Source organism: Dermochelys coriacea, chromosome 5 (assembly GCF_009764565.3).
Source record: "Dermochelys coriacea isolate rDerCor1 chromosome 5, rDerCor1.pri.v4, whole genome shotgun sequence".
Lineage (NCBI taxonomy): Eukaryota > Metazoa > Chordata > Testudines > Dermochelyidae > Dermochelys > Dermochelys coriacea.
Window position 1 is genome coordinate 39,498,166 of NC_050072.1, and position 288,358 is coordinate 39,786,523.

At 41.8% G+C, this 288,358-nt stretch overlaps 4 protein-coding genes across 16 annotated transcripts; 2 read left to right on the top strand and 2 right to left on the bottom strand.

Moving 5' to 3' along the window:
- Positions 1–5,326: 5,326 nt before the first annotated feature.
- ERCC8 (ERCC excision repair 8, CSA ubiquitin ligase complex subunit) lies at positions 5,327–57,296 on the bottom strand. Of its 5 annotated transcripts, XM_038402863.2 has the most exons (12): positions 57,020–57,296; positions 51,758–51,853; positions 51,487–51,588; positions 48,104–48,227; positions 43,799–43,880; positions 42,618–42,686; positions 40,807–40,873; positions 33,044–33,147; positions 30,634–30,758; positions 24,885–25,082; positions 13,321–13,407; positions 5,327–6,434 (listed from the first exon to the last, which is right to left on the bottom strand). In XM_038402863.2, exons 1-12 carry the CDS (start codon positions 57,094–57,096, stop codon positions 6,378–6,380), a joined length of 1,188 nt encoding a protein of 395 aa, XP_038258791.1. In that variant the 5' UTR covers positions 57,097–57,296; the 3' UTR covers positions 5,327–6,377. The 5 variants fall into 5 exon arrangements, with proteins under 5 accessions (XP_038258791.1, XP_043370784.1, XP_043370785.1 ...); XM_043514849.1 differs by lacking the exon at positions 48,104–48,227 and having other exon boundaries at positions 51,578–51,588; positions 57,020–57,070; XM_043514850.1 differs by lacking the exon at positions 57,020–57,296 and having other exon boundaries at positions 51,578–51,588.
- Positions 57,297–57,764: 468 nt separating this feature from the next.
- NDUFAF2 (NADH:ubiquinone oxidoreductase complex assembly factor 2) lies at positions 57,765–195,004 on the top strand. The gene is made up of 4 exons (XM_038401331.2): positions 57,765–58,012; positions 139,667–139,756; positions 165,459–165,499; positions 192,406–195,004. The coding sequence occupies exons 1-4, from the start codon at positions 57,886–57,888 to the stop codon at positions 192,655–192,657; spliced, it is 510 nt and encodes a 169-aa protein (XP_038257259.1). The 5' UTR covers positions 57,765–57,885; the 3' UTR covers positions 192,658–195,004.
- A 2,513-nt stretch (positions 195,005–197,517) lies between these two features.
- On the bottom strand, positions 197,518–199,398 carry SMIM15 (small integral membrane protein 15). Of its 4 annotated transcripts, none has more exons than XM_043514855.1 (2): positions 199,271–199,398; positions 197,518–198,409 (listed from the first exon to the last, which is right to left on the bottom strand). In XM_043514855.1, exon 2 carries the CDS (start codon positions 198,392–198,394, stop codon positions 198,158–198,160), a length of 237 nt encoding a protein of 78 aa, XP_043370790.1. In that variant the 5' UTR covers positions 198,395–198,409; positions 199,271–199,398; the 3' UTR covers positions 197,518–198,157. The 4 variants fall into 4 exon arrangements, with proteins under 4 accessions (XP_043370790.1, XP_038257277.1, XP_043370789.1 ...); XM_038401349.2 differs by having other exon boundaries at positions 199,212–199,342; XM_043514854.1 differs by lacking the exon at positions 199,271–199,398 and adding an exon at positions 198,622–198,987.
- On the top strand, positions 199,360–235,854 carry LOC119855440 (THAP domain-containing protein 6-like). Of its 6 annotated transcripts, none has more exons than XM_038401347.2 (8): positions 199,360–199,491; positions 222,040–222,107; positions 222,940–223,150; positions 226,613–226,728; positions 228,208–228,415; positions 229,322–229,429; positions 230,185–230,280; positions 234,929–235,854. In XM_038401347.2, the coding sequence occupies exons 4-8, from the start codon at positions 226,649–226,651 to the stop codon at positions 235,121–235,123; spliced, it is 687 nt and encodes a 228-aa protein (XP_038257275.1). In that variant the 5' UTR covers positions 199,360–199,491; positions 222,040–222,107; positions 222,940–223,150; positions 226,613–226,648; the 3' UTR covers positions 235,124–235,854. The 6 variants fall into 6 exon arrangements, with proteins under 6 accessions (XP_038257275.1, XP_038257273.1, XP_038257270.1 ...); XM_038401342.2 differs by lacking the exon at positions 222,940–223,150 and adding an exon at positions 221,622–221,797 and having other exon boundaries at positions 199,361–199,491; XM_038401344.2 differs by lacking the exon at positions 199,360–199,491 and adding an exon at positions 216,500–221,797.
- The last annotated feature ends 52,504 nt before the right edge of the window (positions 235,855–288,358 follow it).

Sequence of the window (288,358 nt, forward strand, 5' to 3'; positions counted from 1 at the left end):
AGAGTGTTAGTTTTCTACATTTACGCCCCCCCCCTCCCTTTTTTTCCTTCTTAAAATGGCATCTGACAGATTAAAGTTTTTTTTACAGACCAAGGATTACTTGTCTGGCAATCTAAATCATGTTTGTTGTGTTCAAAAACTAGTGCGTCTTCATAGGCCCTGATGAAATACTAACAGAGGATTAATAATCAGCTTTAAAATAGCATGTACAACTGAAGTTTTGTGGCTGTCAGGGCAGTCATACCATTGGCAACAGTCTCCACTAAATGAAAAAAAAATAACCCACAAAAACCCACTTCCCCCCTTGCCTTATTTTGTCTAGAATTTGCACTAAATTTTGCTAAAAGGATGTGTTCATGTTTGCTTAAAGATCTGCCTACTGACAATTTCCTCACAATGCCAGCGAAGCTCAAACCCTGCATTATTACAGGTACCTTCAATCCTGCTTAGTGTTGACTACCTATTGAAGTCAATGGGAACTGAAAACACTCAGTTTGCATGGCTGGCTGCCTGGTGAACAGAAAGCCTGGAGGAAAAGAAGAAAGGTGTGTGTAATATTTGTATTGCAATGTTGTCTATGTAAAAAAATACAAATGTGTAATGTTTGTGTTCCTGCCAGCTGAATTACCTGTTCTTGCTTGCACATGTTAATGTAGTTTGCAACAGGGCGGACCAATTTTTAAATTGGTGACTCCAATCTTTCCTACAGCAAGTTTCTCTCTTGCTGTGGGAAAAATTACTACAAACTCTCCTTAGTGTTAAAGAAGCAGAAAAAACACTGTGTGCTCCTCCCTCACAGGAAAATGGCAGAGGGTGTGATCTGCCAACTGCACAGAGCTAGAGGATCTTCCTCAGCACAGAAAGGTAGTTTTGACTTGTTAAAATGTCAAAACAGAATCAGTTTATTTTCCTCTCCTGCAAGTTTCTTTTCAAAGAGAAGCATAAGAAATTTTTTAAAATAGGGCCTGGCATAATTTTTGGCTTCTTTATTATGCAAGGTCTGAAAGGTTTTATTTTTAAAAATAGTCTCAGTTTTTACTTTAAATTTGATATTTCTAAAGACTCATCTTTCCTGGTTTTGTTGCAGGCATTCCTGGGAGTTTGAGCTTTCAATGTGTGAACAATCAGACTTTAATTGAAGAGGTGTGTAACAGATGTCCCGGGGTGCATCAACACAGTCCAGGATGCCCGATATGGCCTTTGGGGCCTTTGTATCAGGGGGTTGCTGGGAGCTGTACTCTTTCGGGTCACTTAATGGGAGGGTCAGCTAACCAAGCACCATGTGCTGGAGACCGAGCCAGGGTTATTCCTTCATACAATCTTAACAAGATGAGGGTTGAGGAAAGACCCTAAAGGAAGTCAGTCATGAAAACCTAGCAGGAGGCCTCTAGGAGATAGCCAGGAAGGTTGTCTTCATCCCTTCCAGCTTGCAGAAAGCAGGATAGGGCTCTTACAAAAGCCTTAATACACAACACTGGGCATGTTCTGTTTATTAATAAAACCAGCCCAGAGGAAAGGGACATGGAATTCAGCTTGAGAGTTTGGGTTTTATTTTGGCTACTGTGGCTGGTGCACCTGCCCATCAGCTTACATGATGACAATGTTAAATCTTAAATAACCTCTTCCACAATGTTCATTTGTCATTGGAGTTAAATAGCAGTTCTCTAACAATTGCTCAGTCTTGTTGGTTTAGTCTTGTGACGTCATATTTGCATTAGTGCTCTAGCCACCACAGTTTTTCACAGACAGACAAGACTAGATCCCAATTCTTTCCTGTTTTTCTCTACAAACAAAACACCTTAAGTCCTTACAAACAAGCACGTAAAAGAAACAAAAAGCCACATAAGCCCTTTTCATAACTTACCATTAAATATTTACTCAGAGCAAGGAAGTACATTTTAATGTAAAATCAATTTTAAATTATTTATGTTTTAAGAGTTACTTATGTTATGTTTTGATAGAGGGTGGGAAATACTGAATGGCAGAAGTACTGGAAGGAATCTTCTATCCTCTGAAACAATATATTGTCTTCAAGAATATCTTATTGCTAGAGAAAGCTAAATACACACCCAAGTAGTTCAGCTAGCATGCCACAAAAGATGCAAGTTGTATTATTTGTATTATAGGAATGTCAGGAGGCCTCGAACAGGGTCCCACCGCATCAGATATTGGACACACATACTAAGACTGCACTGAAGAACTTACAGTTTAATGAACACTGTACTAATCCTCAGGTATTTACACTGGAGGCCTTTAGGGCTGTACTCGCATTACAAAAATGAGACAAGAGTAAAACTGAGGCCCTTTCTCAAATGGTGATAGTTCTCGCATACATGTGCAAGGCAGATGAGGGACTGTAGCACTGGGTTAAATAAAGGAAAAATGCCACAAAGGAAAGTTATAACTATCACTTTAAGGGTCTCTGACCCAGTGTTGCCAGATCTAAATTTCCTGATCAGTCTTGCAATATTTGTTGCTTTTCTTAAAGCCCCACATGCTGGAGTTAAGTGATTACTGAAGATTGATGGAGATAAGTGAGATGAAAATCTTAGCTATATTTAATTTAAAGTTTAGTCCTCATGATTGCAGAGAAAAGCTTGAAAACATGAACCCCAATAGCTCAGAACAAGAAGACTCAAAAGACCCCTGCATTTATTACAGTTGCATGGATTTTGAGGGGTTTAAACACATTCTTTTTGAACGCTTGGAGTTGACAATACTGATGGCTTCAAGTGACAATGCTGGCTGGCCCTTTGAACCTGAGTCCTGGCCATAAGGAAAAAGAACCGTTTTCCTCCATCTTGGGTCATTCAGAAGGGTCCACTGCTAAACCACTAGCAGACTCCTTTCAATCCTCATAACCAAACAGAAATATAAAATCATACATCATATCTGAGAGTCTCTTCAGGCAGAGTTCAGGCTTCATGCAGAGATGAAGCAGGCTGTTTCCGAGGGTTGCCTAGCTTTTCAGTAGGACTGGCTCAATTTCCTCTTTAGACTAGAAGGAAAACAGAAGAGCGAAAGAGAAAGGACTCTAAAAGCAAATCATTTCCTTTTCATGTTATAGTACTTGTCCTACCAAGTCCTGGTGGAAAACTTCCTATTTTACTGGAAGGCAAAGCAACTTTTCTGGCAAGGGTAAATCCCTGGCCTGACCTTCCCTGCAGGGAATTAACCCCTTCCCCTCCTGTTCTAAGCATTATCCCAGTACCAACTGCTGTAGCAGAAGTGCCCTCAGTAAACTACTTCCTTCTCTATGGAACCACTTGCTTTCACAAGCAGTGGAATTTCCCTTTTCTAAGTTGATCTGAGCTTCCAAATTTCTTTCAGACTATCAGGCACTATTTCATAAAGATGCTCAGATACCAGGGAGGTGGATATGGCAAAAAGAATCAAAACAGAACTCTTAACTTCTCAGGCTTGAATGGCACACAGAAGCAAGATCTGGGACTGTTCTATAGCTTCTACAATTCAGTGTAGCCTATACCTGGCACTGTTTCAAATCCTGCTACACAGCATTCGGTTCTATCTTTGTTTAGTATCTGGTGTCTTCTGTCATAAAATTGAGGGAAAGAAATTACTGTGACAGTCCTGTTACATTTATATGGAATATTTCACCCAGAAGAATCCTTAATGTATCAATGAACTACCGTAACTTTTGAAGAATGCAGCAGCAATTTAAAAAAAAACAATAAAATCTCCTGTAATATTTTAGGGAAGGAAGTAAATGTCAAAACTGAATCTTTAGGGGAAATCTAAACAATCGATCACCTGCAATGGAATTTATCCAGAATTTGTGTAATGACAGTTAAGATGCTGTATACTGCCCAGGTGTTTAATAGCTTGGGGACTAGCCATATGCTGTGGGGCACTGCCAGCATGATGAAAGATTTTTGGCTTCTGGGAGGTGGGAGTTGGCCAGGACTTTTGGCTGGTGTCAGCGAATACAAACTGGCCCCACCTTTCTCCTCTCCTTTCAGCTTGGAACTAAAGCCAGAAGGGCTGGGAAAGAATTGGTACACTGCAATACTATACAGAATGAAGCCAGGCAGAGATTCCCTCAGTGCTCAGAAAGTGGGGGAATGGGAAGTATGTAGCATTTCAATTGGAAGAGAAAGGCAGAGCCAGAAAGAGGAGAGAGAGTCAATGGCTGTCAGTTTGGAACCCTGGCTGGAAAATGAAAACTTTCTTTACCGTATTTGTCTTCTTCCAAGTGACAAATTTGGATCTCTCTACCTTCCATTTGGTATGGAACACAAAAACTATACTGAGTCTACTTCTTTAAGTACCAACGTTTTTCATGATCACTGCACAGCTCAGGAAGAATTGATTAGTATGTAATTTATTTCTCCTTTTGATGGTTGGCTCTGAAGTAATGCACAAATCAGATGCTCTCTAAGGAGAGTGGTTTAAAAAAAACCACAGGATCTAATGAACATTTCTCTCAAGACAAAAAACCCCACCTTTTTAATAAATTTGGAAAATGTGAAGTACAAATATTATATGCAGTTTGAAGCACCTGTATATATACACATAACATGCAACAAAAATGTTGCCCAATACTATTAATAGTTTATTCATTTAGCTTTTGTCTTGTAATAAAGCTTATTTTCATTAAGTTACCAAGATTCCCTAGGCTTCAGGAGAAAAAGAACAAACAACTGGTAATTAAATGAAAGTTTCATCTTTAAGAAGCCAATTTCAATTTGCTATATTCCCCTATACTTACTGGGTCTGGGCTGGTCCCTTGAACTAAGATTAAGTGAAGCTTTTGGGAATCTCCCTGCCCCCAACTAGTATAGCTTCATAACAACTTTAAGGGAGGCCAAATCTTGGGTTTCAACATTTCCGGAAATTGTAAACTTAGTATTCTTTATATTAACACTTTTGAATTACTAGGATTTCCTTGAGTCTCTCTATGCTCACTGGACTGGTGTATGGAATAACAGTATGCAATTTTTAAAAAATAGCATAAAATTTTTACAAATGTAATTCTGAAATGTGCACTAGTGTCATACAGTACGCAGGCTAAATAATTTTCATCCAGTTGCTTAACACTTTTCCCCTTGTTGTTTGAATCCTGCTCCTCCATTTGGTATAAACTTTTCCCTTTGAAGTACTGCATCCCAGCCATCCTTCGTTCACTTGATGGGAAGCCTTTTAGTGCATCTCCTTAACTCAGTCCTCAGGGAATAGCAAGTACTGCTCCTGTAGCACATTCAGCCCAGCACCGTGCTAGGAACTGACCCACCAAACCTCCTGCATGACAGTACAGAGCAAAGACCCTAGCCACATGCTCAGTTTAAAAGACGACGTTTTGAAGGACTGTTTTTTACATTTCCATTTTATTCAAATTTTTCTTCTGACTTGAGATTTATTAAATCCATAAGGCTATGTTATAACAAAAGAGGGAAAACACACCCAGCACAGACAGGAGACTCTCAGCTTGCTGAGATTCCTCTCAATCGTCTTGTTGAGAAAAGGAGAGCAGGTCTTGCACACCCAGAACAGGCAGGAGGTTCAACCTCCTAAGTCACAGCACATTGGCAGAAGCCCAGTGACTCAGCACTAGGTTTCCCTTTCTCCTCCTGACTCTTTGGCTGTCACAGAAGCCTAGTCCATTCAGTGTTTGCCTGCCGCTATCCATGAATTCTCCCCTCCACTTGGGGGAGTTTCATGCAGCAGAGGATGCCCACTGATCTTATGATTACATTAACAGGATCAATAAGATCCTATTCCATGTAATTTGCTTTTATTTTTAAATACCTGGGATGGAGTCAGATATTAAATTGATGGGGGCTATATAAATACTTAGATAGATAATACCTCAATTTTAATTGAGGAAGCTGGATTCCATAATGCACTCATGGAGAGGCATCTGTAAAATGGGGATAATACAAAGCAACTGGGACTTACACACCCCAGCTCCTCTCCACACTCATCTAGTCTCAATCTGCCCCATTTAGATCCCCTGAAAATAGACAGAATCATCAGGCCTCCCTATTTTAGTGACACCAGAAGAGGGATGGGGTGTACTAGCATCTGATCATCAGAAATTTTGCTTTTCTTAATATGCAGCTTAACAACTAGCTACAATATACCAAATTGCTTTGCCTAAAGTTTGGGGGGTGGGAAGAGAGTGAGAAGGCCAGGTGAAATAAAACAATGCTATTTCAAAATACAGTAATAACACAGAAGAAACATTAAGACAGTACAAGAAAGTAACTTTACAAGAAAATCTCATTTTTGAAAGCCTGAGCTTTAAGAAATTCTACAAAGAAGCTTATGACAAATACTTGTTCAATTCTGCAGATAAAGTCCTTTCTTCACAAACATGGTGCATGAATGTCAGTTTTATATCAACAGCTAATTGAGATTCATCCTTCATCATCACTGCTGCTCCATCCATCTTCAAATGCTGGATTTAAGTGTGGCTGAGGTAGAAGATAAAGAGATTTTTTTTCAATAGTTTGGTTTTTAAAGAGTGAGTGAAATCATTAAAATGTAATTATGATTTACTTAATAAAATATTTAATTATTAAGAACTAAATTACGGTCACTACTCAAGTCATTTCTTACATTACTATCTGAAAATAAACTAATAATTTTCTCTTATTTTTACAGCATTTTTGAAGCTGATGATTATCCAGCCTATAAATAAATAGATTAGAAGAGTACATTATGAAAGAAAGTAGAATCCTGCATATGACCGATTTAGTCACATGGTTTTTGGCACATGGATTGGAATGGAAAATTTCTTACCCAGTAATTTTCTTTCTGCTAACAGCATCTCCCACAATTCTGTTAGATATGGGCTATTCCCTTCCTGTCTACAATTTGCAGAGGCAGTTCAAAGCTGCAGAAGAGCCTGTGATAGCCACATACCTTCTCCTGCTTGCTGCCAGATGATTCATTCCACAGCTGTGAAAAAGCTCTTAGAAAATTAACAACTTCAGTGAACTAATGAATTATGTACAGTTGGCCACTACCTACATGGTGACTATCCAACTAAAATGCTGACTCTTGGTTGTGAAGCCATCCAGCAGGGTATAATTGGGGATGATCCTGTTAGCAGACAGAAAATTATTGAGCAAGAAATTTTCCATTCTGCAGTTAAGCATCTCCCACAGTTCAGATATGTATGAGAAGTAGCATGCAGTGAACTGAAACAGGGAGGGACAGAGAAGTGAACATAAATAGGATATACCCCATTTTTTGAATTGTTCAAATGGCCAGATTATGTCTGGACCACCACCTGCAGCACCTTCCTGCCAAAGGCCTCTGTGGATGCAGAAAATCCACCCTATAGTGTCTGATAAAGGCATTAGCCAATGATCACGTGGCTGCTCCGCAGATCTCTGTTTTAGAAGTGCATCTCTTTTGGCCCACGAGGTTGCCATGGATCTTGTAGAATGCACTTTCGTTTTCCAGAACCAGCACGCTGAATGACTTGTATGCCTCAACAATGTACAGTCTGATCCACTTGGTATGATACTTGGCTTAGATACTAAGCCTTAGCACCTCGGGATGAAAGGAAATAAAGACAGCCCGATCTCCTCGAGGATTCTGTATGCTTGATATAAATATTCAGTGCCCTTCTGACACCTATGGTGTGTCACTGCTTCTTGGTCAGGTGCTGTGGCCGTGGACAGAACCAACAGTCAGAGGCTCAAAGGGTGGTTGGGTGGTTAGGGCTTTCAACACCAGTGGTAGTTCCCACTTAGGGAAGATCGTTCTGGTCACTGGTTTGGCCAGTCTGATTGCTCTGACAAATCTGCATACCTGAGGGTTCTGCCAAGGAGCCCAAGGATCCTGTAAATAGTACACTACTTACAGCTGGCAGGCTATCGTGCTGGGCAAAAGACCTTTATCCACATATTCCTGAAGGAAGTCCAAAGTGGCCAGAATCCCAGGAACCCTTGGACCTCTGCTGTGCACCTGCATCATGAACTGAATTTGATCCATATGTAGGAGCAGGTTTTAGTGTGGAAGCTCTCCTGGATGAGAGTAAAGTCCTGATCATTTTAGAAGACTGGCTGAGAGCAGCTAATGCTTCCCTCTTTCAATAGCCAAGCTGCCTGTTGAAGACTATCTGGGTCTGGGTGGACAAATGGGTCTTGGAAAAAAGATGTCTGGTCTTGCCAAAAGCTGCAACAGTGGTTCCAGCTTTAATTCTACTATATCAGAGCACTAGGGTCTCCTTGGTTGGTATGTAGTTAGCACTGTCTCCCTTCCTTCTTCTTGCCTTATCGTTTGGATCACCTTCCCTAGAAGACGAAAGGATGGGAATGGGTGTAGCAGGCCTTGCGGCCATCTGTGCAACACAGCATATGTCCCCGTGGGGTCTGCTTGCTAGTAAAGAATTCTGGCCATTTTGTATTCTTGAAATTGACAAACAGGTTAACTGAAGGGAGACCGAAGGTCTGCAAGATCAGAGTGAAGAGTTCCTGGTGCGGGCATCATACTGAGTAGTTGCATCTGCGGAGCCAGTCTGCCTTTAGGTTTAGCTCTCCCTTTTATATGCATCACCTTTAGGGAAGGGAGAAGCTTCTTTGTTCTTTCATTGTTTCCATCACTTCTACACACCTTGTTCCCCTTTGGTTGTTTATGTATGCAGTCGTGGTTACCTGGCTGAACCAAGACATGGTTGCCCTCCTGATGCACTATGCTGTTCTGGATCCCGGAAGCACTCCTCCCTCTTCAGCCTGGCATATGTTGTGAGAACCAACAGGCCTGGAAGGTATATGGGAAGATCCCTGTGGATGTTCTCTGAGACTATCCATTATTTAGGGGACTCCAGCACCTGGTTTGGAACCGGAAAGTGGTCTTGCATTCACTCCAAGGAATGGTCCCATACTCCTAAGAAAGGCCGGGAGACACCAGCTGTGTGATCTAGTCCTTGGGGAGACCCACGTGTACGAGAGCAGAAGGCCCAGTGGATAGAGACTCTGAACTACGGTTGGCCTTATGCATTTGTCCAGCATGGATATCATATCTTGAATCATCTGGAACCTGTCTAGATGGGTAGATCTTTGTCACGGAAGTGTATCTCCACTCCTAGGTGAATTATGTTTGTCTAAGGAATCGGGGAGCTTTTCCTGGTGTTATTGCAAAGTCTTGTGCTTGGAGACAATCCAGAGTATAGGTTGTAGCACTGCATGCTGTGGTTTGTGAGCTGTGTCTTGTTGTGATTACAACCAGCCACTTAGGACTCTGGGTGCAGAGGGTGAATCAGAAAGAAGGATTTAGTTATGCTGAGGATTTTGTTGGTTTCGAGGAATATTGATCTAGGTTTCCTTGGAAGCTTCTGCTTCAGATCCTTTTCCCCATGCCACTGTAGAAGTACTGTAATGCTATCAGTATTATGAAAGTGCAACTTACCTTTTATATGACTGCACTCAAAAACAAAACAATGTAAAAGTTTACAGTCTATAAGTCAAAGCATGAAGAGGCATATGAATGTTTAGCATATATGGCACGTTAATACCGTGCAACAGCAGCTACAACAGTGCCACGTGAACGTTTGTTCTCATTTTCAGGTGACATTGTAAATAAGAGGCAGGCAGCATTATCTCCCATAAATGTAAACAAACTTATTTGTCTTAGTGACAGGCTCAACAAGAAGAACTGAGTGGACTCATATGAGGTGAACTGAAAAATACTATTTATCCTTTTACAGTGCAAATATTTGTAATAAAAAAATATAAAGCGAGCGCTGTATACTTTGTATTCTTTGTTGTAATTGAAAATATATTTGAAAATGTAGAAAAAGATCCAAAAATATGTAAAATAAATTTAAATTGGTATTCTATTATTAACAGTGAGATTAAAACTGTGATTAATCACAACTATATTTTTAATCTAGTTAATTTGTTTTGCGTTAATTGCATGCATTAACTGTGATTATTTGACAGCCCTAATATAAATATAAAAACATTTTAGTTTAAGATTTGGTTTAATCATGTGTCCTCATTTTGCTCTTGTGATGCCTTCTTTGGAGGTATCAGTGGGAAAACATGCATCATCATAATGCTCAGAAAGAAAGATCTATTAATAAAAAGTTTCTTCCAGGCCACTAAGAGACAACCATCTGGTCTTGGAAAAATTCTGCTGGATTTTTTTGGTTTGTGCGAGTGTGCAGGCAATGCCTTTTTCTTTTCTTCCCCTGTCTGCTTATAGGGGCAAGTGGTACACTATTCATCCTGATCTGGAGACTGTACAATAGAGGGGTATTGTTATACATCCCTCAATTCAGAAAATAGTTGTTAGATGTCCCAGAAGCTTGGAAGATTGTCTGCCTGCTCCTCCTACTTAGTAAGTACTATATGAGTAATCTAGTACCACTTGGAGCTATACTCAGGAAATCAGTATCATTCTGAACATGCGAAGGCATTTCTCATGTACCCCTATGTAATCCCACAAAGGTGCCTCTGTTCTGGTCATAGACTGCCTGAAGTGCTCAAGGCTTTAGCGTGGAGCCACACTGTGGAGCTGGGAAGGGGCATCAAGAGACCTTCCCCACCTTTCAGAGTCTGAGCCCCTTTTCATGGCACAGCATGGTTTATGGCTGATGCTCAGAGGGCACAATTTCCATTCTGCTGCTGCCTCAGATCTACGCCACTTTCCTGGCAGAGCGAGAGTCCTTGGGCTGAAAGCCAGATAGCCCATGCAGCCAATTCCCAAGAGGCTGCAGTCTGAGGCAGGGCTGCAGAGGAGGGAGAGGCTTCTCTGCATGCCTAGACATGCTGCAGGGTGGGAGAGGGATGGTGAGCATGCTACAGTGCACAGGGAGAGACTCTGTGCAGGAGAAAAGTCCCAGCAAACACTCTTTCAGGAGGAGAAAGCAAAAGGTAGGGTTGCCACCTGCCCAGGTTTTAGCCAGACAGTCTGGTTTTTGGTTTCTTGTCCGCGAGCCACTTAGGGTTGCCAGATACCTGGTATTAGACCGGAAAGTCTAGTCAAAAAAAGGGACCTGGCAGTGTCTGGTCAGATGTACTGACCGGACATCAAAAGTCCAGTATTACTACGGGGCAGGGGGAGGTACCGGGTCATTAACCCACACCAGCCCCTGCTTACCGGGGCTGCCTCCTACCTGCAGGAAGGCTCCTTGTCAGGCTGCAGCAGCTCCTGTCCCAGCCACAGAGCAGAGGGAGCCCAGCTTGGGGGATGGGGGACAAGGTGGAGACCATCTAGAGAGCAACGGGGGAGAGGGAAGGAGCAAGTGATTGCGGCGGGCCCTTGGGGGAAGAGCCTTGGGGATCTGGTTACCAGCAATTAGAAAGGTGGCAACCCTTGGCAAAGGAGAAGGGGTTTAATCCCCGATTTTCACCCCACCGCACAACAGCAGTACTTGCTCCCTTGAGCAGGACACACTTGCTTTTGCCTTTCTGGGGGACAAAGTCTGGGGTAAGTCCTGCAAAATCTAGAGATATCGTGAGAATCTGGATTCACAGTGTGAGGAAGCGGAGCTGTGTACGAGCCCTGCTTCTCTCCCCAGAGATTCTAGGACCCATTTTAGGACTTGTGGGGTGAACCATAGCCTTTGTTGCTCCAGGATTTACCCCCTGGATTGAGTCCTCCTCATCCTCAGAGCCTCCCCCCGTCTGCTCTGTCTCCCCTGGTTGGGTTTTTCAGTGGAGTTGCAGCTACCTGGGGAGGAGGAGCCCCTCAACATGCCTGTCTGACTCAGAGCCCCATGCCCTAGCAGAGAGAGTCGGCTGGCTGGGCACAGGCTGGGCATATTTTAACCTTCTGCCAAGCCTGAGAAACTCGATGCATATATAGAGCACCTTTTGGATTTTGCCTGGTGTTTGTGCAGCTGCTCTGCCAGACCTGAAAGAGGGCAGAGGAGCTTGGCAGGGAGGTACTACTAGGGTTGCCAGCAATATTCCCTCTGACTTTTCCCATCCATGTGCAGAATTAATTCTGCTATATGCACCAATATGGAGGTGATGTATGGTGGGGGTGGAGCTGAGGGGTTTGGAGTGTGGGAAGGGACTAGGGGTGGAGCCAAGGGTTGGCGGGGCTGGCAGGCTCCCTACTGGGCTCCGTGCAGCTCTGCGGAAGTGGCCAGCATGTCCCTGCAGCTCTAAGGGAGAGGAAAGGCCAGGGGGACTCCGCATGCAGCCCCTGCCACGAACTCTGGCTCTACAGCTCCCATTGGCCAGGAACCGCAGTCCTGAGCCCTCTCCCACAACTAAACTGCCCCAGCAGTGGCCGATGTGACTGGCCCAGGGGCTGTCTCATCTGCTCAGGCAGCCTCAGAGCCAACTGAACTGGCCGCTGCAGAAATCACAGAGGTCATGGAAAGTCCTGGAATCCGTGACTTACGTGACAGACATGAAGTCTTAATGATGAGGGCAATCCTTAGAGACCAATAACTGAAGGAAGCAATTTATATGCCTTTGGAAGGTACCGTTACTTAGCTTTTCCCTTTGGAAGCTGAAATTAGAGGTATTGCTACCAAGAAACACACACTACTCTAGTTATCACAGAATAGTTAGAAAACAAACAAAATAAAGACTTTTAAAAATAACATTACAAATATGCAGTACCAACTGTAAATCATGGAACAGCTAACAGATCACCAGTTTAAAAAAGGATGATGAAACTTGACCTCATTTCATAAATAGATCCTGTAAGACAGAGACCTGAATCTAAATTCACTTTACAGTAATGTCTAAGAAATGAGATTGTTTTAAAAAAACAAAGATTTCCAGACTTTGTTTATAAGCTTCAACGATTCATTAAAAATCTGTAGATGTATCAAAAGTTTCTTGGGAACTTGGATAGTAAATACATACCTGCCCCACCTTCCTTTTGTCTCAGACAGACTCTTGAGTAAGCCTGCTTAGAATTTTCCTGATATACTTCCAGATCCAACAGTAATTGGATGCGAAAAACTGCTACCCTTAATTTCACTGTTCGTTTACTACTCTAACTTTTTATTATTAATTTTGTTACTATATTTCCAAAGGACCTTAAACTATGGCAGGTAAAACATAGTATGGAAATTACAAAGGCTAAGAAGAAAGTCAAATAGCCAAACAACATAAAAACAAGAAACACTTTAAATACAGAAGAATCAGGAATTCTAGTAGAGAACTGGCAGATCCACTAGGCTACTCTGCACCAGAGGAAAAGCATATTGCAGAGAAAAGACAGCTAGATCATTTCTGTGTATAAATCTTCATTGCAAAGAGCAATTGGGAAATATTTTCCTCATATCTAATTTTTCCCCTTTGCTGTACAAAAAAATAAAATAAAATAAAATAAAATAAAAATAAAAAGGACAATTGACATTCATAAAACATTTTATACCTTTTCAGCATCTTCATCAGACATTGGCTCTCGTAGAGCTGGAACCCACGCAAGGATATTGCAATCTTTGCTACCACTATATAGTTCCTGTGAGAAAGAAAGCAAAAATAACTTAACTCGGTATTTGCTGAATACTGAATAAGAAATGCTTAGGAGAAATGTTACATTTAAATGATGTTTAATGTTTAGAAATAAAGAAACATATTCTTGGAATCCAATCTGTAACAAAATCTAGATCACTACAGATTTTAAAAAGTAAAAGTCAATAGGACACAACTGCTGCTAATTTCCTTAGGAAGAGTTTATCAAAATAGAATTACTACCATTTAAATTGATTTTACTGTTAAACTTAATTCATTTCTCATCTCCCTTTCAACTGTATTCCAAGTTTCTTCAGAGCAAAACTTCTTCCTTGACACCATAGATGAATAATTTAGGTTTTGTCTACATGGATGGTTTAAACCAAATTAAGTCGAGTTAATTCTGTTTGAAAATGCTTGTATTCACCTAACGCAATCCACTGTAGCATACTAACTCTTCATTTGCGATAAACTCTGGAGTCCTTCAAAGAGAATTAACTTTGCTGTGAATTGAGTTAGTACAGTGTATTGTTCATGTGCACGCGATGCTGCTGCCAACTACTTGGCAGTCCTCGAACAGCTATCCCATACTCTTTCCAAGCAACCATTACTGACTTGTCTGTTTAACTGGGTACCCTCCCCTGCTCTGGCGTCAAGTTGGCTGGATGTTCCCTTCTCCATTTAAAAGCTGGCACCGGATCAGATTTTGCCCATTTGCTCCTGGATTCTAGTATATCAGAACTACTGCAATATTACTCTGGAATTCCTACAACATGCCTCAAGCAGCCACTTGGAACCGTGTTAAGACCCTGAATCTCATCACAACCTGAGGTGGAGCATCTGTGCCGCAAACTCTTGTGGTCAGGCACTGCAATAAAGATCTTTTTTGTGGACATTGCTAAGCAGATGTCTGTGACTAGGATGCTGATCAGTGCCAGATAATAAGCAAATTGCTCAGGAGAATCTATATTAAAACAAGGGATGACAGTGCCTAGCATTAAATGAGGACACTGAAACAACAGACATCATGGAAACTTCCTGGAATAAGGCTAAGCAGTGAGACACAGAAATAACAGGCTACAAAATACATAGGAATAACAGAATAGGTCATGCTGGTGGGGGAGTGGCACGGTATGTCAAAGCATAAAGTCAAATAAAGTAAAAATCGTAAATGAATCAACTACCATAGACTTCTCTATTGATAAAAATGTCATGCTTGAATAGTAAGTGTACAGCAGTAGGAATATACTACCGACCACCTGACCAGTACGGTGATAGGTGACTGTGAGATGCTTAAGGACATTAGAGAGACTATTATTGCATCTTCTACCTTCGTAATGGGGGATTTCAACAATCCTTATATTGACTGGGTATATGTCACCTTAGCAAAGATAAAATGTTTAGACCCCATAAATGATTGCTTCTTGGAGTAGCTTATCTTGAAACCCACAAGGGGAAAGGCAATTCTTGATTTAATCCTCAGTGGAGCACAGGATCTGGTCCAAGAAGTGAATAAAACTGAACTGCTCAGTAACAGCAACCATAATGTAATTAAATTTAACATTTAAGGAAGAAAATACCAAAGACAGTCACCACAGTAGCATTTAACTTCAAAAATGAGGAAGCTAGCGAAACAGAAATTAAATGCAACAGTCCCAAGGGTGAAATACCTGAAAACTGCAAGGAGACTATTTAAAAACACCATAATAGAGGATTAATCTAAACATATACTCCAAATACCAAAACAATGCCAAGATGGCTAAACTGCAGAGTAAATGAGGCAGATAGACGCAAAAGGGCATCCTTTAAAAACTGGAAGTGAAATCCTATTGAGGAAAATAGAAAGGAACATAAACAGATATAAAATTATAAGGTAGGCCAAGAAAAAATTTGGAAAGCAACTAGCCAAAGACAAAATTTAACAGCAAAGTATTTTTAAAATACATCAGAAGCAGGAAGCCTGCCAAAAAGTCAGTGAGGCCACTGGATCAAGGTGCTAAAGGGGCACTCAAGGAAAACAGGGTCATTGCAGAAAAGCTAAACGAATTCTTAGCTCTGATCTTCAGAGAGAGAATCTGAGAGAGATCCCTACATCTGAGACCTTTTTTTAAGGTGACATAGCTGAGGAAGTCTCCCAAAATGAGGTATCAATAGAGGAGGTTTTGGAACAAACAATAAGAAGTCATCAGAACCAACTGCAATACACCTCAAGAGTTCTGAAGGAGTTCAAATATGAAAGAGCAAAACTACTAACTGTGGTATATAACCTACTGCTTAAATCAGCCTCTGTACCAGATGATTCGAGGAGAGCTACCGTAACACTGATGTTTAAAAAAGCCTCCAGATGGGATTCTGGCAATTACAGACCGGTAAGCCTACCTTCAGTATCAGGCAAACTGGCTGAAACTATAGGAAACACAGATGAATATGATATGTTGGGGAAGAGTCAATACAGCTTTTGTAAAATGAAATCATTCTGTACCAATCTATTAGGACCAGAGCTGTTCAACATATTCATAAATGATCTGGAAAAGAGGGGTAAACACTGAGGTGGCAAATTTTGCAGACAATACTAAATTATTCAAGACAGTTAAGTCCAAAGCTGACTGCAAAGAGTTACAAAGGAGTCTCCCTAAACTGGGAAACTGAGCAACAAAATGGCAGATGAATTCCGTGTTGATAAATGCAAAATAAGGAATAGCTGCATAATCATTCCGCTTTATAGCTCACAACTCCCACTCCTGTAGCACTTCTGGGGAGACCATCTTGGTAAATAACTTCACAGTGCATTTTTCTGGCCTGCCCTTTCCCTTTTTGAATAATGCCATTCTCTGTCTGCCAATCACCTGTCTCCGTGTAACATTATCCAGAGTCAGGACAACCTAAAACTGGTGTAGGGGGGTTTACTATCTAGTTTGCTCCCAGATGCCCCCTACTAAGTCCTCTGACACCATATAGGCACTTCCATAATTCCCCTCCCCTACCACAAAACCAGGAACATAGTTCTTAAAAACACCAGACTCCAAGGCACAATAGCAAAGCCAAACAGCATATACTGCACAGACAAAAATGCCAATGCACACACTGCTTATCTCTGAGGTACCCTCAAAACTGGGAAGAATCTCAGAGAGGTGAAGTCAGAAATGCTTATTAAAAAAATGCTGTCACAGCCTCTCTGGAATATGAATAACCAATTGTGATTTTTATTAATACTCCCACAACTATGGTACCTACACTGGCCAGACCTCTCAAAGATAGGGACTTTATGAACGGCTGAGTATCTGGATAACCTAAGGGGGGGGGGGGGAAATCAGAAAACTTGTGATGAAGTGTTGGACCTCATTCCACGGTTCCTCCCAGTACCATAAAAACGCCAAACAAAACACTACCCTACCCCCCAAAATAGCACAGAAGTGCAGATAGTATTTGAGGATGGAGAGAAAGACAGACAGGGAGAGCTAGAAAGAGACTGTGGGAGTAGCCAAGGACAGCATGGCAGTTGCCAGCGAAAGCCATGCCATGACAAAATACAGCTCCAAAAAAGACAGGGAGATGCAGAGGCAATACAAAGCCAAAATGCCCTGCTGAAGTGCATATTGCTGTTGGTGTACAGTCTGCACTGCCTGCTATCCTCACACCCCTCCATATTATGCAGCCCCTAGACAATACAGATACTGGGAACAACAATATTACCCCACTGTGCCCCCGCAGCAGTGCTCCCAGAGGCCAATCCCTTCATAGGGTACTGAACAGCTGCACCTGGGATTTCAGCTCTTCTGAGCCCTGTAGCACTCCTGATACCTTTGAACCTCACCACTAAATACTGGAAGGCTCACAAACAAGAAGAGAAAGATGCAAAATGTATATTCGCCTACGACTTTAAACTTCGTAACCCCTTGTGTTGTGCCCAGAACTGCGCTGTTGCACTTTGGTATTTTGTTTCACTACTGTTTTAATTAAAAGTTTATTTATAGCCCTTGGACAACAGATTGTTATTATTACATAATTTAAAATGTTTCATTATTGTTTCATTTAAAGGTTTATTTTTGTTTGTTACAGAACATATCATTTTAACAAAAACAACGTTAAAAACTTCATTCATAAGGCGTCAAGGCATTTTACATAGAAAATCGTGATATTTTATATAATAAGGTTTTACAAAGTATCTAAGCAAAAACACAAGTAAAAATAGGATGGCAACAATGTTGCATCTCTTCTGTCCATAAAACACTGAGCTGCTCTCAGTCCATACTACCCCCACAGGCCCGAGACTCAAAATTAAGAATAATGCATCCTTGACAGAACTATCCTGGCTGTTTCCATTTTATATTCGATGCCTTGCTGGTTGCTTAAACCGTTGAAGAAGATGCTATGCCCAAGTCTCCCACTTATAATTAAGGCTTTCTCCTTTGCTCTCAAAAATACTGGGCAAAACAGAAACATGTTTTTTTCTGCTGCTTCCAACCTATTCCACTAACAGCATCACCTTCCTTTCAAATGCACACTCCCCTACCATTCTGCAACTACTGAGGCAGTAGTTAAACAGTTTGTTCCTTCTGTCCACGCAGCCTATGAATGGCTTCATTGACCAAGGAAGCAGAGGATAACCTGGGTCTCTCAGGATAACCAGAGCAACGCCAACGCCATTAATTTCCACAGTGCTCTTGGGGCCAACATTCCTTTCTCCACTAAGGTAAGCACCTAAATTCTGAAAGATTCTAGCATTGTGAACCCTTCCAGACTATCCTACTTTTATTTCTGTAAACCTGTCATGTATGGAGAAATACCCCTTTCTGTTTATAAATTCTGATCCCTGATTTGGGGAGGCGGTGTGCGGGGGAGGAGAAATAATAGGCACATGAGTCCCATCAATTGCCTCAATACTATTTGGGAAGCTCAGGTATGCAAAACCACCAATAATCTCCTGAGCATTACACCAAGCTTTCTAAATTGGTTCAACAGCACCTTTTCCATGGCATCACATGCCTGCATGACAACAGCCGATATCCCCATGCTGAACTGGTTGGTTACGGACTGGCAGCATTCGGGGTGGCCAGTTTCTAGATGGCAGTTGTAACCCACATGTCCACAAATGGGTGTCACCACGTGATGGTATGCTGCGGCTGCAGCTCCAGCTCCCCACAGCTCAGCACATTTCTCCCAACAGGTTGTCTTCCCCATCAGGAAATTCTCTCACCACTGGCTGGTCATCCCAGGTCTGCACAACCACCTTTCCAACCAATCCATATTGGTTTCCCAAGCCCAGAAACAGCATGGCACAGGGTGAAGCTGCTCCAGGAACCGGTCCTGTACTATCAATTGCTGGTGTCTTCCTTTTCTTCCTCGTACTGCTTTCTCTGCTGCTGTTAGAGGAACAGCTGCTGCCACATCATCTGATTGGTGGTACTGTGGGCGAAGTTCATAATTGAATTAATCCAGCTTTGAATGCTGAAATACAGCTGAAGCAGCTTTTGTTCACTCACTGTTGCCAGCATGGAGCGTTGTTGGGTCCCTACTGGCTGAAAAAAATTGGAAAATGGCACTAGCCCAGCCAAAAATTAAGTATAGGATGGAGACAGGAAAAAATGGGAATTTTTAAAAAATTTGAACTTGCCTGGCTTTTGCTATGCATCCCATAATACACAGGAAGAAAAATTTCAGAATGCACACTGCTAAGCAGCAAAGAAAAGAACCACAGAATACCCTGCAAGAATGCCACACCCATGGTATGCAGTAAACCACCGTGTACACACAATGATGTGCAACGAAAGAAGGCACACCATCCCACATGCATACTATTAGTACAGTTTATGTAATGCCTGTTACATGACACGGATCAAAAAGCTGTGGATTAAACTCCCCTTCCCCTCCCCATATAGACAAAATCTCAATTATGGCCACTACGGGTTCTCAGAGTAGCAGCCGTGTTAGTCTGTATTCGCAAAAAGAAAATAAGCACTTGTGGCACCTTAGAGACTAACAAATTTATTTGAGCATAAACTTTTGTGAGCTACAGTTCACTTCATCGGTCAATGAAATGAGCTGTAGCTCAGCAAAGTTTATGCTCAAATAAATTTGTTAGTCTCTAAGGTGCCACAAGTACTCCTTTTCTTTTTACTAGGGGTTCTGATATTCATCTTATTTGTTTACTAATAACAATCTATTTAAAAAAAGTAACCATTTGGAAATAATCTGTGCACATTTCTGTCTTAGATGTGCAATTATGGGAGCAGTAAGGAGGTGGAAGAAATCTCATTTTGTTCAGGGCGAGAAAAGAAAGAATAGGAACATAATGTGACGCTTGTATCATGTTAGGAAGGCAAGTATCAAACATGTTCATTATTATTACTGGTCATGTTTATTATGGTAGTGCCTAAGGACCAACCAAGAATGGGGCCCCACTGTGCTAGAGTAGCAGACAGTTCCTGCCCTGAAAAATTTACAATCTAAAGCATCTTCAATTTCTTTGCATTTTATTAAAAGGACTCCGTTATTTTCCAGACCGCTATTTATAGATGCATAGCATAGGAGGATGTTTATATATGGTGCTGTCTCCAAACAGTTATTGAACTGTTAATTATTTGTTACTAATGTTTCACGAAGCACATTTAAGACAAGAAATGCTGCATATTTAAACAGCTGGAGTGAAATGTACTATGATATAACAGAATATAAAATTCTGCTTAAAGAAGCATTGGCTTTTACACTTAGCTATGGAGTTGCTATGACACCTTCAAAATAAGACTCTTTAAAACAGCAAGTTAATTTATTGGTACCTAAAATGGATAGTCACTGCTCCTTCTTTCTAAAGACTCTCTTCGTATTATATTTAAAATAACTTCCGGTACAGGCTGAATTGATTAAAACCCGATACCCATTCTATGGCCCCAGTCATGCAAACACTTGTGCACATGAATAACTTCTCAGTGTGAGTTGTCACACTGGCCTCAATGGAACTATTCAAGTAAAGCTGTGTGTGTAAGCATCAGTAAGATCTTCTGGATCCCTCTAGAAGTACCTGCTAAACATTTTTTTTCTTTTTCATGATTAATAGGTATATGCTGGGATATACAGACACTAATGTGGAATCTTTTAATCTTGCAAACAGTGCATTTAAGTGTTCTCCACAATTTTTAAGGGGAGACTATCGATCAAGTCAGTCCTTATGTATTCAAAGATGATAAACAATGTTAACTCACTAGGATTTGCATACAGCTGTGAATACTCTGCATGTACTGTTTTCACAGATACTTAAATTTGGAAATAAAACTGTTTAGTCTATAGTAAAGTGCAGATTATCACTAAGGCTTTTTAAAAAACCCAGTCTTTCCTTTGAGCAGTGTAATGGGGATATCAGTATATTTACTGGTTTCAGAGTGGTAGCCATGTTAGTCTGTATCAGCAAAAAGAACAAGGAGTACTTGTGGCACCTTACAGACTAACAAATTTATTTGAGCATAAGCTTTCGTGGACTAAAGCCCACCTCATCAGATGCATGCAGTGGAAAATACAGTAGGAAGATATGTATTATACATATACACATATACAGAGAACATGAAAAAACGGGGGTTGCCATACCAATTCTTAACGTGACCAATCGATTAAGGTGGGCTATTATCAGCAGGAGAAAAAAAAACGATGGTCACATAAAGACTACCCTATACCGGAAACCTACTGACCGCTATACTTACCTACATGCCTCCAGCTTTCATCTAGGCCACACCACACCACACAATCCATCGTCTACAGCTAAGCTCTAAGATACAACCACATTTGCTCCAACCCCTCAGACAGAGACAAACACCTACAAGATCTCTATCAGGCATTCTTACAACTACAGTACCCACCTGCTGAAGTGAAGAAACAGATTGACAGAGCTAGAAGAGTACCCAGAAGTCACCTACTACAGGACAGGCCCAACAAAGAAAATAACAGAACGCCACTAGCCATCACCTTGAGGCCCCAACTAAAACCGCTCCAGCGCATCATCAAAGATCTTCAACCTATCCTGAAGGACGATCCTTCACTCTCACAGATCTTGGGAGACAGGCCAGTCCTCGCTTACAGACAGCCCCCCAACCTGAAGCAAATACTCATCAGCAACCACACACCAAAAACACTAACCCAGGAACCTATCCTTACAACAAAGCTCGTTGCCAACTCTGTCCACGTATCTATTCAGGGGATACCATCATAGGGCCTAATCACATCAGCCACACTATCAGAGGCTCGTTCACCTGCACATCTACTAATGTGATATATGCCACCATGTGCCAGCAATGCCCCTCTGCCATGTAAATTGTCCAAACTGGACAGTCTCCAAGCAAAAGAATAATTCGACACAAATCAGACGTCAAGAATTCAAAAACCAGTCAGAGAACACTTCAACCTCCATGGACACTCAATTACAGACCTAAAAGTTGCAATTATTCAACAAAAAAGCTTCAAGAACAGACTCCAACGAGAAACAGCAGAACTGGAATTAATCTGCAAATTGGACACCATTAAATTAGGCTTGAATAAAGACTGGGAGTGGATGAGTCATTACACTAACTAAAAACTATTTCCCCATGCTAATTTCTCCCCTACTGTTACTCACACTGTTTGAAATGGGCCATCCTGATTATCACTATAAAAGTTTTTGATAATAGCCCACCTTAATTGTTTGGTCTCATTAAGAGTTGGTATGGCAACCCCCATTTTTTCCACGGTGTGTGTGTGTCTCTCTCTCTCTCTAAGTTATAGATATAGATACATCTTTCTACTGTATTTTCCACTGCATGCATCTGATGAAGTGGGCTTTAGCCCACAAAAGCTTATGCTCAAATAAATTTGTTAGTCTCTAAGGTGCCACAAGTACTCCTTGTTCTTTCTGCAGTATATTTACTGTGAACATTATAACTATTCTGTCTTGCTTTTCTGTCCAAGGATTGTATGGTTTTCAGTTAGCCTGGAGTTTACATTAAATAAAATTATATTAACACAAAAAAATAAACTTATTTGAGCTCCTGAGTCAATTAAGAGCAGAACAATATGTAGACTGCAAAGCACGATGCACGTCTGTGGCAGAGTATAGTGTAATTCTGGGAATTCCTAACACAGAATGCACATAAACCTTGTTTAGTTTGTAATTATCTTAATTTTTCTGTATACTTACTGACTTGCCACATCAGAGCAGGTCATCAACTGCCTTTGTAGCTGTCATAGACACTGTACAAAAAAAGCAACGGCTCAGGAAGCAAGCAGCTAAATTTTCTAATGAAGCTGCAATTCTTGACACATCAGTGACTCACTTTATACTTAAGGCCACGTTTTTGGCACAGGTATTTTTATTAAAAAAAATCATGGACAGAATGTGGGCAATAAATAATAAATCCCAGATTTACTGAAGCCGAAGCCCGAGCCCCTCTGCCCGGGGCTGAAGCTGAAGAGCAAGCCTCACTGCCCAGGGCTAAATTACTGGAATATTCAAGACCTCATGGAGGTCTCATAAAATCATGAAAACTGTGACAGATTCATAACCTTATTTATACTGTTCTTTAGGTTTGCATGGTGCTTTACAGACAAGACATTGTCCCTACTCCTGACTGAGTCAGGAACTCTCAGATCATGTTTATTATCTGAACACCAGACACTAAATGCAAAACACTAAACTCCTACAGCAGATTTCACAACCAGGCTTCCCTCTGCACAGCCTCTGAAATCATCCCAACCCCTCAGTTATAATAATGGGCCAAATCCTGCTGTTCTCAATACTTCATCAGGCTAACATCTCATCAATATCAATGGGATATTTGCTTAAGCAGAATTTGAGCCAATAATAATATTGTACTTGTAGCATCTTTACTCCCAGTATCTCAATGTGATATATAAATACGAATTAAGCGGCACACCATTCTTTGAAGGTAGGTATATATAACAACAACTTAAAGAAGCTATTGTAAGCAATGTCAAGTAACTATTTTAGATCTCTTTATGATGGATAAAGATGAATAGATAACTAGACAGCAAATTGTTGGCTTCCAAGGGACCAATGATCATAGAATTCATGGCCAAAGAGAGGACAAATCCCAACCAGCAGTATATATATGCGGAAGTTCCAAAGCGCTAATTAAGTTTAATGATTAAAAGCCCATCCTGGTTAAGAGAGGAAGTGAAGGTAACGATTAAAAATAATATATACATAAACATATTTGAAAAGGGGAAATAAACAGAAAGCAATATAAAATTGAAAGTTATGGAAGTGTAGAACACTGATGATGGAAGCTAAAGACTTCAAAGAAAAATCCATACCTGGCAGGTCTAAGGACAACAATTTTTATTTTAAGTGTATTAGGAACAAATGAAATCCTAATAAGAATACAGGACCATTACTAGATGGAGATGGTAGAATTGTTTATAATGATGCAGCACAGGCTGAAGTGTACAAATAATATTTCTGTTCTGTATTTGGTAAGAAGCAGAATGATGTACTTATATTACATAAGGATGATGAACTAATTTTCTAGTACATTAATAACTCAGGAGGATGTTAAACAATATCTACTACAGATAAATATTTTTAAATCCGCAGGTCCAGATAACTTCCATCTATGACTCCTAAAAGAACTGATGGGATGAGATCTCTGGCTTGCTGATGTTAATTTTCAATAAATCCTGGAACAGTGGAGAAAACTGGAAGAGTACTCAAGTTGTGCCAATATTCAGAGGCCAAATGGGAAGCTATATTCTGGAAAACAGTGACTCTGAAAAGGATTTAGGAATCATACTGGACAAAACTGAACATGAGCTTCCTGTGCGATGCTGTGGCAGAGGGCTAATGTGATTCTTGTTTAGATAAAGTAAAGTAGGGAGGTAATTTTACCTCTGTATGCAGCATTACTGAGATTTAATCTGGAATACTGCATCCAGTACTGCCATTCCCATTTTCAAAAGGATGTTGTAATTTGGAGAGTGCAGAGAAGAGCCACAAAAATTATTTGAGGGTTGGAGAAAATATCTTTAAAAGAGAGATCTAAGGAGCAATTTGTTTAGCTAATCAACAAAAATATCATGAGGTGAATTAACTATGTTGTAAAAATAGCTGCACAAGGAGAAAATAAAAGGCACTAAAAGCTCTTTAATCTATCGGAGAAAGGCAGGAAAAAGTACCAATGGTTGGAAGTTACAGCCAGACAAATTAAAATTACAAAAAAGGGAAAAAGAAAAAAGTTTTTTTTTGGATAGGGTGGATGATTAACTAGATAGCCACTGGAATAAACTACTAAGGGAAGAGGTAGATTCTCCCTCTCTTCATGTTTATACATCAAGATGAGATTTAACATACCCAAGTTACTCGACTCAATATAGGAGTATCTGGATGAAATTCTATGGCTTATGTTATATAGGTCAGACTAGATGATGTGATGATCCCTTTCTGGCCTTAAAATCCATGTAACTCATTATTTTATGAACATTCTAAACTCTCTTAAGTACTTCACTTACCTGAAAATTAGGCTGAAATACACAGCAGTCAACAGTACTATAATGTCCCCTAAGCATAGTTATCAGTTCTCCCGAGTAGATTGTATAAACAGCAATGGTGCTACCATATGGTACGAACGCAAATTCTGGATCACATCCAGTAGAAATGGTGAATTTTAGTCCTTTTCTGCTTTCATTACAGACTTTCCCATAGTTCACCTGTAGGATGCAAGATTAAGCTGTTAGCTATTATTATACAAAGCTAATTCTTGTGGTTTAAATTATTAAACCAAATTTAAAATTAAGAGTTAAATTCTCAATAAAAACAATGGTTATGCATACACCCTGCTACTTTGGAATTTAACACAACTGTGAGCTTCCCAAATGCATATACCTTATTTTTGGGTTCCGAAGTTAATGAAAACAGCATAATGAACAGGGTAAATTATACTGAGTGAAAGATATGGAACAATGTAATTTCTGTACTCTATTTGAAGTATAAGAGATGTCATTTCTTCTCACTCTGAACAGGTGAGTGAGTTTCAACTGGGATTGATAGGTGATACGTGTTGGCAGGAGGCGGCCCAAGATCACAATATTAAGTATGAAAGGGTAGATTAGTTATGCTGATGGCATTTTCTGGTTGGTAAATGGAAGATGGTTACTAGTAAGCATTCGTGGGATGGTATAATGGCCCGTATTAAGACAGTTAGTGGAACTTTAATCTGGCTTTCAAATATAACAATTTCTTCCAAAGGCCAACATCTCAATAAGGCTATTTTACATCCAAGTATGTCTTTTTATCCATAACTATCTCAATTATTTTTTGTTTGGGAATTTCTTATAGTTGTTTAAATTTTTGATTAACTCTCATGATGGCAATATGTCAAATATTTAAAAAATGAGTCAAGTAAATGGATTTCTCTCTGACATTATAATTTTTTAGTGATTTAAAACCCAATGTTGCAATTTTAAATTAATGCATACAGGCTCTTCGGTGTCATTGCCAATCGTATAATCAGTTCTCTGCAAAATCACTGCTGAACAAAAAGTTCTGCACAGACCTTCTGATGCAAAACCAGTGACTTTCCACGTGGAATTTGCAAGTAATTGCTTGCACATTCCTTGAACCAGAACTATTTACCTTCCAGAAATTAAAAGCTCCCCCAAGTGTGTCTGCAGACACTTCTGAAGTTGTTGAACCAGAACCATGTGGCTTATGAAGTTAATAGATTCAGACTATTCCATGGAAGATTATATATTCTGCAAAAACTATGAAGACGTTTCTCAGGACATCAAACATACGACAGAGCTCTCACAGATTTATATTTTTATAATTAAAATCAAAAATTTTCACCTAACCTTAAAAAACATTAATGAAAACAGCCCTACAATTCTGGAATCTCTAACCAAGCTATCCTACAGATGACAATATAAAGAAGATTGATTTTTTTTTTCCAAATGTGAAAATACTTTCCCCTCCCCTCCATAGTCCTGTAACTCAAAAATACAAAACAAAAATCACACACAAAATAACTTCTCAAAAAGAAAAGGAGTACTTGTGGCACCTTAGAGACTAACAAATTTATTAGAGCATAAGCTTTCGTGAGCTACAGCTCACTTCATCGGATGCATTTGGTGGAAAAAACAGAGGAGAGATTTATATACACACACACAGAGAACATGAAACAATGGGTTTATCATATACACTGTAAGGAGAGTGATCACTTAAGATAAGCCATCACCAACAGCAGGGGGGGGGAAAAGGAGGAAAACCTTTCATGGTGACAAGCAGGTAGGCTAATTCCAGCAGTTAACAAGAATATCAGAGGAACAGTGGGGGGTGGGGTGGGAGGGAGAAATACCATGGGGAAATAGTTTTACTTTGTGTAATCACTCATCCATTCCCAGTCTCTATTCAAGCCTAAGTTAATTGTATCCAGTTTGCAAATTAATTCCAATTCAGCAGTCTCTCGTTGGAGTCTGTTTTTGAAGCTTTTTTGTTGAAGTATAGCCACTCTTAGGTCTGTGATCGAGTGACCAGAGAGATTGAAGTGTTCTCCAACTGGTTTTTGAATGTTACAATTCTTGACGTCTGATTTGTGTCCATTCATTCTTTTACGTAGAGACTGTCCAGTTTGGCCAATGTACATGGCAGAGGGGCATTGCTGGCACATGATGGCATATATCACATTGGTAGATGCGCAGGTGAACGAGCCTCTGATAGTGTGGCTGATGTGATTAGGCCCTATGACGGTATCCCCTGAATAGATATGTGGACAGAGTTGGCAACGGGCTTTGTTGCAAGGATAGGTTCCTGGGTTAGTGGTTCTGTTGTGTGGTGTGTGGTTGCTGGTGAGTATTTGCTTCAGATTGGGGGGCTGTCTGTAAGCAAGGACTGGTCTGTCTCCCAAGATCTGAGAGAGTGATGGCTCGTCCTTCAGGATAGGTTGTAGATCCTTGATGATGCGTTGGAGGGGTTTTAGTTGGGGGCTGAAGGTGATGGCTAGTGGCGTTCTGTTGTTTTCTTTGTTTTCTTTGTTCATGCGAGAAGGACCAGGGAAGTGAGTGGGTGAAGGAATAAGCCCCTAACAGGGAAATTTCAGGTTAAAAAAATATTTCCACACTCATGGAAATGAGAGGAGAGTTGAAATCTGACTTGAATAATGAAAACAGGGTCATGTTCTTAACTATAATAAAGTAGCTACCATTGCTCCATAATGCAGAAGTTGAGAGCGAGGGGGAACTAGATAAGTTAAGTCAGTGTGTGCATGGAAGCAGCCATTCAAAGCACAGCAGGCTCAGATTAAAAGGAGCTGCAGGGCCTTTGCAGGGTAGTTTGTGGCTGGGACCAGAGTAACAATGAAAGGTGCTCCTCTGTAGTCCATGGAGTTCGACTAGCTACATTTGCGTAAGCTGAGAGGGAGAGGACTTGAGAACTTTAACCTTAAGGCAGAGGTGCGATGGAACCTTTGCGGGAAAGTCGGGGGGGGGGGGGGCGCAGCTCCCTCCCCACCCCCAGCTCTGCTCCTGCCCTGACCGCAGCCATGTCCCTGGCTCCTGGGCCAATCCCCAGCCTCAGCGTGGTTCCACTCCTAGCCCTGCCCCCAGCCTCAGCCGCATGTGGGGCTGGGAGTGGAGCCACATCTAGCTGCGGGCTGGCTACAAGCCCCCACTGCAGATTGGCTATGGCTCTGTTCCTGCCCTGGCCCCCATCCACGGCTCTGCTCTCAGACCCACCCCTAGCTGCGGCCCCAGCCTCAGCACCTTTACCCCTGTCTGCATGCCCCCCCACCCTGAGTCGTGGTCCTGCTCACAGCCCAGCTCCAGGGGTAAGGTCGACAGGGGTAAGGGGGGCATGACCCTCAGTGCCAAGAGTAATCAAGGGTTAAAGCAGAAACAACTCAACAGCCCACCTCGTCATTCCCATGCATGTACACAGAAAGAGGGCTGCAAATCCTAACTGGAAATATGTACTAATATCTACAAAATTGTGTACAAGAAAGGGCACTGTGGGATAGCAGGTGGACACCATCAAGTTCTGTCTTGCTGCCATAGGCAGGAAGAGGGAAATGAAGTGGTCAGTGCCACTCTGCTATATATTCCCTCAGATGGGAGGGTATGAAATCATGCAGGGCACAGATGCAGCCCCAAAAGACACTGCTGGTCAAAAATTCTGATCTTGTACACATGAGGGCACACCATAAGTGGGATCCACACAAAGAATGGTAGAAGTGGTGAACTTTGCTTCTGCATTTGTAATCAAAATCCCTATTCAAGAGAGCAAATACTTAGATATTCTCTGTTTTTGCATCCACCCATTTCTTTCCCAGTAAGAAGGTAACCTAGTTCTATCGGCCAAACTCTCCTTGCCAACTTAAAAGGGATAAATATTTACTCAGACTCCAGAGTAATTCTTGTGGTACACTGTGAGGAAATGCCTCTCTCAACCTGCTCCACAACAAAATCTACAAACTGTCGAAAGCCAAAAATTCATCCTTTTTCTGGAATTTTGACATCATCATCAAAGATGAGAAGGCTTAGAGCTGAAACTTCTTAGTCATCGCTACTCCCAGGGCTCCTCAGCCCATCTTTTATATCCATTCTCTGGAGAGCCACTCCCACCTCCCTTTGGGGTATGTCTTCACGGCAGAGTTAACACTTTAGATCTTACTCAGGTGTTGCCCCTTACCCCCTTCCCATCCATTAACAAAACCTTCTCATCTGAGTTTAGTGGTGCTTTCAGTCTGGGCCAGATCGCTTATATGGGGCTGTAGGCTAAAACCTGAGTGAGGCTTTCATTTGGGGTGGTAACCTACCCATTTTACAATGAGGATGCAGACTAAACCACACATCCCCCAATTCTCCATCATGTACCCTGAAAAATAGACAAGTTTTCCCACAGTTCACTGGGAAAGAATCATAAGCAGATCATCTAACGGTAGCACAAAGAAGCATGGGATATTCCCCCAGAAGTCTCAGCAACCCACATGCGTAAATGTAGCACCAAGGGGTAGCACCAGTAACTCAAGTATGACTTTGCAGTGTGGCTGCCCACACCCAGGAGACGCTAACCCAGATACTCATAATCAGGTGCCGATCAATGAATGCTGATGCTGAATTAATGCTGCAGTGAAGATATACCCTTAAAATATCTAGGTGGGGTACTAAGCCATTTTGCATCAGAAGGAACCCACTAACCTCTTCCCAACAAGATCAACCCCTGCCAAAAGGAAAATGCTGCCAGATTTTTATGCTCACTTTAGGGCTTATCCTGTTCCCACTGACAGGAGTTTGTCATTTACTTGAATGGGAGCAGGATTTGGCCCTAAGTTTGTACTTTTGGGTAAGGATTGCCATTTATACTTATCCAAGTTCTTAATTAAGTGTTTTTAGAGTGTTCCGAAAGTTTAATTTTACATCACTAGAGTTGTATTTTCTTTGGGACTGTATACCTAATCCTCTCTAGGGAGCAGGTGCAAAAGCAGTTTAAAGCAGGCATGAGAGTACTGGGGGTAGGGAGACTAGAGAGATGAAGGAATATAATCTGTATCCCTACTGAAAGGTTGTTGTGATCTGTGATACCAGGAATTAGTTGTCCCTACTGGATGACCTGCTACCTTGGTGCAGTCTGCATGAAGGTGTACTTTTGCTTGGAAGGGGGTGGAGATGGCCTTCAGGAATTACCTAAAAAGGCCATTCAGGATCCTCTATGGTTGGAACCAATGAGAAGTGGCCCTCCATTGGCTAAAAGAGTTGGGAGGGAGCACGTAGAAAACAGGCTGCATAAAGAGGACTAGATGCAGCCTACTTCTCTCAGCTGGTCTCAAACTTATTTGGAAAGAGCTATACCTACTGACAAGAGATTAATTCAGTCTGATACTTATTCAGTCAGTGGTATGGACACCCACCCAGTGAAAAGTAGACTGAGAACCAAATTTATTTCAGACAAGCTGCCAACAGATGTTAGTGCTTTCTGGTTACTGCCAGCCTGACCTGGCTTTGAGCTACTGTCACAAATGACTGGTTTTATAGTCTCATTTTCAAATGGTGGGCCATGAAGGCCTCTTAGTTACTAATTTTCACTTGACAAAATGATAGAAAATAAATTATTTTGATTAAAAATACATAGATCAACTGAGATTACGCTGCAGTGTCCAGTATGAGATTTATTTCCAAAGCTAAATTATGTATCATAACTGGACCACTGGTCTATTACTCTCTTAACAGTAATCAAGAAATGCAACTGAAGGTCCTTTAAAAACCTTACCAGTGTGTTTTCCCCACTGGAACTATTCCAGAGTCTCATCCGGTCATCTGTACCAATAGTCAGAAGATGAAGCCCATCACTTGTAAAGCATAAGCCATTAACTCTTCCATTATGAGCAGTGTTTGCTGTCAGGAAAATATGAGCCTGTTCAGTTATTTAGGGAAGATTTATTATTTTATTTTGTACACCTGTAGTACTGAATGCACTATTTAAATATTCAAACAACTTTCACTCAAGAATATATAAATGTTTATTTGAAAGCAACAAAGTTTCTTATAAAATATATATTGTAAAACCTTTGGATTTTGATGCCAAGTGATGAAGTTCCTTATATGTTAGGTTCTATATGGTAAATGTATTATTTGCGTTTGAACGTATTTCATTCAAAATGAGAGTAAACGTACAGAAGTTTCAATGCCCTTTCCATTTTCTGCAGATATCATGATGCTAAGATGACATTACGGTAACATCAAAAGTAGAGCAAAGTGCTAAAGATGACTTCCAAAAAGGACCCAATCCTGAACTTGTGTCTTTGGCAAAACATTGACTGACTTTAATGGGTGTTTTGGATGCAGAAAGAATGCAGGATCTGACACTATTTTAAAGGTTTACAAGTGTTTCTGTAGACAGCTTTTCCTCAGTCTATAATAATATATTTCTCTTTTGCAGCATAAAATATAAGCTCTTTGTGAACATGACGTGAAAGCCTATTTGTCTAATGATCTGTTCTGTAGCACCCAACCACAAAGATGGTTTACATCTACATTTTTTATATATGTAAAGAAGTCTTTTGCACATACTTAGTCCCCTCCCCCAAGTTCATAATTTGGAGCTTCCATTTTACTTTGTTAAAACTGCTTTATCTGCTTTGCAAAATTTTTTGAAGAAATTAATGAGCTAAGTTTATTTTACAGTTCTGATCTAGTATTTCAAATGTTTCTCTTCCATAGTTCACAATTTCTTCCTCAGTTCCTATTTTAAAAACATCACAAACCTAACAGTTCTCATGAAACTATATACGCACGCGCGCACACACACACACACACACACTTCAAAACTTGTCCTTCCAAGAGAAAAAAATAATCAAGTGGGGAGCACAGGAATTAATTGTGTGTTTAAATCTCTAACATACAACAGTCATCCAAGAGAACAGATTTCCCCCCCGTCTTTGGCATTTCTAAAGCACCTCTCTCTCAGTTATCGATCTTTGTACTTTCATTAATCCACTTTAAGACAACATACACAGAAGTCCATTTGTTGGCACCCAAAAGTTGTAAGCGAAATTAAAAAGAAATTCTTAGTTCTCCCAGTATGTGGTCATTTCAATAACTTTGAGTGTCAATTACATTTTTAATTTTCAAAACCAAACATTCATATTCCATATATGCAACAGAGAACATGACACAGCACAAAGTTAAACCACAGCCTACAAAACAAACTCAATGTTGTTTTATGTATAAATCCACCATCAGTATTTTCCTGAATAAAATTCTGATCCTACATGATTAACTTTACACACTGTAAGTAGTCCAATTTATGGGACTGCTCACAGTGCTTAAATTTAGGCATGAGTTAATCTTTTCAGGATTAGGATTAAAGACAGTCTTTTACTTTGTCCATTTTAAAATCAAACGCCCTCTTTCGTTTCAGAACATGCTCTATGAGATACAATATTTGCTTTTGTTTGTCCAGTGTAAGGAACTTTGATCCAGAATTAATCCAAATTAATTTCTGAACTACAATTTAGTTTGCTTCCCAAGTGTAGAAATTGTGTTTAGCTGCATTCGTATAAAATATTAATAACGTTAATGTTTTAACCAGGGCATATTTAGTATATTCCAGGACCTAGCCACCTTTGTTAGTATTCGAGTAACAGCATAATTTAGCATTAAGCAAAGTTAAAATTAAATTTTGAATTTTATAACTAATCCAATACATATATAGGTCTTGCTTAGTGTAGATGAAGATATCTAATAGAGAGCTCGTTAATCTAGAAGACCAAAGCACAACAAAATCCAGTGGCTGGAACTTGAAGCTAGACAGACAAACTGGAAATATGCACACATTGCTTAACAGTAAGGTAATTAACCACTGGAACAACTTATCAAGGGGTGTGGTCAATTCTCCTTTATTTGAAAACTTTAAATTCCCACTGACTTCAAACAGAGCCAAGATTTTATCCAGTATGCCTTTTAAAAAGATATGCTCTAGTTCAGCCACAAGTTACGGGGTTTAATGCAGCAGTTACCGAGTGAAATTCTATGTCTGTGTTATACAAGAGATCATACTAGATGATCACAATGGTCATCTTGCATTAAAAACTGATGGTATGAAATTCAAGAATGCTTCTAGGTAAAGATGTAGCGTATCACCACCATCATATTTCCTTTATAAATATATTCTTTATTACCTGCTTCAGAAGATGCTTTTGACTTCTCCCCATTGTACTGATCAAGAGTAATCAGACATCCAGATGCTCTCCTCACATCCCAGAGTTTTACTCCACTGTCAGCACTAAGAAAAATAAAAATTGTATGGATTTATTGATTAGAGAAACTGCCTCCAAACATCCCCATCTCTTTCTGTTATGGGTCCAGGAGATTTCCCATTTTGGGCTGGATTCTGCCCTGATATAGACCTTGTGATATCACATTCAAGCTAATGAGAATGCACAGAGTGGACATCAAGGCAGACTTTGAGCTTCTTGCTCATCTACAGGTTTGAATAAATAGTACAATATTATTGTACTTGTTAATAATATTGTATAAGTACAATAACAAATAGAATGTGGTTGCAAAAATGCTAAGGAACAAGATACAAGTCTATCTAGTCCTTGGAGAAATGATATGCCCATGTAATTAAAAATAACAGCACAAAAGCAGGAAAAGATTAATTGTGTCCCTATTCTGTAAACAAGATAGGTTATTTGCTTTGCTATTTTTTCCCCTTACTGTTTTCTGCTGCTAATGTTGCACACTGAATGTATGCTGAAAAGGCAGCAGTGCACCAACTGAAAGTAGCAGCTTCTCATTTTGCTTATGAATCAGTGGTACCAAGTATTTCCAACAACGTTTTCTGTGTAAATATACATTTGGATTGATACAGGTAGCAGCATATTTTGCTTTCAGCTGAGAATATAAAAATACACACTTGTTCTAGAGGAGACACCCCAAATTGTACCCACTTTATATAATGCATATTTATGGTAAAACAAAGTCTACTTGATTTCACATACATACATACACAACAAAAAAAGAAAAAGAAGGCTAACACCAAAATTTAACAATAAGAAAACATTCTGCATTCCTGAATGAATAAGATACAAAATGTTGGGGGCACCAATTCTTTCTGCAGCTCTTATAGATTGTTCATTCATTCATTCATTCATGCGTTATCTTCCCTATTCTTGAAGATAGGTCATAAGTTTACAACAATCTGTTTCTGTTTGGATTCCTATAATTTTAAAAATAGTGTCCAGTCACACAAAGTGAGTAGAGGGACACAGTCAAGAGTAGCTTGTCCATGATCTCAATGTAATGAGTAGGAAAAACATGTTTTTTTAAAAATGGAAATATTAAGCAAAAACACATAGCAGTGGGTATTTTCCTTAGGTTCACAACCTGACAATGCACAGGTGTGCATTAACAGTATACTTCCAAGTTAGCCAAATTTTGGCTTTCTCCCATTTTTTTTATTTCAGCTAAAATTAGGCAGCTAACAAAGTGTAAACACCTGTACCTTCACAGATTCCAGGTATCCAGAATTATAGTGAAGACAACAAGAGCTACAGGTACCCAGCTACAGAAAATGCTCTTCCTAGCAGAGGTCTCTCTCTGAATACTTTATGTCAAGCTTAGGGAATCTGGTTAAATGTGTTATTCACTTCTGGGTTTAGTACTGGTTGAATGTTAGTAAATCTGAGTAACTTCCCTGGGACTCAAACCTTTGCATGTATCTTAAGAGAGAATCTCTACCTGAAAACATATGTATTTAAATGTATTCATTGTAGTCACTGAACAGCCTACAAGATTTGAGATGTATCATGCACCACTAACAGAGGTGTGAAGAAAAAAAAAAAAAAAGAGGTAGAGCTTTCTTTCCTCTTCTTTAAACCTGTTGCTTACAATAATCAAGTGCTGGTGACTGGCTCCCTTCCTCTGTGCTGGGTGTCTTACAACATGAGTGCTGAGGAAATGTTTGTTTAAAAAGGCATAGCTTGCTGCATGCTTTGAAGGGGGTGAGATTCATGGTTAGCTCAATCTCCTGTGGGAAGCACGTTCCATAACCACACATCCTTCACCAAGGATCCTCTGTCACAAATCCATGCTGAAACTTGAGCTCTATGTGTCCCCCACTGAGCACAGCAGTCATTCAAATGATTTGAGACACAGGCAGTTGCCAAGATACTGTAACTATGTTTTAGCTCATTGAAAGATTAACAAGAACCTTAAATATGATTGGCAGCAAGTATACTAAGAAGCAGTAGTGTGATAGTTTATTGCTGGTCAGCTCTGCATAAAATATGGGCTTCAACCACGCGTGTTTCTTGACGGTTCCTTGGGTTGTCTGAAATAGAGTGAGTAACAGCTGTCTATTCCAGAGAAGACAGATTTGTGAATCAGTGTTAGAAGGTCTTTTTCAGATGTGACTGGACATAGTCAGGTGGCCAGCTGAAAGTGGTAGAAGGCATTTCTGCTCACAGCTGCTACACACTGATATTTAGATGTAGTATGGAAGTCAGCAGGACATGGACTGCTTGAACACTTTGAACTCTAGGAATGAGATGCCTTCAACAAGGGGTAAAGTTACCTTTAAAAAGCAATAGGAACCCATGAAGAGGCCTGAAATGGAACTCAGTTCCTAACTAAATTTGGGAAATTAACTCAAATTAACATTCAGGACATGACAGCTTTACCAGCTGAAATCTGACGGATCATATACATTTTTTCCTCTTCTCTGAAAAGCTTTCCCACTTTTGCACCTATAATCAGCCGCAGTTTTTCTACTGCAGCTAGATAGTTCTTCACCATGTTCCTACAAAGCAGTATTCTTGAAGAAATATGAAGATTCTCTCTCTGTCCTTTGTAACTGTATCCTGTGAGAAAGTCACCCTTAGCAGGTCACCCATCAAGGAACATACATAAATCATATCTTTGGTCTGATTTTTCAAGCCCCACATCTTCTCATTTCCTTTGTCAATAGTGAACATCTAACTCTACCATTTGTTTTCTTCTCCCTCTTATCTCTGTGCCTTCTTCAAGTTACTTCTGTGTGTAACGCAGCACGCAGGATTGAACCTGGGACCTCTGACGCTTAGTGTATGAGACTCTACTGTATGAGCTAACAGCCAAATGAGGTTGTAGCAGACTCATTAATCTCTAAGTGGTCTAAGGTGCCACTAGCGGGGGACAGAGCCCCACACCCAACAGGCCTGCATTACATATGCATGGACAGACATTCCACTCCAAGTATCTATCAGTTTTCCAGATCACTTGTAAAAAGACTTTTTTGAAAGTCTTTGACGAGGTTCACAAACACTAAATCTATATTAGTCAATTGTTCTTTGCACCTCTACATTTTCATGAATAGAAAGAGAATAATAAAAACAATTCTAAGTTAGTACATGGCTTGGCATCTGCAAGCGTATTTTTTATCTTTTTTGTGATGTCCTTCTAAATGGCAAACTCATGGGAGAAGGTGTCACAGTTCCCGGCAATTGCATCCTTATTTCCCCGCAGTGGCTCAGGATTCTGTTGTCAACGTATGGAAACCATGGACTGGATGCTGGGCCTGGCTTCCTCCCATTTGTACAGATGGTACGGGACAGATGGATGCAGAGATATCACTTTGATTAGTTAAAGAAAACAAAAGCCCCCCACCCCAAAAAAGCACCGACTTTCAGGCTTCCATCTCCCCAACCATTGCCTTTCTTGGATGAAGACCCATGTCTCTTTCCCTTCCTGACTGGGTATTTCCTGGTTAAACAACTCCACCTTCATTGTGTTATTCTCAGCAAAAGACTCTACCTAAGCAGGACTGCTTACTTTCTCTTCAGAGACTAACAGAGTGATTGCCAACAATTGTAAGTTACCACACAACGCTTCCTATGCAAGTCTACTTTATTCTTAAGGTAACAGCATTACAGAGAAAACATTAAACAATAAAAGAACCTACACATCTGCTAATACATTTACCAGAGATCACCCCATCACTTTAACAAGGGTTCTGGTTGGAGATTAGTCCTTCAACCCCTATAGGCATTCCCGATGGTCATAAGTTCATCACAGCCTCAGTTCAGAACAAGCACTCAGTCTTCTGGGGCCTCATAGGCGAAAATGCTTCCAACCGTTCCCTCAGGACTGCAGCCCACGTTAGACCAGAAGTCCTGTTGAATTGCTGGAGACCAGGAAGGAGGCCCTGAGCCTGTTTACAATGAGGATATCTATCCAAAAATCCTTTGTCTGTTGGTCCCTGGAGATCCAGTTTGAACTAATATATGTGAACCTCTCCAGTTGCTGGCTTCACAGGGCTGATGATTGAAGGAATTATATTAGCAGATCTGAGGTAATATACAATCCCACAAAGCACAAACAACTGCATTTTTAATAAATGGATTCCAAAGGCATTGAAATTAATTCAGTCATATTTATCTTATGTCCATAAAGTTTGTCCAGAATATTGTCATATCTGTCTCAGAAGGTACAGTCCTTAAGAGTGTCCTGTGAAGTACCACATACTCTAATTACACAATAAGTAACAATAATAATGGTTTCGCCGCTTAAAGCATTAAGGGCTAGCATAGGTTGGTTGCTAGACCAAAAAAAGGAAGACTTTCCATTGAAAAAGAAAACTCTTGGGGGGAGGGAGGGGGAAGGAAGAACTTCATGCAGGGAGCCAGTGTGGTCTCCCTCTGAACTAGAGGGTGAGGAGCCACTCTCTCAGCCTGTGTGGGCGGAGCCAGGCCAAGCTTACTCCACCCCCCGGAAGGGGAGGGGTGGAACAGAACATGCAAAAGGCGGGGCTTTTAGCCCAGTGAAGGAGACAGACACAGGCCCCTGGCTACCGGACCCTGCTGCCAAACCAGGGGATGCCCTGGACCAGGGCAAACCTGACCCAGAGCGGGGGCTCGGGTTACCAGAACTGCCAGCTGCAGGGTACCCCAAGGAACTGGAGGAGCCAGGCAGCAACCCGAGTCTGAGTCAGCCTGATGCTGAGAAGCTGGAGCCAACAGGGGCTGAATATCCCGACGAGTGGGAGGAACCAGAGGGACCCACTCAAGAGACCGGGCAGGAAGTAGCCCGGGGCAGAACTGGACAGTGAGGCAAGTTGGTGTTTGGTCAGCGTGTTGTGGACAGATTCCTGCTGTCCCAGTGGCAGGACCCCCCCACTCCAGCCATTCTCAGGGCCCTGGGCTGAAATGCAGCGGAGTTGGGTGGGCCTGCATTCCCCTACCCCTGCCACCCTGTCTCAGGGTGGCAGAATCCCGATAAAGCATCATAGACTCTTGCTGGCGCTCACCTGCCTGAGGGCCGTGCCACGGACTCTTGCTGGCACTCCCATGTCACGCCAACTGTGACATCCCATCTCCCTCCACTAATTCCCCATCGACAGAGAGATGTGACCAGGGCCTTTTGATGAGGCAGTAACTCCCCCCCCCCCCCCCATAGCGGCTCGGCAGACCAACTGAGACCTTGCTACACTTCATACCGTCTCCCTCTTAAAAATACCTGAGTAAACTTCTTTCAGAATCAGATATATCACCAAGTCCTAAGAGGAGATTGCTGTCAAAGTCTAACCTTGTTTCATTCAAAATTTTGTATTATTGCTAATACAGTTAGGGTTCATATGGAGACCTGAGGGTCAAAAGTGACAATCCCTCCAGATCTCTTTGTGATGATAAAAATAGCAAGTATTGTGAACTATACCCATCCTTAGAAAGGAACCCGTTTTATTGCTGCAATCTGTCAGAGATGATATACCGTCTCCATCGTATTCTGTTTTTTCTGTTACGACATGAACTTGGGTCTGGGAAAGTTGATTCAATGCTATGGAATATCCCTGGTAAATTACATACACCCAGCACCCCATACTTCCTGGTCATGTCCTTCCATCTGTCAGCAGAAGCTTACAGCTTTGCAACAAGCCTCTGACAAGCCTTGGGATATTCTTCCTCTTTTGAATCCGTTATATCATGTCCAGTACCTTGATCAGTGAAATCTATAGAATCTAGTGTTTTTGTAAGAAACTGAAAACCTCTCTCTGCTTGTACTGTGTGAAAGCAGCATCACTGTCACTGGGTGAACTGCACCTCTGACCTTTCACCCTCCACATCCCTTGCCACCTTCAGGTCTCAGGCCTCTAACCATCACCTGTGATTCTCCCATTCTCAGACCAGATCCTGGGTAGCAGTCCCTTGGGACTAACACTGATTGTGTCAGCTGGTATGACTTAGTCTCAGACCCTCCAGTGCAATGTCAGTGAAATCAGAGGCTGTCACCGGGCAACTGGGTCTTAAAGGAGAGAGCCAGGGCCTAGCTTGCCCGTGTCAGCTCTCTGAGAACTTACCAGGGAGTTACTACTTGCCTCAGGGGACTGGTTAATGGTCAATCAGTAGAGAAGCACTCACACCCTATAAAAATTAGTTCAGTCACAGGGAGTGCTCTCTGGAGGAAGGTGCTTCTGGGGAGGAGAGGCTTGTAAGAGGAAGGCAAACCCAAAGGGAGATCATCCCCTTAAACGGAACAGGAGTATCCCAGGGGAAAGAACTGGGAGAGCTCCAGAAGAGAAAGTGTTCCCCAGATTGAGGGAGCAGCAGTACCCTGAAGGGAAGGGATCTGAGACTTTTCCAGGAGAAAAAGATGAGTGTTCTGGGAGAAGGAGCCAGAGACTGTTCCACAGGTGAAGGAAAGCATAGTGAGAGGTTCTTTCTTACAAGTCTTGCTGACACCAATGCTAGCTGCAGTTGCTTCCAAGTAACAAATCTCTTAAATTCTTGAATGCAGAGTTCAAAAGGTACAATAGTCAGTCACCAGCGTTCTTGAAGCACCATAAGCCACAATAATAGATACTAGAAGTGCAAACCAAGCATAAAGAAATAAGAAAGAGACACACCCCACACTGTCTGCAGGGCCTTGTCCTGAACAGGGACCTGCAATACCCTTGCCCAAACAGTTAGATGGGAACTGACAGCAGTTCCGGAGTATCATGAGCCAATGCTGGCTTCTGTTTCTGATACATCCCCAAATCTATGTCTCTGACCAGGCTAAGGTGACCTTAGTTATCAGCCTGCTGACAGGAGACGCGTTAGTCTGGGCCTCCCTGCGGTAGAAGGCCATAGTCCAGTGCTGTCGAACTGGGATGCCTTTCTCCAATCAATGTCAATCATCTTCAATGACGCACACTGATTTTGAATGTCAAGGGGACTAGCAGGGGCAAGACAGAATGGCTCACTATGCAGTGCACTTCTGCTGCCTCACAGCAGATACAGAGTGGACAATGCAGCAAAACTGTACCAATTCTGGCGGTGGTTGAAGGAAGAAATCAAAGATGAACTGGTATGAGATGCCTACAGGTCTAGACTTTACCATCTGCATAGATAATTGGCTGGGAGAAAAAAAGACGAAAAGACGCCTGCATCCCTTGTATCCGTGTGCCATGACCTCATCTTCTGTATCACTGGCCAAACCCATGCCTCTTATATATGCTATCCATGCACAAACTCAACCTATAATCTTAGGATATAGCTACACTATGGCTAGAACAGCCCTCTAGCATAGATGCAGCCTACACCAAAGGAGGTGTTTTTCTGCCAATTTAAGACTTCCCCAAATTACATTAGCTACGTTGATGTAGCTGTGTCTATGCTGGGGATCTTCTTGGCAGAGCTATGTCAGTCAAGGGTGTTTATTTTTCACACCCTGACCAACATAGGTATGCTGACATAACTTAAGTGTAGACCAACCTTGTGTGCACCATTTGGATAGCTCTTCAATCCAATTTTCCCCCCCTAGGATCTACAATATCATGGTAGTATAAATACTAATGCAGACCTTCACCTCAAATGAATATTAAACTGTCGTGTATCCAAATATTTTTTCTAAACAAGTCAGTTCATTTACAATGCTTTCTATAAGCCATTTTACTGCTTATTTACATTACAGAAATAGTTTTTACCTTGCAGTTGCCAAGACATGCTCAGAACGTGGGGACCAGGACACTGCCAGCACTTCCTGTCTGTGACCTACGAATATGGTACATGAGAAATTTCAGGTAACTTACTGATAAACAACTTTTCTGATATAAGTAAATGTAGCAAAGCAATGTAGAAATGCAACTGGACTAATTACCAATTTACAACTACCATCAATATTCTGGTATTAATTTAGAGTGTATGGGAAGAGTGTTCCTTATTTTGGATTATCGGTAGTTTACTTCCTCCCCTTTGCTTGGGTAAGAATGCATTCAGCTGAAAGTGATATAAAGAATACCAAGTTTACCTCTCTGTACTTTACTAGCCCAGATGACTATCATTCTACAGCTATGCTAGCAAAAGAAGAGCACATACAACTACTAAGACTACTCCATTATTGTTACAGAAGTTTTAACAGTAACATTTAAAATACACAGATGTAAAAACAATCTAGTGTCAGTTTTTATTGAGCTATTTTATATATATAAACAGCAGATCCTCATTCCTATATCTAGATTATTTATTCTACTCCTTACCAACATCCCAAATTTGAAGTTAAATGTGTGTTTTCTTTTGGTCTCTTAGCAGCACGAGGACCATGTACTGCTTATTGGGTGGTGACAGAATACATTTAACAACAAACTATAGTGGTTTTTGAGCTCTTCAAAAAGATGTCTAGAAAAACTATAAACAATAGAAAGTGTTAGGCAATCTAAATATAGCGTTGCTACTGTGCCACTTATAATAAAATGGGCATAAGTGAGCAAATCTGATTGATAAAAAGTAGGTTAGATCATATACATACATCTTTGGCCTTATAACCAAGAGTTATTTATACTACTTCCTTCTGTACATCTACATCAGTACACTCAACATTTCATCATTTATATTTCCCTTGTAGTGTTTCATTTCAATTACCCACAACCGACTCAAACACTGAGACTTTCCAGAGCCTAGGGCCCTAGGGCCTCCTAACATTATTAGATAAACGTAAAGGTTCAGATACTGCTATCCTTATGTCGAGTAATATCTTACTCCCCGAGCCTCTGAAGCCAAAGAGTCTTAAAGAAAGTACATCCATACAAAATCTCTGGAGGATATTTTGTTTAAAAATATTCCTGGAGATCCTAAAACAATGTTTAAACAAATATTAATCTATAGTGAGTCAGAACTTCAGATGGTGTAAATTGGTACAACTGTGTTGATTTTCACCGGCTGAAAATTGGGCCCATTATTCTCAAAGGATGTTATATGGAATTTGCCTTTTTATAGACGGATAAATGAAAAAGCCCCCCAGAAGTCTCTTAAAACTTTCATATCTTAAAAATTCATAATTTGTTTTTAAAAATAAACTACATTAACTAGATAACACTTTTGCTCAGCTAATTAATATTTTGATTGAAGAAGTCCGAGTTATGCAAACAAAAATACCTTTGAACATGCTTTTTAAATTTTAAACGTATAAACTAATTTTCCTCCAAACTGGTTTCACACATGCCTAGTAACACTAGAATGATTTAAGACTAACTAGTACTCCAGAAATCAGGGTTTATTATGAAAATTCCCAAAGACCTAAAATGATAGCCGTTCCTTAATTAATATTTGTGTTCTCCAGTTCAGTAGCATTAGAATAATACACAGAAGAATCTTTTTCACTGTGTAATTTTCACAACTGGTACTAAACACATCAGTCACATTAGTTACAAAGAACACATTGTTTATAGTGTTTCTTTACACTGGCTGGTTTACTTAAAGTAGTTACTGTTTAAAAATTATGTTTCAGGCTAAAAAGTACCCTGCAGAATTTGAGAACAGGATCCAGACTTCAAGTCACAAAGCTGTACATTGGGGCTTTTGGTACCAACTGTAACAAGAAAAACAAGACAACGTAAAAAAAACAACACTTAACAAGGAATAAAAACTCTTAACAAGTCTTACTACAAAGATGTAAAGAAACTATCAGCTTCGTAAGATTTCACACACACTTGAACTGATCAAATTTCCAAACAGATTTTAAAAATGTATTGCAACTACAATATATTTATATTTTCAAAGTCTCTGCATACAATTCTACTGAATTTCCCACATTAACAATAGAATCATAAAATATCAGGGTTGGAAGGGATTTCAGGAGGTCATCTAGTCCAACCCCCTGCTCAAAGCAGGACCAATCCCCAACTAAATCTTTATTAAACTATATTTAAAAGGTTGTTGGGGAGGAGTTCTCAAACTTCCTTTGTGACAACAAAAATTACTATATGACCCCAGGAGGAGGGACCAAAGCCTGAGCCCTGCTGCCCCAGGCAGGGTGACCAAAGCCGAAACCTAAGGGCTTCAGCCCCAGGCAGGAGGCCTATAACCTGAGATGCTGCTCAGGGTGGAAGTCCTCAGGCTTTGGCTTTGGACCCAGGCCCTAGCAAGTCTAATCCAGCCCTGGTGACGCCATTAAAGCAGGGTTGGACCCACTTTGGGATCCCGACCCACAATTTGAGAACCACTGTTGTAGGTTCTCAAACAGCAAACAAGGCTGCTCTTTTTTCTAGATTTATGAATTAAGAATATGGTCCCTTCTCTAAATATTTTTTTAAATAATAAACAGTAAATACATACAGTATACAGTACACGTTCAACTCCAGTAGATCTCCAGACCAAATACTGATTTAGCTGCATTAATCTGAGTTGTGTGTATTTAGAAACACTAGCTGAACCATGCAAACTCGGTGGTGTGTGGTTTGCTCATTTCAGAAATGCAAAGGGAGTACTTTCCTTTCATAAACAGTATAAGCCCAAATGAAGTGATTTTATTTAGAAAATGACCTCAGTTTTACGAAGTCTTTGATATCACTTCCTTGAAAATAGACAAGACTGTTGCATACGAAAAAAGTCATTGTAGAAAAAGAAAAATGCAATTTTGAATCATTTGCCTCTTACTACAACCCAAACGTAGATAGGAACTTCTTAAAAATGTATACATACCTGCTATTAAGCAATGCTTGGTAGCAACTGGAGACATATGATGGCTATAAACTGTTCCCTCAAAATTAAACAGATCTGCAGGCTGGTAATTAAAACAAAACGTCTATCAGCTTTGCCCCTTGATTAATATCATAATGAGAATTTGTATCTCTTCTTTAAAATTGGTTAAGCATTTTTAAAGTTAGAGTTACTGTTTACAAGGCTGCTCACATGCCAACTCTCTACTGATTAATTGCCTAATCATGCAAATAGTCATGCTACCAGAACTAGACATCCAGCACTGGCAGGGCATAGAGCTAACATGGCAAAGAGTAATAAAGCCTGGAAGAAAATGCTCTGATTACAGTGACAAGGGGAAAAAAAAGGAGGAAGAAAAAGCAGCAAGGAAGAAGGTGGGGTATGTAAATGGAAATCAGTGATAATAGGAAAGAAAGAAAATGATGTATACTAGAGCTAATACTTATTGTTGAATCACATAAACACATGCTATCTCAAAAAAAGGATATAAACAAAAGGCAGAAGCAATAGCAAGTGGCTAAATTGAAGTGTCACCTTATATAAAATAAAGGACCATATTTAAAGTTATTTTTCCCCATTTTCTGTTGGGACTCAAGAGCTATGTTGACAAGTTCCTGAAATCAACTCTGTTTTATTGTTTACATACTAAAATGTAAGCCATTAAATACACATTATGTGCAAGAAGACTGATAATATTACTGTTAAGAACCTTGACTTCTCAAATTTCCTCACCAGTGTACTCAATTTTTCAACATCAGTGTTGCATTATTGTCACAGTTCCCAAACTTTTTAGTACCGTCTTCCCCCTTATTGATATTTTAAAGCTTGGTGGCTCCTCACAACCAAATATATATATTTTTAAACTGACTCAGGACACTAGATTCAAGGAGGACAGGAGTTTGGACCGTTTTGTGATTTTATTCAACTACATACTGTTTATTACAAAATCTGATCCCATCTGGGTTTTTAAAACTATAAATTTTAAAATGTGGATTTTTTGGTGTGACCAGACACAGCCTAAGATTTTATTTGGAAGAACCAACCTGTTTCAAACTACATAGCTGTGCAATGTTTTATTGAATCTCTGATAGCACCAGTCATAAGTCATTTTAGAAATTTAAATTACTTCTGTGTTTAGTTTTCACAAAAATTGTTGTTGACTACTTAAGACTCAGAGAAAACTGGAAGTAAAAGGAAGCAGCACTTTCATAGCTATATCATGGAATTCTTTGTGCTCTGTCAACAGAAATCCAGAATTCCTGGTTTGTAAGATTTGAAAACTTGGCATTCTGAATAAGATCTCTTGACAATTCTAATATTTTTTTTAAGATGAGATGATAAAGGTTGGAATGGATTCAAATGTTAGTGAGAAGGGGTTTCAAATCCAGTTAGTATCCAGAGATTCATGTTCAATTCCAGGAAAATATTCATCAAAATAGGAATATTATCCAAACAAAAAACCTGGCAGTCCCTTCTGACCCTATGATTTCATAAATGAGTTAATATTTGGTCTTTAATAGCATTTTTTCACTTTTACTCTATTTAAAAGTTTGAGAACACTAAAAACATCCCAGTAATTGCCTATTCAACATGGCACCGTCAAAGGCAACGCCTGTTCATGAATCTCCCAATTTTATGTTTCATATCTCGTATATTTGTATTCCTACCTTGAAGTGTTAGGTTCAGTGCATTAAATTTTCCCGATTTATCCACCGGGTAAGCTAATGTAGTCAAGAAATCCATATTACTCATGTTATCTGCGAGATCGGTTTCCCAAGAAGAAAAATTCTGATTTTGCCAGGCAATTCAAAGATGCATTGTAACACTTTCTCATGTGATAACCACCTGACTTTACTGTGAAACAGAAGCTGAGTATGGTTACAGCCTCTCTCTTTGCACACTAAAACACTGTGTGTTCACTACCTGGGATTTTATAAAATTACCACCGCCACTGAAGGCCTCAGGTACTTCAGGTCGCAACTTTTTTGATGCTGATGCCTGGTGATGAATCGTTCTGTGTGTCCAAATGATGTCACATCTTTACTCGTGCTGCAACCCCACTGTTCTTCCCAGCCATGGCTGCTGCCTCACCACACAGCACAGCACAGCACACCTCACAGTGTCCAATTAACACCTTCATCCACCATGAATTTATCAAGGATCTTGAATATTTCCTTACTGGTTGTTCAGGGTTTCTTTGCAAAATAAAAATTCTTCAAGTATTGAACTTGTTTTGACAAATCTCACACAAAACAGAAACTGAGACAGGTTGGTTATGTTTGTGGATTCATCAAGCTGTGGTAAAAAATATTGACTTCTTCACTTGTTCTACCAACTGGTCCTGACCATTTTCTGCAAGGTCATCAGTACATCAATGGATGGGATTATTTGACATGGGAATGGTTTTCAGTACCATGACTGCTTGTTCCCCAATCTTAATTCTTCATATGGCTATTGCTGGTGGAAGTGCAAGAGTCTTGCCAATGGTCTATGTCTGCTTGCATTCTGTAATTCACATGGCTATAACATAAGATGAGCCTAAGGTTTTTGAAGAACAGAACAGTTGCTTCTTTAGACACGACTTGTTTTTATTCTTCTTGTTTCTGAAGGAAAAAGTTTGCGGCTTTTGTTTACTAATTCCAGAGGTTTCGTTTCTAAATGTCTCTGTAGTTTCCCTGGCCTCATACTTTCAGTTACTAACACTTGAAAACAAAGGCCACATTGTGTCTGTGGACTTTTGCAGTAATACCAAGACACAAATTCCAAACAGAGTAACTATCGTCATATTGTTTACTTTTCTGTTTAACTTTATTAAGTTCAGTGGTTTGAGCACTGGCTTGCTAAACCCAGGGTTGTGAGGTCACTCCTTGAGGGGGCCATTTAGGGATATGGGGCAAAAATCTGTTGGATGATTTAATTGGGGATTGGTCCTGCTTTAAGCAGGGGATTGGACTAGATGATCTGCTGAGGTCCCTTCCACCCCTGATATTCTATGATTCTATGTGAGGGTTTATGTTTAGTGGCACATTGCGTCCTTCTGACATTTTAACAATTACGTAGTACAATAGTTCAAATTTGGGACTTCATCTGTAATGCTGTGTACAATATCAGGTAATTTCATTTTTATGTTTCCTTTTTAAAAAAATAGTTTAAAATTGCTTTTTATTTTAAAGAACGAACTCAAATCTTTTGGAAATATACCGTTTTGTGGCAGTTTGTACACCAATTGTCCTTTATATAAAGTTTATATTTTGTAACTCATTCTAAGAGGATGGTCTAAACTCTAAAGCAGTATCTGGTTCTTGCTTAGCACGCAACACGCTTTGAACAACAAAAAGGCAACACTACCTCCTCCCTCCACAAAAACACAATTATACATCTCAACATTACACTTTTAAAAGGGCTTAGAAAATAATAATTTTCACATCTAATTTAATCAAAGAAATATGTCTTGTGGCCTTGGGATGACAGAATCTCCAGTTTTCATGATCTTCTCACCTTAATGCATGAGGCAATATTCTTGGCAAACACACAATGTCAATGTAATGTCAATGTCCATTGATACATGAAATGGGAGATTAACCACAGTCCAAAATTCATATATCAGCTATTAGAGGACAGAATTTAGTAGCAGATGAATGGCCTGTAATGTGTAAACTTTATTTAAGTCATGACAAATTGATTAGCGTTTCTCCTCATGGTTTCCCTTGTTCTATTGTTCTAAAAGCTTATCAAATCCTCTCATACAAATATGGCAAAAAGTTTTAAGACATCAAAGACATTGTTCATATTGTTTATAACAACAAATGTGCTCCCATAGCACACTACCAGTGCTATGCAAATATGATAACCAACAATTAATATTGTTCAATAGGTGTTCAACACCTCGCAAGAAATAAATTATACTCTCCGACCAGTTGTTGCTGGACAAATGTACACACACCAAAGTCTATCATCACAGGTCACGTTCTTAGTGGCAGGCTACACAGAAAAAACAAGCAATCAAAGACTCTGAACTATCATATTATTGGTAACATAGAAGCGGTTTCTAAAACAAGGCCGAAGCATGCTGCCAAGTATGGGAGTGCCTAAACTTCTGCCCTTGTATTCCGTGCCTACAGTTTTAAATGCTACCAAACTGACATTTTTCATCCTTCAAAATGCTGAGTGAGTCAACTCTCACTGAGCTCAATGGGAATTTCAGGCACACTACCCCCAAAACAGGTGCTCAGCATATCACAAGGTCGAGCACATAGGAAGTTTGGAAAATAATTAGTAATTACTTACTTGTAATGTGTTTGTATCCCATATTTTCAGTGTTTTATCAAATGAGCTTGATGTAAACATGCCAGTGTCATGAGGGTACCATTGAACTGTCTCTACACTGAATTTGTGTACATCAGGATGGCTCCTATAATACAATAATAGAATTGCACCGGTTAGTGTCAGCAGTGTATTTTTGGATTTGATACTAGCTGACTAAGGTGGGGGGTTTTTAATTATTTTTACTCTTTTTTTTTTTTTTTTAAACTACTGGGTCTAAATATTCAAAAGTAACCAGTAATTTTGGTGCCTCAATTTCTGAGGGACCAATTTGAGCCCCCTTGGGGCTGATTTTCAGAAAGTGCTGATCATTTTCCCCTCTCAAAACCAAGCTATTCTGAGGTGTAGTCATGCTTCCTAAAGATAGGCTTTGACGTTTATATGTTATTTTAGGGCCCGACTCTACAAATAGTTATGACCCTGTTGAGTTCTGCTGACTTAAACAGGATTCCATATTATATGCACAAGTTTGTAGGATTGGGGTCTTTAACAATTATTTGCTAATGGTAATGTTAAATCACAACTATGACAGAAGTGCTATAAAGTTTTACTATTTTAGTATGTTGCTAACCACACTGTCTTTGTTCCAGTAGTAATTTAGGTCAGATCAACACTTAAGGGAATTTAGATAGTAACTTGCAACACAGGTCCTGTTTGATTCAATCTTCACAGGCTCCTCAATACACTTCAATTTAATGATATCTTGAGAACCAGTGTACTATTTAAGGTAGCATATCAGAATCTCAAGTGGTTGTTGAGGAACTACAATTGGATCTCCGCTCCTATTAGTATCCTTATCACTAAGAGTCTCATTCCTTTTAGATGTTCCCAAATCTCACTGTCATTACAAGTGAACTCAGGAAAATAAAATGGCAGGTATCGAGATTTAGAAAAATGGTGAAGAGATAGTGAACTTCAGGACTCTAGGAAACTCTCCATCAAGTCCATACATAGATGTATCATGGCGTTACAACACAGAGGAGAATATCTGCCTTTGCTGTAGATACAGCACAGAATCACCCAGTGGAGCTGTACAGACAAGTGAAGTGTATAATTCAAAATTTCCTCTGCCTCTGAAGCTGTCTCTTAATTTAAACACTTAAGGCATTCTCTGTGTCTGCTGAGAAAAATCTGTCATATTAGAACTAGTCTCTGCTGTGCTAGGAATTGTCTTGTCTTACAGTAGGCAGATGTCTTTTTGGTAAAATCACAATCTGAAGCAGATTCACAGGGCTCAGAATCAGTAGTTCATTTTGACCATGAGATGAAAATGGAAGCACAGGTTTCAGTGGTGGTCATGACTTTTTAATCTCTCAAATATTTGCAAACTGTTAAGAGCTGTATCTTCAAGAAAAATTATCCCATTGTGATCTCAAAGCTGGATTGCCACTATGCAATTTATTCAGGGCTCCCCTTGACAAATAGAGATTACAACTCTGTAAAACACAGCAGCACAAGTACTAAAGGCTCTTGTCGTCGTCTTAAGGGCAGGCAGTTAATAATTGGCTTGTGATGTCCTGAAGCAGGAAGAGGGATATCCCTGATAAATACTTCCCTAGCTAGTTTAACTCCAGATATTTTAATTATCTATAATTCCTATAGATTTCTAATAATTTAATAATACTAGGCTCTTTGCCTCATTTTAATTCTTTTTGTAAAAATGTATTTCCTATTTTCTCATTCGGTAGAGTCCAATGAATGAGATTAAGTTTTACCATTAGTATTTAAAGCTGGAAATAATAAAGGATATATCTATTTGAGGAAATGCCTGTTGTGGAAATAAACTGCCATCCATCTAACAGTACAGTCTTGATGTGGCTATAAGCAGGGTCTTCAGCTATGGAATACTTCACTGATTCTTGATGCACACTAAGAAGCATAATGATGGCCTCATTCAAGGCTAGATCCAGAATTATTCTCTTACTTAATTTTTATGTTGTTAGTGTGTATTATGTAATTTTGTTATGTTTGTTTAAAAGTTTGTTCCAATTCTGGGATTTATTCACTTAATGTTAAATTATGATTTTAGTTTGTCCAGACACCCATAAGGATGGAGACCTAGAGGCTGCAGATTATTAACAGTATCTTCTGTTCCTGCACCACATTTTGATGCATGCTCTATCATCTTTTCCTTTTTCTGTCACAATTTAGGCCTTTCTACTGTTGTAGGTAATCTTTGCTGCAGTAGTCGATGCTGTATCAGGTTCACATACCCAGCTTCTAGGCCTTAAATATCCAGCCATGAGAATAAGGGCAAAGTGTAACCACTAACTCCTGCAGGGAAGGTCGAACTATCATGAGACACAGAAAAAGTCTTTGCTTGTGGGAGGGCCCAACTTCCTAAGTACAAGGATGGTCAGCTTCTGCTAGAACAATACATACATAAAAAGAACAAATCCTTAGGAGCTGCAGAGAAAGTTTGACAAATCTCTAAGGGCTTTGGGGACTTGTGATACTAGGTGATACAGATGGATTAATTTTACTGTAGGACAACCCTTTATATACTGAGTTCTCTGTCAGTTTTAGCTGTATTATCATCAAATGAATTGTGAATAAACTTATGGCCTGTCTTTTGGCCAGTAATATTAGGACTGTCCTCATTCAAGCATGCCCTTGGCAAATTCCAGATTACCACTGCATAAATCATTTATGTCTAGAATCCTCAAAATAGTTTTTCCAACTTCATAAGTAACTAGCTGAAAATTACTTTAGATTCTATCCAGTCTACTAAAGAGAGTGAAGTGTACATTATTGTCCTTATGACTGGACATAGCACTGTAAATCTACATGGTCAATTTCAGTGTGGGATAACATGAGAGAGTCAGAATAAAGAATCTATGAGTTGAAAAGAGGAAAAGCCGTGTTTTTTAGTGTTTAAAATAGGATTGTAAATCAGGAAACTGGGCTTCTATTGCTGACTCTGCCACTGATGCTTTGTGAGGTCCTAGGCAACACAATCTCAGCGTGCCTCCAATTTTCCTCTCTGTAAAAATATCCAATTTTTACAGTATTGAACTCCTTGGATGAAAAGTTTTATGCAACGGTATCATCAGTAGATTTCTGTTTTTACATGCATTATTACTTAAATGACTAGAGTAGTCAACATTTTTTAAAAAAAAACAACCAACCCCAAACACCTGCTCCTACAACTTCAGAATTGATATATTATACTTTTAACTGTGTGTCATCACTGTTTTTTATCAAAAGTTGTCTGGTCCTATGTGAGATTAGGGTTTTTATGCAGGAAATAAAACACCAATGTGCAACAATTTGTGAATTCAATGCAAAATATATAACAAAATTGCTCAAAAAATTTCATAGTGATTTTTTTTTTTAAATGTACGTACCTGCCCACAGAACAAATTGCTTTACACGTATAACATGGTTTTCTGCTGAAGTTTTCAAGGTCATAAAGTACAATAACACCATCTGACCCACCTGATAACATGCTGTAAGAATAAACATAACATAGCTTTTAGATATCTTATACTCACAATCTGTTCAAAATAAATGAACGTTCACATTCAGCAAAGTAATTAGTTTTAATCATAAATGATTAAAACTAAAGTATTCATTCTATAAAATATACTTGATAATAAAACAGCATAATTTACTTACTATCTTCCCTCAACAGGTTCAATATCCAGGGTGTTAACACCAGTTCCATGGATTCTTTCCACATCTCTATCTTTGTTTAACTCCAAGCTTAGTACCCTTTAAAAAAACAGAATATATCAAACCATGAATGGTGAGAATCAAGAAATACTCGAATTTTGACTTTTTTTTGTTGTACTAAAGAAAAGGTAAATTTGTGACCCTCAGAATTCTTCTTTGACTCAATACATTCAATTATTACCCTTTACATTTTAAAGTACATTGTCAGACTTGATGTAGAACTAAAAATAAGAAATGCGTGATAGGCTAAAATTTTACATTATTTGGAGGTGGAGGACGACAAATCTTTATTTAGCAATTAATGTCAACAAATGTATAAATGAAAATTGGCATATAATGCAAGAATCAGAAATATAAAAAAGTGAAATGAAATGTTTATATACTTTTATATCTACTATATTCACAAATAAGTTAGTCTTCATCCCAACCATGATCATCCGATAGTTTATTTAATAAAACTAAGGACACCTAGTGGAAAAACCAGTTATTTGAGTAAATGAAAATGTGATTTATGTTATACAGAATGAAGAAGAAACCACCACCACATGATAATTACAAATAAGTTAAATGTTTTCCACATCTTTTGTATCACTAAGAAAGAAACAAAAAATTACACTCATGAAAATTATTTTTGATAAAAATTCAAATTCAGCTAATGAAACGTCAGAAGCATTCACTGTGTTATGGACAAGATTTGTTTTTACTCCTAATCCAGGAGTGGGTGGGTGGGATTCTGTGGCCTGCGCTGTGCAGGAGGTCGGACTAGATGATCAGAATGGTCCCTTCTGACCTTAGTATCTCTGAATCTATGAATCTATTGTTGTAAGGGTCAATCAAGCAATTTCCTCCTGTTGTAACTGTCAAGAATAACTACAATTTTCCTCAACATCTGATCAAAGATAAGAAAGATGCTTGGATTTAAAAAAATTCAAATTAAGCAAAAAGTGTGTTGCTGAGATCACAACGCGCTCTGAGTTTATTATCCAGGATGAAACAGCACCAAAAACAAAACAAAAAAACCAAACACTCAGCATTTTATAGATTCAGAAAAATATTAAATAGTCATTTGACCAAAAGACATATGAATAGCAAAATAAAATTCATGAGAAAAATATGGTGAGTTTATAGTGTGAGTTTACTAAAATATTTCTACGACAAAGTCCTTTCACATTTTAATTGATGTCTTCTAATTACTGCAAAGTGAAACTAGCTTTGTAGTTTTGAACAAGCTAGGTCAGTGTTTCCCAAACTTGGTATAAGAATAGTAGCTGTGGGAAGCAGCGGCCAGTACGTCTCTCAGCCCGCGCCGCTTCCCGCTGCCCCCATTTGGCCTGCAGTGGCGAACTGCGGCTCATGGGAGCCGCGATTGGCCGAACCTGCGGACGCAGCAGGTAAACAAACTGGCCCGGCCCGCCAGGGGCTTTCCCTGAACAAGCGGCATCCCAAGTTTGGGAAACACTGAGGTAGGCATTGGCACCCTGACAGCAGGATTGTCGACTCTGGCTATGTAGACTCCCTCCTTAGGCCCTAAGTTACCAGCACTCCCAGCTATCTTCGAGACACCACTGACTTCCTAAGGAAACTACAGTCCATTGGTGATCTTCCTAAAAACACCATCCTAGCCACTATGGATGTAGAAGCCCTCTACACCAACATTCCACACAAAGATGGACTACAAGCCGTCAGGAACAGTATCCCCGATAACGTCACGGCTAACCTGGTGGCTGAACTTTGTGACTTTGTCCTCACCCATAACTATTTCACATTTGGTGACAATGTATACCTTCAAATCAGCGGCACTGCGATGGGTACCCGCATGGCCCCACAGTATGCCAACATTTTTATGGCCGACTTAGAACAACGCTTCCTCAGCTCTCGTCTCCTAATGCCCCTACTCTACTTGCGCTACATTGATGACAGCTTCATCATCTGGACCAATGGAAAAGAAGCTCTTGAGAAATTCCACCAGGATTTCAACAATTTCCATCCCACCATCAACCTCAGCCTGGACCAGTCCACACAAGAGATCCACTTCCTGGACACTACGGTGCTAATAAGCGATGGTCACATAAACACCACCCTATATCGGAAACCTACTGACCGCTATTCCTACCTACATGCCTCTAGCTTTCATCCAGATCATACCACACGATCCATTGTCTACAGCCAAGCTCTACGATATAACCGCATTTGCTCCAACCCCTCAGACAGAGACAAACACCTACAAGATCTCTATCATGCATTCCTACAACTACAATACCCACCTGCTGAAGTGAAGAAACAGATTGACAGAGCCAGAAGAGTACCCAGAAGTCACCTACTACAGGACAGGCCCAACAAAGAAAATAACAGAACGCCACTAGCCATCACCTTCAGACCCCAACTAAAACCTCTCCAACGCATCATCAAGGATCTACAACCTATCACAAAATGAACATCCAGTTTTCAAGGTGCTGAATGGCTCCTGCAGTTGAAGTCAAAGGGAGCTGGAAGTACTCAGCACTTTCACAGACTGGCACTTAAGAGACTGCTGCTAAAGCCAAAATTTAACTACTATTCTTATACCAACAGCTATTTATTCTCTATGGCAAACTGGAACTAAATTCTGTGCTAAAGGCTAGGGTGTGGAACACTCGATATCCTCCTGCAGCTTAATTTAAATTTAAAAAATTGTGGTTCTATTGAATTAAATACAGAACATGAATAATACAATCAGATGTTTGGATTGAGAATGCATAACTGCATCATAGAGATTTTTGGGAGAAGCTGAAGATTTTGGCAGCTGGGTAGGTGTACACCTGAGGCTCTTGGTACCTGGAGAAGTGCAGGATGCACTTTGGGATTATGGAAAACATATAACAGACCGTGTCTATATAGATCAAGTCTAGACTAGAAAAGGTTCTCTGTTATAGCTAAATAAAGAGAACTGTGACTTGAGAAGACCTGCAAGGCCCAACCACAACTCATAGCGATTTATTTGTGAAATGTTCAGAAAGAAGAAGTCACATAAAATTCTTTTAGCTCTGAATCTCAAGACATGAGTGTCTGTAAACAGGTATAAAGGATGTAGAACAAATAAAATAAAATAAAGGGATAGCTCAGTGGTTTGAACATTGGCCTGCTAAACCTGGGGTTGTGTGTTCAATCCTTGAGGGGGCCACTTAGGGATCTGGGGCAAAAAATGGGGATTGGTCCTGCTTTGAGCAGGGGTTGGACTAGATGACCTCCTGAGGTCCCTTCCAATCCTGATATTCTATGAAATACACTTCTAGGGGGATAGAAATAAGCATGCCATATTAATGTGTTCATTGTGTAGGATGCAACTTAGTGTTTACAATGTTATGGGGTTTACTGTAGCATGTTACAACACATTGCTACATTTTGGCAAAAGCAGCATCCTACCACCAGGCATTGCAATGACTGCTGTGGTGAAATGTTCTGCACTAAAGCTAAACTACTTGCATGCAGCAGGTAGTGGAAGGTAGGTAGCAAGCGTAAGTCTGACATACATTGGGGTAGAGCATAATTCTTGTTTCAGAGGCATAGCCGTGTTAGTCTGTATCAGCAAAAACAATGAGGAATCCTTGTGGCACCTCAGAGACAAACAAATTTATTTGGGTGAATTTCACAAGGACACCTCACCGTAATTCTTGTGTAACTTTAAAACATTAGATAATGCAGTTAAAGTGTGGAACTAAAATAAAAACAGCCAGTAATATACATAACTTTGCCCAGCCTAAGGCCAATAGGCTAGATCACTACTTCCATATAGCCAATTGTCATTTGATCACAAGTCTTAGTAATAATTGTAATTTTTTTTATTAAAGCCTCAGCTCCATGAACTGTGTGATTACATGAGAATCTCAGGTTTCAGAGTAGCAGCCGTGTTAGTCTGTATTTGCAAAAAGAAAAGGAGTACTTGTGGCACCTTAGAGACTAACAAATTTATTTGAGCATAAGCTTTCGTGAACTACAGCTCTCTTCATCCGATGCTCACTTGTTAGTACCACAAGTAATCCTTTTTTTATGAGAATCTCAGTTTTCATTTTCTAAGAAGGAAGTTTCCAGCCTAAGTGGTTACAGAAAAAAGTTTAAACATGTGAAATAAAACACACAAAATTCAGAAGGTAAGTAAAAAGAACCCAACATATATGCTTTTAATACTTTATTTCTGGATTTATATGGTTGTTGGCTGCTTGGGGTTGGCACTACTACTACCACCTCTAGACTGAACACCTATTCTAGAGTGACTACTCTCAGAAATGCAGTAAATGCATCCGATGAAGTGAGCTGTAGCTCACGAAAGCTTATGCTCTAATAAATTTGTTAGGTTTCAGAGTAGCAGCCGTGTTAGTCTGTATTCGCAAAAAGAAAAGGAGTACTTGTGGCACGTTAGTCTCTAAGGTGCCACAAGTACTCCTTTTCTTTTTATAAATTTGTTAGTCTCTAAGGTGCCACAAGTACTCCTTTTCTTTTTACTCTCAGAAACAAAGTTGTACATAATCGCACCAATTAATATAATCCTTCATATGGGAAGAAATCATTTAATAAATAGCCTGTCCTCTTTCTGAGTTTTTCTTCAAACAAACGTTGGTATGGAGATCTGTCAGAAAAACTTAATTGGAAATGGAGGTGATAGAGGGAAAGCAGAGAAGAAGTAGAAATAGAGAGGAAGAGCGTGACCCTTGGTTTCATCCACTGACACTAAAACTGGAAAGGAGGGTAAAATACAGACAGACGAGTCCGACATGTCATGCCCAGGACCTCGCCGTGACAGGGCAGTTTCTGGGCCTACCATCCCAGTCCAAGTGAAAAGCTCTGGCCCAACAGAGCCCTGTCGATGTCTGGTGCTGGGCAAAGGACGACACTGGTGTACAGACGTCACCCCTTACCGGGGTGGAGACACTGAGGCACGGCCCCGTCACCCGGCCCTGCCTCCCGCATCCAGTGGAGGCAACACAGTGCGCGGGGCTGAAGTTGGGCAACTCTTCCGCCGCCTCACTATCCGCGGCGCAGGGTTGGCCCAGGGGCCGCGCAGGGTCCTGGTTCCCCAGGGCGAGTAAGATCCGAGGCGCGGGCAAGCACGTGCAGCGCGCCTCCGAGGAGAGGGGAATCCCCGGACTTCTGCGGGGGCCCGGACCGCACAGCCCGAGTCGGGCCCCAGCCGAGAAAAGACTGAACTGCAGAAGCCGAAAGACTCTTTACCTCCGGGTGGACTCAGCCCGCCGCAACCGCAGAGGATCGTCGAGACCAGCCTGGCGGGCCGAAATAAAGGCTAACATGGCGGGACCAAGCCAGTGCCAGATCAAGGAGCGCCGCCATGTTGTAAATAGGGTGACGCCGATTGGCTCAGTGCGAAACGACCGTGTCCAATGCAGAGCGCGGTTATTGAATAGTCGACAGCCTGCCTCTAGGCTGCAGGAACAGAGGCGGGAGCAGGGCCAGGCACGTACACGGCGCTCACAGCGTTAGGGGCGTCGCCCAGATGGAAGGGGCGGGGCACGTGCACGGCGCTCACAGCGTTAGGGGCGTCGCCCAGGTGGAAGGGGCGGGGCACGTGCACGGCGCTCACAGCGTTAGGGGCGTCGCCCAGATGGAAGGGGCGGGGCACGTGCACGGCGCTCACAGCGTTAGGGGCGTCGCCCAGGTGGAAGGGGCGGGGCACGTGCACGGCGCTCACAGCGTTAGGGGCGTCGCCCAGGTGGAAGGGGCGGGGCACGTGCACGGCGCTCACAGCGTTAGGGGCGTCGCCCAGGTGGAAGGGGGGGGCACGTGCACGGCGCTCACAGCGTTAGGGGCGTCGCCCAGATGGAAGGGGCGGGGCACGTGCACGGCGCTCACAGCGTTAGGGGCGTCGCCCAGGTGGAAGGGGGGGGCACGTGCACGGCGCTCACAGCGTTAGGGGCGTCGCCCAGATGGAAGGGGCGGGGCACGCACAGCCTTGGGGGCGCGGCCGAAGCGGAAGGGGCGTGGCAGGTACTTGGCGTTCTCGGGCTCAGGGCAGGGGCGGGCCTGTGAAGCCATTGGCCTCACCGCTGGGCGGCGGGGGCGCGCTGGTCTCGCCCGGCCGGATGGGCGGGCCCTGGCGGCTCCTACGCGCCCTGCGGCTTCGGCTCCTCGGGCCAGAGAAGCAGCAGGTGGGCAGCGACCAGTTTGGAAACAAATACTACAAGATCCCCAAACACCAAACCTGGGCTGGTAAGAGCCGGGGGAGGGGCTGCAACGGACTCCACAGCTTTCTCTTGGGAGTTTGCTGGGCCTGCCTCTGGCAGAGCCTCTGCTGCTCAGCTCACCTATAGCGTTTCCAGGGTATCCCCTCACCGTCTGCACCCGGGCCCCCAGCCTCACCCCAGGCACCTCTGACCCCACCTTTCCTGCCCCCAGCCTTCTTCCCTAAACCCACCCCTCCTGCCGCCATGGCACCTTACTCCGTCTGCCCCGAGCCTCCCCCAGGACCTCCCTATTTCTAGGCTCCCCTCATTGTTCCCTATATCCGACTCTCTTCTGTGCTGTACCGTGCTCATCCTCCTAGTGCCCGAGCGCCTTCCAGTAGTTCATTAAGCAGCATGGCAGCACGTCTGTCACATGTTTGTTCTCTCCTCTTCTCCTCAGGGTAGGCCTGGGTGCAGCACAGGGTCTTGTGGTCGGAGTTTTAAAGGAGTAAATATACGTACGGCTGTGTGTTTATATTCAAGAAGGCAGTGTCAAAGAAATGAGCCAGACACTTGGAATGAAACGGCTTCTGCAGTTCAGTCTGGGCATGGAAAGTGGTGAGGTTTGTGATGGCCTTTAGTTCCCAGGGAACTTCATTCCACAGCCCAGGACTGCTCCCGAGAGAGTTCTGTTTCCTACAGAGAGGAACTTTATTCTTGCCATTCGGGGTTCCGTTGGGCTAGAGGAGTAAAGTGGTCAACATGGTCTTTGTCACAGAGCTTTAGACCGCGTTTCATATATCCTGAGCAGTGGGCCCAGGACATGGAGAACTTTGAAGATAATGACTGAAACCTTTAACTTTCCCCCAGGATCCCCACTACTCTTGCTTATAGCCTCCTTTGCTTACGTCCTGTCCCTTGCCAGTTTGGTCTCCCAGAGTACCCATCCTTACAACTTCTCAATACTTCCTCTCTAGCAGCCTCTTCACCAGCCTATGTGGTCCACCATGTCCATAGGTTTACCCTTTCCTAGATTGTTTCCTGCCCAATCATTTAATCTCCATGCACGTTGCCCAGAAATTCCCCTGCATGTCTTTTATGTGTTTCTCCTGCTTCCCCTTAGTTCCCTATAGGTCCTCACATTCTCTATAGTTTTCTTTAGGCTCCTAACCCAAGTACTTTTTTTCTTCCTTCAACTTTGACCCTACTGTTTCTTTGCAGATCAGCTAGCAGCATACTGTATTTTGTGGGCTGTTTTGATAAAGACAAAAATGGGGAGGATGTGCCTCTGAACTAAATTTGTTCAATATTGCTGTAATATTGAATTAGGTTCTTCACTTGTGGTCTAGTCTGACTCTGTTACCTGTCCTGGTGCTTTCTACTGCTGTTGTTTTAAATAATGCTATTTCCATTGGGGGTGGAGGGGGGAATTTGAGAAGATTTACATTAGCAATATTAGAGGGCTATATATAAAAGAAGAAAATAAGTGAACCAGGCTTGAAAGGTTAACAAGATTAATTTCATAATACTTAATATATATACGGGGGTCCCCTGTATACATTGGAGGTGCATTCTTGAAAAGGGCGATGGATACCAAAGCGATGGATACCGGGGAATTTTTCCTCATAAGAAGTAATGGAATAAAGGGGGAATGCATTCACAACTTCACCACACTCACCTATGATAATGCTCTTTTTGCCTAAACAGTGTACCTTTTTACAATGACAGGTCATACAGTACACATTTTACACATAAAACATTGAATAAAATAATGTAGAACCCTACTGACACCATTCAAACACCTAGAACATTTTAATACTGTAAATACAGTACTGTAATACAGCATAAAACTGTCAATTATGCTAAATTTAGGTGGGGTGATGGCTGGATTTTCTGTGGCTGGCCTTTCGGTTGCAGAAGTCTTAAAAAGGATTTTATCAATGTCTGCTCTCCTGCATGAATCTTTGAACAATAGATCTCCCTGTAGCAAGCCACTGCATCATTGAGACTGGAGACTTTGGCAGACGGTTCACAAAAAGGATCACCGCTCTATGATTTCCGTCATCTCATCCAACAATCCAAAGAAACAGGAGAGATTCTTTGTCCTCAGACTCCTGGCTTCCTGCCCAACATCATTGTCCTTACTTTCTTCAGATATCCGTTGTTGGTCCAGCTCAATCAGTTCTTGATTTGTCAGTTGCTCAGCGTGAGACTCCAACAACTCCTGTACATCCTCCTCCTCCACTTCCTCAAAGCCGACATCCTTTGGCAGCTTGACAATTTCTTGCTTGAGAGCAGGAATGGTGTCAAATCCCACAAAGCTGTGGACAGCATCTGGCCATGCCTGGCTCCAAACGCCATTCGTACATTGCGAAGTGACCTCTTTCCAAGACGTGTCAATGTTTTCCATGCCATTCAAGATGTTGTAGGACTTCCAAGACTACTTTGCACTCGACTTCACCTACCGTCTCTTTAATCAGCATGGAGAATGTCCTCCGTGGGTAATAAGCCTTGAAGGTGACTGGCGGACACAAGTACAGTACTGTACTTTACAATAGGGGAATGTGTTCCAATTCACGTCGGTCCCTATCTGTGCAAATGACGGATATGTGGATCAATGTATGTTGGAACACGTTCCCCTACTGATGAGCGATGGATATCCAAAACAATGGATAAGGGGGAGATGTATACTAGAGACCTCCGTTAATCTTTTTCACTCTTTCTATAGTCTGTTAGCTTCCCAGTTGCTAATGCACAGGACAATAGGGAAGAGAAACCTTTTCTTTTTTTTTTTTTTTTTTTTAAAAGTAGGAAAGTGGGCAAGGGTCTAGAACATGGAACTCCATTTAAAAAAAAAATTGACTTATTTTAAAGTAAGTAAAGATAAACCCACCCATCAGGTGATCTTAGAGCTTTGCTTTCACCTCAATCAAAACAGACTTTTCTAACAGACTTTTTTCACTCAGGAAAATTTTTAGGGTATGCATGTAGGTGAAATTCTTGGGAAACTTACATGAAACTATCCTGACTTTTTCTTTGGCCTTTTCTCCTTAAACTGTATAAACTCTTCCATAAATGCTTCTAATAGTATCTTCTCCTATAGAGTACACCACACACTTCTTCTTTTTTACAGACCTTAGACTCATTTCTTAAGTTGTACATACCCACATTCCTCAATCCAGGCAACTCATGCAGCTTCTTCTCATCCTTCCCCAGCACACAGTTTTGGATTGTCTAGTTTAGAGTGTGATATAGTATGGTTGGGGTGCTGGAATGTTCTGTATTTATGTCAAACTAACCTTAACTGTTCCATCAGATTATCTAGCGTCCTAATTGTTATGGTTTTCTGTAGTCATTTAAAGTGGGACTAGCAATGAGCCTTAGTAACTAATTCGCCCTGAAAATTGTCTCTGTAGATCATAATGCTAGTTTTAGAACAACTTTGTTTTATGTGAATAATTTTAAATTGCATGTTTCTTCAAAATATTTTTTAAAAATGAGATCTGCATTTGTGAACATAGCGAGTCTATATAGTCAGCTCTTCTATTGCTGTTCTCTTCTTTCCCCCCAAATCCCACCCCTTCCATTATAGGTTTCATCCAATCATTATATTTTACCTCTATTTAATTTGTAAGTTCTTCAGGGACTTAATTTTACTCTGTTGTGAAGTGCTTTGAGGTTGCAAACCTGATTGAAACCTTGGGGTGTTATCAAAATAGACATGATTAACAATAATGTGGACAGGCAGCTAGACTTTGTTGCAGTGGAAGACTGTGAGGGAGCCGTTGGAGAAATTGAAAGAGAGGAGGATGGCTGTTGGAAGGAATGGCAAGGAAGATGATCTTAGCAGTTCGACTATAGGTGCCCAGAAGATGGGGTAGGGATGGTGGTGATGTGGTGTTTAGGACCTCACAAAAAAGAAAGTTGGTGAGATGAGTGCCTGGCTAAGAATTTTTGCTATGTGGACTGAAAAAAGGCTCCGCTGTAAGAAAAGTTATGGAAGAGAAGGATGCATCTGTGAGCCATCAACGTAATGATGTTAGATGAGCCTGCAACGGGATGAAGTTGCTTGAGGAGAGGAAAGAGAAGGAGGGGAAAAGAACTGAGAGACCCCACAGAGAGTAGGAATGGAAAGTGGGAAAGAGGTAGGAAAGGAACCAGAGGAGGACAGAGTCATAGAAGCCAAGGGAGGATGAGACTTTGAGAAGGAGAGTATGACTAATAGTAGTGCGAGAGAATTTATAAGGGTTATAGCAAGTCATTTTCCTAAAACGCAAAAAATTCAAATATCGGATGTAACTGGGCAGAAAACACTTACATATGGCATAATTTCTCAGACCCTTGTGTTAAAGCAGAAATGTTGTATGGTCTCTAGAAAATACATTTTAAATCTTCAACAATACTACTCTGTTGTTTTCTACCAAATAAGCTTATGCTAAAGTTAAACTTTTTCAAAGATTAGTACAAAATTGATGACAGTGATTAAATAGTACAATTTCATCATGCATGTCTTGAGAGGAACATCCAGTATAACTCATTAATTCTGAGATTACACTTCAGATACCAGTTCTGAAACTGGATGTGATAGAAGGTGGGATTGGACATTTAGGTAACAGTGATTGATGACTAATTTTAGTATTGCAGACAAATATTTCACTAAACAGGGTAGCTTAATCTCTGTAATGTATTTATTTTTTTTTTACTGTATAGCACACTGTCAGAGCATCACCATAGCTTTGCTACATGATGAATTGTTTGCGCTGCAACCTGCAATGATTCTTAAACTATTCATAGTTCAATAATTGCTAAAATTCCTCATACAGTTTATGTATTTTATTAAAACAGCATATATTTCATAGGAGATAACTGATCCCATTTTCCACTGTAAAACTTTGTAAATATGAAGACTGTTAGTGCCTCGTTAAAGAGAAAACTTTAATATAAACTGCACTAGCAGTATCCTTCAGGCTCGAGAGACCATGGGTATGTGCCCCTGAAAGGTAAAGAATTTACTCAGTTGGTTTTACGACAGCTGGGGCTGTGGCTGAAGAGATCCACTCGAGAGAGACAATCTGCTGCATCTATCACTTTTAAAGGTGATGTTTTGACCCTTTGGATTCTACCTTAAGGCAGCTCTTTTCTCCTCTGCTAAGCTGGACTGCATCCTCTTGTAACTTCAGAGACCTGTATTGAGCTCTTGGTTACAAAGGCTGCGGTCTGGAGTGTGATCTTCCTAGGTGTCCACATGTCCATTTCTCTGAAGTCTCATTTGCACACATCCTTGAAATGCAATTTTGGGTGTCCTTAGGGTCATTTTCCAGGTGCCAATTCGCCGTAGAGGATGTCCTATGGGATGCGTCCATCATTCATTCGGCACACATGCCCAAACCAGGGAGTCTCTGTTTGAGGAGTTTCAGAGTAGCAGCCGTGTTAGTCTGTATTCGCAAAAAGAAAAGGAGTACTTGTGGCACCTTAGAGACTAACAAATTTATTAGTTAGTCTCTAAGGTGCCACAAGTACTCCTTTTCTTTTTGTTTGAGGAGTGTTTGCATTCTGGGTATGCTGGCCCGCTTGAGCCCCTCAGTGTTGATGACTGTCCCTCCAGCAGATTCCAAAGATTCAACAAAGGCAACTTATATGAAAGCTGTTGTGCTTCTTTTCCTGATGAGAGTATAAGATCCATATCTCGCTCCCATACAAAGTGTGCTGATAACACATGCACAAGACACTCAAAACTTTGTGTTCTGTCAGTTTGTTGTTTTGTCATAACTTCTTGCTCAGTCTAGATATTATTGTGGTGGCTTTTCCGCTAAACACTTAACATCTAAATATTTTCTAACTTGTATTCATAAATAGTGTCTTTGTGCACAACTTATTTTATTTTTAATAGATGCACAAAAATAAGTTGTGCATCTATTTTATTATTTTGTTGTGTAGATGCTCATGCTAGAGTCTGAGCTCTGAAACCCCATGAAAAAGGGGAGGATCCCAGAGCCTGGGCTCTAGCCTGAACCTGAATGTCTACGCAGCAATTTTTAGCCCCAAACCCCACAAGCCCAATTCGGCTGACTTGGGCCAGCTGCACAGTGCTATAGGCCTTTTAGCCCAGTGTAGATGTATCCTAAGGTTAAGGCCTGCAGTTTGATCTGTGTCTATGGGTTCCTGTGCCTGTGTGGTACAGCATAAACTTCAGTGGCACTCGGTGCAGGTATAAGGTTTGGTTTGCGAGTGTCCGATGGCAGGATCGGGGCCTAATAGTACAGAAAATCTCTTGTTAATGAAATAACTGGTGGAAAGTCTGTATTGTGTGCACACTTTTGCCATGTATACATATATAATTGTAAATGCATCTTTAGATTTTTGAAAATATTTTTTTTATTTTGATAGCTTCCTGTTTAAAAAATGTGGCGCTATAGTTAAGGTCTGATTATTGGCACCTGAAGTTCTATGTAAAGGGACAATAATAGGTGGACTAAGTTAGATATGTAAGGAATCAAAAAAATTTTAGACTCCAACTTTTTAATAAAAATTCATGTGTTCTTTGAAAAATTTTTATTACAAAATTTCTTTTGGTTTTAAATAATTCCTTTGTAGTATTCACAGCTCAAATATTAACCTATTGTATTTGTGCATGAGAACTGCCAAGTAAAATTGATGAGTTTATTTTCAGAGTATAGTGCAAAAAGTAACTTTTATAATGAAAAGCAGATCTTGAGAACTTGACATGATGCTTTCTAGCCAGGAGAAAAATACATTCCCACACCCCTTCCAAAACCATGCTTCCTGCAATTTAAGGGCTAAATTCTTCTTCCCATGCCAGCAGCAGTGAAGAAATAAGTGTGGCAAAACCACACCGTGCCGTCCTTACTTCTGCGCTGCCTTCAGAGCTGGGCAGTTGGAGAGTAGCAACACCCCTGATGCCAGCACCCTGCCAGCAGCAGCGCAGAAGTAAGGGTGGCTCTACTATACTATGCCACTCTTCTTCCATGATTACAATACTCGGAAATTTCAGATTTAAATAGCTGAAATCATGAAATTTATGATTTTTTAAAATCCTATGACTGTGAAATTGACCAAAATGGACCATGAATTTGGTAGGGCCTTACTCATAGTGATCACAAGCAAAGTGACGTTGGCCTAATTCTTCTGTTTTGTGCTGCCAACAGGTTTCCACTAGCAGTAGTGAACTCTGAGAAGTCTTTGATCAATTGTTGTTCTTGCTGCAGCTTGTGAAAGCTATAAGCAGCAACAGATGTTGGAGCTCTGCCTGCAGACTTAGAAGGAAAACACTGCAATGATTTACTTTTAGTTACCATTTGGAAGTTGCTTTACACCCATAAGAGGTAGAAAAAAAAGTAAATAAAATGTTAGAATCTGTAAAAGTTAATGATGCTTGACAGGAAAAGCTTCTTTCAAGAGGACTTTTCAAGTTTTGGTGAAAATAAATGAGCTCTTTTTAAAAAATGTTATGTTAATGTAATCTGAAGTGACGGAAACTTGCTTAAAATTATTATTTTTAAATGAGCGGTGATCATTTAAAATAATTAGATTGATTCAAAATAGTAAAGTAAAATTCATTTGAATAAGAAAACAAGAGAATATTGTCATAGCCTTGAGGATGTTTGTTTTTTTTCTGGCAGGAAAAATTTACTGCCTTTGATTTTATGGAAAATAATTGACATTCTGGATTTTCCCAGAAGGAGGCAGCATTGTTTCAGAGTTGTTCTAGACTGACAGTTTATTAAAAGTACTGTGTTTTCCTCATAGTTAAGATTTTTTTTTAAAGTCTCTTCTCTGCAAAATAATTGGGTGTATATTTTTTTTCCTCCAAAAATAAACCTTGCATTATAAACTGCCAACTTTTAGGACAAGGATTCTGGAGTGACAGTATAGCTATTCTGTATGGGCCATGTACTATGTGCTGAAGCAATTATACTCCAAGGAACTCACTACAGATTTCTTTTCAAATATTTATGCTTTTAAAACATATTTGGATATTGACAGTGTCATTTTTGTCTTAAATTTCCAGAAGCTGATTGATTTGGGACATGATGTATTAATCTCACTGATTTGTAAATCACGAGTGATTGAAGACAGTGAAGATGATAGCGTTTAACAGTTGATTTGTTGCTATAGCATAACCAGGCCCTAAGCATGTACTGAGTACTATGTTCCTAGTAGCAAGATTCAGTTAAACTGATGATCATATTGAGTTCAGTCTGACAACAATAAACTTTCTATTATACTCATTCATTATCTTTAATAATTTTCCTGCTGTTTTTGGCCTCAGGGCCAGGTTTGGTTTCTTCAGTCTTTTTTTATGTTCAAGTCTATTCCACAGCCATTTTTTTTCCTGTGCTATGTCTTATTGTCTTAATTTTCTTGCATTTGTAACTGTTTATTTTTATATTTAATGCAACTTCTATTAACAGTAAACTGTTACCTGTAGTCACCTGACAGAATGGCTGACACTCTCAGAGGGCTGAGATTTTTCCTTTTTGTCAATCATACTGCCTTCCATAGCCAATCAGTTAAAATGGTTTAAATAAGAATAGCTCTTTTGGTGGCTGTTACTAACGTTAAACTGTAGGTATATTTTTTTAGATGGTTAAAGTAAGAAATGTGTGTCTGAATAAGCCTTGATGAAGTCTCAGCATTATCATGTTTGTATACAGATGGTGATACGATATACCAATACAAATCCCTTGGTAATGATAGCCCAGATGAACTTATGCATGGAACTTGGGAGACAGGAGAAGGCCAGCCTTTGGGAAAGAAACTGGCCAAGAATAGGCATATGTTCTAGTAGTACATGTCGCTTTCCTAACTGATACCTGTCTGTCACCTGTACTTAATTCTCAGCCAAGGAGCTCTGCTGAGCTGCTAGGGTGATGTAAATATCATCATGTCAAGTCTGCCGCACTCTGCAGATAAATCTTACTATCTTTAGATTCCATTACCCCATAGAAAATAAAAGAAAACATAAAAAAAAAGATTGTTTTCCCTGTTTCAAAATGGGAAAATTCAAAGTTAGGGCTTTCAACCTATGCTTTTAACTGATGTCATTGTTCCTGCAACTGCCGTTCTGTTCTGAGAACCTGCACTGCTTATCTGAATGGATGCATTAAGCACAAAACTGCAACTTTAACTCTAACTTGCTCTTATTGGTAAAGTGACAATTTAGATGTATACAGTTTCAGCACAATGTGTGGGGTGAAAATTAAAAGCATGACACTTGCTCACTACTGTGGGAATTTTGAGTTATGCATTTAATTCAGTGAGTTTTCCAATTGTGTTTCTGTGCACAAGTTTCCTCAAGTGTGACTTGATAAAATACCAGTTTCTTAACTGGTAGTTTGAGTAGAATTTTAGTTCTGTCATAGTTGAATGAAAGGGAGTCAGAGTCTCTGCAAAACGATGTAACTGTTATTTTTGTAAGGAATTTTTCTATTAAGGATGCTACATGTTGACACTTAAAAACTCCAGTCCTAAATTGATGGTTGTAGAATTATATTATTATTTTGTGTAGTGCTAAAAGATGCACTAAAATGTCATAGGAACTGCTAATAAGTAAATCTTATTTTTGCTAAACTCTTTTAACACACAGTATCTGTACTGCACACAATCTGTCATAAAAATGATAAAAAGAAGCCCCTGTCAAGCGCTATGGCTGATTCTCAAAGTTCCATATTTTAATACTGTTAGGACTGAAGACTTAAGTACAATAAGGTCTGGAGATGGCCTGAAACAATAGTTCCTCATTCATCTTAATGGGTCATTTACTTTGAAACCATCCACCAACATCACCCCAGTGGGGGACTTTGGATGGGCTTGTCTTCACTGCGGTGTTAGCTCAAAGTATAATTACGGTGGTGCTCCTAACTTGGCTCCTATCCAAACACAAAAATCTCTAGCTCAAGTTAAGTGGTGCTTGATATTTGAGCTAGCTGGCCCATCAGACTGTGTGGGTTAAACTCAAGTGGTGCTGATGTTTGAGTTGCAAAGCAGTGGGGACTCAGCAGCTCTGTACTACTCACATATTGTTTCTGTTTTGTACAGCTTTACGTGCTGTTGAGCTGGGTGAGAGCTCAGCCCTCTTTCCTCCAGATGGTCCCAGGCCTTTCTGAAGACCTGAAGAAGTATTCTAGGGAGAAGGGCGGCCTTAGAGCAGACAGCACATGTAGTGGCAGGGGCCCTCCACACTGCTGTAAACAGGGATGGGGCCATGGGCATAGCTAGGATTTTGAGTTGCCTTACTTTGGCCCTGCACCCTGACCAAGCCACTCTTCTTCCTTTTTATTCTGCTGACCAAGTAGGTAGGCAACTAGGCATTCAGTTTTGCAAGGAGATAAAATGAGATGCGTGCATGAGCTTCATGCTCTGCAAAAGCTGCTGAAAGGTTCAGTTTGATTGAGAGAGATTAGGACCCAGAGTCAATTACTAACAGATTTTTATAAGAATTGTTTCAGTGTTATGGTTGAGACGAACGTTATGGTGGAGATTTTCATACTCATCTGATGTGGTCTGCTTGCTTGTACTTGAAATGGGATGACCTTTTCCAGGGTGATAACTCAAAATTGAAGTATAAATATTGGATACTAATCTGATATAATCATCTCAACGGTGTAGTGACCAAGAACTGCTTTAAACTTCACCCAAATTAGTGTTGTAGCTCCTAGAACAACATTGTCTGTCCTGACTTAAAAAGTCCAGTCCTGAATTGATAGCTGTATGATTATTACAACATTTTCAGGAAACGCGACATGACTTTGATAAATAGTCTTTTTTTGTTTGTTTGTTTTTACCAGATCAGAGACTTAATACTTTAAGTTTTACATTTAATCAGTGACTGTTATTTTTTGCCTAGTTATCTCTATGTAACTTTGTTTTATCTTGGGGGGAAATCCTGGCCCCACTGAACTCAGTGGCAGAATTCCCAAGGCCCTGGGCTTTGCCATTCTTCTCAGACAGCTACTGAGAGAATGAGCTTCATGAATATTTACATATTTGGCTCAATGTATGATGTCTCTAATGGAGTTCATGATTTTTAAATGGGTTTCAGTGTACTTTAAATAGCTTTAAACGGTTACTATGGTAAAGAATAATTGATTCATAATTGTCCATGACAAACAGCTTAGTATTAAAATACTGGGAGTCATTGTGCTACAATTGTACTACTAATTGTACTACAATTATGACTTTTTCCCCATCTTTGCCCTGACAGCTTTGAATAAAAAAAATTGAAGCTTTGCTGCATGGAACCTAAATTCAAACCCTCTAATACAACAGTATTTTCTAAGAAAGCATAGTCCATTTGCATATGGTGAGCTGGGTAGTTCTGGGCCAGATTCTGATCTCAGTTACACCAACATAATTCTTGGAGTAATTCCAAGAGCTTGGAGCATCTGGGTCCCTCGCATTTATTTGCACCTATATGTAAACAGCTAATGGAGGTTTGTAGAATGATGGTATTGTTTTATAAAGCTCACTATTTGGTTACATTGAGAAACTGTGTTGCAGTTTTTTTTTTTGTTTTACAAAACAAAATTCAGTAGTAAAATTTGTATATGATTATCAATTAGTCACAATAGCTGCTGAAGAAACAAGTCATAATTATATGATCTCACTGGGAAAAGACTCACTTCATCACCTTAACAGTTTTGCTTCTTTGCAAGAGACTTCGTTTGATTTAATCTCGTTGCAAGTTGTTTAAACAGCTGAAAAACTTATCATATGCTTTAGCCAAAATTTACCTTCTCATTTATAAAAGCTTCAACTTCTAGGCCTACAGCTTGGTACCATAATCAGGGATGGACTGAGGATATCCATATCTGATCAAATGTTGTCAGCTCATGGGTAGGATTTAAATTTGATGCACCAAAATTTCATGAGCTGTTCCTGCTCGAATTCAGCCACAGTGAATGGGGGAGAAATGAGTGAGACCAGCCTCTTCCAGGGCAGAAATCATTAAACATTTTAAAATTTTCAGGTCAGTTTTGCTCCATGATCTGAAGAACATCTGAAGAGGGGCAAACTCCCAAAGGGGAGTTAAATGAGCCGTAAAAACAGCACTGTTTCCCCTGCTGAGTGGAAGAATGCAGTGGGGCAGGTAATTGTCAGAGCTTGGTTTGCCTGCTCACTTTCACAGAGTGCAGTAGGGCAGGTCAGTGTAGAAAGCACCAGGCCATAGGCACATGCTGATTTCTCTAGGCATGCATGCACTTCCCACCTTTGCCCCAGGAATTCTTTCTTTCTTAGTAGAGGTAGGCCAGCAGTCCAAATCAGAGTTAGACAATCAAAATGTAAAATCTAGTTAAAACAAATAAATCAAAAGAGCAGATTTCTCCAGGCAAGAGTGTACTGTGTATTGTGAAACCATGCTTAAGAAGTCTTCAGCTGCCCTGTATAAGTGATAGCTATATATTCTTCCTCGTGCACCCTGGAAAGATGTAATAGATGAATAAGGATTTCCTGCCACATCTAAAAGACTGGGAAAGTATCAAGACATTGTTGCCAGCTGCCATTGTGGGTCACCATCTCCTAATGTTCAGGTTACTGTTCCCAGCTTCTGTTGTAGGTTGCCATGCCTCGCTACCTCCTCCCCCTCCGATATCACTGTGGATCGAGGAGAGAGATAGCAGCCAATTTATGGAAGAACTGTTAGGCAGTAAGGGGCTTCTTGGTCCACTATTTCTTTCGCTCCACTGCACCCTTTCCTGGCCTCAGTTTTTTAGTTCAGAAGGTTCTGCGTTATGCAACAGTTAAAATTTAGCCTGGTATCACTACAGGTTATTTTCCTTGGTGGCCAGGGACTCTGCGCTTCTAACTAGGGAAGATTTTTACCTGAAAGAATGGCCTCCTTACTATACAGGCCCTTCATTGGCAGCAAAGTCCAGGCAGGCGTTGTTTCAGCCCCCTCATGAAAACAGGTGGCATTCAGCCAACAAAAATACATAAACAAATGTGAAATTTCCTCTGACACCCTAATGGAATGTCCTTGTGAGCCTCCTAGCCCAGGTAGACAGATTTGTGCTAGGGTGGCTTGAGCTAGTGTGCTAAATATAGCAGTGTGACTATTGTGGTCAGACTCAGGCTTTTGAGAGCCCAAGTTGCAACAGCCAAGCTGCTATTTTTAATACCCTAGCTAAAGCCCCACTAGAATCATAGATTAGGGTTGGAAGAGACCTCAGGAGCAGTCCAACCCCCTGCTCAAAGCAGGACCAACCCCAACTAAATCATCCCAGCCAGGGCTTTGTGAAGCTGGGCTTTAAAAAACTCTAAGGATGGAGATTCCACCAGCTCCCTAGGTAACCCATTCCAGTGCTTCACCACCCTCCTAGTGAAATAATATTTTCTAATGTCCAACCTAGACCTCCCCCACTGCAACTTGAGATGGTTGCTCCTTGTTCTGTCATCTGCCACCACTGAGAACAGCCGAGCTCCATCCTCTTTGGAACTCCGCTTCAGGTAGTTGAAGGCTGCTATCAAATCCCCCCTCACTCTTCTCTTCTGGAGACTAAAAAAGCCCAGTTCCCTCAGCCTCTCCTTGTAAGTCATGTGCCCCAGCTCCCTGATAATTTTCATTGCCCTCTGCTGGGCGCTTTCCAATTTGTCCACATCCTTTCTGTAGCAGAGGGCCCAAAACTGGACACAGTACTCCAGATGTGGCCTCACCAGTGCTGAATAGAGGGGAACAATCGCTTCCCTCGATTTGTTGGCAGTGGTCCTACTAATGCAGCCCAATATGCAGTTAGCCTTCTAGCCCATTATCTTGGCAACAAAGGCACACTGGTGACTCATCCCCAGCTTCTCATCCACTGTAATCCCCAGGTCCTTTTCTGCAGAACTGCTGCTTAGCCAGTCAGTCCTCACCCAGCCTATAGCGGTGCATAACATTCTTCCTTCCTAAGTGTAGGACTTTGTACTTGTTGAACCTCATCAGATTCCTTTTGTCCCAATCCTCCAATTTGTCTAGGTCACTCTGGACCCTATCCCCACCCTCCAGTGTATCTGCCTCTCCCCCTAGCTTAGTGTCATCTGCAAACTTGCTGAGGGTGCAATCCATCCCATCATCCAGATCATTAATAAAGATGTTGAACAAAACCGACCCTGGGGCACTCCGCTTGATACCAGCTGCCAACTAGACATTTAGCCGTTGATCACTACCCATTGAGCCCAACAATCTAGCCAACTTTCTATCCACCTTATAGTCTATTCATCCAATCCATACTTTTTTAACTTGCTGGCTAGAATACTGTGGGAGACTGTATTAAAAGCTTTGCTAAAGTCGAGATGTATCTCGTCCACTGCTTTCCCCATATCCACAGAGCCAGTTATCTTATCATAGAAGGCAATCATGTTGGTCAGGCATGACTTGCCCTTGGTGAATCCATACTGACTGTTCCTGCTAACCTTCCCTTCCTCCAAGTGCTTCAAAATGGTTTCCCTGAGGACATGCTCCATGATTTTTCCAGGGACTGAGGTGAGGCTGACTGAACAAGACACTAGAACTAGTCTGTCTACCCGTGCTGGGGGGCTTGCTCCCAGCTGCAATATAAACATACCCGGAGCGTCCCAGCATGTATATACTAGCAAAGCTAACATGGGTGGACAGTATTGCAGGTATGGTCCCTCTTAGCCTTCAAATCATACCCTAAGGTCTTCTCCCTGTAGGGAAAGTGTGGGATTCAAATCTGTGTCATGCAGGTCCTTGGGATCAGATGCTCAGACAAATAATTTCCCAGCTGTCTTGGTAATACAATGGAAAACTTTATGGAAAGCTGAGACTATTCAGAGTCCTCAGAGAAGTCAGCTTAAAATTGTAATTGCTGCCAGAATCTGTAGAGAGGAATATGGGTCATATGGCAAATTGAAGCAGTCTGTGAAGTACTAATGAGAAAATACTTCTTTGTGAGTGCTAGCTAGAATAAGTGCAGCCTTCTGCGGTAAGTAACTGCTTCTATTGCTTCATAGCTATCTAGAGGTCTCCTAACTAGCATTATCTGGAGTCAGATCCTGATTGGTGCCAGGCTGTTTCAGTTTGGGAGCAGAAGGGCCACTTTTATATCTTAGATCAAATGAGGTCATTGGATATTATCCAGAGGGGATACCCTATAGAGTTGTGCAAGAATTTCAGGAGCAGCATGTCCCATTCCTAGCAACCCATGGAAAGGCTACAACATGAATAAAATCATCAGTCATTTACTTCATATTGGAGCTTCTAGCTTTAAACTATTGGGAACAGGCAGAATAAGGCCACATGTGAAATATCTAAATGACTTTCTAAAGGAGGCTTGTCTTCAAAGCATTCCCATTTTACCATCCTCAGACAACTTTTTTGCAAATGGATGACAAACTTTTTCTTTTCCCAACTTCTGTCATTATCATTTGATATTACTTGTGCTCCCAAAGGGTCTCTCCAGGACCATCGTAGAAATAATGTTAGCTTTCGAAGAAAAAAAATTCATTCATCTCTTCTTGGACATTTTTTTTTATCTGTTTCCTGTATTGAAAAGCTGAAGCAAACAGTGATATGGTTCCTGGAATATCTTGGATTTGGGACAGACATGTTGCATTAGTGAATTCAATCATAGACCTGGGCTAAGGAAGGAAACTATTAGGTACAATGTCAAGTCTCAGAAGAATGTAAACAGAAGATGAAGATTGTCATAAATGGTGTCAATTAAAAATTCCATTCCTATTGGAGACTACTGGAAATTCTCTTCTCCTAGGCGGATTTGCTTCAATGATCCAGAGTTCATATGACCATCTGATAGCTTCTAGTAGTTCCAGGTATTCCATATGCATCTCATCCTATCTCATTCATTGGTAGATGTAGCTCCAGTTGTATGTTTTCTACTCCCACAAATGGTGAATGCGGAGAATCAGATTTGTATTGGAAGGGATCTTCAGTTCAGGGAACAGATACCAGGAAGAGTGTGCACTGCATCCATCAGCTGAAACACAGTGCTTCATTGATATCTTAGAATACTGCTCCCTCTCTGGGTAAAAAAACAGCTCTGGTTTTGACAGTCTGTCCCTTCTTTCCCATTATGAAAACCCTATCAGCCCTAGCCTGGAGAGAGATTCTTCTGTCCTGGGCAGAGCAAAGATTTCTATCTCTAGAGTGATACCTACACCCGGAAATACCTTGAAATACCATGAATGACCTGACTCAGAGCTGAGAAAGGTCCCTGCCATATCTGTTCTTGCCTTTTCCACGGCTCACCAGGACAGTATAGAAGATAGACATGAGACAGCGGCAGAGATGCTGTTTGTCTTTCTGGCTGAAGAGGCTGCGGCTCTCAGGACTGATTTAACCTAGCATTGGATCTTTGAATGCCTCTGCCTCATAGAGCAAGACTGATCCTCCATCCAGGATCAGACATATTTAAAAACTAGTGCTTAGCTGAAATGATTGTTCTCATAGACTCTAAAAGAGAAGTTAACAAATACAACTTACTCTATTTGCTATGCAAAGTCAATTTGCTGTTTACCTACCATACTAAATCAGTGAAATATAGGCTTGAGTTCCTCCAGGAGGGCTTTATTATGAGTGTATAAGCAAAAAGATCAAGTCTCTGTAATATAATGTTTTCTGCATATTTAAGAAAAGGAGGTGTTTTTGTACAAATCCCAACACTGAATGCATCAGCCTGTTCTAGCTCTGTAAGGTCAGAGCATGGCCTTGGAACCTCATTCTGCTCCTTACAGTACTACCCAGACTGAGCCCCTGTGGGAAGTGTCTTTATACTTCTGTGCCATTAGAATAGGCCTCCTGATGGCTACTGTGTCCAATCAGAGTATTTCGTTGTTCTATTTGAAATTGGGAGCTTTCTCTGAAACTCGGTATTGTGAGGACTGTCTGACTTCAAAGTATACCTGTCATAATATTTATTCCTTAAGTAAATTCAAGAAATATTCGTTTTTCAGTTAAACATCAAAATCCAGTGTTTAGAAGCACTGACAATCTCAGGGCATAATAATCGTGTAAAATTAGTAAAGTTCTTTTTTTTTTTTTTTAATTTCAACCTCAGCTTTCAAATATCCAAGTATATTTATTTGTTCATTTGTTTATTAGTACATTTATTTGCTAAATACATTCAATTCCCAGTCTCAGACCTTAATCTCCAGCCTGGAAAAGATTGTTACAGCTGGGTCACAAGGCCCTTAAATAAGAGCCTATAATAGAGATGCTAAAACATATATTATTATCTTATGGTAATCAAGACAAAGGATTCAGCAACTGAAGTACAATCACTTCCAGTCTCTCTAAGTTTGAACAAGGGAACACAATCCCTTTTATGTTCTTAAATCCCTGTAGATACCTCTGTGCTTTCTTCCATGCTGCCCCACATGCTTGGGAAGCACTCCCCATAAATATCTGCAAAGCTATCTCATTATTCATCTTCAGATCCCTCCTTAAAACTCTCCTTTGTTGGGGTGCCTGCTAAAAACTTGGTAAGTTAAGCTGCTTGTGTGTAGAGACCATTGCTTATCATGCTGACCAATATTGTCCCATTGTTTCCTGATATTCACCTGTCAATGTGTGTGTCTCCATCTATTGTCTCTTCTACTTAGATTGCTAACCCCTGGGGACAGCAGTTGTCTTTTTGTTCTGGGTTTGTACAGTGCCTAGTGCTATGGGCTCCAGGTTCATGAGTTGGGCTCCTATGTGCTATGGCAATATAAATAATAATGATTATCCTGGGTCCAAAGTCTTCATCAAGGAGAATATTTGTTCAGTAGGAAGACTATGGCATAGAGGACTAAATATACAAATGGGGAATTAAGTAGAAATAGTCATTTGTGTGAACTAGAAGAAAATAAATTGATACAGTTTTAATAGCATGTAGTGTGGAAGTCAAAGTTCATAGAATCGTAGAATATCAGGGTTGGAAGGGACCTCAGGAGGTCATCTAGTCCAACCCCTGCTCAAAGCAAGACCAATCCCCAAGTTTTGCCCCAAATGGCCCCCTCAAGGATTGAACTCACAACCATGGGTTTAGCAGGCCAGTGCTCAAACCACTGAGCTATCCTTCCCCTTGTTCAGCTCATTTATGTGGTACTTTGTTCTGTTTAACCTCAGACCTTGGGAAGCTGCAAACATGAGCCCTCTCCATGCAAGTGTGAGGATAAATATTCCATAGCCGTGTTTTGTTTTGTGTTTAAATGACTCTTGCTTTTCTCCTTAAGTAGGCACATATGACCTGGTGCTAAGTGTGGTGTAGATGATTAGAGTTTTTGTGTGGCTAGGTCTACCAAATGTTCCTAATTAACCACATACCAACATTAGGTATTACACCACATTATTTAAATGAGCGCTTGTAGTGACCACATCATTCTGTTCTTCCAGAACAGCAGAAAAGTTTGAAAACCAGTGTTACGGTATCATGTGTCCACTGCACACACTTCGGCTAATATCTCCACCAGTTTTCTCCTGTTAATGATACTAAATCCTTGCTTTTTTATTTACCGGTAAGAAAAAATGTGCTGTGCAATAAAACCTCTGCCTGAGGATAAGTGAGAGAGAGCTTGGTAAAATTCTGCAGCCCTTCATGCTTTTTCTGCTACTGTGTTTTGTAACACACCATTCCCCGCTACTAGAACTGAGTGAATAATTGATTTTTTTTAATTCCATTAGGTTCTGAAAATGTTTTTCAATTTGCTGATAGTGTTTTTTGGAGCCTGATTAGGGCACTTGCTGGGAATGTGGGAGATACAGGTTTGAATTGCTTCTCTGGAGCAGAGGCTTGAACTCAGATCTTCTCTCTCCCAGGTGAGTATCCTAGCCATAACACTATAGGCTGTTCTGAGTTGGGTTGCTCTCAATTCTCTCCTGTTGAAGGTGTTCCACCTTTTGTCTAAATACTTAAATATTCGTTGGGCCAAGTGGGGGAGGGGGAGAGAGAGAATGACTCTTTAGCCTGGTGATTAAGGCATTCACCTGGGAGGGAAGAGATGTGGTTTCAAATCTTCTCTGTCTGATTCAGAGGAAGGATTTGTGGTGAGGGCTGTGTGACTGTGGCAGTAAAGTGAAAGATCACTGAAAATTCTGATATATGGAAGGAGAAATTCAACTTCTTCTCGGATAGCTAAATTTCAAGCACGTGACATTCTGAATGGAACTCGTGTTTCTCCAAGTACTTTTCCTGACTCCTGATGATGGGCAGGCCCATTCCTGCCTATACGAAAGCACGCAGCTGTGTAGGGCACCAGGAGATTTGGGGCACCAAATTTTTCTCGTGCCCTGCGCAGCTGCGTGCTGCTACAGCCCCTGCTCCGCCCCCACTCCTCTGAAGACTGAAGCGGGGCCAGGCCTGCGCTCACCAGTGGCGGGAAGTGTAGCAACCCGGCCCCAGCTGTGCCGCCAGTGAGTGCTGTGGGGCGGTTCCCCTCTGCCCCCCAAGCCAGCCCCACGCCCCCCCTGCAGAGGCCTGGGGCCCCACATGCACACCCATGGGGGGGCTGCATAGGGCCCCAGAATAGCTAGGGATGGCTCTGTTGATGAGCAACTGAATCAGGTGAAAACCAATGTAATTAAAAAGTGGAGAAAATACATGTCTGTTAAAAAAAAATATATATTTGTTATGGCTACATGTTAAAGTGTATATTAAAGGGTTACATAGTGCTACATGAAGTGAGCTGTAGCTCACGAAAGCTTATGCTCTAATAAATTGGTTAGTCTCTAAGGTGCCACGGGTACTCCTTTTCATAGTGCTACATAGTGCTGTACGTTTCAAAGTCGTATACAAACGTTAATCCTCGGAGCCACTCCCCTTGCTCCCAGTGACTTCTCTAAGTAAATTAGTGTTAGCAATGAGATTAATATTCAAGAGTTCTTGGCTCTGTGTCATGTTCAGCCCGTTACTAGGGCGAAATAAAATGTGTTTAACATGGAAGTGCTGGAAACATACTCCTCTTTATTGAACAGTTGTTCCAACTGCTGAGTGGTGAATATAGTAAAGGTTGGAGGATTGATTCATATACATCCAAATGTTTGGGGTCTTTTTCTAAACTGTCAGCCTGATCTTTTGTCCTTTGCACATTCAAAATTCCCACTTAAATCTACTGGAGTTACAGCTGTGCGGAACCTCCGCCCTCCCCCCTTTTTTTTAGGATCCAAATCTGAATTCCTCCCAACAGTTGGTTCTCTGACAGTGCCCAGCCTCCTTCTAGTGACTTTGCTGGACAGTAAGAGTTTCAGGGAGCCTCATCTGCCCTCACCTTCCAAATAGCAGGATTTTTAGCAGGATTGTGGCCCCCCACAGAATCTGCAGAAGAAAATAGTCATACTCTTGGTCCCTGCTGCCCCAGAGTTATAATACTGTGTATTGTCCTAGACTGCACAACTTTCATTCACTACTGATCAGGGCCCAGCTGTGAGGGAAAAAATAGGTTATGGTAGACAAACTCAGGAGAATGAGGGTGACTAGAATGCGGGCACCAAAAGCAGGAGAGCGTTGGAGAGTCATGGGATTGGAAAGTATTGACTGACTGCAACTCTTCATTAGACTAGCTTGGAGAAAACACCTGTTTTGAAGAGGAAAAGTTAATTCTTTTTAAAAAATGAATTCTAAACACAGTTTACAACAGCACTTTGCCAAAAAAGCCACATTTTGGCAATTTAGTGTGGAAACTGATTTATCAAGAAGATGACCATTTTGAAAGCTGAGAAGTAGAAAGCTGCTTTGTCTATAGTTCTATAGCTGGATGTAGATCCATTGTGTATTTATGTACAACTAATTGGTGCAAGAAGCTTACAAGCTAGGCCGCTGAAGCTGGTAGAGTTTGCGAGCTTCTTGAGCTGAACCATTACCTAGAATGAGTTTACAAGCTCCAGTGACCAAACATGCAAAGCACATAACGGTGGATTATTTTTAGAAGTATGCACTAGGAAATCAAATATAAAAACTTAAAATTCCTACAGCAACGTGTACGTGCATCCATGTACACTAGTATTTCCTATTCATAGTTTTCTCGTTAAATATATAAATAACCAGAAAACTGCACATTAACCTGGAAAAACAGGACTGAGATCCACATTGCACATTTTGTAGTAAGCTCATGTGGCAACTTAAAATTTTTGCTCTTCCTGATGTTTTGTGACTTCTGAAAAGTCCAGTGCCATTGCACTTTTTAGTATTTGACTATATCCAAATTAGTTTACTAATCCCAGGTTCTAGTATGTACAATTACAATAGGATACAAACTACATTGGGCAGAACTTGCTAGCCATTTGACATCTTCTGTCTAAGACAGAATACCACCTCTAAAAATAAAAACCACTGCATTATTTGGATGCTGGATACACTTGGTCATTGGTCTTGTGTTTCACTCGGTGTATAATCAAGAGTTTATTTCACAGTGACAAAGCTTTACTGTATCTCTTCAAGAATAATAAAGTAACTGTAGCAAACTAAAATATTCATATCTATCTCTATCACAAATTAGTTATCTTCCTGTAGAGATCTGTGTCTGTTTTCCAACCCACCTCCTTCTAGCACAGAATAAGAATCCTAAAAAGAAGCATAACTCTTCTGCTGCACATAGCGCCTCCTCACCAGTACTGACATAAGGGCCACATTCAAACTAACAAGAATTTCATAATACTTAACCTGTTTTCCTTTGTTCCTGTTAGTGCTGCCAAGGAAGCATAATCCTCCACTTGTGCTGTTTTGAGGATGAGGGCAAAAACAAACAAGTGGAAAAAGTAAGGAGTAGACAAAAGTAATGTCATTGAGAGAGTTTCACAAACCTGAAGGAATTCTAGTTTAATGGCAGCACATCCAAGGTCAAGAAGCTTGTTTTCCCATTCAGAATACTGAGAAGGCAGTATGTTCTTCATGGATAGGGAAGGTGTGCCGCATGGTTCTTAGTTACTCCCTCTCTCAGACTGAAGGAAGAGCACTTATATGTACTTGAAGCTATTTCCAGCTCCAGTCAGTCAGAGTTGCTGTTGGAGGCAAGTGATGTGTGTGTGATCTCTGAGGATATTGTAATGTAAAAGAGAGGGACCAGAGGAATCAGTGAGGTGGAAAGGAAAGTGAAGAGAGAGCGAAATCCACAGGAAGACAAGTTGTAGGTGAAGGTAGACAACCACCGAAGAGGAGGGAGGAAAAAAGAATGAATTGAATAACTTGTGAAGGGAGGATAGGAGGAAATACTGTTTTTGAGGGGGGGTTTCAGAAACCGGAATGGCAGCCTTTCTTAAAATGTCTGCAGTCTTGGCCACACTTGAAGGAACAGGGGATGAAAGGAGGCAAAACACCCAGGCAGAAAAAATTAAATTAACCCCTTGCAAGTAGAAATAAATCCTACTACATAAAATTATTTTAAAACACTGCTTCCTGTAACATCAGTGAATGCTCCCCCATAATAATACTACTTTCAATATTACAGTAGTGATGAGCAACAATAGTTTTGGGCATCTGTTTAGTTATTTGTTTGCGTTTTCTCCTTCCACTTCATTTTAATTTTAATTACAAAATTTGGTATCTGCTTTCACTATTTAGATAATCCAAAATGCTAAGAGGCAATAGCATCAGGAAAAAAAATGCTAAACACTTTAAAATTACATATTTCTAGAACTATTGTTACAATCAGATGCTATGGGGCATTAAAAATTTCAGGTCTTCCTTACTGCTCAAACGCCCCCCCCCCCCCCAAGAGTTGTGATGTCTAGGGTTGGGTTTGTACTTCAGTACTGTTCATAATTCAAAAGGTTGATATGTGTGCATACATGCTTTTTAAAAACTGGATCTGACTCTTAATTGAACTAAAACTCTTCAGCACCTTAAGTGTTAAAAATACTTAGATGATTTGTGTGTAGTGTGTAACAGTTTCTTTTGGCCGGTGCTTACAAAAATGTTCCTTGTAGCTTAACTGGCAAAACCCTTCTCAAATGCTGTTTCTTGGAGGTCCAAGTAGAATTTAACAACTTTCAGTAAACAAATTGGTGCACATGCTGGGTTATTGAGGGAGTAGTGTGGTGACCTCTATTAGTGCATGTGCATAAGAGCAATGACATAACTGATCCTAATTCTGCACTGATTCTCTCTGCCCTGTTTTCTTATCTGTAAATTAGGGATAAATTGTACCTACCTCCATATGTGTGTGGTGAAGAATAATTGTAAGCTTAGTAGCATTATCATTCATGGAAAATTACTTATCACATTGGCTTCAAACTGACTTGGTAATTATATAGTTCTTCACATGTTGGAAGCACTATTCTGGTATTAACTAGTTAATCATCACAAGACGTGAGAGTAAGTGGATGCTTTTGTTGTGTTACAGATGAAGTTGAGGATCAAGTGATTTTGCCCAAGGCCACACAGTGAGGCAGTGGCAGAATCAGGAATAGGGCTTGGGAATCCTGACTCCCAATGCTATGTTTATTCTTTCAGATCCGACTGCCTTCCTCTTAGTCTTAAGATAATTATATTACTGTTAAGAGAGCCATAACTGTACATACCTCTTTACAAACATGCTTCATAGTCCCTGCACTGAAGAGCTAAGAGTCCAGTTCTGATGTAGTATGTTTTTGTGCATTATTTGTTTGTGAGTAGATGGGACTGGAAAGAGATTAGTGTTGAAGGGTGAAGCCAAAAACAAATTAAGAAAGAATTTGAAGAGGAGACGGATTTCACTTGGTGCATGCATGGGAAACAGGAGGCTGTTCCAACCCTGGTGTGGCATAAAAAGAGGTACTGAGTCAACAGCTGTAGGGTACAAAGGGAGCACTCAAAAAAAAAAAAAGACTAGATAGAGTTCAGGGGATAAAAGAGATAAGAGTTGGTGGGGTGAGGCATCAGGAGGTGGAATTGTACATAGATTTGAAGGTAAGGGTGAGGTGACTGAACTTGATGCAGAAAAGAAAAGAGGAAGGCAGTGATGGAGTTTAAGGAGGGGAAAATGTGGTTAATGCAGGAAAGAATATGATTTTTAAAGCAGCAGTTTTGATAGATGACAAGGGGTGCTTGGTTTAAAAAAAGACCATGCTACAGTAGTCAAGGCAAGAGATGACAAAGACATTAATCAGATCAGGGATTTAGTAATTAGGATGTTTGAGGAAGAAACGGATTTGAGAGACGGCAGAGTTGGAAGTTGCAAGACTTAGTGAGCGCTTGGATATGAGACAGTGATTGACTACATTTCAGTCCATCCATATCAAAAGGTTTTGAACTACAACACTAGTTTTGTGCTTCCCCCATTCCTCCCCCCACTAAAACCAGCCCTTCTGTAAAGGTGGTCGTTCCCCACCTCTTTCCTCTGGACTAAAATCAACAAGCTGAAATTTAAGGGAGTCTTATTTTAATGCATTTTTCATCAAAGATGATGATGTATCTGCTGTCACACTGATGTACTATGCACATAAACGTCTACTGTTTCATCAGCAGTTAGACTGAAATATTGCATAGATGTATAGAATGATATAATATCAATTTAATCTCTGCAGCATTCAGTTCACTGTTTCTGGGGTGACACATCTACTTCTTCAGAAAAAAGGCGTAGCTTTCAGCTTCATTTCAATTATATTTTAGGTATCGGTCCAGTTAACAAAAAATGAAATATTCCATCTGTTCAGTTGTCATGCAGAAGAATGTTTTATCTCTGAAGCACATTATCACATCTAAAATTGACAGCATAATCTGTCTGTTGATTTTTCACTGCTTCTCTTGGTACTTTGATTAACAGGAAAGAATTCTCTCATAACCTGCCTCAAATGACAGGTTGTCTTCTGCCTTTTCTACAGTGTCCCAATGACCAACAAAATACTAGATAGCGGAATAGTATTCTCTGTCTATTCTGCTTGCTTTTTTCCCCACCTAGTCCTCGAATTGCACAGCAACCAATGCACCTCTTTGCATGTACAACCTTACTAGCAATCTAAGACAGAATTTCACCCCATTAGGGTACTTCATTTAGCTACAGTTGGCATTACATTGAACGAAACCAGCATACTTTCTTCCTCCAAATTTACTGTATCAACATATATTGGGTGTGTTGCATTCTGTCCTTTTTGAGCCTGATTTGATGAAGGTATATGGTAATGCCCAGTTACCTTTGTGGTGTTTCTCTTGCCATGGAAAAATTCCAATTTACAAATTGTTTTGTCTCCCCCCCCCCCCAAAAAGTTACCCATAATAAAAGAGCACTCAATATTTCCAAAACAGATTTAACTTTCTGCTTGGAGTAATTGGAAAGTCAGAATTCTTGTCAACTGGCTAATTCTTAATAACATTACATTTTAAAAATTATTGTAAATGCACTGTTTTGTATTGCAGTAGCATCTAGGGACCCCAATCAAGATCAGATCCCCATTGTGCTAGGTGTGTAAATTCTTAGTAAGAGATAGGCATTGACAAACTAAATAGATAAGGCAAAGGGTGGGAGGGAAACGGGAACCAGAGTTATGACTGGTTCTTCTTATAATTTTGGTGGAAGGAGAATGAAGGTTTTTTCACATGCATTGAGCAACCTCAGCCATGTTCTCTCCACTTCTGTGGGTTGACCAATATTGTCTCATTGTTTTCTTGTACTTCTCTACCAGCCTATAACTGTTGTCTTGTACTTAAATTGTGAGCTCCCTGGGACCATCTTTTTGTTCTGTTTTTACAGTGCCTAGCACAATGGGGTTTGGGTCTGTGAGTAGGGCTTGTAGGTGCTAAGGTATTACATATAATGAAGAATTACAATAATGGGGTTCAACAATGCATTGAACGAGAGGCTAACATTGAGTATGAGCTTCACAGAATATTTTGTGCTGCTCTAATACAGCTGCTGGTAAATTAAAGCTTTTTAAAAGTGAAATGTTTTAAAATGAAGAGTGAACCCAGTGAACTAGCCTGGCAATGTTCTTAGCAGGAAGCACAGTAGGAGAAAACTAGCTAAAGTTTAAAGAGATCATGGAGTTGGCTCAGAAAGTGTTTGCTGTTGGGCAAACCTAAATATTGGAATGCGTGTGGATGAGTAATTGTTAAAAATGATAGAGCTAAATTGAAGCTCTTGAAAACTACAGTATATAGAGAAAGAACTTGCAGCACGGTTGGAAACTGAAGTGAGAATGTAAAATGTGTGTTTGAAGAACAGAACCTGCACACTGGGGAATTAAAACAAATAATAGATTCTTAAACACAAAAAATACTGGAGGTCAAATAAATGACGGATTAAGTGTGGCTGTAAATAAAGCAACAAAGTAAGGTACTGAAAGGAAATGGTGGAAGAATTCAGTAGTTTAACTCCCAGCAGTCTTTATGAAGAACATCTCTAAAATTTGTTTAATGGATACTAAAGAGGATAAACTGGTACAGAATGAGTTAGTGAAGCAGATACCTTGGATAATACCAAGGTAAATGAAGCTCCTTGTAGTGATGGGTGAAAAGTTGAGTCTGAATTTTATTTGCTAACAATTTATTTTATGTCCTTGGGCTCTCGGGAAACTGCCATCTCATTGGAGACAGCAGACAGTCCCAATGTTTACAAAGTATCTAGGAGAGAGATTTAAAATTGGACCTTCTAAAATCTAAGTAAAATATATTTGAGGCGACATTTGTGTTCAACTTCATGATGCATTTGAAAAATTCATGGACTCTTGAAAGGTGAATCATGATGGGAAACTAAAACTAATAGTAACTGTGAGCAATACTTGTAAAAAGGTATAGGGTATATGGTATCTTGATTATGATTACTGTACAGTCATTGCAAAATATAGATCAAGGTATTTTCAGAAAAAAAAGTGCAAGTTTTATTATTCCTTGTGGCTTTTTTTTCCCCTAAAGGAAAAACTTGAATCAGAAAAAGTAATATAGCCAGCCTTGTAAGTATTGTTGGTTCCGCTCACTATATTTAGGGTGGTTCTATACTTAGGGGGAGTAGCCTTCATCTTATACTAACCCTATGACTTGTTTTATACTTGGAAAACATTTATTTTAATATATTGAAAGCTCAAAATATTTTAATAGTCGTAAGTGTGAAGGGGAAGTCCAGTTTTATTCAGTTGTATATTGTAGCCTTTTATTTTATTTAAAATGAATTTAGTAGTGTTGTATTACACTGTTGTGGGTTCAGCTTTGATGGCTACAGTTTTAAGCTCAGAGTGAAAGTTACTTTTGCTACTTGCTTTAGATTTAGAGCCTTTAGGAACACAGAAAGAATATGGATAGTGACCACACATACGTTTACAAGTATAAGGTTTAGTTTGTTTTACAACTTCATTAAACTTACAATTAAGGTTATGATTACCCAAGCATATAGAAATTCTATAAAGACCTATGCACAAGTTACCAATATAGCCATACTCACATTTTTTAATGATATTCTTAGGGTTTGATGGATGCCTTGTCAATTTGATCATTAGTAGAGGGATGGTTTCTGCTGGAATTTTCCTGGAGGGAACTTATTTTACCCAATTTGGGAGCCCCGTTTTATCTTGTGATTTTTGACTACACCCAAGAGTCTGTGCATATGTGTGAAGGTGTTGACCTTCTTTTTTTCTTCCTTATTTGTATTGTTTCCCAAGAATATTGGGGTACTCTGTTTTTTATAGGTTGGCTACAGTTTCTTTAGCATTTATGCCTGCGGTTAGGGCACGTGTTAGAACACTGTGACTACCAGGTATTTTGTAGTCAAAATTACTCTTATGGTTAATTTTTTGCAGCATCATCCATTGGCACATTATTTTCCGTAATCTTGTGGCATAGGGTTATTCTTTGGTCACTTATGTCAAGCATTTTTAAGCCTATGGCCTAATATGTCTAAGCTGGCATTTTACAGGCCTCAGTCTGAAGGCCTTGCATTTCAGTCTGTCTTAATACATAAATATTTCTTTTAACTACTAATCAATCTTATACTTTTATAATTCTACAACTTAAATCTATTTAGCATACAATGATTATATATGACATGACATGTTGGTTAATCATAACATCACAGAATAAATGAATGATAAAATAAAGTAATTGGCTGCTCCATCCCCCCCTTGACAGGGTGAGTATTATAAAAAAAGATAAGAATCCTGTCATATATATTGTATGACAGTACACAGTAATTATTAGTATAGTAATACACAGCAAACTTAATTGATATAATACTTAAAATGTTATATGCAACTTAAATTTATACTTAAAACTTGTATGTTATAACTTTCTGTAGTTATATTATACTTATTAGGAATTAGGGTATTTTTAGGGATTACCATAAGTGGTGGATTTATTGTTTTTCTAGACTGTGGAACATCACACAACAAATGAATAATAAAATCAAGTAATTGGCTACAATACTTCTTGTCAAGTTTAAGTTAAAACTTTTTCTTTAGACATTTTTTAATACAGGCAGATCTAGTTTAGATTCATAGATAGATTCATAGATACTAAGGTCAGAAGGGACCATTCTGATCATCTAGTCCGACCTCCTGCACAGCGCAGGCCACAGAATCTCACCCACCCACTCCTATGAAAAACCTCACCCATGTCTGAGCTATTGAAGTCCTTAAATCATGGTTTAAAGACTTCAAGGAGCAGAGAAGCCTCCCTCAAGTCAACCATGCCCCATGCTACAGAGGAAGGGCCTCTCCAATCTGCCCTGGAGGAAAATTCCTTCCCCACCCCAAATATGGCAATCAGCTAAACCCTGAGCATATGGGCAAGATTCACCAGCCAGATACCCAGGAAAGAATTTTCTACAGTAACTCAGATCCCATCCATCTAATATCCCATCTCGGGGGATTTGGCCTATTTACCCTGAATATTTAAAGATCAATTACTGACCAAAATCCCATTATCCCATCATACCATCTCCTCCATAAACTTATCGAGTAGAATCTTAAAGCCAGATAGATCTTTTGCCCCCACTGCTTCCCTTGGAAGGTTATTCCAAAACTTCACTCCTCTGATGGTTAAAAACCTTCGTCTGATTTCAAGTCTAAACTTCCTGGTGGCCAGTTTATACCCATTTGTTCTTGTGTCCACATTGGTGCTGAGCTGAAATAATTCCTCTCCCTCTCCTATATTTATCCCTCTGATATATTTATAGAGAGCAATCATATCTCCCCTCAACCGTCTTTTAGTTAGGCTAAACAAGCCAAGCTCCTTAAGTCTCCTTTCATAAGACAAGTTTTCCATTCCTCGGATCATCCTAGTAGCCCTTCTCTGTACCTGCTCCAGTTTGAATTCATCCTTTTTAAACATGGGAGACCAGAACTGCACACAGTATTCTAGGTGAGGTCTCACCAGTGCCTTGTATAATGGTACTAAAACCTCCTTATCCCTACTGGAAATGCCTCTCCTGATGCATCCCAAAACCGCATTAGCTTTTTTCACAGCCATATCACATTGGCAGCTCATAGTCATCCTATGATCAACCAATACTCCAAGGTCCTTCTCCTCTTCCGTTACTTCTAATTGATGCGTCCCCAGCTTATAACTAAAATTCTTGTTATTAATCCCTAAATGCATAACCTTACACTTCTCACTATTAAATTTCATCCTATTACTATTACTCCAGTTTACAAGGTAATCCAGATCCTCCTGTATAATATCCCGATCCTTCTCCGAATTGGCAATACCTCCCAGCTTTGTATCATCTGCAAACTTTATTAGCACACTCCCACTTTTTGTGCCAAGGTCAGTAATAAAAAGATTAAAGAAGATTGGTCCCAAAACCGATCCCTGAGGAACTCCACTGGTAACCTCCCTCCAACCTGACAGTTCGCCTTTCAGTAGGACCCGTTGCAGTCTCCCCTTTAACCAATTCCTTATCCACCTTTTGATGTTCATATTGATCCCCATCTTCTCCAATTTAACTAATAATTCCCCATGTGGCACGGTATCAAATGCCTTACTGAAATCTCGGTAAATTAGATCCACTGCATTTCCTTTATCTAAAAAATCTGTTACTTTTTCAAAAAAGGAGATTAGGTTGGTTTGGCACGATCTACCTTTTGTAAAACCATGTTGTATTTTGTCCCATTTACCATTGACTTCAATGTCCTTAACTAATTTCTCCTTCCAAATTTTTTCCAGGACCTTGCATACTACAGATGTCAAACTAACTGGCCTGTAGTTACCCGGATCACTTTTTTTCCTTTCTTAAAAATAGGAACTATATTAGCAATTCTCCAATCATTCGGTACTACTCCTGAGTTTACAGATGCATTAAAAATTCTTGCTAATGGGCTTGCAATTTCAGGTGCCAATTCCTTTAATATTCTTGGATGAAGATTATCTGGGCCCCCCGATTTAGTCCCATTAAGCTGTTTCAGTTTCGCTTCTACCTCTGATATGGTAATATCTACCTCTATATCCTCCTTCCCATTTGTCATGCTACCATTATCCCCAAGATCCTCTTTAGCCTTATTAAAGACTGAGGCAAAGTATTTGTTTAGATATTGGGCCATGCCTAGATTATCTTTAACCTCCGCTCCATCCTCAGTGTTAAACGGCCCCACTTCTTCCTTTTTAGTTTTCTTATTTATATGGCTATAGAACCTTTTACTATTGGTTTTAATTCCCTTTGCAAGGTCCAACTCTACTCGACTTTTAGCCTGTCTCACTTGATCCCTACCTGTTCTGACCTCAATTAGGTAGCTTTCCTTGCTGATCCCTCCCATCTTCCACTCCCTGTATGCTTTCTGCTTCTTCATAATCACCTCTCTAAGATGCTTGCTCATCCAGCTTGGTCTACAACTCCTTCCTATGAATTTTTTCCCCTTTCTTGGGATACAGGCTTCCTATAGCTTCTGCAGTTTTGATTTAAAGTAATCCCAGGCCTCCTCTACCTTTAGATCCATAAGTTCTTCAGTCCAATCCACTTCCCTAACTAATTTCCTTAATTTTTGAAAGTCAGCCCTTTTGAAATCAAAAACCCTAGTTGCAGATTTATTTTTGTTAATCCTTCCATTTAGTTTGAACTGAATTAGCTCATGATCACTTGAGCCAAGATTGTCCCCTACAACCATTTCTTCTATGAGGTCCTCGCTACTCACCAAAATTAAATCTAAAATGGCATCCCCTCTAGTCGGTTCAGCAACTACTTGATGAAGGAATCCATCAGCTATCGCATCTAGGAAAATCTGAGCCCTATTATTAGTTGTTTCAAGACAAACTAGTACTGACAGTGTATATACAGCTATTAGAGTGTAAAATGCATTGTGATAGTTTGTCTGAAACAGTGTACAAAAGTTAGTTGTTTTTTTATTACTGTATTTATTGTCATATTTTCCGATATTACTTACATGTCTGTGCTACCTTTTTACTCAAGGAAAATGAGTAGCTACAGTCAGTGCAAGTCTAGTTAAACATCATACTCCCGCCATTACACTATTTCCTGTTCTGGTATTCAGTTGCAGGCACAGGCGCCAATTGTCCCAAGGAGTGTTCAACCCCCGCTCTGCTTTGGCTTTGCCCCCACGCCACCCCTTTCCTCCAGCCCCCACCTATGCCCTGCTTCTTCCCTCACCTGAGCATGCCCTGTCCCTGCTCCTCCCCCTCCTCCCAGTGCTTCCTGCATGCCGCTGAATAGCTGATCTGCAGCAGGTGGAAGGCGCTGGGAGGGAGGGGGAGGAGTTGATGGGTGAGGCTGTCAGCGGCAAGTGGCACTGGGGTGCGAGAGTTGGCTGCTGGTGGGTAATAGACAGCCACTAATTTTCTTTCCAGCTCTGGAGCACCCACAGAGTCAGTGCCTATGGTTGCAACTCTCTGTTCCTCTTAGTGGGCATCATATGCAGATCGAAATTTGCCCTCCTTCTACTCCCCACCCCCAATGTAGAGAAGGATAATTTACTTCAACTGTAGGCCAGATCCTGTAGAATTAAATGGGAGCAGCAGTAGGTTGTCTATGTTGTGTGTTTGATAGTGTTAACAAATGACCCCCAATAAAGATTCTGAAACTTGGTTGCATGTAGACTAGGTACCCAGCATTAATTTTGGGGCCTTCCTTGAACATTTGAGACACGTCTGTGTTCTAACGACTACTGGGAACAGATTTCTGAAGGTGGCAGTACATTGTACTATGTAATGATACTCTAAAGGCATGGGATTTTAGGTGATTTAATTAGTACACAAATGCTATCTGTTGTATTTTTATTATATGGCACTTTTTTTTTGGTTTGTTTTGTTTGCAAGGGCAACATTAAGCTGCCAGGTGAACTATTGCCAGATTAATATTGCATTTTCTGGCACTTTAAACAAAGGCACATTCTTTTTTTTTTTTTTTTTTAACGTTCTCTGGACCTGCAATTTTGCATGTTATAATGGAAAAGGTGACAAAATGCTCTGTCTGCTGGATTTCTTTCTTTACAGCTAGGTCTGACCGGCCTCAACCAATACGATGGCTATGGCAATGATGAATGCAAACATAATTTCTCATTTTTTAGGTGGGATAACAGATAACAGTTTTAGGTTAAAGGCATAATGTTCTAATACTTACAAAGCCCTGGCCTTCACACAGCATATCAGCAGCTTGACTTCTTATGTAGTTCTATGTTATCCTTAAATATATTCATACTCTTATCTATTATATTAGTATATTTTGATATGTATTTGAATTGTAATTGAAACTGGGTTTTTTATAATAGAAAATAAGACGTAGGAGACAGTCTCAAGAGCAGCAGTGTCCAGCCTTTAAAATTTGGAGTGCCACTTCATCTGTGGAGTCATGTTATTGAATCCAGTCTGTTTGATGCTGCATTGTCATGATTCTGTCGTCATGCAGCAATGGAGCATCCTGATGAGACACTATTGAATTTTCGTTTTCACTTCCTACCCTTTGGCTACTGAAAGGAAAGATGTGTATCCCATCCTTTCTTTTTGGTGGAGGAGCTGATAAGCCAGTGGTGAGGGAAGTTCCATACCATCAGGTTCATTTTCAGCACTCTCCTTTCTGTTCTTTATCAGGAAGATCAGGCAGCACTCCACTCCCTCTACCAGACAGCAGGGACAGTGGAGTGTTGATTAGAGCCTACAGAGCCATATGTGGAGCCTTGAGCAGGCATGCATGTCTGGGTTCTCTGATTGCTTTCCCTGGGATGTCTGACTCCCATAGGTTTGGGAGGCCATTTATAGAGGAGAGGGCTTCTCAGCTGAGGGAGGTGTGGAATAGCTTAAAAAAAAAAACAAACTAAAAATATTAACAAAGGGAGCCCAGCTCTTACCAAGGAAACAGTATTTTTTTTAGAGCTGGTTAGGTCCCTGTTCCCTAAGCCTGCCTTTCTCTCTTTCTTTTCTTTTCCTTCCAAGTTGAATTTCATGTCAGTTTTTAAAAGAATTTTCAGTGTATAATGATTAGAGTAATTACCTTAACTTTATTTAAAGACTGTTAAGTTAGAAAATATACTTGATAAGTCATTGACAATTATTGAAACTGAATGGGCAAACCCAAGTTTTTTGTCCTCCCCGCCTCACGTTTTAAAAATAATGTACTTTACCATGTTTTGTAGTGCAGCCAGCCTTTTGAAGCAGTGATCTTGCTGCTGTCATAATACAGCAATTTAATTTAAACTTCTTTAGCAAGTCAGCTTAGGAACAAAAAAATTCTTGATATTAGGGAGTTATTAAACTACAGGAAGGAAAACCAAATTAGCTATTCATACTGTTGACTTCTGAACAGAAAAGTCAAGGAAGTTATGGAATGTGTAGGTGGTTGTTTTTGACTTGAGACCACAACTGAGGCTTGTCTACACTTAAAATGCTACAGTAGTGCATCTGCACCACTGCAGCTGTGCTACTGTAGCACTCGCTTCAGTGAAGATACTATTTATGCCAATGGGAGGGCTTCTCTTATTGGTATAGAACTCCACCTCTTCAAAAGGTGGTACCTAGGTTGATGGGAGAATTTTCCTGTTAACATAATGCTCTCTATGCCGGGGATTAGATAGGTTTAACTGCATCGTTCAGGGGTGTGAATTTTTCACACCTCTGTGTGATGTAGTTATACCAGCCTAATTTCCTAGTGTAGACCAGGCCTGATGCATTAAAAATACTAGTGAGATTTTATTTATTTGAAACAGTGCTGACAATTTAGAAGAAATTCAGTTAGCTTCCTCCTAAATACATGACATTTTTTATGCAATTTCTTTGGTCTCTGCTTTCTAGCTATCTATAACCAAATTTCCCCATGTTAATGTTAAACTAAAATACTACAAAAACAGTTGTTCAATCAGTGATTAATTCTTTTATTTCTGTATATTCACTTTTTATTCTTAACATAATTAGTAACTAATTGCTGTATTCAGTGTCTTCAGTGTCAGATTGGGAAGAAAAGCATAAATGATGTTCATTAAGTGGTTAACAGATAGTGCCAGTAAATGATGCTTGAGAATATGTAGCATAGTTTGTTTTTTTGTAGGACCAAAAAACTTGTGCACTGCAGATGGCTTCCTTTGTGCAACTCTTTGATCATCGGTTAACAATAGTCTCAAATTGCATGTTGGTGTCTAAATTTAAAAATACAGAAGTATTTTCAGTTTTGAAGAGAAGCTAAGATTTAGTAGATGTGACTCGCTTCAAAAAATGCAACACTCAGTAATTTCAACTGCGCTTTAGGTAAATGGAAGTCTTAGCAACTTTCCATTGGAATTGCTTTGGCCACTGATCTAATAAAGCATAATGTCTCAGATCTTGGAGGGAGTAGAAATATTTTGATCTTCTGATATGAAGTGAAAATGATCAACACAATGAGATACTATATAATGTTCTACAGTATTCCAAATAAAAGAATCTAAAAAGGAATAGGAACAAATGTCAGTCACAAGAATCAGAGAGCCATAGTCTCTTATTACAGTCTTCCTTCCTTCCTTCCTTGGAGTTTTCAGCTAGTGCCACAGACAGAAGTAATGAAATACTGTAATGCTCAAGATACTGTGGTAATGGCAGCCATTGTAAAACACAAAATTCAGAAAAGGCCTTTTCTTATGGCAACTCTGAGAGCATCTGTGGCTAGGCACACACACACTGAAACTAGTGACTAGAAGAACTACTAGTGTGTCAATACACAGGCTTCGTTATTTTACATGGTTGGTGTTGGAAGAAATTGGTGTATGTTTTCATCATTCTGTTAAAACCAACCAATAATGCAAGACCTTATCAAACTGAAACAAAATTCCTCAGCATCATCTGATCAGGATTTGTGACTTGATGACACAAAAGATCTTATAAGTTGGAACTATAGTTTGAGCAGAAAATGGCTGTCATGTCTGAATGGGATGTTAGCGTTTTTGTACTCATTGGGGAATCAGAGTGAGTAGTAGACTTATTAAGGTCACTTCTTGAGCAGGTAACTCCTAAACTTAATGCTGAACAAGCTTTGCTATACAAAGTCGTTCATCTGACCTGTATTCTGATATGGAGGATTCACATTAATAACCAACATCCTGCTAGATGTCAACAAAATCTTTGTCTTTGTGGGCTAAAATGTGATGTTTTACCCAATGAGACAGTGGAGGGACATTTAAAGGTCAGCCAGTTGTGAAAGTTAGGAAATATGAGGAACCTGATGCTTCTGCCAGTCCAAGCAAAGCGTGATGCAATCAGGGTGACAGGGAGAGATGTGTTGGGTGTGACTAAAGAATGATAGGGTAACTTTTTTTTTTTTTTTAATAAGGGCTGTAAAACCTTATGCTTCCAGCCACAAATGAGCAAAAACTTTCCTTTGTGGCTAGTTCATTCCATATTTATCCACTATTGAGGTTGCTTGCAATCTCCTCTGAAGCATCTGGAACTGCACCGTAGTCAGGATACTGGACAAGGTAATCTGAATATGGCAGGTGCTGATGATGGTAGCTCGTGTTGGAGGCAGAAGTTCTTCATCTAGCAGTTTTGGCCTAGTTGAATAATTTAGCAGGGCAGTATGAACTGTGGTCTCTCCATTTCCTTGAGCCCAGAGACACCAGTTTAAATTATTCCCGTGTATAATGGCATGGCCAGAGATAAGTTTGTCACATTTCTGTTAGTCCATAGCTAATATTTGCTTCTATGTGAAGAAAGATATCTACAATCATTTTATATGTTGGTGGGGGGGCGGGTCTCTTTATTCTAAGACAGTGGCTACTTCATTGTGAATTATATTTATGTCGGTGAGGTGGTGATAAGAGGGGAAATGTAATAAACAGGCTACTTAAAGTTTACCAGGACACATTGCAATTAGCAAAACAACATTTGCGTATTTTACGTTAGTATCCTTGGAAGAGAAAAATGTATGTCTTTCTAAAGTAAAATATTTGAGTTGGTATAATAAACCTTGTCTATTGAACAATCTCTTTAAGCTATTGTAAGAAATAGCAATTTGAATGGAAAATTATATTCTTTTAGTTTCTCTTAAGAGAACAGTGAACTGTTCAGATGTATGTGCTAACCATCCTAGCTATTTAAATTTTATTTTCTCTTTCCCACCAACATTTAACTTAAAAACAAGATTTACAGCAAAAAAAGAGGAAATGGCAGCCATTGTTTCTCTGAACTGAACCTTCTCTATTCAGATGTTTGACTATTTTGACACCATAGAAAATTCTTCAATTTTATCACAGCTAATTCCTGCATTTTCATCACTGCAAAATACTGAAAATGAATAGTGAAGAATAAGTAACTCATTTGAAAAACTTTTAAAAATACATTGGCGTTCTTTATATCCTCTTTTACTACTAAATGGAATAGGAAATGTAATCACAGGTTTCTGAGTAGCAGCCGTGTTAGTCTGTATTCGCAAAAAGAAAAGGAGTACTTGTGGCACCTTAGAGACTAACAAATTTTAATTTTTTGTTTAAAAAAATAAACCAGGTCATGTGTTATGGATTTTTATAGTTTAACTCTTTGACTGGTAAAGAGGGATAATGAGAAAAAAATCACTTGTCTCAAACTGGTAGGCACTATATCTAGGCTAGCTCTATTTTAGTGCAGCTGAAATTCAAACATGAGAAAATTGCAGAAATTTACAATTCAATGTGTGTTTCATCAGGGAGAAATCCACAGATTGTTTTGACACTCAGTTAGAAATTCAGCATGAAGATGGACGTCTCATGAAATTTGCAGCTGCTGATTGAATTTATATTTCCATAAAGGCCATCAACAGTAGCAGCCTGCAGGGGAAGGGGAAGGAGGGGTGGGGGAGAAATGACAAAAATTGTGAGGCTAGCATTTTTCCTCAGCCTTGTAGTAGCAAATTACTTGTAATAAGGTCTTACACTGACCAAGATTAAAGAAAAATATAGGGAGCCAGAAAGGAATAATTCTCAGTTTAATTGATTTGAACTAAAAATGTCTAAATTTGATATCTAAATATATGTTTAGTCATTTGTAAAATAAGTAAAATGCAGCCACAAATCAGAGATGAAGTTAAACTGAAAAATAAGACACTTGTAATTACAGAAGGTTCGTCATACAGGTAATTTGATTTTCTAATAATTTCCCAAGATAGAAGACAAATGTTACAAAAACACAAAAAAGTAGGTCGTCTTTATTGGAGAGAGCGGGGAGAATCTTACTTCACTATCTCTATAAAAAGCCCTGGATTTATTTTTCTGTGTAGCAACAATCCTATATAAATTTTAAACAGTAGAAAAGAAAAACAAATATAAAATCAGAGCTATGATATTTAAATGCTAACAAAACAATTAGTAAGGATTGCTATTTATATATGTGAGGTAAAAATAATTGAACAGATTTATTCTCTTTTCAGAAGGTTAAACATTATTTTTATGCTATGTTTCCATAGAGAGGGGGAGAAAAGTTAAATGTTTTACTAAATGTTGGCTTTTATGGTAGATATATATTCTCTCAGGGATGATGATGATAAATGACAATAATTCCCTTAACAACCAAGTTTCAAAATACTCACCTATCTCAAGACTACTAGAAAGTTAAACTTTCAGAGTTTTAGTTTTATCTCATTGCATAGGGATTTGTGATTGTAACTCCCCATGCACAGTGAGGAGGCAGTACCCATAAGTTGTATATTGAGGGCTTTATTCTGAAAAATACAGTAAAGGCCTGCAGCCATACCTCCTTGTGCTGTACTCCTGTTAGATCTTGCAAGGGTCCGGATGAGCAATGTTTGGATAAGAGGCTTTCAGTAGGCACCTAAATGTTTCAGGAAGTAAGGATGATTCTCATTAGTCAGTGCTCTTTCTTCAGCATCTGTACCTAAACAGTACTCTAGCATGGCCTTAGAAGTATTGTGCAACTGAAGGTGTCCCCTTTTAAATAAGATAGGTCATTGGAAAACTTAAGAGTCTAATCATTATAGTAACTCTAAGCACTTTTTGTAAGAGTAGCCATTTTAATCCTAGTGTCCTGGCCAAATTCCAATTCTGGTAACTACATTTTGCCTGCCTCAGTTCCCCCCTACATAGTGTTAGGAATTGTATTCTTCACTTGCTATCCTAAACTGTAGTTTAGTAGTAGTTTTTCCCATGTTCCATAGCAGTGTTTTGTTTCAGTGTGTTGAGATATATGATTCATGTATGGTCTTCTATCTCAGTATAGAACAAATGGACCTGTATAAATATTAAAATGCAAACACGTACATTACCCTAACATTAATATTATTTATCTAAACGCTCAAATCAGGGAAAGAAGATGAAAAGAATTCAGGTTAACTCATCAGTATTGCTGAATTAATAGAAACTTAAAACTCCTAAGTTCGGAAAGTTTACTGTAATGTTAACATTGTGAATGTAAATATCTGTATTTTACAAATAAAATAGGAACATCTAGAGCTGTTACATTAGAAGATTGTATACATTTTTAAAGTATCCTTCGCCTGAAATTATTGGATTGCAGTTAAAGAATTTCATAATTTGTTCTTTAATTGATCATAAGCTCTATATAAAAAAGGATGGAACAAAATCATTTGAAAGTGGTGGATTTCCCTTCTGTGGAGGTCAAGCTATGCAGGAACAGAAAAATTGCAATATAAAATTTCTTTATACACTGAAGTCTATATAAAGAGAGGTTTTTACATAGAAACATTTCTACAGCGCTATTGGCTACTGTATGTAGTGCTGCAGTTAGTACTCGGATCCCAACATTAAGAAAAGGTCGCTACTACTACACATGCATGAAAATTGGGTTGAAAACTTAAACTTCCTTAGTTTTTATTTATATATTATGCAATGGCCTAGTCTTCCAAGAACTGCTTAGCCTAAAAATTTCAAGATGTTTAGTTCGACTGCTCTTGAGCTGTGTAAGCAAAAAAAAAAAAAAAGGGAAAGTGGATATATTTTTTTCATCTTTGCATAACTACAAAATGTCCTAAGAGATTGTTCAAACTTGAAAAGAAAAAATCAATCCCTAGGCTGAATCAAGTGCAGAAAGTTTCAGTTCCCAAGCTCTGTTAGTTGGCTCTCCACTGTCCCCTTTCCCTGGTCTTGGCAGCTTCAAGACCAGCAGAGACATCACTCCAGTGGTCTTGGCTCTATGCAGTTTCTCCATTTTCCTTCCACTTTGATCTCAACAGGGCCAAGAGCAGCTAAGGATATGTCTGCATTCAGGCTTTAATCCAAAGCTTTTAGATGCACATCAGGTAATTGGCAGTACACTAGTCTCACCAATAGCATGTCAAAAAAAAAAGTCTGTTTTATTTTCAATTCACACTTGTGTCAACATGTGCAGCAGTTTGCTGCAGACTGAGCGGTAGGGTTCTTGAGGGTTATCCATGATCCTCTGTTTCACTGCTGAGCAGTTGTGCATCCTGGGATGGTTTCCCTGTGAATTGTGGAAGTGGGGTGCATTCTTATTTCTTTTTAAATACCATGTTTCCACTCTCTGCCCCACACTTCCTTTCTGGGTGAGTTCATACCTTTTTCAAATTGCTGTCTGCCAGCATGGACCCAGCAAAACTCCACACCACTATAGTGACAAGTGCAAATACATAGAGGCTGCTTGGGCTGTAATACGGTAATCAGTGCTGAATGAATTTGGCATTGCCTTTGCTGTCGCACCATCAAGCAGATAATGAGGGAGCGGGACAATATTCTATGGTAGCAGGAGCAGTTTGTTTGGCAGCAGGAAAACATTCTGAAGTGGTGGCAGCAGGGTGAGGACGAAGGGGACGATGCTGAGCTGATGGAACTAAGGACTGGATCATGGATCAGCAACACAACCTTCAGTGCTGTTTCTGGGTCCAGGAAACCAACGTGGATTGAGAGAGGATCATTCTGCAGACCTTGGATGACCAGCAATGGTGAGAGACCTTCAGGATGGGGAGTGCTTCATCTTTTGAGATCTGTGCAGAACTGACCCTGGAGCTGCAATGGCAGCATACTAACATGTGGTGCTTCACACTCATAGAGAAACGCGTTGTCATTGCCATCTGCAAGCTTGTCATCACAGAATGCTAGTGGTCTGTAGCCAATCAATTTGGTGTGGGAAGATGAATGGTTGGTACTATTCCCATGCCGGTCTGCTTTGCTGTGGATAAGGTACTGTCTAACTGGGTCACTGAGCTGTGTAGTACTCAGGAGATTATTGATACCTTTGCACACATGGGGTTCCCAGACTGTAGTGGGGCAGTTGCTGAAACCCATGTGACTATCATTTTCTCCTCCTCCTTCCTCTCCCTCACCCCGCCAGGGTGCAGATTTTTATGAACAGAAAGGGTTACTCCATGGTGTTGCAAGGACTGGTAGACCACCACAGCAAGTTTATATATATAACCGCAGGATGGTCTGAGAGGGTCCACAATACTAAGATCTTTTGGTACTTAGTTCTGTTTAAATTAATGAAGAAAGGACTGTTTGCCCCCAGGACCATTGTGAATGTTAATGGTGCAGTGGTTGGACTGGTTATTATGGGAGAACAGTCTTATCCCCTAAAGTCCTGGTTAATGAAGCCATATGCAGGCTGCTTGGACAGACAGGAACATTTTAACTGTCACCTGAGCAGTTGCAGAATGGCAGTCAAGTGAGCATTTGGATGTTTGAAAGGCAAGTGTTCCTGTTTATGAAATGGATTGGAAACAGCAGAAAGAAAAACATTCCGACCACAATAACTGCATGCTGTGTCTGCCATGGTGTTTTGTAAGCAAGGGAGAAAGCCTTAATGAGTGGGAGGCTAAGGTGCAGAGACTTGCTCAGCAATTTCAGCAGCCAGCAAGGTGTCCCACAGAAAAAGCCTGACACCCAGGGGAATATTGTGAGGCTTGCCATGTATTCTGAACCCGTGGCATGGGATAGGTATGTTGTAAGCGCTGAAGTGTTTGTGTAAGGGTGGTGGAAATGGAACATTTCCTATGTACTTCTGTAAAATGCTATGAATATATTTAAAGCTTTATTTAAAGGATTTTGTGAGTTAAATGCAACAATGGCTCATAATGAATGGATTTTAATTTTTTATTATGAAACAACATAAGAACATAAGAATGGCCATTACTGGATCAAACCAAAGGTCCATCCAGCCCAGTATCCTGTCTACCAACAGTGGCCAATGCCAGGTTCCCCAGCGGCAGTGAACCTAACCGGTAATGATCTAGTGATCTCTCCCCTGCCATCCATCTCCACCCTCTGACAATCAGAGGCTAGGGACACCATTTCTTACCCATCCTGGCTAATAGCCATTAATGGACTTAACCTCCATAAATTCATCCAGTTCTCTTTTAAACCCTGTTATAGTCCTAGCCTTCAAAACCTCTTCAGGCAAGGAGTTCCACAGGTTGACTGTGCGCTGAGTGAAGAAATCCTTTTATTTGTTTTAAACCTGCTACCCATTAATTTCATTTGGTGGTCCCTAGTTCTTATATTATGGGAACAAGTAAATAACTTTTCCTTATTCACTTTCTCCACACCACTCATGATTTTATATACCTCTATCATATCCCCCCTTAGTCTCCTCTTTTCCAAGCTGAAAAGTCCTAGCCTCTTTAATCTCTCCTCATATGGGACCCGTTCCAATCCCCTAATAATTTTAATTGCCCTTTTCTGAACCTTTTCCAATGCCAGAATCTTTTTTGAGATGAAGGAATCACATGTGTACGCAGTATTCAAGATGTGGGCGTACCATGGATTTATATAAGGGCAATAAGATATTATCTGTTTTATTCTCTATCCCTTTTTAAATGATTCTTAACATCCCATTTGCTTTTTTGACTGCTGCTGCACACTGTGTGGACGTCTCGGAGTCATCGTGGATAGTTCTCTGAAGATCTTTCTCCTGGGGGGGGGAGGGATAGCTCAGTGGTTTGAGCACTGGCCTCACAGGGTTGTGAGTTCAACCCTTGAGGGGGCCATTTAGGGTTCTGGAGCAAAAACTGGGAATTGGTTCTGCTTTGAGCAGGGGGTTGGACTAGATGACCTCCTGAGGTCCTTTCCAACCCTGATATTCTGTGATTGTATTAATTGTAGCTAAATTAGCCCTCATCATATTGTATGCATAGTTGGGGTTATTTTTTCCAATGTGCATTACTTTACATTTATCCACATTAAATTTCATTTACCATTTTGCGGCCCAATCACTTAGTTTTGTGAGATCTTTTTGAAGTTCTGCACAGTCTGCTTTGATCTTAGCTATCTTGAGCAGTTTAGTATCATCTGCAAACTTTATCACCTCGCTGTTTATCCCTTTCTTCAGATCATTTATGAATAGGTTGAATAGGATTGATCCTAGGACTGATCTTTGGGGAACATCACTAGTTATCCCTCTCCATTTTGAAAATTTACCATTTATTCCTACCCTTTGTTCCCTGTCTTTTAACCAGTTCTCAGTGCATGAAAGGATCTTCCCTCTTATCCCATGACAACTTAATTTACATAGGAGCCTTTGGTGAGGGACCTTGTCAAAGGCTTTCTGGAAATTTAAGTACACTATGTCCACTGGATCCCCCTTGTCCACATGTATGTTGACCCCCTCAAAGAACTCTAATAGATTAGTAAGACATGATCTCCCTTTACAGAAACCATGTTGACTTTTGCATGACAATTTATGTTCTTTCGTGTGTCTGACAATTTTATGCTTTACTGTTGTTTCAACTAATTTGCCCGGTACTGACGTTAGACTTACCAGTCTGTAATTGCCAGGATCACCTCTAGAGCCCTTCTTAAATATTGGCATTACATTAGCTATCTTCCGGTCATTGGGTACAGAAGCTGATTTATAAATCATAGTTAATAGTTCCACAATTTCACATTTGAGTTCTTTCAGAACTCTTGGGTGAATGCCATCTGATCCCGGTGACTTGTTACTGTTAAGTTTCTCAATTAATTCCAAAACCTCCTCTAGTGACACTTCAATCTGTGACAATTCCTCAGATTTGTCACCTACAAAAGACAGCTCAGGTTTGGGAATCTCCCTAACGTCCTCAGCCGTGAAGACTGAAGCCAAGAATTCATTTAGTTTCTCTGCGATGACTTTATCGTCTAAGTGCTCCTTTTGTATCTCGATGGTTCAGGGACCCCACTGATTGTTTAGCAGGCTTCCTGCTTCTGATGTACTTAAACATTTTGTTATTACCTTTTGAGTTTTTGGCTAGCTGTTCTTCAAACTCCTTTTTTGCTTTTCTTATTACATTTTTACATTTAAGTTGGCAGTGTTTATGCTCCTTTCTGTTTATTTCACTAGGATTTGACTTCCACTTTTTAAAGGATGCCTTTTTATCTCCCACTGCTTCTTTTACATGGTGGTTAAGCTACGGTGGCTCTTTTAGTTTTTACTGTTTTTTTTTTTTTTTTTTTAATTTGGGGTATACATTTAGGTTGAGCCTCTATTATGGTGTCTTTGAAAAGTGGCCATGCAGCTTGCAGGGATTTCCCTCTAGTCACTGTACCTTTTAATTTCTGTTTAACTAACCTCCTCATTTTTGCATAGTTCCCCTTTCTGAAATTATATGCCACAGTGTTGGGCTGTTGAGGTGTTCTTCCCACCACAGGAATGTTAAATGTTGTTATATTATGGTCACTATTTCCAAGCAGTCCTGTTATAGTTACCTCTTCGACCAGATCCTGCCCTTCACTCAGGACTAGATCGAGAGTTGCCTCTCCCCTTGTGGGTTCCTGTACCAGCTGTTCCGAGAAGCAGTCATTTAAAGTATCGAAAAATTTTGTCTCTGCATTTCATCCTCAGGTGACATGTACCCAGTCAATATGGGGATAATTGAAATCCCCCACTACTATTGAGGTCTTTATTTTGATAGCTTCTATAATCTCCCTTAGCATTTCATTGTCACTATCACTGTCCTGGTCAGGTGGTCGATAATAGATCCCTACTATTATATTCTTATTAGCACATGGAATTGCTATCTATAGAGATTCAATGGAACATGTGGATTCTTTTAAGATTTGTATTTCATTTGCCTTCTACATTTTCTTTCATATATAGTGCTGCCCTCTTCCCCTCCTCCCCCCACGCATGACCTGTTCTGTCCTTCCGATATATTTTGTACCCTGGAATGATTGTGTCCCATTGATTGATCTCACTCCATCAGGTTTCTGTGATGCGTATTATATCAATATCCTCCTTTAACACAATGCACTCTAGTTCACCCATGTTATTTAGACTTCTAGCATTTGTGTACAAGCACTTAATCTCGCCCATGCTTTGTCCTCTTTCATCCCCTCCTCCTGACTAAAACCTAGAGAATGTCGATCAATAGACTCTCCTATAAGAGAAGTCTCTGTCCGATCCACGTGCGCCTCTGCAGCAATCTGCTTTCCCCCATCTTAGTTTAAAAACTGCTCTGTAACCTTTTTAATGTTAAGTGCCAGCAGTCTGGATCCACTTTGGTTTAGATGGAGCCCATCCTTCCTGTATAGGCTCCCCCATCCCAAAAGTTTCCCCAGTTCCTAATAAATCTAAACCCCTCCTCTCTATACCATTATCTCATTCACACATTGATACTCTGAAGTTCTGCCTGTCTACCTGGCCCTGCACATGGAACTGGTAGCACTTCTGAGAAAGCCACCATAGAGGTCCTGGATTTCAGTCTCTTTCCTAGCGGCCTAAATTTGGCTTCCAGGACGTCTCTCCTACCTTTCCGTATGTTGTTGATACCTACATGTACCACGACCACTGGAGAAATGAGGGGCATGGGAGGGGGTTCCGGGCTGGGAGATGGAGTTGGGGTGCAGGAGGGGGTGAGGGCTCTGGTTGGGGGTGCAGGCTCTGCGGTGCGGCTGGGGATGAGGGGTTTGGGGTGCAGGAGGGGGCTCCAGGCTGGGGGCTGAGGGAATCTGAGTGCGGGAGCGGGCTGCGGGCTGAAACAGAGGGTTGGGGTGCAGGTGGGGGTGCGGGTTCTGCAGTGGGGCTGGGGATGAGGGGTTCAGGGTGTGTTTGGAGGCTCTGGGCTGGAGCAAGGGCTTGGGGTGCGGGGGGGTGAGGGCTCTGGCTGGGGATGCAGGCTCTGGGGTGGGGCATGGGATAGGTGATGAGGGGTTTGCGGTGCAGAAGGGGGCTCTGGATTAGGGGGGCTCAGGGCTGGGGTAGAGGGTTGGGGCGCAGGCTTACCTCAGGTGGCTCCCAGTCAGCGGGACTAAGGCAAGCTCCCTGCTTGTCCTGGCTCCATGTTGCACCCTGGAAGCAGCCAGCAGGTCCGGCTCCTGAGTGAAGGGGGCCAGGAGGCTCTGTGCGCTGCTCTCGTCCAAACACACTGCCCCCCATCTCCCATTGGCTGAAGTTTCCGGCCAGTGGGATTGCAGAGCCGGTGCTTGGGGCGGGGGCAGCGTACGGAACCCCATGGTCCCCTTGCCTAGGAGCTGGACCTGCTGGCCACTTCCGGGGCACAATGGGGAGCCAGAACAGGCAGGGAGCCTGTCTTATCCCCACTGCGCCGCTGACTGACTCTTAAAGGCCTGGTCAGCAGTGCTGACTGGAGCTGCCAAGGTCCCTTTTTGACTGGGTATTCCAGTCGAAAACCGGACACCTGGCAACCCTAGGCTTCAGCATGTCATGTAGGCTAATTGCCTGGATGATGCAGCTGCTATTTTGGAAATGTACAGGGGAGCTGAAAGGAAAGTAGGGGCCAACGGAGGGAGGCAGAGGCTAGATACTCAAAGGGCTCCTATCTCACATCTGCCTACAATGGCTGCAGCCCCAAGGCACTTGGAACCAAAGCCAGAACCACAGTATAACACAATAATAATAAATAAATTGTTAAGATAGGAACATACACTTGGAAGCTGCCTCCAGGAGACCTGCTTCTTTAGACCCAGCCTGGGTTTCTGGCTGGGACTCAGACTCAGCCAGTACAGGGCAGGAATCAAGGATTGTTGCCACAAGGGTTGGCTTTCCAGCTGGCTAGCATCAGGGTCCTGAGTCCCCAAAAGATCCTGGCTCTTGGGGGACAGCTTCTCTCTGGCATCCTACTTATCGTCCAGTAGATTTAGTCAGTTGTCCTCTGCGGGGAGATAGTGCACAGGCAGTAAGCTCCACAAAGTGTCTGGAATGGGTTGTACTATAATTTGTGTAGACTCCTATCCAGTTCATCAGTCATGGTCAGGTCACAAGCCCCCTGGCAGACTGGCTCCTTTTATCCCTTGTTTCAATGCATTTTTTCGTCAGCTGCTTGCTGTTTTTCCAGCACTGGTTGGTATCCAGGTTGTGACCCCTCATAGCGTTCAGGGTCATAAGGGACCATCATGATTATCTAGTCTGACCTCCTGTACATTGCAAGCCACGGAACTTCACCCACCCACTTCTGTAATAAACCACTAACTTCTGGCTGAGTTACTAAAGTCCTCAAATCATGATTTAAAGACTTTAAGTTATAGAGAATTCACCATTTACACTTGTTTAAACCGACAAGTGACTCATGTCCCATGCTACAGAGGAAGGTGAACCCCCCCCCCCCAGGATCTCTGCCAATCTGATGTGGGGAAAATTCCTTCTCAGCTCCAAATATGGCAGTCAGTTAGACCTTGAGCATGTGGGCAAGACCCCCCAGGCAGATACCTGGGAAAGAATTTTCTATAGTAACTCAGAGCCCTCCCCATCTAGTGTCCTGTCTCCAGTGGTTTGGAATTTTTGCTACTGTCAGTCATCAATGGGTCACATGCCATTATAGGCAGTCCCATCATTTACCCTCCCCTCCTCCCTATAAAGCTCAGTCCTGAAGCCAATTTGGTTTTTTTGCTCCCACTGCTCCCCTTGGAAGGCTGTTCCAGAACTTCATTCCTCTGATGCTTAGAAACATTTGCCTAATTTTGAGCCTAAACTTGTTGATGGCCAGTTTAGAGCCATTTATTCTTGTGTCCACATTGGTGCTTAACTTAAATAACTCCCTGGTATTTTTCCTTCTAAAGTATTTATAGAAAGCAGTGATATCTTCTCTCAGCCTTCTTTTGGTTAGGCTAAACAAACCAACCTCTTTGTGTCTCCTCTCATAAGGTAGGTTTTCCATCCCTCAGATCATCCTAGTAGCTCTTCTCTGCATCTGTTCTAATTTTAATTCATCTTTCTTAAATATGGGAGACCAGAATTGCATACGGTATTCCAGAGGAGGTCTCACCAGTGCCTCGTATAATGGTACTAACACTTCCATGTCTCTACTGGAAATACCTCGCCTGATGCATCCCCCACTGTATTAGCCTTTGCAGTGTCCACAAAAAGGTGTTCACTCCAATGGTTGGCCACAAGCACTTCCTTACCTTAACCCTGATAGTGATGAGATCCAGGGTTTCAGCATGGCTTTAGGTGGCTGGGTTACACATTTTGTGGGGCTTCTGGAATAATATTGTGGTTGTATTCTGGGATCCAGGAGCAAATGGGCAAAATCTGGCTTCATGTCAGCTTTTAACAGGGGAAGGGGTTCTCCTGGGAACTTGACAGTAGAACAGCGGTGGGCACACACTTAAAGACTGGTTTGTAATAGATGACCTGCAAAAGCATTAGAGGACAGCCATTGGAAGCATGCAAAAAGTGGTGTGCAGCAGTTGCGTCCACATGAGCAATGAGCAACTGAACTAATTAAATTTGGAACAAACCTAGATCACTTTGAAAAGGACTTCAGACTTAATAATAAATGCAGAGTTAGTGAGCAGTGATGGATTGCATTGTGTGTAAGCAAGCATTTTCAAACCAGATTAACTCAATTTGATCTGGTTTAAACCTCCATGTAAACCTTCAGACATACTGTAGTTTTGCTGGTCTCAGCTTTGTTGGAACAAGCCCTAAATAATAGGTGGGACACAACTCAGTTTAAAAAGGCAAACCTTTCTTTAAAAGTTTCTTTAAAATAATTTAAGATTAAAATGAGATCTGGCAAGACTTCTCAGCTACTTGAAAATTAAAGTTAAATCCTGTTAGCCCTGAACCACTAAATTATTATTTTTGATTCGTGTTATGATTCAGAAAATAAAATAATTATGGGTTACCTTGAAAAATCTGCTTTTCTTTGAGCTCAAACAGCTAAAGACTTTCATTTCTTAAATATATCTCATGATTACCAGTCATTACATAATCTGTACCCAGTTGATGTCTATTAATCATGATTCCTGCAAACTACTAGTTCAGAATTACTAAATAGTTTGCTAACCCATACAACAATAACATTCATTAAGCTTATATAAACAGAAATATTGCATGCCATTAATCATACTTTAAATCTATTTCCTAGTACCAATAAAACTAGAATTGTAATTAATTTCAGGAGTCATTAGGCAAAAAGAGCAGACCAGAAATAAGTGTATATTGTGTGCAAATAAATTCCAGATTAAATCAAAATTTATAGTGAATGATTATGCTAGGGCATTTTTCATTGTACTTGCAGATAGTATGAACTATTTGTTTTTTTCAGATAGTGCGTTCAATGTCAAATCAGTGACACAACAATATACTCTATTTGCACTATAACTAATATATAGCTAAAGTGAGTTGTGGAGTACTCTGACATTTTGTTTAAGGTTGGCAAAATTCAGTTTTTCTAATTTTGAAGATTACTATCAATTTTTATTTTAAAGACATTTTTAACTATTATTTTTTCAGTTGTTAAAAATTAGGGGTGGGAGGGATAGGGCTAGTGCAGCACTGACAGTGGGGTCCCATCACTGACGGCAGGGCTGCGAGGAGGAGGACAGTCACTGGCTGTGTGGAGCTTGCTGAACAGTTCCTGCCCAGGGATAGTTCCTGCACTCCTGACTGGTGGGTGAGTGGGGATGTTTACAGTGGAGCTGCAGATGGTTCCCTGCACAGCCACAGAGTCATTGATGTGGGGAAGGCTACGGTCCTGGTGGAGGAAAAGTAGAAATCCTCCACCAGGCCTGGTAAGCAAGACAAAGACGAGTTTCCAGTTGCAGTGGAGGCTACCCTACTGCTGAATTGCTGTCCCCAGTGAGGAGCCATATGGTAGTTGGGTGGCCTATCATACGGCCCAGGACTTGTACTCGTCCTTGCAGACATGGCTGGGTGTCTCTCTGACCTGTTAGGATCTCATCCTTCCCCACACCTTGAGCCTTGGTGTTGGGTGTCACCAGCCCTGAAGCAGCACAGGAAGCCTTCTGCAGCCCCACTTCTCATGGAAATGAGTGAGCAGGGCCATGAGTGGGGTTTCAAAAGGCTCCAGGTGACACCTGATCCCTGCAGCTTCAAGCAGGAGAGGCTGTTACTGTTGTGGAATGTTGTTGCTGATGCTGTAGAGTTGCTGTTCTAGGAGCGCCAATGTCAGCTACACTAGCACGCAGTGCAGCATGTTAATTCAGCTGACCTCGATGTTGTTCACAAGACCGACAACAGGCTCAGTTTGATGGTTGAAGGTGCTTAGCCAGGTTTATTGTCAACAAAGCACAATACTGGTGCCCCATAAATGCTACAGGTACACTAACACATGTATGTCCACAACAATGGTACCAGTTCAGTCAGGATACCAGGATTCTGTCCCCTAGGCTAGCACAAAGATGCTCCTCCTATGACTTCTCCTTTTTATACATGGATAAAAACCAGTTACATATTGTACTCCAGAAGTTGTCAGTTACAACCCTTATACATGGGTGGCAGTCGGGGGGAGGCTGGACCTCCCCAAACAGCCAGGCGTGGCCCCGCCCCCAAGGCCCCGCTGGGCTGCAGGGGCTGGGGCCATACCGCCCGCCTTTCCGTGCTGCCGCAGCGCTGCTGCACGCTCTCCCTCCTGGCACTCCAGGGCAGGGGGCAGCAGGGTGGGAGCTGCGGCCATGGTGGAAGGGCTCTAGGGCACATGAATGGGGCGGGGCATCATGCAGAAGGGGCGGAGCTCGGGGCGAACCTCCACCAGCCAGAGGTTCACAAGCTGTTCATGCCTTTATCCTTGTACCTGCTTATTCGAACCAAACATCCTTATTCATTATCCTGTCATCCTATCCTTGGTGTCGGTGTGTTCTTGTACCATCTCTTTGAAATTTGTTTACACAGTTACATCTCTATCCCGATATAACGCTGTCCTTGGGAGCCAAAAAAATCTTACCGTGTTATAGGTGAAACTGCGTTACATCAAACTTGCTTTGATCCACCGGCGCGCGCAGCCTCCCCCCCCCCCCGCCCGTAGGGCTGCTTTACCGTGTTAAATCCGAATTCGTATTATATCAGGGTAGAGGTGTACTTGAGAGAGGTGTGTGTTTTTGTATCCTCCTCTCTAGTCAGGATTGTGCTTTCTTGGTGTTAGGTAATGCCCAGTGTAGTGGTGTTTTGCCAAGGCCCGGCCTACTCTTGTTCAAAGCCTTTGGTTCACACTGTTAGTTATGCCTGGAGCTCCAGCAAGGCCCACAGAGGCTACAGTCTGACTGTTACTGGTTAAGATTTTTCATCTATTTCAGGGTTTCAGCTGAAATTTATGTTTACAGACATCAATTTAAAGTGAATTCTGCCAAACCTAATTTATAACACTTTGAGATATAGAATATTCTAACATTATAGCATTTGTTTCTCAGGGAAAAATGTGGTTAAAAATCCATCTTTATATCCAGGTCTGAATAAAATATTGGTAAAGCAGAAATCCAAAATTTGAATAGTTATCACTGTATCTTTTCTCCTGTTTATTTCCCCTATACCACTGATTCTCAACCAGGGGTACATCAAGGGGTAAATCAACTCATCTAGATATTTGCCTGGTTTTACAACAGGCTACATAAAAAGCACTAACAAAGTCAGTACAAACTAAAAATGTCATAGACAATGATTTGTTTATACTGCTCTGTATACTATACACTGAAATGTAAATATTCATATTCCAATTGATTTATTTTATAATTGCATAGTAAAAATGAGAAAATAAGCAATTTTTCAGTAATAGTGTGCTGTGATACTTTTGTGTTATGTCTGATTTTATAAGTTTTTTAAGTGAGGTGAAACTTGGGGGTACACAACAAATCAGACTCTTGAAAGGAGTACAGTGGTCTGGACAGGTTGAGAGCCACTGCCCTATACTGTAGGCTTAAAATGTGGTGAAAGTGTTAAATTGTTTTGGTGTTTGCTTGTGTTTGAAGCTGCCTACCCAGGGCCTCCAAAGGAATCACTGAAATGCACTGAGTATGTTTATAGTAATTATATTAACTATGGAGGAATACATGAGTGGTCTATTTCTTTGAGTTGACACCAGGAAAAAATCTAAATTTATTAGAGGCACAAATGTATCATACCCTGGAATTACTATCCAGAACTGTCTTGGAACCCCTCACAATTATGTTTTTCTTTTTGATGTGGTGAACATGTGTGGCTTACTGGCAATAATTGCAGGGTGGGAGATACCCAAGTTGAAAGTGACTATATTGAACAGAAATGTAAGCTTTAAAGTTTGAAAAGCTGACTATAAGGAGCAAATACACTTTAGTTCATCAGTATAATAAGTGTTCAGTACATAATATCAAGATTTTGGTACACAGTTCTTGGGTTTCTAAATCTTGATGTTTAACGGGTATTTTAAATCTTTCATTAACTGTCATAGAACATCAGGGTTGGAAGGAACCTCAGGAGGTCATCTAGTCCAACCCCCTGCTCAAAGCAGGACCAATCTCGCATTTTTGTCCCATATCCCTAAATGGTTCCCTCAAGGATTGAACTCATAACCTAGCAGGCCAACGTTCAAACCACTGAGCTATCCCTCCCCCCGCTATCACTAAACTCAAAAGGAGATCAATATTGCGTGAATGGTAATAGTGGGGGCGGGAAGGAGGTGGTGGTCTGATCATGTTATGAGGATGCTAGTTCTAAGCGGAGGCTGAGATTCCTTTTGGTTACAAGTTCATCCCCGCTGGGTGGTGGTTTGAAGTGCCAGTCTTCTAAAAGAGTAAATGGGATGACCGAGGTAATTACAAGTTGTGATGGGGCACACTCACCTCTTGTGAGCGCCTCCTGTTGGTTGGGCGCAAACTTGTGCGCGCACATGCTTTCTTTCGCTCGTGCTCGCGCGCTCTTGCTGTGCGTGCGTGCGCGCGCTTCCGGCACCCCCGTCCGCTGTTAACCACATCAGCTGGGGCTTCAATGGGGCCAGCCTTCCAGCCAAGTCTCACACAATCAATATGAATGAACAAACCCCTTCTGGGGTGACATGTTCAACTGGATCTGTCCCAGTGTCCTAGCTGAAGTCTTTAGTGCTGTCTCTTGGCTCAGTCTTCAGCCCCTTCTGGACTAGCTTTAAGTCCGTGCCTGTCCTGATATAGAGCAATGCTCCCAGGGCTTTCTCCTTGGAGACTTTGCCTTATTGGTTCTTATTGCCACAGCTCTCCAGCCAGGTCACTTCTTCAAGTTCAGTCCTCTTCCAGGGGGTAACAAAATGCAACAAATGGTTGGCCCTCTGCAGGATCTTCAGCCCTGTCCTTGAGCCCTTTAAATTCCAGCCCTGTGCTTGGGCTTCTGACAAAATGTGTTCTCTTCTCAGGGCTTTGCCACTTTGCCAGTGACCAGTGAGAGGACCCAGCCCTACCCACTACTCAGGGTCCCAACCCAGGGACCCTACAAGTAGCAGCCAAGTGCTGCTTCCTTTTATAGTTGCTGCTACTATTCCCGGGGTCATTTCCCATGTAACCACTTTCTCTTCACCCTTATCTCAGGGCTGAAGTTCTCGACTCCTCTCCTTCCTCCCCAAATGCCAATGCCACCAGAATCCATCTTCTGGTTCTCCCTTGAGCTCCAGCTAGGAGCACTCTTCATTATTCCTCTGGTACCAGCCAGGAATCGACCTGCTCAAGCCCCTGGATCTCCTTTTAACTGAGCCTGCTGGGCACCGACTGGCGGTTTCCCTGCAGCCTTTCTAGGCAGGCCTGAGGGACTTACCTTCGCTGCTTCTTTTCTGTGGTGTGGTGTGGTAGGACTGTGAGGCCTCCAGCAGGGGGCCTCAGAGGGCCCAGGACACCCTGCCACACTGGCCTATCAATCTGACATCAATTCTGGGCAAGATAATGGAGCTGTTGATACAGGACTTGAAAAATAAATAATTAAAGGAGGACAATGTAGTTAATTCCAATCTACATGGGTTTATGAAAAATAGATCCTGTCAAATTTATCATGCTACCTTGTTTTGATCAGATTACAAGTTTGGTTGATAACAGTAATAGTGTTCATGTAGTAGACGTCTGTAAGACATTTGACTTGGTATCTGTGACACAGTGGTAGTTCTTTACTCTATCAGAAACGCTTGTCAGACCGACTCGTTGTGGTACAATTTTATCTAAAAGCTATAATGTAATATGTCATTGGAAAACTAATAACTCATTGGTCACTAATAATCGTCTGTGATGTATGTACAGGATATGTAAAAAGAGTTATGGATATGTGCAAGAATTGTTTTGCAAGCAGTGAATAAGCACAGTGTACCCTAGACAAAGGAATGTGTATTTGTTTTTCTGTCCATCCTGGTCATCAGGCAGAGACAATGAAGGTCCATTTATATATCGGGTAAAAAAAAGCTACCAAGCTAACAAGCAGAGGAGAAGACAGCATGGGGTCTACACCCCAGCAAGAAAGAAACTTTATCAGGGCTATAAAAATAGGGAGTTTGAACCTCCATAAGAAAATAAACATGGCCATAGTAAGTCACACCAATGGTCAATCTAGCCTAGTATCCTGTCTTTTGACAGTGGCTGGTGCCAGATGCTTCAGAGAAAATGAACAGAACAGTGCAATTTATCAAGTGATGCATCCCCAGTGGTCCAGTCTCATCTTGTGGTAGTCGGAGGTCTAGGACACCCAGAGCATGGGGTTGCATCCCTGACCATCTTGGCTAATAGCCATTGATGGACCTATCCTCCATGAACATATCTAATTCTTTTTTGAACCCAGTTATACTTTTGGCCTTCACAACATCGCCTGGCAACAAGTTCCACATGTGGATTGTGCATTGTGTGGAGAAGTACTTCTCTTGGTTTGTTTTAAACCTGCCGCTTATTAATTTCATTGGTTGACTCCTGGTTTTGTGTTGTAAAGTGGTAAGTAACACTTCGCTATTCGCTATCTCCACACCATTCATGATTTTATAGACCTCTTTCATACCCCCCCCCCCTTAGTAGTTGTCGCTTTCCTAAACTGAACAATCCGTCTTTTTAATGTTTTCTAGTATGGAAGCTGTTCCATATCCCTCATCATTTTTCTTACCCTTTTTGGTATTTTTTCCAGTTCTAATATATCCTTTTCTGAGATGGGCAACCAGAATTGCATGCAATATTCAAGGTGTGGGAGTACCATGGATTTATATAGTGAAATTATATTTTTTGTCATCTTATCTATCCCTTTCCTAATTGTTCCTAACATAGGCTTTTTATACTGCTACTGCATTTTAAGCGGATATTTTCAAAGAACTATCCATGATGACTCCAAGATCTTTCTGTCCTGGTAACAGCTAATTTATACCCCCACCATTTTGTATGTAGAGTTGGGATTGTTTTCCAATGTGCATTACTTTGCACTTGTCAACACTGAATTTCATCTGCCATTTTGTTGCCCGGTCACTGAATTTTGTGAGATCCCTTTCTAACTCTTCGCAGTCAGTTTTGGGCTTAACTATCTTGTGTAATTTGTATAGTCTATAAACTTTGTCACCTCACTGTTTACACCTTTTTCCATATCATTTATTAATATGTTGAACAGCACTGGCCCCAGTACAGATCCTTGGGGGACCTCTCTCCACTCTGAAAACTGACCATTTATTCCTACCTTTTGTTTCCTACCATTTAACCAGTTACTGATGCATGAGAGAGATCCTTCCCTCTTATTCCATGACTGCCTACTTTTCTTAGAGCATTTGGTGAAGGTCCTTTTCAAAGGCTTTCTGAAACTCTAAGTCTACTACACCAACTGGCTCACCCTTGTCCACATACTTGTTGACCCCCACACACAAAGAACTCTGATAGATTGGTGAGACATGATTTCCTTTTACAAAAGCCATGTTGACTTTTCCTCAGTATATAGTGTTCATCTGTGTGTCTGATTCTGTTCTTTACTATCATTTCAACCAGTTTGCGTGATAATTGTTACAGCCTGAAGTTAGGCTGTAATTGTCAGGATCGCCTTTGGAGCCTTCTTTAAAAATCGGTGTCACATTAGTTATCCGTCAGTCATTTGCTACAGAGGTTAATTTAAGTGATGGGTTACGTACTATAGTTAATAGTTCTGCTATTTCAGATTGTCCAGAGGCCCCCCACTCATTCTTTGGCATGCTTCTTGCTTCTGGTATATTTAAAAACTAATAGCCAACTTTTTTGTCTCTTGCCAGTTGCTCTTCAACTGTTTTCAAGCCTCAAATGATAATTGAGTCAGCTGATTGTATGCAGTATTACTGAATTATAAAAGTGTATTAAGTAAGGTCTTTTTTGAAAACTAATGGCACACTGGTGATTGATATTATTATAAAATGTTTATATTAATACTATGAGGAATTACGAATATTCACTGATACTATGTTTAAAGTCTGTGACCAAAAAGAGGGAGAAACAGGTTTTCTCCCAGACAGGAGGGAAGGCAGCTATCTACCTGTCTACAGTGAAATTAAGCCAGGTGTGATCAAAAACAATGGAAACCCCATTTATATATAAATCTGCAGGGGGATGGGACATCTCCAGGAAGGGCAGAACAGCATGAAGTTATCCTGAGTTGTGGATCAAAACAGTGAGTTTGGAAAGATAGAGAGAAGAACCCATCTTGGTATCTATCACTAGACAGACACTGGGAGCCAGAGCTTTCTGCAAGATGAGAAAGATGGATCCTTCAGACAAGGAGGCTGCAGTGTCTGGAAACTGAGTCTTTAAGAAACCTGCTTAGGCAAAGCTCCTTCACCTAGGAAGACAATGGAGACCAGTGACTTGCACCTCTGTGGAAGTTTCTGAATGGGAGGAAGTCAGCCATGTCTGGAAATAAAAAGATTGGAAAGAAATCTACCTTGAACTAAGGCTGTAGCTTAAGTTAGATCTTAGCCGTTAGAATAGTGGTCCTGAAACATTTTAACTGGTTCCCCCTCCTTTCCCCTGTCCACCTGCCCTCCTCCCTCCCCAAACGGGGGGCAAGGGCCAGTGGTGGGACTGGGACTGTGGCTGGGGGTGGGGGTGGAGCCATGTTCAGTAGCAGGGTTCAGTGCAGGGCTGGGTGATGGTCCCTCCTCAGCTCTTCCCCCTGCCCCTGTAGGGGGTGGCCTGGGACCAGCTGCGCCCCCCAAATGTTTCTCCATGCCCCTCTTGGGGTCATGCCCCACAGTTTGGGGACCACTTCATTATAAAGCTTATTTTTACTTTATTTGCTTGTAACCACTTTCTTTATTCCTTTTACTTGATGTCAACTTAATCCATGTTCTTCTGTTAATAAATTTGTTTCCTAAAACAACCCAGTGCTATGTTTGAATTAAAGTGATTAACTCCAGTTAAAGTATTAAATAGAGCTGTTGTCTCTTATGGACCTTTATTACTTCCCTAAATCTTCCAAGAGAGGGCTGGACATTTCCAGGCAGACAGTTTTGGGGAAGTTTGGGACTGGAGGTGTGGTGTGGTCATTTGGTAATAGTCTCCGAGGCTGGTGGAAGCCAGAGTTGGCTGTGGTGCAACAAGCAGGCTGTTGGATTCAGAGTTGCTGAACCAGGGCAGCTTAACACTCTGACGCTCAGGGCAAGCTTGTATGCTTTCTGGGAGCATAGAGACAGTGAACTACAAGAACAGAGCATACTAAGACTCTTGTGCTTACAGGACAGGTGGTGACACAACCTATCACTGATCTGACCCAAAACATGACAATATCTCTTGACATTTTTATTAAAACACTAGAACAATATAAACTTAACATGGCACACGTTAAAAGCTGGCCAACTGAGAGCTCTCAAAATGTAATTGTAAATTGGGGATCATTATTGAGCGGGTATTTTGAGTGGGATCCCTTGGGGATTCGTTCTTGTCACTATGCTATTTAAGATTTTTATCAGTGGCCTGGAAGAAAACATAAAATAATCACTGATGACCCAAAAATTGGGGGAGTGCAGAGCATAATAAAGAGCACAGGTCACTGAATCAGAGAGATCTGGATTGCTTGATAAGATGAGTGCAAGCAAACAATATGCATTTTAATATGGCTAAATGTATACACCTAGGAATAAAGAATTTAGGCCATACTTACAGGATGGAGGACTTTATCCTGTGAAGCAGTAACTCTGAAAAAGGTTTGGGGGTTGTGGTGGATAATCAGCTGAACATAAACTCCCAATGCAACACTGTGGCCAAAAGGGCAAATGCAGTCCTTGGATGCATAAACTGGAATCTTGAGTAGGAGTAGCAAGGTTATTTTATGTCTGTATTTGGCACTGGTGCAACCGCTGTGGGAATACAGTGTCCACTTCTAGTGTCCAAAATGCAAGAAAGAGATTGCAGCTGCAGCGGCACAGGAGCTAGCCAACAGAGCTCTAAACAGGGGAGTTTGAGTGGGAGTTTGCAAGGGGAGTTTGGATTGTGGTGCTTGTTTGGGGTTTGCTTTTGCTGGGGGGTTGTGGTCTTTTTGGTGTGGCTTGTGTTTCCCAGATTAACAGGATTTAGGTGGGAAGGCGATGACAGATACAGAGGCAGCTGTGGGAGTGACTCCTGTAGTGGAAGACACATTGAGGATGACTGGATGTGGAAGCTGTGGTATGTACATGATCCTGGAGGGGGGAACCGGTAAGAGTTCTGTCTGCATGAAATGCCGTCTGATAGAGCTGATGGAGGAAAAGATCCGAGGTTTGGAGATGCAGGTGGAAAGTCTGGTTGAGTTTAGGAAGGGGTTTGAGCAGATGATGGAGCAAAGATATGAGGTATCTGAAGGGAAAAGCTCAGACTCACGGATGGAAGCAGGGCTGGGGAATTTGGAGGGGAGACTGGATGAGGAAAGTGGTCAGTGGAAACATGTGACTCAAAGAACCAGGCAGAGAAAAAGACAGGCTAGTGAAGGAGAAATAGAGCTTAGGAACAGGTTTGCAGAGTTGGAAAATGAAGAAGGGGTTCAGCAGGTAGTCGCTGAAGGTGGAAGAGTAAGGAAGAAGAGAAGAGAGGCTAGCCCTATAGAAAAAGGGGAATTGTCAAGGGAGATTACACCAAATATGAGCCCCAGGAGGATACAGGATGGGTTGAAGAAGATTGTAAGGGAAAATAGGACTGGAAAGAACTTGCAGCCAGAGAGAACAGGGGAGACACTGGAGAATAGCACTGTCATCAGGAAAAGGCAGGTCTATGTGATCGGGGACTCTTTATTGAGAAGAATAGACAGGCCTGTAACTAGAGCTGATCCAGAGAATAGAAGGGTGTGCTGTCTTCCGGGTGCTAAGATACGGGATGTAGACCTGAGGTTGAAAAGGATCCTAAAGGGAGTGGGAAAGAATCCCCTAATTATCCTTCATGTGGGAACAAATGATACGGCTAGATTCTCGCTGGAAAGTATTAAGGGAGACTATGCTAGGCTGGGGAAGACGCTTAAGGAAATTGAGGCTCAGGTGATCTTTAGCAGGATCCTTCCTGTTCCTAGAGAAGGGCAACAAAGGTGTGACAAGATTATGACTGTCAACAGATGGCTTAGGCAGTGGTGCTATAAGGAGGGCTTTGGGATGTATGGCCACTGGGAGGCATTCATGGACAGAGGTCAGTTCTCTCGGGATGGACTTCATCTCAGTAGGGAAGGAAATAGGCTTCTAGGATCGAGGCTGGCACAACTGATAAAGAGAGCTTTAAACTAGGAATTAGGGGGAGATGGATGGGAGATGTCCAGAAAATCTCCACGCCAGATTTTAGCATTGAGAGGGAAGAGGATGAAGTAAGAATGGATACAGCCGTGGGTAGGAGAATGTATATAAGGAGTGAGGGCGGTGTGGATACTAGTCTAATAGGTTATACTGGCTGTAGAATGACTGTGCCTAATAGGGTACAAAATGTGAGCGAGGCCAAACAGCAAAAATTAAGATGTTTGTAGACCAATGCGAGGAGTCTAGGTAACAAAATGGAGGAACTAGAGCTACTGGTGCAGGAAGTGAAACGAGATATTATAGGGATAACAGAAACATGGTGGAATAGTAGTCATGACTGGACTACAGGTATTGAAGGGTATGTGCTCTTTAGGAAAGACAGAAACAAAGGTAAAGGGGGTGGAGTAGCATTGTATATCAATGATGAGGTAGAATGTAAAGAAATAAGAAGCGATGCAATGGATAAGACAGTCTGTCTGGGCAAAAATTACATTGGGGAAGAAAACTAGTAAAGACTCTCCTACGATAGTGCTTGGGGTGTGCTATAGACCTCCGAGATCTAATTTGGATATGGATAGAGCCCTTTTTAATGTCTTTAATAAAGTAAATACTAATGGAAACTGCGTGATCATGGGAGACTTTAACTTCCCAGATATAGACTGGAGGACCAGTGCTAGTAATAATAATAGGGCTCAGATTTTCCTAGATGCGATAGCTGATGGATTCCTTCATCAAGTAGTTGCTCAACCGACTAGAGGGGATGCCATTTTAGATTTAATTTTGGTGAGTAGCGAGGACCTCATAGAAGAAATGGTTGTAGGGGACAATCTTGGCTCAAGTGCTCGTGAGCTAATTCAGTTCAAACTAAATGGAAGGATTAACAAAAATAAATCTGCAACTAGGGTTTTTGATTTCAAAAGGGCTGACTTACAAAAATTAAGGAAATTAGTTAGGGAAGTGGGTTGGACTGAAGAACTTATGGATCTAAAGGTAGAGGAGGCCTGGGATTACTTTAAATCAAAACTGCAGAAGCTATCGGAAGCCTGTATCCCAAGAAAGGGGAAAAAATTCATAGGAAGGAGTTGTAGACCAAGCTCGATGAGCAAGCATCTTAGAGAGGTGATTAAGAAGAAGCAGAAAGCATACAGGGAGTGGAAGATGGGAGGGATCAGCAAGGAAAGCTACCTAATTGAGGTCAGAACAGGTAGGGATCAAGTGAGACAGGCTAAAAGTCGAGTAGAGTTGGACCTTGCAAAGGGAATTAAAACCAATAGTAAAAGGTTCTATAGCCATATAAATAAGAAGAAAACTAAGAAGGAAGAAGTGGGGCCGCTTAACACTGAGGATGGAGCGGAGGTTAAAGATAATCTAGGCATGGCCCAATATCTAAACAATACTTTGCCTCAGTCTTTAATAAGGCTAAAGAGGATCTTGGGGATAATGGTAGCGTGACAAATGGGAAGGAGGATATAGAGGTAGATATTACCATATCAGAGGTAGAAGCGAAACTGAAACAGCTTAATGGGACTAAATCGGGGGGCCCAGATAATCTTCATCCAAGAATATTAAAGGAATTGGCACCTGAAATTGCAAGCCCATTAGCAAGAATTTTTAATGAATCTGTAAACTCAGGAATATACCGAATGATTGGAGAATTGCTAATATAGTTCCTATTTTTAAGAGAGGAAAAAAAAGTGATCCGGGTAACTACAGGCCAGTTAGTTTGACATCTGTAGTATGCAAGGTCCTGGAAAAAATTTGAAGGAGAAATTAGTTAAGGACATTGAAGTCAATGGTAAATGGGACAAAATACAACATAGTTTTACAAAAGGTAGATCGTGCCAAACCAACCTAATCTCCTTTTTTGAAAAAGTAACAGATTTTTTAGATAAAGGAAATGCAGTGGATCTAATTTACCGAGATTTCAGTAAGGCATTTGATACCGTGCCACATGGGGAATTATTAGTTAAATTGGAGAAGATGGGGATCAGTATGAACATCAAAAGGTGGATAAGGAATTGGTTAAAGGGGAGACTGCAACGGGTCCTACTGAAAGGCGAACTGTCAGGTTGGAGTGAGGTTACCAGTGGAGTTCCTCAGGGATCGGTTTTGGGACCAATCTTCTTTAATCTTTTTATTACTGACCTTGGCACAAAAAGTGGGAGTGTGCTAATAAAGTTTGCAGATGATACAAAGCTGGGAGGTATTGCCAATTCGGAGAAGGATCGGGATATTATACAGGAGGATCTGGATGACCTTGTAAACTGGAGTAATAGTAATAAGATGAAATTTAATAGTGAGAAGTGTAAGGCTATGCATTTAGGGATTAATAACAAGAATTTTAGTTATAAGTTGGGGACGCATCAATTAGAAGTAACGGAAGAGGAGAAGGACCTTGGAGTATTGGTTGATCATAGGATGACTATGAGCTGCCAATGTGATATGGCTGTGAAAAAAGCTAATGCGGTTTTGGGATGCATCAGGAGAGGCATTTCCAGGAGGGATAAGGAGGTTTTAGTACCGTCATACAAGGCACTGGTGAGACCTCACCTAGAATACTGTGTGTAGTTCTGGTCTCCCATGTTTAAAAAGGATGAATTGAAACTGGAGCAGGTACAGAGAAGGGCTACTAGGATGATCCGAGGAATGGAAAACTTGTCTTATGAAAGGAGACTTAAAGAGCTTGGCTTGTTTAGCCTAACTAAAAGAAGGTTGAGGGGAGATATGATTGCTCTCTATAAATATATCAGAGGGATAAATACAGGAGAGGGAGAGGAATTATTTAAGCTCATCACCAATGTGGACACAAGAACAAATGGGTATAAACTGGCCACCAGGGAGTTTAGACTTGAAATCAGACGAAGGTTTTTAACCATCAGAGGAGTGAAGTTTTGAAATAACCTTCCAAGGGAAGCAGTGGGGGCAAAAGATCTATCTGGTTTTAAGAATCTACTCGATAAGTTTTATGGAGGAGATGGTATGATGGGATAATGGGATTTTGGTAAGTAATTGATCTTTAAATATTCAGGGTAAATAGGCCAAATCCCCTGAGATGGGATATTAGATGGATGGGATCTGAGTTACTATAGAAAATTCTTTCCTGGGTATCTGGCTGGTGAATCTTGCCCATGTGCTCAGGGTTTAGCTGATTGCCATATTTGGGGTGGGGAAGGAATTTTCCTCCAGGGCAGATTGGAGAGGCCCTTCCTCTGTAGCATGGGGCATGGTTGACTTGAGGGAGGCTTCTCTGCTCCTTGAAGTCTTTAAACCATGATTTAAGGACTTCAATAGCTCAGACATGGGTGAGGTTTTTCATAGGAGTGGGTGGGTGAGATTCTGTGGCCTGCGCTGTGCAGGAGGTCGGACTAGATGATCAGAATGGTCCCTTCTGACCTTCGTATCTATGAATCTATAAACTGAGCAGTCATCAGAGAAGAGCCATGAAAATAATTAAAGGACTGGAAAACATGCCTTACAGCAATAGACTTAAGCAGCCCAAAATATTTAGCTTAACAAAGACAAGGCGAAGGGATGACTTTATCTGTCTGTAAGAACCTACATGGGGAACAAATATTTGACAATGGGCTCTTCTTGCTAGCAGAGAAAGATGGAACATGATCTAATGTCTGGAAGCTGAAGCTAGACAAATTCAGACTGGAAATAAGGTGTACATTTTTTAACAGTGAGGGTAATTAACCACTGGAATAATTTACCAAGGATAACGGTGAATTTTCCATCACAGGCAATTTTAAAATCAAGATGGGATATATTTCTAAAAGACATGGTCTAGGAATCCTCTGGGGGAAGGTCTATGGCCTGTGTTGTACAGGAAGGCAGGCCAGATGATCACAGTGATCTCTTCTGGCCTTGGAATCTATGAATCAGGTTTTAAAACAAAAAACCAACCTTCTAAATAAAGTTTTTTGTACATGAGGGAAAAATGTCTGGATAATAGCCAAAAACAAGTTGTCTCATTTTATATTTAAAACAAAAAGCACCCTGTCATGTCGCCCCAATATTTTTTCTGGTAACTTTTCCAGGAAGTAATTATCCTGGCATTAAATATTTAAGGATTGGAAATTCCAGGTGGATTGGTTGTAGTTATACAGTATATAGAGGTCAAAACTGGTTTTATAATCGAAGGCTAGCTGCAATCTATGTAAGTCTAGCACAGGGGTCTCAAAGTCCTGGCCCGCGGGCCATCCGTAGCTTGAGAACCTCCACACTTTGTGTGTCTCACCTCCACGGGCTGCAGACATGCTGCCAGCAATGTCTGCTGCAGGCGCTGCCCCCTGCAGCTCCCATTGCCTGGGGGGAGAGGGACAGAGATACCATCACTAGTTGCTGGGCAGAGTCAGCCATGGAGGCAGTGTCACTTTTTTCCACAATGAATATAAACAAGTCAAAATACCGAACACAACTATCTGATGCACCTTGCTGTAATCCTGAAGGTTTCAACTGCTCAGTCACTGAGGCCAAACATCAACAAACTGGCAGAACTGAAGCGTTGCCTAGTGTCTGGTAAACGTTAAAAACTCTCTGGCAGTCAAAGAATTGTATAAAGTTGTATGACATATATTTTTTTATTTTGAATTTCTTAGAAATAAAAAATACAATATAAACATTTTCTCTTTTGAACGCCATCTTCAGTGACATTATTAGCCTTCTGGGAGGATTTGAGGACTGGCACTGGCCCTAAGGTAAATTTGAGTTTGAGACCCCTGGTGTAGCATCTCTCCATAGTGGGGAAACTTTCTCCCATCCAGAACTCAGATGTATTGTTTTAAATGAAAAAACCCAAAACCTTTATTTGAAAAGTTCAACCTTAACTTCTAATTCATGGCTTTATAACAGTTTGTTTTTAACTTTAATTTTCTTGAAAGTTAATATGTACCCTTAATATGTACTTGCTACTTTTTTTGTTTATTTAGCATTGCACTTTAAGATGGCATATAGGACACAATATTTTTAATTAATTTAACATTTTCAGTTACTAGTATTTTTTTCCTGGAAATGTTTGCTTAATGATATGATTGCCTAAAGACCAATGAAAAGGCATGCTATATTTTAGTTTGATAGTGACTACTTTTTAAATGGTCAAATTTCACTCCAGACCAAAAGCAAAACAAAACAAAAACCTGTTGTTGGGAAAAGGAAACTTCCAAAATATTTTAGATTTAATCTTATTACAATTATTTTAATTTATATCAAAGAAATTTATATAAGAAATTCTTTAGTAACTTCATGGGAAAAATATTATTTCCCCCCAAAACTGTTCTTTGCATTGTATATTTGAAAGAGGTGAACTAAAAAAAATTAAATTCTTCCCTCAGATGCAGAATTTAATAGAATAACCATAGTTGGTGCTAAAATATTGAACATTCGTAGCTGTAAATGTGTAAGATCTGAACACTACTGAATTTCTTTACAAATCTCAAACCAATAAACTACTTTTTATAACATGTATTTAAACTTGTTATAAAAGCAGAAATAGGTTTAGCTCCTTGAGAATATTTGTACAACCAGCTTTAATAATTGACTTCATTCTGAAAAAGTAAATTGTTAAATGAGTCTTTGCAAATTATTTATAATTGAAATGCAATTCATCATCCAAACCAGACCATAACACTGCTGTGTTGGGTCATATTGCTTAATTAATGTTCTCTCCCACTGTAACTTCCTTCTCATTTCATTTGCAATTCATACTCTCACTGTCATTTGCCCATTTCTCTTCCTTGCATGATTGCCTTTTTGTTTATCTTCATACATTGTATCTTTATTTATAGACTACAAGATATTGTAAACCTCCTCTCTGTTTTCTAAATTCCCTTTATACATGCTAAATCCCCATTTTATGCAGGTTTTTGATAAATTTACAAAAAATATTCAGTACTTTGTCTTGGATTTATTCATACTGTGACAGTAATTGGTAGAAAACTGTTTTTTGTAGTGGATAGGCAAGTCAGAAAAAAAAAAAAAAAAGAAAAGAAAAAAAGGCAGTTGGGATAAAGCTACTACATGCCAGAGTGCTGAGGATCCGTCAGGATTTTAAAAAGAGTACTTACATTATTTAAACCTCTGTTGAAAAAGGAATTGCAGTACTGTATGTTTGTAGTAAGCACATTATGGAATTCATTTACTTAACAGTGATTTTTATGTTAAAAGTGTAGTATCTATTAGGCTCAACATTGTTTTTGCTGAGGCGGAATAGTGTCAGAAGCTTTTCAAAGAGCAGAAAATAGCAAACACTGTGACTTAAGTGTATGAAAACTGGATTTGAGTAGCTCTTACTGCATTCCAGACAAGAGCATAGTTGAGACTAGAAAGACAAGCAGTCTTAACAAAGAGGTTTTAGATCTCATTGTCCACTGAGGGAATTTGTGTCTCAAAACAAAACACAATAAACAGAATTATTATTTCAGTTTAACACTTCAGTGCCTCTGATGTACAGCAAATTTCCTGAAAAGCCCTATTTCTGTGTGCCCACATAAAAGCCAAGGACTTCAGTCCCCACTGCAGTCACTCATTCATTTTTTTACAGGCATTAAATTCACATTCAAAAAGCACAAAATATTAAAAAAACACATAATTGGTGTGAAAAAAATTATGGAATGCAATTGGCTAATTCTTTGTTTTGACTGGTTAATGTTTTGTGATATAATTATTTGAGCATTGTAAATGTATTATAATCACTTAATGTGTTCAGTAGGAAAACAGAAGTACTTGGGCTCTTTTCTGACTCATGTATATGTACTAAAAATGATGATAAACACTGTATCTAGAAGCAAAGTGCCAAGCTCCAATCTAGGCTGATGGGGAAAGTAACAACCCTTTCTAAATTGAGAATTGGGTTTAGGTCAGTTGTGTATATTTGCATGGTAAACCTGAATCTGTGCAGTTTCCAAAGGTATGGTGTGTACAGGACAGTTTTCACATCCCACTCACGTAATGGGTGAGATCTGAAATAAGTTTCAAAGCAGATACATTCTTCTTCGAGTGCTTGCTCATGTCAGTTCCATTCTAGGTGTGCGCAAGCCCACATGCGCGGTCGTTGGAGATTTTTGCCTTAGCTGTATCCGGAGGGTCGGCTGTGGCGCCCTCTGGAGAGCCACACTCATGTGGTGGTATATAAGGTGCCACCGGCGCTATGCCCTCTCAGTTCCTTCTTAGCGCCCGTGGTAGTTAGTTGGACCGCCTTTTCTTGCTTAGCAAGGGCTAGCAGCTTTTCTTGTCTTACTGACTTCAAGCCTTAGGGCCTTTGTAAATAGTTTTGTTTGTAGTAATTAGTTAAGTATAGTTGATAATTAGTTAAGTATAGTTGATAATTAGAAGTTAGAGTCCCAGCAGGGACTTTGCCCCAGGCGGGACATGCCCTGGTCTCACTAGTTTAAGCCCTGCATGGACTGCAACAGGCCTTTGCCTGTGAGTGACCCCCATAGCAGCTGCCTTCAGTTCTTGGGGGAATCGCACATCAAGGATTGGTGCTAGATCTGTAAGAACCTCCAGCCCAGCACCCACAGGGAGCATGACATTCATTTTTGAGGGCTCTCCTTATGGCGTCTGCCCTTCGCCCAGCTTCTGAGCCATCCCACCAGGGCGCGCCACTGGCACCAGGCTCTACCTGGCACTGCTCCCCAATGCCGGTGCCTAAGAAGAAAATGAAAAGCACAGCTCCCTGGCATTGAGCAAGAAGGCCCAAGGGTCATCTAATAAGGGACCTGGGCCAGGCTGCCAGGCTACTCTGGAGCCACGTGTTCATGCCTCCTGGTTGGGGCCTCTAGCCCCTTAAAAGTTCCGCCACTGACTCTCAGGAGCGGTATGGGACCCAACCCCCTGCCAGCACCGTCATCCTCCCAGGCTCTCCTGGCACCAAGAGCGCACAGGTTTGATATTGATATCAAAAGTGTTTATTATTTTTACCTTATGCTCAAAAGAAATTGCTATTCAAAATGGAATGTCTAACAGTCATCTGCCTACTCTTCATAGATGCTATATATTTCAGCCAATGATTCAATCAACACATTGATTGTTGTCTTCTAGGGAAATAAGAATAGGGAATAGCCACACCAAAAATCTTAAAAGCCTGCTCATATATGGATATTACACCAGGTTCAGTTTGATGGGTCTGCCTATGTGTCTGTTTGTTACTCATTTTACAAATTAATTTATTGCACCAGACTCTGGATTGGTTTCCCACTGCAATTCTCAACAACTTGCCACCTTAAATGGGATTACCCAAACAATTTAACTTCATTTCAGTTAAAGAATAAAACAAGTTTATTTAACTAAAAAGAGGTGTTGAGTGAATACAAGTAATTAGGTATAAAAGTCAGAAATGGTTACAAGAAAAATAAAGGTAAAATGCTTCCTACTGCCAAACAAACTAGACTTGATTTAAAGTAAAGTCCTTACCATATCCTTCCAACAGCATTACTGACCAAACTTTTCGGGTCAGGAGCCTTCCCCCAAAGTCCAATAGCTATTTCCTTTGTCGTCTTAGGTGTAAAGGGGGAGATGTCTTGGGGTGTTTTCCCCCTCACTTTTATAGTTCATTTTCCCCACTTTCAAATGCAAGTTCTTCAGTGTGATTTCTAGGTAAAAGTTCTGAGAGCCAGGCAGCATTAAGTCTTCTGGTAAAAAGTCTCGTGTTTTTTTTTTTTTCTCGGCCCTGTTTGCTGAAATGCAGATTCCCTTTGTCCCCTGCCTTTCCTTTCCATTGTCTGAGGACTCTGTTTACAATTTATATGTATATTTGAGGTGTAAACACATCCATTTGTTTTAAGTCCTGCTTGACCCATTTGGCTTAATTGTTGCTACATGAGTTTGAACATGCCCTATTATATTTAGGAGGGATTTCATAATTTTATACACAACATTACTACATACATTTCACCATAATATTATTGACCAGTGAGTTATTAGTTTTCAAATACTAGCTCTGTGACATTCCCCAGGATACAATCTTCACTGTTGAACAGCGGTGCCCCCTTAACTCTATAACCTGGGATGCCTTTTACACAGTTTTGCAGTCAGAACAGTCATACCTGGCCTGCTCAAACAGCCTTCAACATGCACATTTACTCCCAGCTAAATACATGAGCACTCTGACCAGTTACTCATGAATTGCATACAGGACAACACCCACAAATTCTCAGTCCCATCTTTGTTCCCCCAGAAATGTGCATCTTGAACTGTCCATTATGCTACTGAACAATGCACACTTATAGAAAGTCCATCATTTCATCAATGGACATGATACATGCACCAGTCTTGTTATCCTAAATTGTTTCCTCACACACTTTAATCCAAACACACCAGTTAAGATAAAACAATAAAATAAGTTTAACTACAGAAAGATAAATTTTAAGTGTTTAGAAGAATTGATGCATAAAAGCCAGGATTGGTTACAAAAGAAAATAAGAGTAATACACAAGCTAATATCTAACTTAACATAGCTTTTAAAAGCAAAGGTTTTGTCTCACCATACGCTGCTGTAAATTTCACAGACTGGGTCTCCTTCAAGCCTGGGACCACTCCCCCTTAATTCAGCTCTTTGATAGTCATTAATGTAATGAGCAGAGAGATGGGAGAGGGAGAGGTGAGTTGGAGGTCACTGTCTCTCATATTTATATTCCTCTCCCTTCTTCGAGGATTACTCCCAACTGGGGTGTAGGTAACAAGCCACCTCTTGTGGATGTGAGGTTTGAAATATTCATGTGATGCAATGTAAATTTCTTATGCACACCTTCTTTCATGCCAAGGAATACCCGTTGTAACTAGGTGATTGTCCAGTTATGTTTCTATGTGGCCGGGGGAGCCAGTGTGTCTTTGTCTCTGCAGAACTGGCTTGAGCCTGCCTTTCTAACTCTAGCAATGTTGTACAGTAGAAACTTGTAACTTTACACACAATGTTGATATACATTGTTTTTTTTCCAGAACAATAATGTTCCAGATTGAGTTTTCAAATGATAGCTCACACAGGGCATACTTTGTACAAAATTTTATCAGTCTTGTAAAAGTGGTGACCATAATAGTATAGATTATCACAGCCTCACAAGACGTATTTTGTACAAACATTTTTACAATATGTACATCCAGTCACAGGCATCCTTTCAGAGGCCTTCAAAGTTACCAAGTGTGGCTTTTAGCTTGTTTTGAATTTTAAGTGGCTCAGTGGTTTTATAGGCTGAAGACATTTCAAGAGCTGTAAAAATAGGTTTGTTTAAAGATTAGTGAATGTCTCCATAGATCCTGGAATTCAAGCTCTATTTGATCTTAGGAATCTGGGCGGAAGTGGAGGGTAAAAAACAAAAAGAACAAAACTTCTTCAGACTTGTGTTCCTAAGACCCTTTGGTCAGGACCAAGTGTGACTCCCCAGTTCCTCCTTCTTTGCCCTTATATTTCAGTGGAAAGATTGGAAGAACTTTTGGATGCTGAGAATTCTATGGCTTGTCTATCTCTTAGTAGCGTATCTAGTAGTTAGACATGACTAGCAACTCAGAAATAGTGTAAGTCTCAGAATGAATATCTACATTTAAATTCTTTGATCCCCATGGCCCAAAATAATTTGACAGATTGTTGATGGCATGTGGAACATTGCCTTAGAGAAGAGTCTGTATCTTCCAGATTGTCTCCCAAAAATATAGCCTGATTTCTATCTCAGTGACAGATGGTCATGGACATCCATCTCCTCAAACTATTTTGAGCCCCACCCACCAATAGGACATAATTTTGGAACTCTTGTAATCAAATTCCTGGAGATGAGCCCAAATCCTATACATCTCATTTGTAAATAATTAACAAACTCAACACAGCAGTCAGTTGGGGTCACTAATAGGGCACTTAAGATTAATCAGAACACTTGCTAAACACATGATGTCTGCTGGACTGCTCTACTCTGAGGCCATGGCTGAGAACAACAGAAGTAACATCTTTGAATATTGTAGCTTTTATGTTTTGTCCACATAAAATCCTTGTATTAAGGATAACGGGCAGCTTCCAAGCTACCTCCTCTCCAGGCTCTGGCCCCAGCTACTTTTTAACTCCCACAGTTAAATGATCATGGACTCCATGCACAGCAGACAGCCAGGGAATAGGGAGTTGAGAGCCCCTTAAAAGCTTATAGTACCTGCTGGTGAGTGAATTTACTCTGGTTCAAAATGAGGCGATCAGATGTGCCACAGTGCCAATAAGAAAATCCTAAAAATCCATAAGATTCCTCATACTCGCTGAGGGTATGAGAAAATGGACTGTGGCATTGATATAGATGTGGAATAGCCCCTCTATTTAAATACTAAAGGGGATGGGTGATCTGTTCAACAAGACTGATTATAATATTGATATAGTCAACCCAAAGCCAAGGACAAGCATATAGCCAGCCCTATAAGAAAACTTCTTGAGCTACTAGGTAAAACTTGAAGCCCATCAAGCTGGTGTGCACATTCACATTGAAGATTCTTGTTCTTCACACTTTCAAGGACTCCCAACAGCAATAGTGAGATACCAACTCAGAATTCATCTGTGAAGGCTGCCGTACACTCCAGGGGTCTCTACATCCATAGAAAGATCAAGTTTTTGATCATGCCCCAGAACACAGATGCTCTAATAAACTTGTTTCTATAGCTAGCTTTCTGTCAAATAAGACATTACTTCTCAGGTTTCTAAATGACTGTGAAACATTGCTGGTGCTCTTATAATGGCTGTTATATTTCACCCAAGAGTTGACTCCATTTCAGTGATGGAAGAAATGTCAATACATATTTCTATAGAGTATTCTGAAGCTTGCAAAACTTTGATTTTTATCTCAATAAATAATAATCCTAACACTAATCCTTTGCTTAGGAGGTTTCTTGTGCTCCAGATTTCAGGTTGTGGTCTGATCTTCTTTATTTTGATCCTGTTTATTCTGTGGCAAAACTCTCATTGACTTAAATGTTGGGAAGTTTTGGCCCTATGCTTTTCTATAAAAAGGGAAAAGTACAGAGTTTTCTCTCTCCCTCTAATCGTTCCATAGACCAGGATATGCTTAGTTTTTCTTGGAATATTTCACTGTAAAATACAGTGAGTTAATTACAGTATTCAAATCTCAAATGTATTGTAAATAAATCTGAAAATATGAGTTTTCCATATCACCCATCTCTAAGCTTGTTTAATTTTAGACAAGATGCTTGTCTGCTTTTAAAAGAACAATTCAGAGACATTAACACAACTGTCATAATTCTGACTGAAATTTGTTAAATTTTTGGTGATTTCACTTTAGAATACTTGATTGTTCAATCAGTCAGAAATATGTTTTGTAAATTACAGACCAGCAATGGAAAGTGAAGTAGCACACACATTAAATTAGCATTTCCAAGTGCTTGACTCTGCATTCATCAATCTAAAATAACTTGCTGGGATTGTAGCTCCTAATAATGGAAACTCTGTTAACTAGCTCAAAGTCTGAGTACTGCTCAACCGCTTCATACAGGGCCCAATCTTAAAAAGTGCTCAGCATCACCTGTAAAGCTGAGTGACCTCAGCCCCACTGACCTTAAGGGTATGCAGTTTTTTTTACCAGGATCAGATCTTCTTCTCATTAAAGTCAATGGCAAACTCCATTGCTGGAGCAGAGGCCTAAAGAATTGACCCTGAAGTGCTGAGCACCCACAGCTCCTATTGATTTCAGTTGGAGTTGCAGGTGTTTAGCGCCTCAGAAGATTAGATAACACATTACTAAACAAATTTATATGTTTTGGTCATCTGTGATTCTTCTCTTCCTAGCTAATTGGTTGCATCAATATCAGAGCCTGCTTACTCTATCACCATTGTCCGTGATCTTGCAGTCCAAATTAGTGCAATGGCTCTGTTCAATGACAGTACTTACATAAATCATACATATAGAGTTTTACATGCATCATCCATATTGTTCTGAGTGCTTAGTGGAAATGTAAGAAGACAGGTCCCTGTGCAAAGAGCTAGTGATCTAAAGAGAACATGCACAAGCAGGCAAAAGGAAGCAACTCGATTCAAATAAATAAATTTACTGTTTTTTAACGCACTGTTTGTATTTAATTATGGTAAATATTTAATATTTCCCCCTCTTTTCTGGTTTAGTCCTTAATTATGTTCCCGCAATCCCTCACCGATTGACATCAATTCTTAACTACCCAACCCTTCAGAGCAGGAATGGGCAAACTTTTTGGCCTGAGGGCCACATCGGGGTTGCGAAACTTTATGGAGGGCTGGGTTGTGAAGGCTGTGCCTCTCGCAAACAGCCTGGATCCCACCCACTTCCTGCCCCCTGGGACCCCACCCCTTATCTAATCCCCCTGCTCCCCGTACCCTGACTGCCCCCTCGTGAACCTCCGCCCCATCCAACTGTCCCCTGCTCCCTCTCCCCTGACTGCCCCCCAGAACCCCCTGCCCCTTATCCATCCCCTCCCTGCCCCCTTACCATGCTGCTCAGAGCTGTAGGAGCTCACAGCCACACCGACGATCTGCCTGGTAGGAGTGGCAGGCCAGAGTGCTGGCAGCGCAGTGTACTGAGGCTGCAGGAGATGGGGGACAGCAGGGGAGGAGCTGGGGGTTAGTCTCCCTGGCAGGGAGCTCAGGTTTATTTATTATGAAACATTGCAGTAATGGGTACTGTGTATGTGCCAGAAGCTTGATTAGATAGTAGGATTTGATATATTAAACATAAAGACTTAAATAAAAGGGAATATCTAAGGCACCTGAACTACAGTCCTGTGTAAACAATACTCCTAAATCATAAATTCTGTGTAGTTTGTGGCAAGCTAGAAAACTTTATTACAGATATGAATGGCTGATTTTACAAGTAAAGAAAAGGGAGTAAAATACACTGTATGGGCTCTGCAATGTATGTTATTTCTCTAAACTACTTCTGTTACAGATAGTTTTACACATTTGTTTAATTGAAAGTAAAGGCAGTTCAATCATTGGGAGGGAATATAGCTGTTAGTTATGGTACAGGCATTGCAGGGGGTTTTTTAAGGAAGCTGAGTAAATCATTAAGAAACAGTTACTTACAGTAATTGTGATTCTTCAAGATCTGATGCAAACATGTGTTCCACTTAAGAGTGTGTGCACCCAGCACACTGAACCTGAAGAGTTTTGCCTAGCAGTACCTGTTGAGGGGCAGCACTCGCATCTCATGGGCATAGCCCCTCCTCGCTATATGAGGCAGCACCATGACCCTCCTCAGTTCTTTTTCACCCAACTCCCAGAGACTAGACTACAAAGCAGAGGGGATGGAGGGTTGGTCATAGAATGAATGTCTGCCTCATATCTTAAAGTAAAACAGTGATGGTAAGTAACTGTTTTTTTCTTCTTCAAATAGATGCAGCCGTGTATTCAGCTCAGGTCACTTACAAGCAGTATCCTTTTGAATAAGCTCTTACCCATAGAGACGCTGAAGCTGTTTCTTATGCAGTCTTGATGCAGGAAGTTATCCAGTTAGAGATTGTCTGTGAGGAGATTGCTGTCCCTTCATATGGTCTGCATAGAACACAAACAGGCAGGGCCGTCCTTACCCATTAGCAAAGTACGCAGCTGCATAGGGCACCAGGAGCTACGTGCTGCTCCAGCCCCTGCTCCAGCCTCCCCGGCTTTCCCCCCCACAGAGGCCTGGGGCCAGCCCCCCTGCTCCTCCCCCGCCCCCCAGTAGGGCACCAGAATAGCTAGGGACGGCCCTGCAAACAGATGCGGCAAAGCCTGAAAGGGTTTAGTGCTGTCCATGTAGAAGTTCAGACACTGACATCTAATGTGTAAAGGCACTGTTCCTCCAAGGATGAGAATTCGGCATAGGAAAAAACCCAGGGAAATATCCCACATGATTCAAATGAAACTGAGACCCCACTTAAACATGAATTTTAGGTATGGCTGCAATTTCTGTCTTTGGAGAACTGCAGGTAAGGAGGCTGTGCCATCAAAGCCTGCAACTCTCTCACTCTCCTTGCATATGTTATCATTACAAGCAATGCAATTTTTCGACACGAGAGGAAAGAGACAGAATGCCAGAGGCTCAAATGGAGGTCCCATCAGAACCGCCAAGACTGTTCTAAAGTTCCACAAGGGAAACAAGTCCCACTCCAGGAGATGGAGGTGAAGAATTTCTTTTAAGACTCCCTAAACCATCGCATGGGAAAACACCAATCTTTTGTGAATGGATAGATGGAAGCCTGAGAGAAACTCTGGATGAGTTAAGCATAAGGTCTGATGACTGAAGATGCAGCAAATACTCCAAGATGTCCTGGATACAAGCCAGCATGGGCTGACCTCTGCAGGCCAATGACCATGTTGAAAACCATGTCCATTTTGCCAAATAGGCCATTCTGGTAGAGGTTTTTCTACTGCTAAGTAGAGTCTCTTGAACAGCCACCAAACATTGCTCTTTGTCCGCATTTAACCATAGAGCAGCTATGCCATAAAATGCTGGGAGCTGAGTGACCAATACAAAGTGCGACCATGATTCTGTGTGAGCAGGTCGGGTAGAGAGGAAAGGATATAGGAAGAGGCTGAATCAACAGTACGAGAAGGTTGGAAAACCAGCAATGCCTCAGCTATGCAGGACAATGAGGATGAGCTTGGTTTGATCCATTTTCAGTTTGAGGATGACCTGTGGAATGATCAGGATTGGAGGAAAAGCATACAGGAGAGTCAGTTGCCAGCTCAGGTGGAGGGCATCAATCAGGGAGCCTGGACTGAGACCCCCTTGAGACCAAAACAGATATTTCCTGTTGCGCCTTGTAGCGAACCAGTCGATCATTGGGATGCTCCAAGATGTGAAGACTCATAGAACACTGGACTGCAGGGACCACTCGTGACTCATGGAAAAATTCCAGCTGAGATGGTCCATGAAAAGATTCTGAACCCCAGACAAGTGATGAGCTATTTGAGTGAAACTCTTCAATACAGAATTGCCACAGCCTGATTTGCCTCTTGGCTGAGCATGCTGGAGTGTGTGCCCCTTGCGTGTTCATATAATACATTGTGATGGTATTGTTGATAAGTATGCGAACCACTGAACCCTTGATATGATCTAGGAAAGCATAACAGGCATTGAAGATATGCAATGAAGCTTCCTGCTTTGACCACAGACCTGAACCTTCAGCAACCCAATATGTGCTCCCCAACCTATCAGGATGGCAGTGGTGACAACTGTCCTGGTTGATAAGAGCCACACAAAGTGAATACCCTGACGTACATTCCCCTGAACCATCAACCAGTGTGAGAAGTCCAGGATCAATGGAAGGAGGCGGACCAACCTGTTTAAAAGGAACATAGGGTAGGACAGGCAACTGTCATAAACCACATTTGAAAATGGTGAAGGCACAACCTGGCAAATTGAACCACCTTTTTGCATTCAGACATGTGGCCCAAGAGCCTCAGGCAAATCTGAACTGTCGTGGAAGATTTAGACTGTTTATAAACAGTGAGTAAAAACGTATTGGAAAAATTAAAACACTATTTTGACTAGTCAATAAAACCTTAAGACAAGGTGATATTGACTTCTTAAAACTATATGCAAAGAGGATTTTTATTGGTTCCCAGAAGAATAAGCCAGTAGCATGAGGTGTTTTTTTTTTTTTGTGATAGTTGAGCCATTCTGTTTTGAGCTATGTCATACAAGTACTATAGTGCAATTTCTTTATTGTGAAATTGCAACTTACAAATGCAGAATTATTTTTTACATAACCATGCTCAAAAACAAAATGTAAAACTTTAGAACTACAAGACGAAGCATGAAGGGGCATATTAATGTTTAGCATATCTAGCACGTAAATACCTTGCAATGCTGGCTACAGTAGTGCCATGCAAACGCTTGTTCTAACTTTCAGGTGACGTAAATAAGAAACAGGGGCAACATTATCTCCCATAAATGTAAACAAATTTGTTTGTCTTAGTGATTGTCTGAACAAGAAGTACGACTGAGTGGACTTACATGGGGTGAATTGAAAAATACTGTCTTGTTTCTTTTTTACAGTGCAAATATTTTGTAATAAAAATAATAGTGAGCACTGTACACTTTGTATATTGTGTTATAACTGAAATCAATAGATTTGAAAATGTAAAAACCAGTTTATTTATGATAAATTTAAATTGGTATTCCATTATTGTTTAACAGTGCAATTAAAAATGTGATTAAACGTGACTATTTTTTATCTAGTTAATTTGTTTTGTGTAAATTAATCGCAGTTAATGCATGCGATTAGCAGCCCATGTCAGTTGTGTTTAAGATCTATTCATGTCACATGAAGATTGGGTTCATTTTGAAATTTAACCTATAACATATTAAACTGTGACACTGGGTAGGTACTTGTGTTTGCTTCACATACGTACCCTTGGCAAGGGAAGTTTCTTGTACTATTGTAATGATGTCCTCATTACAAAATTTATGTGAAAGCACTTTAGATTAAATGCACAGTTTCATGCACAGCAAAGCGGATATGAATGATTATTCTTGATTCATTTAAAAAAAAACTACAAATTTGTGCAAGCAGGCTTCATATTAGGAAATGGAATAGCTTTAAGGCAATTTCTGCCCAAAAAAATCAGTATCGGATTATGAAGAAGTATCTCTGTAACCTATAAAAGGCCTTAATTTAAATCCCAAAAGCCTGCTGTATGATCTTTCTTCAGTAGATAAATATGTGAATTACTTGTAAGCAAAAGTCGGTGGAAAGAAAACCAAGAGACAAAACAAACCAGACAGTTTTTGTCGTTGAGTAGCATCCTATCCACATCACAGATGCAGAAAAGATGTAAAAGCCACCAACCCAATGGCATGATGATTCCTCAAAACAATGACTTTGAGAAGTGTCATAACCATACAGTTAAGGGTAGTCTAGAATTTCTCCCTTACCTGTAAGGGGTTAAGAAGCTCAAATAACCTGGTTGGCACCTGACCGAAAGGATCAATGGGGAAAGAAGATACTTTCAAACCTTCGTGGGGGTAGGGGGAAGGCTTTGCTTTGTGTGCTCTCTTGGGAAGGAGAGAAACATCAGGTCAGAAAACTCCTTCTGCTATAAACCATCCTAAAAGTCTCTCATTTTACAAAAACTGTAAGTAAAAACCAGGCAAGGTATGTTTAGATTCTTTTGTTCTGCTTTTGAATTTTTCCTTTGCTGGAGGGAGGTTTATTCCTGTTTTTTGTAACTTTGAAACTAAGCCTAGGGGAAGTTCTGCTGCATTTTTGAATCTTTTGTTACCCTGTAAAGTTATTTTCCATCCTGACTTTAGAGGTGATTTTTATGATTTTTTTTAAATAAAATCCTTCTTTTAAGAACCTGACTGAGTTCTCTATTGTCCTAAGACCCAGGGGTTTGGATCTGTAGTCACTTTGTAACCAGTTGGTTAGGATAGTATTCTCAAGCCTCCCCAGGAAAGGGTGTGTAAGAGCTTGGGGGAATATTTTGGGGGAATAGGAACTCCAAGTGGTCCTTTCCCTGATATTTGTTAAATCACTTGGTGGTGGCAGTGTACCCTCAAAGGGCAAAGAATTTGTGCCTTGGGGAAGTTTTAACCTAAGCTGGTAGAAATAAGTTTAGGGGATCTTTCATGTGGGTCCCCACATCTGTACCCTAGAATCATAGAATATCAGGGTTGAAAGGGACCTCAGGAGGTCATCTAGTCCAACCCCCTGCTCAAAGCAGGACCCATCCCCAACTAAATCATCCCAGCCAGGGCTTTGTCAAGCCTGACCTTAAAAACCTCTAAGGAAGGAGATTCCACCACCTCCCTAGGTAACGCATTCCAGTGTTTCACCACCCTCTTAGTGAAAAAGTTTTTCCTAATATCCAACCTAAACCTCCTCCACTGCAACTGGAAACCATTACTCCTTGTTCTGTCATCTGCTACCACTGAGAACAGTCTAGATCCATCCTCTTCGGAACCCCCTTTCAGGTAGTTGAAAGCAGCTATCAAATACCCCCTCATTCTTCTCTTCCACAGACTAAACAATCCCAGTTCCCTTAGCCTCTCTTCATAAGTCATGTGTTCCAGTCCCCTAATCATCCCCTTCTTGTAGTGTGGGGCCCAAAACTGGACACAGTACTCCAGAAGAGGCCTCACCAATGTCAAATAGAGGGGAACAATCACATCCCTTGATCTGTTGGCAGTGCCACTACTTATACATCCCAAAATGCCATTGGTCTTCTTGGGAACAAGGGCACACTGTTGACTCATATCCAGCTTCTCGTCCACTGTAACCCCTAGGTCCTTTTCTGCAGAACTGCTGCCTGGCCATTCGGTCCCTAGTCTGTAGCGGTGCATGGGATTCTTCCATCCTAAATGCAGGACTCTGCACTTGTCCTTGTTGAACCTCATCAGATTTCTTTTGGCCCAATCCTCTAATTTGTCTAGGTCCCTCTGTATCCTATCCCTACCCTCCAGCGTATCTACTTCTCCGCCCAGTTTAGTGTCATCTGCAAACTTGCTGAGGGTGCAATCCACACGATCCTCCAGATCATTTATGAAGATATTGAACAAAACCGGCCGGAGGACCGACCCTTGGGGCACTCCTCTTGATACCGGCTGCCAACTAGACATGGAGCCATTGATCGCTACCCGTTGAGCCTGACAATCTAGCCAGCTTTCTGTCCACCTAATAGTCCATTCATCCATCCCATACAACTTTAACTTGCTGGCAAGAATACTGTGGGAGACCATGTCAAAAGCTTTGCTAAAGTCAAGGAATAATACGTCCACTGCTTTCCCCTCAGCCACAGAGCCAGTTGTCTCATCCTAGAAGGCAATTAGATTAGTCAGGCATGACTTGCCCTTGTTGAATCCATGCTGACTGTTCCTGATCACTTTCCTTTCCTCTAAGTGCTTCAGAATTGATTCCTTGAGGACTTGCTCCATGATTTTTCCAGGGACTGAGGTGAGGCTGACTGGCCTGTAGTTCCCCGGATCCTCCTCCTTCCCTTTTTTAAAGATGGGCACTACATTAGCCTTTTTCCAGTCGTCCGGGACTTCCCCCGATCGTCATGAGTTTTCAAAGATAATGGCCAATGGCTCTGCAATCACATCCACCAACTCCTTTAGCACTCTTGGATGCAGTGCATCCGGCCCCATAGACTTGTGCTTGTCCAGCTTTTCTAAATAGTCACCTCCTCCCGATGCTGTGCTGTGCAGTGCAGTAGTCTGGCAGCTGAGCTTGTTCGTGAAGACAGAGGCAAAAAAAGCATTGAATGCATTAGTTTTTCCACATCCTCTGTCGCTAGGTTGCCTCCCTCATTCAGTAAGGGGCCCACACTTTCCTTGACTTTCTTCTTGTTGCTAACATACCTGAAGAAACCCTTCTTGTTACTCTTTTAACATCTCTTGCTAGCTGCAACTCCAGGTGTGATTTGGCCTTCCTGATTTCACTCCTGCAAGCCCGAGCAATATTTTTATGCTCTTCCCTAGTCATTTGTCCAATCTTCCACTTCTTGTAAGCTTCTTTTTTGTGTTTAAGATCAGCAAGGATTTCACTGTTAAGCCAAGGTGGTCGCCTGCCATATTTACTATTCTTTCTACACATCGGGATGGTTTGTCCCTGTAACCTCAGTAAGGATTCTTTAAAATACAGCCAACTCTCCTGGACTCCTTTCCCCCTCATGTTGTTCTCCCAAGGGATCCTGCCCATCAGGAGTTCAGAGAGGGGAGGGAACCCTGACAAGAAGTAATTTTCGGAGTTTGGCACCAGGCTCTGATTCTTACAAGACTAGCCTGTGTTGTACAGAGGATGAATATTGGAGGAAGAAGCCTCAATATTCTGTTACTTTTATTTGTTTTATGAAAGCAGGGATCAGGATTATCTAATAGAAGAAACATATTTAGTTCAAAATGTATAATTTGTCATGTATGTAAACTTTATATAGCTATGTAATATACGTGGATCACATATGGGCTGGTAATAGCCATGTGCTGAACTACATTCAGTATGCACCTTTGACTATGTCCTCTACACCCAACTCATTATTCCATCTCTGCGAAGACTGCAACATGTCTGAGCAGCTGTTCTTTAAAAAGCTGTCCTTTTAACTACAACAACAAATCACCATCACCTTCAAGGAGGTGGAGGAAAATGTCTTCAATCCTCAGAGATATACTGACTCAGGGCTAATAATTTTTCAAGATGAAACAAAAAGACACCCTGTACTTTATATCCATGTAGGTTACTCTACTCATAATATACCTACCACAAAAACAAGGAAAGTAATACTCGCCTCCACCCAATGTCATGTATCACTACATAGAACAACTACCAAACACTAGACAACATGTTAAAACCTTAGCTTTGTCTCCATGCAGATGCTGTATTTTCAGAACTCCTTTCAAAAACTTGCTTTCTCCCACAGGTCCCCATTAGTCAAACTAATTGCATTTGTCATATGTATAATTCCTGCTTATACCCAACCTTTAGAGGCTCGTGATGGCTTTCCTCCTCTCTCATTTCCCCACAATTGGAGCTACTGCTCCATTTAGTTTATATGGGGAAATATACTTAGCAAAGTGTCTTTTCTGCAGCTGATGAAAGGAACATGCTATGGGCTGCCTTCTAGGCAAATCTGACGAATCAGAGCACATCACACCCGCACTCTATGCTGGCTTCCCGTCTGATTATGGAACCACTTCAAGATTCTGGTCCTTGGCCATTAAAGGCCTTAATGATATTTGAGCGTGGCAGATACAGTTTATGGGAAAGCTTCAGCAGACAGTCCTCTGTGTGACATTCTTAATGCAAGAAACTGCACAGTGAACTGATATTGAAATACTGTGTTTTCAAATTTGTTGTTGCATAATCTATGATTGACTTGGGATCTTAAACTTTTAAAAATACGTATAAAAATTTTAGCAGTTTGAATTGTAATGTTTAAATGGCCATCTTTTCCCTCTGCACGATCTTTCCTTTTAGTCTGTGGGGCTGATTGATATTTGTGAACATAAAAAGTAACATTCGTTCAAATGAAAGCAAATGTGATAGGGTGCTTACCCCACATATGCTGTGGAAGGGTTAATATGGGCCTGAGAAGCCAATTAACCTTGCACCTGGAGGGTGGGCCAGGCCTGATTAGAAAGAAAGCCCAAGGAGAACAGGGCTTGTTTCCATAAAGAACTGGCTGAGCCCACTTGGGGAGAGGAACACTCCAGAGAAGAGGAGTTAGGGAACTTCCCTTTGTCTGAGAAGCAGCCTGATGGAAAGCTGTGAAGGAAAAGGGAGAAAACCAGATAGGCTTTGCAAGGATAGAGCTAGAGACCTAACTGGAGACTGTCCAATGCCCTGGATAAGGGGAGGAGGATGCCAGCTCCTGGATTATGCCATGGATTGAGGCACAGAAGGACTGTGTAAAGCAGTAGAGGCACACCTATAATGAGGTAGCTGCCAGTTGAGCCTGGGGGGATGAAGGTTTGTGTTTTGTATACATTGCAGTCCTTTATCAAAACCCTGAAGTGTGGCCCTAGAAAGGGCACAGGACTCTAAGGTGATCCGGACAGAGAAGGCAAAAGAATAATAGAGGGAAACTGAACCAAGGGCTCTGCAACGCCACAGCTAGTCAAGAAAGGGGTGTGTTGGGGAAGCAACTTTGTCATAGCATAATCTGTTTGGCTGTTAATGTTACCTGGCTGTATACTTTAAATGTAATATTTATTTGTGTTAATAGGACAGACCATTCCAGAGAAAAGAATAATAGAAGCAGTAAATCAAGAGGAGTATAAGTATGAAGTGGGCGACTTGCCAACAGAATGGGAAGGTAAATGTTTGGTTTTTTTTTTATTTTCATGTAACCTGGAAAGTACAAAATGCTGAAAATTGAATTCAGTGGAATACCTGACTCTACACACTTATTTGCTCTTTCCTGAGATCTTTTCATTTTGAGGCATGAAGACTAAAGTCATCATATCCAGCTATTGCGAATTCTGGAAGTATCCACTTTTAAGAACAAGTAAAATGATGTGCTTACCTTTAAGAAATGGCTCAGTACATGAAAATGTATGGATAGTTTGCATGACCATGATTTTGATTTCCTCTAACCAGTTGTGAAAATATTTGAGAGTGAGGGAGCGATCTGACCGAATGACCCTGAAAGGACTGTATGTGGGCTAAAACCTTTTCAGGACATGTCGTCACTGCAGGTGATTGGTGCCATGTCTGAGTGGCCACACTCAAATTCCTGGGTCTGTACTCGCTCAGGTATGTGGCTAGGACTTCTGGGGACATGTCCCTATTGCTTAGTGCTGCAGTAAGTTGATGCTCTGATTCTTTCCCAGTTAATTGTGGGACCACTTGTCTATCCTTCTGTGCACACAGTGGGAATTGTGGGAAGGCATTGGAGGACTACCAGCTTTCGAGTTGCTTAGCCTGCACCTCACAGCAAAGGTTACCAGCCGGAATGAAAGCAGCACTTGGGCTTTTGCCTGTACCCAAGATTGACCTGCTAGTTTGCATTGAAAGCACCATCTAAACTCTGGTCACAGGTTTTTGTGTGGGCAGAAGCCAGGTGAGGGACAACACTTGAATGGGAGCCTGAGTTAACTCTGCAGTGAAGATGTATAATTAGAGAGAACTTCCAACATTGTCAAACCAAGGGTGTTTGTTTAGCTTCCTACCTCGAAGAAAAAAACGTGTGGTCAACCACATTTTTATTACTTGCATTTGCACTTTTAACACCACACTTGTTCATCCTTGTAATTACCATAAAAAATTCTTTGTGACTATGGCAGCATTGAATTGGAAGGATGCATGAAGGTCAGGCATATGGGAAAAAATAAATAGGTAATTGTTATTTTCTTTTTAAATACAGAGCCTTTCAGGGAATAGGAAGACCAGATTCAAACTGCTTTGTTTCCCAATCCTTATTTGAACAGAAGAGGTGTGCAGTGCATCTTGTTTATGACAGAAAAGTGCAAAATAATTCAAAGAGCCGGAAATATTAACAATGATGCTAAGTGCATTTTTCAGTGCTGTGTCAGCTGAAATGTTACCAGCTGAAATATGTTGTGGAACTATGGATGACTGAAATAAATGGAAAGGGCCAAATCCTGGCTCCTCTAGTATAGGTTTAGAGTGCCCCATACCACAGCAGGATCAGTGTGGTTTTGCTTCATTGGAGGGGCCAGATTTGGGAAGCCCCTTCAGGAAGCCATGGAGTTCAGTTCCTCAGTGACTTCATGTGCATCTGTGCATAGCAAGGATTGGGTGTAGGGTGAACAGGGGTACAGGCTGGTGGATCAGCCCTAAATGGATTCTGGTTAGTGTTTCTACTTTTAAGTGACCTAATGGAAGCTAGTGAATTCCCGAAGTGAAGCAGAGCTTGATTATGGTGACATCCTAATCCTATTGCCCCATTTAAATGTGGTGGTCCACCTTGGGGAATAACAGGGGACCCCCACACAGCAGCTGGGTTGGTGGGGGACCCCCACACAGCAGCTGGGTTGGTGGGGGACCCATCGTTCCTTCGTGTAGTCTGGGCTCCCCTCAGTTCCATGGCCCACTGCTCCCTGTCTTCAGGAGGGTGGGGGGTCTATTTCAGAGAAGGGAGATCTCAGTCCCTACCCACCCAAGCATAGGGCCCCAGTTGACACCATTCCATGAGAGCTATGATGACGAGCGACAGTAAAAACCATATCACAGAAATCTGTGCTAAGGTGGTGTTGGTAAGGGATCCCCAGAGCAGCAAGCTTAAGAGTTAAAATGAGGGGGCATGTCACATGGTTTGAATTGTCATATCAAGCCATCTGCATGCTTGGTACCCAGGGCTGTGAGGTACCTCACTACCACCTGTCCTTGGCGTGAGGAAGCCTCGTTTGTGCCTGCTGTGGTCAGCTCCCCAATTCCACCTGCCACATGCAGCATGACCACTCCTCTCTGGGCCCACACAGGCCCAGCTATCTCTCTACAGGTGATATAGGCACGTTCCAGCTTCCGAGCATCTCCCTGGAGTGTCCAACCTCTGTTCCACTGGACGTTTTGCAGATTTCAGATTCACTGCTTCCAAAGAAGCAGAACACTGCAGCTTACCCTTTTCACCTCAGATCATCACTCCTCTTTACATACCGCACTCAGATGTGTTTATAGTGAAAACAACTAAACGTTTATTTAATGAAGTATATAGATTCAAGTGATAGCAAGTAGAAGTATTGGAAACAAATGATTACATATAAAACAATCATAACATGCATTCTAGAGCCTAGACTTATGTAACTAAGAGTTATGAACATCTTGGAAATGGAGGTTGTTCATAACTCTGAAATGTTTATAACTGAACAAAACGTTGTGGTTCTTTCAAAAGTTTACAGCTGAACATTGACTTAATACAGCTTTGAAACTTTACTGTGCAGAAAAAAATGTTGCTTTCCCTTTATTTTTTTTAGTAGTTTACGTTTAACACAGTACTGTACTGTATTTGCTTTTCTCTTTTTTTTTTTTTCTTTCCTCTACTGCCTGATTGCGTACTTAATGTTTCAAATTAGGTGTGTGGTTGACTGGTCAGTCTGCAACTCTGCTGTTTATAACTCTGAGTTTCTACTGTAGAGACTTTCATGTCTTATAGAGCAATGCTGACCCAAAGTCCTTCCATTGTTTTTATAATCAGGCTTGGTTGTGATCATCCTTTCATGAGACCATCATTCTGTCAGCTTGCTTTCTCAGTGAAAGATCCATGGGGTACCTCTGCAACCCCCAATTATGCCCCAGCAATCATTTGCCTTTACTCATAAACTGGATATCCTCCTGCTGTTTATTTCTTCCTGTAAACTTCACCTCTTGAAGATTCCACAATCTTCTGGCTATCATTTAGTTCAGTTTGCAACAGGTATCTATTGTGAGACACAGTGCCCGATACACACATGACCAGACACAGGGATAAGTGTCTGTTTCTTCCTGCATGAAAGGAACCTGTCTGAGACTTGTCATGTACTTTTTAGTATACACATAACTCCTTAAACATTAACCATACATGCATTTTGCAGTGATTATAATGACTTGTGGGCTACTGACTTTTGGTAGAGACCTCCTCACATGCCACCCTTTAGTGAATTATTATGCACATATCTGACTCGGGGTCCCTGTAAAACCGTGTATATCCCCTGTGTCTTCTACCAGTTGGCACCAAGAGATCCCTGGGTTACAATGCTCAGGCAGGCATTTGTTCATCTTTTCAAAATTTTCTTCACTACCACCAGAACTAACAATATTGTATTTATTTGTCATGGACCAGGACCACATTATGCTAAATTGTAACTGGGCCAGCTGTCTCCCATGCACCCCCTCTTGGCTTAGGATCACACTCAGTGATGAGCTGCCAAAATCTTAACGGGTCCCCTTCTCACCCCACGAGGGGGTCGTTGCCCACCCCCGCCTCCCAGGACTCCTGTCCCATCCAACTCCCCCATGTTCCTTGATGCCCCACCCCCCTGTCCTAACTGCCCCCAGAACTGGGCAGGAGGGTCTCGTGTGCCACTGCAGTGGGTGCCCACCCTGCCCCTAAGAGCCAGAGGCACCTGCCAGGGGGCAAAGTGGGGAGTCCTGGAGGTGCTTACCTGGGGCAGCTCTCAGGAAGCATCCGGCAGGTCCGTCTGGCTCTTAGAGGCGGAGGCGCGTAGCTAAGGGGGGAGCAGGTGGAGCAGCCGCTCCCCCCACTGATCACATCAAAAGTGGCATCTTAGGAGCCGACTCTGTGGGTGCTCTGGAGCTGGAAAATTGGTTGGGTGCAGAGCACCCACCGGCAGCTCCCCACTCCACGCCCGGCCCCAGATCACCTCACCTTCACTCCGCCTCCTCCCCTGAACGCGCCGCCCCGCTCTGCTTCTCTGTGCTTCCCGCGAATCAGCTGTTCGTCGGGAAGCCTGGGGGCGCGGAGAAGCAGGTGGCGGCTTCACACTCAGGCCAAGGGTGGCAGAGGTGAGCTGTGGGGAGGGAGGGCACGAGGAGGTTACGTGCTGCGGCGTGGGCAGCTCATCTCCGTCTCCCTGGGCCTGAGCGGGAAGCCACAGCCTGCTTCTCAGCCTGCCCTGGGTTACCTGCTGCAGCACGGGCAGCCCTTCTCGCGCTCTCCCCCCCGCTCACCTCCACCTCCCTGGGCCTGAGCGGGAAGCTGCCACTTGCTTCTCAGCCTGCCCCAGCTTCCCGCACGAACAGCTGATTCGCGGGTTGCCTGGGGGGGCGGAAAAGCAGAGTGGGGAGGTGCATTCAGGGGAGGAGGCGGAGCGGAGGTAAGCCGGGGCTGGGGGTGGGGCGGGGAGCTGCTGGTGGGTGCTACTGGCAGCCTGCCTCCCTTTCTCCTCCTTGGACTGTTCAAATCATCCCTTCAGGTTTTTTCTTGACCAAAACCAACCCCTCCCTAGGGACTTGGTTTATTGTTATAAAATAAATTGCAAATAAAACGTCCATTCCTAAGTCCACACAAGACAAGGGTTCTCTTCCTCCTCCCAGGCCTTCCTGCCTGGAGCCTTTGGTCTCTCCCCTGTTTGGTCTAGGTCTTTCCCAGCTGTCCCTTGCTGGGGAAAATCCTCTGGTCTCAGGATATTCCTGGCAGGAGCCTTTCCTCACTTAATGCAGACTTGCCACAGCTTCCCCCTTCACTGCAGCCAGCTGCTGAACTTTATAGGGAAATACCTGATTCAACCCAGATGTGCCTCATTCTGTAACCAGGGCTGGCTAGGCCACAGCCCTGATGGAGCAAGCCATCTTGTTACATAAGTTCTGTACAAACACAGAACAAAAACAGTCCCTGCCCCAAAGAGCTTTTAAAATAAAAGCCGAGATGCTGATGTAATTATGTGACTTATGGAACTGGGCCTTAAGCACCGCCCTTTGGTGACTAAACCTTAATTTGGACCCAAGATGGAAGATTTCTGTCCCCTCACCTTGTCCCAGGGGTTTCCGCATTGCAGAGCCTCTTGGCTTGGGCTGTGTATTGATAGAGGATCTAAAAGAACAGGGCAAGTGATGAAAAAACGTTATGCTTAGAATGATGTGTAACAGTTTTAAGGATTCTTTCTGCTATTACTATGGCCACATCTGAACCGTGCAGTGCACAACCAGTGCCGAAGTGTGGCCTGTAGGTCAAATGCAGTCAACAGCCATCTTTCATGTGAACATGCGATCCACAGAGGCCGTTCGTGCCAGCATGAAATGCTTTCTCTCTATCTGAGCAACCAAGTTGTATTCCATGCTGGGACCTGTAATCTCCATGAATTGCATCTCTGTGTTAAAGATGAAGGCAACCGCAATACATTGCAGTTATGAACCAGGTGCAAGTCGTAGTCTTCTGGTAAGCAGCCAATATAGCCATCAGTTAAGCAAAGTTTGGGCGTAGAGCTGTCTGAAGAAAGATAACTTTGTTTCATGGAGGATTTTGCTATTTTGAAAATTCTTTTAATTCCAATTTGGAACAAACCCCCAAAATGTCAGTCTTCTGCAAAAGGGAGTGGAGCCCTGGCCCAGTCCGCAGATCCTGGCAGACTGTAGGATTGAATATAAGTGGTGCTGCTGGCAGTACTGAGTGAGGATGCCAACAACTCTGAGAGAGCCCTGCTCGCAGGCAATATGAAGTGATGTATTTTCTTGGAAATCTCTCTTCTCTGGGTCACATCTGGCCTTGAAAAGGATCTCAGCAATTTCAGCCTGATCTGTGCTTACTGCCAGGTGAAGTGGAGTCTGGTTTAGGTTATTCTGAAAGTTTATGAAGGCAGGATTGGCGAATAACCTCCATGTTCCAGGACTTTTCCTCGTGAATAATTGCCAAGTGGAGAAATGTGTCTCCGTCTTCAGTCACTTGCTGTTGCCAAGGCTGGGCCGTCTGGTGCAGTGCCCCTCTTCCCCCCCCCGCTCCTCCTGGGGCTGGAAGCTTTGAGGTCCCTGTCTCCAAGGCAGTCCAACAGGCGGGCTGACAACAAGCCAGGCGGGTGAGTTGGCATATCAAACCCTGCCTGACAAGCAGGGTTCTATCAGATCTTTGTCAAAATAGAGCAGTCTCCATGAAACATTTTGCTTTATACAAATCACATTTTGACAAAAAAATGTTCCATTGGCATTTTTCTGACCAGCTCTGTTTGGGAACCCAGTAGACTTAAGTGCTTGAACTCCTGTACAGTTTTAAGGGGGAGAATTTGGTAAAGTTCTTGCAGTTTGATTACATTCTTGTTTAGGAAATATTTTAGTAATTTAGTGGTTAACAACTGTGTCTGAAAACATGCTTGAAATATTTGAGGATGCAAATATAGAAATGAATCTAAAACATTGAATATTGTTAGGTACAGTTTTTATCTCAGCTCTGGTCAAACTCCCCTTGTTGGATACTCACCAGGCTGGTATGTTTGAGCCCAACACACTGGGCACTTGTGCTTTTTAGCTCTCCTTTGTCACTTGGCGGGATCTAGCCACCATCTCTGTTTCTGGCCTTTCTGGCACACTTCCTGGGCACTGACTCTGTGTGGTTCCCTTTCTGAAAATGAGATCCCACAGGCCACAAGACCAGTGCTGAAACCTGTCCCTCCCCCAACCCTCTCCCAAAGACTCTCCAGTAGTAGCTTAAGAACACGCTTTCTTCCTTGTGAGCACTCTGGTTTATACTTTACCCCTTCAGGACCCTGTGATAGTTGAAGCAAATAAACATTGATACTGCAGAAGGATTTCTAAGAACAATTGCTCTTCTCTTTAGAAGTCATTAGAGATATACATATCTAGCCAAAACAATAAACACCTAAGCACAATTCCCTGTCTTAGTTTCCTCGTGAGTGATCTTTGGGAACTGGGTCCAGCTTATGACTTCTCCTCAGTATCATGGAGTGTTCTTTCTGCCCATTGCCTTCAGCTTTGATTGCTCTGATAACCAGAGTTTTCCCCTCACTAAGGAAGCCTGCGCTTTTGTTCCAATTGCCAAACTTCTCTTCTCTGTGGTTTTAAAGGGCCGTACCAACACCTCAGTCTCTCTTATCCTCTTGGGGATTTTCTACATTTTCTTCTCTAGAAATCTGGAGAGAGCTGGCGTCATCTAGGTTGCAGCTCTCCCTTTGTTCTGCCAGGACCACTCTTCCCTCTAAGCTGTGCACGTGTGCGCACACACAGATCCTAAACCCCATGCACAGAGTGAAACATGGTGCGCACAAAAATTTGCACAGAAGACATTTTTTGCACACATGGCCTGTCAAAAATTAGAGGGAACGCTGGCCAGGATCCAACCTCTTCACTTGTTAATAATCCTTAAGGATGGTCTCCTTTAAAGACACACATTCAAGCATCCCTCCCTCTCTGCTTAGCACAAGAAAGGTCTCTGGAAAAAAGTTACCTCTTTAAGACCAAGTGGGTAGCAGTACAACAGTGAGTGGGTAAACTGAGTCACATAATTTTCATAAAATATGGCCCATATTCTCCACAGTTATCAATATACTTCTAAATGGACGGTGCAAATCACTTTTCCACATTCTGGAGTGGGACTTTATGTTCCAGTCCTGAGGAGTTATGTAACTCTGCAAGGCTGAAGCTTTACTCCTGCTGAGTTCCTCTGCAATTCCCTTTTCCTGCAGTTTTTAGTTTAGTTTAAAAGTTCCCCAGGACTAAATTATCCAGCTGCTCAAAGCCATGATTTTTACAAAGGTTTTGAATGTCCTTTGAGCCCTATGTAAAACTGAGACTTGCTTGATATTACGAAAGTAAAATCATAATCCCTCCATTCCCCTGAGTCCAGTATTAGTTGACTCTAATTTGTGTGTATAGATACGTTTTGTTACAAAATGAAGCCTGCCTTGTATATTTTCCTTTGTATTATTGTTTTGAATTCATTTTAATATTGGTATTAAAAGAATCCATGTTGACAATGTAAACATAGATAACTTTGATTACATAAAGCCCTCCTGTTATACTACACTTTCCCCTTTAAATAAGAAAATAAAATAAATGATACATTTTTTTCTATGGCAGTATCTCATGGATGCAGACAACTGTTAACCTTTCTGTAATTGTAATTTTGGATGGTCACCTACACTATCTAGTGATAGAATGCCTCAGTTACCTCCTCAACTCGTATCAACAGTGCTCCTGAAACGATATCAGTCATTTTCAATGCCTGTGGAGATTCAAGGAATTGCATGCTTCATGCAGCATTTTACTGCCTGCCTGTTCTTGTGGGGGTTTTTTTTGTTTGATTGGTAACATTTAGTGATTAATGGGAGTCTTAATTTGTATGCTCAGTTTTACGCTTGTTACAGTGCATTATGTGCCAGTAGGAGTTACTAAAGTTCAATGAAAATCGTATGCATACTAATGAGAATGCAAATGAGCACTGATGAAAGAATGCCAGGGTCTCAAGGTATGAAAAGTCCAGTTATCTTGCAAATTTGCACACGGACAAAGATAGCAGAATAATAAGCACAGAATGCAGAAAGTACCGTGTAGATATAAAAGCAACAGCAACATAATTGGACAATTTGAAATGCAGACAATCTATTCATTTTCAAAAGCTTTGCAGAAAAACCCTCCTGTTTTGGTCACAGACCTGTATCACCACCTCCTTCGTTTTGCTAGACCTAATGTGTCTTGGCTATGTGAAGGTATTTTGCTTTGTTGGGATCGGGGAAGGGGAGTGTTCGAGTGGAAATATTTCCAGACATAGCCTTCACTGGATGCATTTTTTTAATTAAAAAAGTAAAGGAGCACCATTCAAATAACACACACTAAAGCATCTATCTTATTGTTCCCTTCAACAATAATATTTAACTGTGCTAGAAATCTCATTGCTTCAGTAGTTTAAAATTGGATTGGACAAAACACTAGAGGAGTATATTGCAGGCACAAAGGGGATGGACTAGAGATCAGTGGTTTTCAGCATGGGGTCTGTAGACTGTCTAAGATTTCCATAAGGGCCCACACCTGTATTTGAAATTTTTTAGGCGTCCGCAAATGAAAAAAATTTGAAAATCACTTGTCTCCATGATCTTTTCCATCTCTAAATTTTGGTGTGTAAGTGTGTTCAGATAGAGAATATAAAATGCTACATCTCTTCTATCTCAGTTACATGATTTAGTCAGTTGGTTTTTCTTAAATTAGGTAATTGCTAGTCATTTATTTATATGCACTTTAACTGTTGCTGGTTTTTCTCATCATAGTCCATGATTATGGCTCTGATCCCGCAAACACTTGCATAGATGCCTAATTGTACTCATGTGAGTAAAGTTTCACACATGCATAAGCATTTGTTCACAGGCAGTGTCATGTCAGATACATAAAATTTTACTTGTACTGCCTGAACTCATGAAGACTTCATAATTTTGCATTTGAAATAAAATGTCCTGAAGCCTAATGGGGGAAAAGATGAGAATCTCCCAATCCTTCTCCCCAAAGATAGAATGATCTGGGTTTTAGAAAATCTGTGAGTTGTTTTTGAAGTTGTTTTGATAAAGCTATATTAAAGAATGTCAATTCAGAGGATGGCTTTGTTTTTGGGGGGAGGGTAGGGGAATGTTCACCTTGTAAAACGTTTGAGGTATGCTCTGCTGCACAGGAGACACTTGTATCAGGCAGTAAAGGAACACTTCTGTCACAAATTCATTATTTTCTACTGTAGTTTATTACAAATACTAAACTGAATTCAGCTGTAACTGTTTGGAAAAGTAGTATCTAGTGCTGTGTTTGGATCAACAAGTTATTTTTAAGGTTCAGCTATGAGATTTTGTGGTTCTGGCATTTAGTCCAAGGAAAGAAGGGTGGAACCATCTATAAAACTATAAATTCAAAGTTTTGGGTTTTTTTTTTTAGATGGAGAGTGAAAAAAGCATACCATCATAAACACGTTGTGTGTGTGTGTGTGTGTGTGTGTGTGTGTGTAGACGGGAGTAATATGATGATGGAAGGTTTGATATGAGAAATAACTTCATAAATGAGGGATGACATTTTATCACTCCATGAGTGCAGCAAACTGAGGGTCATCTCTAACGAGTAAAAATATTTTGAATAACATATTCCTCACTTCATATATTTTGCTCATAAAATGTATTTAACTTTTAAAGATAAAGTTAAAATACTTGCAATGTCCTGTGTGTGGGGTGTTGAGCTGAGGCAATTAATCAAATAAGTATCACTTCATACAAACACTCCATTCAACTGCAAATCTCTAATAAAATCATTTGGTTAAGAATCCAAGATGGCAGTGAGGGGTGGCAGGAAGGGGAAGGCAACCACTGAAATGCTTCAAAGAGTCCTGTGGCACCTTACAGACTAACAGACGTATTGGAGCATAAGCTTTCATGGGTGAATTCACCCACGAAAGCTTATGCTCCAATACATCTGTTAGTCTGTAAGGTGCCACAGGACTCTTAGTCTGGATCTGTAAAAGCGGCAAACACGGCTACCCCTCTCATAATTGAAATGCTTATATTTCTGCAATCACTTGCAGCTGCAGCTTAAACTTGGTATGATTTCAAAGATCAGTTTGTACAGAACCATGAATTGGTGGTAAGCTGAAGTGAAATACAGCTGTGAAGATGCTAGCATTTTAAGAAAATAATAGCAATTTTCCCAAAATGGAAAGCAAATTATAGATGTTAAGAATTGAGGAATCAAACTGACTGTGCTGTAATAAAACCATTCATAAAGAGAGAGACCGTAGAAAATAATCGCCTATATGATGTGAGTTTAAAAACTGCCCTCTTTATTAAACATTAAAACTGCCTTCTTTTTTCCTGCTTTCCTGCTGCCTGCCTGCCTGTTTTGTGTCCGTTGCACACCTTTCATTATGCTTCTAACATGTCCGCTGCTTTACCCCTTTTCTAGGGTTTCCAACTTTCTATTTGTAGGAAACTGAACACCCTTGCCCTGCTCCCCTTCTCCAAGGCCTTGCCCCCCCCATTCCATTCCCCCCCCCCGGTCGCTCACTCTTCCCCACCTCTCTCATTTTCACTGGGCTGGGGCAGGGAGTTGGAGTGTGGGAGCGGGTACGGGCTCTGGGCTGGGGGAGCAGGCTCTGTAGTGGAGCCAGAAATGTGTGGGAGGGGGCTCTGGGCTGGAGCAGGGGGGGTGGGTACAGGGAGTGGGGGTGAAGGCTCCATCTGGGAGTGCAGGCTCTGGAGTGGGGCTGGAGATGAGGGGTTTGGGGTGCAGGAGGGGGTCCAGGGCTGGGGTAGGGGGTGGGGACTCCTGGCAGTGCTGACATCAGGCAGAAGTAGCCTGGATGTCCCTCCGGATCCTAGGTGCAGGGGCGGCCAGGAGGCTCCAGGCACTGCCCCCATCTGCAGGTACCGCCCCCGCAGCTCCCATTGGCTGCGTTCCCAGCCAATGGGAGCTGCAGAGCTGGCATTTGGGCGCAGTGTGTGGAGTCTCCCTGGCTTCCCCTGTGCCTAGGAGCCGAACATGCTGGCCACTTCCAGGAACTGCGTGGAGCTGGGCAGGCAGCCTGCCTGCCCCGCTGCTCTGCTGACTGGACTTTTAATGATCCGGTCAGAGCCGCCAGGGTTCCTTTTTGACAGGGTGTTCCAGTCGACAGTCAGACACCTGGAAACCCTACTGTTTTCCCTAGAGCACCAGAACTGCTGCTGGTGATGGTCTGAAGAGAGAGACCATCTGATAGAAGAGAAGACTTGTGTGCCACAAGGCTCACACTTGTTCTCTTATTAACAATCATGAGTCACTTCCTTCTCTAGTCTTTCTGGTGTTTTTACAGTTGTACAATACAACTTTAATCTCTACCACATTCAGTGCCATCAGCTGAAAAATGTAACAGTTGGATAGCCATACTAATTTAGGCTGTGATCTTGCCAGATATTGCAATGGGAAAATCCTATAAAATGTAAGCACTGAAACAGAGTTCTATAGAATTTAATAGAAAACCCTTTATCTACTTAACCAACCTATAGAATGGGATACCATTTTCTTATTTTCTGATTGATGATGCGAAAACTCTGTAGACAGGTTAGTGTTGCCTATTCAGTTCTGAAAGACTTCTCCATAAGGGCAAGGTTTGACCTCTTGAGTATCAGGATTGAAGGACCTCCAAGGAAAGCCAGACACATCAGGGAATTTATATGTTTCATGGCATATAAACCAAGAAGTTACATAAAAACATAAATTCTCTTGCTGGAAGGTTGCCATGTTAACACAATGTTATTTCTTAGTATTCAGAACGCCCCAGAACCCAAACAGAAGGAGAAACAGGCTGATCCTTATAGCCTGAAAGCAAGACCCAGAAAGCCCCATCTGCTCCTAAAGCGATAGCTTGCAATTCCAACACAATCCTCAATACATCACAGGAGTAGTGTTGGTAAGTGAATTGGTCTTCTCTGTCATGGAAGAAATGCAGCAGTATGGTGTAAAGAAGAAATACTGCTTTGAGGGTGCCATCTTGTAGACTAGAGGCAAAAATTGAGGCCCTGTCTACTTGTCATTAAAGGAGGGTTGCCAGCTTGGTAATATTTTAAAAACCTCCCCTACCCCTGAGGCCCCGCCCCACCCCATCCACTCCTCTTACCCCCTCCCTATGTCACTCAGTGCTTTTTCTTTCCCACCCCCAACCCCCCACCTGAGTCAGGAGGGACTTGCCTGTGGAGCCAGGGCTGGGAGCTGCAGCTGCCTGACAAAGGTAGGAGGCAGCCCTGGCTGAGTAGGGGCTGGAGCGAGTGATGGTCCAGTGCCTCCCCATCTCCCCCGCTTGCAGTGACTGGACACTGTCAGGTCCCCTTTTCGACCAGACTTTCCGGTTGAAAACTGGGCACCTGGCCACTCTACATTAGATACCTTAGTATTAGCCTTGAGTTAAGGCTATTAACTTTGGAGTCCTGGCTAAATTCCAGATTGGGCAATTTCATTTTGCCTATCTTCATAATACCGCTCTCATTTTAATTGGAGACTAGTTTCTCCTAACAACTATTTCATGGTGTTGCTGGAGCAGATTGGCTGCCATGTTTCATTTCAGTGATGAAGTGAAACAATCTCTATCTATGCGGTTTGCAGAGTGCTCTTCGTCTTTCTATGGAAGTGCTATGCGAATGTAAAATAGTACTGTTAGAAGCGGTAAAGATTGTCATGAAGTGCTCCACAAACAATCTTGGAATTTTTATAGATGCCCACAACTCGTACTATGAATTCAAACGTATTTCATTGAATGTCACTTTTACTCTATTTTCAAACACAGTCGCAAGTGTCTTAATTCTACAGACACATAGGAGAACATTTTGCTATATATGTGTGTGGAACTGGTTGTCCTTGCATCTGTCCTCATGCTCACTACTGGCCACTTGCGTTTCTGCTGCTTATTCATTTGAAAAATTGTAGTGGGAGAGACAGAATATTTGCAGGATGTACCAGTCATACACGCCTCATTTCTATACATTGAAAGCTCAAATAAGCTAAATGCTAGTGCACTGGTGCTTCTAAATGCTGACAAATATTGATGTATATAATGGACAGTACCAGAGATATATATTTGTGTGGTATCTGTGATGGATTTCAAGTAGTCTTTAATAATTCATTAGCCAAGTGAAGTGAGGTCTAACATGGAACTTGGTGGCATTTGTCTGTAATGCAGTAACTTTGGAACCGCCCATCTGATCAATACCAAAATTTCTGGGAAAGTTCTAGACATCAGTGAGCCAAAACCTGTTGAGATTGGTGCCAATCGGAATACTGGGAATGCCTGATTGACAGGAACATCAGGGCCCCCAGATTTTTCTGGTGCTGCAGGTAGAGAAATCTCAACTACTACCCCCTGCTGCCATGCACACATTAGAAGCGGCTGGTTAACTTGAGTTAACTTGAGTGGACTTTGTATCCTGCACACTAACAAAAATGAGAGCCTTACAGGGAGTGTGTGCCTGTGCACGTGGAGCAAGGAACAGGGTAGGAGAGATGGGGAAGCAGCAGGCGCTGGAGGGATGCAGCACTGTTGGTAGGGAGTGGAGGTAGAAGGAGGAGGAAGCAGGGACCTGGAGAGGACTGAGGGATGGTGGTTGGGGGCTGGGGAAAGGAGGAGAGGAAAGGACATGGTGGGGGGGGCTTGGGGGTGGGAAGCAGAAACCCAGAATTGGGGGGGAGAGAGGGGAACAAAGCAGGGACCTGGCAGAGTAATAGGGAGAATGTTGGTGATGAGACAAGCAGGGAATTGGGGTAGATGGAGGTATAGTATTTTCATGACAGAGTTGTCAAGATAAGCCATTTATTATGGACAGAAACTAAGTACAGAATAAGATAACACTTCCTACTATCCTGTGTAGCTGCAGCCTGCAACAGCCCTGTTCTGGTCTTATAGGATCTTGTGGCTCCCCTGTATGTTATGATCATTGAAGCTGAACACCACTCCAGGCACTCTGAGTCTGAATCCCATCTGGGGCAGAAATTTGAAAAAAAAAACAGGGGCATCATGCTCCAGTCTGCCTGTCTGGAGCTTCTGCCCCAGTTGGAACTGTGTCATAGGAAACCAGTGACAGTATCTAGAAGTGTGGCATCTCTTCACTTCCAGGAGAAATTACCATAACACTATAAAATTTACAAACTATAATAAATACAATACCTGACTTCACAACCCTTCAGGTTCCTTTAATACAACCTTAACATGTTTCAGTCAGTCTCATACAGCATTTCAGCAACGTGCCCAATTTTCTGTTTTGTAAACCCTCTTAAGGTAAATCCTTATTTGTAAAAGACCATTCAGTCTCAGTCAGTTACAGGGTCAGTTTTGTGTATTGTTTTCAAAAAAGTCTGCTCTCACTTCACTTGTCGCAGCCATATTTTCAGGTGTCTTGAGCAGATGCTTAGGATTCCTTCATAAGATTTTTGCCTTCATCTTTGATTGCTGTAGTTTTGACTGGCCAGTGCCCATCTTACCAAATTCTCAGTCTTTTTTGTTTTTTAACTGTGGAAAATGTCTTGTTCCTTTATTGTAATATTTTGTCTCATTGTACTTTCCTAGTCTTTTCCTCACTATTGCAGACCCCTTAGTCATCCTTTATTTTTGCCCCATATCTGGTAAATGAGTCTTTATACATTTCATAGACTTTAAGGCCAGAAGGGACCATCATGATCATCTAGTCCAACCTGCACATCACAGGCCACAAAACCTCACCCATCCACTGCTGTGATAGACCCATGACCTCTGGCTGAGTTACTGAAGTCCTCAGATCTTGATTTAAAGACTTCAAGGTTACAGAAAATCCATCATTTACTCTAGTTTAAAGCAGCAAGTGACCCGTCCCCCTTGCTGCAGAGGAAATAGACAACTCCCCAGGGTGTCTGCCAATGTGACCTGGAGGAAAATTGTTTCCCGATTCCATATATGGCAGTCAATTAGACCCTGAACATGTGGGCGAAACCCGTCAGCAAGACACCTGGGAAAGAATTGTCTGTAGTAACTCAGGGCCCTCCCCATCTAGTGTCCCATTTCCAGCCATTGGAAATATTTGCTAATAGCAGTCACGAATGGGCCATATGACATTATAGGCAACCTCATCATACCATCCCCTCCAGAATCTTCCAATCTCAGTCTTCAGACCAGTTAGGTTTTTGCCACCAATACTCCTCTTGGGAAATTGTTCCAGAACTTCACTCCTATGATGGTTAGAAAGCTTTGTCTAAGTTTAAGCCTAAACTTATTGTTGGCCAGTTTTTATCCATTTGCTCTTGTAGAGGAGTTCAACAGGTGATATTTTTCGCATTGTAGCTCTATAGCTGAGTAGTGCTAAATATAAATTTTTTTTATATATAGATTTTAGCAAGTTCTTCACTGTACATATTCCACATGCAGCATTGGGTCTGAGGATATCTAGGACTCGCTGTTTTGTGATAAGTTTGTACATTTTAGTAAAATCCAGGAATGCCCTATTCTTGAATTTTTCTGTTTGTCAGTTATTACTGTTCTTGGAATTTCATGATGTACAAATACAAACTTAATGTGCCTGTTGCTGCAGTGGTATCTTCAGATATGACGACTACTTCTGGGAAATTAGTAAAGTCGTCTATTGTAACCAGGTGGTCATGTCTTCTCAAACTGAACATATCAATTCTAACTTTGTTCCATGGAACTGAACATTTTTTCATATACCATTGCTTCTTTCTGCTGGGAATCTCTGTACTTCTGACATATTCCTCACCTGTTCCCCATTTCTTCAATATCACTAGTGACCAGAATACAGTTTCTCTAGCTCTCCTCTTTGATTTGGTCATTCCCAACTGCCCTTTGTGTATTCTTTCCTATGTATTCTTTCTCCTCATTGTGAGAACCATAATATGTGTCCCCTTTAAGAGCACTCCTGAAATCACTAAAAGCTAACTTTTATTGAGGGAATAGGCAGGTAGGAAGTGTTGCATTTTTTCCCTCCTATACTTATAGCTTATCACTGCTTGCAGGATTTCACTTTTAGCTGTTTGTCTCCTGTTCATCCCATAAGCTTGGAGATACAGCATGTGATGATTTTATAACATTCACATGTATGATTACTGCTTGTTTCAGATTATCAGACTGTCTAATGGAGCATAAACTCTTGAGACTGTGTCTGCTATTACTAAATAGGATACAGGTTGGAACTCCAGGGTTACAACTTTGAACAGAGGCAGCAACCAGGGGAGTTTTGGAGGGAGTACCTGCAGACTTTGCGCTTTGAGGTTGCAGGACTTAGTGAGTGGTGTGTTTGGTCCATCTGTTGGTGGTTTGGTTGACTGTTCTCTGTAAAAGGACTGTAGATAGGCCCTGGGCCCCTGAGTAAGCAGGGTGCCCTGTAAAGCCCATGAGACTCTAGCCCTTGGAGCTTTCATCAGCCCACATGTTTGAAGTCTCTGATTGGCTAATTGCTCCCTAATGGTGAGGGGGCAGAGCTGAGTGAAGCAGGGAAGACTTGTATAAAAAGTCACTTGTTAGGCAAATCCATGAGCTGCAAACAGGCAGCTAACAAGGGAGTTTCTAAGGCAGGGTGAAAGGCTTTGCTTTCAGGTTCAGCACTACGTGTGATATCAAGATGGCCAGCAATAGAACAGTGGGTATGATCTGCAGCCGATGTGCCATCTTCTCTTTCCTATCTGAGGACAGAAGGGATTTCATGTGCTTGAAGTGGAAATTGATGGCTGTGCTGGAGAAAAAGATTATTGGATGGAGGGGCAAGTTGAGATGCTACTGAGAATCTGAGAAGCTGAGGAGTTCCTAGACTGTCAAGTTGGGAAAACACCACCTAGTACCCCAGGTTCCTGGAAGAAAAGATCTGGCTACTGAGGAATTGGAGAGTGAGGAAGTCGGAGAGGAGGCCTGGTGGTTCATAACCACCAGAGGCAAGAGGTCATTGTGGCATTCTACATAGCTGGAGATAGATGAGGATGGTCAGGCTGTTGCCACCAGAGGGAAGAAGACCGGGAGAGATTCCATATAACTAGAAGTTTCAAATCAATACCAAGTCCTGAACATGGAAACTTTGCAAGGTACTTCTCACAATCCGGCAGGTTGAAGGGAACCAAGAGATCTATGGGAGACACGTGGATGGCAGCTCAGCTCAACCTGTAAGAAAATCAAGCTTGCCCACAAAGAGTTTTCCAGTCTTCCAAGGAAGACAGACTATATGCTTGTTGAAGATTCAATACTCAGAAGACTAGAAAGAACATTCTGTAAGAGGCAGATGGACAACAGAACAGTGTGCTGCTTTCCGGAGCCACGACACCAGAAGTCTATCCAATCTTAAAGTAACTTCTCAAGTCATTGGGCAAGGATCCAGTGGTGATGGTTCATATTGGCACTAATGATACTGCAGCGTGGGATATCTTGCCGATAGCAGATGACTTTAGGGAACTCAGAAGTGTGATGAAGAAGAATGTCCAGATGATCTTCTGAGACCCTTCCTGTCACATGAGCAACGGAAGACAGAAGGTAAAAGATTATAGAAATGAACCACTGGCTAAAATTGGTGTAGAGTAAGGGGTTTTGGTTTTGTGGAACATTGGTCCACTTTGCTGTGGGGAGAGGGGACTGTGTAGTTTGGATGTCCTCCACCTAATTATAAGAGGGACCAATTTCCTTGCGGACAGACTGGCTAGAGTAATCAGGTGGTAGTAAAAGTAATAACAAAATGGAAGGGTAAAAAGAGGGATGATATGAACACTCAGCACAAAATTGAGATGTTGAGAACAAAAGTAATCAAGGAACCAAAGGACATGAACAGAAGAAATTCTTGACTATCCTATATGCCAAAACTAGGAGCCTGTGTAACAAATGAGAAATTGGAAATGCTCATTTATGAACATAAATTTGGTCTAATTGGTATTACTCAAACCTGTGGGATTTGCACAATTATGAAGTTAAAATCAATGGTTATAACCTATTTAGGAAGGATCAAGTAGGCAAAAGGGGAAGGATAGTGACACAGTATGTAGAACATCACAATACTTGTTTCTGAGTCACTTATGACTCAAAAGAAAATGCTATTGAATGCTTATGGTTCAATGTCTTAACAGATAAAGCACAAGAGGAGTATTAGTTGGTGTCTACTACAAACCATCACTGATAAAGTTTCCAGATGACACACAAATTGGGGAGTGATAAATAATGAAAAGGATTGATCACTGATTCAGAGTGATCTGGGTTGCTTGGTAAACGGGGCGTGAGCAAAATATGCATTTTAGTAGGCTAAATATAAATGTGTACATCTAGGAACAAAGAATGTAGGGCATACTTACAAGATGAGGGATTTTCTCTTGAGAGCAGTGACTCTGAAAAAGATTTGGGGGTCGTGATGGCTAATCAGCTGATCGTGAGCTCCCAGTGTGATGCTGTGGCCAAAAAAGTTAATGCAATCTTGAGATTCATGAGCAAGGGAATCCTGAGTAGGACTAGAGAGGTTATTTTTTCTCTATGTATTTGGCACTGGTGTGACTGCTCCTGGAATACTGTGTCTAGTTCTGGTGCCCACAATTCAAGAAGGATGTCAATACGTTGGAGAGAGTTCAGAGAAGAGCCACGAGAACGATTAAAGGATTCCTGACAGTGATTGATTGATCTTCTTGAGTCTATCTATTTTGCTTAACGCTCCAGTGGCAGGAAGTTGAAGCTAGACCACTTGAGACTGGAAATAAGGCGTACATTTTTAACAGTGAGGGTAATTAATCATTGGAACAGTTTACCAAGGGTCATGGTGAATTCTTCATCACAGACTATTTTTAGGAAAACATCCATTCTTGATTTAAAAATATGCTCTAGGAATTATTTTGGGCAAGTTCTGTGGCCTATGTTCTACAGGAAGTCAGACTAAGTGATCACTAAGGTTCCTTCTGAGCTTGGAATCTATGAATTCATACTTCTGTATTTTCAAAAGCAGTCACTGTATTCTTGGTGATGTTTCTTCAAGTCCCCTTTGTGTAGTGCAATCAGTGGTTTGTGATCAGTTTCTGCTTTGAAGCTTCTACCATAGAAGGAATTGTGACATTTTGTACACCATACCTGGCGTTTCTTTTTCAGTTTGTGCATACGTCTGTTGCTGTCGTAGTGCTAAATGCATACGAGACTTGCAACCAATCAGTTTGATGACATGGTAATAGGACAACTTCAAGCCCTTTTTTCAATGCATCTGTAGAGAATTTGATGTCCTACAGTGGGTCAAAAAATTGCAGCACTGGAGCTGATGTCAGAGTATGTTTTAAATAATTGAACTCTTTCATGCTTTAGTATCCATACCCATTTGATGACTGAGACGTGGTATATCAGACCCGTTGAGGCCCCCTGCTGGAGGCCTTGTGGTCCTACCACACCTAACCCCAGTGAAGTTGAGTCCTCCAGGCCTGCCTATAGAGACTGAAGGGAAGCAGCCAATCAGAACGCAGCAGGCTCAGATAAAAGGAGGTGCAGGGCCTGAGCAGGTTAATTCCTGTCTTGGACCAGAGGAGTAAGAAAGTGTGATCCTTGCTGGAGCTCAAGGGAGAACCAGAAGATGGGTTCTGGTGGCATTGGCATTTGGGGAGGAAGAAGAGGAGTTTAAGAACTTCAGCCCTGAAGTAAGGGAGAAGAGGAGGGGGCTGCGTAGGAAGCAGCCCAGGGAACAGAGCAGGATCAGTTATTAATGGAATCAGTACATAGCTGCTGTTTATAAGGTCCCTGGGTTGGGACCTGGCATAGTGGACGAGCCTGGGTGCCCCCCCCAACCACTGGCATATTGGCCAAAGCCCCAAGAAGGGGACAAGTTTCGTTTAGAAGCCCAAGCACAGGGTTGGTATTTAAAGGGCTCAGGGATGGGGCTGAAGACCCTGCAGAGAGCCAACCATTTGTTGGACTTTGTCACTCCAGAAGGAGGGTGAACTTGAAGGAGAGCAAGGGCAAAGAGTCTTCTGGGAGAAAGCCCTGGGAGCACTGCTCTATACCAGGGCAAGCCAGACTTGCAGCTAGCCCAGTGGGGGGCCACAGATACCAACAAGGGCACAGTGATAGTCCTTTTTGGACCTTTGTTTTCCCAGAAGGGGTTCATCCATTTTAGACATTGTGTGACTTAGCTGGAGGGCTGAGCCATTGAAGACACATCTGACTCAGGCAACAGCTGACAGGAGCACCACGAGCAGAGGGCGAATGCAGGTTCATACCTAGCCGACAGGAAGTGCTCATGAGAGGCGAGTACGCCCTGTCACAATGATCTTGTGAGGGAGGTATCTTAGATGAGTTGTGCAAGCTGTATAATAAAGTATGTATTTGCTGACATAAATGTTTGCCTAGCAACATTTGAATCCCTTTTTGATCTTCAGATCTCAACATGTTCAATACTGCCTTAATCTTTGATTCATCAGACAAAATTCTTTTTGAGGTGAGTCTCTCTCCCAAATATATTACCACCATTGTTTGAAATTGACATTTGGTCACATTAAGGTTACTAGCTCTCGCAATTTCGAGAACGGTTTGGTATTTCCTGATTTTCAGTGGAAGTGCTGCTCTAAATCATGTCATCAGTGTACCCTTTCATGCTTGCTAGGCCCTCTAGCATCTGGCTTGTTGCATGGCAAAATACTTCTGGAGTTGAACATATTCTGAAAAGCAGTCTTAGGAAGCAGTATCTACCAAATGGTGTGTTGAAAGTGCAGATATTTGAGCTCTGTGTCCAAGAGATCTGCCAACATCCAGCTGATGCATCTAATTTGCTGAAGAATTTGGCTCCTGCCATCTGGGACAACAGTTCATTTCTTGTGGGTAAGTGGAAGTGTACCCTTATTTTTTAGTTTAATGCCTGAGGGTTGGTCCATATACAGTCATAGTACCCCTCCTTTTTTCTATACAGTTACTAAAGTGTGAACTCGGGCTGTACGTTGTTCTATTCTCCAGATGATACCATTTGGCTTGCGGCTCCTAGTCTAGCCTCTTTCTTAAAGCTTGAGGAACATTTTGTGTAGCATGTACTACAGGTTTTGCATCTTCTCTTTACTCATCTCCTGTGAATAAATCTTCATATGAAATGATTAATACATTCATAGCTGGTTCTATGTTGTCTTTCAGGCATACATCCTCTTATAAGACCAAGCACCTTACATGTGGGAAGGCCCAAGACACTTTGTTTGCTTCCCTCTGCATACGACCACAAATTCTTGTTTTATCATTTTCCCATTACATTTGTGTCAGAGTGCACTCACCCACCACTGGAATTGTTTGTTCAGAATAGTCTTTCAGACACTTTTGACTTTTCCACTTTCATGTGCTCCTTACATTTCTCTATCACTTCCTGTTGTTCCATTTACATGTGCCCCAATGTCTGTTTTGGACGTCACATACGTGCCAGCCACTTGTGAACATTTTAATTACCCCAGTCTTTTGAGTTCTCTGACGCCTTTATTATTGTCTTAAGAACAGCTCTTCCTCTTCACTTGAGGAATTCCTTTCCTGCTTTCTCTGCACATTTTAGCATAATGGTTGGGTTCACTGCAGTTTCTATATACTTGCCGGAAAGCTGGGCATTTCCTATACTCATGGTTGCTACATCACTGGATTTGTTTTCTGCTTTCCATATTTCTGTCCTTGGCCAATTTCTGTGAGCTTTTCCTTTTCTGGTTTAGCTATAGTACTTTGCCATCAGCTCTGTGCCTATCTGTAAGCTTTTTATTTGTGTTTCTGTTTATTTTGCTGCTTGGTATGTACATATTGCCCTTTCTAGCGTCAGATCCATTGCCTAGTAACTGTTACATCCACAGGACAATCTGATCTTTAATGAGAGTTTTTTAATATTACAACACTGACTTTTTTGTTTTAAGCCCGACAAACTGCTTTATTGTGTCATCTTCATTCTGTGTTCTCATACTGAACATATCTCTCTCATAAGTAACATTTTTTTTTCCCTAAGGACACAATGATCCTCAAACACTTCCATTATTTCTTCAAACCTTCTTCTCTTCCACCACCACCACCTGTTTAGAATGCATTGTGTACATTTAGGGCTTCTGTACCTGCTACCGTTCAGAGCAGAGCAATCTTTTGCTTATTCTCTGGTTTATTTGCCCCTGTAGCTTTCATATACCATTCAAATTGCTGTCTGAACCTTTTCCAAGCATAAGCAGAACTTCCCCAGATTCTTAGGCTGGTGGGGAATTACTTGCAGTTGCATGAGCTTTGCGGTAGCCTTTACAATGTGAACTCTCACTGGGTCTTCCAGCATGGTGTGCCTTCCACACCTGGTACTATGTAGTATCTGCCTGATGAGCAGAGTGGAGTCCAGATAGACCCTTTATTAGGAACAAGAACAACGTACAGAAAAGAGGTAACAAAACTTCCTACTGCTCTGTGTAGTTGCAACCTGTGGCTGCCTTGCCCTGGGATTCTTGTTTCTGCCTCAGTGGGAAGTGTGTCGTTGGGGAAACCAGAGACTGTGTTTAGCGTGTAGAGCAGAGGTCTCAAACACGTGGCCCTCGCCTGTGGGGTTATTTCTTGTGGCCTACCAAGCTCCCCGCACCCCCCGGAGTTATTTCCTGCAGCCCGCCAAGCTCCCCTCTCCCCCTCCCCCCAGCATGCCATGTCTCTGCTCCTCTGCCTACCTCCAGGCGCTTCCTGCCACCAAACAGCTGTTTGCGGGAGGAAGGGGGGAGGAGTGGGGAGCTGCGCACTCAGGGGAGGTGGTGGAGAAGGGGCAGGGCAGGGGAAAGGGTTTTGGGATGGGGTTGGAATAGAGGCAGGGAGGGGGCAGAGTTGGGGTGGGGACTTTGGGGAAGGGTTGGAATGGGGGCAGGGAATGGGTGGGAAGAGGTGGGGTAGGGGTGGGACCTCATGGAAGGGGTGGAGTAGAGGGCGGGGCTGTGGGCAGCAAGGGGGGGCAGTGTCAGTGATGCGGCTCTCGGGCCAATGTAGTAGTCCTCATGTGGCCCTCCTGCTGATTCGAGTTTGACATCCCTGGTGTAGAGGAAGCATTACATCTATATATTTTCTAGGGGACTTACTGTATGGCACAAGGAGAAACTGGGTGGCTGGGGTGGGTGTGGAAGAGAGACCTTTGTTGGTGGAATGGAGATACGGAGTAGAAAGCAGGGACTTTAGGGTGGCAGGGACCTGGTGAGGAGGAATGGGAGTGGAGGGAACCCAGACCCTGCCATGGGGTGGGGGGCACACAGCAACCTTTGCCGGGGGAGACTATGCAGGAGCCTGGTATGAGGGGGCCGTACAGAAACTTCAGCATGGGTAGAGAGGAGAATGGGTCACGCACAGGGTTCCTGCCAGGGGTGGAAAAGAGGAATAGGGTTGCCACACAGCCCTTGCCATGGAAGGGAATGGGGCACAATGGTATGGAGATAGGGAAACACCCCAAACCACTGGCATGTGGCAGAGGGGGGAATGAGGAGGAGACACAGAGCTCTAGGCATGGGATGGGCGGGGAGAGTTGCAGGGAGTCTGTGAAACAGAGAGGGATGGGAGGGTGGCATACAGGGAGCTTGAGGGAGGGACTGGATTGATGCAAGGAGCTCCTGTTGGGTGCAGTGCACTTGGCCTACAGAAGCTATGAATTGTGCAACTCCCTACTGAATACTGTATTTTGACCTGGTTATTGGAATATTTACTGAATGACTACATTGGATTAAATCAATAGGACTATTGGGAAACAAACATGACTCGAAATAAGACATCCCTCAACAAGCTCTTGGGAATTGTTACAAAACACCTGAGATAATGCACGGGCCTTTTGCTTTGATGCTCTAGGTTGTACCCTGTAGAGCACACCAAACTGGTTTTGGACATCAGGTCCAAGCTGTGAGCTGAGAGAACAAAGAGCTTTGTCTGCTTTTAAAGACAGTTCTTACCACATCCTTGAGGGACTTAAGGTATGTCTACCCTGCAATGAAACACCCGCAGACCATGTCAGCTGAGTCGGACTCAACGCACTCAGACTACGGGGCTGTTTAATTGCAGTTTAGCTGTTTGGGGACCCTCTTCCAAGTGAGAGAGGCCTGGGCTCCAGCCTGAGCCTGGATGTCTACGCTATAATTAAACAACCTGAAGCCTGAGCCCCACGAGCCCAAGTCAGCTGACCCAGGCCATCCATGGGTGTTTAATTGTAATATAGACATACCCTAAGATTCCCGAGGTTGGGGTGTCTGTGAAGTTAGACATACTAGGTCTTCATGTTAAAGATGGTAGGACTTCATGTATGATAGACTTGCACTCAGTCCTTGTATTGTTTTTTTAAAAAAACTTTTTATCTTATGTTATGCTTTGTTCCAGTGGTTAAGAATAAACAATATTTGGTTTTAAGAAAGCTATTTTGAGTCGCTAATCCACTGGTCCCAAGTTTCTTCAGGGAAAAACTGTAGGTACCGAACACAGGCATACCTGTTTGGATAAGCATGCTTGATGTGCAGGGTACTGCATCCCAGGGAGAATCATGTGGTTTCACCCCAGGAGGGTTGAAGACACAAAGCCTGATCCTGCCGGGGGACAGGTGGAGGTGTGCTCAGAGACACCAGATGGGGGTTGGAAGTGCAGCTGGCCCTGTAATTGTCATATCTACCACAGAATGGGCCAGATTCTGCTACTTGTACTCACCAGTGGGATTATTTGTAGAGCAAGGGTACTACCTCAGCATGAGTAAGGGTTTCAGAATCCCACCATACATCCTATTTGTCACATTTTCATCAGTAACTTCTAAATTTTTGGACTTCAACGCTTTAGCTATATCCAGGAATCCTCTCTCCAAAGCGGTGTAAAGCCATTGATCATGCCCTTTGCTGGAGAGTCGTTCCGTTGTTTTCTCTGGGTGAAATTCACTGTTGTGCAGAGAGCTTCACAAAAGGCTTGAGCCCTTCTTTGAAGATTTAAGTAGTGCATAGGTCTTGTTCATGCTCTCTAAACTGAAGGGGTGAATATTACCGACTAGGGTTTGGGACAAGGGCAAATAACTGTTTAAAAATTAAATACTATATTTTTGCGGAATTTGCTATTATAGTCTCCTGCAAATTGTTGCTGTATGTGGCTGTGCCTTTTGTGAATTCATAATATCTCTGAGGTGTCAGAACTGTTTGCCTTCTTTGAAATATTTTAATATGTTTTGCAGCTTGGATTAGAAAAAGAAGAAAGGATCCACCCACAATGGAGGTAAGAGCTGAAGTGCCTTGTCAATTGTAAATCCAGTTTAACTAGACCTATTAGTTCTCTTGGACTGATCCGTCCAACCATTTTAGAGAGAGAATGTAAATAATGCTGCCTGCCTATTTTGTGTTATGTAAATTATATTCAGTAGCGATATAAGCTTTTTTAGAATTTTATAGTACAGTGTTAATGTCAGGGTGTGGAAGTAGAAATGAAATTCCTCCATTGTTTATATATATCTGTTTCTTACATAGAATTTATCAGAATTAAGTTGCATTGTGATGTTGGGATAAGTAATTGTGGTCATTCAGAAACTTCTAAATAAGTGAATTCTAAAATGGCTATTATTATTGCTTTAAAAAATCAGACCCGCTATATCCTAGAATGATTTTTTTTGACAATTGACATTAAAATGCATGCTTCAAAGCCAGTTGCCAGCATATTCATCAGAACAGAAAAAGATATTGCATTAACATTTTACAATGCTAATGAGATGGGCTTTTTGCAGTCCTGACTTTTTTTTTAAAAGTGCTTTCTAATGGAATAAAGCTGTGAAAAATTGCTTACTCTTTCATGCTGACAAATGTGCAAAGAATGGAACAATTCTGACTGTTTTGACCAGATAAAACAAACCAGAATTTGACACGCAGTTTTATTAAAATCCGGCATTTAACAGTGAAGCTATAGACTAAAAAGTGAGTTACCACTAAAGGGTCAATCTAACAGACTGTGTCAGGAAGTAGAGCTCTATTGACTTCAGTGGCACTACGTTGATGTACATCAGCTGAGGATCTGGCCCTGTATCTGTGACCTCCTGAACTGCACAAGCTAGCAGGTTACCCACCTTGGCTGCACATTAAGATAACCTATTCAGGATACTACTCAGCCTGTCATTTTTACACACCAATATTTTTTCAAGAGGTGCAGAATTGTAGAAATGAGCTCTCACCTGCTATGCAACTCTTTCTATTGGTCTTTCTTCTGCTTTCCCTTCTCCACTCCTCACTGGAGTTACCCAGGCAATGGGAGCTGTAGAAAACCCATAAGTGGAACTAATGGAGTTAAGCCTGTGTCCCAGAGGCTATTGAGGACCTTAAAACAAAAATGCTTGTGCAAAGGGTACATCTTTGCTCAGACCCCTCTCTCTCTCTAGTCACTGAAGAAATGGGAGTGCTACTCTCTCCATTCTTTCTGCTGGGGCTCCATAGGTCGAAGTGCTTTTGGGGACAGAGAGGGAGTATTCAGTACTGGGCTCTATCTCTTCTCCCTGGCTGAGCTTAGGTCATCAGCTAAATGTCAACTTGGATCATGATGTCCTGTCAGTATTTCTTTCCTTGCTGAGAATATACGTCCTGTGGTACTGGGACTTCAAAGATGTTGAGTGTCCCCCACCCCCAATATCGCTTCCATAAGTCAGATTGCCATGCTTGTTGGGCTGGGTAGAGTCTGAGACTATGCCCCCAAGAAGCAGGATTAGTTTGTTCAGCCATGTTCTTTTGGAACTGATGTTAAGGCTGCTTCTGGATGGGGAGGTGTGGGGGGGGGGCAGTGATCAGTACCCCTTCAGAACAGGGAGCAAGCATCCCCTGCAGATGAGCAACTATAGAGGCACATTTGGATCATTAGACCCCTAAATATGTCACATTGTAGATGAAGTGAGTTGAGGAGGATGAAGGATTATTGGAAGTAATGGTGCATTTAGAGTCATAGAAGTACTCATGCCTTCAACTTCATGAGGTTTATTAGGTTCTAAAAATTATTTAGCAGCTTAAGTACTGTACCTGCAGGGCTGTGTGTTGACCTTATCAGAGAAGAAATGATAAACTGGGAATCTGAGTAGTAGTTATTTTTTGTTGGAATTAATCCCTAAAGTAGTTTTTTTCCCTTTATGTAATACAAGTGAAACTAATACACATTGGTGTGGGATAATGATTTTTTTCAGCATTTAGGTGGGATGATGTACATAATCCACTTGCCATGATAGTCTTTATACTACAACACACCATCTCCCTCTCTCTCTCTCTCTCACACACACACACACACACACACACACACACACACACACACACACACACACAGAGAAATGTTTGTTTTCCCACAATGTACTGATAGCGTTAGTGTTTTATCTACAGTAATCTCTAGATATCTCTGCTGGTTTGTATTCTGTATTATACTCCCTTTTTGACAATAATGTTGATATGGTAACTGCTCTTTGACAGCTATGGAATTGGGGAATATTTGTGACCATATTTCATACTGAAAGTGTTGTGTAACAAATCTTGTTTTTCTCACATCTTTCTCCTGGAGTGAGAAGGCTGTGGAGTGCACAAATTTTGAGTTTCATGTCTTGACGTTGCACTGTTATGTCACTTTGTGACACTGCATCACGACACAGCGCAAACACTGCACTTCCTGAAGCTTAAGGAACTGGAGCTCTACCTCAGCTGTTTTGGTAGGAAACAGCTGTACCCTGACGAATTCCTGTATGTTTTAACCATTGCCCTTCTCTTTAGCCCTTTTTCCCCCTGCCCCAATTCTAACATATATTGTCCTTTCTCTTCATTTCCCCTCCTCCATTCTGCCCTGTTGGCCTTCTGTCTCCCTTTCTCTTTTCATCGTAGACCTTATCTACCCAGCAAAACTTTACTTGAGGTGGTTGTGAACAACAGAGCTAGGTGACATGATACTGACCATGGCTTCGTGGTCAGCACAGACGAGCAAAAATAGCATTCAGCATCACATCAATGTTTAATCAGTTACTGACGTGCTGCGAAACGTGATTTGTTCAGCTCTACACTGATCACTAAGCCATGGTCAGCATCAAGTCACCTAACTGTATTGTTCAGAACCAGGTTCAAAAATGATACACATTTTTGTAGCACAAACAAGACCTTTCTTCTTTTCATTCTTCAGTCCCCCCTTTACTTTTGTCACCATACACTCAATAGATCTTCATCATAATGCTTTAACTCAATCCCTTATGGGCTGTAACATACAAGAAATTTAATTGATATTCATCTGTTGGTGTTGTCACTAGATTTAGTTTTTCTTACAGTGGAATCCTGCAATAATAATTTCTATTGGACAGCTACTTGTTCAGCTTTAAGGTACTTCATGTACTTTGAGTTCTTTTTATTTCCCTTTTTTCCCCTTTTTTGGAGGACAATTACTTAGAACAACACCCCGTTTGTTTGGCAAGTCAAAACCCAAGAATATTTTTCTTCTGTCAATTATGTCTAATCTGGGCAGTAATAGAAAGAATGTCAGTGGTTCAGAACCTGGGGTTTTACAAAGTAACCCTCTGGGATGCTGAGCCACAGTTGGTTGCCTTTTGATTTTATTCCAACTTGAAATATACCAGATCTCCTCCTTAACTCATTTATAAGATTGGTGATAAAACACAGCGTGGTCTGCATTCATTTGCAAAGTTATCTGCTGTTAAGAATATGGTGGTCTATGGTAATGAGACTCCATTTAGAGACTTTGGGCCATATCCTCAGCTGCTGTAAATCAACATATACATCAATTTATACCACCAAAGGATCTGCCCTCAATAGCTATATCATTGCATCCTAAAGACAGTAACACATTATGTATGTATGGACATATATAGTCTGTTCAGAGAAAGTTACAGTTAAACTGAAATGTTCCTCAACTATTATAAAAGACATAATAAATTAAACCTTTACCAGCAGAACAAGGGATGAATGAATAAATATCTTGGAACATTCCAAGATTAGACAGTGCCCATCTCTTAACTATGTATACAGGCACCAGAGGTGAGCATGGACCTTTCCAGACAAATAAAAGACAAGTCCCTGTCCTGAGGAATTTATAGTCCAAATTAATCTAAATATTTTAAAGTCTACAGAAGTTGCAACTTTCAATCAAGTGCTATTCTGTCAAAGGAGATCTGGTAAATTATAACTTTACGTGCAAATCAGCTTATCTGATAAGTGTTTGGGCTGCCCTAAATTACTGATGGGTTACCAAAAGTTGTCTTTAGATATACTGGTAGAGTACTGTTATACTGTTGGGCCTACAGATTTACCCTGATTGTGAGTTCAACTATAAAAAGTGAGTCTAAGTTCATATGATGTCACAATAACCTATAATAACAAATGTAAATAGGAACAGATGCAACAAAACCAGACAAAAACCTAAATTAGTCTTTAAAAAAAAAAAAAAAAAAAAGCAGCCTATTGCTATAACTCCTGGACGGTGTTGAGATTATGGTAAATAAGAAAATGTGAGTCCAAAAATTAGAGAACCAAAATGAGTGTGTCAAATACTAGGCTTAATTGGTGGACCGAATAGTGAGGGAATGGACCATTCAACCCACTCCACTCCATTTTTGGTCCTTACAGAAAGATGATTTGGTTGGGGAGGTGGGGAATCAGAAGAACAGATGGGGACTACTGGCGCAATCTTCACCGTCATAGCTGCCACCCCTGCCTCCTTCCTGGACCCTGCAGTTTTGTCATACTGATCCTGAGAGAGATCCTGACTAGACCAGGCCAGAGAGAGGGACCCAGATGACATTGCCACTTCTACTGGTGCTGGCTAAATCCCAAACACCACCTGAAATAAAATGGGATTGTACTTTAACAGCTCCAGCCCATCTCAACTAACTTCTTCTCTCTTTCTCCAAAGGACACTTATTAACATCTTTAATATCCTCTAGCAAACTGTCAGACAAGGAGATTTTCCTTCTAAAGACTCTTTTTCCAGTTAATAGGAAAAGGAACAAAGAACTTTCTTGTTTTTTTTAATAAAAGCCTATTTAATATTGTATATTTAAATTTTTTTAACTGTTTTCCCTCCTTTTCTTTATCGTTAATAAAAAGTTAAAAGGATGTTTAATGTGTTTGCCATGGTCTAAGCAGACTAAGATCTTTGTATACCAGGGATCGGCAACCTTTGGCATGCAGCCTGCCAGGGTAAGCCAAAGGTGTTAACATTAATGTTGGACAGTGACTGAGTAAACAGTGTTAAACAAGGCCCAGGGTTTAGTATACAGCAGGGATCTACAACCTTTGGCCTGTGGCCTGCCAGGGTAAGCCCCCTGGTGGGCAGGGCCAGTTTGTTTACCTGCCATGTCCGCAGGTTCGGCCAGCACATCCCTCAGCCTGCGCCGCTTCCCGCAGCCTCCATTGGCCTGGAGCAGCAAACCGTAGCCAGTAGGAGCTGCAATCGGCCGAACCTGCGGACGCAGCAGGTAAACAAACTGGCCCTGCCCACCAAGGGGCTTACCCTGGCAGGCCACAGGCCAGAGGTTGTAGATCCCTGCTGTATACTAAACCCTGGGCCTTGTTTAACACTGTTTACTCAGTCACTGTCCAGCATTAATGTTAACACCTTTGGCCATATATTCCATCTAAATTGATAGGCACCCATCGTGGGGCCTAAAGGGTTAATACATATTCAGAAGCTAGCATACTGGCAAACAGGAAATTGTTTTCAAGATTTAAAACAAAAATTTATTTTTAAAATTCTTTGATGTGTTAAGCTTGTTTAAAATGAGCATGCAAAAAAGTTAATTTTTTATTTTAAAAGAAGGGTTTACAATTGTTATAAAGTTATTAAATTTTTTTAGCAAAGGTTTGTTTCATTTTTTCTTAAAGTTTGTACTTTCTGTAATTAGTAATTTTAAGTTCAATACAAATATTTAAAAAGCAAAAAAATTATAAAAGTGAAGTGTTAAATTATGAAAGGTTAAGTTGCTAAACAATTTTTTATAAATGACCTCTTAAATAACCCTCATTAACCAAATGACATCTTAATTTGGGGATGCTACTGCATTAACGGTAAATTAAATCTCAAACCACCAAAACCAACGTCTTTTGCAACACCAAACTTTTTGATAATTTTTCTAATTGTTTTATTTTTGCAATATTTTTTCCCCTCTCCCTTGTCATTTTTACCACCTCTGGGTGTTGCAAATGTGGTTGCAAAATAACTTTTTGATGACTGTGATAAAAATGAAGTGTTGTGTTTGTTTTTTTTCCTCCCAAGTGAGCAAGCATAACCACTGCTGCATAATATTTTCATGGTTTGTGTAAATGTACAACTTTAACAGTGTAAGCAGAAAAGGAGGGGGAAGTTTTTGCCATCTTTACCCATTCAGGATGTAGAACCAAAAAAGTAATAAAAGTTAGTTTGTTCTTAAATATTTCACAAACATATAACAGTAGCAAAGTTTTGTTTTTATCAACAAATGAAATAAGTTCTTAAGCTTTAACATCACCACCTCTCCCAGCTCCATCTAAATCCCAAATGCCACGTTAAACAAAATCAGACTTTAACAGTTTCAGCCCACCTCAACTAACTTGTTCTCTTCCCTCCAGAAACCAGTTGTTAACCTCTTTAATATCTTAAAAACTGTCAAACAAGGGAGATTTTTTCTAAAAACTCAAAAATAATTGTTAAATTAAGCCTTGTTTAATACTATACATTTCAAATATTTTAAGTGTTTTTCCTTCTTTTCTTTATATTTAATAAAAAAAATTTTTAAAACGTATGCCAAAATACTAAACAAACAATCTCTATACACCAAACTTTGTATAACACTGTTTAATGTTAAACAATAACTAAGTTATATTAACACAGTTAGCCCATATATTTCATCTAAATTAATATGACAGTACTATGGGGGTAAGGTTGTATTCATGATAAAAGATTTCTCTTCAGTTGTTCTCCATGTCCACCAAGAGTAGGGAAAAGAAGTAATGGGCCTAATTTGTAGCAAGGGAGATTTAAATATTAGGAAAATTTTCCTCACTATAAGAATAGTTAAGGAACAGGTTACTTAAGAAAGCTGTAGAATCCCCATCACCAGAGCCGTCCCTAGGGTACAGCAAATGGGGGCGATCGCCCTGGGCCATGTGCTTTGGGGGCCCCCGCGCTTCATGAGTAGGCGGATGGGGAGGTGAGACGTGGGGTGGGGAAGAGCCCCCCACCAACCTCCCCCTCCCTCCCAGTGCCTACCGCTGATCAGCTGTTTCACAGCATCTGGAGGCGCTGTCTGGGAGGGGAGAGGAGAGGAGCTAGGGTGCTGTGCACTTGGGGGAGGGGGTGGAACTGCGCAGGAAAGAGGCGGGCTGGGGCCTTGGGGGAAGGGGCGGAGTGGGGCTAGGGCCTGGGCGGAGCTAGGGGAAGCACCCCTGGCAGAAAGAAACTCAGTACCTGTGTCCTGGGCCCTTCCTCGTAGGGAAGGGCCTGTCCATCACTGAAGAATTTTAGGAACAGGTTAGACAAATATCTGTCAGCAACAGTCTGTTTATTTAATCCTGCCTCAGCATGGGAGGGATGGACCAGATGACCTCTTGAAGTCCCTTCTAGTCCTCCATTCCTAATTTTTGTGATCTTTCCCTCCAGTATTTCAAGGCATTATCTGACTTAACTTTTAAATAGTGCCGCTGGTAAACAACATTGTAATTAATGCTATGCAGGTTATCAGTTATAGACCCCTGTTCTGACGGTTTCCCTTTTGGCTGTAAAATCTACTCCAGGCTGAAAGCTGGCACTCTTCATGGTCTCAACTCCCATAAGTTATCTATTGGATTTTTAAGACTTAATTATAAAGGGACAAAACAAGATGATATTTTCAAAAAATCCTTCAGGGTCTTTCTCATGGGCTCATGTTTCCATTGCACCGCCGGGCATGTAAAATTTAAAGCTCTTAGACACTGAGGCATCCATAAGAGTCTTATGGGCATCTCACAATTAATACTTTAGGCTGCTTCCTGCATCCTAAATTCATTTTCTTTTTGACTGCAGTTGGCAAGTAACTCTTAAGACCTCACAGTGCTTTGGTGATCACTCAGGCTTGCATGTTTTTCTCAAGTTTCACAGCATTTTACATCCTCTCTATCCTTTCTAAGTCAGTTTTCTGGTTTTGTGTGCTTTGTTTGGGTGTTTTTGCTTTTAAAGCAGTCTTTCTTTTTTGTTGGTGTACTTCCTACTTAAGCCAGTTTCCAGTTGCATCAAATGGGTACTTGAGTGAGGAACTGGAACTGTTCTATCCTCATCTCCATCATGCGAGTTTTCCAGGGATAACTTTAATCGTAGATATACTGGACCTTCAGCTTCTAGACTCCTCAGTTTGGAGCTTCTTAGGAAGTAAGGGCCTGACTGAATCCAGCCTAAGATTTATCTAGTTCAGTACCCTGTTACCTGGATAGTGGTCAGTACCAGTGCTTGGTTTATGTCCTGGTGATGCCTGGGTTACTGTAAGTCATACTCCCCAAATAAGCAGTGCATCATCCCTTCTGAAATGCTGCACTTGGTCTTGGTTGAGCATATCTCCCTACTGCAGTTCCATCCAGTGCAATGGAGGCTGCTGCCCTGATCTGGATTTTGGAAAAAAGCCCAGGGAAACAAATATTGGGGGGAAGCTAAGAACCAAATCTATGTGAGGGGGTGAGCCTCCATGAAGGAGAATGGGGCAAAAGTGTTCTTCCACTAACCAATACTGACTAATCCTTCCTTCACTATACTGCCAGAATAGACTATCAGCCTTGTCCCTTTCTGGTCCATTCTGGAGAATAGGAAAGATAAGCAAGCTGAACAACTTTCAGATCATTATGACCTGTTTGTTAGGGTGAAAAGCAGCCTATAATAGTATTCTGACTCAAGTATGCCAACTTGCTTATGAACCTCCTCAGTTAGGCATAATGTCTGGAAGAAAGAGGATAACATCTGGCTTTCCTCATAGAGCATGGATGTTCAATAGGTAATATAGTTTCAGCTCTTAACGAGAGTCACTGCTTAAATCAGGCTTGTATGCCCACCACTAATTCTCTGTAATGCAACTTTGCACCTGGTGGGTTGTATGCCCATTCCTCCAGGCAGGGACCTGAATCACCGGCTATTCATCCCTTCTTCCTACCCCCGCTGCAATCACACCATGCTACCACGACATCTTGAAGAGGACCTTGTAGCTCCAGATGTCACCCTCTGACACCTTTCAATCCCAATTGCCCTTTTATTACACTTCAAGCTACTGGGTCAGAGAGGAATAGGGCTTCATCTCTGTGCCTGGCTTTCTGATACCTCTGCAGCAGCCAGAAAGCTATCAGTAGCGGGGCTACTTTGTGCCAGTTCCCATCTTATACCAGCTGTCTAGGTGGCACCTGGCTCATTCTGACAATCCATTTCTGGGGTTCAATCAACAGAGCATTTCCTGCTGGATGGTTGGAAATGGATTTAGCTCAAAATGTCCTCAGTTTTCTAGGTTTGTTACACCCTTACTGTTACTCTGACATTTTTGTGTGTGTTGATATTTTGTGAGAGATTAAGTAGGTTTGTGTGTTTCTTTAGCTAGTGTGAAAAGCCTGGAAATGGCTTGGAATAGAAAATACTATACTGTAGTAAATGGCTGCTTTTCATTTCTAATGCATTATGTGCTTGATATGCAGTAATAAAACTAAATGGCTTCTGAATTACACAGTTGGATACAAGGTGAAATGTTAAAAAGAAAAAAAATTGACAGCTCCTGTCTTCTTTCAAACTATTTCTAGCATTTCCATAATTATCTGTTTTGACAGCCTCCTTGTCAAGGGAAGAAAAAATGTATTTCCGTGAGTAGTAATAAGCATAAAGTTTCAATGATTGTTTTGCCCCCAAAAGAGAATAATTACACTGAAAATTACATTCTGTTTAGTTACCACAATGCATACCTGTTTTTTCCTTTTATTTGATCATAAATATTTATTTCTGAAGTTATATGATGAAAACTAACTTCAATCAGAAGGATTAGTTTATACAGAATTCAGATTCCCTCACCAGAATATGCAATTTAGAAATATTCTTTATTTGACACTGTTTGAATCACACACTTTATTTTTGCTTCTGTCTCCTTTCATATTCTTCAATTGAGAAGTTTTAAAATGGAAACTACTCTATGGAGATTCTAGTACATTTCTCTCTGAAAAACTATTGCACTTGCACATAGAATAGGATTTTAGCAAATTAGGTTTTTTATTACTGACACCACAAAAAGCTGAAAAATAGGATTTACAAGTGTTGGGAAATGGTGTGATATAAGACAGAGGACAAAGAGATCTTTGGAACAATATACTTTTCACCGACGTTGCTCAACATCACTAATAAGACTGGAAACCCTGGCTAGATTCAGATGCCCTTACTCACATTGTATTGCACCTTACTGCAGGAGTCAGCATGATTTCAGTGGCACTAATCGTATACATGTGCTACTCAACGTTGGTATTGGAATCTGTTCTTACCATAGTATTAAGGCTGGAAAGCACTAGTCAAAAGGCAGTGGCCTCTTTCTCTAATAGTCACCTGCTGAGGAGGAGAGGAACATGTAGAATCCATCCTTTTACATATTCTTCACTCCTTGATTCCCTTTAATTGTTTCCTCGGTTTGATAATAAGTTGGCCTATGAGCTGCACAGAGGAGAACTGAGAGAACAAGGTGCGCCTCTTTACCTCTGTGCTGGCTACCTATATATCGGTTCACAAGACAGTAGTCTGCTACTCCCTCTCCTGCACATGTAGGTTGGAAGTGGGTGAAACCGTGGCTGTATCCTCTAGCATAGGCGCCAACTCTGTGGGTGCTCTGGGGCTGGAGCACCCATGGGGAAAAATTAGTGAGTGCTCTGCACTCATTGGTACGCAAGCTCCCCCTCCTTGAGCATGCCGTGACTCCACTCCTCTGCCTACCTCCCAGCACTTCCCACTTGGCGGCCGCCAAACAGCTGTTTGCACGCTCTGGGGGAGGGGGGAGGAGAAGGGACATGGTGCTCTCAGGGGAGGAGGTGGGGCTGGGGTGGGGATTTGGGGAAGGGGTTGGAATGGGGCAGGGAGGGGGTGGAGTTGGGGTGGGGACTTTGGGGAAGGGGTTGGAATGGGGGTGGGGAAGGGGCAGGGCCTCATGGAAGGGGTGGAGTGGGGGCAGGGCTGGGGAAGAGGGGAGTTGAGCAGAGGGGAAGTTGGCGCCTATGTCCTCTAGTGCACCAGTCAGTGCAGCTGAGACAGTGGAAGGGGATGTAAACTGTGTCAGGAAAAGAGTTGGTACAGATTACATCATACACTAAGCAAGGAGAGGAGCAGGGACCAAACTGTAACTCAGAGTCATGGTTTAGTCGCTGCTGTGTTCTTGGAGCACCTCAGCTATGCACTGTTTTTTATTCAGGTCAGAATGCTAGGTGCCAGTGCAGCCCTAAATGATTTCAGTGTTCTTATTCCATCAGCTTTCTCTTTTGTCCATGAGCACATATTTGGTTCTCTATAAAATACTACTTACTTTTCTTGTCCTGTCATATGTAAAAATCAAACTTAGTTCCTTTCTCCCCATATTTCCATGATACCACTATGGTGCTGATAAAGTTATTTCACTTTCTAATTTCTATACATTTCCCCTTTTCTTCTCACCCTCCTTAGAAAATATGTTTGCCAAGTCCACTGGATAATAACTTCAACTGATAGCATTAAATTCTTTTAACTTAGAAATAGCAATGCAGTAGCTCAGTAAAACTTTCAATCACTTTGGTCTAAACTGGATTTAAACTATGTTCTTGCAAGTTATAGAATTAGTACCTATTCTACTTAGCCCTGAAGTATACCAACACTCCATTTAAAACTCTGTACAAGGCTGTTATGTATGCATGAGCCTATTAGAAGCCTGCTAATGTACTTAGTGGCTTAATACTTCCATGTTAAACTTATTAAGCCCCTAGACATGATTAATTGCAGTTTTCATGCTGTTATCAGTTCATATCAGGGTATTACCACAGCTCTCATTAAAAGGGTCACAAAAATGACATAAGCACCCTTTCACAGAGTATAACCAACTGCTGACCTTAGCAGAATATCCTGAAAGACATTTGTGCAGTTGTGTTTCCATTGTAGGAGAATTACCTTCAATTTTACCCTTTTAAGAACATGTGCTGTTAGTATAATTAAAGGTCTAGTTCTTTTCCTGCATATGTTTAGAGGTTGGGTTAGGTTGTAAATGAAAGTACCACTTCTAAAACAATTAATATTTTAGCTTAATAATTAGTTAATTTGGGGGATTTAAAAATTACTTTGTCTTGTGTTCAAAGAACAAAAAAAGCTTACCACCAAAATTCTCTAGCCAGTGAAGAAGACAAACTATGTAATTGTCCCCAAATAAAGAAGATTGTTCAGATCAATTTGTTGCTGAAATATGCAGGACACACAAACTCAAAAAAGCATGTCAAAGTAAAAAGCAGTGCACATTTTAATAATTGTAATTAATCAAAGGGTGTTTTCAGTGAAACTGAATCTGAATAAATTACATTTGACATTGATTTGGCAAATGTTTACTGTTAGTTGGCAGGAATACTTAGAAAGCACATCTTATGCAAAATCATTATTTGACTAGCCACTGTTTGGTTTAAATAGATTTTTTTAGTAAACCCAGATTTATCTAACTTCAACTGCTCTTCTGTATTCTCACTGCACTGACACTGCCCTTCATTTACCTTTTTAGTTACCACTCCCAGATAAGAATGGTTGGATTAATGTTCATTTGCTGAGCTGGAAGGAATTGTTTGGGTCAGAACATTTGGTGCTGGCTGGTGACCAGAGAGCCCTTTTCTCCTTCCCAGATTTGAAACATAACCTAATGGCCTATTATTTCATTTTGACTGTTTAACTTGTAAAACCAGAAAATGCATTTAATTAACCAATTTGTCAATAGTATAAAAGTGTACACATCAGTTTAACTTTCATCACATTACTAGATTTTAATTGTCTCCTCAGGTAAAAACTTTGATGTTGTGAAATAAATACTAAACTTTATTAATTTCAAAATAGCTTCTCTGTGTTTTCTGTTCACCAAATGTTATAGAAATGTTTCTGCTTAGTTGTGCACAAGCGTTCTTAACAGAGTTTAAAGTTCAAGTTTCATGGATTCATAGATTCCAAAACCAGAAGGGATAGTTCTGATCGCCTAGTCTTACCTCCCATATAATGTAGGCCATAGAACTTGCCCAAAATAATTTCTAGAACATGGCTTTTACATCCAATCTTGATTTAAAATTTGTTAGTGATGGAGAATCCATCATGATCCCTGGTAAATTGTTCTACTGGTTAATTACTTTCATCATTAAAAATGGATGCCTTATTTCCCATCTGAATTTGTCTAGCTTCAACTTCCAGCCATTGGATTGTGTTATACATCTCTCTGCTAGACTGAAGATCCTGTTTATTAAATATTTGTTTCCTATGTAGATATTTTATAAATTCTGATCAAGTCCCCCCTTAATCTTCTCTTTATTAAGCTAAATAGACTCAAGAAGTTCAATCTATCACTATAAGGCATGTTGTCTAATTCTTTAGTCATTCTCATGGCTCTTCTCCCAACCCTGTCCAATTTATCAACCTCCTTGAATTGGGGACATCAGAACTGGACATCATATTTCAGGAGTGGTCAAAACAGTGCTACATACGGAGATAAAATAACCTCTACTCCTACTTGAGATTCCTATTTATGCATCTATGTATTGTATTAGCCCTTTTAGCCACTGAATTGCACTGGAAACTCATGTTCAGCTGATTATCCACCCATGACCCCCAAATCTTTTTCAGAGTCACTGGTTCCAGAATAGAGTACCCCGTTCTGTATGTATGGCTTACATTTTTAGTTCCTAGATGTATACATTTACGTTTAGCTATATTAAAATCCATATTGTTTCCTTGTGCCCAGTTACCAAGTGTTCCAGATTGCTCTGTATTAGTGACCAGTCTTCTTTATTATTTACCACTTCTCCAATTTTTGTGTTCTCTGCAAATTTTATCAGTGATGATTTTATGCTTTCTTACAGGTCATTGATACAAATATTAAATAGCATAGGGTCAAGAATCAATCCCTGTGGGACCCCTGCTCAATGATTCCCTGTTTACAATTACATTTTGAGACCTATCAGTCAGCAAGCTTTTAATCTATTTTGTGTGCCATGTTAATTTTATATTATTCTAGTTTTCTAATCAGTGGCATGTGGTACCAAGTCAAATGCCTTACAGAAGTCTAAGTGCATAATATCACCACTACTTTTATCAACCAAACTTCAAACCTCATAAAAAAAATCAAGTTAGTTTGAGAATTTCTGTTTTCCATAAATCCATGTTATTAGCATTAATTATGTTACCATTTTTAATGCTCTAGGAATCAAGTCCTATATTAGCTATTCGATGATCTTGTTTGGGATTGATGTCAAACTGACAGACCTATAATTACCCAGGTTGTCCCCTTTGCCATTTTAAAATATTGGCACAACATTGGCTTTCTTTCAGTTTTCTGGAACATCAGTTTTTCAAGATTTTATTGAAAATCAAAATCAGTGGTCCTGCAAGGTCCCCTGAGCCAGCTCTTTTAAAACTCTAGGATAGAAACTATCCAGTCCTCCTGACATTTTAAAATGTCTAACTTTAGTCACTGCTGTTTATCATCTTCCTGAGATACTAGTGGAATAGCAGAGTGTTATCAGATGATCAGTATTTGGGAAAAATAGATGATAATGGTCTGAACAGAATATTTATTGAACACTTCAGTGTTTTCTGACTCATTATTGATAATTCTATCATTTCCATCAAGTAATGGACAAATACCATTGTCAAGATTCTTTTTTTGTTCCGAATATACTTAAAAACCCTCCATCCTATTGTCCTTAATACTGCTGGCCATAGATTTCTCCTTATGTCCAGGTGCATCCCTTATCAATTTCTGCAGTTCTGAGCTTCTGATATATATTTGTTACTGTGTAATTCCCATTTCTTACATTTGTTTATATAATTTTTTATATATATAAAAATGCCTTCACTTCCCCCCTGAACCAGGTTGCTGTTTTAACCAATACAGCCTTCTTCCTTGATTGTGGGATTTGGGCTTTTTGGGCATCAAGTGAAGTGTTCTTAAACAATTCCTAATCATTCAAATTTTTCTGATTAAATTCAATCAGAATTAAAAAACAAACAAACAAAAACACCACACTTTAAATGCCAGAGACTAAAACACAAATCTTCCATGAATATGAAGTATTTGAGTAATTCAGACAAAGGGGGGTGTTGCGTGTCCAGATCTTTCTTACTTTTGGCATCCAATAATTGTGCAGCTAATCCTGTATCAGAAGCCAAATCAAGAAGCGTGTGAATTTGTCCAAATATATAAATTATTTACAATAATTTTGGATAATCTAGAAAGATGGCATTTTTTAGATCACCATAAAGTGTCCGTTTATTTTTAAGTAGCATTTAAGACCAACCCCATGTAAAATCCCAACTGGGATTATTTTCAGAAATTAATAAAGTAATCTAAATGTTAGTGTTTCTGCATTTATATTATTTGGTACAGTGTCTTCAACAAAATTGAAACAATAAAACAGATATTGGATTGTCAAATTACTTCTTTAAAACTCCACTCCTGCCTGTGCAATATATCTCATATTCTCCATCCTCAGAACAAGGATGGCTTGCACTTTTCCTTCAGGAGACTTTGACAGCCACAACAGGGGGAAACTGGGCCTTGACGATCTAGACCAAGGCCTTGTACTGCTATGGACATGTATGGGGAGCCAATGAAGGGATTGGAGTACAGGCATGATGTACTTATGGGGTACAACTAAAAACTCACAGCTGGCCTGTGCCAGCTGACTCAGGCTTGCAGTGCTTGGGCTAAGGGGCTATTTAATTTCAGTGTAAATGTTTGGGCTTGGGCTGATGCCAGATCTCGGGGACCCTTCCACCATGGAGCCCAGACTCCAGCCCAAGCTCGAACAGAAATTAAACAGCCTTTAGCCCAAAGCCCACGGAGTCAGCTGGCATGGGCCAACCCGGCTGTCAAATTGCAGTGTCGACTACCCATGGAGGCATGTGACATTGAGGAGATGGGAGAGTTTCTCCTGTCAACCCAATGCAGTGTATACACTGCAGGAAGTGGACGTAAGCTAGGTTGACTCCAGCTACGTTATTCATGTAGCTGGGGCAGTATAATTTAGGTCGACATATGGCGGTAGTATAGATATAGCCTAAGTTTTCAATTCTCTCTAGAAAACCAAGCTACTCAACTGCCAGGCCAAGGTACCAGTGGATTGTACAGCAGTCCACTTATTGTCCACTGTATTGACCCCCTAACTCTGTGCTCCCCACTCACACGCCCCACCTTGGAAAATCACCATAGTTCACAGAGACAAACTTTATCAGATTAAGCACACAAATTAAAATTTAGAATGCCTGTGACAAGAAAAAATCTAAATTCATGTGCCAACACTGCAGGTTTTTTTCCACTGCAAAGGAGGCAAAACCAGCTTTCTACTCCACAATCACTACTTCAGTAGAATCACAAGCAGCAGAACTTTCTGCATGACGAATTGGTTAATCAGTCAATCATCAGTTTTCAGCATATAACCCAGACACTGAACCCAATCTGTAAAACGCATCCATCAAACTTCACTGAAAAGATCAACTGGATATAAACATAAGTAAATAAGAAAACTCCATTCCTGACCAGGCTGTATTCCCTAATCCCACCACCCTTCTCAAACTTTGGCCCTGTCATGCTTTCCAGAAACCAAGAAGCCCTTAAAAAATTTAGAGCCACACTTGCAACACAGAGCCATGGCTGGCTGGCAACAACCAGCAAAGAATAACTATGCCTACTCCTAATGACAGATATCAATGTCACCTTCAGAGGAGGTCTGCCCCATCCTCAAGAATCCAAATGTTGACTCAGAAAAATCTCTCCAACTACTGTCTTTCTTCTAACATCCCATTCTTAGTCTCAATTGAGGAAATTCCATCATGAGCCATCTATCATCCTGGATGGCTTGCCTTTGGGCTTCGGACCAGAGCACAACTGAGAGACAGCCCTGGTAGCACTAAAATACAATCTCCTTATGGCAATGGTCATTATACTGGACCTCTCTGCAGTTTTTGGCACATTGGACTGTAAGGTATTGCTAAATACATTAACACACAACAGAGCTGGAGTATATGGCACAGCACTACATTGCCTCCAATCATTCCTTTCCAGCAGAACATCAAGAGTGGTGATAGATAACTGCTCCTTCTCCCCAAAGAACTTCACATGTGGAGTCCTGCAGGGATCCAAACAATCCCCTCTTCTCTTCAATATCTCTATAAAGACAGTTGGAAGAGAGTGAGATGTCATGGGCTCTACTGCCAATACTGCATTAATGACCCCTAAATGTGTGCATCATTCTTCACTGATGCAACAACCATCCTGTAAGATAAGTCCATCAATGGCTATTAGCCAGGATGGCCAAGGATGCAACCCCATGCTCTGGGTGTCCCTAAACCTCTGATTGCCAGAAGCTGGGACTGGATACCAGGGGATAGATCACTTGATAAATTGATCTGTTCTGTTCATTCCCTCTGAAGCATCTGGCACTGGCCACTGTCGGAAGACAGGATACTATGCTAGATGGACCATTGGTCTAACCCAGTATGGCCATACTTGTGGCCATCATCACACAGATGTCCAGAATGGTTACAAGAGATAATCTTCTGGATGAGACACAGCCGGCTCAAACTCAAGCCAGGCAAGGCAAAAGTAATGCTGGTTGATGGGAACAGCTTTGAAGAACCATCTTGAACACTTCCCCTGAACCCTTGCATTCCATAGCAGGGATACAGTCCCCAATACAGTAAAGTTGTGTTAAGCCTCTGGGTCCTGTTTTGTGCCTCACCAAACCTGGAAAACTAGGTAGCCTCAATGACCAAAAATGCCTTTTTTCACATCTATCTTACTAGCAAACTTTGCCCCTTCCTCACAGATGAGGACCTTGCCACAATAATCCTGGCATTTGTTATCTCCAAACTGAATTATTGTAATTCACTGTATCTGAAGGTGAATGCCTAAACAATGTAAAGATTCCAGTTACTGCAAAATGTGGCTGCCTCTCTCCTTCATGGTTAGTCTTTTTATGTCAGTTAATGGATCTTTTCTCCTGAGTTCTGCTCTACTCTGAGTAATAAAGAGCACTTTCAGCATTCTTCAGATATGTGATAAAATCTACCTATTGAGAATTCCAACATCAAAATCCTGACATCCTTAGTTTATATTTCCTGGGAAGGTCATGAGAATTGCGTCAGGACTTCCACAAGTACAACTGGCTAATGGATTTAGTGCTGTATCTCTGAGACTTATAGGACAGACTGGAGCTTGTCTGTCCCCTAAAGATCAGAGCACATTACGCTTTAATATTCTTTTATTGAGCTCTCTGCTGAAATGCCCTCTAGCCATGTTTATTTGGGCAATCGGTAACAAAGTTAGGCCATTTTATGAAATATTTCAGTTCAGTTTATTGACAAACTTCCTAAGTGAGAAGCTAAGTCACTCTTCTAATCCTGGAGGAACAGTTAAAAATACTTCTCCATACTTGTCACTTCCATACAGTATATAGCACAGTGAATGTCTGTCTATAAAACTTTTCCAGTCTCAGCGTAAATGCAATCTCTTAATTCCTTAAAGAAGCAAATCCTGCTCTCTTCTCTTGAGGCCCAGAGGGTACTGCATGGTGCTGCTGTGCAAAATGGGAGGGGGGCAAGGGCAATTCCATAAGCGTTCCCTGCGCATTAGCCTGCACTGGGGAAGTCTCTAAGGTGCCACAAGTACTCCTGTTCTTTTTGCGGATACAGACTAACACGGCTGGTACTCTGAAACCTGAGAGTCAGTGTGTGTTGTAGAGAGGTGGAAGAGGGAGGCAAGGAGGTTTCATGGCTGCTACTCTGATCTATAATCTACTCCTCATGTAGAGAGGGGAGAAATCAGCAAGGCTGCAAAGGACAGATTCCTAATGCCTCTTGCAACTACTTGGGCTGGATACTATAGACAGGATTTGAAGCTGAAATGGTAAAAAGCCTGATATCTAAGGAGCGGTATATTTTTAGTGAGTTTTAATGATATTTCTCCCATAAATGAACTATGTATATATAATATATTAATCCTAATTAATCTTGGAAGGAATTGCTTCTTGTTTTTATACATTTTCTTAAATTTTCACTTTTTGACTGACTTTTGCACTAATAGGAAATCTTTAAACTTGGTAACTAAAACTGTAATGCCTTTAGAAGTTGAAATCTACAGCATTCAGGAATACAATCATATTACTGTACTTAATATACCAGGGTGGATTTGATTTAAATCAAATTGATTTAGATCATGATTTAAATCATTAGTCAGGAAGACTCGATTTAATCATGGATTTCTACATAAAAATGTATTCTTGTTGGTTGTTATAACCTTAATACGTATTCTTCACAAATCAGAGATAGATGAAATCCAAACTGGATATCTTTTATGGCCTGCTGCCATTATAGGTTTTCCCTTCTAGTGAGAGACTGGTATGGTAGATCTCAAATCAATGAAGGCTACACTCAGAGAGACCTCAAGACTTCTGGAATATGCTGCTCAAACAGTTTCACTTTTGTTTCTATTGCCTGTCCCTCCTGTCTCGCATTTATCTCCAGACGACTTCTCCTGTCCAATCTATTTGTCCCCAACAATCTTCTATTCATTGAACTTTTTGAAACTTTGCACTTTTAGAGAGAGGTAAGGGATTGACTCTGTATACACAAATTTGCAGAGGGACAATAGGGTTGAGGTCTGTTTTTTCTCACCTTTATTTATTTATTTATTTTATTTATTTATTTAACAACATTTTTGCTGTTAACAAGCATGTTATCTCTGGAGACACAGATCCACAGTTTGAAAACTGCAAAACTAAACATCTCTGATGGTATCTTCTAAACTGAGCACTGAGTCCCATTAGCTAGGTAGAAAGATTAACCTAAATAATCTATACAGAAGACCCTGGAACCCCGTAAGATTGGGTACCTAATCCATGAACTATTGGAACTCATTTACAAAACTTTTCTTAAACATTACATGAATATATTGCCTCATACTATAGAATTAGAATTTATAATCCCTATTCCATGATGAGATATCTGAGCTATAATGACAGGTTTCAGAGTAGCAGCTGTGTTAGTCTGTATTCGCAAAAAGAAAAGCAGTACTTGTAGCACCTTAGAGACTGACACATTTATTAGAGCATAAGCTTTCGTGAGCTACCGATGAAGTGAGCTGTAGCTCACGAAAGCTTATGCTCTAATAAATTTGTTAGTCTCTAAGGTGCCACAAGTACTGCTTTTCTTTCTGAGCTATAATGTATCTTAATTAAAACTATCTTAAAATAGTTTTTTCCTCAAAGCAGTTTATCAAAAACTGATTTAAATTTAAAAATATCCAATTTTTTATATTTTTTTAATCATTGATTTTTATCCACCCTGTAATATACATATTTCACTTTTGTTATTATCTGACCTCTAGAATTGTCAGCAAAAGAGTGCACCAGTTGTTGACTTCTATATACAGTATATGTCATGTTTATCATGACACTTTCCATCTCTGCTTAGATTATTAATAGTAAGATTTGTTTGGTTTGAGCAGAGGGGGAAAGAAAAAATTAATGACACTTGCTGGCTGAAATTGAATCATTCAAATCTAATAATAATCCCTTTCATCTTCAAAACATAACTGATCAGTACTAACACCATCCTCTAAGATAAGTTAAATTATCCACATTTTACAGATGGGGAAATTTAGACAGAATGTAAGACACACTTGTCTAAGGCTACAAAGAGCGTCAGGGTCAGAACTGAAATTAGAACTAAGGATTTACTTCACCCCAAGTCTTGTGCTCAGACCACCAGCCTGTATCAGTGTCTTGAAACACATTCTGAATTCCACATGCAAACAGAGAAATGTTCCTTTTCTGTTCTTTTATTTGTTTATTTTTTTGATGTTCAGAAAACTATTTAATTTCCAGGTGATCTGCCCCAAGAAAGCGAACAGAATCTGAAAAAACACAAGTTACAGATTGATATCACAGCTAGGAGAGGTGGTGAAATGCATTCTAGACTGTCTCTAACTTGAATTAAACAAGGTCCACCTTTAGCTTCTGTGTTTGCTTGTGTTAAATGTTTAAAAAAACTACCTTTTTAAGACTCAGCCTACTTTTCTGTTTGTTTCAGAGTAGCAGCCGTGTAAGTCTGTATTCGCAAAAAGAAAAGGAGTACTTGTGGCACCTTAGAGACTAACAAATTTATTAGAGCATAAGCTTTCGTGAGCTACAGCTCACTTAATCGGATGAAGTGATCTGTAGCTCACGAAAGCTTATGCTCAAATAAATTTTAGTCTCTAAGGTGCCACAAGTACTCCTTTTCTTTTCTGTTTGTGTTACTAACAACACCTTAAATTAAAAGTAAACAATTTAAAAAAAATCCAGTTTACTGTCACACATACACTGATATTTGTATTTTGCATTTCAATACCAACAATGAAAATCTATGAAGGAAGTTTCCCTTTCCTTCTGTCCTGCACTGTTTTAGTTACAAATGCTGCAAGTGAAATGTTTGTTTTAAAAACAATTTTCCGATAGGAACTTTAAACAATACGGAAACATTTGTATTGGTCTTATGTTTTGTAAAATCTTCTTTATATGAAAATTCTAAATTTTGATTGGACAGTGCCTGTCTTTAAAAAAACAAAACAAAAACCCCTTAGTATCCATGGACAAGATTTTTACAAGAAAACTCTCTGTAACATTATCTATCTGCTTGGGCTAGTTTTTCAAATGTGCAAATTTCCACAAAACTCCTGATTCATACGCTCAAATCAGGAGTTTCTTGCACACAAACCCCTGCTAAAATGTACATATTAGTTGCATAAATTTTATGCATAAATTGAATGAATACAGATTCTTGCATTTGAAAGTCTGCCTCTGAAGTATGTAGCTTGCAAATGATTCATTCTTAGCCCTGGTCTACACAACAAGGTTAGGTTGAATTTAGCCGTGTTAGGTCAATTATATAAGCAATGCTTCTGCACAACCAACCCCATTCCATTGAACTAATGGGCTCTTAAAATTGACTTCTGTACTCCTCCCCGGCGAGGGGAATAGTGCTAAAATTGACCTTGCTGGGTCAAATTTGGGGTAGTGCAGACGCAATTCGACAGTATTGGCCTCTGGGAGCTATCCCAAAGTGCTCCAATGACACCACTCTGGACAGCACTTTGAACTCCAATGCACTAGCCAGGTACACATGAAAAGCCCCGGGAAATTTTGAATTTCATTTCCTGTTTGGTCAGCATGGCGAGCTGAGCAGCACAGGTGACCATCAGTCCCCCCAGAATCGCAAACAAGTTCCAGCATGGACCGAATGGGAGACACTGGATCTGATGGGGAGAAGAATCTGTGCAGGCCAAACTCCGGTCAAAAAGAAGAAATGCTAATATATATGCCAAAATCGCACAGGGCATAGTGGAGAGAGGCTACAACAGGGACACACAGCAGTACCGTGTGAAAGTTAAGGAGCTCAGGCAAAGCTACCAAAAGACAAAGGAGGCAAAGAGTCGCTCCGGGTCAGACCCCCATACATGCCGCTTCTATGATCAACTGCATGGCATTCTGGGGGGGATACTACGACTACCCACCACTGTCCGTGGACACCTGCAAGGGTCATGCAAAAGGCAGGAGGATTTTGTGGATGAGGAAGAGGAGGGAGGAGAAGGAGAATGCACAGCAGGCAAGTGGAGAATCCATTCTCCCTGGCAGCCAGGACCTTTTCATCACCCTGGAGCCAATACCCTCCTAAGGCTGGTTCCCGGACTCTGAAGCTGGAGAAGGCACCTCTAGTGAATGCACATTTGTAACTACACTACAGGGGTTAAAAGCAATTATGTTTAATGTTTTATTTGCCCTGAAGAATCGGGATGTATTCACGGTCAGTACAGCTATTGGAAAAGTCAGTTAACGTGTCTGAGGATGGAGCGGGAATCCTCCAGGGACATCTCCATGAAGCTCTCCTGGAGGTATTCTGAAAGCCTTTGCAGAAGGTTTCTAGGGAGGGCTACCTTATTTCGTCCTCCACAGTAGGATGCTTTACCAAGCCAGTAGCAAGTAGTCTGGAATCATTGCAGCACAAAGCATGTCAGTGAATGGTCCTGGGTTTTAGTCACATTCAAGCAACATTCAGTCTTTATCTTTCTGTGTTAGCCTCAGGAGAGTGATATTATTCATGGTCACCTGGTTGAAATAGGGGAATTTTTGTAAGGGAACAGTAAAAGGACCCCGTTCATGCTGGGCTGTTTGTGCTTGGCTCAAAGTGATCATCCCTGAGAATAGCCACGTGATGGGGGGAAGGATGAAGGGATCAGCCCAGAGAATAGCCATGTGGTGGGGAGGGGTGTGCTGCACATCCACCCGAAAACCGCAGCCCCTCCTTTTAAATGGCAAACCCAACTGATATTGCTTGCTATGGGAAAGGAGGGCGCTGCAGTTTGAAACCATTCCCACATGTTATGAAGGCGGAGGAAGCCAACCCCACATACCGTTTGGCTTACCATGGATACCTGGAAACCTAATTCTGTTGCCCAGCTGTGTGTGATGTGTCACCATACCGGCAGGCACTCAATATAAAAGGGAAAATGCGACCTTGTATCTAAAGCACGTGCTGTCTGCTGTGAATTGATTGATTCACTGTGAAAGAGTCTCCCTTTTGTTCTCAGAAATGTATCTTCTTAAATTCTACTCTCCCTTTTTATCCCCCCGCAGGTGCAAATGTTTCTATGCTCCCTCTATCATCTCTATCCGTGAGGTTATCGCAGATTAGAAGGTGAAAAAAACGCACTCGCGATGAGTGTTTTCCAAGCTCATGCAGTCCTCCCACACTGATAGGGCACAGCTTAATGTATGGAGGCATTCAGTGATAGAGGCCAGGAAAGCATTAAGTGAGCATGATGAGAAGAGGCAGGAGACGATGCTGAGGCTAATGGGGGAGCAAACGGACATGATCAAGCATCTGTAGGAGCTGCAAGAAAGCCAACAAGAGCACAGACCATCGCTGCATCTGCTGTACAACTGCCTGCCCTCCTCCCCAAGTTCCCCCATATACTCCTCACCCAGACACTCAAGAATGCGAGGGTGAGGCTCCCGGTACTCAGCCACTCCACTCCAGAGGATGGCCCAAGCAACGGAAGGCTGTCATTCAAACAGTTTTGATTTGTAGCATGGCTACAATAAGCAATGTGGCCTTGTCTTCCCCACCCCACCCAGGCTACCTTGTCAGTTCTCACTTTTTTTTAATGAATAAAGAACAAACGCCTGGTTTCAAAACAGTAATGACTTTATTTCCTTTGCCATCTGTGATCGAAGGGGGGAAGGTGGTTGGCTTACAGGGAATTAAAATAAACAAAGGGGGCAGGTTTGCATCAAGGTGACACATGCAACTGTCATAACGTAGCCTGGCCAGTCATGAAACTGGTTTTCAAAGCGCCTCTGATCTGCAGTGTGCCTAGCTATGCTCTTCTAATCGCCCTGGTGTCTGGCTGCTCAAAATTGGCTGCCAGGCGGTTTGCCTCAACCTCCCACCCCACCATAAACGTCTCCCCCTTACTCTCATAGATATTATGGAGCACACAGCAAGCAGCAATAACAGTGGAAATATTGGTTGCGCTGAGGTCTAATTTGGTCAGCAAACAGTGCCAGCGAGCTTTTAAATATCCAAAGGCACATTCTACCAGCATTCTGCACTTGCTCAGCCTACAGTTGAACCGCTCCTTACTACTGTCCAGGCTGCCTGTTTATGGCTTCATGAGCCATGGGAGCAAGGGGTAGGCTGGGTCCCCAAGGATAACTATTGGCATTTCAACATCCCCAACAGTAACTTTCTGGTCTGGGAAGTAAGTCCCTTCTTGCAGCTGCTCGAACAGCCCGGAGTTCCTAAAGATGCAAGCATCATGCACCTTTCCTAGCCATCCCACATTGATGTTGATGAAACGACCCTTGTGATCACCAGCACTTGCAGCACCATTGAGAAGTACCCCTTGCAGTTTATGTAGTGGTTGGCAAGATAGTCTGGTGCTAAGATAGGGATACATGTTCCGTCTATCGCCCTGCCACAGTTAGGGAACCCCATTGCCGCAAAGCCATCCAGTATGACCTGCACACTTCCCAGAGTCACTACCCTTGATAGCAGAATGTCAGTGATTGCACTGGCTACTTGAATCGCAGCAGTCCCCACAGTAGACCTGTCCACTCCAAACTGATTCCTGACTGACCAGTAGCAGTCAAGCGTTGCAAGCTTCCACAGGGCTATCGCCACTTGCTTCTCAACTGTCAGGGCAGCTCTTATCTTGGTATTCCTGCACTTCAGGGCAGGAGAAAGCAACTCACAAAGTTCCAGGAAAGTGGCCTTACGCATGTGAAAGTTTTGCAGCCATTGGGAATCATCCCATGCTTGCAGTTCTATGTGGTTCCATCAGATTGCTTGTTTGCCAGGCCCAGAATCAGCCCCACTGCCACCATGATGTCCCAGTTGCCACATCCCGTGCTTTCAGGAATGTCTGTGTCCATGTCCTCATCACAATTGTCCTCGTGCTGGCGGCTCCTAGCCAGATTCTGCACATACTGCAGGATAATGCATGAGGTACTTACAATGCTCACAACAGCAGCGGTGAGCTGAGCGGGCTCCGTGCTATGGCATTTACACGGGTAGTCCAGGAAAAAACTTGAGAAACGATTGTCTGCTGTTGCTTTCATAGAGGGAACGAGGTAGGGGAGACTGAAGACATGTACCCAACACCGCCCGCGACAATGTTTTTGCTCCATCAGGCTTTGGGAGCTTAACCCAGAATTCCAATGGGCAGTGGGGACTGTGGGATAGCTACCCACAGTGCACTGCTCTGTGAGTCAATACTAGCCACGGTACTGAGGATGCACTCCGCCAACTTAATGCGCTTAGTGGGGACATACACAATCAACTATATAAAATTGCTTTCTAAAAATTGACTTCTATAAAATCGACCTAATTTCGCAGTGAAGACATTTAGACTTTGCAGTATTGATTAATACTGATTAAGAAAAATACAAGGGATTATTTCTTTTCTGCTTTCTGTGGCAAAATCCTGGTGCCAGGCAAAATCAAAACTCCAATTTCACAACAGCCAGGGATAGTGTAGATACTACATCAGAGATTTTTTTATTTTATTTTCCACGTGCCTCTTAGCCAGTAAAAGCTGATGAAACAATTAACATTAGTGCATCCTTTCAAACCAAACTACAGTTACAAATCAGTGAATAAAATAGACCTTAAAACATATAGGATTTAGTTAAAACTATTTTTATCTGATCCGGTAAAGCTATTTCATTAGATACCCCTTGCAAAGATTTGGGATTAGTAAATAGCTGTTTCAAAAGCAAAATGGACTAACTGCCTATATTTTTAGTACAAATTTTAATATCCATTTAACAGACTATAAACTTTCCAGATACTGAAATCATATGTTTTGATTATTTAAGGGTGCAACACTTACACAAGACAAATCTGGAATAAGTCCTTGGAAATCAGTCAAGTTATTCTAGATTTATACTAGAATATGGTAAATGAGGGCAGACTAGGGGGACAATGTAAATTCATTATTACATCTTGACAATGATGAAGAATAATTACTTTACTGTTCTAGATAATTTTTATTCCCGTTCTAGATGGGGATAATACCGTGACAGAAAGTGCCCCTGTATTCACACCCTGAACACGATTGTAATAATTTTTGAGAAAAATATACCTTGTAAATATCAGCTTTGAATAGTGCAGTTCACCTCTGCTTTGACAAGTTAATCAAAATATCGGAGCATTTTTTTTAATTATGACTACAATTGCAGTAATCCAAAGCAATGCATTTTGATTGTCTTTATTTTGCAAATGCACATGGAGAGAGAATGTGTAAAATTAAGTTTAGGAAAAAAGATACCTATGGGTTTTCGTTTGCTATTTCAGAGTATAAATTACATTGATGTCTGCTTTAACCATTTTCCTTCTTGCCTGGTGGCTTTTTGCAGGAAATTCTTAAGAATGAAATCTATAGAGAAGAAATAAAACTGAAAATCACAGATGCTTCTGAAAAGGACAGCCTCCTTCAGACCAAGGAATATGAGGGACTTGTTGCTGAACCAATTAAAACTCAAATTAAAGGCCATGCATCATCCCCTTACTATGGAAAGAATGAGCCTTCACCAGACCCATCCAGCACTGCAAAAACCTTTCAGCCAGGTTCCTGGATCCCACCAGCTAGCAATAGCCGTAATAAATAAACAGTTGTAATGTGAAAAATCTTGCCAGTGCATTGTGTAGAAAATTGCTCTAACAAGCAACATGACTGAAGAAAACTTTTTCACTTACCAATTGTGTGTGAGAAATAAACTGATATATTAAAGTTAATTTTCATTTGTTTTTACAAGCTAGATCTTAGAAATCATTGAATTCTTAGTTATTACTGTGACTAATTAGTAAATCTTAGTATAAAACTACTGCTACTTAATTTTTTTAAAGTAATTGTTAATCTTTTGTTATTCTTGAGCTCATTCTATTTAGTTCATTGAGGTAGGAAAATGTCACAATACGCTTTCTTTTGACAGGCATTTTTCCTTAAAGGTAACAATTATTATATATAAAAAAATTATAACTATAATCTGGTCTTCAACATAATGGATTTCACATAGCTTATTTGTAGACATGATGCTTATAAATGACCTTTTGCATTATCAAATCTAGATTTTTTTTGCTTAATCATCATGTATTTCTATGGAATCCCAAAGAGTTCCCTGCCTATTGTTGCCTTTTAAGATGGTCAGTGCTGTTGGCTCCCTTACATGATTGTAGGGTCTGTTTGACCTCATTAACAGAAAGCACTTCAAAAATATAGAGAGACTACATTCTTTGTTAATTTTAGGGGACTATATCTTGTAACTGTATTAATAGATGGTAAAATCAACAGTTGAAGTGTGACTTGCTCGCCATCGTTAAGTAGTCTAAAGTGCTATATGGAATCAGTCTGAGTCAAGGAGCAGAGTGTGGAAGCACTTTCTCATTTTCCAAGAATTTAAGACCTCCTAGGCCAGGGGTTCTCAAACTGGGGGTCAGGACCCCTCAGGGGGTTGCGAGGTTATTACAGGGGGATCGCAAGCTGTCCACCCAAAAGCCACTTTGCCTCCAGCATTTATAATGGTGTTAAATATACAAAAAAAGTGTTTTTAATTTATAGGGGGCATCACACTCAGAGGCTTGCTATGTGAAAGGGGTCACCAGTACAAAAGTTTGAGAACCACTGTCCTAGGAAATGTCTACACCAATAAAATTCTTATCAAGATTACAGGAAGGGCCAGTAATGGTGCAGCTGCATCTGTGATAGGAAAAGTGTAAAAATTAGTGCAGAGAGGGCACAGACTCTTTGTCCTCTTCCCCCCCCCCCCCCCCCCAGTGCTTTTAAAACCTGCTCTGTACAAGTTTTCATGACTTAGTGGTAAAAGCACCTGAGCTCCAGGTTAGTGACTTAGCACTCTCCATTGCTATCAATCAGATGTGCTATGGCTAGGTCTCCCTAGAAGCTGTGGCCCCCAGACCCTGAATTCTGTGCTGAAGGTGTCAGACTTGTAACAGCTTCAGTAACAAAAAAGACACATGACTATTAAAATATAAAAAGTATCAGACAATACTCCTTGTTTTGATATTCAATTGTGGACATCTCAGTGGTGGAATGTCCTTCAATTGTGCATTACCCCCAAACCGTTTAATTTGCAATAGGATTTGATTTGGATAATACACAACTTCGTTACAGAAGTTGTCAGACAGGAAGAGCTGGAGGCTTTGGCTCCTGTGCAAGGGTCAGTTAATGTTTCAGGCCTTTGAGAGGCAGCTGAAGCTTTTAGCAGCTGAAGAAAAGATTCATCTCTTTTTTTCTCGTTTCCTATCCATATACATGATTTGACATTTTGACCTCTTGCTTCACTGGCCCAGCACCCTTTGAAAAGAACCAGCCTCTCCCCTGTTAGATAGATGTTTCTTAAAATGATCTTTTTAAAGAACCATCTATCTAATGGGAGAGGCTGGTTCTTTAGCACTTTAGACTACTTACAGATGGCCAGCAAGACACACTTTAACTGTTGATTTTACCATCTATTAATACAGTTACAAGATATAGTCCCCTAAAATTAACAAAGAATGTAGTCTCTCTATATTTTTGAAAGTGCTTTATGTTAATGAGGTCAAACAGACCCTAAAATCACGTAAGGGAGCCAACAGCACTGACCATATATTAATTAATTATAATTGATTCTGTCAATGTTGATAACACTTACTGTCACTAGTTTTAAGAGTTAGCCCTACCCTTGCAAGGAATGGACATGTTTGTATCCTAAGAACTTCATGTGTTTATGTTAATTTAGAAGATTGTAACCATAGATTATGAAGGCAAACATGATTTTTAATGAAGTTTAGATTCTTTTGTTAAATCCTATCAATTTTATGGCCATGGAATTGGAAAGAAATTTAAAGGGCCAGAGATATATTACCATCCCACCACATTCCCAAACAATTTTAGGAATAGTACTGAATGGAATCTGAGATGGAGACTGACCACTATAAAAGTTTTTATATGATAAAGGGAAAAACTTTTGTGTGGTTATTACTGCCTGCAAAAGGGAAATAGTATTCTACTTAGAAAAAAATATAATTTTGATGGGTTATGGTGTGAGAATGAGCAGAGTGAGTTTGAATCTAGCATCTGCCCTGCAGCTCCCAAAAGAAAAGGCTTAACTTGGAATATTGTTCAGCAATCAAGGTAGACCATCATTCCCAACCTGATACAAACCCCAGGCACTGCCTCAATTACCCCTTTCTTCACTCTTATTTTCAAGTTTATCTTCAAGACCAGAGTTGTCTGATCGGTTTTTGTACCACCTTTATGTCCGTCCCCCCATCTACCAAAGGTGTTGGTTTTGATGCTTCTGTTACACTTAGCCCTGCCTCTGGACCACCCATCTTGAGCTGCTCTAAGACACTACCCTCTTAAGAAAACCCTTTAACTTCCTTCTCCAGTGTCTACAAGAAGCTTGTCACATTTTAAAATTACTTGCTCCATCACACTGTTATTCCTAACAAATCGTATTTGTTCCTTTCATCCTTCCCCAAGCTGCACCATGTCTGAAACTGGTGTGTAGCCTCATCTGGGATTTTCAGTGTCTTAGGGGATTCAGAAATCCATGTGTTTACTAGCACATGTTTTCACTGTAGTGGGAGGCACCCAGCATGTGCTGAGGTATTAAAATAAACTAAAGTGGTGAAAACACATCATTAGGGATTTAAAGTGACTGAACAAAAAATTAATATAGGAAACTGTCTTTCACTAATAGACTAAACAAATAACAGGTATTTTCCATATCTACCTTCTGATTCTATAAATTAACTAGGCTACATCTGGCTTTAATTGGTGTGCATGGTGAGATCCCACCTTCCACCTCCAACACAAAGCAAATGTTCCCAGGCAGGATTCACCAGCTGATTAACAAATGCTTCATTTGGAGACTTTAATAGTACGAGTCCTTTACATCAGCCACACAGAGTGAGCTGTGCCTACCATAAAAAACATTGTGTAAGTCACACCACTTTTGAGAGGATTATGCCTAAGAATTAATTAATTTGGATCATTTTCACTTATCAATGTATGTTGAACCCATTCTCTTTAGAGCCCTTTCTTTAATGAAATATATACTCAAGTATTGTATAGATGGCACATTCCTTTTCTCTACAGCTGTTACACATTTTTATAAGTCAGAATAAAGAACAAACATTTTTTAAAAAGTATCAAATTTATTTAGGTAATGTAGTTAGTTTTGAGTCTGTTCCATTTTAAAACAATATCAAAACTGTATAAATACCAAGGTGTAACCACATTCAAGACAAACACTGAAGACTTAATCCAGATCACAAAAAAGTGAAAGCATGCTTTACGTTCTAACAATACTTGTCTTCAGCAACACTCAGAGAAGAAAGAAAAGGAGTACTTGTGGCACCTTAGAGACTAACAAATTTATTAGAGCATAAGCTTTCGTGAGCTACAGCTCACTTCATCGGATGCATCCGATGAAGTGAGCTGTAGCTCACGAAAGCTTATGCTCTAATAAATTTGTTAGTCTCTAAGGTGCCACAAGTACTCCTTTTCTTTTTGCGAATACAGACTAACACGGCTGCTACTCTGAAATCAGAGAAGAAAGCGAACCTTTACACCTGAATGTTTCACATCCAACTCTTAACTAAGGGCTAGTCTACACTAACAACAGTTAAGATGCCTTGTCTGGTCACGGCTCTTAAAAAACAAAAAAAACCCACTACCCACCTCCACGGGGGCACAGCTCCCAGCACTGGTGCAGTTCACACTTGTGATTTACAGTACTGAAACTTGCTGCGCTCAGGGGGAGTGTTTCTTCACACCCCTGAGCAAGAAAGTTGCAGTGCTGTAAATTGCCAATGTAGACAAGCCCTAATATCGATTTAGCAAAACTTCCTTTTTGTTAGCATTGGTATGCATCTCCTATTCACTTCCTCCTTTCAATACTATAGAGCATCTGCTTTCGTAAGTGTTTATCCTTTACCTACTAAGTGAAGAGCTAGGCACAAGAATCCTATTTGCTCTGATTAAGAGACATGTTATTGGAACAGGGCCTAAAACTTGATAGCTACTACAGGATCAGACCTATTGGAACTAAAGTAGTAATAAAAATTAAGATTTGCTAAAGCATATTAAACTACACATTTTTCACTTTTACTATTATTCTTTGGACAGAAAAATCTGAATAAATTAAATGTTAGCCTTAGCTCCAATTTACTTTGCAACGTTTACAACTAGAACCACATGCGACTTTTGTTTCCTTTCATTAAGCCATCCTTTCAAAGCTGGTAATATCCAAGGCAGTTCCTCTGCTACTCCAGAGTTACTGTTGTCCTCACCTAAACCTAGAATGGTATTTAGTTATTTGCCAAATGGAGCTCCACGTTTATTTTGTGAAGCACATTGTAGGCAAGAGCTGTTCACATTGGGATATTGTGAAAATGAGGTCATTTGCCTACTGCTTGGTTGTAAAAAGTTTCCTTCTGTGAACTATCCGAAAAAGGCTCAGTGGACTACTGACCATCCAGGAAGCAGATTTTGAGAGCCACTCATGAAGAATTTAGTCAAGTGACTGTGAAATGCTAACACGGTTCCTATAATAAGACAAACTCCTGAGAATACAAAGCTGACTGCTGCAGAAACAAGGACTGCTATTCCAGGGCCAAGTTGAAACCAGGGGGAAAAAAAAAAAAAAAGTACTATAATGAAGACAAACTAACAGTAGAAAAAAGACTGTATTAAAACAGAGTTCCTAACTGTCCTGAAAACCAATAACTGCAATATTTTTAGAAAGTCAGACATTTTAATTTTTTCTTCCATAATTTAATATTTACATGTTTGAACATTTGCTAAAGCAGTTCCAATTGAAAAAAACAAGCCCCACCCCCCACGTGCATTAATTTTAATGTATGGCATGTAAACATACAAAAGTAAACTCATTGGAAAGTGGTATCTGGTTGAAATATACACATCAAATGCCATAGTAGATTAGACATCAACACAAATCGTTTAAGCAGAACATGAATAATTTCAGGGGTTGAATTGTCATAGTTCAAGAAGATTGTTGGAGGAAGACAAGAACACACAAAGATACAAGTGCACAAGAATGCTTCAACGAAAAAGCACATTTTTTTGCACAAGGAAGGCATTTAATCCCTCTTTGTTCGTTTGGCCTTTGCAATATTTTCCTGGCGTTTCTGTTTCTTCTTTTGCTCCCGCTCCCTGGCCTCAATCATTTTTGCCAGTTTCCATGATAGCACTGCACTTGCTAGGAACAATGGTGTAAGGGCCAAGATCACAGTGGTAAGAAAGCCATATGGATCCTTTGCAGCCCATTCCACAACATATTCAGCCCAGGCTTTGATATCAAACATCTTTTCTAGCATCCAGTTGGGGAAATCCTACATAAAAATTGAATGATAAAATCTTTTCATTACATGGTCATAAAAGTACAGCAAGTTACGGTGCCTATGCAGTGCAGTAGCAATATCTGCCCCCGTTACCTAGTTATTCAGAGTGCTTCACATTTATGTAGCTAGAGGGAGGGAAGCAGCTGTTTCAGTCAGCTGTTACGATCGTTCTCCAACACACGCTTTCCACTTTTCCCTCTCATCTGCACTTTCTGAACTTTCCTATTCAAACTAGTCAACCGGCGGGTTGTTTATGCCGCCAAACTCGTTTTCTTTTAAACTCTTGTTCCAGCTCCGGAGCTGGCGGGACCCCCGATGGTTACGGTTTCTCCGCACCCCGGAGTTAAAACCCCGCGGATCTGCGGTCCACGCGGGCGAGGCAGTAAACGCGGCGGAGGGCCGCGCTGCACCGGGAGCTGCGGCGAGGGGGCAGCGCGTCCGCTCCGGCTACCCGCACCCGGAGCGGGGCCCGGCCGGGAGCGAGACGCTCATTTCCCGAGTCGTTGGGGGCGGGGGCGACCCCCGCAGCGGACCGACGAGCCCACAGTGTGTCGCTCTCCCCCCCTCCCCCTCATCCGACCGCTCGCGGCAGGGTCACGCTCCCCTCCCCCGCCCCAGCGCTCTGCAGGGGGCAGGCAGCGGCACCCGAGGGGCGGGGCTAGCATGAACCACGGCCCCGCGGCGGGCGAGGGGCCGGCTGGCGGCACCCCCTGCGCGGGATCACGGGCCCAGGGGGAGGCTTCCGGGGGAGCCCTCGCACTAGAGCCAGCCCGAGCCCCAGCGAAGAACTGACCCCTCCTCGCGCTGCCACGGCGGCTCCCCGAGCAGAAGCCGCGAGGACAGGCGCCTCACGGGCCAACCGGAAACAGGAAAAGGAGAGCGCGCAGCCCCCACCGTTACGCCTCCGTAGCCATAGAGTCTGTCTCGGGCGCGGCTAGCGCGTCCCTTCAGCCGCGGCTCTTCGGGGCCTGGAGGCGAGTCACGTGATTGCGGCGGGCGGCTCTGCCTCTGCCGTTGCTCTGTGGGGGCAGAGTAGCGCGTCCGGACGGCGCGGGGCACTTCCGGGGCAGCCGGTAGGTAAACAGCCTGCGCCTGGCGGCTCGCGCGGGAGCTGGCCGCGCGCCCATGGGCGGGAATGCGGAGACAAGGCTCCCTCAGGGGGACAGAGTTCCCGCTCCCCCCACCCGGAGCATCGTCTGGCAGATCATGAGCGGGGAGGGGGCTGCAGAAGCCCCTTGGAAAAGCAGAGTCTGCGCTGCTCCCTAGGGCCGATGTTCGTGGTGCTCTTTGAAACTGAGCCCGTCAGTGATGAATGCCCCGGTGTCGTAGGCGGTGGTGTAGCCCTGGGCGTCTGGCGGGTACATCCTCAACGCCCCAACGTCGGAGTCCGGTGTCGTGGGCAGTTGACTCCCCTCCCTCCCCCCCCCCGGCCCTGACGTCGAGCGGGAAAGGAAATAAATTTGTTCTCCCAAAGCGCCCTGATCCCCTCATGTTGTATACCGACGTGCAGTGTGGTGGGACCTGTCTGCTCATTTTAGAGGGGTGTGTGCAGATATCTTGTTTGTAATTGAACAACAGCTGGTATTCTGCTCTAGGTAGTGTTTATACCGAGCTCATCATGGGAATGCATCCGATGAAGTGAGCTGTAGCTCACGAAAGCTTATGCTCTAATAAATTTGTTAGTCTCTAAGGTGCCACAAGTACTCCTTTTTTTTTAAAAAAAAAAAAAGCTTATCACTGTAGCCTTCCCGTAGTGCATTAAGCCACGTGTCGAATCTGTGATATGTTTTTCTCATCTTCTCCCCTGGGGGAGAAGTGCATGTAGTAAAGTCTGGTGTTGGAAGTGTTTTAAATCTATATATACACATGTTGCCATAAATCCAAGGGGCTTCTGTCTCCATTTAAAAAAAAAAAAAAAACCCAACAACACAACAGGCCAACTACTGGACCTCCAAGTTAAATTAGTTGAACTTCCTTGCCTTGATGTGGTTCAGAATCCTAAAAGTAATAGTGCATTGTTAAATGCATGTAAAATGGATGCAAAAATTCAACAAGTGGGGAAGGTCAAGTACATTTGCCTGGAAAATTTTTGATACAGTAAAAGCCTACAGTATGGGTAGATAGAACAACATATTAGGCCCCACTCTTGCATACAGTTGCACATGCTTAATTTTACCACTGTGAGTAATCCTGTTGATTGCCATGAGTCTGTTCATGGTAGTAAAGGACATGCTTTCGTGTTTGCAGGATTGGGGCTTTAGCATGGTGGATTCAGAGGTCTTGCAGTTACTTGAACTAGGTTGATCCGTTCAGCAATTTCCATTCCCAGCTTTTGTGTGCTTGTTTCTCATATATATTTGTATTACTTAAAGGGCATCACATGAGGAACAAGTAGTGACTGTGCTTTACCAAAGGACATAATAATTGGCAAAAAAAATCTGATTGATCTAAAATTCTTTCCATTGGGTATGTGTTATACATACATTTTTGCCACATGCAGATCCTTATCATAGGATAATTTATGCATTCTTAATACAAATTTAAAATTTTCTAAGGCTGTACTGTCCAGGCTATGCCTATAATATGCACTGAAAAGCACAGTCTGACTTCCTGTACTGTATTGCCAAACCCTTATACAAGCACTGGAATCTCTTAACTTTTCTCTAAGTCTCTGTCTCTTTGTATAATAACTTCTACAAATGTCAGGAAAATTCAGAGCTCATCTAAGTCAATGATGTGGTTATTATTTCTAAGATATTGTATTAGCATTATTGTTAGATGGTTTTACAAACTGTGTTATCTAAATTAATAGTTCATTATAGCAAGGGAACTACCTGGTTTTGGAAACTTGGGATACCTTAAAATGAACAGGCCATCCAGTGGCTAAATGATATGTTTATCATCATATTTCCTGGAAAGCAACATAACACTATCTCCTTTGGTGACATTCCTGGATGTACTTATTGGAGATAAATTAAAGAAAGTGGTAGCCTAAGAGTACTGCATAATTATGCAGGCAAGTCAGGCATTTTGGATACCCCAGGTAATCTGGCAGATTGGATATCTATGACCCTTTTCTGGTTTTTGTTCAGTTCATTTATTTTTCTCCATTTTAGTGATGCTACACTGTCAAATTAAAGTACACTGCAAAACAAGCACTAGCCCAGTGAACATCACAACTTTGTACAGAATGGAGGCCACTTAGGCTCACCACATTCAGAGCTAAATGCAAAACCCACTTCTCGGCCCAAGCTTTCCCAAAGCACTACTCTTATTCATACCAATAGACATGCTCTTCTTTTTAAATCATTACAGCAAATAGAAGAATATCTGTCTCTTGGAGGTGGTGGAATCACAGTGCAGTGTGGGCTTGCACCTCTGCAATGTAAATATTGTGGGAGCAGATCTGTGTTTTCACCAGTGTGCACCATTCCCTGGAAACTCCAGACATTCGCAGGGGCAAGCAGAAGAGAGAATGAGACCCAGAGAGGCTGGTACAGCTGCCATGGCACCTGGAATCAGGCCAGGGAGTGGGTAGGAACTGCTCCACCTCTTCTCCCTGGCACCCCAACTCCCCATACAGAGCACCCACCCTGACTGCCCTTCTGTCTTTGACACCTGACTTTCCCCTGCTGCCCCCGCTCCTCTTGTTCTACTGCCCATGCAGAGCACCTTTGCCCTCCTTTCAGAGCAAGCTTTTACTGCCTCTGCTCTTTCCGTCAGAAAAGGAAGACAGAGGGGGATCATTGTTGATATTATTTTTTACTACTGGGAGATGCTCAGTTGCAATCATGATGGATACCATTGTAAGTACCCAGATAAGTAGGCTAGATTCTGCAAAGTCCAGCATCAGATCAAATAAAACAGGATAAAGCCACACTATACACCATAATAAATCATTTCAGACTGAACCATAAGCATATTTTTGTGTTCAGTCAGACTGGTAACCTGGGAATTGCTTTACAAAACTCTTTCAATGTGCCACTGCCCTTTTTCTGACATCCCTGTCTAGAATTCCTTTACAGGGCACTGACTGAGTCATTGCTCATATTTTTTAAATGAGTTATGAGAGAATGGAGGAGCCTAGGATGGAACAATGAGGGACACCTTGATGAAATCTTGTGTCCCCATAAAGAATGGTCTTTGATATGTACTAAGCATTGTAATGCTTTTACCTACAGATTGCCATGCATAGAGAGCGATGCTGTTAGAGACAAGGGTTATGGACTCTGGCAAGAGTTGTGAAACAAGCTGTAAGACTTTTTGTGTATCAAAGCAGTATGCAATAACTTTAGGGTCTTAAATCTCTACAACCCACACAACTAGATCACAGCTGGGATGAAATTCTGTCCCTTTTTAAATCAATGGGACTTAAAACAGCCATTGATTTCAATTGGGCCTGGAACAGGGTGGTCTGCTCCTTTAAGGAATTGCTAGGGCCCTGGGATAGCCGGCCCTGTTCTGAGGCAGAGCCCCTTTAAGATGTTTGGGCCTAGTGGAGAGGATTATCAGACCCAGCTGGAAAGGGGCCAGGGTGATTCCTATAAGGATGGAAAGAGCTCAGTTGAGAATGGTATCAGCTGGTTCCTGTGATAGGCCCCTGTAGGAGGACTGGGGAAGAGTTTTGTTTGGTTTTACTTTGTGAGTTTTGTATGTGAAGAATAAATAAAGGCCTGACAAAGAGGACCTGATCATGTGTTGAACATGGTATCAGTCCTTACTGAGCTGGAGAAACAGGCCAGCAGCCCTACAAGGCCAAGATTTCACACTTAGTATTTTTGGGAAAGGAAAATATTTGGCTTTTCAGTGATCACCAGCACTAAGTGGTAACAGCTAATGAAACAGTATCAAAATACCACTCAGCAATATTTTATAAATCATTTAACTTCAATAACATTAAATCGCCACCATTTAAAAAAAATCTTTAATATACTTGAGCAGCATTGAAAGTTTTGTTAGGATGGAATCTTGAGTGAACTGACTGGAGAGGTCTAGCAATATTGTCCATTGTCAAACTATAAAAAGAATGGGTTGACAAAGGAGTGAAATGAAGGCTACAAGATGCCCAAAACTCCAACCTTAGTAGAAATGATTGATAATGCAGAGGAAGGTACAGCAGTGCTGAGAGTATAATAGTGACATGGAAAATGGAGGAGTCACTTACACGAAAGCAAAGCAGTCTCATGTTAGGAATCATTAATGAGGATGAAATTTTGAGTGTATATGTTTAATATATGCTTTCAATAAATGTGTTCATTTTGCTGTGATGTGGTGACATGATAGTGTAGAATCATGTAGAAAACCAGTGCTAAATGTTGTGATCATAATTTACATGCCTCTCTAGTTGACTTTGTATCATGCTACTTTGTGGAGCAAATTCAGCTCTGGTGTAACTCCATTAATATGTCCCATTGTGTCCATAAAAGTGTAAGTTGATAGTTCCACACACAGAATGGTTTCTACAAAGTTCATGTATTATTTAATTTCATAATTTTCTTGACCTTGTATATTCCACCTGCTGAGTAATGGTTTCAGAGTAGCAGCCGTGTTAGTCTGTATTCACAAAAAGAAAAGGAGTACTTGTGGCACCTTAGAGACTAACAAATTTATTTGAGCATAAGCTTTCGTGAGCTACAGCTCACTTCATCGGATGCATTCAGTGGAAAATACAGTGGGGAGATTTATATACACACACAGAGAACATGAAACGATGGGTTTTATCATACACACTGTAAGGCGAGTGATCACTTAAGGTGAGCTATTACCAGCGGGGGGGGGGGAACCTTTTGTGGTGATAATCAAGGTGGGCCATTTCCAGCAGTTAACAAGAACGTCTGAGGAACAGTGGGGGGTGGAGTGGGGGGGCTGAACTTTGTGACTTTGTCCTCACCCATAATTATTTCACATTTGGGGATAATGTATACCTTCAAATCAGTAGTATTGCGATGGCCCCACAGTATGCCAACGTTTTTATGGCTGACTTAAAACAACGCTTCCTCAACTCTCATCCCCTAATGCCCCTACTCTACTTGCGCTACATTGATGACATCTTCATCATCTGGACCCATGGAAAAGAAGCCCTTGAGGAATTCCACCATGATTTCAACAATTTCCAGTCCACCATCAACCTCAGCCTGGACCAGTCCACACAAGAGATCCACTTCCTGGACACTACGGTGCTAATAAGCGATGGTCACATAAACACCACCCTATACCGGAAACCTACTGACCGCTATTCCTACCTACATGCTTCTAGCTTTCATCCAGATCACACCACACGATCCATTGTCTACAGCCAAGCTCTACGATATAACCGCATTTGCTCCAACCCCTCGGACAGAGACAAACACCTACAAGATCTCTATCATGCATTCTTACAACTACAATACCCACCTGCTGAAGTGAAGAAACAGATTGACAGAGCCAGAAGAGTACCTGGAAGTCACCTACTACAGGACAGGCCCAACAAAGAAAATAACAGAATGTCACTAGCCATCACCTTCAGCCCCCAACTAAAACCTCTCCAACCACTCTGTGTATATAAATCTCCCCACTGTATTTTCCACTGAATGCATCTGATGAAGTGAGCTGTTGCTCACGAAAGCTTATGCTCAAATAAATATGATAGTCTCTAAGGTGCCACAAGTACTCCTTTTCTTTCTGCTGAGTAATATCACTCTTGTTTCTGGATGATGTGTATGAAACTCCCTTACATTGCATATTGGTGAACATTTTTTTGAAGAACTGTAGAAATTAAGTTTATCTAATGTCTTCCTCCCCTCCAGCTTGTAAAACCTCTAAACTGTGGATGCTTTATCAGCACTATCTTGGCCACACATGACACATCTGTAGTGTATGCAGGCCAAGCTTTCTGTTTCTTATAGCTGTTCTTGAGCCAACAAAACTCCATTGTACCATTGGGGATTACAGCCTCTTTGTGTGCTACAAATCTTTATTTGAAAACACTGTTGTGTTATGCTGAAGTGGTCCAGCAGTATATCTTTATTCCCTAGGCCAGGGGTTCTCAACCTTTTTATTTCGGAGGCCCCCGCAACATGCTATAAAAACTCCACGGCTCACCTGTGCCACAACAACTGGTTTTCTGCATATAAAAGCCAGGGCCTGCATCAAGGGATAGCAAGCAAGGCAATTGCCCCGTGGCCACAGGGTCACTGCAAAGCTAAGTTGCTCAGGCTTCGGCTTCAGCCCTGGGTGATGGGGCTCAGGGCCTTGGGCTGCAGTCCTGTGTGGTGGGGCTTTGGCTTTCTGCTCTGGGCCCTAATGAGTCTAATGCCGGCCACGCTTGGTTGACACCCTGAAACTTGCTCACAGCCCCCCAGGAGCCCCTGGACCCCTGGTTGAGAATCACCGCCCTAGATTGCATGAAGAGCCTCTTCCATTTGTACTATTGCTACCGTTCGTACAGCTGGACCTGAGCAGCTCAGAAAAAATCATCAGTAATTCTGCTAGTGTGCTCAATCCATTTCCACATCATCTGTGTAAACTCTTCTTAGACTTTAAGTTGTTTAGGGCAGGGACTGTGTGTGGATGATGTCTAGCACATTCTGGGTACTACTGGAAGGCAAATAATAATGAGACTATTAAATTTTTCAATTTATTTTCATAATAGTGGGTTTTGTATCTGGCTTTTAAAATGTTGACGGGACAAAAAAAGTATGCATGACCAGCGTCAGATTAAAGTATAGCTGAGTACCTTCATCCTTGAAAAGTGACCCACAATTATTTTTCTAGTAGCATTGTTTTTCTTCTCCTTAAAATGTTTTGGTACCCTGTGTTTTTGATCAGACATGAACCATATTTAGCCTTAATCTGCCTCTGGTTATATCACAACTTTAACTGCCTTTTTATGAGTAATCAATTTTAGAGCTCAAAACAGGAAGTCAGTTGCCCATAAAGACAGTAAGGGAAACTGGATTGCTTGACAGGTTTCAGAGAAGCAGCCGTGTTAGTCTGTATTCGCAAAAAGAAAAGGAGTACTTGTGGCACCTTAGAGACTAACAGATTTATTTGAGCATAAGCTTTCGTGAGCTACAGCTCGCATCTGATGAAATGAGCTGTAGCTCATGCAAGTTTATGCTCAAATAAATTTGTTAGTCTCTAAGGTGCCACAAGTACTCCTTTTGGATTGCTTGAGAGATTGATAATTGGATATGAAGCCGTCCATCTCCTACCTCAGTCACTAGTTCAAATCCACCCTAGTATGGTAATGACTGAAATGGCTGTTTGTTGGTTTGTTTTTTTTAAAAAATGGTGAAAAAAGAACCTCAGCACTGCTAAAGCTTTTTCTAGTAGTTGGAATAAGTGTCCGAAGTCAGGAGACAAGGAGATTTTTTTTTCTAGTTGGGCCACTAACTCACAGCATGTCTCTAGGAAAATCACCTCAATCTCCTCATCTGTAAATGAGGATAACATTTATCCTTGGGTAATACTCATCTTTGCAAAGTTTTTATTTTATTTTCTTTGTTTCCCAGTTATAAATGTATACATTTATTCATCTTATCTGGATGAATGAAAATGTGCATATGATTGTAAGTGTGGCCAGGATGGTGCTGTTACGGCCTGCTGGAGCCTTTATTCCATTTGCTTTACCTGCTTGCACCTTGGCTCTGTTGTTTTCCTACTATATAATACTTATCCTGATCCACATTAACTCAGCTACGCTAGTGTGTGTTGTTTCCATCAAGGTGTGTCATAAAACAGCAGCTCAGCCTTTTTTGTGGGATGGGCATTGAACTTTTCATAGAGTCGTAGAAATGTAGGGCTGGAAAGGACCTTGAGAAGTCATCTATTCCACTCCCCTGCACTAGTATACCTAGACCATCCCTGACAGGTATTTGTCTAGCCACTTCTCTAAAACCTCCAATGACGGGGATTCAGCAACCTCCCTTGGAAGCCTGTTCCAGTGCTTAACTATTCTGATCATTAGAAATATTTTCCCTAATGTGTAACCTAAATCTCCCTTGCTGCAAATTAAGCTCATTACTTCTTGTCCTACCTTCAGTGGACACACAGAACAATTGATCACCATCCTCAATAACAGCCCTCACATATTTGAAGACTGTTATCAGATTCCCCTTCAGTCTTGTTTTCTCAAGGTTAAATATGCCCAATTTTTGTAACCTTTACTCATAGATCAGGTTTTTAAACCTTTTATTATTTTTGTTGCTCTCCTCTGGATTCTCTCCAATTTATGCACATCTTTCTTAAAGTGTGGCACCAACAACTAGACACAGTACTTCAGCTGAGACCTCACCAGCACCAAGTAGAGCAGAACAGTTACCTCCTGTGTCTTACATATGATGCTTCTGTTGATACATCCCACAATGATATTAGTCTTTTTCTCATATGCATCTCATTGTTGGCTCATATTCAATTTCTGATGTAGTATAACCCTAGATCCTTTTCATCAGTACTACCACCAAGCCAGTTATTCCCCATTTTGTATTTGTGCATTTAAGTTTTCTTTCCTAGATATAGTACTTGGCACTTGCCTTTACTGAATTTCATCTTGTTGATTTCAAATCAATTTTCCAAGGTCATTTAGATTTCTAATCCTGTCCTCAACACTTTAAATAACAATGACCCTTTCAGCCTAATTCACTGTTATGGGGTCTGTGAGTTGCTGGTCTCGTGCTGTGTAACAAAGAGGCACTGCATAAATGGGGCTACTTTTGCCCCCTTTCCCCACAAAGTTCTTCCTCTTTCTATTGCTGAATTTTTATTTTTCCCCCCAAACTTATTTTTTTAAGGGGAAGCATTTTGCGCCCTTGTCCCGATGTTCCTGTGGAGATCACTGCAATCTGTTTTCTCCAAGGTAAGATTTCAGTGCATCAGAAATATCAAGGAACTGTTCCAAAAGCGGAGGGCACATTGCATGCTTTTTTTCCTTTCCGATTCAAAAACATTCCTTCGCATTAGTCACAATGCCTTTCCAGGCAGGGAGAGGCAGAGGCGGGGGTTCGTTTTTCATCAGCAAAACATTTTGAACTAAACAAGTACATTTTTACCCAATCCCAAAGTTTAAGTAGTATGTGCTTGTTTTGTTTATTTAATTGGTCAGACATTTTCACGAGAAATTCCACTTTCTCCATTCTGGAAAGAGCCATGAGCTTTAGCTTCTGGTTCTCATAAAATGCCCCATTGTTACATTGCCCCTTGTTAGATGAAAGATTTTCATGACACCTGAACTAATTCTGCTGCTGTTGAAGTTGGCGGCGAAGGTTCCATTAACGTCACTGGCAGTCGAATCAGAACCTTAGAAAAGACATCAAGGAAAAGGATGATATAAATTTATCATTTAAAAATTAAGATCTCTGAGATGAAGCAAGAGTTTGAATTGGCTGGTCTTTTTAAAAAAACAAACAAAAACACAACACCAACTGCTTCTTTACTTCTCTCTATTGCAGGAACTAGAAAACAAAAACTGAAAGAAGAGTCAAAGGATTCATGTATCTTTAAGTCTTTAGAAAGGTGTTTGTTTTTAATGACACATCCAAATAGCCTAATTGCCCTGCAGAACCAATATCTAGTCAGGCTGGCCTCTGCCTCAAGGAGTTATCAAACTAGAATTTAGACATGATATAACTAGTGAGAGGGAGCACAAATTAGGGGACCTCAGGGCTGCTGTAGCTTATAGTGTGCTTTCCATGGCCCTAGGAAATAGATAACAGCTATAATGCAAAAAGAAAAGCAGTACTTGTGGCATCTTAGAGACTAACAAATTTATTTGAGCACAAGCTTTTGTGAGCTACAGCTCACTTCACGAAAGCTTGTGCTCCTTTTCTTTTTGCAATACAGACTAACACGGCTGCTACTCTGAAACCTGTCAGCTATAGTGCAGTTCACTTTAGTTATGCCCTCTCTATCAGGTACTGGGAATAGAGCCACCAACCCCGGCAGTACTCTGGCTTCAGGAGTATCTTTGAAGATCGGGGATTGTCAGGAGGCTGTTTCTACCTACTTTCAGGCCCGTTATGATGCCAGACTAGCATAAAATGACCTTTGTGTAACTGAGAATCAGAGCTCTAGAATTCCTGGCTGGTTGCTTCTCTCTTGTAGTAATGACCTGGAGTCAATTTTAAACATTGCCTTTAAAATACAATTTTATTTTGAAAAAATGAATATATTAAATATTGTTTTCCTCTGCCAAGTGGTAGTAGATGTCAGGCCGTTGCACGTCAGTTTCCCATTGGAGTAGAAATCAATAATGTGGAGTCTGGATATTTTCTTAGTGTAACTTGTCCATTTAGACTCTATACACCAGTCATTGAACAGAGGTGGTCACAAACAACACCACAAACAACCCCCTTCATGAATGTCAACCCAGACCCCATTCAGTTCCCAGGAAGCAACTCTGTACTAAGGCCTGGTCTACACTAGGAATCTATGTCAGTATAGCTATGTCTCTCAGGGTTGTGAAAAATCACACCCATGAGAGATGTAGTTATACTGATCTACTCTGGTGTAGATGGAAGAATTATTCCATCTACCTACCTATCCCCTCTCAGGGAGGTTGATTACCTACACTGATGGCATAACTGCTCCCATCACTCTAGGTATTCTTAACACTGAAGTGCTATAGCAGCACCACTGTACTATTTTAAGTGTAAACGTACCCCAAGAGTCTAGACCTGACTCTCTAGTTAGAGAGACTCCCCCAAAATCTCCCCTGAAAGAACATGCATCACAAACATAAGAGTATAGCATTTATTCAGACTATATAGCGATCATATGCAAATAAAAGTAATTTACAAGACTGTGTGACAGTGACATTTGGTGACTTCTTTTATTATTAATTATTATTTATTACTTGTACTACCAAAGTGCCCATGAGCCCTAGTCATGGACCAGTACCTCACTGTGCTAGGCACTGTACAAATTTCTGCCATAATAATATCTTGTTTAATAATGATGTCATATAAGAGATCTAGGTCTGAGTCCTGCTCTTGTTGTATTAATTGTAACTTGAGAAATTAGATGAAAAATCACTAGCTTTCATTCCTACTGCCACAAGCTGGAGCTTGTCTTATCTTATAAGATTGGTCCTGAGTGACGATTTGCCTTGTATTTTAAAGGATGTTCCTTATGGGGCTCCTAATGCCCTGCATCCCCTAGTAAATCTCAAATGCAGTTTAACCTGTATATAGGCAAAATATCATACCCCAATTGTGTTCAGTTGCATGGTTTTGTAATACAAACAAAATATTGTATGCTATTTCTTGAAAAGAAGCTGTGTCCATGTTTTAAATCATCGATCCATTAGCTCTTTGAAACATCGTTCCTCGCCCTATTCTGGTCAGTAGACATGGAAGACCTCTGAGAAATATGTCTTGTGTACCAGAGTGCATCCACTCTTTCATTGCTTATGGAAAGTCTTTGTATTTCCCTCACCTTTTTATTGAATTGGGGCTAGATAGAGTGGCTGCACTGACTCCAGTTCAGATCCACACATCCTTTCCTGTCTCTGCCTTGCTCCTGAGGGGGAATATTTTTTTTTACAGCCCTTTATGGTGCACAGCATTTGCTTCTGTTCACTCCAAACGAGCTTGGTTGACCAATGGGTTGGTAGGGAGGAGCTCCACCCAATCCCAACCCATTTGCTTGGCAGGAGGAGTAGCAGCTGTGCTTTAACATAAGAACGACCATACTGGGTCAGACCAATGGTCCATCTAGCCCAGGCACCTGTCTTCTGACAGTGGCCAATGCCCAGTGCTTCAGAGGGAATGAACAGAACAAGAAATTATCAAGTGATCCATCCCCTGTTGCCCATTTCCAGCTAGGCTAAGGACACTTAAGAGCATAGTTTTATACCAAAGATCGCAAAAGATTCAGGTTGCTTCCAGTCCCAAGAGACGAGTCACTTACCCCAGGTCAATTTGTACCTCAGATCTCATATCAAAGACAATGCTTGTAACCAATCATATAATAAACTAACTAAGGATTTATTAATTAGGAAAAAGAATTGAGAGAATTATTTGCAGGTTAAAGCGGGGAACATATATACACAAATGAGTTACAGTCTATGGTTCCAAAAGGTGACAGATCAGTAATTGCCTGTCAGTACTGTATGCCTTTTAGGGCTAACCAGGTTAACCCTGGGGATCTCTGCTTTTGTTTTTTAGCTCTAGTCCTATGAAAGTCCAAACAGCAAACAGATGAAGAATTTTTATGTCACTATTTATTTCCTTCTTCCAACAAGCTGATGGGACGAGCTTTCTTGCATATATCACCTTCACAATGTAAGAGGGTCATTAACCCCATCTTGTAGCATGTTTCACTATGGCCCACTTAGTTCTGATAGTCCTCCTTGATGGGCTGGAGAACCACTCCTCCTGCCTGGGTTTCCAAATTCAGAGCAGGCATTTTTACAGTTATAAAGCAAAACCTATATATTACCTTATAGCGTGGGATACAGATGTTATAAGTAAGATTTAATGCACGCAGCAACTAATCAGCGTTTTATAGAGTCTGAACACCCACACATTTTGACAAGTTCAACACCTATTTTGAACAATACTAACATACAGGTAAGTTAGTTTGGTTTCCATGTACGAGCTTGTCATTGCTCAGCTGACGCCTAAAACCTTGGCAAGAGCTGGCACTTTCACAGGAACCTTGCCTCTGTCCCCTTGGCCTTGTACACTATGACAGAGTCTTGATTTATACAGTATTGTGCAATTATGTAACAGGACATACTATTTGACAAATAATATGGTGTAGACAGCTGAGCTGTTGTCTGTAGCCCTAGATGTACATGTATACAGTAGTGTTCCATATTTATAGCATAGATGAATGTTATTTGGTCATGTAATATAATAGACATTAAAATAGTGTTCCATCTCAAGTGTTTTTAGAGGCATGTAGCACTGTGGTGTGTTTGATCTAATGCAAATGAAGAACAAAGAGTTAATGTTAACAGGAAGAGTTTAACTCTATTGCACAGACACAAGTGTCATGTACACTAGGGCTGGTCTGCGCTACCAAGTAAATCCCCTTGCGTTGACCTATTCTTGCATGGTTATACTCAACTTTGTGTCCAGCCACTGTAAATGCCCCATTACATCAACACAGTAAAACCACCTCCACGAACAGCATGGAGCCATCCTTAACCTACCGATGTTGGTGCAGTGTGAGTGTAGACGCTGTATGACCTGTGTCAACTCAACAGTCCTCCAATAACTATCCCACAATGCCCCATTCTCTACAACAGTAACACTCTGGTCACAATTGAAAATTTAAGTGCCCAGAAGTCACAGATACTGGAAACTACCCCCACTTTGAAGCCCCCTACATGTTTTTGAAATGCCTTTTCTTGATTGCCTACCTTGGTGAGCACACCTAGCAGCTCTCCTTGAATGCAACTGCCCAATCGACTGTGCCAGCACAATATCATAGATGCGCTCCTGCCTGAAGTAGACAGAAGTTACAGGATCTTCTGGGCTTGTTGGGAGAAGCAGCTGTGGTAAGCACAGCTATAGACAAGTCGTAGAAATGTGGACATCTAAAAAGATTGCATGGGGGATGCTGGCAAAGGGATATGACGGGGATCAGTAGCGGTGCTTCATGAAAGCAAAGGAACTTGGCCAGGAATACAATAGATCTGGTGGTACCCTGCAGATCTGATGTTTTTACAATGAACTGCATGCCATACTTGGCAGAGACCCCATCAGCATCCCACAGACTACTATGGATACCCTAAGAGGAGCCTGAGACAGAGACTTCTGCTGTGAACAGTGAGAAAGAGGAGGAAGCAGAGGGGGTGGGGGGAGAGCTCCAGCTATGCCGTGAGCCAGGGTCTGTTCAAGACACCACCACAGTCTAGCCAGTCCCACCAAGTGTGCATGAAGGAAAGAGAATAAGTGCATTCAAGCATTTTCCTTACAATGTTTAAATATGGCACTTGGCCCATCCCCAAGTTAACAAGATAAAGATATCAACTTTTCGTTCATTTGCTTATCTGAAAGAAGTAAAGGTACAACAAACAGAGGTAAAGTTTTCATTCCCCTGTTGGGTTGGGTGGGGGATGCACAGCACGTTATTTTATGTACAGAGGGTTGTCCCTTCTCTCCGAGAGATCTCTATGAAACTTCCATGGAGATACTCTGCAATCCTCTTCTGAAGGTTTCTGGGGATGGCTGCCTTACATCTTCCTCCACAGGAAGACACTTTCCCACACTACTCTGTGATTACTTTGGCTGGCATCATTGCAGTAAATAGGCTAGTGTCACATGGGCTCAGGCAGCTTCAGAATGCCAGTAGAAGTTATGTTCTCTGTGCCTTTGGATAAAAGATATCAACCAAAACCAACACCCCCCCCCTCCTTTCCACTCTGGCAGACCATGCTAACTATGCCTCTGGCTGGAGAGCAGTGCTGTGCCAAGGTGCTCCAAAGCTGAAGTGTCAATAAGCATTATTTACTAAACATTTATGGGCATAAGGGAAGTGAGTTTTGAAACTTATCTTTTCCATTGGAACTGTAAATACAGTGGTACATCTTGTCTTTTTTTTAAAATCAGCTGCTTCTGGTGTGGTACTTCCCCATTCCACACCTGCAGAATACCTGATCCTGATGAGGAAGAGAAAGAAGAGGACTAGGGAAGACATGTTCAGTGAGATCCTATTAGCCAGTGCTGTATCAAACCATGAACATGGGCTTGAAGGGCCAATATGACTGACAGCATAAAGAAGGAAAGAAAGGACAAGAGAGAGACCAAGGAGCCTCAGCAGGACAAAGAGAGGGAAATGCACCTGGACATAATGGGAATTCTCAGGCAGAAAACCCAAATGCTGCAGCACGTGGTTGACCTATAGATCCAAAAACGTTAGACGCTCCAGCCTTTTCAACTCTTGGAGAACTTCATGGTTTCTGCTCTCTACCCCTCCCAACATACCATATAGCATCAAGGGGAACATCCTTATCCCTATCATTCCTCGCCAGGGACAGCAAGGAAAACCACAGCTTCACAGAACCATGGTTGGTGTGTGGGTAGCCACAACAGACTACACTTGTGCACGGAAGTGGACAGAAGTGTTTGCTTATAAAGTTTCACTCCATTAATTTGTTAGAATTTTGTATTGCATTGCCTGTGGGATTTTTTGCATTGTTTTTCTGCACTGTTTTTCCCACTCAGTAAAGTTCTATTTTTGGAGAATAAAATTATCTTTATTAGTTCACAACACATATTGTAGAATGCATATCAGTACTCAAAGCAAACAGTACTTGTTAATATCCAGCAAGCACAATCTAAATCATAGCCTCAAGAAAACACCTAGTCATATTTATAAATGAACAGCAAGCAGTACACAATTCTTAGCAGCACCCAAAACTCCAATTCCAAAGACTAATCCAGTACCGAACACTACTGTGGCTGACAGTTAAAGTGCTCTTTCAAAGCCTCCTTCAACTGAGTAGCCCCACACTGGACTCTTGTAATGGCCCTTGTGTCTGGCCGCTCAAAGGTGGCAGACAGCTGCTCCAGTTCCACCCCGGCGGGAGCTTGTCCCCCTTTGCCTCACAGATATTATGCAGAACACAACTGGCAGCTATAACTGTTGGGATATTTTTCTTGCTGACATCCAGCTAGAAAGTAAACACTGCCAGAGTGTCTTCAGTCTACCAAAAGCACATTCAGCAATCATTCTGCACTTGCTGAGCCAGTAGTTGAATTTCTTCTTGGTGCTGTCAAGGTGACCCAGTGCATAGTTTCATGACACAGGGGAGAAAGGAGTAGGGTGGGTCTCTCAGCATCACTATTGGCATTTTAATTGCCGATGGTAATCTGCCAGTCAGGAAAGAATGGTTTCAGAGTAGCAGCCGTGTTCGTCTGTATTCGCAAAAAGAAAAGGAGTACTTGTGGCACCTTAGAGACTAACAAATTTAATTTTTTTAGTCTCTAAGGTGCAAAAGTACTCCTTTTCTTTTTTCAGGAAAGAATGTTCATGCTTGCAACTTTTTGAGTAGTCCTGTGATCTTAAAGATGCAAGTGTTGTGCACCTTCCCTGACCCCAGTCCACATTGTTCTTGGTAAAGTGTCCCCGGTGATCTACCAACACTTGCATAACTATAGAAAAGTAGCCCTTTCTAATGATGTATTCTCTGGCAAGGTGGAGAGGTGCCAAAATACAGATATATATGCTATTGCCCCACTGCAGTTCAGGAACCACCATTATTGCAAAAATCCATCCACTATGTCCTGCACATTGCTGAGAGTCCTCCCTAACAGGAAACGATTAGTGGCCCTATATACTTGCATTATGGCAGCCCCCCACTGTGGATTTTCCAACTGCAAAATGATTTTCCATTGACTGGTAGCAATCTGGCATTGCAAACTTCCAGAGAGTGATCTCTACTTGTTTTTCCATTGTCAATGCAGTTCTCATTTTGGTGTCACTGTACTGGAGAGCTGAGGTGAGCTTGGTACACAGATCCAGGAGTGTGGCCTTTGCATCCAAAACTTTTGCAGCCTCAGCTCATCATCCCAAACCTATATTACAATGAGATCCCTCCAGTCAGTGATTGTTTCTGGGGCCCAAAAGTACTGCTCCATTGTCTGCAGCTGCTTTGTGAACACCACCCACAACTTGAATTGTTTTTCACTATGTCCCTTAGCAAGCTATGCTCGAAGAAATTGTCATGGCCCCCATTGTTGTGGTATTTCTGTGCGTTTCCAAATAAAAGAGAATCGAGCATCCTATATTTGCAACATTCATGAGAACAGTGCAGAGCTCTGCTGGTTCCATGCTTCTGTGAGCGATGATGAATACTAAAAAGTGCTGTACAGGTTTCTGGGATTTTTTTTTTTTTAAAGGCATGAAAATTATGGGATATAGATGGCATTAGGAAATTCAGCAAGTTGCATGCTGGGAACTTGACCTTTGCATCCAGAGATCCCTGGGCAAATCATTTCTATCCACAACATATTCTGAAAATTTCCCAAAAAGGCAGTGCACCAGATGGCAGGATGCGACACACTGAGATGCCTACCTGCGGTGCACTGCACTTTGCATTGACACACTCTTGGTGAATACCTGCAGTGCCAATGCAAGCCATGTATGCACACTCCGAGCAATATACATGTTTTGGTGGCTGTCTGGCAATGTAATTTGCATCAACCAAAGTGTGTAGTATAGATGTGGCCTAAAGCTCCTTTAAAGTGAGTATAAATGTAATTATGTTTGTCTTTAAGGCCCCTTTATTCTGCCAGAGTGGCATAAAAGAGCCTTAATGTGTATGAAAATCAAAATCCATTTCTTTGTAGTTAAAATCTCAAGCTAGTGTTATATTCAGGTTTTTATTGTTTTGATTTGGGATTTTTTGCATACAATTATTTCTTGCTTGGGTGTGTATTACAATAGGTACCATGCACTTTTGTTACATAATAACACGAGCTACTATATACAGTTCAAACCAGGTTTTGTCAAAAACGTTTCAGTTGTGTTTTCTTTTTTTTTCTTTTTTTTTTTATGAACCTGTGGTAGTTTTGGATTCATGGTGTTTAGGAATGTTGTTATTCACCAAAATGTCTTTAATTATGATGCTTTACATTTTCTTGTGGGTTTTTTTTAAGAAAGCACAATAATATGGAATGCTTTTATTTTTACATTCCAACATTATTTTTATTGTTTTATTAAAACCTGTACCACCAAATGTAGTGCATCCGACTAGGTTAGTATCTCTTTAAAGAGTTTGTGAGCCCTCTAGTGGTACTCACTGTGTTACATGTTTTCAAAAGCCACCAGAAACCAGTCAGTGCAGAGGTATGGGTGTAGCTATGCTTTGCATGTTTGTGTATATGTAATAAGCACAGTTATTTGGGATCATGCTGTGCTGTGTTGTTTCATATTGTTTTGTTGTGGGAAGAGCAAAAACCACCGTACTGAACCAGAGCACCAAGAACCTCCCAAAACAGAACTTGCAAAACGTCTAAAATGTTCAGTACAATGTTTTAGTTTATCAGTTTTTCCAATTACAAATGTTCTACTTACAGACTCTCATACAAAAACTAAAGACACTTTAGGCAGCCATATTATGAGACCCCACCTGAATTGTTCTTCATTTTACAGCCCCTCCAGCTATCAGCTCCCAACCTTCTTAGGTGCCTGCAAGATAAATTGGGCTTTGCAGCATGCAATGGTGCGAAATCTAGGCACTAATGGACCAAGGAGGGAAGCAAATTCCCGAGCCAAGGGCCTCAAATGGGGAGTTCCCTTCTTATTTCTGAGCTACCAAAGATTTTGGAGGGGGTTTGACTCATCTCCACTAACATATATGAAAAAATAAAGTATTTAAAGATTTGAAGAAGATAATGAGAAATATATGGTCCATCTGAATAGATATCAAATAGCACTTCTAACTGTGAAAGCTAGAACATTTTTTCTCAAACACATTTAACTCTGCTACTATTTAATGCATCCGTGTTTTGAGGTTATTAAATACAAGCTAATTAAACTCCATGAGCAGTTATCCAAAGAGGCAGATTTTAAATTAACTAACTGTAATATAAATCAGTGTAAAAAGGGAAGTGTATATTTAAGTGCAGCTGTGATTGTTTTCTGTTGTAAAATGCTGAGATTTACTTTTGATTCTCTAGAGCACACAGTGTGACAGTGAGATCAAAATCTTCTTCCCACATTATCTCAATACAGGGCATATGTGCAGGAGAGACGTGGCATGGGTCTTTTCTATGGCCACTACTGCTCTGCCTCCCTCCCCTCACAACCCCTTTCAGCCAGAGGATTGGCATAGCCTTGAATGCTCCGATCTCATTCCATGTAAACCCTATCTCCATGCAGGGAGCCTACACAGAACTAAGTTCCATTGTGTGTATAGGATCTGAATCCCTGAAGCAGCACAGGGAATCCTGACCCATCCGTGGAATAGAATGACATTTGTTCTGCTCTGTCCAGGGCCTCATGGGAGATGGGCTGGGGGTGGGCAGGATTGGTTTCTAAATTAACAAAGAGCAGTGTACCAGTCACAGCAGAGGACATGGCATTCTCAGCACCCCTTTTCTCCAAAAGCAAAATGACCTTGAACTATAGAATCTTCACATCTAGATTAGACTTGCTCCTCATGTTTCATATATGCTACCAAAAACGGTTTTCTCCTTGTTTACAGAAATAAACATAGTTTTAAATTCCCTCTCTTATGCTGGGTTTCTGACTAATTTTGAAGATTTGCGCAGCATACCTCTTTCCTGAATGACAATGTGCTTATTGGGTGGTTCTAAGAACTACTTGGTATTACCCAAACAGCTCTGATAGCAATTCATAAAACCAGAATGTGACATGCAGGAGGATGCTTGCAAATATACAAGAGGGTCTTTACATTACATTTAGAAAATTAAAGTATTTGTATCGAGATTATGTAGCAGAACCCAAAAAAGTGAAAGAGGAAAACTGTAATATGCATACTTGGTTTGTGTGTTTTTCTCTAGGAAAGAAGTACCAGTAAGTGAAGCAAGGATTTATGATATAAAATTGCAGGGCACAGTTATCCACCAATAAGTGTCAGTTTAATGATGGCACCATTTTGTATGTAAATGTCTGTATGAATTTGAGTTAACCATTTCAGGCCAGGAAGAGTATTCTAGTCTCTTAGGGAAAATTGTGCCCTTCCACACAACAAGGAAATTAGATGGAAAATTCTATAGCTTCACAGCCACAGAATTCCACTAGTGGGAGAGAGATGGGCTGTGCCCCCTCCTGGTCTTCTGGCGTGGGCAGGTGACGTTACCCGTCCAAACTGAAGACATCCCGAGTGCTATAAAATAAATCCAGATGTCAGGGCAGCGACTCCAGGTCAAAATGTATGCATAGAAGGCCATTTCCTCCACCATCACTTCCCATGATTCCCTCCATGGCAGCACAGCTTTCTAGTGAGCGATGCTCCCACTACTTTCCAATCCATGCTTCAGGGAAATCTCTATTCTCTTATGGTCTACATAAGAACGGCTATACTGGGTCAGACCAAAGGTCCATCTAGCTCAGTATCCTGTCTTCCGACAGTGGCCAATGCCAGGTGCCCCAGAGGGAATGAACAGAACAGGTAATCAAGTGATCCATTCCCTGTCACTCCTTCCCACCTTCTGGCAAACGGAAGCTAGGGACACCATTCCTGCCCTGTCTAGTCTCACTTTTTATTATTAAATAAATAGTATATTTTGCATTGAAAGAGTGTTAAATTAATTGTGAAGTTCTTTGAGTATGTATTAAGCACAATAAAAATAAATAAATTAATAAATACATCAGTGATTGTGCTGAGAACAGTTTTCCCCATGCCCTGTCTTCTTCCCACCCAGTCACTCCCTCTTCCAAAACCAAGGAAGTGTACCTCTGAAGAGACTGCATGTGTGTGTGTGATGATGATGATGATGATGCCCCTTAAATAACATTTCTGAAGATGTTTCAGTCTTCTCTTGCCTTTTATTACTCTCCAGGAGAGTCAGCAGCTCACTTGATAACATCCTTGAGGTAGCCGTGGGAGATGTTTTCAAAAGTAGTGTATGTTACCAATATTATAATTCTTGTATAACAAATTTACTTGCCTCTTTCTGTCTTCTTAATTATTTTCCAGTTTTTAACAAATTCCTTTGCTTGGTCCCTCCTCAGATAAGTGTTAGAATATTATAGTTCACTGAATGGGCTGTAAAGGGGGACACTGATTGCATAATGTGGTTATCAGCTTTGCTAAAAAACCCTAATGGTAATATTTTTCTTGTCCTAATCACAGAGATGATGGTGTCTCTTTGGTGTTTCTCTGTTGTTTATTTAGCTATAATGTGAAAGAGAACCCCACCTTTTCATGTGTGTCTCCAAATTAGATTGGAGTTAGCTCTTCAGTAGGTCTGATTATTAAATTTATATGCAATCCTTTTACACAATATAAAAGTAATAAGAACAAAGTATATGACTAGCTGACATACAGTTTCTTCAGTGTTTCAGTTCATGTTGTGCTAATTCACCTTGATATTTCAGATAATTTTAGACTTTGATAATAGTTCCCTTAAAAAGCTCTATATTATTGATTTTCCTTTAACAGTGAATAAAGATAATATGTACAAAATACTACTTTTCTGGTTGCTGTAAGAGTAAAGGAGTGCAAGAAGAAACTTGTAAGAAATATAGTCTAGTAATAACAAATTTCTCAACATGATGAGAGGCCTGATCCAGTGCCCAGAGAAGTCAGTGGAAGGACTCCCATTAAATTCCATGGGCATTGGATCAGTCAGGCCTTAAAACAAAAGGAATTTGTGCCATGTCCCTTCTCTGACATGTCTTTTTAGAACTTGACCTGATTTTTGCAGATTTAGGCCTGATTATGCAAAACGGATATAGCTGTCTTCCTGTATTCAAGGGTTGCATTCTTCAACCTTCTAAAGAAAATAAAATGTGATCTGGCATTTTCTCCTGCATTAAATGAAGCCCTGTTAATATTTACTTTGAATAGGTGTTTGCTTAATGCAGTTATTGTGGAACACATTCCAACTTGTCCAAAGAATGATGTTTCCAACTGCTGAGTAAATGACCCTTGAATTATGAAGTTAGTTGTTCAGTTTTAGCCAGAGGGATGATGCCACTTTCTATAAAATTGTGGTAAATACGTTCCAGGTATTAAATACTCAGTGTACTGTTCCAGCATAACAAAGCCAACCGCAACCTTTGAAATACGCTTTTTCTTATTTGTTTTTATGAGAGATGAAGTGTTGGACTATGTCATATTGCTATAGGTTTGCTTTGAAGTCATATTTGGCAGGAAACTGTTTTTTGTTTTCTTTAATTGCCTCACTGAGACTGTTTATGCTAAGGAGGTACAATACTTTCCACAAAGAATAAACTGCAAATTCAGCACTGAGCACACAAAGAAAACAACATCCTCAGTTTTGCTTTTATTTATTTTTTCCTGTGTTTATTTTATAACTTGCTGCACTTTTATAGGTTACCACTTCACAGTACACCTGTTCTCTGGTTCTGTGTAGTCTCCTTGCCTATAGAAACTGGCTCCTCTATGCCAGCATCCCCTATTATTGCACTAATTTAATTTCTCAGCTTTCTTTCTTTCTCAGCTGAGCGGTAATTATGAATTTGTATGGCTACTGCGATGTAACTTTGAGAATGCTGTTCTGACATTTTGGCTGCTGTGCAAATGCCATTGTAGCTTTTTTTCTGTTTCTCTGAGCTGCAGATTTCAGGTGCTGCTGCAGAACTGTTTAAAGTAATGAAGATTATTCTTATTGAATACACTCTACTGGGAAAAAATATATATGTGGAAAGTTGTCACAGTTTCAGTTAAGTAAGCACAATGGTATTAATGATGTCCTGATATGATTGCCCATTGTATTATCAGCTTTCAGAATGATGGTAAGCTATTTTTCTTTTCTTTTAATAATAAATATGGCTGTTTTTCCTAGTGACTATGCATGATCATTTGTACACAAAACATGAATTATTGCATTTAACTGAGTAAAGTATATGTCTATAATGTCAGCATACAGGAATATATCAATACAATACTTGTTTTAGCATACTTATATCACATCATGTGGAGGAAGAAGGTAGTTTGCTTTATTATTATTACTTCTCATTCTGACTTCTACTTTCAGCCTTCCAGTTGGAAATGTACTGCAGAAACTATCCACTGATGCCCTTTCAGCAGATGTTACCTCTAAGGGTATGTCTACACTACGAAATTAGGTCGAATTTATAGAAGTCGGTTTTGTAGAAAGGGTTTTTATGGTGGTTCTGGGTACATATCGTCAGGCCCCCGTTCCCTCCCTCCCTCCATAAAAGCAAGGGCAGACAATCGTTTTGCGCCTTTTTTCTTGAGTTACCTGTGCAGATGCCATACCACGGCAAGCATGGAGCCCGCTCAGCTAACCATCACCGTATGTCTCCTGGGTGCTGGCAGACATGGTACTGCATTGCTGCACAGCAACAGTTTATTGCTTTTTGGCAGCAGACAGTGCAGTATGACTGGTAGCCGTCGTCGACGTAGTCCTGGGGGCTCTTTTAACCGGGCGCCTGGGCAAACATGGAAGTGACTCAGCCAGGTCATTTCCCTTGTTTTGTCTCATGGCGATTGTGTCCTACTGGCAGTGCACTGTCTTTTAATCTGCAGCCAGCAGAAGACGATGGCCAGCAGTCATACTGCACCATCTTCTGCCGAGCACCCAGGAGGTGACAATGGCTAGCCGTCGTACTGCACAGTCTGCTGCCAGCAAGATGTATAAAGATAGATGAAGTGGCTCAAAACAAGAAATAGATCAGATTTGTTTTGTATTCATTTTCTCCTCTCTCTCTCCCTCCCTCCTTCTGTGAAATCAACGGCCTGCTAAACCCAGTTTTGAGTTCTATCCTTGAGGCGGCCATTCAGTTTCTCGCAAAGCCACCCCCTTTGTTGATTTTAATTCCCTGTAAGCCAACCCTGTAAGCCATGTTGTCAGTCGCCCCTCCCTCCGTCAGGGCAACAGCAGACAACTGTTCTGCGCCTTTTTTCTGTGCAGACGCCATACCATGGCGAGTGAAGTGATTATTATTAGAAAGGGCTACTTTTCTATGGTTATGCAAGTGTTGATGGATCACCGGGGACACTTTACCAAGAACACGGCAAGCATGGAGCCCGCTCAGATCACTTTGGCAATTAGGATCACATTAAATGCTACACGCATTATCCAGCAGTATACGCAGCACCAGAACCTGGCAAAGCAAAATCGGGTGAGTAGGCGATGTCAGCGCTGTTACAAGAGTGATGAGGACCTGGACACAGACTCCTCTCAAAGCACGGGCCCTGGCGATGTAGGCATCATGGTGCTAATGGGGCAGGCTCATGAGGTGGAACACCGATTCTGGGCCCGGGAAACAAGCACAGACTGGTGGGACCACATAGTGTTGCGGATCTGGGACGATTCCCAGTGGCTGTGAAACTTTCGCATGCGTAAGGGTACTTCCATGGAACTTTGTGACTTGCTTTCCCCTGCCCTGAGACAGAATACCAAGATGAGAGCAGCCCTCACAGTTGAGAAGCGAGTGGCAATAGCCCTGTGGAAGCTTGCAATGCCAGACAGTTACCGGTCAGTCGGGAATCAATTTGGAGTGGGCAAATCTACTGTGGGGGCTGCTGTGATGCAAGTAGCCAACGCAATCAAAGATCTGCTAATATCAAGCATAGTGACCCTGGGAAATGTGCAGGTCATAGGGAATCCCATTGCAGCAAAGCCATCCACTAACTGTGGTGGGGCCATAGACAGAACCCATATCCCTATCTTGGCACCGGAGCACCAAGCCGGTGAGTACATAAACCTCAAGGGGTACTTTTCAATAGTGCTACAAGCACTGGTGGATCACAAGGGACATTTCACCAACATCAGCGTGGGATGGCCGGGAAAGGTACATGACGCTTGCATCTTCAGGAACTCTGGTCTGTTTCAAAAGCTGCAGGAAGGGACTTTCTTCCCAGACCAGAAAATAACTGTTGGGGATGTTGAAATGCCTATAGTTATCCTTGGAGACCCAGCGTACCCCTTAATATCCTGGCTCATGAAGCCATACATAGGCAGCCTCGAGAGTAGTCAGGAGCTGTTCAACTACAGGCTGAGCAAGTGCAGAATGGTGATAGAATGTGCATTTGGATGTTTAAAAGCGTGCTGGTGCAGTTTACTGACTTGGTTAGACCTCAGAGAAACCAATATTCCTACTGTTATTACTGCTTGCTCTGCACTCCACAATATCTGTGAGAGTAAGGGGGAGACGTTTATGGCGGGATGGGAGGTAGAGGCAAATCGCCTGGCTGCTGGTTACACACAGCCAGACACCAGGGCGGTTAGAAGAGCACAGGAGGGTGCGGTGCGCATCAGAGAAGCTTTGAAAACCAGTTTCATGACTGGCCAGGCTACGGTCTGAAAATTCTGTTTGTTTCCCCTTGATGAAACCCCCCGCCCCTTGGTTCACTCTACTTCCCTGTAAGCTAACCACCCTCCCCACCTCCCTTCGATCACCAGTTGCAGAGGCAATAAAGTCATTGTTGCTTCACATTCATGCATTCTTTATTAATTCATCACACAAATAGGGGGATAATTACCAAGGTAGCCCAGGAGGGATGGTGGAGGAGGGAAGGACAAGGCCACACAGCGCTTTAAAAGTTTAAAATTTATTGAATGCCAGCCTTCTGCTACTTGGGCAATCCTCTGGGGTGGAGTGGCTGGGTGGCCAGAGGCCCCCCCACCGCATTCTTGGGTGTCTGGGTGAGGAGGCTATGAAACTTGGGGAGGAGGGCGGTTGGTTACACAGGGGTTGTAGCAGCGGTCCGTGCTCCTGCTGCCTTTCCTGCCGCTCAATCACATATGCTGGAGCATATTAGTTTGATCCTCCAGCAGCCTCAGCATTGAATCCTGCCTCCTCTCATCACGCTACCACCACCTTTCAGCTTTAGCCCTCTCTTCGGCCTGCCACCTCTCCTCTCGTTCATTTTGTGCTTTCCTGCACAAGGACATTGTCAGCCTCCGCATTCCTCTGTGCTCTGTCAGTGTGGGAGGACAGCATGAGCTCAGAGAACATTTCATCGCGAATGCATTTTTTTCGCCTTCTAATCTTCACTAGCCTCTGGGAAGAAGATCCTGTGATCCTTGAAACACATGCAGCTGGTGGAGGGAAAAAAAGGGACAGTGGTATTTAAAAAGACGCATTTTATAGAACAATGGGTACACTCTTTCACGGTAAATCTTGCTGTTAACATTACATACATAGCACATGTGCTTCCGTTACAAGGTCGCATTTTGCCTGCCCCCACCACGTGGCTAACAGCGGGGAACGTTTCTGTTCAGCCATAGGCAAACAGCCCAGCAGGAACAGGCACCTCTGAATGTCCCCTTAAGAAAAGCACCCTATTTCAACCAGGTGACCATGAATGATATCACTCTCCTGAGGATAACACAGAGAAATAAAGAACGGATGTTGTTTGAATGCCAGCAAACATACACTGCAATGCTTTATTCTACAATGATTCCCGAGTACGTGCTATTGGCCTGGAGTGGTAAAGTGTCCTACCATGGTGGATGGAATAAGGCTGCCCTCCCCAGAAACCTTTTGCAAAGGCTTTGGGAGTATATCCAGGAGAGCCACGAATGTCAGCGCAAATTAATCATTAAACATGCTGGCTTTTAAACCTTGTATAGTATTTTAAAAGGTACACTCACCACAGGTCCCTTCTCCACCACGTGGGTCCAGGAGGCAGCCTTGGGTGGGTTCAGGGGGTACTGGCTCCAGATCCAGGGTGAGAAACAGTTCCTGGATTTCGGGAAAACCGGTTTCTCTGCTTGTTTGCTGTGAGCTATCTACAACCTCATCATCATCATCATCATCTTCCTCGTCCCCAAAACCTGCTTCTGTGTTGCCTCCATCTCCATTGAAGGAGTCAAACAACACAGCTGGGGTAGTGGTGGCTGAACCCCCTAAAGTGGCATGCAGCTCATCATAGAAGCGGCATGTTTGGGGCTCTGACCCGGAGCAGCCGTTCGCCTCTCTGGTTTTCTGGTAGGCTTGCCTCAGCTCCTTAAGTTTCACATTGCACTGCTTCGGGTCCCTGTTATGGTCTCTGCCCTTATTGCCCTGGGAGATTTTCACAAATATTTTGGTATTTCGAAAATTGGAACGGAGTTCTGATAGCACGGATTCCTCTCCCCATACAGCGATCAGATCCCGTACCTCCCATTTGGTCCATGCTGGAGCTCTTTTGCGATTCTGGGACTCCATCATGGTCACCTCTGCTGATGAGCTCTGCATGGTCACCTGCAGCTTGCCACACTGGCCAAACAGGAAATTGAAATTCAAAAGTTTACGGGCCTTTTCCTGTCTACCTGGTCAGTGCATCTGAGTTGAGAGTGCTGTCCAGAGCGGTCGCAATGGAGCACTCTGAGATAGGTCCCAGAGGCTAATACCGTCTAAGTGCGTCTACAGTACCCCAAATTTGACCCAGCAAAACCAATTTCAGCGCTAATCCCCTTGTCGGGGATGGAGTAAGGAAATTGATTTTAAGAGCCCTTTAAGTCATAAAAAAGGGCTTTGTCGTGGACGGGTGCAGGGTTAAATCGATTTAACGCTGCTAGATTCGACCTCAACGCCTAGTGTAGACCAGGGCTAAATGTGATCTCATGTTCAACATCTATTCTCTTCTCATTACAGCACTGAATGCAGTGAGCATCTCTGAGGGGGACTATCATGGTGAAATATTGTGCAGCATATAACTGCAGTAACGTAGACACAAAGTTAAATCGGAAGCAGGGAATAACTTTTCATAGGTGAGCCTGATGATCCTGGGTATCAGTGTATTCTGATTGCAGATACTGCAGATGTTGGGTGGAACCTTGGGCAAAACTCCCACTGATTTCAGTAGGGATTTCACCCTCCAAGTACTTTGACCAAACAAACCTTCTCACAAGCCAGTATTCTGGAGTGGCAACCTGATGCCAGGAGCTACCCCAGTGCAAGCCTTTCCTCCTGGCTGATGAATTGGACGCAGCACTTCCTGTCAGGAATTGGGAAGGAGCACTGATTGAGGAGTGTCATTTCAGCATTCAGAAAAGCAGCAGCACAGCTAAGTGAGGCCCTGGCTTTCAGTGCAGGGACCTGATTAAAAGTAATATCCAATTGGTGAAATACAAAATGTTGTTTAAATTAAAACAAAAGACATATGTTCCATTATATTAATGAGGAATTGCACAGAGTTAAGAGGCCATGAATGACAGACAAAAAGATGGGAAGGGCTGTGGGAGAGAAGTGAGGGTTAGTACCTGTTAATCAAGTTTTTAATGTCTGACAACTTGTGTTTAGTATTTTTAGTAGAGCATCATCTACACTAACATTGTTATTATTTCCCCCTTGGAATCTTTGAAAATTATTATACCATTTTAAAAGCATAATTGATTGTATGTGGAGTCTGTGCTGCTTCTGAGAACTGAGTGGCATGAAATTAAGTAGAACTGGGTTTGTGAATGTGACATGCATATCACAGAAACTAAGAAATGGAAATAAGCCTATTAGGTCATCTAGTAAATTCCCTGAAGCTAATGAGCAATTATTTTCTGCAATATACTCTTCAGTGCTTTGTCCATTTAAAATGACGTAAGTGATAAGCATTTCACCATTTACAAAGAACATGTGAGCACTATATATGTGAGATTGTGTTGTGAGAGTCTTATAGTGTATCTAGTGAACTTAGAAGATGTATGTACATTACTACTTCCCCTCTAACTTTTTATCCAACTGGATATTTTAATATGGGGATTTGTGTTTCTCCCTGAGTACCTTCTCTTTTCAAACCCAGTGGGTAACCAGTATGTTGTTTTTAGTTTTTATTTAATTGACCTGCCATCCTCACTAACTAATACTTTGCAATCTTTTAGCTTCTTTTTTCCCCCTGAGATTCTTAGTGATTTACAAATGTAGGTGCGCATTATTATCCCCAGTTCTCAGACAGGCAAACTGAGACACAAAGAGATTTAAGTCACTTGCCCAAGGGCACGAGTGTAGTCAGTTGGAAAGTTGGGAATAGAATCTAGGTCCCTAACTCCCAGTCCATGCTCTGTGTACTGGACCATGCTGTTTCTCTTTGGCCCCAACTCAGCAAGGTACTTAAGTAAGTGCAGTTTTAAGGATGTGAGTTATCCCATTGACTGTAATGGACTGTAGGGGTAACATCACCCCTTAGTAAAGTATAATTACTAAACAAAACCCAGCTGACGTTCTTTGGTCTGTGAACTTTGTTATTTCTGTTTTAGGTTTCCCAAGGATAATAAGAAAAAACAGCAGTGGGCCCAGGCAGTACATCGGGCTGACCCCGTGAGTGGCAAACTCTGGACACCATCTGAATGGGACATGATTTGTTCTCAGCATTTCAATCCTAACTGCTTCAAAGAAATTAATGGAAAGAAATTTTTAAAGGAGGGGAGTTGTCCTTCTATATTTTCCTTTCCTGACAATTTTCAGGTATAAAATGTGACACACTGTGATTTCATTAAAAATAACTGATTCATTATCAACTGAAGTACATAACGGCCTCAGGTAGCAGGTTATTGGAGTGCCATTTCACACAGAGTGCCATACTGTTACTAATATGCTAATAAACCTTTGTTAGGTCAACTAAAAATAGCTGTAGTAAAATCTTGGGGGTCGGGGGTGTTGAGGTGTCAGAGAGAGTGTATGTATATTAGTGGTTAAATTACGCATTCTAGAACTGTAAATAAAAACTGATTGGTTAAGTAAAAGCAAAAGCTGTGTCCTTGTGTCTAGTTCAGATTCTTTCAGCCTATATTATTTCTCTTAACTTAAAGACTGGAATGGTTAAATTTGTTGCAGTATGGATCACATCTCAATAGAGAGAATTTCTCATGGATAGTTTTTCCTTCTATTAACCATTGCATAGGCCAGTACCTTTCCCATTCACACTTATGTGGACCAGGTCTCAACATCTCTGTGGCAATTTCTACAGTCTGCTGGCACCTTAGAGACTAACAAATTTATTAGAGCATAAGCTTTCGTGAGCTACAGCTCACTTCATCGGATGCATGATGAAGTGAGCTGTAGCTCACGAAAGCTTATGCTCTAATAAATTTGTTAGTCTCTAAGGTGCCACAAGTACTCCTTTTCTTTTTGCGAATACAGACTAACACAGCTGCTACTCTGAATACAGTCTGCTGGGCTCTCTTTCCTAACAGCGGGCCTGATCTGATGCCTATAGAAGCAGATGTGAAGGAGGTGGAGTCAACACCTAATATAACATTTATAAAACCTGGCTTTGCTGATGAAAACCCCATTGCCAGTAACCTTAATTCTGAGAGCTGAAGTTCTCTCTGAACTTTAATGGCTTTTTTTTTTTTTTTTTTTTTTTTGTAGAGAATAGGTAATTCTCTACGGAGATCAAAATGTGCTGGCATAGGTCTAGAAAATCCTCCTCTCGAGGCAGATCCCAGTGAGGTGTATGTTACACCAGCCACAGTAACGGTAAGCATCAGAATTGTGACTGAATGCTGAAAGAATAGTGTCACAACGTGAGCCTTTCCTTTTGTATTTTCTGTATTAATGACCAATTCTGTGTCAATCTGAATTGGACAAATACTTGTTTATTTTAGCATTTAAAAATAATCTGGGATACTGTGTGATGTTGTGCTTTATTGGTCTTGGGGCAACAATTAACATTTGTTAGGCTTACTGGAGAACAAAAAATACAAAGATGTAAAAATGTTATAAAAGGTGCTTGTGTAGGGTTAACAGTGAGGCAACAGACATCTGCCGCGAAGCGATTAAAATACATGGACTGAAATCCTGGCTCCACTGAAGACAGTGATAGTTCTGCCACTGATCTCAATAGGGTCAGGATTATACCCATAGTGTAGGACCACTGGAAAGAATTTTGAGCAGAACTAGATATCAGAAAACTCATCTCTTTGTCTTTCAATAACTTGTCTAATGTGCAACAAAATAATGTTCTTCATATTCATCCATGAAGCACCTGCGTCATGCGACCATAAGTGAGTGCATATGAACTAGCCTGAAAGAGGGCATTTGAATTTCCAAGTTTATACAGGACTCCCATTTCTCACTGCTGTTGGAGTGAGAGAAAGGCAGAAAATTTTTTTAAAAGTTGAGAAAAAGCTGAATCCCATTAATTCTTTTTGGGGGGCATAACATCATTTACAAACTCCGTTCAAGGTTTCATGGGGGGAATTAAATTCCTCTGTTGTTGTTTCCTTTTGTAGAAAACAGCGAACAACCCAAAAAGATTAACAGAAAACTTCAGCTGTGCTCATGAGGTAGACACCAATGGGATGTGTAATACACAGGACACAGTAATGGTGAGCATCAAAACTACAATGGGTATACTTCCTCCTTTTACATTCTTTCTGTTTTAGGCTTTTTAAAACGTTCTCCTGTTGACACTGAGTCCAATCTTAAAGCCCTTATACACTCAAAACTCCTATTGACTCCACACTATCCGTGAGAATCTTAATATATTGACACGTAAGATATAAGGCTCAATGATTTTATGTTTTAAATATTTTGTTCACAGTTCAAGATAGCATTTGCTTACAGTTACCACACAGTGCTATAGGAGGTAGTTCTGTTTCCCTATATATTTAGGGAAAGAAATAAATGAAGCAAAAGCTCTCAGATATTTAGCAGTAGCCATTGTATATGAAATGAGTACATGTTTGCAGTCCAGTTCCAAGTGGACAGGTGTCTGCATCTCAAAAGCCACTGTCACAATTGAAACTATTGTTAATCATTGCCATAGAGAATCCTGAAAGATTGATTGGACATGGAGACGGAACCATCCTCTCGGCTTTACAGATGGTACCTTTACCAGGTCAAGGTGCACCTAAGGCCTGGTCTACACTGCAGAGGGGCATCAATCTAAGTTACGCAACTTCAGCTACGTGAATAAAGTAGCTGAAGTCGACATACTTATATCTATCTGCTCACTGCAGTGTCTTCAGTGTGGTGAGTCGACTGCTGCTGCTCCCCCATTGACTCCGCCTGCACCTCTCACGCCGGTGGATTACAGGAGTTGACGGGAGAGTGCTCTGCAGTCGATTTATTGGGTCTAGACTAGATGCGATAAATCGACCCCCTACTGGATCAATCACTGCCTGCTGATCCGGCGGATAGTATAGACATACCCTTAGGCACTAAACTAATTTTGTAAGTGAAAAATAAAAAAAAATTCTGAAAACTGTAGAGGTAGGTTCTACATCCAGGTAAGCTAGTTCAGGACAAAATGCCCAGCTGGTCAGAGGGGAAAAAATTACATTTTGTATGTAAATGAGGTATCCAGAAGGTGTAACTCTCACATATGTGCACTTTAACTCTTTCCATGGCATGCTATATTAACAGCTAAATTGCTAGCACTTCTACCTCTGAGCCCAGAACTCAAGGGAAGTGCTGCTTCAATAGTGCAGCTTTAGGGAGAGAAATGTTTTCATCCTTTGGAAAAAGAAAAGGAGTACTTGTGGCACCTTAGAGACTAACAAATTTATTTGAGCATAAGCTTTTGTGAGCTACAGCTCACTTCATCGGATGCGTGCAGTGGAAAATACAGTGGGGAGATTTATATACACAGAGAACATGAAACAATGGGTGTTACCATACACACTGTAACAAGAGTGATCAGGTAAGGTGAGCTATTACCAGCAGGAGAGGGAGGGGAAAAAAACCTTTTGTAGTGATAATCAAGGTGGGCCGTTTCCAGCAGTTGACAAGAATGTGTGAGGAACAGTGGGGGAGAGGGGGGAAATGAACATGGGGAAATAGTTTTACTTTGTGTAATGACCCATCCACTCCCAGTCTTCATTCAAGCCTAAGTTAATTGTATCCAGTTTGCAAATTAATTCCAATTCAGCAGTCTCTCGTTGGAGTCTGTTTTTGAAGTTTTTCTGTTGAAGAATTGCCATTTTTAGGTCTGTAATCGAGTGACCAAAGAGATTGAAGTGTTCTCCGACTGTTTTTTTGAATGTTATAATTCTTGATGTCTGATTTGTGTCCATTTATTCTTTTCTGAAGAGACTGTCTAGTTTGGCCAATGTACATGGCAGAGGGGCATTGCTGGCACATATCATATTGGAAGATGTGCAGGTGAACGAGCCTCTGATAGTGTGGCTGATGTGATTTGGCCCTATGATGGTGTCTCCTGAATAGGTATGTGGACAGAGTTGGCAGTGAGCTTTGTTGCAAGGATAGGTTCCAGGGTTAGTGGTTTTGTTGTGTGGCTGCTGGTGAGTATTTGCTTCAGGTTGGGGGCTAATCTGTAAGCAAGGACTGGCCTGTCTCCCAAGATCAGTGAGAGTGATGGCTCGTCCTTCAGGATAGGTTGTAGATCCTTGATGATGCGTTGGAGAGGTTTTAGTTGGGGGCTGAAGATGACGGCTAGTGGCGTTCTGTTATTTTCTTTGTTGGGCCTGTCCTGTAGTAGGTGACTTCTGGGTACTCTTCTGGCTCTGTCAATCTGTTTCTTCAATTCAACAGGTGGGTACTGTAGTTGTAAGAACGCTTGACAGAGATCTTGTAGGTGTTTGTCTCTGTCTGAGGGGTTGGAGCAAATGCGGTTGTATCGTAGAGCTTGGCTGTAGACAATGGATCATGTGGTATGATCTGGATGAAAGCTGGAGGCATGTAGGTAAGCATAGCGGTCAGTAGGTTTCCGGTATAGGCTGGTGTTTGTGACCATCGCTTATTAGCACCATAGTGTCCAGGAAGTGGATCTCTTGTGTGGACTGGTCCAGGCTGAGGTTGATGGTGGACTGGAAATTGTTGAAATTATGGTGGAATTTCTCAAGAGCTTCTTTTCCATGGGTCCAGATGATGAAGATGTCATCAATGTAGCGCAAGTAGAGTAGGGGCATTAGGGGACGAGAGCTGAGGAAGCATTGTTCTAAGTCAACCATAAAAATGTTGGCATACTGTGGGGCCATGCGGGTACCCATAGCAGTGCCACTGATTTGAAGGTATACATTGTCCCCAAATGTGAAATAGTTATGGGTGAGGACAAAGTCACAAAGTTCAGCCACCAGGTTAGCCGTGACGTTATCGGGGATACTGTTCCTGATGGCTTGTAGTCCATCTCTGTGTGGAATGTTGGTGTTGAGGGCTTCTTCATCCATAGTGGCTATTATGGTGTTTTTAGGAAGATCACCGATGGATTGTAGTTTCCTCAGGAAGTCAGTGGTTTCTCAAAAAGAAAAGGAGTACTTGTGGCACCTTAGAGACTAACAAATTTATTAGAGCATAAGCTTTCGTGAGCTGTGACTCACGAAAGCTTATGCTCTAATAAATTTGTTAGTCTCTAAGATGCCACAAGTACTCCTTTTCTTTTTGCGAATACAGACTAACACGGCTGCTACTCTGAAACCAGTGGTTTCTCAAAGATAGTTGGGAGTGCTGGTAGCGTAGGGCCTGAGGAGGGAGTCTACATAACCAGACAATCCTGCTGTCAGGGTGCCAATGCCTGAGATGATGGGGCGTCCAGGATTTCCAGGTTTATAGATCTTGGGTAGCAGACAGAATACCCCTGGTTGGGGTTCTAGGGGTGTGTCTGTGTGGATTTGTTCTTGTGCTTTTTCAGGGAGTTTCTTGAGCAGATGTGTAAAAAGAAGGATTCTGGGAGGATTCCTCCTGAAGGTCAAAACAACAGACTGGACTTCTACATAGAGTGCTTCTGCCGACGTGCATGGGCTGAAATTGTGGAAAAGCAGCATCACTTGCCCCATAACCTCAGCCGTGCAGAACACAATGCCATCCACAGTCTCAGAAACAACTCTGACATCATAATCAAAAAGGCTGACAAAGGAGGTGCTGTCGTCATCATGAATAGTTCGGAATATGAACAAGAGGCTGCTAGGCAGCTCTCCAACACCACTTTCTACAAGCCATTACCCTCTGATCCCACTGAGGGTTACCAAAAGAAACTACACCATCTGCTCAAGAAACTCCCTGTGTATGGTAACACCCATTGTTTTTCATGTTCTCTGTGTATATAAATCTCCCCACTGTATTTTCCACTGCATGCATCCTATGGAGTGAGCTGTAGCTCACAAAAGCTTATGCTCTAATAATTTGTTATTCTCTAAGGTGCCACAAGTACTCCTTTTCTTTTGGCGGATACAGACTAACATGGCTGCTATTCTGAAACGCATCCTATGGATGAGCCATTATTCCATAGTCGCCTTTGCTAATCTAATGGTTTTTCAGGTGGATTTTAAAGATTGCATGAGAACCTTGATGTTTTGGTCAGCATCCCTTGCTTTCATACACTAGGCTGCAACGTTCAAGGCAGTGGATGAGTTATTGCTGACCCCACCGTGCACTTTTAACAAATCTGAATAAATAATAACTGCCACATTAGTCTATGCTATCATCAGACTATGGCTATATAGCTCATTAAAAAATTCTTAGGTGTTGAGACAGACCCCTATCTTAACATGTCCTATTTATTTGACCATTCAATGGATTCTATATCCTGTGTCCACTTCTTATACCTTTGAGGATTCTCCTGTGGGCAGAGGTTAAACGGGGCCAGTACATGGCAATGCAACATGTTAGCAGGTGATTCTTCCACTACAGACTTTAAATCAACGGAGCTGATGCCTAAGGGTGTATTGTAGTAGGGCCAGAATGAGCTCTGGTACTTATGTCTGGCAGATGAGGTCTAGTGCCCCATCTTTTAATCAGATTGGCTAGTTTGGCTTCAGTGGGGCTCTATATAGGCACAAAGACACTCTGCAAATGGATCTGATTGTAGACTTGTATCGTACTTTCTTTCCCCTCTCCACAGTGCTTTGCTCCATGTTGTTATGAGTTCCTCATCCTACTCAGTTCCACAGCGGAGCTGCAATCGTGGAGGCTTTTTAGTTTTGGTTTGTTTTTTGGTAAATTAAGCCCCAGTTAGCTCTGATTCTAACAAATACAGCAAAAATCCAGCATTGTTGCTTTCTTTTATCTTTAAATTAGACCGACCACCATTACCATATCACAGACAGTCCAAAAACTCTGAAGAGGAAATTGGATGAACTTTTAGCAGAGAATCACAAGCTCAGAAGAAAATTAAGGAATGCTTCTGATCAAGAAGAGAGACTCCATAAAAATGTGGAAATCTTGTTGGACAAGCTGCACTCTAAAGACATGTTGTCGAGGGAAGTAACGTGACTGCTAGATCTGTGCAAAGGGCATGGGCTGAATGACAGGTCTTCTCTCCCACTGCACCCAGCTGTTGGATAAGAAATGTTCACTAATGTTTATTGCTATACATGTCATTTTTGAATGTATTTATTAAATAAAAAGATATGTAAACACTACTGAAGTTTTCATATAAAAGCTAGAAACTTCAACGTTAAGATTGGCACTTGTGTTGTTCAGGGAGCGAATGTCAGCCTTTTCTTTTAATCCCTGTCTCTTCTTCATTTGTCCCACACTGTTATTTTTTAGATATATAGTTTCATGGAGGGTGGATGGGAGTTTTACTTTTTTTTGTTGTTGTTTGTTTTTAAAGTCTTCTGTAGACCTTTACTAAGTGGACAGTATTTAGCGCCTACGTTATTCATTTTTGTCTTTTTCCCCCCTTCTCCATCTTATGTCACCTTTTAAGTGCATTAATTTCTAGAGATGCAATGGTGTCATTGCAACAGCCATCCACAAGTGCACTATAAAGTCAGTTTACATAATGGATTGAAATATATACTTTTTCTTTTTCTTGGAAAGATCGGCATTTGCATTAACTATCATGTTAAATCCTGTGATCACGCGTAGTAAAGGGTGTGTGTGGGGTGTGTGTGTATGGATAGATGCAGACTTATTCTAGTCCATTGTATCAATATATATTTCTGCTGTCTATATAGCATGCTAAAATTGAACATATTAAAATTCATTATGAAAAATAACTACTGTGTACAGTATGTGCAATATTTAGTCTTCACATAGGGTGCCTCCCATGTAGGGACAAGAGGGGAATGGGCAGAGCACAAAGCATTCCAGCTAATCTAGGCTGGGAATCTAGCGCATAGACAGCCATGCAAAGCCGCCATAAATTTTGCAGTCCCAATGGCTGCTTAGGCTCAGGCCGGGCCTGGATTGCACTGGTCAGTGGAGTAGTCCAGAATTAGGTAAACGCAAAGATGGTATATTAGCTGCCTTTGCCCTTCCTCTCCTGTGGCTGCACCTTTTGCACCCTGCCTCCCAAGTGGCGCAGCATGAAATTTGTCCCTATTAGTTTAGATATTGAGGACACTACTAAAAGGCCTTTGACGGTAACGGAAAGGCTTTCTCTGACTTCAGCGGCCTTTGAATCAGGTTTCAGTGATGATCTTCAAACAATGACCAGGGGGTTGTGCACTTTTTTCAGAATTGTGATATTCCAGATAACCTCCTGCAATTAAAAATACTAATCAATTAAAAAGCACAAGCTAAAACTTCTTTGTACAATAAATGCACATCAGGTTAGGCAATCTGTGTCACACCAGGCTTTTATTATCCCATAAACAATAGTTGTCAGAACATTACACACATTCCCAATGACTTTGATGGAGGTTTGGTGTTTGGGCACAAAAGGAATGTTGTCTTCCGACATGTTCAGTACCACATACTTCAGATGTAAATCACTCTCAATGGACAATTTTGCAATAACATGCTCATAAGCTAAAGCAAAAAGGGCACATGCATTTTTGCATTTAGGCCTCTTGTGGTCTCCTTTGAAAACTGGCCCTGAAAAAGATGTGGGAGTTTATAGCTGTAAGATTCCCATTGAATTTCATGGCCATTGCATGGCTGAAACCGTGCACAATTCTTAGCATCTAGGTTGCAATATACAGCTAGTTATAATTATACTATTAACACATAATTAAACCACAAGTCACAACCTAAACATTTAGGCAGTTTAGAAATGTGTACAGCTGAAATTAAATAGGAGTTCATTTCTTTGTTCTTTACTGCGCTGGTGGAGATGTTCTGGGCAACAGCACAAACCAGTTTGAGATCATATAAATGTTGCTGCAAGGTATTTTTTGTGGGTGCAAGTGTGACTAACCAAGAAATAGGGGCAAAAATGAAACATCAGACTCGGCACAGAGCTGCAAGACACGCACACAAAAACATTAGTCTAAAAACTGGAGTCTCTAGGACAACAACAAATTCTGCATTATTTGCTAGTATAGTTTTTCCATATATATTCCCTGTGCTTAAATAATCACAAACCTTCACAGGCTCAGAGCCTGCAGGCACCTCTGGCTAAGGCTAAATGGCAATACTGTGGAGGTGGAAGAAAGCACCTAGTAGAATACCACAGAGATCAGTGTTAGGGGGAAACAAACCACCCTTTTAAACATTTTCCTTAATCATATAGGAAAAGCACTAAGCCTATTAATGAAATGTAGATCATGTGACACTGGGGAAAACTGACCACCAGTGAGAACAGAGATGTAATTCAAAAGAATCTAAAGAGATTAGCAATGTAGACAGAAAATGAGGTTCAATTTAGGAAATTTACATTAACACTGTCATGGAAAAATACTCTAAAACACAAGCATACAATGGGAGGACTAGAGCCGGAAGGTGGTAATACTGAAAGAGATCTAGTGGGATGATAGATGATAAGTTCCATAAATGTTTGCAATGGAATAGAGCGGCAACAAAGCCAGTCTGCTTTGGGGCTGTAAATGCAGAGACATCACAGTAATACAGTCACATTTCTCTTGGTGACTCTGGTGTGATTACATTTAGAACATGGAGCCCACTTCTGGACTCCACGTTACTAGAGATATGAATAGAGTGGAAGGAAAACAAATGATCAGAGGGCTGGGAGGCATAGGTGCTAGAACTAAGAGTCCTGGAGGTGCAGCTGCATCCCTATGAAGTAGTAGTAACCCAAATACATGGTTTCTGCCTTCAGTACCCCCACTATAAAAATTGTTCCAATACCACTGGCAGGAGGGACTTGAAAGATTAAAAGAGCTAAATATAGCTTTGCAAAGTGATGACAACGTGTGGGCAGGGAAGGACAAGATAACTACAAATATTTGAGGAGTGTCAAATTCAAGGCTAGAGAAGAAAAATGTATGTTAGTACAATAACTAATAATAGGATAAAATTAATAATGATGCTAAACAGTGTGATCTTATTGCTGGAACCTTTGCCTCTCCTCACCCAATCGCCTCCCTACTCATAGATTCATAGATACTAAGGTCAGAAGGGACCATTCTGATCATCTAGTCCGACCTCCTGCACAGCGCAGGCCACAGAATGTCACCCACCCACTCCTATGAAAAACCTCACCCATGTCTGAGCTATTGAAGTCCTTAAATCATGGTTTAAAGACTTCAAGGAGCAGAGAAGCCTCCCTCAAGTCAATCATGCCCCATGCTACAGAGGAAGGCGAAAAACCTCCAGGGCCTCTCCAATCTGCCCTGGAGGAAAATTCCTTCCCGACCCCAAATATGGCAATCAGCTAAACCCTGAGCATATGGGCAAGATTCACCAGCCAGATACCCAGGAAAGAATTTTCTATAGTAACTCAGATCCCATCCATCTAATATCCCATCCCAAGGGATTTGGCCTATTTACCCTGAATATTTAAAGATCAATTACTTACCAAAATCCCATTATCCCATCATACCATCTCCTCCATAAACTTATTGAGTAGAATCTTAAAACCAGATAGATCTTTTGCCCCCACTGCTTCCCTTGGAAGGTTATTCCAAAACTTCACTCCTCTGATGGTTAAAAACCTTCGTCTGATTTCAAGTCTAAACTTCCTGGTGGCCAGTTTATACCCATTTGTTCTTGTGTCCACATTGGTGTTGAGCTGAAATAATTCCTCTCCCTCTCCTATATTTATCCCTCTGATATATTTATAGAGAGCAATCATATCTCCCCTCAACCTTCTTTTAGTTAGGCTAAACAAGCCAAGCTCCTTAAGTCTCCTTTCATAAGACAAGTTTTCCATTCCTCGGATCATCCTAGTAGCCCTTCTCTGTGCCTGCTCCAGTTTGAATTCATCCTTCTTAAACATGGGAGACCAGAACTGCACACAGTATTCTAGGTAAGGTCTCACCAGTGCCTTGTATAACGGTACTAAAACCTCCTTATCCCTACTGGAAATGCTACTATTTGTTATCCCCAGCTGTCTATATTCTGTAAGCTCTTCTGGGAAGGCGCCACATCTTTTCATTGTTCTGTAAAGCACCTAGCATATTTTCGGGGCACAGTATAACTAAGGAATGTTTCTGTCTGAATAGTATGGAAACTTCCTGACGTTAAGTCCCTAGCCCGGGGTGGCCAACCTGTGACTCCAGAGCCACATGTGGCTCTTCAGAAGTGAATATGCGGCTCCTTGTAAAGGCACTGACTTCAGGGCTGGAGCTACAGGCGCCAATTTTCCAATATGTTGGGGGGTGCTCACTGCTCAACCCCTGGCTCTGCCACAGGCCTTGCCCCCACTCCACCCCTTCCTGCCCCCTTCCCTGAGCCTGCAGTGCCCTCGTTCCTCCCCCAGAGCCTCCTGCATGCCAGCTGATCGGGAGGGAGCGGGAGGCGCTGATCGGCTGCTGGTGTGTGGGAGGCGCTGGGAGCTGGGGATGGGGTGGAGCTGATGCGGGACTGCTGACGTATTACTGTGGCTTGTTGGCAATGTACACTGGTAAATTCTGGCTCCTTCTCAAGCTCAGGTTGGCCACCCCTGCCCTGGCCTGTAAAAGGGAGGTGGCAGATATCTAGAACAATGCTGTACTGCCGAGGAAATGGACTTGATAAACTAATCAAGCTTTTCCATCTCTGTCTATGATTAGCTCATGCCCATACTTCACCTACAACACTATCTGAACATGTGCACAAGGAGTGTTTTCTAGATCTTCTCTACTTCTGGGTAGGTCTAGGAATAGCCCACAGGTGGAGCCAGTACTCTCACCTTGCCCTCAGTTAAGGCTCAGAAGGGAGTCTCCTTCAGCTGTTGCTTTGTAAATATAAAGAAAGCTTAGGGACTTGTTTCACTGGGAGTTACAAACACACAACTGATGCAATAATCAAGTCCCCCGTTTGTTAGAATCATCTCCTTGGTAGAATGTAATAAAAATCATACCCTTAGATATTGAATGGTGCAATTTCAGTTCATGGATTGGCTGAGAGCATAAGCACTTCTGGTGCAGATACTTGTTCATGCACATTTAAAATCTGCTTTTTGCAATTATTTTTGCATGCAGCTTTAAGATGTGCTTTCCCTAAACATTCATGCCAGTAACACTTAGTCACATGGAGGTTCACAGAAAGTAACCCAAAAAGTTTAAAAGTCTAGCTGGAGTGAATTCATTTTACAACTGCAGCAAATATGTGTGGGACATTTTCATAGTATTCACCCAACTTTAGTTGTGAGAAGCATAATTATTTAAAAAGTGTATTTCCTGCCTCACTGCAGTTTTCTATTTTTCACTTTTCAAAAAACTCCATATCTAATTTTTCCAAATTTAAAAAAATTCTCTATTTAAGAAAATAACTAGAAACGGCAACTAAGGGACCAGAATGTGTAGTATTTGCTTACAGGGGAATCACTGACAATCCATACATTGCTGGCCTTCCTTATATTGGTAGAAAGCAAGAACTGACTTTTTCAGAGAGCAGAGAACACCCCATTTTTTCAGAAAGGGTTGTGGCTTTCTTTGTTTTCAAGCACCACAGCAAACTTGCTGCTGCCTTTTCTTGTCATTATTTGCAATTTAATTCTCCTCAGTGCATCTACATTAGGCTAAACTGCATCCCAATCACGTCACTTATGTATGCTTTCGCTTTGAAACCACTTGGACTGGGGGAAAGGATTTTGTTTGACGTTGAGCATTCTAAATGGAGAGGCTAATATTGCAACTCAGCAGAAATGGCTGCTAATTTTAAACTACCAGTTTAATCTTTCTCTAGCAGAAACACACATTTTCTTCTACCATAATTTTTTCTCATAATAGGAATGAGACAGTTCCCAGGGGTGTGGTTATCAAAGATAATCTCACCCCAATCTGATTAGAGGCATGAGGTTCATGCCTCAAAATGCTCTAGGGTGTGATTATTTTATGATAACCATACTGTGTATCATGGCTTATTGATTAACTAGTAAAGCTTCAGTATTATTATTCAGAGGAGGGGCTGAGATATCAGAGGAAGATCTGATTCTGGAATGGGAAAGATTCTTTCTTGCTAATCAAACCACCTTTCTCTTGCCCTGATTATAACCTCTGTGTGAAATGATAGGGTCAATGGATGCCAGTTTTAGTTTTTCCATTGGTGATTAGCTCACTGGTTTATTAAAGCTGAAAAACACCCGGAAACATATTTATTTGAAGACAAATTTTCATTGGACTGTTCCCTTTCCATTTATACTACATATAAGGGTTACAGAGCAGAATATGATTTGGGTTTCTAGCGAGCCTTATGTAGTCAAGGTACTAGAAGCATGTCACATGATAGTACGTTAGATACCAGCAGTGCAGTGACTCATATCCAAGTATGCCTGCTGTTGCACTTTTAATAATAGCTCTTGCACAGCCTGGAACATTAGAACCTATTTTATTGAGAGAGGCAATGTTAGACTGGGCACTGGGGTAAACATCTTGCTCAGGGATGCTCTAAATGATGCCTGCTGGTAATGGTGCCCATTCCAAAAGACTATTATGCCACCAGAGGATCACTTGAGAGCTGTGCACTACTCTATTCCCCCATATTGGAAGACTCCTGATTTACTCATTTAGTGCAGCTGTTTGGCCCTTATATATCAAGAGTGGCACAGAAAGGCTGGAATCTATCCCTTGCCTCCTGGTCCAGTGCTTTAATTACGAGATCATCTCCCCATAGATTTCAGAGTAGCAGCCGTGTTTAGTCTGTATCCGCAAAAAGAAAATGAGGACTTGTGGCACCTTAAAGACTAACAAATTTATTTGAACATAAGCTTTCGTGAGCTACAGCTACAGTCTCTAAGGTGTCACAAGAACTCCTTTTCTTTCTCCCCATAGAGTTTCAGCTCTGTATAGAAACCTACAACTGGCATGGGACTTGATCCCATAGCCAATCAAGTCCTTGAGCTATAGCAGGCTGGATTCTGAGTCCAGTTACATCAATATAAATCCGGAGTTATTCCACTGACTTGAGTTGAATGAGTCCAGATTTATTGAGGCATAACTGAGATCAGAATCAGGCACAGCACATTGAAAAAGGACTTAACTCAAAAAAATTATATCTGTTGTGGAATAATATGCAAACTACTGGACACAACTACAAATACCTATTTAATATCACCCTCACTTAAATTTGAACATGTTATTGGAAACAAATGGTCAAGTATTATGTATTTTTATCCTCTTCTAGTATTCACAATAAAAAGAGTTTGATAATAATGTAAAGGAAAGAAAGGTTTGATTAAACCCTTCAAGGTGGTATGTGCAATGAAGGTCTAACTGAGGGATCATTACACAATAATATAACCTACACTGGACCAATCCCCTTTCATGAACCATTTGACAAATCTGCTGTGTCTGTTTTGCCTCCATATGCTCTGCTAACATATGGTGCTAACTTCTTTAACTAGTCAGAGTTATCATCCTGCCTGTTCGTTCTGTGTGGCAAAAATCTCCCACCATTCCTCACACCTGTGCAGCTCCATCATTGGTAGTAACACAGGGAGTACTAGTGTAGAGCAGGTTCCTATAGCTGCTGGCATTTTCAACACCATGTCACTTAGCCCTTCTTAGAGCAGGTTTACGTAGCACAGTGTTAAAAATCCTGATATGCATTCGCACTCCCACTGTTATTTTCAGCTGTGCAGGTGCACCAGTGGTAGTCATTGTGAGGAAAATTTGCTAAAAATCCCTAGTGTAGACAAAGTGTAAGATGCTACCCAACATATTCCAGAGCTTTCACTACTAAATCTCTTCTTAACTGAGCATTTGTGAATGATCAGTTCTTCCTGATGACATTGCCTTTCTAGACTCACACTCCACATTGTAAGTGTTGCTTTCCACGCCTTATGTCCATGAATGTTGGGTAGTGACAACGTATCCCTTAAACCTAACATTCTACTGTCTGGATGCTAGCGTCATGCCACCATGTTCTTATCTCTGATATTCTTCACTGCATTGGTTCTTCTCCAGGAAGACTGTCACAGCCTGCAAAATATACAAGCCACCTGTGAAATGCCCCTCTAACTGTTCTCTCTCTGTGCTACATTGTTAATTATTAATAGTAATGAGGTGTTACATGATGTACAAGACTCATCATGAAGACGGTACCTGTCTTGAAAAGCTCACAGTGCAAATGGCAGAAATGGAGAAGACAGGATGCTCTGGGAAGTCCAGAAGAAGAATATTTATCTATCACTCCAAACATATGTATCAAGTGATATAATTTTAAGTTTTAAGATATTTTATCACTCCCCTTTGTCTACTTTTGAATACTGGTTACTTTCCTATGAAAATCAGAGCATTCAAACACACTTGTTAATGTTTACATTTTTCCTTACAAAAGTATTGCTTGTTCAAATTACCCAGTTGATTGTCCTATAGCAGTGGTTCTCAACCAGGGGTCCACGGCCCCCTGGGGGGCTGCAAGCAGATTTAAGGGGGTCCACCAAGCAGGACCAGTGTTAGACTTGCTGGGGCCCAGGGCAGAAAGCCAAAGTCCCACTGCATGCGGCTGAAGCCTGGGGCCCTGAGCAACTTAGCTTCCCGGTGCCCCTGTGGCATGGGGCTCTGGGTAATTGCCCTGCTTGCTACCCCTTAATGCCGGCCCTGGCTTTTATATGCAGAAAACCAGTTATTGTGGCACAGGTGGGCCATGGAGTTTTTATAGCATGTTTGGAGGGCCTCAGAAAGAAAAAGGTTGAGAACCCCCACCCTATAGTATTCCTTACACTAAGCCTTATGGGCTTGATCTTGGCCTCAGTTTAATCAATAGGAGTTTTGCAAGGAGACAAAGAATTAGCAGTCACTCTGTGTAAAGCAATACAATGACTTTTCCATTAGTCATGACACTCCATAATGAACAAAACATAAGGATCTCCAGAAGAGGAGAGAAAGCTGACGACTTCCAAAAACAACAGACAGGTAACCAGTTTCCCCTTGTATATATATCACACCTCTTACTCCATGCTAAGAAAGAAATCCCTTTTACAAATACATATATATTTGACTTTAAACATATGAATAGTCCCATTTAATTCCTTATAAAATCCAGGCTGTAGCGGGGCAGATACCCTGTGCATGTGAAGGGCTTGGCTGATTGGGGAAGCAACCACAGCTGGAGCCATGCCCCCAATCAGGCCACAGCTGGCCCTATAAAAGGGCTGTGAGCCAGGAGCTCAGGCAGAATCTCTCTAACTCTGGAGAGAGAAAGGTACTTGAGGTAGAGTAGTGTTGGGGAGCTCTAGTGTGCAAGCCTTGTGCAAGGCTTAAAGAAGGAACTGGGGTTGTAGAGGTACAGTCTGGAGTGAAGCAGTGGCAGCTGGTCCAAACCCCCTTGCCAGTGATGAGTAGTTTATAGACTACAGTCTGCCCCAGTGGGTGGGGGTCTAGATGATGACTGGCAGTAGCCACTGAGGCAAGGTGGGGATAGAGGGTTGGGGGTTCCCCTGGGTGGGGAGACCCAGAGTATGGGGTTAGTGCTGGGGGTGGAACCCCAAGGTAAAGGGGCACCAGGGTCTGGGAGGGACATGGGGGGGTCTGAGGTAGGTGAGCCACTGGTAGAAGAGATGCTCCATATGCTGGAGAGCTAATTCCCAGGATGACCAGCAGGAGATGCCATGCAAGTGAGTTGTTGCTTTGCTACGCAAGCCTATATTTTTTTTTTATACAAGTTATTTTTCAGAACTCTGCTGATTTTGCTGCAGAGATGTACAAGACTAGGCAAGAAACCCAGAAAATGTTTATTTGCCTGTACATCTTTAAATGTGGATTCTTTCCTTCTACCCCTGATACTGTACTATGAATTCCCTGCCATTTGTCCCTGTCTGCTGTCCCCCAGAGTGAGACCATCAACATTTGAGTCAGGAGGAATTCAGAACTCTGTGGAGACCCATCATATACTTCTAGTAGCTAAATAATTTCACCAATAGTCTTCCCTTCAACATCACCAACCAAAACAATTGAATGGCTGAAATGTTCTATGAAACTTGCACCCCAGCATAAGAATGTCTAGAAAATTCCATATAGGTTTCTCCATGGAAAAATTGAGCATTTCTCCACAGTGCAGTATACAAGAACATTTTCATGGTCTTTTTTCACCCAGTGTATAACACTCAAGCATATAAATCTAGTATTTTGTTAAATATGTTTTAGCCCTGTGTAAAAGAAAGTAAGTCTTGAGTAGATGAACATAAGAATTCCTGATCAGCTGCTCATTTAAATGCAAGGTACAAAGCTAAAATTAATCATGAGCGTTTTTGTTTTTCACTGGCATTATTTTAGATAACGTATGTTATGTGGTTAGAGAGGAGTTCTTGTCACTGAGGTTCAGATTTCAATATTGTTACTAATATTGACCAGTATTTTACCCCATAAGTAGGGCCATTGATTCCAAGGGGATTAGTTACAGGGTAAAGTACTAAACAAGAATAAGGAATCTGAACATGGCCTTATGTTGATTGGAATCTACTTTTGTCTATTGAATGTTGGAGAGTAATTTGTTTTAAAAAAAATATATTCTTTTCCTCCATGCAATAGGAAATGCAGCTTCATAAAGCAATATAAAAATATAACCCAGGACTAAGACTTGGTGCCAAAAGGGAAAATACATTGACACTTTAACCCTGTGTGGCATGTTCTTTACGAAGTTGGGTGTTTGGGGAAGATTTGTCTTTTTTTTTTAAAGATGACAAAAGTGTAATTGTTGGATAAAAATAAAGGGCTTCAAGGACTTTGATAATCTTTCTGTGATGACGACAAAGAACAAAGGAAAGTCTCTGCCTCAGGATCCATTCCAGCCAAATTCTGCTCTCAGCTCAGCAGGCAGGGCTCCCATTGAAGTCATAACATTTTGATACCATATTGCATATCCAAGGGTAGAATGTGGCCCTGAGTGACTGATGTCCAAGGCTTGGGGCTAACAGCCACTGAGTGAGTTGTCCTCCCATCCAAACCCATCAATACGTATGGTTAATACTAGTGGGGGACTCATCCGTAAGAGAACTACTGTAGCAGTTGTATCAAGGCTCACACAAGGTCAAAGATTGCAGTCCTGGACATTACATCAGTTAACTCAGAAGGGTTGGTCAAAGGCTTTGGATACTGGTCTTTGTGCTCAATCTGTTCTAACTGTTGAAAAACAGAATGGGGAGGCAGAGATGTGTAACAATAGCTAACTCTCTGTCTCAAGAGAAGTCATGCTGCTCTATTCCTGTTGGAAGGTGACGGGAAACTAAAGAAAGCACACTATAAAAACTGTGTCTGTAGAACACAAGGAGGTTCTTTAGCTCAGAACTCCTGATGACCCTATTGTGGTCAAGTGAGTGTATGTAACCCCTTTATTTGTTACAGGACGCTAATAAGTATCCTGAAGGCAATATGATAGTGCAGACAGTGAGCCCAGAGGTCTTGTACTCAAATACCTTTACCTTTGCTATACAAAGATAACTAGAGGAATGGAAACTGCCTGAGTTCTGCAGAACTGTTAGAGTGATGGGTGTAAAATCATATATTAACTAGGGATCAGAAAATGAATGGTATTTCTAAGGATCAGTGAAGTATTTTGTTTCCACCAAAATAAAACTCCGGGTCAGAGAGCCTTTGCGTACATGAGAATGAGGCGCAGAATATTTATTCTGCAGGGACTGGACAAAGTGGAGTCAGACAATTCCTGAGTAAGTTAACACACTAATTCCAGTAGGGATGCTGATCGTGCAGACTGTCATTTCTATTGACCCTTAGTTTTTGAAATGTCATTTATTGTTTCTATGATGTCTTAGACTAACAAATTTATTTGAGAATAAGCTTTCGTGAGCTACAGCTCACTTCAGCTGTAGCTCACGAAAGCTTATGCTCAAATTTGTTAGTCTAAGGTGCCACAGGTACTCCTTTTCTTTTTGCAAATACAGACTAACACGGCTGCTACTCTGAAACCTATGATGTGTCTGAAAGCCCTGCATGTGCCCATTCCTGATGCCACTGGACCCAATGACAAAACACGCTTTTACTGCACTGGGTGCACAGCTGAACTCTAGGGTTCAAATTCACCCCAGTGCAGAGGGCCAGTGCAAGATCTATGTACCACTTACATGCTACCTGTGCCCTCAAAGTAAGACTTTAATGAGACCTAAAGTGGTGCATGGGATTGTGGGCCCACTGTGTAGGGGTGGATTTCACATAGGTGAGTAGAAATGAGCTCTTTCAGAAGCACATTGGCCTCTCCTGCCTTAAAACATTAATGGATGTAAGGAGTATGTTGTCTGGCACAGATCTCCCTCCATACAATGCTGTGCACACTTCTGATGCTATATAAATAGCAAATAAAGTTTGAAAGAGCTTTTGATGAAGATTAGCTGCATATGTTTGTAGTTTTGGTTAGCAATACAGCCAGTCAGCTGTCCCTCAGCATCCCCTTTCCAGTACAAGCATGTAAAGTCTAGCTTCTGCAAAGGAATAGTTCTTTTGAAATGATGTCTTCTATATTTAGAAGCTGATGATATAATTTAATTTGCCTCCTGTTATTGCGGACACTATGATTTGCATGGTTCAAAGGCTTTTCTCCACCCCAGAATGAAGGAGAAACTGAATAGTTTCATGTAAGACATTCTTCCACTCTAAGTAACTTTTAAGTTGTATTTTAAGCACAATCATATGCTTTCTTGGGTAAGCCTTTGGCTGGGTGATGTGGACTCTTATTTATTTGGTTTTACATTTTTATAAAGCCATAAAAATAAATCCCACAGCCAGATACTAGAACTAAGCAAACAGTGTGCATATGAGAGAGAGAGCGAGAGGATTTGTACAAATGTTTGAATTTGAAAGCAAATTTGGATTTGACCTTGTTTGTGAAACTATTTGAGCACTCAGTAATTACAAAAAGGTAAAGTTAAGGTTGAGCATTCACCAAGAGCAATCTTTGAATTTTACACTGGATTGTAGTTGTCACAATTTGAACTGTGTTCATAAAAAGGGTGCATGAACCTCTTGGGGCATGTGGAGGAGGAGAGCCCTTTGTGGGCCAGAAGCACTGTGCTCCTGTTTCTCAAACCAAAACACCAAAAGAAAGAGGCCACTAGATAGCATTAACAGGGCACAGATGTTTCCTTCCCACTCTCTAAAGCAGCTGTGCTCTTACCAGACTCATCACCCTCCTTCCAGTCAGAGATCAGGTGGATACTGTTTCAATAGTGGTCTCTTCACAGAAGAAGGGAAGAGATTAGGGAGAAGTTTCCCTGGATGGCTCACATCTAAAGGTACAAGTATGAGTTCAGTGTAATTTTGCCCTAATCCTTGCAACTGGATCTTCCCCTGTGAATCCAATTGCAGGATTGGGGCCTCTGCTTGTCATTTGGAAATTGGCTGCTTCAAAATCTAAAACTTTTGTTTAACTGGAATTAATATAGACTGAACCAAACCCAAGAAAAGGACTTTCTATTAGAATCTAAAATGGATGTGAAATAGCTCCCTTTCCCACACCCCCCTTTTCTGCTGTGAACCTTGGACCTACTATTGTCAGTCACTTTCATAAATCATCCAATCAGGATATAGAAACAATACTAGACTTTTGTGTAGCTAACCAATAGAATGTCAATTAAGAATATTTACAGCTAACTGTTTGTTTGCAAATAGTCTGCAGGTCAAGAACTACTTGCAGAAGAAATCCACAGGTAACCTCAAATGTGGTATACACAAGCTTTCCACAATCTGTTTGTGGACAATTTGAAAACAAAGATAAATCTGAGGAAAAAGTGACAACTCTCCAGCTCCTGTAAGGCAGATGGAAGGGGCCAGGCTCGATTTCCCCCTCCTTCCCATAGGCCCAGACTTGGCCTCGATGGCCCAACCACTTCCCTTTTTCTGAGGCCATGTGGGTGAGGCCAGACAGAGACTAAGTATTTATATGGGCCCTGTCACTTTAGTACATGAGCAGTTTTTCAGCTGCTGCCAGAACAGCAGCAGTTGGTAGTGAGAGGGGGAGACCTTCCCATGGGAGTCTCACCCTTTGATGTTATGAGCATGACACCAAGGGCTTTCACCTGTGATGTCATCGGTACTGACAGGAGAGCATATGAAGGACCCTCAAAGAGAAATTTGGGTTTGCCACCTCATTGGATGTTAGGTAGACTTTGATTAAAAGGCTGCTCTAACACAAGGAGGGAATTTTGTATTTAAAATATATAAATTAAGTAATAAATATTAATAATTTGAAAACCAAACTATTAACTAACTGGCAGATGTGTAATAGCTGAGCAACCAGTTGAATTACTAAACAGATTTGGCTAGGGATAAGAATTAACAAAAATGAACGAACAATAAGTTGGTGGAGGGGCAGCTGGAGGATAATATAAAAAGAGAACTAACGTGCTTGTCATCAGTGGGATCTTTCTTCATGTGCTTCCCCCATGCCTCCATCTGACTCTTTCATTTAAGACCAAAAGCTTTTTAACACAGGGATTGTCTCGTGTTGTATAGAATCTGCCATGATGGGACTCCATTCTTCACAGGGCATCATCATCATTTCAATTTACTGCTAGCTTCCTCTATCTGCAGAGAAGTGCTCCCTGGTATCTTCCAGCACAAGGAGGTGTTGAGTATTTCCTACAAGGTTCAGAGAGACCTCTCCTCCTATTGAATCAATAGGAAATGAGGGTGCACCTTGCAGGAAATGTTCAGTACCTCCCTACCATTGGAACCAAGGGGAATACCTCTCCCTCTCTTACATGCACCATGGAAAGGGGCACTTGTGTTTGACTAGGAAGGGCGCCCTGCAGATAGTGCTAGCTTTATATGACACTCGCCCCCAAGTGCTCCGCAGGAAGCGGGAGCGAAGGACAGTTTTGGCATGAGGGATGTGACGTGGAATGGATTTTGGTTGGACTGGGTTTGTAGAAGGAAAGAGGGAATGATGTAGTATGAAAAGGATTGAATTAGAGCTTACATCTGAGAGTTTGAGGTAGCTGCTAATGGCCCCCTTCTCTAGTCTCTTAGGCCTCTAAATACTTTTGAGTATCTGATCCTTGCTTCCCAGCAATTTCACTTTAGTGCCCATCCTGTTAGGTGCTGAATGCAATCTCAGGTGGCACTCACCATTTTGTGCAATTGGGTTCATGATGATTAACAAAGCCAGCAGTGCCTGGTGTGGGCCCAGACCCACAGGATGGGATTCACAAAGGAATTTAGGTGCCTAAATCCCACTGATTTCACTGAGTTAGGTTCCTAAACACCTTTGTGAATTCCGCTACCCACAGTAACTCACATTTTCCACTACAATGTATTTACGTGCTGAGATACTTCCCATTTGAAGCACCCAAGGCTGTCTGACTTGAAGGACAGATGGCTGTAAGGTTGGTACTGCATGTGGACAGCTAGATAGAAGGAAGTTGTGATGGAATCTTTTCATTCTCAGCCTGCACCCTGCTCTGGAAGTCAAGAACACGCTCTACATGGTTGAGTGCATCTGTTCATCAGCATCCCCTCCTGTTCCTAACAGGCAGGAACACTGTATCCCTGTTGCCTTGGAGGATGGCTTTTAAGGAGGGAGCCTGCTGTTTCTGCCATCTATCCCAGTTCCACTATCCTAGTCATCTGCCTGATGACCCTCTAGTGCTAGTTGTGCAGGTAAACTACTGTGCTTTGTCTCTGAAGGCAAAAGAGTCATGAATGTCTCTTGTGCTCTATGCAATAATTAACAGTTGTGGACAAACTGATTTCAGGTTTTAGCAGAAATTGATTTAAGTAAATTTTCCTGCCAAGCTCACCTGAGCCAGCCTGCCAGCCAAATCTCTCCTGATGTTCTGTCATTTGATAAAGAAAACAGATTAAAAACTATTAGATACAGCTTCACCCAAGCTAGCCATACTGCAAACTTGTTTCTCTCTAGTTGCCTGCCACTCTGCTATCTAGACAGGTTGTCATTATCGGCCTCCCACTGCCCCAGCTTTGCCCCAATTTTTTTAAGCCCTACAGCATTGTCATTTGATGTGGCTGGTGAGGGAATTAAAGTAGATGAAGATTGAGGATACCACTCCCTTAGGTAATGATATATTCTGATTCCCTCCAGCTATCTTGCTAACAACCCAGTCCTCCTCCATCCTGGCCTTACTCCCCTATATTAAGAACTAAAGAATAATTAAAACCCTTCTTCATAAGGTGTGGCTAAATTCAATATTCAATTTACATTATGTTAATGCTTGTGACAGATGGGGTATGTTATGTGTTATGGCAATAAGTTAGTTGGCATGTAGTAATCAGCAGGAAAAGTAGACAAGATACCTGGGTATGCAGTAGCCAGCAGGAAAAGTAGATGAAAAATACTTGATGCTTTATACTCTTGAAACACAGCCTTCAGTAAGCCCTCATGGATTTAAATAACAATTATCAGGTTTTAATCTAATATGGTTATTACCTGTTCATACAGCAAAGATAAAATGAGTAAAAGTTACAAATGATATGATCCATCAGGTACACAAAACGCAAGAAGACTGCATAAGGCTGTATAGACATGTCAGGGTCCCAATAATATCACAAGACATGGGAGCTTTTCTTCTAAGGTTAGCATGATCTTGCCAGAATTGCCCACCCTAGACCCTTTTAGGCAAAAGCTTTTTAAAAAAAATTAATTTCTATATGCATGTATAAACTTGGGCCTTGATCCTGTAAATGCTTTTTACTAGGAGTAGGCCCAGTGGCTTGCGTACAATTAATCACATACATCCAGCAGTAAACATTTGCAGGATTAGACCTTAGGTTAGTTATCTAAAGATATTAGGAGGTTTTTTTCCCCTATATCAAAGATCATAGGCTAGGGGAGTCAAAGCAGATGTAAGATACTGCTCCAAAAACCACCACCTTAGGCCACACCCAGCAATTCTGATGAGATCATACTAACCTCAGAAGCAAAGCTCCCATGACTTGTGATGATATTGTGACCTTGACAGGCACATACAGCTTTATTTTTTTTATTATATACATGATGGATCACATAATACCATAAGAAACAGGTTTGATGAAAATCAAACTAAACATGACAGTGAACAATGGTCATAAGCTTTAAAATATGAGGGGCGGCAGGGAAGACAACTTTTTCTGTCAGAACAGTGCTAGCTACAGGAATCTGCTATGGCTTTCTTGATATGTGGACAGAGATTTGTGTTCCTGAGAACCAATTTGGAATTGTGTGCTTAAAAAAAAAAAAAACTTGCTACAGATTTCCAAAAAACTATTCTATAGCAGTTTTACTGTCCTGATTCTTGGGTGAGGGGTTACATCACTGTACCTAAATTAGGGATCTCCAGAGCAGAAACCATTGTGGTATCTGAGGAATGCTGAGGAAATGTTGATTGTGACCATTTGGGGAATTTATATAAGCCTATGAATTCCATTCAATTTTCTCAAAGAAAAGGCATACTTGGGGCACCTTAGACTAACAAATTTATCTGAGCGTAAGTTTTCGTGAGCTATAACTCCATCGGATGCTGTAGCTCACAAACTTATGCTCAAATAAATTTTAGTCTAAGGTGCCACAAGTACACCTTTTTTTGCGAATACAGACTAACACGGCTGCTACTCTGAAACCATTCAATTTTCTTTATTCTATTTCTTATCATAATCAGTTTGGAATCAATCTTTGCCTTTCTGGCAGAAAACAGAAAATGTCTGAAACTGAAACAGGACCATTAGGAACTGAATAGCCTTGCCATGGCAGAACAATGGAGACTGGTCAAGCCATTGACTGTTAGTGATCCTCTGCCTGCAATAGCTCAGAATAGAAAAACCCCAGTGGAGGGACAGAAGGAGCACAAGTTTTTAAAAAATTGGTCTTAAAAAGAGACTTAGTAAAAGTGGGCACTCCATCACCAGAATGGGAAGGCTGAGCAAGTAGAAAGGAACTAGATCCTCTGAAGGACTCTGACCAAAACTCAAAGGAGACTCATGAGGGCTGAGTACCCTGGAGGAGGTTGCACTCAGGTGTTTTTCCATAGGACTTAAATCTCTTATCATTTTTTTAATGAGTAAAATGTGCGTGTTGGACAAGTTCCTTTGCCAAACCTTTGTGTTCTTTACCTTAACTGTCACATAGTCCACAAACAGCTAAATGGTATGCCACAGAGCCCATGCAGTGGGACCCCAGGGAGAGCATGCATAAGCTACTGGGGAGGCTTGAGTACAGTTCAGCCCTAGTTTTGGGGTGGCCAGGGTTTCTGGTCTGACACTCCACATCCCACAAGACATATCAGGCAGGGCATCTGCCTGAGAGGTTGGACTTACTGATGCTGGATTCTGGATGCTGTTCAGACCCAACTGGGTTGAAAGCACAGGGGATCCAAAGGTGGAGTCCAATACAGCAGCTTGGTAACCATCCATGAAAAAAGAACTTGGTCTGGGATGTAATAGAGTGAGTGCCTCTAGTGTATAAATAGGGTTGTAGCTAACATGTTCTGATCCTGTTGGAGACAAGTCCTGAATGTTTTATAGTCCTATAGTTTGATTTCAAGAACTATATGAACAGCTGATTATTGGGTGATTAACTCAATCAATCATTACAAACTCTGTCTGTTTGCATATGCAATCCTATTAGTTAAAATGCTGTAAAAGTAGACTGGCTCAGTGATATAGCCACCCCAACCTTGTCTCTAGCTTGCAGGCATTGACGGTCACAATTTCTAGCTAATTTACAGAAGGAGAGAGATGAACTCCAGAGATGGTAGCTCCATGGGGTGGATTGCCACTGAGTGAATGTGATAACACTCCACACCCAGTTATGCCAGGAAAGACTTGGCTAGCCACAGAAGAGAAAAGCTCAGCTGCTAAGTTTTGAGTCTTCCAGCTCTGCTCATTAAGAGGAAGATATCGTCCCTCTTTTTAGGAAAAAATGGTATGTAAGAGGTGTTCCAGGAATTGGGGCCTGGTCAGGATTGCTGGGAAAAGTCCTGAGCTAATTGCATTGCTGCTTAGAGATAGCAATACTGTACTGGCTGAAATTGGAGACTTATCTTACATTTGCACTTGGACATTTGCCTGGCCAACAGCCTACATGCCCATTTGGGACTCAGCAGAATGATGCTGGAGCTGTTTTACAGTCTAGGACTATGGAAAGCTCTGTCAGGGATGTGGGCAGAATCTTGTTTTTCTTGTTTGTCCATAATACCAGGAAAGCATTTTACACTATTTGGCAGCTGCCTATTTCATAATGCCTGGGAAACATGATGAGATCCTGAGTGGGCCAGAGTCTGGCAATCTGGCAAAGTGTGCACCACAGGGGGAAAATGAGAGAACTACTCCACCCTTCAAAGTTGTACAAGTGTCTATTTTACACATGGGCCCAACACATGTCTTAAGAAAATATTCTACAGGGATGTATCCTTCCAACTGAACAACCAGCAGCTACAATTATCACTAATTGCGGCCAGTGACTGGCCACCAAACAAGATAAGACACATCAGAGGTTTTTAAAGAAATCTTAACATTGTACTTAGGCTGACTTTCTAGGTCCCCCCCCCCCCCCCCCCCGCCCCTTAGTTTGGCAAGATTGGATTGACCTGAGACTTGCCATTTCAAGAGCAATGTTTTTTAAAATGTTAAAACTTAAATTTAATATTTCCAATTTTCCTCAAGTCTGGAGGGTTCAGCACAGCACTTTCAAGATAGCCTTAAGAGAAGTCTCTTTTCAGCAACTAGTCAAATGTGGCTATAGCTTTTCTAAAAGTATATCTGGATATGTCTATTTAAATGTAAAATTAATGTTGGTATTGAGAAATCAAGTACTCCAAAATGCGTACTGCAGTATGCATCTGGTAAAGCGCATCCTTACATTTTGTGGTATATTGTTGACAAACTAATAGGTTGTTTATGTTTTAATAAAACAAAGTGCTAAATACAGGCAACAGGGCCATCAATAACTAAGGCATCCTTAACAGTATATGACCAACATTTTAAACTATTCTAGTTACTTTAGTTGCACATCACAAGCCAGATGGTGTAGAGATTTGCCTACCTGCCCCTTCCTCCCCTCCCATCTCCCTGGCCATATTTTCCCTACTTGATTTTTCTGCATTATTCCTGCTCCTCCCCAGGACTATGTAACCAACCTTACATCTCCAGTTATCTTGTCTCCTCCTCCTAACTGCTGCTGACTTCTTCCTCTCCCCACTCCTGAATTCAAAAAGTAAATGCAAGAGTTATGGGGTTAAAAGCTCTGTCAAAAGTGAAATAACATAATGGCCCTACTGGGTCAGAGCAAAGGTCCATCTAGCCCAGTATCCTGTCTTCCAACAGTGGCCAGTGCCAGGTGCCTCAGCTTTTCCAAGCTGAAAAGTCCCAGTCTTATTAATCCCTCTTCATATAGAAGTTGTTCCATACCCCGAATCATTTTTTTTGTCCTTTTCTGAACCTTTTCCAATTACAATGTCTTTTTTTGAGATGAGGCAACCACATCTACACACCATATTCAAGATGTGGGCGTAACATGGATTTATATAGAAGCAACATGATATTTTCTGTCCTATTATTTATCCCTTTCTTAATTATTCCCAGCATTTTGTTGGCTTTTTTGACTGCTGCAGCACATTGAGTGGATGTTTTCCGAGAACTATCCACAATGACTCCAAGATCTTTCTTGAGTGGTAACAGCTAATTTAGACATCATTTTATGTGTAGTTGGGATTATGCTTTCCAATGTGCATTACTTTGCATTTATCATTAAATTTAATCTGCCATTTTGTTGCCCAGTCACCCAGTTTTGAGAGAGCCTTTTGTAGCTCTTGGCAGTCTGCCTGGGTCTTAACTACCTTTAGTAATTTTGTATCATCTGCAAATTTTGCCACCTCACTGTTTAACATGTTCTAGGGATTGAACATGAGCACTTTGGTCCCGATCCTGCAAAGCACTTAAGCAGCATGATCACATGTGCACATCAGCTATTTTAAAAATTGGGAGCAATCTGGAAATAAAAAGCCTCTGACTCCACTTGAATGTAGGGTCTTGCTTGGTCTGCTTTAGTAAAGGGTTATGCCTCTTCTCGGTTTATCTATCCCTGTGTGGTGGTGGTGGGGGGGGAAAACTAAGCCTTATAACAGAGTGACAAAGTAAAGAAGTTTAATGCACGTTGGAGTAAAAATGAACAAATGACGAGTGCACTGAAACGTCACTATTTGTGATGTATATTTTATTTAATATTTGAAAGGCATCTGGAGAACCAGAGCCATTACTAATGCACCTCCAGAGCCATGGTAAAACAGTGAGCTTGAATTGGCAAAATACTACTGAAAACTTTGGAAATATTGATTAATCATTCAGTACCTCCTTTCTTCTGATTTGGACCTAGATGCTGTCATCAATGCCTCTTAAGACTTTTGCAATGTGCTTTACAGAGAAATACACCTAAGGGATCATCATTTGTTCTAAAGTCTCTTTGGAATTGCCTCCAAAGCTGTAATTATTTTCAGGTAGTGTCATTGTTCTTTTCTCCCCTCCATGTCCCCAAACCATTTACTGGTGCCTCAATTTATTGAAGAGTGTGAAATAAAGGATAGTGAAAGGACTTGCTAATGTAGATCCTGTGCACCTGGATATTTCCCCTTCCCCCACAACTTTCCTCTCCTCCTCTATCTTATTAGAAAGCTGGGTTGAGGGCCATGCTTTTTTAACTGGTCAGGACCATGTTTCCATTCCTTTTAGGAAGTCAGTCTTAGCAGCTTCTGTAATACTGATTTAACACATGTTTGATAACATGGCTATACAAATAGAGCCTTGATTTTGAGGGAGAGGGCATGGGGAGTTGTAAGAAATGGAGATTAATGGTATTTTTCAGAGAGATAATCAGCTCTCAGCTCAGTCATTCTCCACCTTCCAATAGGATGTAGTAGCTAGTACCACAGAAGCCAACTAAGCTCTCAGGAAAAATATGAAATATTTAGCCATCAATATGTTGTGTTATTGGGTCAAAGTACTTTTCCTCTTTTTTTAAGAGACAGTTGCTTGTGTGAGAGAACTAAGGGTTCATCTGTATGGGGGTAATGTGCTCTATGGGGATGGGATTTCTTAAGTGGACTAAAGCATTGTTTAATTGTTCTGGGTAGAACTCGCTAGTGCACACAGGTGGTTTCCTAGTGCACTTTAACACAGACCTATTTCAAACAGCACTATGTCAAAGTGCACCAGCAGGGTCCATGTGGACTAATAATCAACACATTAGTGTAGTTTAGAAATCACACCCCTGTAGAGTGTATTACTTCATTGTATTGACAAGCCTGAAATAAAACACCCTTCCCCCACCCCTACCCTCAAAAAAAATCCAAACACCAACCCCTCTCCTTCCTAATCTCCCTCTGTCTTATCCCCTCTATTTAATCTTCTTAGGCAATCACTATGCAAATATAAAATCAGTGTTACAGCAGGTACTACACCTTACTGTTTCCATTCAAACAATGCAACAGGACACTGGAAAATTGGAATCATAATAAGCTTACTGTTTGTAATTGTTTATGCATGTAGGCCCTTAAAGATATGCAACCACATGTTTAAACTACCTGTGTTAGATAGACAAAAGCAGCCTCAATCTTGTTCCACCCCAACTAACTACAATCAATTCTGCAATGGTTCATAGTCAGACAAATGCATGGGGATGTGCAGTGCATTCTGGAGAGCTGTAAAATCTGGCAGACCACCAGAGGGAGTGAACTGCATAGCCAATGGACCTCATTGAAGACCCCTCATCTGTTTCTCAAGAATGAATATCTAGGGACTCATTGCAAAAGTGTTGATCTGTTCCCTCACATCCACAGCCTCACTAAGTAACCTGGGGATATGGCTAATGCTTTTCCACTAGGTCTTCTGCTCCATTTACAATAGGGTGAGGAAATGCTGCAAAGTGATAGATCCAAAAAAGTTACACATCTGTTGGGGTGGGGGGGAGTACTCCCCTTCCACATGGATTTTAGGGGGGGAAGAGGTGCATATGGCTCTGATGTTTAAGTGTCTGAGGTCCTGCTATCTCAACACATATAATATCCTGCATCTGCTTAGTAACAATATTTTTTGAACACCAGAATACAAACCAGGCCTGTATTATATTCTTACCCCCACCCCCTATAGCAAATAGGAAATCCATTTAACCCTGCAAGGTTACAGAAAGCAGGCTAAGTCATTCTTCCACAGGAAGCAGGCAATTCATCAGCTAGGGTAGCTTTCTGTTTTGTTTGTCTTTTAAATAGGGTTCCAGTTTCATGACTCAAATCTGGTGGTGGCTTGAACAGGAAAAAAAGCAGTTACAAAGGCCTGCCTTCTTAGTGGCTGACAGTAAAACTGGATGCTGCATAAACATGTACTAAAAAGCTAACTCCTGCCCCCAAGAACTCCCAACCTAGATTATAACAAGGTGTAATTGATGCATGAAATAAAGAGGGGTGAGGGTGGGAGCCCAAGGGAAAAGTAAAACAAGTGGAGTTTGCAGAGCAGGCAGGTGTCTCAGCTCGTCATCTGCCTGTTCTTAGCCAGCAGTGTCTTGCAGATATCTTACAACTTCAATACTTATGATTACAGTTTCAATTATGACTTATTTTCATTACTTGAACTTTCCAAAGCTCCCAGTCTCAGCCAAAAGGTGATTTTTTTGGCATATTTATAGTCAATACTTTTGGAAAGTTTTTCGGGGGCAGAGGAGGACATTCAACCATTTTCAAATTATGCAAGGCTGAAATAAAACAATCACTCCCACGTCATGAAAATCCTAAAAATGGCTGAGACACATCAGGCTTGATCCACCACTCTGTTACAGCTTTATAAGGACACATCGAAATTTATTGCAGTGGAGTTACAGTAAAATAAAGTGAATGGAAGGCAGTGGATGATTTGTATTCATTAGATTGCACTAATTCAGCTCTGCCCTGACCATACACCATCTCCTGCATTCCTCTTTCCCCAGCATGCTCATTTCTCCTTCCTCCCACACAGTTGCCAGTGCTCACTCTAGCGTAGGCATAGAGATTTGGTTACATTACTGAGCACTATGCCTAGCCTCTGCATACGTATGTTGACAAACAAAGAGCACACAATACTAGCACTGTAGTCCTCCACGCTTCTTTCAGCCTCCATGAGTGATTCTAATGCTAAGCTTTAACTTCAAGTTCTAAAAGAAACAGTAATATATTGAAAATGTCTTGCCTGTGTAACTAATAGCATTACTATTCACAATTTATGCTCAGCATGGACAGTGAAACTGGACTAGTCAGTTTCATTTTCAGGTTCTCACTTACAGACACAATATTGTTGCAATGTTGAAAACAAATGCAGAGAAAAACAAATTTAAAAAATTCACTTTTTATCATTGTGATGGGGTGTTCACCCACACAGGGCTAGAAGGGGTTAAGGTGCCCAAGTAGGCCTATTAACTCCACAGGCTGCACCTGGAGGGAGAGCCAGGGAGCAGGGAATTGACTGCAAGCAGGTTCAGCTCTACAGGAATAGGTGTCCCTATAAATCCAGGCAGCTGGCAACAGACAAGGGATACTGCTGGGAAAGAACAGTCACTCTCTAGGAAAGGGATTTGGTGATGGTATGCCTAGAAAAAGCAGAGGAACCAGGAGTGGTGGGAAGCAGTTCAGGGAAAGAGTAAAGTCCAAAACTACTGGGTTGAGGGTCTCTGGACTGAAACCCACAGTAGAGAGTGGGCCTGTGTTCCTCTACCAGCCACTGAAGGAGTGGAATCTGAGGGAGTGAATGGGAAGACTGCCTAAGGCTGCTGAAGAAAAGACTTTGATATACCCCAAAAGGGTGGCACGCTGACTAGCCTGCCAGAGGACTGAGCCATGAAGAGGACACTGCAGTTGCTGGAGTGAGAGAGGGGCTATAGACCAGAGAAAGAGATGGGAATGGCTGTTGACCTGATAAACTAATCCCCAAAGCAACCAGGAGGAGGTATCAGATTAGCAGTGAGTGGTACACTGCATCACGAGTGGGGGAGAACATGAGCATTCGGTCGCCCCTGAGGGACCAGTATTGTGTGGAGGACTGTATAGCAAGTGAAGGGATGTAGGAGACAGTCACTCTGATATAAGGGGTGTGTGTGTGTGTGAGAGAGAGAGACTGTGCATGGCAGTTGCCCCTGATACAATGGGCCAGAGATAAATTGTGCAGGAGGAGTATCCCAAGGGTGTGTATGAATATGAAGAAGCCAGCAATACAGCCTTTTGTGGCTAAGGGAAGCTATACTTTACGAGGGTGGATGCTGGAGTTGCTGCTCCCACAGAGGGGAGCTGAGAAGCAACAGGGGCGGCCCATGCCACATGGGGACAGATCCTTGAAAACCAGCAGAGACTGTAGGAAGTGCCAGTATACCAAGGATAGGTGGCCAATAGCAGCATTTGTACAGGGTACTACCGGTGGGAAGTAGAAGGTGGAAAGGCTCTCTGGAGCTAGGTCAGAGACTCAACTCTGAAGATGTTAGGGTTGTGGGACCCAGGGGCACCTGAAGAGGGAGTGTCCCTATGTAGATGGAAGAAGAGAGCCTTACCAAGAGGCAAGGGCCCAGGGAGCCCCACATAATAAGCGACTGGTCAGAGGAGGACCTGCTTTTGGTATGTGGAATAGGGTCATATAAAGAGACCTGTCCCCTACAGAGAAAAGGACAGTTAGGAAAAGGGCAAGGGCATGAGGGGAAAAAAAAGGAAAGAAGAAACAGAAGCCCATGATAAATCTGTACATGTGGTGAAAACCGAGGGTCAGGCAAGACTGGGGGGAGGAGAGCTAATCCCCAGAATGGCCAGGGCGAGATGCTAGACTAGCGGTGAATGGTGTGCCCCATCACGAGCATAACCACCTTTGCTCATATTACATTTGTGAAATCCCCACCCTAAAAGTAAGAGAATCAAAAGTCTAAATTGAATCTACACTATCTTGATATTCTCATTAAACTTTGACAAATGTTCCATCCAGAATATCAAATGTGAAGAAATAAAATAATTTAATTTGCTCTTCATAAAGTAATGTTCTTACTGAACTCTTTGCTCTAATCTGTCAGGTGATACAATTGGCAGGGTCACTTTAGTATGTTTCCATAGCTTTACATGCATTTTGGTTTGTAAAACTTTTTTTTTTTAATGCTGTGCATTTTGATGGAGTACTATAAATGTGGCCCTAGCATATCCAGTACAACCAGAAGTGATAAACAATGTTGGTATAAAGATATTCTATAATTTAATGAATTGTTTTGATAACATCTTGTAGCAATCAGCGCGAAAGAATTTCCCATGAAATTTTCCACAAATTATCTTGAGGCAAGTATGTAGTAATTGGGTGTTTGGAAAAAAATGTAATGTATCAACAGCTCAAGACAAGTACAGTCTGTATTACTCAGGACGTTGTAACATGTAAATACTTAAAGTGCATCTTTGTAATGTAATACATAAATTCCTCGCCTAAGCATCATCGGCATAAAAATGTCTATTGACATGAGTGGAAATGTTTTGGTGATAGAAAACTTTTCTTGTTCTTTTGGACTTGTTAAAATGAAATATAGCAGTGAAAATACAATGGGTAACTGATATCTGAATTGGATAATTCAAGAAAAATAGCCAGTCCTGAAAATAGTCATATACTACTGAGCATACCATTTACTTCTGTGAGTGGACCCATTACTTCAGTGGAACTACTTGTGGTAGCAACCATTTTGCAGGATTCTGGGCCTAACTTTGTATACCATTATTTTCATTATGAAAAATATCAATAAAGGGTACAGTTTTGAATTATTTGAGCATCTAAAACTGCCTGGGACTTCAAGATCAGGCTCAAAAACCTTGAGGCTACCACAGACTATTGGGTTGCCACCCAACATTTACTGACAGTTGTTTTTAAAAATCAAAGACCCACCCCCACCCTTTTAAAGCTAACAAGATATTAAATATTGTAAATGAACTTTCTGTTGCTTTTAACCAAAAAAGTGGATGTTAAAAAATAAATTGGCATCTTGTCCATAAGCATGTTAGAATTGGTGATGACTGTCTGCCAGTTTTACAGGAATATAAAATTTCAAAGATTATAACAAGTGTGTTCAGTTTTTAATAAATAAATAACACCCAACAAATAAAAATCATAATTACAAAAATAGTCTCATTAAAAATGACAAAAGCTGGTGATACCTTGACTGATCTGACTGAAATGTCTCCAGCTATGAGAGGCTCTCAAATGAAAAGCAGCACATAAATGTGTCCATAACCATAAGGTATCATCAGCTTGTCAAGATTCTTTTCTCCCACTAGAATAGCACTACAGCTGAATGGAACACAGCTGCTTTCAAAGCACAATAAAAATAATGATTTTTAGCATTTCCTCCCCCTCAACACACACTATATAAAATACAGCAATTGTCCACAAAGGTGATACTGTCATTATAGGTGGTAAACTTCTCATACTTTAGTACAGCTGTCATGTAAGCTTTTTGCTTTACTACTTGATAATTAGTGAAGATATGTTCTGACTCTCTATTTAAAAAGTTAATTGAGTTTACCAGGAAAACAATTATGGATTTGGTTTAACAATGTTTCAACTGCAAAACAAGCATTGCAACTAGATATTAATCAAGTCACCCCAATATAAAAATGATTTGCCACCATCAGACTTTTCTTTTATGGATGGAAAGGGTACAAAAATAAGTTATGTGCTTACTCTCCAAGGGCAGGTATAGGCCAGTATATTTTCAAATCATCCTTTGAAGGCCTATTCTCAAAATGATCTGGGTGGAAATCCTGTCAGAAAAGGTTTGCCTATTTTCCAGGCTGAAAGTAAAGTGCTGGGAATTCTCTTGTGTAAGGACTTGCTTAAGTGAGACAGAATAACTCGTCATTCTCTTTTCTTTATTTATTCTGTAATTTATTTCCACAGGAAAACTCAATTTAGATGCAACATCTGTTGTTCAGTGATATAGCTCTTGCATTTACCCACTTCCACAGAGTTGCAAAAACAACAATGGCTAACTATTAATAGAGAGCTCAAATCTCATTGCAAGTAGTGTATACCCCAGAATGGAACCTAGAACCAAAATCCCAGATTCTACTATGAGACCACAAATACTTCCATCATGCAGAGCTTGTATTGTACTTCTAGGGGTGACAAAGCTCTGTCCTTGCCACAGTGGGTCCCGCGTTTCCTGGCAGATTTCGCTAGCCTCAGAGGCTCACTGTGACCCTGTACATAACCCTTCTCTCTCTAGAGACAAGGGTCAGTCTACTGAGCCATTTTCATCATAAGCCAGCGAGGGAGGTGAGGAGAAGTTATCTTTCCTTGCACAGTCTCTGTTGTCTCTCAGTCTCAGTGATTAATCAGGGGGCAGAGTCTGGGCCCACCCTCTACTCCAGGCTTCAGACCAGAGACCCTAATAGTATCAGCTATGGTAGCTGACCTTTTAGAAACATGACATGTACACTTCCTTGGGCTATTTCCCCCACAGCAGCCCTCACGTCCTCAAGCTCCACTTCACCCTTACCTCAGGACCTTTTTCCTTGTGCTTGATATGGTGTGTACTACTCAGCCTCTCTAACAGCACAACATCCTCCCACAGCTCCTAACATGCCCTCCCACCTGACTGACTGAGAGGCTTTTAACTAGTTTCAGCCAGCCCCAATAGGGACACCTGAAGCCAATCAACCTAGCCTTCTCCCTGCTTTCTGGAAAGTTCTTAATTGGTCCCAGGTGTCTTAATTGACCTGGATCAGCTGCCATTTCACTGATCCTGGTACGAGAGATTTGTTTAGCCTGGAGCGAATGTCTCTCTCTCCCAGGATTCTCCCATAACCTTCTAGCTTGGAGGGAGGTGGGAAGCTGCTACTCCTGCTGCTGCTAGGCCCTAAGCTCTCCCTGCTGCTCCAGCTGCTCCCCTGGCTAGGCCAGACACCCCCTGTTCTCTGTTACTTGGCTGCTGGACCCCCCACTCTTGGGTGCTGCTACTGCTGCAACTGCAGCCCTGGGGGGGGGCTGCTAGCCCACTCCCCAGAGAGGAGAAATGGGGACCCCAGCCACTGCTGTTGTGGACACCACCACCATCACCTGAGAGGGGTCCATTCTGCCTGCCTGGACCACCACCTGGAGTTCCTGGAGCTGCTGCTGCTGCAGAGGCCGCTGCCTGGAGCTGCTGAAGCCCGAGGAGGCGAAGAAGAGAATTATCTGCCAGTGGGGCAGCACCTAGAGACTTTGCAGACCACCGTGGAGGGGGCCCTAAGACTGAGTAATTTTCAAACTGTGCTCTTGTGGTGGGGGTTTTGACTGTGTTTGTAGGGACACAGGGGGTGTGGCGTGGAGCTGCCCCCCGATCCATCTGTGTGTCCCCCCCAACCCCCACCACTATTACCACCACCGCTGCCCCCTCCACCACCCCCACTGGCTGTATACCATCTGCCTCAGCTCCTGCCTCTGGACTCAGCTGCTTGCTTGGTTCGCCGCGCCCTATTTCCACCCTTTGGGCCAGAAGCAGCAGCCAGCTAAAAAAAAGACTTGTGCAAGTGCACATGGGCACATGTGCCCCACCAGGACTGCCTACCCCCCAGCTTTGCCCTTTACTACCTGCCCCATTTGCCACCTGCTTTGTCTCCTCTTTTGCTCCAACCCCCCTTACAAGTTTCAGTTTGTTTGCCTGCCCCGCCCATTTCCTTCTGCAGCCTTTGTTTGTTTACCCCACCCCAGCCTCTGAAGCTAGCCCCTTGGTTTCCCTGCCCTAACTCCAGACCACTTAGCCCCTCGCTCCGTGTGCCCATGCCCGCTTCCCATGCGCTTGTGCAATTCCACATTTCAGTTACAACCCTCTTCACTGCACTCAACGTTGTTATATCCCCCCCCTCCCCTAGTGCACCAAGAGGAGCCGCAATTCCACCTTGTGTTGGTGACTGACCCCAACCCCTGATTGCCCCCTGTCCAGCCCACCCCTTTTGGCGCCCTCCTCCCCTGCCTGCAGCCTAGCGGGGAGGAGTGGTCAACCTGCTTCCCCTCTCCTCTCCTTCTTTTGGTGTCCCCCCTTTCCTCCTTGCTCGTGATGGCGGGGGATGAGACGGGTGGGACACCTCCAGCAGCCCAAGCTCCCCCGCCTACCCCTCCGTCACCCCCCCAAGCTTCTACCTCCGCTGCCGAGCCATCTGCCATCGCCTCCGCTGAGGCACCAGCAGCGACGGGCATTGGGGTGACCTCCACTGCTGCCACGTCTCTCCCCCCCTCAGATTCAGGGGGAGCCCCCCCAGCCGGCGGGAAGGGCCAGGAAGAAGAAGGGGAAAGGCCCCGCTAAGACCAGGCCCTCCATGGTAGAGGCTGCCCCCAATGCCCTGGCCCCATCTCCAGCTGGGGCGCCCCTCCCCGCTGTTCCCTCCACCAGCTCTGCAGGTGTCCCTCCCCTGGCCCCCAGAGCATACGCCCAGGTGGTGGCAGCCCCCCCGCCTGCCGCTACATCATTTCTCCAGCCCACCGCCTCCGCTACCATCTATAGCGGCCGGGGCCCATTTCCCACCATGACCAGGAAGCACGGCGTCCGTTGCTTCCTGTTGCCCGCCTCATCCCACGTGGAGACCTATGTGCGGGCATTGGCGAGGGTGGTGGGGCCCACGGCCATTGTGGCGGCCTCCAAAATGTATGGCAAGGTCGTCTTCTTCCTAGCATCGGAGGCAGCCGCCCAGGAGGCGGTGGAGAAGGGCCTGGCAGTTGGGGGCGTGTTCGTCCCCTTAGAGCCGCTAGAGGACCTGGGTGTCCGCCTGGTCCTGACCTCCGTCCCTCCCTTTCTCCCCAATGCCGCCCTGTTACCCGTTCTTTCTACCTTGAGGAAGCCCATCTCTGTCATCAGCCCTCTCCCGTTGGGCTGCAAAGACCCCGCCCTCCGTCACGTCCTCTCGTTCCGCCGGCAAGTGCAGCTTCAACTGCCGCCGGCGGCGCGTGACGGAGAGGCACTGGAGGGGTCCTTCCTAGTCCCCTACCAGGGGGCCCATTACCGGGTGCATTACTCCACGGGGGAGGCCCGGTGCTACCTCTGCCGGGCGATGGGGCACGTCCGGAGGGACTGCCCCCTGGCCTCGGGAAGGAGGGGCATCCAGGACCCCCGAGCCCCGGCAGGGCACCGGCTCCGTCATCGCCGACACCCCTGGCTGCCCAGCGCCCGAAACCGCCCCTCCTCCTTCCCAGTCCACCATTGCTCCCGCTTGGGCCCAAGGGGCATCTCCCCAACTATGCCCAGAGGAGTGGGAGAACCCCGCCCCCGCTGTTTGCAATCTGGCGGGGCCTGTGGAGGAGGGTGCGGCAGGGACACCGCCAAGCATGGGAGAGGGCCCGCCCCAAGGGGAATCTTCCCTCCCTTGTGCTGCCCCACCGTTACCCCCTCGAGTCCCTGAGCCATCGCCTCTGCCCCCTGACACAACCCCTGTTAGCCAGCCCCTGGATGATGCCATGGAGGGCTGGGCCCTAGTCCAGGGGAAGCGGGGCAAGCGGAAGGCTCGAGCTCCGCTCCTCCCATCTGACGCGGAGGCCCCCTGGAAGACCAGGAAGGGGGGCACCGATGCCGAGCCTTCCGCTCTACCCACCGGTGTGTTCCATCCACCGGTGCCGGCTGGGGAAGACGTGGCAGCACTGGAAGGCAGTATCTCCCCTCCACGGGAGTCCCTCCCCTCCAAGACCCCCGAGGCACCATCTGAAACCCCAGTGTGCCCCGAAGCAACCGTCACGTCAGGTGCCGGCGGGGAGAATCCCGGGGTAGCGGAAAACAATTTCCCGTCTATATATGAGGAGATTGAGGCCCTGGGTCTGACCTCGGTCACCCAGGGGGCGGACGATCCTATGCCAGCGGGCCTCGATCTGGGTGACTTCACTCCAGCCCCCCTTTCCCCATGTTCCCTCCCCCTAACCGTTGCTTCTGCTCCCACCTCCGAGGAGCCCCTGGACTCCTCCATCAACCCGGCTGCAGAGGGCACACCGCTGAGAGCCGCCGAGCCAGTTGAGGCGAAGGCCAGTGCCACCCAGCTGGAACCTGAGCGACCAGGGGCATCCCTCGCTGGTGAGGAGCATTCGACCTCCTTCCCGGGAGAGGACCCTACAGAAGAAAGTCCGCCTCCTGATGCCGTGGCTGCCAAATCCACCAGAGAGCTTGCGCCCGGCATCAGTGAGAGCCCTCTCCCCACCCAGACTCTCACCTCTACCCCTGCCCCTGCCCTTATCCCGCGCACCTCCCGAGATATTATTGCCACCCCTGGGACTGTCTCCTTCCCCTTTCCAACAGATGACTCCCAGGGAGTGGCCTTTGTGTTTACCCGTCCCGACCCACCAGGGGCTGCTATCTTCCCTCCGCCGCCCCGTATCGCCCCAGCATTCAGGTCAACCCATCAGGAACCCCGTCAGAGGTCCGCACCCTGTCTGCCCGTCTCGGTGGACCACGGGACTGTACTAAGGGCCCCGTTGGGAAGTAACCAGACCATAACCCCAGCCCCCCATGCGCTGCGAGAGGAGTTGCGGGAGTTCCTAGAAGACGTCCGTGGCTCCCGCAACAAAGTCCAGCTTGCCCTCCAGCGATGGGGGAACTTGAATCAAATCCTCCGGGCCGCAAGAGCCCTCATGGGGGAGGGTAAAAGGACCAGGAGACAGGGCGCCGCGGCCTACCAGCGTGTCCGCCACTTCCGTGACTCCTTACTCACCTACGGGGTGGGTCACGGACTGCTGCACGGCCCGCCGGGAGCCACGACCATCCCTGCCGGCGAGGATCCCCCCCCGCCCTCCTCATGGCACTCTTTACCATCACAACATTGAACATCCGTGGCTGTAGGATGGGTCTCCGCAGGTCCCAGGTGCTCTCCTTCCTTCGAGAGGGGAGGTACTCTGTGGTTTTCCTGCAGGAGACCCATACGGATCCGACCGCCGAAGACAGCTGGCGGCTGGATTGGGGGGACAGGGTCTACTTTAACCACCTCACAGTTCGTATGGCTGGAGTGGCGACCCTGTTCTCCCCCGACCTACGGCCCGAGGTGCTGGGGGTCACCGAGGTTGTGCCGGGTCGCTGCTGCACCTCCGGGTCCGCATGGAGGGGCTCGTAGTCAACCTCGTCAACATCTATGCCCCAGCAGCGAGTCCGGAGCGGCTGCAATTCTATCAGCAGGCATCCGCCTTCCTCGGCACCTTGGATCCTCAGGAGTGCCTGGTCCTGGGAGGGGACTTTAACATCACCCTTGAGGAGCAGGACCGCTCGGGGACCGAGCAGAGCCCGGCCGCCATCGCCGTCCTCCAGGAGATAGTCGAACTCCACTCCCTGGTGGACGTCTGGCGTGACCACCGCCCGGATGACACTTCCACGTTCACCTTTGTCCAGGTGGAGGCCCATCGGTCGTGCCACTCCCGGTTGGACCGCATTTATTTATCACGCTTTCATCTTTCACGAGCCCACTCCTCCAGCATCCGGCCGGCCCCATTTTCTGACCATCATATAGCCACCGTGACAGCCTCCCTCTGCGCGGAGAGGCCGGGGCCGGCCTATTGGCATTTTAACAACAGCTTGCTGGAGGATGCGGGCTTCGTGGCGTCCTTCCGGGAGTTCTGGCTTGCCTGGCGAGGGCAGTGGCGTGCCTTTCCCTCGATGCGGTGGTGGTGGGACCTAGGGAAGGTGCGCGCCCGGCTCTTCTGCCGTGACTACACCCGGGGCGCCAGCCGACGGAGGGATGCGGCGATAGAGCAGTTGGAATGGGAGGTCTTAGAGCTGGAGAGGCGTCTGGCCGCCAGCCCCGAGGATCCACCCCTCTGCGGAGCGTGCCGGGAGAAGCGGGAGGAGCTCCGGACCCTCGAGGACCATCGGGCCCGGGGTGCCTTTGTTCGATCCCGCATCCGTCTCCTTCGGGAGATGGATCGCGGCTCCCGCTTCTTCTACGCCCTGGAGAAAAAGAGGAGGGCTAAAAAGCATGTCATCTGCCTACTGGCAGATGATGGCACCTGGAGGGGATCATTTAGCAGTGGACGGGCTTTGCCCGTCCACTTCCCGCATCCCAATAAGACTACTTTTCTATAGCCATCTGGCCTTGCCCCGTTACATAGTGTAATAATTTCTTATAGAACACAGTGTTAATGGTGTTTAGACAAGATCTTTACTCTGAGGAATTTACAAAATAAGGGCCTCTTTCTTGCAACCCTTAATCACAGGAATAGACTATTATGCTACTTGCATAAATAAGTACTATTCCTATAAGGAAAGAGTTGAATGATTGAGCCCTCAATTAATCAGACCACTGCTAAGTAGACTGATAGGTAAGGAGAGAGACCATTAAAAGATGGGAAGGCATCATAAAAGTTGTTTAAAGTATGTTTTTTCTCAAGGTGGGCCAGAAATGGGAAGAGGGAATTTGAATTTTATTTTTAAACATAGATTCATAGATATTAAGGTCAGAAGGGACCATTATGATCATCTACGTTGTGCAGGAGGTCAGACTAGGCCACAGAATCTCACCCACCCACTCCTGCAATAAACCTCTCACCTATGTCTGAGCTATTGAAGTCCTCAAATCGTGGTTTAAAGACTTCAAGGAACAGAGAATCCTCTAGCAAGAGCCCCATGCTACAGAAGATGGCGAAAAACCTCCAGGGCCTCTTCCAATCTGCCCTGAAGGAAAATTCTTTCCCGATCCCAAATATGGCGATCAGCTGAACCCTGAGCATATGGGCAAGATTCACCAGCCAGATACCCAGGAAAGAATTCTCTGTAGTAACTCAGATCCCACCCCATCTAACATCCCATCGGGCCTATTTACCATGAATAGTTAAAGATAAATTAATTGCCAAAATCATGTTATTCCATCATACCATCTCCTCCATAAACTTATCGAGTTTTATCTTAAAGCCAGATAGGTCTTTTGCCGCTATTGCTTCCCTTGGAAGGCTATTCCAGGACTTCACTCCTCTGATGGTTAGAAATGGAAAGTAAGACCTGCTTCTGCTCTCACTTGGCTCTTGCATCAGTGTAATTCCTTTCTGCTTCAATGGTGGGTTACTCCTGTTTTACATCCAGTAAATGAGAAGAGAAGCAGGTCTTGAGGAGAGATTTGAAAGAGGGTGTTTGGCAGACAAAAAAGGGGCGTGGTAAGTGGATGAACTGTAGAGTGGCAAGACTTCTGTTGCTTAAGATTACTTCAAGGGAAATACTTGTTTCCAGTGCCAGAGAATTTTTTAAAACACAACAAACTAAATTTGGGAGGATATTAAAAACAGTTATTGTGTCATACTATTGCTGCACACTGGAGGGATACATGGTGATAGAAATCCATACGGAAGGCACTGTCGTAGGCAAGTCTAAGCTTTTCACTGCACCTGATGTTCATGCATTGCAGTACCAAGAACCTTTTTCTGTACTAAACTTCACCCTATGGAACAAATCTGCTCACTTTACCTAAGACCAGGGTCAAATTGTTAGGTGCGACGTGCCCAGTCAATATATTATGACCAGCTTACAACACACTGACATTCCCAGACCCCCACAATTCTGATCCACTTCATTGCACCTGAACCCAGTGCTCTGCTCCTCTTCCTAAGCCCCAGTGGGCCTCTGAAGAGTAGCATATATACCATCAAACCTTTATTTTTTTATTCCTGCATTATTTTGGCATCTGTTTTTAAAACAAAATCAAAGAATATCAGGATTGGAAGGGACCTCAGGAAGTCATCTAGTCCAACCCCCTGCTCAAAGCAGGACCAATCCCCAACTAAATCATCCCAGCCAGGGCTTTGGCAAGCCTGACCTTAAAAACTTCTAAGGAAGGAGATTCCACCACCTCCCTAGGTAACGCATTCCAGTGCTTCACCACCCTTCTAGTGAAAAAGTTTTTCCTAATATCCAACCTAAACCTCCCCCACTGCAACTTGAGACCATTACTCCTCATTCTGTCATCTGCTATCACTGAGAACAGTTTAGATTAATTCTCTTTGGAAACCCCTTTCAGGTAGTCGAGCACAGCTATCAGATCCCCCCCTCATTCTTCTCTTCTGCAGACTAAACTTTCCCAGTTCCCCTCCCTCTCCTCATAAGTCATGTGCTCCAGCCCCCTAATCATTTTTGTTGCCCTCCGCTGGATGCTTTCCAAATTTTTCCACATCCTTCTTGTAGCATGGCGCCCAAAACTGGACACAGTACTCCAGATGAGGCCTCACTAGTGTCAAATAGAGGGGAATGATCACGTCCTTCGATCTGCTGGCAATGCCCTTACTTATACAGCCCAAAATGCCATTAGCCTTCTTAGCAACAAGGGCACACTGTTGACTTGTATCCAGCTTCTCATCCACTGTAACCCCTAGGTCCTTTTCTGCAGAACTGCTGCCTGGCCATTCGGTCCCTAGTCTGTAGCAGTGCATGGGATTCTTCCGTCCTAAATGCAGGACTCAGCACTTGTCCTTGTTGAACCTCATCAGATTTCTTTTGGCCCAATCCTCTAATTTGTCTAGGTCCCACTGAATCCTATCACTACCCTCCAGCGTATCTATCACTTCTCCCAGTTTAGTGTCATCTGAAAACTTGCTGAGGGTGCAGTCCACGCCACGCCTCCAGATCATTAATGAAGATATTGAACAAAACCTGCCCCAGGACCGACCCTTGGGGCACTCCACTTGATACCAGCTGCCAACTAGACATGGAGCCGTTGATCACTACCCGTTGAGCCTGACGTCTAGCCAGCTTTCTATCCACCTTATAGTCCGTTCATCCAGCCCACACTTCTTTAATTTGCTGGCAAGAATACTGTGGGAGACCATATTAAAAGCTTTGTTAAAGTCAAGGAATAACACAGAGCCAGTTATCTGATCACAGAAGGCAATTAGATTAGTAAGCCGTGACTTGCTCTTGGTGAATCCATGCTGACTGTTCCTGATTACTTTCCTCTCCTCTAAATGCTTCAGAATTGATTCTTTGAGGACCTGCTTCATGATTTTTCCAGGGACTGAGGTGAGGCTGACTGGACTGGAGTTCCCCGGATCCTCCTCCTCCCCTTTTTTAAAGATGGGCACTACATTAGTCTTTTCCCAGTCATCCGGGAACTCTGCCGAACACTGTGAATTTTCAAAGATAATGGCCAATGGCTTTGCAATCACATCCGCCAACTCCTTTAGCACTCTTGGATGCAGTGCATCCGGCCCCATGGACTTGTGCTCGTCCAGCTTTTCTAAATAGTCCTGAACCATTTTTCTCCACAGAGGGCTGGTCACCTCCTCCCCATGCTGTGCTGCCCAATGCAGTAGTCTGGCAGCTAACCTTTTTCGTGAAGACAGAGGCAAAAAAAGCATTGAGTACATTATCTTTTTCCACATCCTCTGTCACTAGGTTGCCTTCCGCATTCAGTAAAGGGCCCGCACTTTCCTTGACTTTTTTCTTGTTGCTAACATACCTTCTTGTCACTCTTAACATCTCTTGCTAGCTGCAACTCCAAGTGTTATTTGGCCTTCCTGATTTCACTCCTGCATGCCTGAGCAATATTTTTGTACTCCTCCCTGGTCGTTTGTCAATCTTCCAGTTCTTCTTTTAAGCTTCTTTTCTGTGTTTAAGATCAGCAAGGATTTCTCTGTTAAGTCAAGATGGTTGCCTGCCATATTTACTATTCTTTCTACACAACAGGATGGTTTGTTCCTGTAACCTCAATGAGGATTCTTTAAAATACAGCCAGCTCTCCTGGACTCCTTTTGCCCTCATGTTATTCTCCCAGGGGATCCTGCCCATCAGTTCCCTGAGGGAATCAAAGTCTGCTTTTCTGAAGTCCAGGGTCCGTATTTTGCTGCTCTCTTTTCTTTCTTGTGTCAGGATCCTGACCTCGACCATCTCATGGTCACTGCCTCCCAGGTTCACATCCACTTTTGCTTCCCCTCCTAATTCTTCCCTGTTTGTGAGCAGCAGGTCAAGAAGACTCTGCCCCTAATTGGTTCCTCCAGCTCCAATATTTACCTTTCCCTCTAAAGCTTTTCATCTTTTCCTTTTATGTTCCATTCCTTCCTTCCATTATAAATGGTATCTCTTTTCATTCATCTGTGTTCACTGAATCAATCTGCCTCTACTCCCTCCCTTTCATATCTTGTATTATTCTCTTCCTCCTTGCTACATATACCTTTGCCCATCCTCCTTCTTCCTATGTCTAGGCTCCCTCTCCCCACACCTATTTCTCCGTCGCTCTGTCTCATGTACAATGTTTCTCTTTCCCCTAACCCTCACCTGTCGCTTCCACCCACTGAGTCACTCTGATTCCAGGCCTGAGTCAGAGGTGGCATTCACAGGAAAATCTTTACATGCATTTCTTGCCCTAGCACTGATGGTTCTTCACATCTTCACACTCTAGTCCTAAGGGGGCACTGCCAGAATGATCTTCACTTCAACTAGGCATTGGGAAACTTGAATGAATAGGACCTCTGATCTGGGCACGGCTTGCTGACCCTACTGTGAGACTAGCAGGAAGTAGTATTGCTAGCCTTGTGCATTCCAAAACCAAATAATAAAGACATGTCACTTCCTGACCTCAAAATGACTATAAATAATAAAAAAAAAAAAAATAGATTTTGGTCATCTGGTTTTCTTGAGTCTCTAGTTTACAGTTGAGTCACATTCAAGATTTTCTTCACAACCTTGGGTCCTAGAAACTTATTTTACAAAAAAAGTCTGAAATGCTCCTTTAATCACATTACTCCAGGAGTTGGGGCTTTTGGGCGGGGGGGAACCACCAAATATTTGAAATCTTACAAGAAAATTGCAGGAGTTGGCAACACAGAAAATCAGTAAGTGGAATAAGGCTCAAACCCTGGACACTATTAAAGAGACTAGGTCAAATGCTCCTTTACCCAGAGCCCGCATCGGGGCCTGCTCAACTGAGCAGTCTCACTGACATCAACAACTTTTAAAATCCCAAAAGCAAATTTCTAAAATCACCAGCAAAATCATCTTAAAAATGGATACTTTTATTTCATATTGGACAAGAGTGAGTTATCTGTAGAATTGAAATACTTGGTAGCCCAAATAACGAACTTGGGGAGAAATTTTGCAGATTGCTAAGGCTGACCCAAGCCTCCACACGTAGCAAAGCCGGTACAATTCCACAACATGGAAACAAAGAGGGGCTAGCTCTCAGAGAAGGTGAAGAAGTGTGACAGATATTATAGATACCCTTGAGACTACTGTTTCAACTTTATAAGTGTGTATATATCTGTATGGTCTAGGGTTTATATTTAGCTACGGGGGGGGGGGGGTTATGGCAGTCTCTTGCAGGAGCTAAGAGCATGGGAGGGGGAGGGGAACAACTAATGCTACCTGGCTAGGGATCTGTAAGTCTGGAGGTCTTCCTTTGAAGGAAATTGAATATACTATTTTAACCCTGTTCAGGAGACCCTTGAATGGAACACTGTATAAGGTGACCTCCCTGATACAGGAAGGGAAATCATTCTCACCCTGGCCAAGAACTGAGACATGAGACTGTGACTAAGAGAGATGGACTCTGTGAAGAGGGCCTGAAAGATTTTGAAATCTGCCAGCGTGGCTCTGTGTAAGATGTGACTGCCTGATAAGCGACAACCTGCATGTAAGCTGTTTATTGTTTTCAGGATAGGTTTACTCTGTAATGCTTTTGTTCTGAATGTGAAAGTGAGAACAAGGGTTCGCATGGCACATATGAAACCAGCGTGGCAATATATTTATGTGCTAGATGTGCTAAAGATTCATATGTCCCTTCACGCTTCGACCTGCATTCCAGCAGCCATGCATCCATGCTGATGATGGGTTCTGCTTGATAATGATCCAAAGTAGTGCTGACTGAGGCATGTTCATTTTCCATCATCTGAGTCAAATGTCACCAGCAGAAGGTCGATTTTCTTTTTTGGTGGTTCAGGTTCTGTAGTTTCTGCATCAGAGTGTTGCTCTAATAATTCTGAAAGCATGCTCCATACCTCATTCCTCTCAGGTTTTGGAAGGCACTGCAGATTCTAAAACCTTGGGTCAAGTGCAGTAGTTATCTTTAGAAATCTCATATTGGTACCCGCTTTGCGTTTTGTTAAATCTGCAGTAAAAGTATTCTTAAAACAAACATCGTATGCTAGGTCATCATCCGAGACTGCTATAACATGAAACATATGACAGAATGTGGGTAAAACATAGAGCAGGAAACATACAATTCTCCCCAAGGAATTCAATCATGAATTTAATTAACACTTTTTTTTTTAAGCAAGCATCATCAACATGGAAGCATGTCCTCTGGAATGCTGGCCAAATCATGAAGGGGCATATGAATGTGTAGCATATCTGGCACATAAATACCTTGTAATGCCGGGTAGAAAAGTGGAATGAAACCTTCTGTTCTCACTTTCAGGTGACATTGTAAACAAGAAGCATCCAGCATTATCTCCCGCAAACATAAACAAACTTGTTTGTCTGAGTGATTGGCTGAACAAGAAGTAGGACTGAGTGGACTTGTAGGCTCTAAAGTTTTACATTTTTGTTTTTGAGGGCAGTTATGTAACAAAAACCCTACATTTGTAAGTTGCACTTTCATGATAGAGATTGCACTACAGTACTTGTATTAGGTGAATTAAAAAATACTGTATCATTTTCAGTGCAAATATTTGTAATAAAAATGAGTACTGTACACTTTATTCCATTGTAATTGAAAAAGATCCAAAAATATTTAATACATTTCTATTTTGTTTAATAGTGCAGTTAATCACAATTTTGAGTTAATTGCATGAGTTAACTGATTAACAGCCCTAAAAAACCAAAAATCTCTTTGCTACTGCAGAAAATGGCATTGATAATTCAATAGATGGCATACTTCAATCAGAGTTACTGAATTAATGTTCCAGCACAATGCTAGGGCACGCTTTGCTGGAGGTGCTTTCCTTTAGTGACCCTCTCAGGATTAAGCAAAGATCCCACAAGCCTATCTACACGTGCTAGTGAAGTACACTCTGGGTAATTACATTCTACCTATCTCCTGTTAGATATGATGTCTTTTCACTTCCTATACTTGAGTAGCATTATTGTATATTATTAAACAGTTGCAGTGTTGTATTCCAGAGGCAACTGTATTTCATGGATTGGTGTGTATGTACATGAGAGACAGACAGAACGAACCCTGGGTTCTTTTAAAGATTCTCTATAACTATAGAACCATGATTAGTTTTTGTGGGACTGGTTTGTATTTTAAAACTATTACACTTGGCTATCCTGTTGCCCTTACTTGTGCGGATGTTCCATACCAAAACAAATCAGATTTATAATGGCCTAGGCAGAATATCTGCTGGGGGGAGGGGAAATCTGTGCAATGTGCATTTCTGAAGTGAAATCTAAAGGGACAATTTTATCAGGACAGTAATCTCAGGCAGATGAAAACAGTTTATGAAGGATAGTCACAGCACCCAGAATTAGTCTCCAATAGCTATAAGAATTCTGCTTTAGTAACATGCTCAAGTGGATCAGAATCCAAAGGAGAAAATTGCACAAGTCATGAATCAGAATAAGGCAGTGCCTCCAACAAATTGCCACTTCCTCTTAAACAATTTCTCCTTTTTCTACTTCATATCCCCAGGATCTTCCAAATCTGAATCTCTTATTTGTGTTCCTAAAGCACCTGAGCCTGTTTATTTTCTTTGTCTTCTTACAGAACCCTGCTACACCTTAGAAGGTTTTGAGTGCTTCTCCCACTGAAACTTGCAGCCTTGACACAGCAGTGCTGCTTCAGGCTCAGCTAGATAGGCAGCAGATAGAAAATAAACAGGTTCAGAAGCACAGGGGACATAGTGATGTACCATAGCTAGCAATGAAAATAAGAGGGGGAGCATAACAAGGTCCATTGAATTCTTGTTTGCACTGCCTCATGCCTTTCTGGTCAAAGGGTATTTTTTCAAGTTTGAGCAAGAACAGTTCAACTTTCTGTATTTCCCCCTACTCCCCCAGGAAGAACACAGGCCCACATTCAGCCGTGGTGAACTGTTTTTTAATTGAGTTTGGATTATAATATGTGACCAGTCCAAAGCATGTGACTAAAAAGAATGAACTCATGAGAAAGGATTGTTTGTGTTAAGCTTGTAGTGCCCTTGATATATTAGTATGATCTTATTTAAGGTTTGAGCTGAGCTAACACATATAAAGAAAACAGTTGATTGGGTACCAGGTACGGTAAATTGGGTTCAACTTGTTAAAAAGAAATGCTAACTTCAGTAGTTAGGGAAAAATATAGCAAAGTGAAATAAGAAAAACCTTCATGAGACAGCAGGGTTCTAAACTGCCTCATCTTGCCATTTCTGGGTATTGGACCTTAGCTAAAGCATCATTTGTCTAGTACAGAGTATACTCTAAGACTGGGTTTTTGTCAGAGCTTTCCTTTACCCCTCTGGAGTTGTGCCATGATGGGAAGGTATCTCCTAGGCTGATCCAGTTGTATTTTGGCCTATACTTGTAACTGTATTGCTAGGATATAGATTAAACCTGTATATGCTTATATTTGTATTTTTGGGTATAATCAACACCAAGTGGCCTTTGGATTAGAAGAATGCTTTTGTGAAGACTGAATCATGGAAAAAGTTAATAAAATTACTAGGGAAGTTATTTTCAGCACCCCAAGCAAAAATAAAATTGGTCTAGGGCCTAAAGGCTGGGAGGGAGAGATGAAAATGAGCAGGCAAATATCCCTCAGACATACCTTTGAGTGTTCCTATGAATACTGGTTATGCTTTGTTTGAATTAAAGGCTTTGGAAAAAAATCAGACTTCATGTATTGCCAATTATACCAATTCTCTTAAGCATCTTTATCTTTGCTCTGTTTGTAAATTGGCACTGTGCATGCCTCACTTAATTACACTCATCTCCTTAGTGCTCTGAATTACTCCAAACTGGCCAGGCCCTACTTCCAAAGATCCCTGTCAAACACCAGGCCTGATAGAAGAGATCATGTTGCTTTCCCTGTATTAATGTTATGTTGTTTCAGTCCACTGAAGAGCCCATGATCTTATTAGTAAGAGTAGGGGTCTACTCTGGTGACTGAATATCAAATTTCCCTTACCTCTGCAGTACCACATCTTGATTCCCTTACCTCTGCAGTACCACAGCTGATTGGCTGCCGCCATCCACTCAGATGAGCACAGTTCCATGGTGATATCTTTCTATAATACATGAAGTGCTTTTGGGTGAAAGGTGCTGTATAATTATAAAATATTTTAATGGTACATTCCAATTAGATGGGAACCAGTATAGCAGTACAATTGCTGAGGCATCACCTTGGAAACTGACTTAGTTAATGATGATGAAAAGTAATAACTGATGCTTTATTGGGGCAGTATTAGTGTTCACTTTACCTAATACTATGCTGTTTAATGGTGATGAATCTAGGGCTAAATAGATGTCAGATCCTAACTCTGATTTCTCACTATAGATGTTGCCAAATGAAGATTAAAGTGATGGAGGCTAAGAAGGTATTTTCCTTATCGACAACTGTTTTCTCCTGGTTTTGGGTTTATTTTTCTGTACCTTCCTCTGGTTCTGTCAGAGATGAGATACTGGTCTGATCCACAATAGCAAATCCTTGTCCAGTGTCCATGCCACAATCTTACACAAATCAGCTACATTCTCTACTAGATTCAAGTTCTTAGATTAAAATATGCACATTCAGGTATTTAAAGGCAACACACACACACACTACAGCACCTTCAATACTCAAAGTACTCAATTATACCTTTATTATCAGAGAGATGTTAGAATTATTCTCTGCAAATTGAATTTACTTTGAGTGTGTAATACTAAATACTAAGTGAACCCAATCTGAATCATGTGCTAAAATATCCAGTAGTGCTTAACTTTAATCAGTAATGAGTACAGTTGTGGAACAACCAAATTAATGTTTCCTTGATATGTTGTCATTGGCCTCAAATAAATATGTACCACCACCAAGGAAATAGCTGTTCAATTTTCTCCATGAGACATTAGGTTTTTAACGTGTCAATACCTGAATAACTCTAATGATTTAAGTAGATATCATTAACTATCTATCTTACTAAAAAGAAAAGGAGTACTTGTGGCACCTTAGAGACTAACAAATTTATTTGAGCATAAGCTTTCGTGAGCTACTGTTTCCACACAGTAGCTTAGCTCTTAAACAATTAAAAGATATGTTTCCAGTGGTATCAGAGTATCCTTATTAAAATTTGCTTTAAGCACACAATCTAACACAAAGCTTGAATGACTTTGAAACTAACATTGAAGAAATATTATTAATTCACCATTGTTGGATAGATTATGTGGTAAAATAGCCTGGAATCAAGAATGAGAGAAATGGAAAATTTTCAAATGCTGTAAGCTCTAAATAAAACACAAGACCACTTTCAGGAGGGGAAAACAGTATACAAGTCTGTATTTGATATGTGGCTCATAATTATGGGAAGCTGGTAGAAGGTGCCAGGATACCTGTCAATTATCAGCAGGCAGAAAATGCAGAAAACATACATAATTCATCAACATACTGCCCTTTGTTAAACTGACTGATTTAGCTCCATTAAAAAAACTGCTTATTCAAAAGAAGAAAGTTACATTTTCAAACTAAGCTATTTGAATTTGTTCAGTTATTCAATTGATTCAGAAGTATATGTTTCTGTTGTTAAATGTTAGTAACAATGATTACAGCCATACAGAATTATATGCATGCACACGCATTTGTTGTGTTCTGAGGCAGAAAGACAGTGCTATCAATAATGGAAAAGTTAATCCTTCCAATCTTGCACTCTGGAATGATTTCTTTTATGGTAGTTTTTAACGAATTGTAGAGGAATTTAAGTGATTTTAATAAGCAATAAAATGTTCATTTTATTTACTGTTTCATATCTTGCCCATAGCATTTTTAAATTTCATTTTTAAAGTATCAATAATATAAATACACTACACATTTTAAGATTCTGAAAGATTCTAAAGCCTATAGCAGCTTTCAATGTATTCATCACTTCAACTTGATTTCTGCTGGTACTATCTTGAATTGTCACAGTTTGGGGACAGATGAATCTTAACTAGATTCTTGCTTTTCTGTAAAAAGGTAGCAGTGGGGTCTGATCAGAGTATAGAAAGTTTTTAAACTTTGCCTAAGAATGCACTCACCTAGTATACTGTGCTCAGCAATACTTATCCTATCTTTTTAAAAAGCATAGCATAGTAGAAATAGAAATTAGGAGTTTGAATAGACTCTTGTATGAAGAGAAATTGAAAATACTGAGACTACTTAGAAAGGAGACTAAGAAGACAACATGATAGCAGTACACAGAGAATGAGAAACTCTCTTATTTAATGTTTCATAATAAAAAAATAAGGGGATATTCAATTAAACTAAGAGGCAACACTTAAAACCCATGAAAGGAAATACATGCTGCATTTTAAAAAAAAGGCTGTGGAACTCACTCCTACAAATGTCACAAAAGCAAAAAGCTTAGTAGGATTTTATGAAAGCTGTTTCTATGCCTCTAATCATTTTTGTTCCCCTTCTCTTTACCTTTTCCAATTCTAAGATTGTTTTGGGATGGAGCAACCAGAGCAGCATGCAGTATTCAAGGTATATTTATATACTGGCATTCTATGTTCTGTCTTATCTATCCCTTTCCTAATTCTGTTTGCTTTTTTGACTGACACTGCACATTAAGCAGATTTTTCAGAGAATTATCCACAATGACTCTAAGATCCCTTTCTTGAGTGGCAACACCTAATGTAGATCGCCATCATTTTGTACGTATAGTTGGATGATGTCTACTAAAGTGCATTACTTTGCATTTATCAATGTTGAATTTCATCTGCCATTTTGTTGCCCGGTCACCCAATTTGATGAGAGCCCTTTATAACTCTTTAGTCAGCTTTGGACTAACTAACTTCAGTAATTTTGTATCATCTGCAAACTTTGCTGCATCACTGTTTGCCCCCTTTTCCTAGATCATTGCTCTTCAACAGATTCATAATTGGTTCCAGGACAGATCCTTGGGGGCCGGGGGGCCCGACCCTGCTATTTACCACTTTCCCCTTACCTCTCTCCATTTTAAAAACTGACCACTTATTCCTACCCTTTGTTTCCTATCTTTTAACCAGTTTCTGATCCATGGGGACCTTTCCTCTGTCCCATAACAGCTTACTTTGCTTAAGAGCCTTTGATGAGGGACTTTGTCACAGGGTTTCAGAAAGTCCAAGTACACTCTATCCACTGGATCACTGTTGTCCACATACTTGTTGACAACCTCAAAGAATTCTAATAGACTGGTAAGGCAGGATTTCCCTTTACGAAAGCCATGTTGACTCTTCCCCAACAAATCATGTTCAACTGTGTGTCTGTTCTTTAGTACAGTTTCAACCAATTTGCCTGATACTGAAGTTAGGCTTACCAGCCTCTAATTGCCAAAATAACCTCTGAAGTCTTTTTAAAAAATTGGCATTACATTGGCTATTCTCCAGTCACCTAGTACAGAGGCTGATTTTAAGCAATAGGTTACATACCACAGTTAAAAGAAAAGGAGTACTTGTGGCACCTTAGAGACTAACAAATTTATTTGAGCATAAGCTTTCGTGAGCTACAGCTCACTTCATCGGATGCATCCGATGAAGTGAGCTGTAGCTCACGAAAGCTTATGCTCAAATAAATTTGTTAGTCTCTAAGGTGCCACAAGTACTCCTTTTCTTTTTGTGAATACAGACTACCACGGCTGCTACTCTGATACCACAGTTAATAGTTCTGAAAGAACTCAAATATGAAATTGCAGAACTCTTGAGTGAATAACCATATAGGCCTGGTGACTTATTTCTATCAGTTTGTTCCAAAACCTTTTGCTAGTTGCTCTTCATTCTTTTGGGGCCTGCCTAATTATACTTTCACCCTTGATGTGCCAGAGTTTATGCTCCTTTCTGATTTCCTCAGTAGAATTGGACTTCAAAGTTTTAAAGAATGCCTTTTGCCTCTGCCTTTTACTCATGGCGGCTTTTTTTTATCCTCTTACTTTTAGTTTAATTTGAGGAGAAAGAAGCAGTATTCTTAAAATATTTTTAAAAATATTGGCCACATAATGTTAAGGAAAGGGGGTGGCAGCAGAGGAATCCCTGGTCAAAGATAACATGAAGCTGCCTGGCATAGAGGAAGGCTCAGTGTGGGCAACAGCTAAGCAGAAAAGGACTGACTCCTTCATAACCAGCCAAATCAAATATTCCCTGCATACTAGTGCTTCTTCTCACATCTCACTGGGAAAAGGGGGAGAGAGACACTTAGCTCCAGGTATAGCGAAAGTCTTGACATGGCAGAAGGGCGGACAGGCATGCCTGGGCCCATGAGCCTTGGTTCTGTTTTCTACACTGACTGATTAGTTGGTGCTGGATGAGAAGAGTAGTGAGTATGGTCAGAAACTTATGCCTCTATGTGGAGGCCTCTGAGTAGTGGTTCTGGTGCTTGTCTGAACCAGCCTTGAATTTATTTATTTATTTTCACAAAAGGAGTTGTAGAACACTTATTGTTGGGAACTAGTTTAAAGGGAGTGCACAATTGTGTCTGAAATTTAAAATAAGTTGGGAAACCATTTAATGCTCTTCTAGTACATGTAGTTCCTACAGGCAAATTGCATAACACTATTCAACCAAATTACCATTCTTAAATTAGTTCCAGCTTTGTAGAGTTGCACCAAGGACTGTATCTGAAGATTCATTTCCCACAGCACATGATGACTGGCACCTTGGCATTACACAGCATTCTGGCACTCGATCTACTTCAGTGAGTGTGTCAGCAAATAATTTACTATAAAACATTTTCCAAAATATTGCCACAGATGACCTGAATTGTATGGACACCAGCCACCAATCTGTCTTTAGCACCTGACTTTCCACCTTACAAGTAAAGAATGTTCATCTGGGCTTAAAGATGAACATAGATATCACAAAAAAAAAAAAATTCGTATTGGCAATGCTGATCTCACTCAGATGCTTCCCAACTTCTTACATTTCATACATAGTTTCACGTTCCTTCCCATAAGTTCCGAACACTACAGTGTTAAACAATTCATTTTGCACAGATCATTTAGGACTGGTTCAGACTCCAGAGCCATCAGGGAGAAGGTACTGCCCTGTTGCCAGTGTGATTCTGGCCCCAAGCAGCAAAGAGGCTGGAAAACCCACTGTAATGAATCTCAGGTTTCAGAGTAGCAGCCGTGTTAGTCTGTATTCGCAAAAAGAAAAGGAGTACTTGTGGCACCTTAGAGACTAACAAATTTATTAGAGCATAAGCTTTCGTGAGCTACAGCTCACTTCATCGGATGCATCCGATGAAGTGAGCTGTAGCTCACGAAAGCTTATGCTCTAATAAATTTGTTAGTCTCTAAGGTGCCACAAGTACTCCTTTTCTTTTTGTAATGAATCTGTGGATCTAGGCACAGGAAGGAAATTTTCAGGTAACTACAAAAGGCTTTTTCCCCTAGGTTTCAATACACAGATGGAGGGAATTGGGATGCTGCACACAGTTGTAAAAATATTACTATTAGTTATCTTAGCGCCTTTGATACTGAAGGATTGCAAAACACTTTACAAACAAATCCCAATTCTATGAAGTGCTGAGTGTCCTCTGCTCCTACTGACCTATCAAGAGAAGAACACTGGGCACCTCAAAGGATCAGGGCCAAAAGCCATGTTTCTCTCCCACATGAAAAGGTGCAGAAAGGCAACTCTTTCCTTAAGCGACATGCAAATTAGAGAACTGCTCATCTGATACACGATTCCCTCTTCTGGATGAGGCAGCAAGCCTATATCCAGCATGGGCCCAGTACATTGGCATTTGTCATTAACCCAGAGGGATTCCTGGTGAGAAACAAGCAGGACCTATGCAGAGATGGTGGTAACATCCTATGTAACTACCTTTCTTTGTGCACCTTCACAGAAGGGTTTTCTGCCATTTTGCTTTCCTGGGAGAGAAGGATAGGGCACTATCTGTGTAAACTAATTACTTTAACTACACTTGAGGTGCAATGGCACAATGGTTTAGCATCCACAGATAGGAGATAAGCAATGCAGTGTAGTAGTGATAGTCATCTCTAGTCCTGACTCATAGGAAGAAGTAATTCTACCAACAGTCTGGTGTGCTGCCCTGAAATGTTGATTGAAGGCAACAAGAAACAGTCACTGTATTCAGCATCTGTTCATGAGGCACAACTTGAAATCTAGTCAACTTCTAAAAGTTTTCAGTAGTTCTACACTTGCCCAGGTTTCCCTAACAACTTGTGTAGTGTATTTTATACTAACATGTTTCTCTCTTTGTTGCATGCACAACCCACATAGAAGGGGAAAACTAACTTCAGGGGAAATAGTGAAATTAGAATTAACAACGTGCTGTATAATTAACAAATAGTAATTAGGAAATATTTCTATTCAGTGTTACTTGCTACAGCCTGTAAAATTTTCACACAAAAGCATGTGTTTAAGTTGACTGTTTCCCTTTAAAAAATGAGATTTGTAGATAGACATGAATGAATATGCTATTACCCAGAGCTTTCTAGTAATTCTGTTAGACCATAACTTCTCATGCCAGGGAGTTACCCGTGTGCTTAGCTCATGTTTGCAGAAAAGAACTAAATCCTTCAGTTTTTTAAAATCAATTATACATCAATATTTTTTGTTGAGAAAATCAATTTTTATTCTGAATGTTTGCATTGTAGCTGTGGATGAAGATTAGTAGTATTTTGTTACACCCAAACACTGTATTTGTCACGCTGCCCACCAGTGGTATCTGACTACCTCACAAAATCAGGACACAAATTCTATATAAATATTTACCTTCTTACAACTCTGCTCAGCAAGATGTGAACTGTGTAAACAAAGGACTTGTGGTGTTACTACTGGAAGACTAGGCTGAAGAAAGGCAATTTTAGTCCCTTCAGAGAAAGCAAAATGATAAGCTTTATAGTCATCCTGATCTCTCCTTAAAAAAAGAACTCCATATTCTCTCGCTACTTGGCGGCCCGTACACGAGTTTCACTCTTACACTATATATGGAACTGCTAGTGGCATGTCATGATATAAGTGTTGCCATGGTTATAAGCCCCATTTTGTAAATACTATCAAATAAAACCACATTGGATGGTAGCAATGCAGTTTAGGCATATCCCACAGTTCTTTTAAAATGATTCTCCATTTCTTTTAAGTGTTGGTAGTAAGTCACACAGGTTGCAGTTTCAATACTGGTAGTTTGTAAATGAGAACTCCATTCCTTTTAGAAAATGCTCCACCTGAGCAGGCACTAGCTTTGTGTTTCCTACAGAGTTCATCGCAGATAACACAAGAGACTGCAAACCAATGGGGAGCATCTCCATCTTCCCTTTCAGCAGCTGAGGTGGCTGACACACAGCTATTGCTACAGCATCATTTGTCTGGGGTGGGGTGAGGTGGGCTGGGCTGGGCTGGAGTGTAAGGAACTGACTTCTTTGAGCATAAGACTAGTTCTAGGAAGAGGATTTTCCAGATATTAGAACTAATTTAGGGTGGACCCTCATTCTCTTGTAGTAAGTGCCAAGTGCAGTAGAAAAGGATTGGCTTTATGCACTAAATTGTACTTCCACCCTTGCTAGCCTCTTGTCATCCTCTTCCTCTGTTCTTCCACTACTCCTTTGCCATTCCCTGCTTAAAAATCAAAGGGACAAAAATTTACTCACCTATAGTCAGTAGGAAGGAGAGAGCCAATAAGTGCTGGAGAATAAGGATTTTTTTAAAAAAATGAAGTGTCTAGCACTTGTTTGCAAAGAACTGTCCAGCTAGGGGCAGGGTACAAGCCCTTGCAGTGTTGTCCTTCAGTTTGAACACAGGGAGCTCTAGTTCCTGTATTGATGCTCAGAGCTCTGGTGAGGTACAGCAGAGTGAAAGCTGGCCAGTGTCTTCCCCGGTCTCTCTGCTGCTATTCAGAACCACCTGGGCAACACTGAAGCCATAAGAATCAAGTCACCTTCATGCTACTGTTTGTGGCAAACCATTGAGCAAAAGTAGAAACTGGGGCTATTAACCAGGAAGGAGTTAAACTTAGTGTAGTGGAGTGACACTCTGCTCCCTCTCAGCAGACTGGGGAATCACAAAATAGCAAGGACCCTCCACCCTTTAGCAGCCAGCAAGAGTCTGTTAACCCAGCAGACAGTTCCATTTGCTTGGGATAGGATAGACTGGCTTCTCTGCACTTCTGTCTTCCTGCCATACAGAGCCCTCTGCTGGGGTTCAAGCAGCTGGACTGGCTGTTGGGTTAAGTACTGGGAAAACCCCTGCTGCATCCCCTACCTCTCCAGTAGGTAAAGGGAACACCCTCTTACTGCCCCTGATTCCCAAGGGAGGAGGGCCCCTGCTGTTGCCTTTCTGGGATGAGAAGGGAACCTCTTGCCCCTATCGCTTCCAGGGGGGAATAGAGCAGGGCCACACCACGGTGTGGCTAGAGCCCTAGATTGCCTTTACAAAACTATGGCAGCCAGGTTTGTGGTGAGCAACACAACAAGAATGCTCCTTTCCATCAGGTCAGACTTCAGATGCTACTAGTCACAGGCTGGTATGAAAGATAAGAGGCCTGAAGGAAACTCCAGGGAGAGTGCTATCATAGGAATCCCCACTACTTTCCCAGTAGCTCAGAGGCGGCTAGTTTCTCACACTAGCACTGCTGCAGAACCCAATGCCTATCTTCCTGTTCCCCAACTTCTGTATACAGCTAGGAGGTTTAGTCTTCTAGCTCTCAAGTATCTGGCAAAGTTTCCAAGGTCCGATGTGGGGGGAGGAAATGGTGGACATGAGCCACTGACAGGATAAGCTAGAAAAATACAATGTTGAGAACTGTGCAGAGAAGATGACAGTTTATGGTAGAAAACGTACAGGAAGATCGGGTGGGTGAGAAGAGAAGGAAACACACACACTGAAGACAACAGGGGGAATATATGCTATGACCTATCATATGGTAGTGTGGGGGGGTGGGGGGGGAGGGGGAGGGGGAGGGGAAGAAGTGGCATGAGGACTTTGTTTGCGGTTCTACCAGAACTTTGTTCTGCAGGAAATGTTTTTAAGGCTCTTTGAACATTTGTGAATTAGATCTTAATGAAAGGAAGGGGTTAATGTTGAAATGGACTTTTAGAAAACCTACCTCCAGCGCATGTTCAGACTCATATTCACTGACTTCCTCTGTTTGCAACATAAGGACATCTTTGTGCAAGTCCCAGAAAAACTGACCCTTCATTTCCCCCTCCACCCCTGTCTCCTAGGTCACAGCCTGCAAAGATGGATGAGTGTCCAAAAACATACCCTGTGACAAACGGCAGGAACACCAGCTGCTTAATTCAAGTTCAGCTTTCCCCTCCCAGTGTACAGATGTTTTGACTGGGTTTGCAGCGGTGTTGGAAAAAGCATAGAGCCTGTACATTTTTGGATAAGGGTGAAGTGGGAAGTTTGATGAAGTGGGAAGTTTCCCCATTGTTTTTTGGTTAATTAAGCTACTTTCTTGTAAATACTGCCTGCTAAACCTCAATAAGTCTTGAGGCAGAAGCTTGCCGGGGAGCAAGAGCGGGGCTTGTTATGGTGGATCCATTCCACCAGCACACACATTTTCACTGTCAGGAAAAATGTATATATAAACTTTGTATATTTAGAAAGATTCCAATAGCCTTAATACTTTACTAATGTTATTTATACTGTTGATTTTTCTCCCCACCCCCAATGCTTCATTTAACTAACATTTTGTCCATGTCAGTTGCTTTCTTCTCCTCCTCTGCCACAGTGGAATAGTTGGGCAGGCAGATTACTTTTGTGGCTGATGTTACTTGTTTAAAGCTTGCATGCCCTTCAGATGCACCAAGTTTCCTGCCAAGAATAAATATGCAGCTTACCACAGCACAACAGCTATTGGGTGGGGTCTAATGCAAGGAAGCCTAAAGGGATGATGTAGCTATTTAGGGGCAGGAAGCTGGAGATTATCAAAGTAGTTTCCTTTTAGGGGGAAAGAGTTACTATAGACAGAATATCACAAGAAGCTAGTCAGTTTTTAGTCGAGTATTGCCATAGACTGCCATTAAGATAAACAGTTTATTTGAATAGACAATATTTGAGCTTCATGTAACAAAATGTCTTTAGAAAAAAGACATCTAGATTTTACAGCTTTCTGTACACAGTATATTCTGAAGAGTAAGTTTCTATACTGGTACTCCCTAGAGACTGGAGGAGAGAGACAGCTTAGGAACTGGACTAATAAAATGCAAACTTGCACTGATTACACAGTCACATTTCATGGAGAATAGCTGACAGGAATATGAT

What these genes read in the sequence shown, in the direction of transcription:
- NDUFAF2 (XM_038401331.2), top strand. Translation starts at nt 57,886, where the DNA reads ATGGGCGGGCCCTGGCGGCTCCTACGCGCCCTGCGGCTTCGGCTCCTC. An exon ending in CAAACACCAAACCTGGGCTG is followed by an intron (nt 58,013 to 139,666) that starts GTAAGAGCCGGG and finishes TTGTGTTAATAG; the next exon opens with GACAGACCATTCCAGAGAAA. An exon ending in AGGATCCACCCACAATGGAG is followed by an intron (nt 165,500 to 192,405) that starts GTAAGAGCTGAA and finishes GGCTTTTTGCAG; the next exon opens with GAAATTCTTAAGAATGAAAT.
- SMIM15 (XM_043514855.1), bottom strand. Translation starts at nt 198,394, where the DNA reads ATGCTAGAAAAGATGTTTGATATCAAAGCCTGGGCTGAATATGTTGTG.
- ERCC8 (XM_038402863.2), bottom strand. Translation starts at nt 57,096, where the DNA reads ATGTTAGCCTTTATTTCGGCCCGCCAGGCTGGTCTCGACGATCCTCTG. An exon ending in CGGGCTGAGTCCACCCGGAG is followed by an intron (nt 51,854 to 57,019) that starts GTAAAGAGTCTT and finishes GTTTTTTTAAAG; the next exon opens with GGTACTAAGCTTGGAGTTAA. An exon ending in GGGATACAAACACATTACAA is followed by an intron (nt 43,881 to 48,103) that starts GTAAGTAATTAC and finishes TTTAATTACCAG; the next exon opens with CCTGCAGATCTGTTTAATTT.
- LOC119855440 (XM_038401347.2), top strand. Translation starts at nt 226,649, where the DNA reads ATGGTGAAATATTGTGCAGCATATAACTGCAGTAACGTAGACACAAAG. An exon ending in CCTTTCCTGACAATTTTCAG is followed by an intron (nt 228,416 to 229,321) that starts GTATAAAATGTG and finishes TTTTTTTTGTAG; the next exon opens with AGAATAGGTAATTCTCTACG. An exon ending in ATACACAGGACACAGTAATG is followed by an intron (nt 230,281 to 234,928) that starts GTGAGCATCAAA and finishes TCTTTAAATTAG; the next exon opens with ACCGACCACCATTACCATAT.